This window comes from Stegostoma tigrinum, chromosome 22 (assembly GCF_030684315.1).
Source record: "Stegostoma tigrinum isolate sSteTig4 chromosome 22, sSteTig4.hap1, whole genome shotgun sequence".
Classification (NCBI taxonomy): Eukaryota; Metazoa; Chordata; class Chondrichthyes; order Orectolobiformes; family Stegostomatidae; genus Stegostoma; species Stegostoma tigrinum.
Window position 1 is genome coordinate 37,290,014 of NC_081375.1, and position 288,358 is coordinate 37,578,371.

Consider the following 288,358-nt stretch of genomic DNA (forward strand, 5'->3'; position numbering starts at 1 on the left):
ACCTTGACTGACTCCATCCCCACCTCCTTGACCTGTCTGTTTCCTCTCCACCTATCTTCTCCTCTATTCATCTCCTATCTGGCTCCCCCTCTCTCCCTATTTATTTCAGAAACCCCTTCCCCTCCCCCATTTCTGAAGAAGGGTCTGGGCCCAAAAACATCAGCCTTCCTGCTCCTCTGATGCTGCTTGGCCTGCTGAGTTCATCCAGCTCTACACCTTGTTATCTCTTATATTATTAATGTTTTCAGTTACGATAAAAGGTCATGATCTGAAACTAACTCTATTTCTCTTGTACCGAACCTGCAGAGTATTTCCAGGGGCTTTTGACTTTATTTCAGAATTCCAGCTTCAGCAATATTTTGCTTTTCCCTAGCATGAGAAGACCATTCCCTTAAATATCTGCTGCACTATCCTGTCACATACCTGTTTAGCCAGATTTTCTGAATAAGTGGCAGAAAGAATGCATGTTGGCACAGCTTGAGCAATCACTGGGGCTTTGGTAAATGTTTTTAATCTTAAAAAAAATCAACCTGCTCAGAGATGCACCTTTGGAGCAGGTGGGACTTGAACCCAGGCCTCTTAATCCAGGAGTAGGGATACCAGGAATATGCATTGCAAGAGTGCCTCATTGGCACATTGAACATGTCAAAACACTGATTAGGATCAGGCAGCCAAGCATGTTCATGAATTGCAGTCTTCAGCTGCCTGAAGAGCCCTAAATTCTACAACTCCCTCCCGAAAGCACCCCCCCTCTCGTTTTCCTTTAAGATGCTCCAAAGCCAGATTTTGGTCACTTTCCTACTCTCTCCTATTGTTGAGCTTCATATAACACTCCCATAAGGCTCATTGGGAAATATTTCTCCTATATGTAAATGCAAGTTTTTGTGGCAGACTGAGTTTTAATCTTAGGAAAGATCTGGAAACTTGTCACAGTAACCGGGCCCATTTCTCTGAGACTGACACATTCCTGACTCTGCTGTAATGAAACAATGAATGAGCTTTGTTCAGTGTTCAATCAAATAACAAACCTGACCCGAAACTGAAAGTGCTGGGAAAGAAATTGTCAAAATATATTCCTATTTCTATTCCTTTAAGCTTGCCTTAAATTGGGATTTGTGAATTCAATGGTGTCTCTGAGGGAATGCTCAAGGGAGACATGAGTTCAAAGGACTATGTCAATCAAAGGTTGAACAAAAGAGCTCAAAATCCATATAGCAGGTCTATTAATGATTGTAAAAGACAGGGAAATGCTTTGACTAGTCATAAGAACATGTGAAATGGGACCAGGCGTAGGCCATTCAGCCCTTTGAGGCTGCTCTGTTATTCAGTACACTCATGATGGGTCTTGGCTTTCAACTTAACTTTCCTGCCCAGTTCCTCTATTCCATGATTTATTGAGAGACCAAAAATCTGCCTATCCCAGCCTTAAATATTTTCAGTCATACAGCATCCACAATCCTCTGGTGTCGATAAGTCCAAATATTTGGCACTTTGAAATAATTTCTCTTTACTTCAGTCGTAAATGAACAGTACCTCATTCTGAGACTGTCGCTGTGTTTTAGACTCCCAACACAGCGGAAACATTCTACATTGCCAGTGTCTGCCCTCTCAAGTCTCGACAAAATGTTGTATATTATGATGAGATTACTTCTCAATTCTCTCAATGGATAGGGTATTTAAAAAGTACCCAGTTTACTTCAACACAATAGCACATAGACCAGTCAGGGACGATCAGTTAAACAATGCAATGTTTACGATCAGTTCACGTTGGTCCAAAACATCTCCTCTGTTATTTGGAAATGACATGGTAACGGTACCTAGCCCGTAAATGGACAAAGGTTTGAATGATCCATTTTTATCCTCATTGGGAATTCATCATAGCAATAAGGGGCAGGTACCAAAACTATTTTGTGTTAAGTGATCAATCTCTTGATTGTATCAGGCAGTGACAGGTAATGACATTTCCCTGCACCACTGTTCCGTGCTGAGTCACTGCTTGAATTTAACCCCCTTGTAATTGTGCTGAGGGTTATTTCTTAATTGCAGCGCTGTGGGGTTTGAGGCTTTTTTTTCATATTTAATAAAGTTCAGGAGGGGTTTCTGAACCTGCAGGAAGAAATGTAGCAGCAACACCAGCACCAGTTGCTTTCTCTTCAACCACACATTCCTCCAAAGGACAGACTGGGTAAGGGCCCATTACAGGCTTGAGAATTAGGAGATCAGCTCTCCTGATATCCCTCTGTCTTATGGCCATTGCTGCTCTGCAGCTTCCTGGGAGAAGACCTTCTTTGGCATTGGTAGACAAGTAGTCTATCATTAAAGGGCCATCTTTCCCATCTAGCTCTTAGCCTCTTCTTGGAGTTCTGCATTTTCTTCCCTTGCAAGAAGAGAAAGCTGAAACTTATTGGAGTCATAGAAATGACTTGTGTAAAGAGAAAGGAAGGACATCATCTGTGGAGGGCAACTGTGAGGTATGCGAGTGAAAGGGCAACAGGATGAGAAGGGCGAGGTTGAATATTGGCTGTTCAGATGGGGATGTAAAGTGCCTGGAGAAAAAAAGAATGTGTGGAGCTGTGAGGCATTTTGTCCTAAGGATCCCCATTTAGGAAAATGCTTGGATAGTCAGAGTGTAGTGCTTGAAACTTGTACATGTTATGCCACTCACCTTTCTTGCTCCTCTGCCCTCCTGAACACCTTGGTATACTGTCTCTAGGTTGGAGAAATCAGTAGCCGGTTGACTTCCTCGGTCACTTCATTCTATGGCTGTTTGGTTGGAGAAGTTGTTCTTTACAGTCTTTGAAGACATACCCCACAACAGACCTTGGGAAATTTGTAGAAACCAGATAAAAATTGGCTATTGTGGTTGGTAATGAAAAGGATGGCTATTGACTACAGGATGATATCAATGGCATGCTTGAATAGATGGCGATGTGGCAAATGGAATTTAATCCAGGGGAGTGTGATGTTGCATGTTTAGAGAAGCAAACAAAGCAAATAAATGGGAGGAAATTGGGAGGGTTGGAGGAAATGAGAGACTTTGGTATGCATGTCAACAGTTCATTGAAAGTCTTAGGACTGTTGAAGCAGAAGGCTAATAGTGAACACATATGGTCTGGTTCCTAGTTATGACGAAAGTTGGAAATCATCCTACATTGGGAAAAAGACTGTATGCACGCTTTCCTTTCACTGTCCAATACAATGTCAACACACACTCAGACCTACAGTTGCAAAATGATGCTTGGGAGAAGTACCTGAGAGTGTCCAGAGTCAATGAATTGAAGGCCAAAGAGGGTCAGCAGCTGTGATTTGTTTTCAGGATCTGTTCCCAAAACTGTCCTAAGTTTAGCAGAAATTCCTGGCTAACATTTTCAGGCAAGTAGAGAACTAGGTGTAGGAAGAAATAGAAAGGGCTAAACCTTCCATTACACTAAAAGCAAGCCTTCAAACAACATTGTCTCTTAGACGTTTAATCAAATAACGCTCATAATAAATTTATGGTCATATCAAAATGCTATTAATAAATAATGTTCTGTAGAAAAGAGGTCCTGTGGCTATTAAGAAGTTATATAAATGATCTAATAGGGAACAGAAAGTAATCCATAGATTTACCTGTACATAGGAAGGTTAGTATACTCCAGAAAGCAACTGAGAGGGGTCAACAACAAGAATATAGAACGTAGAACAGTATAGCACAGTACAGGCCCTTTGGCCCACAATGTTGTGCCGACCTATTATCCTACTAAGATCAATCTACCCTGCGTATCCTACATTTTACTATCCTCCATGTGCCTATCCAAGAGTTGCTTAAAAGTCTCTAAAATAACTGACTCCACTATGACTGCTGACAGCGCATTCCACAAGCCCACCACTGTTCTGTTCCACCATTAGCTGGGAACCAGGCTGGTGGTAACTGGAGCCAGAGAAGACCTGAATGATCCATACTGCAAACGTCACTAAGGACTGTCATTAAAATGAGTGAAAGTCATAAATATGGACTGGCACTGAGACTTATAGGCTTTACACCTGGAGAGAACAGATCGATTCAATCCAGCTACAGACATTTGTGTACATATGTGTTTGCTATTGATTACACCTTCCTTGGGAATGTTTGATGAGACAGTGTAAAGATAGCTTTACTTTGTATCTAAATTGTGCTCTCTGGGCCCTGAGAGTGTTTAATAGAAGAATATAGAAGGAACTTTATATGAATCTACCTATGATCATGAAAGTACTACTGATCGTCGGAAAAACTCATCTGGTTCACTAATGCCCTTTAGGGAAGGAAACTGCCATCCTCAGCTGTTCTGGCCTACATGTTACTCCAGACCTACAACAATGTGGGATTGACACTCAACTGTCCCCTGAAATGGCCTAGCAAGCCACTCAGTTCAAGGGCAGTGAGGGATGGACATTAAATGCTGACCAGCCAGTGACAACCACATCCCACAAGTGAATTAACAAAAACCTAGATGGGAGTATTTGATGGAACTGTTTAGAGGCAGTTTTACTCTGTGTTTAAATTGTAGCGTACCTTCCCTAGGAATGCTACCAACAGGAGCAAAGTGAACTCAGTTGACTCAGCAAATATATGAGGGCAGATTTGAATGCAAATACAAGGAAAAACCATATTTAAACATTCCTGGTATGTTGCAACTATAAATACAAACTTTGAACTGAGGTCATTACCTCGAGGCTGAAACCTTATTCATGGACAGAGCAGATCCTCTTTGTTCCAGCAGGTGGTGCTTTTGTCAGAGATAGTAGGAGCTTCAGATGCTAGAGAATCTGAGATAACCACGAGGAGCATCAGAGGAGCAGGAAGGCGGACGTTTTGGGTTTGTCAGACAGGATTTGTCCTCAGTCGTGTGAGTGTTGCAGTTTAAGAAGGTTGTTGTAGACGTACTTCAAGCGGCTCAATCTTATGGTGCTGGATTTAACAAGGCACTCTGTCCCTCAACTAAAAGTTTTGAGGCCGGTGGTGGGGATGCAACTACGATTCCTATGGCTACACTAGTTTAACTGGGAGTAATTTCAAATGTTTAGGGTGAGAATTCTACCCCTATCAGCACCAAGGTTGAGTGCTCCTGGGACAACAGGCCGTTCTGTCACATGGAGAATCCCAAACAAATTCTGGGTCAGACATCATGGCTGGAGGGGAGCGGTGCTGGGGACAGAGGAAGGGGAGGAGGTAGGTTTAAGAGCTAAGGAGAGGTTTAAAAGGGGACGATGTACTGTGGGTTATTTGCTTCAATTGGTGCAAGAGAACTGAACAGGAACTGTTTGGGAATGATAGTCTCTTTATGAGGATGACCCCTGCTCGTGCCAAAAACCTGAAATTGGAGACTTTGAAAGTGGGGAGCTTGGTGGACTGAACCTACCATATGGTTTTGTCGGCCCTGCTGTTACTGCCTACAGTGGGGTGTATCAAAATAATTTGCAGATTTGGCTGCATTACATACCTACATGGTCATCAAGTCCTGTGTTGGACTTGAACCCAGAACCTGTAGCCCAGAGGTAGTCACACTATCACTGCATGTCAAGCCTGAAAAGCAGGAACCCCACTTTTTCTATATGAATCTATGCAGCTAAAGTTACTGGGCTTCCTGCACGGCACGGGTCTCCTTCCCACACAAGTGAAATACCTCATAAAAATCTTGTGCATCTCGAACAAATCTGTCCTCAGCCTCCTTTGCTCCAAGAATCGGTCCGGGGATGAGACACTTCAGTTGTGAGGAAATAATGGTGAAGTTGGACTGTTTTCTTTGGAGGTGAGAAGGTTAAGAGGGGACTCAATAGAAGTTTTTAAAAATTATGTTGGATCATGATTAGACAGTAGACAGGGAGAAATGACAGCCATGACAGCAATTATAAAGTGCTTTGCTGAAGAAACATATGCAAGAAAGGACTTTCTCACTATCAAATGGTGATGGTCTGTGAAGAAAAGGAGTGGTTAAATAAAAACCCTGACACTCTTTATAATCAACGAATAACAATTTATTTATCTAATTCTAACAGCGAAGAAACTAACTAAACTATTAACAAACCAATAAATCCCTTCTAACTATGAACTATTCCCGAATAAAACAAGGTTATAATGGTAAGCATTTCCAATAAATACAAGCCCCAATTATATAAAATAAAACGAATTAGAATTTAGTCTCTCAAAATTACAGCCAGGTTACATCTTCCAGAATGTTCTGGGTCTTCTCTGACAAATAGTTCTGTCAGGAACGCCTTCACGGTGAAGCTTTCTGTCAGGAATGCCTTGGTGAATCCTTCTGTCAGGAACACCTTCTCCTTTGAATTCTTTTGTCAGGAACATTAGCTGTTTGTGCCGTAGGTACCTTTAATTTAGATGGAGCTTACTGTAAGGCTTAGAGAATTCTGTGAGAGCCCATGATTCTTTCTTTTAGAGCTGAGAGCTGTTCTCATGGCAGATGGCAGTTGGCTCTTCCCTAATTTTCCAAATGCCCTCATCTTTTATACACTAGATGACATATCAATTTCTAACAATAGGATTGATCCTCTATCAGATTTAAATTTAATTGGTTTTTGATACCTGAGAGCCTGGTTTACATTAATCGGCTAAATTCAAAAACCTGTTGTCCTGGTAAAAATGCTGCTTTTCCTGCTAACAGTATTGCCCAACCTTTTTGAATCTCTAAGTGAAGAAAAAGTACCTCATCCTTTAAAGGAACCATACACTGGATTTCCCATACTATTTTACAAACACCATAATTTTACAATACAAATACCAACATTTTATAAACACCAAATGATAACATCCTGCCTTCCAATCCATACGTACACTACCTAACTTTGCAACAGTCTGGAATGCATGATCTGAAAGTGTGGTGGAGGAGACTGGCACAAAATAAAAATGCTCAGACAGCCAGTGCAAGTGTGATGGGCAGAGTGGCCTCCTTTTGTACTGTAACAATTCTGTGATTTTGTGAAAAAGAACTTTCCCAGTTTCTCCAGCAAAAACAGAAATCACTGGAAAACTCAGCAGGTCTGGCAGCATCTGTGGAGAGAAATAAAAGTTAATGTTTTGTGCCCAGTGACCCTTCCTTACATCTGTTTCACAAGCCAGTTCCAACCTGTTTCTCTAATCGACTATGTATTAAAATCCCTTATCTCTGGAACTATTCTTGTTGTGATGTTGTTTTAAGGCGTGAGTATGTTAATGAGCCAAGAAACAGGCTGATACTTTGTTATCAGCTGCCAAAGGAGGTCTGGGTTGCAGCACACAAGGGTAAGGGTAAGCAGATATGTTCCTCTGTAAGTTTCACTATCAACTTCTGTGGTCATTCTATCTGGTGAGCAAACTTATGTTGGATTAAGCTGAGCCTACATTGTTAGCTGCTCCTGTGTATACAAAATGGTAACTCTGTATTAGAAAAAAAACACAATTCTAGCAAATCTTTCCTCACCCTATCAAAACCTTCATATCCTTCTTAGACTGTGGTGACCAGAATAGGTGCAATACTATAACAAGCATAATATACAAAAGTTTATAGAGATTCATCACTTCCCCGGTTCAGTGTTTAATGCTTACTTTTATTAAGTCCAAGATCACATATGCTTCACTTACTACTCTGTCACTATGTCCTGCTACCTTCAAATGGTGAGGGTGATACCAATTGCAACAGGTCACAGATATGCTAACATCTTGGGCAAATTAGTGACAGACAAAATTTAATGGAAAGAAGTGAAAAGCAGCTCTTTGGCAGAAGGATAAGTTGAGACAACATAAAGTAAAGGTACAGTTCGAAAGGTTACTTAAGGGACAGAACAACTTGGCGGTCAAACACAGCCAAGCTTTTGCAAATCAGTGCGAGTCTGTTTTAATTCAGTCAAACGTCTCCAAGAGCTTGTTTATTTTTCCCTGATTATTTCTTCTGAAATATTACCTATCATTGGTGTTAAACTGACTGGCCTGTAGTTGTTCGTAGTATCTTTAGACACTTGTTTCAATAATAATGCCATATCTGCCACTCTCTAATTCTTTTGTATCTACCCCCTATCTAGGCTGTGCCCTTTACATGTGGGCTAGAGAATATCTCGCATAGCCCATTCCAATATTAATGCCTGAGACACAGCTTCTGAACTGATCCTGGATCCCCCGAACAAATGGAAAAATGGAAACAGACCCATTTCTGTTCTTCTTTCAGAGTCATCACAGCTCCCAAATCTTCCACAGCAATCTCCCCAGTCTTGCAGGGTGATCTTTAGAAGCACAATGTATGACATGATATATAAATAAGATACAAGTAACATATCTGAGACAAAGAGAATAAAATTGTCTGGAGTTTCTATCAGGGGTGCAAGTGTCAAATAGTATCCAGAATCTGTTGGCACTGCATTAGTTTTGCCAGGTTGAACTTTCAAGAGTGAACATGGAAACCTGGGAATAATGAATCTCAGTTGAACCGTCCAAAAATGCCGGATAGTCGATCAACAACTGATAGGATAAGGGGCCTCGAGGTACTGGCAGAATAATATAATGTGATGGGAAAAATAATTCTTTTCGCGTGACGCTGAAGTCCATAAGTTAAGATAAAGGAAACTTCTTCTGTTTAATCAAATTCATATTCCTGCAGTGGTAGGGTAGTCTTCTGGCTTCAAATAGCTGGTGATCACGCACGAGAATTATGTGATTACAAGTGTAAGTTCACTGAAAATGTGGGCATAAAGTAATGAATACGTTTGACTAGTGCATTCAAAGAATTTTGCCATTTCAAACGAAAACTGAGTATAAGGGTGGCATGGTGGCTCAGTGGTTAGAACTGCTGCCTCACAGCTTTGATTACAGTCTCAGCTGACTGTCTGTGTGGAGTTTGCATGTTCTCCCTGTGTCTGTGTAGGTTTCCTCCTATAGTACAAAGGGTTAGATAGATTGGTAGATTGCTAAATTGCCATAGTGTCTAGGTTTGTATATTTCACCATGGGAAATGCAGGATTATGGGGAGAGGGTACGGGGTGGGTCTGCATGCGATGGTGCAGACTTGATGTGCTTGCCCCCTCACTGTAGGGATTCTAATAGGGATTGCTTCAGGTAAAGGAACTGTTAAACCATTGTCAAAGGTCTAGGATACTTCAAGTGGTTTTGAACAAAGCCCAAACATGGGGAAAAGGTGGCCTGGCGGTAATGTCACTGGATGCTCTGAGGCCATGGGTTCAAATTTCACTCTGATTGCTGCTGGAATATTAATTTGATTATTTTGTAAACCTGGAATTAAAAATTAGCCCCTGATATACGTGACAAAATTCACATACTCTCAGAATGGGTTATTCCAGACATCAAGTCTGCCGGGATGGTATCTATTGTGTCTACTGGTATCATCTGAGATGCACTGGTTAGATTCACTGCCACTAATCCTTCTTATTGGTATCAGGCGAAGTTACTTATACCATGTAGGGAAGGATACCCATATGAAGGTTTCAGCAGAAGTGAGACTCAATCATTGTAAACCGAATAGCTTTAATGCATAATATTTAATTTATTTGCATTATATCTGAGATTCATGGTAGTCTCTTCAGAGACATCAGGCCGGCTTTAAAAGTAAGTACACATTACTATTTAGCTGCATGGATCTAGTACTACACCAGCGGAATGGAATAACAATACTAGCTAGCTCGTCCCATCAACAGTCTTTTTATATACAGATAGGCTCAGCTTATCTTGTGATGTCACCTAACTCGTACTGACTGCCCAATGCAACACTATCAGTGAGGATAACCATGACGTATTATTCAATATTATAAAAAATTTCTTTCTTCACTAATGTTAGTTTTACTTGGTCTGGATTGGACACAACTCCAGATACACAGCATGTGGTTCAATCTGTTAACTGCCCTCTGAAATGGTTGAGCAAGCTACACCATTGGCCAAAATTGCTACAGGTGCCTCAAGAAGATGTACCACCATCATCCTTTCAAGGCAATTAGCAGTACACAATAAATGCAGGCTTGCCAGCAATGCTCACATGTCACGGTAGAATAAAAAAAATCTGCAATTTCACATAACTTGTGTTTGTTTTGATCCAGTCCAGGTTCAGCTGTTATCTGGATGAAAAATTCTCATTATGAAATAGTTGCACTTTAATTATAGGAAGTTATTAGAAGTTGAACTTTGTTTCAGAATTGTTTGTGCACTGAGACTTCAGAGTTCCTCCTTGCAAATGTTCTGTTGTAGTGGATATTTTGGACTCAACCTCTGCAGCTATGTTATGATACACCACTGGAGCTGGTGGGTCTTGAACCCTTTCCACCCCTCTTGAATAAAAACAGAAGTTGCTGGAAAAGCTCAGCAAGTCTGGCAGCAGCTATGAAGAAAAAAATCAGAGTTAAAATTTTGGGTCCAGTTCTCCTTCCTCAGAACTTCTACCCCTTTTGTAGCTGGACCTTGAATATGATGAAGGCCAGCAGCCTTTAGTTAATCTTTATTCATGGTTAATGGTTTATGAGGCCTTTGTTTATTTGCGATCAAAAGTCAGAAAAGAAAAATATTTTTTAGCTGACATTTAATTGGGTAATGAAGAGCTTGTTGATTTTTAATTGGATTAGGAAGTTACTGACTAGCCATGACAGCTGACCAATGTGGTAAATATTTTGAACATATTTGAAGGGAGGATGCTATCCAGCCAGAGCCAATGACCATAGTGAACTCAGCAATAGCTCAGGACGGTTTGTGTGGTACAGTAGTATTGTCCCTACCTCTGAACCAGAAGACCTGGGTTCAGGTCCCACCTGCTTTAGATGTGTGTCATAACATACTTGCTAATTGATGAGTAGCGAAGAAAGCAGCTGCACATAAAGGAAATGGGCTTAGAGTCTAAATCCCCTGTTTCCTCACTATCACTCATATGTAGCTGGCTCAGAACGGTCTTAAGCAGTGGAAACAGAACAGCAGATGATTAGTGTGTGGTTGGTGATAGTTGATTACCTGTGTTTCTCTGCCATTTCACCTAACTTGGGATGCTCTCTTTATCACCAAGGAACATTTAGATATTCAGGTTGAAGAAACCACCTTTGTTCATCCATCGAGAAAGATTAAGTGAGCTTAGTTAAGAGATCAATATTAACTCAAATTAGAATTAAAAGCCCTCTTCTTTCTTGAAATTACTATTGTATTTTTTAGATTCGTTTGAGGGGAAACCAAACACATTTTAATTTTGATATCAATTGGTTATTCAGATGAATGTTAAATTTAAATTTTATTAATTTGAATCTTAGGCTTCTGGTACTACTCTATCTTTCTGTGGACAATAATGTATAGCTTCATTGGGTAACTATTGAAGGGCCTGTGTTCACCTCCTGAATAATGTCTGATTACCCACGTGACTGCAATGCTAGGCAACTTAATTTTTTGAAGGAAGGTTTCAGTAAGTACGCAGAGTAAACTGACAATGAAAAAAAATGGGGTCGGAAGGAGATTGAGCACTGTAGATATGTTTAAAGTAGTGCATATTTCTGTGAATGGAGTAGGTAAAAGGAGCAACAATAACTGAGGATGATGAGAAGCAAGGACTCCCATGTTCGTGTTGCATGCATCAATTTGTTACTATGATGATCAAGAGGCAGACTGGACGTTGTTCATTTGCTGTTGTAATTAAAAGTATGTATAGTATTAAAGTTTAAGTTTTGCTCCTATGTGTATACATTCAGCCTGACCTTTGAAGGCACAGTGACACAATACAATCCAGCAGCAGAATAAGGGTTCCATGTAACAGTTTCTAAGTGTTGACATTGTTTACAGAGAAGGATGGTAGAAAGGGCATATTCTCGATAAAAGGATCTAAGGCAAATGGGAGGAGAATGTAACCAATGAACTCTTTAAAATGTCTTCAACCCAAAACATTGCAAAATAAGCAAAGTTGATTTGAAGGAGATACATATGATGTGTAGGTTAGCACTATACTTATTATTAAGTGCCAGTACTTACAGAAAAGGAAGAAAATTAGAGGGATATTAAAAAAAATAATTTTCACAAGTATGTAGAAATCAAATAAAACAATAAAATTCAACACCATGCTACAGATATTTATATTCTTAAACACATTTATCCAGAGGCTGTGTGTCCTGCTCCTTCAGATCTTCAAAGAGAGAAGAAGCTTCACTGATCATAGATTTTATCAATCCATAGACCTGTAAAGGGAGAAACAGAAATTTCATAATTCAGGGATTCATTTCAGTGAAAGACTCAGTCATTAGTATCAGGGGTAGAGTCAACAGTGGGCAGTGAGTTGTAGCATCAAGATTCCATAGTCAGGAACACGTAAGTGGCCAGTTAAACCATTTTGTCAAACATGACTTCCCTTTCGTAAATATTTGTTGCCATTGTTCAAACATAACATTTTCTAAATGCCCTATTACTGGCATATCTAATAATAGACCAATTTTCCCTATCAATATTCCTTGGAGATAGCACACACAGAGTACTGTGGACAGATTGTAGTCTCTTTACCTGAACAGGGACATATCTACCTTATAGACAGAGTAGAATTAAAGTTCACTGGACGTTTTCTGGGTGAGGGAATTGACCTAGTAAGAGAGGTTAAGAAAACTAGGCCCTTATTTGAGGAGTTAAGGCAAATAAGAGGTGATGTAATTGAAACTTAATGTTGTTAAGCGATTTGACAGGGTAAATGCTGAAAGGCTGTTTCCATAGCTGCCTAAGGGAATTGCTGCCTTATGGTAACTAGTCAGACATTTAGACTGAAATGAGAAATTTCCATATTCAAAGGGTTGTGAGTCATTGGGATTCTACAGAACAGAAAGATGTAGCTACTCAGGTGATTCCGCAGATCAACAGATTGTAGAAAACTCAAGATAAGCAGGAGTATGAAAATCATGTGGGTAAGTGTAGTGACATAGGAGATTAGCCATGATCATAATGAATCATGCATCAGGCTCAAGGAGCTGACTAGTCTACCCTTCCTATTTCTATTGTTCTTATGAAAGATTAATTCACACAATAGTATTTAATAAGTGTTTAATAAAGTTCCCTAGGGTTTTTAAAGGAAAGGTGCAATATCCATCTTTTATAGATGTCAATTTTGCCAAGTGATAATACTCTCTCCTCTGAGTCCAAAGATAATGGCTTCAAATTCCACTGCAGACAGTTAAGCCTAAATTCTAGGTTCACGCTCCAGTGTAGTAATGAGGGAATGTTTCACTGTTAAAGGCACTTTGACATTGTTGCTTTCCTATTTGTTGGGCCCTGCTATTCCAAAAATAACTTAAAGACTTTTAATGTATGAAAAAATTCAATTCAATTCACAGGACTATTATCAAACAAAATTTGGTACTGAGCCAGATAATCATCTATTATTAAGCTTGGTCAAAGAGGCAGGTTTTTTTAAAAAAAACCTTAAAGGAGGAAAGAGATGCAGTGAAAATAAAAATCAAAAGAATTGCAGATGCTGTAAGTTAGGAACAAAAACAAAGTTGCTGGAAAAGTCCAGCAGGTCTAGCAGCATCCGTGAAGGAAAAATCAGAATTAACGTTTATGAACAGGACTGTTCTGAGGAAGGGTCAGCAGACTCGAAATGTTAACTCTGTTTTTTCCTTCACAGATGTTGGATGCTGCCAGACCTGCTCGGCTTTTCCAGCAACTTAGTTTTTGTAAGAGATGCAGAGAGGTGGAGGGGTTTGGGAAGGAAATGACACAGCGTAGGGCCCCCAGGGCGTGGATTACAATGGTGGAATGTTGAAAATAGGGGATGTTTAAGAGGTCAGAATTGAAGGAACACAGACACAAACAGCGTTGTGGGGCTGGAGAAAACTTCAAAGGTAGAGAAAGGGTAGGGAATGAGGGGGAATTAAAAACAAGGACTAGAATTTTAAAATCAAGGCATTGTTAATCCAGGAACCAATGTAAATTATTGAGCACAGAAGTGGGTGAAAAAGACTTGGTATGAGTGAGGACATTAGCAACAAAATTATGGGCAACGTCAGAATACAAAAGGGATTCTGGCCAGGGGCATATTTGAAAAATCAAGTCTAAAGGTAACAAAAGAGCCCAAACTTGCAGATGCCAGGTTTCAGCCAAATTGATTCATTTCATGTAATGTCAAGAAATGGTTGAAGACACTGATACTGCAAAGGTTGTGGGCCCAACCAACATTCTGGCAGTAATACTGAAGATGCTCCAGAACTTGCCACACCCCTAGCCAAGCTGTTCCAGAACAGCTACAACATCTATCCAGCAATGTTGAAAATTGGTCAGGTATATCCTATACAAAAAAAGGAGAAGTCCGTCATGACCAATTATTGCCCCATCAATCTATTCTTGGTCATGAGGAAAGTGATGGCAAGTGTCATCATTAGTGATATAAACCAGCTGTTGCTTAGCCATAAGCTGTTTAGTAATGCTTAGTTTTGATCCTGTGATCCTGATCTCATTGCACCCTTGGTTCAAACATGGACAAAAGAGCTGATTTCCAGAGGTCAGGTGAGAATAACAGCTCTTGACATCAAGGCCATATTTGACCAAGTTTGGAACCAATCAGCCCAAGCAAAACTCAAGCCAATGGGAGCGGGAAGAATCTCTCTGGTGGTTGGAGTCATACCTGGCATTAGATGGTTGTGGTTGTGGGAGGTCAGTTAGCTGAGCTCTAGGACATCTCTGCAGCTGTTCCTCTGCCTGGACCAACCATCTTCAGCTGCTTCATCAATGACTTTTCCATAAGTTCAAAAGTGGGGATGTTTGCTGATGATTGCAAAATGTACAGCACCATTTATGACTTCTTAGATACTGATGCCGTCCGTGTCCAAATGCACCATGAGCTGGACAAAATCCAGGTTTGGACTGACAAGTGGCAGTACATTCATACCACATAACTAATATGTAACAATTGTCTTCAATAAGACAGAATCTAACCATCGCCTCTTGACATTAGATGGTATTACCCCTGCTGAATCACTGACTATCAACATCCTGGGGTTTACTCTTGATCAGAAAGTGAACTGGACTAGCCATGTACATACTGTGCCTCCAAAGCAGAGCACAGGCTAGGAATCCTGCAGTGAGTAACTCACTTTCTGTCGCCTCAAAGTCTGTCCATCATCTGTAATGCACATGTCGGGAATTTGATGGAACAATCTCCACTTGCCTGGATTAGTGAACCTACAAAAATACTCAAGAAGCTTGACACCATCCAGGATAAAATAGCCTGCTTGACCGGCATCACATCCACAAACATTCACTTCCTCCACTACCAATGCTTAGTAGCAGCAGTGGAGAGAGAGAGAGATAATGGGAACTGCAGATGCTGGAGAATTCCAAGATAATAAAATGAGAGGCTGGATGAACACAGCAGGCCAAGCAGCATCTCAGGAGCACAAAAGCTGACGTTTCGGGCCTAGACCCTTCATCAGAGAGGGGGATGGGGAGAGGGAACTGGAATAAATAGGGAGAGAGGGGGAGGCGGACCGAAGATGGAGAGTAAAGAAGATAGGTGGAGAGAGTATAGGTGGGGAGATAGGGAGGGGATAGATCAGTCCAGGGAAGACGGACAGGTCAAGGAGGTGGGATGAGGTTAGTAGGTAGATGGGGGTGCGGCTTGGGGTGGGAGGAAGGGATGGGTGAGAGGAAGAACCGGTTAGGGAGGCAGAGACAGGTTGGACTGGTTTTGGGATGCAGTGGGTGGGGGGGGAAGAGCTGGGCTGATTGTGTGGTGCGGTGGGGGGAGGGGACGAACTGGGCTGGTTTAGGGATGCAGTAGGGGAAGGGGAGATTTTGAAACTGGTGAAGTCCACATTGATACCATTAGGCTGCAGGTTTACACATTGATACCTCCGGATACAACGCATCATCCTCCGACACTTCCGCCATTTACAATCCGACCCCACCACCCAAGACATTTTTCCATTCCCTCCCCTGTCTGCTTTCCGGAGAGACCACTCTCTCTGTGACTCCCTTGTTCGCTCCACACTGCCCTCCAACCCCACCACACCCGGCACCTTCCCCTGCAACCGCAGGAAATGCTACACTTGCCCCCACACCTCCTCCTTCACCCCTATCCCAGGCCCCAAGATGACATTCCACATTAAGCAGAGGTTCACCTGCACATCTGCCAATGTGGTATACTGCATCCACTGTACCCGGTGTGGCTTCCTCTACATTGGGGAAACCAAGCGGAGGCTTGGTGACCGCTTTGCAGAACACCTCTGCTCAGTTCACAACAAACAACTGCACCTCCCAGTCGCAAACCATTTCCACTCCCCCTCCCATTCTCTAGATGACATGTCCATCATGGGCCTCCTGCACTGCCACAATGATGCCACCCGAAGGTTGCAGGAACAGCAACTCATATTCCGCCTGGGAACCCTGCAGCCTAATGGTATCAATGTGGACTTCACCAGTTTCAAAATCTCCCCTTCCCCTACTGCATCCCTAAACCAGCCCAGTTCGTCCCCTCCCCCCACCGCACCACACAATCAGCCCAGCTCTTACCCCCCACCCACTGCATCCCAAAACCAGTCCAACCTGTCTCTGCCTCCCTAACCAGTTCTTCCTCTCACCCATCCCTTCCTCCCACCCCAAGCCGCACCCCCATCTACCTACTAACCTCATCCCACCTCCTTGATCTGTCCGTCTTCCCTGGACTGACCTATCCCCTCCCTACCTCCCCACCTATACTCTCTCCACCTATCTTCTTTACTCTCCATCTTCGGTCCGCCTCCCCCTCTCTCCCTATTTATTCCAGTTCCCTCTCCCCATCCCCCTCTCTGATGAAGGGTCTAGGCCCGAAACGTCAGCTTTTGTGCTCCTGAGATGCTGCTTGGCCTGCTGTGTTCATCCAGCCTCACATTTTATTATCTTAGTAGCAGCAGTGTTTATTTATAAGATGCACAGTATAAATTCCCTGAGGCTCCTCAGACAGCACCTTGCAAACTCAAGATCACAACCATTTTGATAGACAAAGAGCAAGTTCTTTTCCAAGCCACTCACTACCTTAATTTGAAAATTGTTCTTTCAGTGTTGCTGGATCAAAATTCTGGCATTCTCTCCCTGACAGCATTGAGGGTCTACTTGCACCAATTGGACTGCAAGGTTCAAGAAGACAACTTACCACCACCTTTTCAAGGGCAATTAGGTTTAGGTAATAAATGCTAGTCCAGCCAGGGATGCCCATATCCCATGAATATATAAAAGAAAGTTACTGTGCTTGCATGTCTGTGCAAGGGGATGTTCAATAAACTGTGCTTGCATGTCTGTGCAAGGGGATGTTCAATAAATGAGCCTTGTATATTTACAAAAAGAGAGGCAGCACTTGTGAACGCCCTCAGGAGAAGGGGAAATGCAAAACAAGAACATAAGTAGCAGCAACAGGATTAGGCCATCTGGCCTGTTAAGGATGCTTCTCCATTCGATAAGATCATATCTGATCTTTCTGTGAATTTAGCTCCACTGATGTTTACAGTTAGGATGCATGAGCAACATTTCCATATGATGGTTCTCAGTGAACACATAATTTTCTGGCATCATTCATGGTGAGAGAAGTAGAATTAACATTTCGAGTCGGCTATTATTTTTTGAAGTTAACTCTGTTTCTCTCTCCACAGATGCTGTCAGGCCCACTGAGTTTCTCCAGTATTCTCTATATTTGATTTAGATTTAAAGCATCTACAGTATTTTGTCTTTATACATAATCAATTTTGGCAACTAGACTTGCACACCCTGCCCTGTTAATGTACAAGCTACAGGAATATGAAGCCTGCATGAAAATCAGTTCCTGAGTCCCACGGTGCAGTATGAGTCCAGGCAATGGGTGTCAGAGACTTTTGAATGACACTGTGACTATCACAGCTGAGCCTGAAACTCATTTTGTTCAAAGTCAGTACATTGAAATCTCTCATTGGTATTTGTTACAGCCCTCACTGATTTTTTAAAATTATTTTTATTTTATTCTTGTATCAATTTTGGTTTGGAGCTGTGAACTATAAGCTGAAGATGACTTTTGGATAGTGACAACACAAACTAAACAAGCTTTTGCTTATTCATGAGGCCAGGCCTGTAAGTTAATTGCAGGTAATTTCCTGTTCAAAAGGTTCCACAGATGCTTCGTCACCAGAGAAGAGCATTATGTTTAAACAGATGACAGAGGTTGGCTACTAACAAGGTCAATACCTGGGAATTGGTACCCACAAGTCTGGAAAAAAATCTTATCGTCAACCAGATAGCAAAAATTGAATGGTAACTGGGACCTAATGGGGAAGGCGATCGAGTTTCAACTGAGTTTTTGGCTGTGTTCTCTCAAAATAAAATGGAATCTGGCTATTGATGCATGAAGATTTCATAGCTCTCTGCCTAAGTGCCCATGAGCAGCTTTTGGAAGTTTGGAGAATAGAAAACTGAATTATAAGTATTACTGACTTTATTTGAGCAAACTGTGTAAAGGTGAGCCTAATTGACCTCTTCAGGAAAACAACTGAAAAATCATTATTTATGCCTGTTAGCTCAGTAGGCTGGATGGTTGGCTTGCAAAGCAGAGTGACACCAACACTGCATGTTCAATTCTCACATCGGCTGAAGTCACCATGAAGACCATGCCTTCTCAGCCTCACCTTAGGTGAGATAACCCTCAGATTAAACTTACCACTTAATGAACAGTGGATTCATGGCAACTTTATCTTTGATTGTACCAGAATCACTTCACTACTTCAGCATTGACTGTAAGGTTAGACAAAATCAGGCAAAAGGAACAAACAAAATGTGTAATTCTGCTTCCAACAGCAAGAAAGAAGGAGTGTTGCTTACATTTCTGCTTTAAAACATGAAAGTTCATTGTCTTGTCTTACCCTGCTACCTCAACATAAGTAACAAATATTTTAATAAAGGTTTCTTCTCATTCACTATGCTAGTTGATGTAACAAAGAATTTAATAACTCCGAGGCTCTCACCTCTATGTACAATTTCTCTCTGTATATCTGCTGTAGGATGGGATCTTCCTGATTCAGATCTGGTTCAGGACTGTCCCTGGATGTTGTTGGCTGCTTGCTGGCTCTGGATGATGGGGGACTGATATATTTTTTATCATCTTTAGTCTTTGACTTTTTGGCAGATGGTCGTTTCTAGAAATAAAAAATGGTGCAGGTTAGTAATGCCTTACAGTTGCAATACAGAGGTTCAGGATTCTGCTTTCACCACGCAACAATTTGTACATGTCATTGATGGTACTAAAATAGCAGGCTTAGTGAATAATATTGATGATCAAGGAGACCTGCAGATGAATAGATTAGTAGCTCAGGCAAAAAGATGGCAAGTAGAATTCAGTTTCAGAGTGCGTAAGGTGGTACATACCGATGTTTAAAAACAAATGCCTGTTAAAGGTGGAAAGTAATGTGATTTGGCAAAGGAAACAAGTGTGAAACTTCAGTTCGCAAGTCATTAAAAGGGACACCCCAAGTAGGCAAAGCCATAAGAATGTTAACGGTATCATAGGTTTCAGAGCAATTGTTATAGAATACAAAAATCATGATATTATAGTGAATCTATATAAAAAATGGTTGGAATTCTGCATATGGTTTAGACTCCAACACAATAGGGGAAATATTAATGCAAATGAGAGGGTACAAATTCACTTTGGTGCTGTGTGGTGTAAGAAAATACAAATAAAGTGAACTTTAAAAATGTCTATTTTTGCCTAGAGACTAGGATCCATTTGACATGCGTTATAAAATATTAAGGACAGGCCAGTGTAGGTAGAAAGAGACTAGCTCAAATGTTCCATTGTACCAGTGCTGTATTCCTCACAACCCAGTGTAAATATCAAGGGTGAGCCCAGCCCTACAATGCTGACTAGCCCTGCACCAATCAGAGCTTCAGGTAGACCATCTGCCCCCATGTAGGGAGAAAATTCCACATTCTAAAAGCTGGTGGTCAATCAAATGGCTTGCAGCTCTCTTCTCGCAATTATGTCACTCGATGTTGAGGTTATTGTTACTGTGCAAGGGTCCTGGAGAGGCCAGAGCGGCAGAATAGCAAGGGAAAAGAAATGGGAGCGGAGGGAACCGGGAGACCTTGGGTGAAATAATGTTTTCACAAGCAGTGAAATCTATTGGGTTTCACTCTTGGCACCAGTCCTGGGAAAATTTGTTTGGGGAATGATGGAGAAAGAAGAAGCCTTTGCATGGCTATTTAGCCAAGGGCAAGCATTTAAGCTAACATCTCCTAAAATAGTGGGCAATGGCAATGGTATTGCACCCTGTCTTTCGGGCCTGTCAACAGAATGTAGAAGTTCGCCCACTGTTTCCAATGAGCATCTTCAACAAAAGGAGTTAAATACTTTCCCTACACAGAGAATTGTCAAGGTATGCAATTTATGGCCAGATCAGGTGATTTATCAGAGATAGTGTCAACATTTAAGAATTCAGTACATGTCAAAGGGATAAGGCAAGAGGTCAGAAATAAAGGAAGGATACTGCTTGTGTGGAGGATAAACAGGGGCTGTTCAAGTTTAAGGTTCATTCCTGTTGCATGTTCAGTGCAGGTTTTTGTGGCTTCTGTTATGGTGTCTAAATCCAGTGGTGGGAGTAGGAATCACTTCCACTTTGAGATGGCCTGGCTTTTCTCAAATGATGGTTTTGAAGGTTTGAAATAGACTTTATTTCCTCATCTTGAAACCTGACTTAGACTATTGAGATAAATGTCTCATCTGCTAGTTACAATGGTCTTGTGTCATAGGGATGAAGACTGAATGGAAAAGTGAGACAAATCAAAAAAATAGAAAAAATAAACCATGCTTGGAGTTTAGGAACCAGAAAGGAAATCTATGGGGAGTTCCATACTTTTAAGCCCTTAAAGTAAAAAACCAAATAGAATGAGGACATGGTATGAAATGCCTTGATTTCAACACAATATGGTGGAGGAAGTGTGTCAAGCATTTTACCTGAATCTTAAAACAGATTATATTAGCTGCAGGCTATTCATAATGCTGTCTGCAATATTTATGGCCCTGAAATCAATTCCAAACTAATCATGACTCCAAAGCAAAAAGCAAAGCTAGGAATTTAACAAAGCAGAAGAGAGAATTCAAAGAAGCAATCATACCTCCTTCTCTTCCTCTTTTCCAGCAGACTTAGTTCCTTTCTTTCCTTTTTTGTCAGCTGTTTTCTTGTCATCCTTTTTACTTTGTTTTTTGGTTTCTGTTTGGCAATGATATTATGACAGTCGCAGACAATTTATGAGAAGGAATTTTTAAATGGACAGGAAAGGAACAGAGAAATATCTTAAGTTCCAGGTTTCAAAAATGTCTGTTTGGCAATTACATGTTTTCAAACAAAACCCTCTGTCCAAGACAGGGAAAGATTTTTCCATGCTCTGCCCTTGACATGACAGACATACCTAACACCCAAACCAGTGACTTTCACTTTAAATAGTGCAGTTTACACTTTATATAAACTTTGATTTTTAGAACTCTTTAATATGCGTACCCTCTTCCCACTTAAAATCACATAGATCATTAAACATTCGCTTCTCATGTTCATCTCTTTCACTGCCTCATCCTACTATGTCTTAAATGTTCTCCAGCGACATACCCTCTCCCGAATCATTATGTCTTGACTTATTCGATTCATCCCTTTATCCTATGACTGACAGCATAGCCTTCATCTGCAACAATCCTGGTTTCTGGAATTCCTCTTTAAACTTATCACCTTTAAAAATCTTCTCAAAACCCATACTTTTGATAAAGCTTAGTAACTTCTACAAATGTTCCGCCCTGGGCTCACTATCTTTTTTAAAAATTCTTTTCAATTTTTCTTTATTTTCCATGAAGGCCCTACCCACCCCTAGTAATTGCAAAACATCATGTGGTAGTTTCTGGCTAAGTGGCTACTTGGCTAAAGTGGGACCTTGGTTTGATCTGAAATCTGTGCTGAGTAACTGACCTCAATAGCAAAGCTATTGAGTGTGCTACAATAAGTCTTGATTGTCCTAGCCTGGAAGAGGTAAATGCACCAAAAGTTTCACCATTTTTTGTAAATTATATTTGGAATTGTATGATGAGTGAAGGCAGGGTTTTGCTCCATTGCGATTACAGTACCTTCTTCCAAATGTCAAACATTATGCTTATACACAGCTTCTGGCATCTCAGTTGATGAATATGTGGATGAAATACTGGAGTGCAGCAAATGCCCAGAAATATAAATCTCAGCCTAAATCAATGCTTTAAGAAATGTGGTGGGAGAGTGGGCAAGAGGCAGATTGAAGATGCACATCTCAGGACTTTTAACAGTCATTGTATCTCTATATGGTGTAATGGTTTTCCACAGTAAGGACTCCACCCTGAGCTACTCCTGTCCCTAAAAGTGCTGATCTGTGTTCACCAGTTTGAAATGGACACCACCTTTCCTGCATATAGACATGGGCTTTCCTGCAGCAGTCAATGGGGTGATGATCAAAAGCTGAAACACTGACTGATTTTTTTTTCTAACTATAATTTAAATGTTGCATAGGCTCAGATTGGCTGATCAAGTGCAGAATGAGGATGGAATCCCAGCTATTATGACTTATATTGCCAGAATGGGAAATGTTTATACCCATGTGGCTATGGAAGGGATACAGAAGTTTAATATTTATACTGCACTGAGCTGTCAGTTTACAATCTTTCTGAAATTCTGATGGTTCAAATTGGTGTCTCCTGCTATTAAATGCTATTTTAATAATTTACGAAGGCTGATAAAATAGATCGTTAAACCCCACAGACAAGATTACTTGTTTCCACTTGCAAGACCACTTTTTTGAACTGAATACTTTGTTTTGGCAGTGGCAACACCTTCATTTTGGTAATTAAAACTGGGACCATTTTCCACTGCTGCATTTAAAAGATGTCAAATGACATGAGATGCCAAATGACGCACAATTATTTTGTAGCTGTGGTTTTAGTTTGGGCAAAATATAACTAACCAAATTGTCAGGCAATATTCCCTTAGTACTGCATTGAAGTGTCAGCCCGGATTACATGCAGATTGAGGCGTGAATTCTGGTTTCGGGTAACTAGAGCTTTGTCACTGCACGTGTAATCTAGAAACCTGGATTATCGATCTGTAGCGTTCAAACGTGAGTTCAAATCTCAGCACAGCAGCTGGAGAACTGAAATTTAATTAATTAAATAAATCAGGAACTAACATTGTATCAATAATGGTAATCACAAAACTACTGGACTGTTGTAAAAACCTACCTGATCCACTTCTGTTCTTTAGGAAAGGAAATCTGCTGTACTTACCCAAACTAGTTTACATCTGACTCGAGATGCACACTAATGCTTCTGACTCTTTACTGCTGTCCAAAATAAACTAGTAAGCTACTCAGGTGTATCAAACGGAAATATGCTGGTCTTGCCAGTGATGCCACGTTTCTGAATGAATTTAAAAAATTCTATAACCTTTGACTCAGAGACAAAGGGTACTCCGCTTGAGCCAAGAGCATAGTTCACAATGAAAAGGAAATGGTCATTCTTCAGAGTTGCTGATTCTTTTCCAGATTAACCGCAGAGTTCAGTTTTGCTAATTTTGTGAAAGCTTTCTTTTTGTTGGTTGCACTAAATGCACTCTTGTACAAGCAGGTCCATCAGTACCATCTGTACACATACTGTTGTGCATATATGACAACCGAAGAATGGAATCCCCATTTTCTTTTATCGCAGCTCTTTGCAAAATGTCCCATGATTCTGGTTTTAGACTAGCTACATACTAGCATTTTCACATAAAAAGCGTTCTGATGATTGTAAGGTTATTTTAAAATCTAAAACAGACAATTGTTAAAACATGGGTCAGAAACACTCACAAGTTGATAGCAATCTCCTGAAAGCACTTACTTGTGGATCAAAAGCATTGAAGAAACATTGATAAAACTAAGTTCTCCAATCCAAACTTTTCAGTCAATGCCTATGACTATTCATTCTGGATGAAAAGATGATACTTCATGGCTCTGTAGATCTGTGCATTTATATGGAATTACACAGCACTCTTAATTTTTAGAGAAAAACACATTTTGGTGGCTAATCCGCTGGGAAAACCAACCTATATTTCTGCAATAGAGATAATGGGAACTGCAGATGCTGGAGAATCCAAGATAATAAAGTGTGAAGCTGGATGAACACAGCAGGCCAAGCAGCATCTCAGGAGCACAAAAGCTTTTGTGCTCCTGAGATGCTGCTTGGCCTGCTGTGTTCATCCAGCTTCACACTTTATTATCCTATATTTCTGCAATGGTTGTCATTGTTCCCACATTTTCACACTTGGAGATTCATGGCAAGATTTACAGGCTGGTAGAATAATGTTGTTTCCCAATCTTCATGTTCATTCTTTGAGGAACAATATGGAGCAGTGGAAGGATTTTGGGCATATTAACAGTCTGACGAGCCAGTCAGGATCACTCAATTAGCACCATTATAGCAGCTCATAGAGTAGTTAATTCCATAGGGCAGGAGGACATACGGACTCCCATAAGCCCGGGTCATCCATTCCTACCAGACCTGATATTCTGCTGGATGTCAACATAGAATTCATAGTCAGAGCCCTGGTCTCCACTCCACAATATGGACTGAAGCAAGGTTCAATCCCGAACCTTTATGAGGTGGGTCTGTTCCCACTGAATCAGAGGCTGGTTCCAGCTGCATTTGACGAAGTAGGAATACTTCAGGCAATTGGTAAAGACAGGGACAGAGAACACATTTAGAAGTAAACATGAGATGCTTAAGAAATCATGAGATTAAATCAAACCACTAAAACCTTGATGTACATCCAGCAATGTAATGTGGGAACCCAACAATTATAGAGGTTAACTCAACATATTATGATTATACTTTCTTGTTGAATAATAAGTTCTATTTTGTTTGTGGCAATGTCATGTGGGTTTCTTGCAACAAGTTGGATAAGGTGATGATCAAGTAAGTTGTATTGTCCTGTTTGGTGTTGAGCCGCTTGAGTGTTGATGAATTTGCACCCACCGGCCTCGTGCATAGTACTCTATCACACTCCTGGCTTGGTTACAATGAACAGGTTTTGAAGAATCAGGAGTGAGTTACTTGCCAGAAAATTCTTAATCTTTGACCTATCTTGTAGTCACAGTGTTTATATGGTCAGTCTGTTCAATGTTTGGTTAATAGTAAACCCCAGGATGCAGACAGTGGGGAATTCAGTGCTGTCCATTGAATGCAAGAAACAATAGTTAGGTTCCCTTTTGTTGGAACAAGTTAATGCCTGATACTTGCATGGCACAAATGCTATGTGCCACTTATCAGTCCAAACCTGAAAATTGTTCAGATCTTGATACATGCAGCGCGAACTGTTTCCCTTGCGGAGCCATGAATGGCGTTGAACACTGTGCATTCATCAGCAAACATCCCCACTTCTGACTTTATGTTGGAGACAAGGGTTGTAATGATGCACCTGTACATCAATGAACCTAGTACACTATTCTGAACAACTCCAGCGGTGATATCTTGGGCCTCAGATAATCATAGCCATCTTCTGATCTGTCCTGATTCCTATTGATGATAATTTCTGTAGGACTCTTTCATGTCACATTCACAGTCAATGTTTGCAGGACACACTAATATGTTTTACGTCTAATGTATATGTAGTCTTGATTATGCCAACGAATATACTTGTAATAAGGCTCTTGAGAATAAAATGAGAATACCAGTAGTAGAATTGAGAGGGTATATCTGTCAAAGATTTAAGGATCAATGGCTCTTTTCTCTTGTAAAGATATGATTGAGGAATGATCTGATAGAATATGTTAAGATTTTGAAAGAGTTTGAGAGAGTAAATATAGAGAAGTTGTTTCTACTTGTGGGTAAGACAAGAATGAGGAAATTGTAAATACAATAAGTTCAGGGATTTCAGCAGACATTTCTTAGATCAGAGAAGAATTAGGAAGTGGAACTCCTTACCACATTAAGCAGTTAAGGTAAATAGCACAAAAGAATTTAAATAATAAAAATGTAAGAAAAAAGCTGTTGGGGTTAAATAAAGAATGCTGGCAGGAGGCTTATGGGAAGTGTTAACATTGGTCTTACTAGGCTGACTGACCAGTTTTTGAGCTGTAAAGACTTTGTTGTGTACTCTGATATAGTCCATGGAAAGGTTCTGTTATAACTTTGTTAGTTGTTGTAATTCCAGTTCTTTATTGTTGGTGTTGAACTATTTTGTAAAGTTGATGGGGATCCAATTCCACCCATCTACTCAAGAAGGTTTTCTGCTTTAATTCTAATGCTTGTCTATACTAACTTAAGATATTCTGACAATTCTACAACTTCCTACCTTTGTTCTTGTTTCTACTTACCACGTGCTTTAAAACGATCATCCTCTGAGTCAACACTAGATGTAGCTGGGTTAGTACAAGAAAGTTAGTGAATGGATAATGGAATAGGTTCTGCTGTGGGTTGACATTAAATAGTCTAAATCAATATTCACAGAATTCTAAAGAACAGCATTATATCTCCAACCTTTGATACTTGAAACAAGGTCAGCTCTGTCTGTCTGTCCTCCAGAGTCCTAAGGTTTTGCAGTCCCCTAGCATACTGTTCTGTGACTCAGTGGGAATGTACGTCTCTCTAAACTGCTATAACTGCATAACTTGACAAACTAATTTCACCAGTTACCTATTATTTAAATTAAGGAATTTGTTTTTAACACAAAATTATGTTCCTTTGTAATCACTTAACTGACTTCCCATTTAGAGTTTGATCACATAAAAGAAGGGAACTATCACAATGAAGATAGCAAGAACTGCAGATGCTGGAGTCAGAATCAGTACAGTATGGAGCTGGAGAAACACAGCAGCTCAGGCAGCATCACAGGAACAGGAAAGTCGACGTTTCGGGTTTACACCCTTCATCAGGACTGGGGATCGGGAAGGGAGCTGGGAAATAAACAGAGGGAGGGGGGTGGGGCTGGTGAAGGTGAAAGGTAGGTGGGATGGTGACAGGTGGATGCAGGTAGGGGATGGTGGGGATTGGTCAGTGGGAAGGATGGCTCGGATAGGCAGGAGTGAAGATGGACTAGTAGTGTCAGGTCAAGGAGGTGGGGTTGACAGGGAGGCTTGGACATGGGATGAGGCTCATCCTCCTAGACACCACCCCACAGCCTCCTACCTCCCTTGACCTCTTCATCTCCAACTGGCATCACATTAATTGTCTCAATCTTTCCACCTCGCTCACTCCAACCTCTCCCCATCAGAATGTTCAGCCCTCTGCTCCAACCCCAAACTCACCATCAAACTGCTGATAAGAGATGGTGGGTGGTGGTGGTATGACCCCACCCCGATCACCAAACCATCATCTCCCAGACCATTAACAACCTCATCACCTCAGGAGACCTCCTACCCACAGTCTCCAACCTTATTGTTCCCATATCGCCTGAATATATCTCCTTCCCAGAATCCACAAACCTGACTGTCCTGGTCGACCCATTGTCTCTGACTCTGTCTGCTCCTGCCCCATTGAACTCATCTCCGCTTACCTCTACTCTGCTTTTTTCACCCCCACCCAAGGCCAGGAAATTTCCACCTATGTTCAGGACACTACCTGTGCCTTCCACCTCCTCCAAGACTTTCAATTTTCTTGCTTCTAACACTTCATCTTCACCATGGTCTTCCAATCCGTGTACACTTGTATTCCCCACACAGATGGCTTAAAAGCCCTCTGCTTCTTCCTCTCCCGCAAGCCCAACCAGTCCCCCTCCGTGACACCCTCATCCGTTTAAGGAACTTGTCCTTACCCTCAACACCTTTTCTTTAACTCCTCCCACTTCCTAAAGACTAAAGGGGTGGCTCTGGGCACCCATATGAGTCCAAGCTATGCGTGCCTCCTCATAGGATACATGGAACAGTCTCTCACCCTCTGTTACACTGGCACCATCCCTTACTTCTTCCTCTGAAATATTGATGACTGTATCAGGACTGCCTGATGCTTCCATGAGAAGCCTGAACAGTTCATCGACTTTACCAACACCTTTCTTCCCAACCTCAAATTCACTTGGACCATCTCCAACACCTCCCTCCCCTCCTGGACCTCTCCGTCTCTGTCTGTGATAACTGTCTCATCACTGACATCTATTTCAAAACCACCGGCTAGGAGGTGGGAAGATTTTGAAACTGGTGACTTCTTCATTGAGCCTTCGGGCTTTGGGCTCCCAAGGCAGAGTATGAGGTGGTGTTCCTCTAGTTTACATGTGGCATCACTGTGACACTGAAGGATGCAGCCCAGGATGGACATATCACCAAGACAGTGGGAGGGGGAGGTAAAAAGGTTGGCAACTGGAAGATGCTATTGATTATAGAGCACAGAGTGCAGACACTCTGCAAATTGGTCACCAAGTCTGTGCTTGGTCTCACAGATGTAGAAGACACCACATCAGGAGCAACAGATACAGGTTGGAGGATATACAGGTGAATCCCTGTTGGATTTGGAAAGTTTGTCTAGGGCATTGGATGAAGATGAGAGGGGAGGTGTAGGGGCTAATGTAGCACTTCCTGCAGTTGCAGGGAAAAGTGCCGGGTGTGGTGGTGCTGGTGGGGAGTGCACAAGGGAGTTGCTGAATGAGCGGTCCCTACAGAAGACAGATAGGAGTGGGGAGGGAAATATCTCTTTGGTGGTGGGGTTGGATTGCAGGTGGCAGAAGTGGAGGAACACCACCTCACCCTCTGCCTTGGCAACCCAAAGCTCGAAGGCTCAATGAAGAATTCACCAGTTTCAAAATCTTCCCACTTGCGGCCTCATCCCATGTCCAACCCACCCTCTCATCCCCGCCTCCTTGAACTGACACTACCCATCCATCTTCTTTCCCACCTATCTGTCCCATCCTTCCCACTGACCAATCCCCACTATGACCCCCACCTGCATTAGACTAGATTAGATTCCCTACAGTTTGGAAACAGGCCCTTCGGCCCAACAAGTCCACACCGCCCCTTGCAGCATCCCATCCAGATCCATCTCCCTATAACCCACACACCCTGAACACTACGGGCAATTTAGCATGGCCAATCCACCTAGCCTACACATCTTGGACTGTGGGAGGAAATCAGAGCACCCAGAGGAAACCCACGCAGACACTGAGAGAATGCAAACTCTGCACAGACATTCGCCCGAGGCTGGAATCAAACCCGGTTCCTGGCACTGTGAGGCTGCAGTGCCAACCACTGAGCCACCATGCTGCCCCATTCACCTATCACCACTGCAACTACCTTTCGCCATGCCCACCCTGCCTCCCTTCTATTTATTTCCCAGCTTCCTTGCCCCTCCCTGGTCCTGATAAAGGGTGTAAGCCTGAAAAGTCGACTTTCCTGCTCCTCTAATGCTGCCTGACCTGCTGTGTTCCTTCAGCTCCACATTTCATTGAAACTGACACAATGAGGAGACTTTCCTCCAAAATTGAGTTTGAGACACATTATTAGATCAGTGTAAGACAAGCTTTACCTCAGTGATGAAAATTCCATTGTTCTAAAGTTAAAAGTGTTCCATTGTCAGTCCCAACCTCCCTCACCTTGACTAATGCCCAATTCACAAAGAAATAGAAGAGTTACAGTTAAATCTCTTTCCTTCCCTGCTTAGTTAATTGGCTACTCTTTGTTATGTGCCCATCAATCGTTGAGTACCTTTAATGATCCATGAACCCCAGTTGGCTTATCCCACCTGGAATGCTTGTGATGAGAATTGACACTTGACTGTGTCATGTAAGATCAAATTTGCTTGGTCCCGATTTTACACAATCATCTTGTATGTGTCGATAATTTACCATTTATCTAGACTGGTTTCAATCTCTGAAAATACACTTATCCCTAAGCCATATATCCTGCTGCTGACAGAAATGTTTATGCCTTACAAATTATATGTGGAACTAGCATTGAGTTCTAGGAGTCCTACCATTAAGAGGAGGGTGATGCACTATGAGTAGAAAAAAAAGTGACAGAAATATTTTCAGGTCTCAGTGCTCTCAATTATGAAGAGAAAATGGCATCCATGTTTTTGTGAAGTGCAGAGGAATGTATATTGTTATTCGCTTTGTCCTCAACAGAGGGATTTAGTAAAATGAATCTGACATCTACCAAAATGTTGATGCCCTTTAAAATACCTAATAATCATACGATGTAGTAATAGGCAGAAACCACAACAATGTGAACAGGACCCTCACTGGTAAGTGAGGCCATGATAATCTCACATCAAGATGTAACGGGATATGAAAATTTGAAAATTCGGAAGTACTTTTGAAGGAACCTTGAATATAGAAAATTAATTGGTGCATATGCTGATAAGGTAGACTTTGGTACTGGAGATCAAATGCATGTATACAGTCTGTGATAGGGTAAAATGTACGCTGGTTCTGAAATAGTAAGACAGATAGGCTTCTTGACTTTTCTTTCTTTAACAATTTATGTTCTTAACATCAGGTTCCATGTATCCAACCTGTCCAAAGATTTCTGGATGAGAAATAATCTTTTCCCAACGTTATTAACCAACCCAGAATAATCAGGGGCAATCATTTCTAAACAACATTGGATTTATACAGCAAAACCTGTAAAAAGGCAGTTTGATATGCTGAAACACAATTGATGCGACAATCAGCAAGTATGCGATGATCACAGTTTACTTGTTAACATAGTTCATGTTCTTAAACTCATAGGTATCAAAACTGGTTATGTCTTCCACCTAATCAAAGCCCATAAATTAAGAATACTCAAACGATTTCAGAACCAACTCCAAGACCTGTATCTATGACTTAGCCGTGCAGAGGATGTCATCATGTCTTGGTGGTGCCACTTAGACAAATATCTCTCATTCCCTAATAAAGTATGCTATTCATTACTTTCCCCAAGAAAATAGCAAGCATGACACCACCTGGCCTAATATTTATTCACTGATCATACTTTTTACGTACTCTTTGATAGGTAGTAATTCTTGAATCATGACCTTGGACATTCATTTAAGTTGCTCAATAATAAAAATAGCTAATTGTCTTGAATAAACTGACACCTCAACATTGCAGGATACTCTGCATAGGGATCCTCCAGATATTGCTCTTCTACTGAATCACCTGTCAGGACCCACTTCACTCACCTGTTTGTTTCCAGCTGAAGCTTAACTGACTCTTGTTAAACACTTACTACAGCCTCCATTTGTCAGAACTACACAGCCTTGTGTGGCTGTGTTTGTGGAGAATACATTTTATTTAAAGAATGAATAATATTTTATCACAACTATTTCATTTATATAGTGCCTTTTACAACTCCTTAAAAGCTGTTCTGGCTAGTCTCTAATCCTTCACACTCTACAAAATTGAGCTGTCCAGAATTCTGCTGGCCATTTCTAAGTTGATCCAAGTTCCATTCAAACAATACTTATGAGCTCATTCACCTAATTAGTTGCTGGCCCAAGAACACTTCAAAATTCTCATCCATGTATCAAACTGCTCCAGTCTTACACTTTCTTATCTCTGTAAACTCTAGCTCTATCTCCTGTTCCCTTTGATCTCATTTGCACTATATTGTTCATCACTCAACACTCCCTCTTGGCCCACACATTAGTTGAATTAGTAAACATTTCTCTCCCTTCAGGGACTGTCTATCTCTCCATCAAATATGCCATTATCACCCTCTCCTCAAAATCCAATCCTTGATCCCACCAGCATTGTACTGTCCCATCTCTAGGCTCCATTTTCTTTTCAAACTCCTTGAACATGTTATCACCTCTACCTGCTCCCTCTTTCCCAGTACCCCACATTTGAATGTCTCCAATCAGGTTTCCATTCCTGCTGCTGTATTGAAGCAGCTCTTATTAAAGTTTACTATCTCCTTGTGTGGCCAAGTATCATACTTTGAAAAACACCTTGCTACATTTTATTATGTTAAAGGTGCTTTAGAAATATAAGTTCTAGTATAAATGCAACACTTTATCAGGAACAACCTTCTTGGACCATATACCTGCAAAAAGATGTGCTGGAATGATATCAAAGGGCCAGGTTAAACAAGTTCACTGTAGCAGTTAAACAGCATATTTCCAAATACCTAGATAACATATGGCCAACACTATTGAGCATCAGCTGATATGACCTATGCAGCTTTACCTTAGTGAGCGTGTGCTGAAAGGATAGGCCATCATAGTATTTTCTGGAAATTTCTTGTTTGCAGCCAACAACTTGAATTAGAACAAAGCGATTCAGCCCTCCAAGCCTACTCAAACATTCAACACAAACATGGCTAATTGTCCAATTCAATTCTATCTTCCTGCAATGTAACCTCATTCCCTCAGTGTTAGAACATACTCAACAAATGAGCACGTACAGCCCATTTGGGGTAGAGAATTTCTTTAACATTTGATCTCCTGGAAAATTTGCAAAATTGGACAAACAGAATAAATTATCAGAATGCTGATATTTTAAGGACACTTATTCCTGATCTTGTCAACAGGCAAGTGACATTGCCTGAGCTTTGGTCAATAAAAATCATAATCATAAATGATATTTAGCTTCAGGTCAACACAGCATTGAGAAGTGTATATATTTGGAACTGGAAATGTTAAGCATGTATTTCCCACAACCTTGGTCAGTGGTTCTCAAACACTTCTGGTTGAAGAAACTGTTTCCAACGGATCACCCATGAGGGAAAAACTGCATCCTGGGAAAACTTGTATAACGTTAGTTTTTGAGATTAACAATTATATCTATAATTTAAAAAATATTCATAACAATCTCCCATTTCTGATACACAGCTGAATTCATCTACAGCTCACCATCAACCTTGGTAACTGTGGGTCTACCTGTTGATTAAAAGATATTTGGACAGGCACATGAATAGGAAAGATTTAGAGGGACATAGGCCAAACACAGGCAAATGGGACTTGTTGAATTTGGGAGACTTGGTCGGCATGGACTAGTTGGATTGTAGGCTCTATTTTCTTGCTGTATGACTGTACTATGCTGTCTGTGTGTCATTCTCGGCTCTCCATGTGCACTGTCCTACTACGTTAGATAGTCAGCCCAGATGTGACAGTTGTAATGTGCTTCAATACCCAGGCTCATGCCAAGCCCATCTTTATCTGCTTATTCTTGACCAAGATGCACCCCTTTCGACAACAACCTGGGGAGTTAACACCCTTTGCTAAACCCTTCCAAATATGTGATATATCCCAGCCTGCTATGGAATGATAGGGAGGAGTTTGCAGAGGTCCTGACATTAATTTTCAAATGGATACAGGAGAGGTGCTAGAGGGTTGGAGGACAGTCAATCATTATTCAAGATAGATGGTAAAAGTAAACCAGGGAACTTTTGACTAGCAAATCTCACATAAGTGGTATGTAAACTGTAGGCAAAAATTCTAAAGGGACATAACTAATCTCCACTTGGAGAAGAAAGGAAAATTAAGAATAGTCAGCACGGCTTTGTCAAGTGGAGATCATATCTAACAGATTAGTTTGATTTTTTTTTGAGGAGCTGACTAGAAATGTGGATTATGTAGTCTATATGTCCCTCAGTAAGGTTTTTGACAAGGTCTTGTCATGGGAGACTGGTCAAGCAGGTAAGACCTTGTGGTATCCACAACAGTTTGGCGAACTGGATTCAAAACTGGCTTGGTGGCAGGAGGCAGAAGTTGATGGTTGAATAGTATTTTTTTGACAGGAAACCCGTGTTTACTAACATACTGCAAGGTTTGGTGCTAGGTCCCTTGCCATTTATAGTGTAAATAAATGCTTTTAACATAAATGTAGGAGGTATGATTAGTAAGTTCGCAGATGGCATAAAATTTGTCAGTGTGACAAAGAGCAAGAAGGAAAGCCTTAGACTGCGGGATGATATAGACAGGCTGGTCAGGTGGGCAGAACAATGGCAAATAGAATTTAATCTTGATAAGTATGAGGTGGTGCATTATTTGGAGAAGTAACAAGGCAAGGGAGCAAACAATGAAGGATAGGACCTTGGGAAATAAAAATAATTGGAGGGATCTTGGTACGCTGTCCACAGATCCGACTAATGGATAAAATGGTAAATAAGGCATATAGAATATTTGCCTTTATTAGTTAAGATACTAAATACAAGAGCAGGTAGGTTGTGATGGAGCTCTATAAGACGTTAATTAGGCCAAAGCTGGAGTACAAATTCTGGTCACCAGACAATAGGAAGGATGTGTTGGCATAAGGGAAGTGGAGAGAAAATTCACCAGGATATTGCCTGAGATGGAGCACTGCAGCTATGAAGAGAACCTAGATAGGCTGGGGGTGTTTCTCTTAGAGCAGAGAAGGCTGAGGGGGTGGCCTGATTGAGTTGTACAAAATGTTGAGGGGCATAGAAAAGATAGATAAGCAGAGACTTTTCCTTTCAGTAGAGGGATCAATAGTCAGGGGCATAGATGATAAAGGAAAGAAGGTTTAGAGGGGATTTAAGGAAGACTTCTTTCACGCAGAAGTTGATGGGTATCTGAAGCTCAATGCCTGAAACGTTGGTAGTGTGGGAACCATAACAATATTTAGATGGAGTTATGCAGCATGCAAACAGACCCTTCGATCCAACTTGTCCATGCCGACCAGATATCCTAAACTGATCTACTCCCATTTGATGATCACTTGAAGTGCCCTAGCATACAAAGCTATAGACCAAGTGCTGGAATTGGGACTGGAGTATTTAGATGTGGGATGACCAGCACAGACAAGATGCTGTAAAATTCTATGACCTGTAGGTGTCTGCAGACACCAGTTTCAGAAACACTGCACTAAGCTACACTTCTGCAGTTTGCAGAGGATGACAATGGATACTGTTGCATGTTATGTCAGAAATACACACAGAGTAGTTTTACCTGTAGTTTGAGAGTTTAAAAAAATCACTAAGAGCCCAGTGAAGCAAATTTTCCTTGGAACTTACGGGTTTCTTCCACGATGACACTGCCTTCAGTCTCCTTTTCAGGCAGTCCCATTATTTCCCTGAGATGCATCGAATAACCAACAAACCTATCCACTGTTTCTTGCCAAAGCTGATAACTGTAGCAGAAGAAATATGGAGAAGCAGTTCATTTGTAAAAAAGTGCAGCAAGACAGTAGACCTGCTGTATACACGACTATTTTGATATAAATGCTGTTCAGTCACTACAGCATATTCTGTTTTAGGGCTTCCACCATAACACGTCTGTGAACCATCAACATATAATTCCGTATCCATTCCAACTAGGGGATATTCTATTATACATCACCGTTGGTCTTCCTCCACTATATACCCAAAGCACCCATGGGTTATTCCTTCTGCTAGCACCATACCTTGAACCGTGTTATGTTCCACATTCTACATTTCCCAAAGAGACCCAGTAATATGGCTTCTCAAGCTGCCCTCCAACCATCAGATATTGTATCACATCTGCAGTTACAGTGTTTCATGTGTAACACTTCACTATTCATTGTGAGTGGCTCACATGCCTCCACTGCCTATTACGCACAATCAATGGCTGCCTTACAGAGTGCCATGTTTCCTACTCCAGGTGGCAGCGTGGCTGAGAAATTTGCCATCAGCTCCATCTGGTCTCTTTGTTCCTACGCCAATGTAGTCCATAGTGCCTACTTTTGTTATGGACATACCAGGTGAAAGACTGTGGTAGGTTTTTACGGGGGAATTATACCAGGAATATGTAAAAGTGGGTAATCATGATTAAGATACAGATTAACCATGATCCATCTGAATTACATAACAGTCTTGAGGGGCAGAATGGCCTTCTCCTATGCTTAGACAACAAAAAGGTTCTAAAAATAATGTTAACTGGAGAAAAGGATAGAATAATGGGCTAATGAACGGTGCTGTCTGGAACCAGGGTTTAAATTTTATCCAGAATGTGGGATCAAAGTTTCCTTGCTGTGTGCAGCATGTTGGTGAGCTCTGGAATTTGGTAGCAGACTAAGCAATAATTTTAAAAAGGATTTCAGGAAAATTTTGATGAGAGAAATTCAGGGCTGTGAGGATGAGCAAGGAAAGTGGGATGAATTAGATAGCACTTTCATTGGGTTGGCACAGGTACCATGAGCTGAATGATCTCCTTTTGTGTTGTTTTACTCCATAATTCCACTCTGACGGTAAGGCTCCAGCATGAAAGAAGGCAGTCTCAAAAGTAGCATATGCTTAAAGCATGAAATCGCTTGTGTTTTGGTAAATTGACTTTGAGCTGACCATGCTATAAAGGTGCTACAAGTGGGAAACTGTTGCATTCAGTCTTTTGGTTAGTACATATTTAATCAAAAGCCCACCAATTTAAAACAAAATAGAATGAATAATGAGTTCAAGGAGTTCCACTTACAGTACTTTGTAGAAAATATTCTCTTGCAGACTGATTGCTGTTGTGCTGAGTTCAAGCACTTTCAAGTTGAGCATTTCCAGAGCCTTATCCTTTTGTTTCTCACTCACCAGCAATGTTAGCACATCCTGATGCAGGAACACATTATAAACAAAGAGAGTCTCATCGAAAAAACTGCCTCTCTTATTAATGCATAGCTTCCAATTCAAGTGCTCCAATTATTGTATGAATTCCATTTTGCACCAAACTGACTTATAATTAAAAACAATGGAAATGGCATCCACAAAGATCGAATATAAAATACTGATTGGTGAGATGTGAACACAGCTAATAGAGACATAGAGCCATAGAGAGATACAGCATGGAAACAGACGCTTTGGTCCAACTTGTCCATGCTGACTAGATATCCTGCATTAATCCAGACCCATTTGCCTGCATTTCGCCTATATCCCTCAAAAGCTGTCCAATTCATATAACCATCCAGATGCCTTTTAAATTTTATAATCGTACCAGCCTCCACCACTTTCTCTGGCAACTCATTCCATACACACACCACCATCGGCATGAACAAAATTGCCCCTTAAGTCCCTTTTATATCTTTCCTCTCTCACCTTAAACCTATGCTGTCTACTTTTGCATTCCCCTACCCTGTGGAAAAGACCTTGCCTATTTATCCTATCCATGCCCCTTATGATTTTATAAACCTCTGTAAGGTCACCCCTCAGCTTCCGACACTCCAGGGAAAATAGTTCCAGCCTATTCAGCCTCTCCCTATAGCTCAAGCCCTCCAACCCCTGACAACATCCTTATAAATCTTTACCAAACCCTTCCAATGACAGGTAGTCCAGAATTGAACATAGTATTCCAGAAGTGGCCTAACCAATGTGCTGTACAGCTGCAACACGATTTCCCAACTCCTATACTCAATACACTGACTAATAAAGGCAAGCATACCAAACTCCTTCTTTACTATCCTTTCTACCTGTGACTCCATTTTCAAGGAATTATGAACGTGTACTCCAGGACTTTGTTCTCTTTTGCTCTTTGTTCAGCAACACTTCCCAGGACCTTACCATTAAGTGTATTGGTCCTGTCCTGATTAACTTTTACAAAATGTAGCACTTCGCATTTACCTAAATTAAACTCTATCTGCCACTCCTTGGCTCTTTGGCCCATGTGATCAAGATCCCATTGTACTCTGAAGTAACCTTCTTTGCTGTCCACTACACCTCCAATTTTAGTGTCATCTGCAAAATTACTAACCATACCTCTTCTGTTCACATTCAAATCATTTATACAAGTGACAAAAAGCAGTGGACCCTTCAAAGCAATTGCATGAGTAAATCTTGGGTAGTATAAGTACAGTTTACTCAAATGTTGCAATGTTCACTTTGTGAATCAGCTTTGGATTTTTCTTAACATTGCTTGATTATTATTCATAGACAAGAATAAAAAAAGCACCAGATCAAGCTGGAAGGCATGCAACGCCAGATTATAGTCCAACAGGTTTATATGAAGGACCTCACCTGAAGAAGCAGAACTCCGAAAGCTTGTGACTTCAAATAAACCTGTTGAATATAACCCAGTGTCATGTGAGTTCTAACTTTGTCCACCCCAGACCAACACTGACACTTCTACATCCAATAAACTGGTCCAGCTGAACCAGCCAAAAAAATGGAAGTTTCACTGACGCCATTGGCAAAGGTATGATGTCACTTATACTATGAAGAACTTAGAACAACACTCTTGCTGTTTATATGCAGCACAGGAAAGACCATTTAAAGCATTTTGCCTGTGCTAACTCGCAGAAGAAGTTATTCAATCGGTTTTAACGTCCTGCACTTTACCAAAATCCCTGGAAATATTTTTTCACGAATCAGCCTCTTCCCTAGCCTTTAAATCTCCTGGGTAAAATTCCAAGCCTCATACTCCTCACAGTAAGAGCTATGTATGCAGAATCGCAGGAAACTGCTCTCATATTAACAGTCAGGCCTGATGCTGCATGAGATTTATGTTGTTGGATCATGAGCATTGACACTTATTGACAGTCAAGCCTGGCTCTTCCCGTATTTCATCCTTGGTTTAAGTAAATATCCTACGCCAAGAACAGGACATTGGATGAGGATGGTAGGTTTATCCTATGAGTATTAGCCAACAGAACCTGACATCAGGAAGTAGGAAGGGATTAGTTTGCCACTTTCATAAAGTATAAAGCCTGAAAGCTCAACATCAACAGGATCACATCAGATGAAGGGAACGTCATACTTAAAAACTGAGATAAATACAGGTACTGCATATAATAGGAGACCATAGAAACGTGGGAACAGAAGTAGGCCATCTAGCCCATCAAGCCCACTTCATCATTCAAAATGATCATGGCCAATTTTCTACCTCAACAACATAAACTCACTGTCTTCCCATATCCTTTGACACTTCGAGCCTCTAGAGAGCCTTTTTTTTGGTAAAAAACATATTCAATGACTTGGCCTCAACAACCTTCTGCTGTAGAGAAATGTCTATCTGTCCTTCATATTGGATATTTATTTGAACTAAGAGCAAAGACAGGAACAGCTAGGTTTGACACTGAAAGAGTATCAGCTTTCAGAATCTGATGACAAGGATCCTGTAAGGTACCATACCTTACTGCTAACAAGAGGGTAGTTCCTTTAAAGTTTTTTTTTTGTCATTTGATGTGCTTTCATTTTGTGAGGAGAATGAGGCTGGAAAGTCTAGCCAGGAGATGCCAACAATGGGCCACCTGTCAGCATTAGGAGGCATTAAAAGACCATGGGCATTGGGTAAGTTATGTGGAGTACAGTGAGTAGTTTTTTTTAAAATTGTGGTTAATTCCAAACAGGAAGATATGTGATTACAGCAGTGATCCTAGTTTAAACTGTTTGTCCCTATCTGCCGAAAAAGCCTTGTGCATTATCTGCAGACAGATACCAGTGCCCATAACATTGCCACCACTACTTGTACACAGTGGCTGCATGATCTGGGGAACAGGGAACCTGATGCACTGAAGCATCATGAATCCCTCTGTACTTAGGCTCACACATAGAAGAATGGTTCCTATAACAATCTTGTCTTCAAGACAGATAGTTTGAAAACTAGGTCAAAAAGATTACAAAACTCCAGAAAATGAGACACAAAAATATATCCAGGATGTGGGAAGTTAGTGGTTATTGCATTTCATGAGGAATTTGTGGGCAGCATCAAAAAATAGACCATGAATACTGCTGGATTGTCGCAAGTTCCCAATATGTTGACCAGTGTTCTTCAGGGCTGGGAAACTGCCCCTAACTGCCCCTTTGGTATGACATGCTGGGGCATGAACAAAAAATACAGGTTCCCTGTCCAAGCACAGCATGGTGCTCCTGCAACCTGAGTGGAGCATGCCCTCTAGTTATTGGATTCTAATGTACCACCTTGTCCTGGGTCAAGGTGGCCAATGCCTCCAGAGAAAACAAATTTAGACAATAGGTAACTCGCACATCTGCAAAACAAATAAGTGAAACACAGTGATTTCATCTAGTTCTTAATCCCTGTAAACAAAGTACATTATTTTGTACTTAAAATCAAAATCACTGAAGATTCACAAGAAACAACAGCAAAACAGAACTATACCTTTCTAAAAGAGTCGATTGACAAGTCCCACTCAGGTTCGGATTCATCAGGTGGTGGAGCTTTCTTGATTGGTATTACTGCTTTGGGAGCTTTTACATTCTCTACTGGCTCCAAGTGGCGAGCAGATCTCCTGCCATGGGAACGGGTCTTTTCCTTGCTTTGCTTTTCTGAATCATTAGCTCTGACAGGTGATGTGTCTTGATGTTGTGACTGATGAGAAGATGCCTTTCCATGGGTACGGGTCTTGTGCTTGGGATGGTCATCTGCTTCATCAGTTGATGGAGTTTTGTTGGTTGGTGTCCTTTTATCATGGTGCTTCGTTTGCTCTGGATCTTCCATACGGTGAGAAGTTGCCTTGCCATGAGAACGTGCCTTCAGCTTGGAGGACTCCTCCGTTTCATCAAATGATGGACGTTTAGTGGGTGTGCTTTTATCATTGTACATTGTACTATCCAGATGATTCATATACTTGGCAGGAGTTTGGGTCTTGTCTTTGGGCCCTGTGTAAGGAGGAATGTTACTACCTCTGGGTTGGCTTTTGCTTGTTGTGTCCGCATCTAACTTATTGTGTGTGAAGCATAGTTTCCATAATTCTTTGAGGCTTTGCACAATGACATACTTGTAATGCAGCTGCAGAAGAGGTAAACAGAAATTCTGGTCAGCCAGATTCTCTGGCAAATCCTTCAATGCATTATTATCAGAATAGGTTCTGTTTTTGGAGGAATTCATTCACATTTTATTTGCCTTATCACTCCCTCCTCTTCCTCTTTCCCCGAGGGAGCCAAGGTAGTGAGTATTGGCAGTAAATTACTTGACAATGGACAGAGCAAAACACTGTAGATTCTTGAAATCTGAAACAAATCAGTTAGTATTTCTGTAGAGAAAGAGAGCAGATATTTCAGATCAATTAATCTTAAACAGAACTGAAGAGAAACCTGTCTAGTACATTTTAAGCCTTAGAAGAGGGGAGAATCCATCGACCTGAAATGTTCACACTCTTTCTCCACAAATGCTGCCTGCCCTACTAAGCATTTCCAGCATTTTCCATTCTTATTACACATAACGGTCGGACCTTGTTACTGTCAGATAGTCAAGGGAAGGTGGATTTCAATGTAAGCCTTGTAATGTTAGCAATGTAATGCTATGCCTGTTACTTTGATAGGATATCAGCAGAAACCCATCGAGGAGTATGAATCATCATTTATAACATCTCTGGCAGAAAACAGCAGGCTGTCTGTATAGACATCTTTCATAAGGGACATCGCTTCAATGGCACACAGTGTGATTACTATTATTCATTTCTGAGGGAAAACCAACGATGAAACCACATACATGGAGTATGAAAGGTAGCAGCAGTGGCAGTAGCAAGGGATGTGCTTTCTGAACCGTGGAAATGGTCTGTTAAGTCCTTTAAATAACTTGTTATTAGTTTGTTAAAGAACCAGTTTTGATTGTTATTTATGAGGAGTAGGTTACCAAGTGATAGTGTTCCCACCTCTGAGCGATAAAGACTGGGTTCTAGTCCCTCCTGCTCCAGGGATGCATAATAACACCTCTGAACAAATTGATTGGAAAAACGTCTAGAAAGTACCCATAAGGAACAGATTTGATGCATCATCAGAACCAAGAAAGAACACTGAAGATGAAAGATTCAGGAAAAGCCCTCATTCACAGCTTACCTGATGTGCGGTGTGAGAAGAAGTATCTCTCATGTCTCTGCAATCTTGCAAAGGCATTTTGTGAAGGACAGCAAGATTGGAGGGGTGTGTTCAATTCCTTCTGCTTATGGCTTTCACTGGCCCGTAATGGAAGAATGGTTAAGGAAGAATACATTAAGTTGCCCATGAGGGAGGGAGTGTTAGAAACATTTTTTAGGGGGAAGATTATGTCTGACAAATTTAATTGAATTTTCTCAGGAGGTGACTAGTGTGTACGGTAGGATGGTGCAGTTGATGTAGTCTACATGGACCTCTGTTTGGCTTTTGACAAGGTCTCACACGCAGACTGATTAAGAAGAGCCCAAGATAATTTGGCAAACTGGATCAAAAAAATCACTTTGCGGCAGGAAATAGAGGGTGATGGTTGAAGGTCTTTGTGTCACTGTAAGTCGTTGTCCAGTGCCATACCATAAGGTTCAGTGCTGAGTCCCTTGTTGTCCGTAATGTACAGTAATGACCCAGATGTAACAGTAGGAGATATGATTAGTAAGTTTGTAGACACAAAAATTGATGGTGTAGTAAATAGTGAGAGAAAAAGCCTCAGACTTCAAGGCTTTATAGATGGGCTAGTCAGTAGCAGTTTAACAGTGGCATGGAATTTAATTCTGAAAAGTGAGAGGTGCTGCTTTTTGGGAGGACTAATGAAGCAGGGGCGTTACATGTTGAAGACAGGACCCTAGGAAGGACAGAGGCTCAGAGGGTCTTTGGGTGCATGTCATAGATCTTTTATGGCAGCATTACAGGTAGATAAGGTGGTTAAGAAGATATCTTGGATACTTGCCTTTATTAGTCAAAGCATTGAATACAAGAACAAGGATGTTATGATGGAACTGTATAAAACATTAATTAGACCATAGCTGGAGTACTGCATGTAGTTCTGATTGCTAAAGGAAGAATGTTATTGTATTAGACAGGGTGCAGAGGAGATTCACCATGAGGATGCCTTGGCTCCTGTGATTAAGCTGTGAAGAGAGTCTAGATTGGCTGGGTTTGTTTTATTTCGAGCAGAGAAGGCTGATGAGGGACCTGATTGCAATGTACAAAGTTATGAGGGGCATAGATAGGGTAGGTAGAGAGAAACATTTCCTACTACTAGAGGAGTCAAAAATCAGCACATTTTTCAGGTAAGTAGCAGGAGGTTTGGAGCGGATTTGAGGAAAACCTTTTCCACCTAGAGTGTAGTGTCTGGAGCTCACTGCCTAAAAGGGTGATAAAGGTGGAAACCCTCAAGACATTGGAAAACTATTTAGATGAGTATTTGAATCGCCACAGCATATGAGGCTACTGGCCAAGTGCTGGAGAATGGTTTTAGCACAGATAGATGCTTCATTATCAGTGAGGACGTAATAGGATGAATGACCTTTTACCATGCTGTAAAAACTACACTTACTGTTCTCCTGTTTGTCACCAACATAAAAGAAACACTAAATCTGGCTTAGCCCAAATAATTTCCTAGCATACACATCATATATTTACATAAGAGATCCAAGTGACGCATGAAGAGCCACCACTGATAAGGCAGCTGACTCACATTCAATCCTACTGACATGGTAGCCTGCACTCATAGGCACGCCTCATGACATGGCGGTCTGTGCTCACAGCCACACTTCTGAACACAGAAACCTGCATTTACAGCCACTCCTTTGAAATGTTGCCTCTGGATTTCAGTGGTGGTGCCTGGGCAGAAGGCATTCCAAAGCTTGCTGCATTGGCATCACCTTGGGGCAGTTTCTGTCAAAGAACATTTGCCCATCACATGTACCACTGAAGATGGATGTGGATGAGAAACTTTATGAGAGTGGGGTGGCCCCGTCATTTCCATGTTGACACCTCAGCCATCTCATGGAACCCTTGATCACTGAAGCATAGCTGGTGTCTATCCCATGCTTCATTAAGGCATTTGTGACACTGGACAATAGATGCCACAGAGTACAGCGTGCCTTCTGTGCGTGCCAACACTGTTCCTGCATGCACTTGAGAGTGCTGTCATAAATATGAAACTGACCACTTTCTCAGTAAAGAATCTTATGGACCTTGTGCACGGAATCATTGTAAAGCACATGAGGTGACTAGATTCCTCGATTCTTATTCCTTGACTCTAATTTACTTGGGCAAGTTCAACTTGGACACATATCTCACACAGATTCTTCAGGCAGAGCTGCCTGAGGCACTGCACCCGCACCCTCATGAGAAGCCTGGAGTCTGTTCTTCATTCTCCAGGGGATCTGGCTACAGCCCATTCTGCCCTGTCACAAATCCTCCCACTCTGACAGGGCACGTGCTTCATTCTGTGCCACCTCTCTTATAACACTCGCAGAGGTGTGGATATCTGCATTGGTGGTGTGTAAATAAAATGTGATAGTGTGAGCTCCAGGGTGGTGTTCTCTTCTGATTCATAGTGATCTTATGAGTGTTGTGTGGGCTGTTACTCCTCTACGGCTGACCCTGAGGGAGACATACATGAGGAGGTCATGAGAGAATGGAATATTTGACAGGTACTCATGATGCTAAGTGCAAAATGAAATGTCAGCTTAGGAATTGATGAATTATTGCACAGGGAGCAAAGTTAACCATCTCCTAGACATGAAGATGTTGAGATGCTTTCATCTTGTCCACGACGGACCATTTTCTTCCAAGCACAGCCATTCTGTCTAGATCAAGGGCCAGCTCGATAAAATACATCAGCAATGTTAGGTGTGGCACCTCTTGATCCAGGCATACTTTCACATATTTATTCTCAATTCCTGTTTGGCCTGCAGGGTGAAGAATGATGTCATGAGCACAATGCCTCTCTTCCTTACCACACATTGCAGCAGTCTGCATTCCAGCGTGCAATCTGTTCTGACCTATGCTTATTTGTTACAACGGCTGCTGGACACTTCAATCCTTGTTCAGAAGAATCTATTGCACCCTGAGGAATGTTTTCTTTTTTATACCTGTATAAAATATTTGTACTCACCAGAGCTGTGAAGGTCCCTGAAACATAAAGACACTGTACCACGCTGCTCTTGAGCACTTCTCTGCTCTTGACTTCCTGATTCACCTTTCTCCATGCTCTCTTGGTGAGTCTTTGCAGGCTTTCTGTTGTTACTGGCAAGCAGCAGGATACTTCTTCTATCTGTCACCTCCTTTGGTAACACCAGCAGTGTGGCGTCTGGTGAGGGTGGTGGTGGCACTGCAACAGGTTGTTGGTATTGCCCTGGCTGAAGGATTCTTCTTTTGCATTGCCCTTTGCTCAGCATCCTCCAATGATCCTTGGCCAAATGGTAACACTAACAATGGCTTCCATGTTAAATAGGGCTAACCAGTACTTCAATCCCACCTCCACTTGCATCTACCATTTCTAATTGGACAGTGAGACAGCCTTGGCCACCACCGTGCAAACTATGATCTCATGAAATTGAAAGCTGTCAACAATAACAACAAAATGGCAACTCATACACATTGCATGGTTGGTGCTGGCAACTAGAAATTAACATAACATTGGGGCCCTGGACTATGTATTGAAATTCTGTTGCGTATTACTCAGATTTTGTCAGAAAAACACATTTGATTAGAACAAGTCTGCTCTGGAAACACATTGGTTCCAATTTTCACCTTCTGTTTGTTCCACTTGCATCATCGCATCATCCCATCAACTCTCTCTCTGTCTTTTGACAGAAAAAGTATTCTGCGCTATGACTTTAAATTAAACATACTAAATAAAAATGTGCTATACCAGTTTGTGATAACATTCATTCCTGTAGAATACAAGTCAACTATGCTGAAAATACTTAAGTGAGGCAGCTTTTGTGCAGAGAGAAGCAGAATTAACTTTTTAGACTGATGTTTTTTTGAGCAGAACATGCCTTTATCATATGTCTTCCAATTCACTGGGAACATAAAATTTTATTATGTACGTTAGTATAACTATCAACTTTTTATCTGTATGTACCATAGTTATAACTAACAGTTTCTGTTCTAAACTTTTGTGAAGAACATTCAACACGTTCAACCTGAAAATACAGTTGGCAATTCACGTTAATTTGAGTTACCAGATGCATACATTGGGGTTCTTCATCTCAAAGACCTCTTGCTCAATTAATGGAATTTCAACAGGAGATTGGGATCGCTGTGGAGTGCGCACTCCATCAATCACCTCGTTCAGGAGCTGGTCGATTATGGTCATCTTTTCTTTCTTCTCAAGTTCTTCCTGAAGTGGAAAACACATGGAGAAGAAAAGAATAGGTAACAATTCTGAAGGATTGCAAAACCCACTACTCTTGAATTCTCTAATATGCTTGATTACAAGAGCTTTGTTGAAACACGATCAGAAATGACAGTAACATTACAGTGCATTTATTTTTTTAAAAAATCAACATTTTCCAAAATGAGAGTCCTCAAAGTGGCTCAGACAAGGTTAACCAACAACAGCAGACAATTCTGAGCTCTAAGACAATTTTACGTCAAAGATTAACCCTGTCATACTTGTGATATAAAGAACAAAGAACAGCATCAGGATCTCACACGCAGATCTAATCCCCAGAGCAAGTGACAATTGTGAATTTCATCGAACATAATTTATAGTTCACTGGCTTATTCCCTACATTTCAATTGCTATCATCCCTTTATTGTCTACAATTTGAGAATTTTCCTTAAATCTAAGTTATAGTGATACATTGGTCAATTGCTATTCACAGGGATACACCACACAACCGCACTCCACTTCAACCCATTCGACAGTTACTTATTCAAGGCACTTCCTATCCACAGTCACAACTTTCTGTTTCGCTGCCACGTGCTCCCTCGAGGAGCTTGAACAGTTCATCCACTTCACCAACACCTTTAACCCCAACCTTAAGTTCACCTGGACCATCTCTGATACCTCTCTCTCCTTCCTGGACCTCTCTATTTCCATCTCTGGTAGCCACCTGGAAATCGATATCCATTTCAAGCCCACTGACCCTCACAGCTACCTAGAATACACCTCCTCCCACCCACCCTCCTGCAAAAATGCCATTCCCTAGTCCCAATTCCTTTGCCTCCGCTGCATCTGCTCCCAGGATGAGGCATTCCACTCTAGTACATCTCAGATGTCCTTGTTTGTCAAGGACCGCAATCTCCCCCCCTCAGTGGTGGAGAACGCCCTCGACCATGTCTCCCGCATTTCCCACAACTCATCCCTCACACCTCCTCCCGGCAATAACAACCAAAACAGAATCCCCCACGTCCTCACGTACCACCCCACCAACCTCCGGATCCAATGCATCATACTCCAACACTTCCGCCATCTACAATCCGACCCCACCACCAAAGACATTTTTCCCTCCCCACCCTTATCTGCTTTCCGGAGGGACCATTCTCTCTGTGACTCCCTTGTCTGCTCCACACTCCCCTTCAGTCCCATCACACCCGGCACTTTTCCCTGCAACCGCAGGAAGTGCTACACTTGCCCCTACACGTCTCCCCTCACCCCCATCCCAGGCCCCAAGGCTTCCCACATCAAGCCGATGTTCACCTGCACATCTGCTAATGTAGTATACTGTATCCGCTGTTCCTGTTGTGGCCTTCTCTATATCAGGGAAACCCTGCAGAACACCTATGCTCGGTTCACACTAAACAACTGCATCTCCCATTTCAACTATTCGCGATCCATTTCAACTCCCTGTCCCACTCCTTAGCTGACATGTCCATCCTGGGCCTCCTGCGGTGCCACAAAGATGCCACTCGAAGGTTGCAGGAACATCACCTCATATTCCACTTGGGAACCTTGCAGCCCAATGGTATCAATGTGGACTTCACAAGCTTCAAAATCTACACCCCACCTCCCCAAACGCATCCCAAAACCAGCCCAGCTCATCCTTGCCTCCCTAACCTATTGCCACCTCTCACCTAAAGCCCCACCCGCATCTCCTACCTACTAACCTTATCCCGCCCCTTTGACCTGTGCGTCCTCCCTAACTCCCCACCTACACTCACCTTTACTGGCTCCATCCCCGCCTCTTTGACCTGTCTGTCTCCTCTGCACCCATCTTCTTCTCTATCCATCTTCTATCCACCTCCCCCTCTCTCCCTATTTATTTCAGAACTCCCTTCCCCTCCCCCATTTCTGAAGAAGGGTCTAGGCCCAAAATGTCAGCCTTCCTGCTCCTCTGATGCTGCCTGGCCTGCAGTGTTCATCCAGCTCCACACCTTGTTATCTCCTTTTTCTGTTTCTTAAATTTTTTTTATTATCAGGAGCTTTCCGATGGCCTTCTGCATGTTGAAGGACATCATATGTGCCTTTGTGACAGGTAAGCACCAGATTAGCTTCAAACAGGCATTTCTCAAATGCATTCACAGAGTTACAGAATTCTTACAATAGGAGGAAACATTAGGGTCACAGAGTCCATTCTAGCACTCTACATAGCTGTCACATCAGTCTCACTCTCCTACGGCACTTCCATAGACTGGATGTTCTTTCAAAGGTGCATGCTATTTATTTTTGAAAGCATTAATCATCTCCAATTCCATCAACTTCATAGGCAACCAGCATTTGCAGCATAAAAAAAAGCTCCTTTGTCACATTCGACTTGCATCTGTTGCCCAAAACCTTAAATCAGGGTGAAAGTCAGAGAAAATTCAATGTCAGAAGAGTTAGTCTTCCAGAGCTATAGGGGCCAGCAATATGGCAAGAAAAGAAACAAATGACATGAATCGGATCATTCTGAGACAAAATGGACATATTCTGTAAATCAGTTAACTAACTGTGTTTGGTCTTCCCAAAGTGCAGAAAACCACATTGTGAGCAGTGAATACAGAGGATTAGATTGAAAGTAGTATATATAAATTACTTAATGGCTGAATGGTATGTTTGAGGCCTTGGATGGTAAGGAGAGAGAAGTAAATAAACAAGTATTAAATGATGTATGCATAGGAACGTCCTTAGAAATGAGAATTGTGAAGTGATGCACTTTGACCAGAGAAACATTGAAAGATAGTACAAAGTAGGGGGTGCAGGAACAGAGGGACCTGGGTGTTTGTATGTACAGACCATTGAAGGTGGCGGGCTGGTTGGAGAGATTAATAAGTAAAGCATACAGTGTTCTTGGCTTTATTAATAGGGTCATACAGTACAAGAGCAAAGACCTGACGTTGAACTTGAAAAAGATACTTGTTACACCTGAGCTGGACTGCTGTATATAGCTGTGGGTGAAAGGATATGGATGCAGTGGGGAGAGTGCAGAAACAATATTCAACTGTCCAGGAATGACAAATTTCAGTTATAAGGATAGATTGAAGAAGTTGGGACTGTTCTCCTTGGAAAGAGGAAGGTTAAAAGAAAATTTGATACAGGTTTTTAAAATAATGCGCAGACTGGATAGATTGGATGAGGAGAAGCTGTTCCCACTTGTAAAATAAAAAAAAAACCAGAGGACATAGATTTAAAGTGATGTACAAATGAAGCAAAGGTGATGTAAGAAAAAAAAACCTTTTCGCAGTGATTTGTTTGGGTATGGAATTCACTTCCTAGAAATGTGGTGGAGGCAGGTTTGACTGAGGCCATTGGATGATCATTTGGATACAGATGGTGTGAGGGATATGGGAAAATGCAGGAGATTGGGACCATGTAATAGATCACGTGAGGCCAAATTGCCTTCTTTGGCTGTAACAATTCAGTGATTCTGGGACGGTCCTTTGGACGTCTGATGTATAATGGAATGAACTGTACCTTTGGAATACTGAAAGGAGGAAGACAGTGAAGTGAAGACATTGGTGATGCGTGAAGCTGAAGGTGGTAGAATTGGCAGAAAATGATCAATGGAATATGGGGCTGGTGGAATGAAAGGTGAGTAGAAGCAGAATCCTACTATGGTCCTGGGAGGGCAGGGAAGGGTTAAGGCCCTGGAAACCATGGTGGGGATGGGATGGATCCTCACAGAAATAAACAAAGAGGATGTCTCAGAAACGGAAGCCATACAAGGCATCGTCAAAAACTGATATAATGAAGATGGGGGGATCTGGGAGAATGAATGAAGTTCTTTCAGGTTGGAGAGTGTGAGAAAGTATAATCAAGTAAGCTTTGGTAGTTTTCTCAAACTCCAGGTTCTCCAATAACCTTGTTGTTAAGTTCAATTATCCTGAAATTGTTCTGGTAAACTTTCTGTGCCTTCAAAACAACATTTATATCCCTCTTAAAGTATAGATATCGGAATGGGTTGCCATTCTCCAGTTGTAGTCTTACGAGAACTTCATAATGGTTCAGCATGACTTCTCTACTTTTGTACTCAATACCTCTACTCATAAACATCTCGTATGCTTTGATAAGCATTCTCTCAATACTTCTTTCCACCTTCAAAAGGTGTATGCGTATGAATTCTCAGGTCCCTGCACACTCTGTAGTACTGGTAATTAAGTTTATATTGCCTCGCCCTATTTGTCCAGTCAAAATTAATCACCTCACACTTCTCTGTATTTCTGTTAACTGTCTGCCTATTTTTCTGGCTTGTGTCCTGTTTCAGTTGTTTGGGCATCCCTGGTTCAGCAAAACCTCCAAGTTTGGTATCACAGGTAAATTTTAGAATGTACTCTGAATTCCAATATCCAAATCATTCATATATCAAATAAACAATGGTCTTTAAATAAAAGTAAAGTACTATGATTGCAGAACTTCACAAATAAAAACATCCCTCAGACTGAAATGCATCCATTTATCATTTCTCATTGTTGTACGATTCTGTTACCCAAGCTTGCACTGATCCCTCCTTTTTTCATGAGCCTCAGTTTCGTTAACCAGCCTTCAATGTGCAACTTTATAAAAACATTTCTTAAAATCTGTATGGATAATTATCTCTGCATTCCATTTATCAACTTTTCCTGTTGTATCAGACTAGATGCAGACACAAATTTTACAAACTTATGCTGGTTCTCCGTAATTAATTGAAACCTCAAAGTGTCTGCAGGTTGTTTTCTCCTATTATTGTTTCTAAAACCTTACCCACCACTGATATCAAATCGACAGGCTTGCACCTTCTTGGATGTCCCTAATAACTTCTTAGTTTGTTTGGTATAGTCGAGAGAGAGAGAGAGAGCGAGAGAGAGAGAGCGAGAGAGAGAGAGCGAGAGAGAGAGCGAGAGAGAGACAGCAGTAGCCTGTAGCAGGAGATTAGCTGCATCAAGAATACTGAGGTTTATGGTGCAATGTCAAAGTTTGGCTACATTAAATCAACTCCTATAGTACAAAGTCACCTTGAGTTCACTTTAGCACTTAATCAGAAATTAAGTTCTAGCATTTGGTCGACAGTTCTGCTTTTGGATCTGGAGGATATGGTACAACAATTGCTTACAGAATTTTTCCACTGTTTTTGCATATTACTGATACACAGGTCTCACTGCAGCAAAGCTGTGTTATGTTGATACTCCATGCACTAGAGGTTTTATTGACGCTTAATTTCATTGTTGTTGAGTGACTTGTAACCATAGCTGGTATAAGGCATAGCTGGCACACCCGATCTGATGCTGAAATCTTCCGGTCAGTGGTAGCCTTTTGAGAGAGGTGATTCCTGAAGAATGGTAAGTGTTCAATAAATTCGAGAGGTTTTCCTTTACTGTACATAGGAATGGACTATTTGACTGACAAGATCTGGGTTAATACATCACCTTTGTTTTGGCAACAGGCTGAGTTTCTTGTATGCAAACAGAAGAGATCAAAACTGGGAAACATCAATGCAGTCATTCACAAACCGTAGAATCTGTAGAGATCACCATCCGTGAGAATCAGTTTAATTTGGCACAGGAGCAACCCAAGGTCAAGAGATTTCCAGACAGACAAATTTAAAATTGAGTTGCATTGTCACTGTCAGGTAGATTGTAAATAGTATGGGGCTATCACACAGCCTAGCCTGACCATGGTCCAGATTTTAAATGTATCTGTTTCAGAGCACCTGCTCAAGATGTTTCCCGTCATATTAATATGGAAGAATTCAGGGTCCTGCTGAAGTGCCATAAACATCGAAATAATAATTGGTGGTGGAAAATAATGCAACTAATATGAGGGGATAGCAAGAACTGCAGATGCTAGAGTAAGAGACAATACAGTGTGGAGCTGGAGTAATACAGCAGGTCAAACAGGAATGGAAAAGCTGACGTTTCAGGTTGGAACCCTTCTTTAGAACTTCTGAAGAAGGGTCTCGACAGAAACATAACAAAATGAGGGAGAGGCTTCATGAACATTCCCATCTTCAACATTGGTGGAGCTTTATACAAATGTTGAGATGACAGTCCTAAAAACATGCAATCATCTTCAGTCCGAGCTGTAAGTGGGTGATCCACCTTGGCTTCCTCCTGAGGTCAGCAGCATCAGAGAAGACCATTATTGCTAATTTAAAATCACATCATTCAATATCAAAAATTGCTGAGTGGACAACATACAGCAAGGACTATAGACTCTAACAACATCAAACCCATAATACTAAGGACTTCTGCTGTTGAACTAGTTCTGCTCCAATCCAAGTTGTTCCAGAAAAGCTCTAACATTAGCATCCAAAGATCAAAGTGGGAAAATTCTCAGGTATGTCCTCGCCTCAAAAAGTAGAACTGGTACAGAAGTTATAGTACATAGGACCAGGAGTAGGTTATTCAGTCCTTCGAGCCTGCTCCACCATTCAGTATGATCATTGCTGAACATCTAACCCAGTACCCTGTGCCTGCTTTCTGTTCATACCCTTTGATCCCTTTCACCCTAAAAACTATATCTAACTCCTTCTTGAAAACATTCTATGTTTTTGCTTCAATCACTTTCTGTGGCAAAGAATTCCAAAGGTTCACCACATTCTAAATGAAGAAATTTCTCCTCATCTTAGTCTAAAATGGCCTTACCATATCTTTAAATGGCAACCTCGGGCTGTGGCTTCTGCATTTACCCTGAAAGGTCCTGTTAGAAATTCATAAGTTTCTATGAGATTTCACCTCATTCTTCTAAACTCCAGTGAACACAATCCTAGCCAATTTAGTTTCTCTTCTGATGTCAGCTCTACGATCCCAGGAATCAGACAAAGGAATGACAGTAGAGCAGTGGATGTTGTTTACATGGATTTTAGTAAGGTTTTTGACATGATAGCCTCATCCAGAAAATTAAGATGCATGAGATCCATGGTGACTTGGCCACATGGACTCAGAATTGGCTTGCCCATAGGAAGCCGAGGATATTACTGAAGGGTGTTTTTCAGGCTTGTGGTCCGTGACTGGTGGTGTTCCGCAGGGATCAGCACTGGGACCTCATGACTTGGATGAAAATGTAGATGGGTGGGGTTAGTATGTTTGCAGATGATACAAAGATTGGTAGAGTTGTGGATAGTGTAGGAGATTGTCAAAGGATACAGCGGGATATAAATCAGTGGCAGATGTGGGCAAAGAAATGGCAGATGGAGTTTAATCTGGGTAAGTGTGAGGTGCTGCATTTTGGGAGATCAAATGTAAAGGAAAAGTATACAGTTATTGGCAGGACTCTGAACAGCATTGATGTACAGAAGGATCTTGGAGTTCAAAGTCCATAATTCTCTGTAAGTGGCCACATTAATAAAGAAGGCTGATGGTATGCTTGCCTTTATTGATTGGGGAATGGAGTATGAGAGTCAGGATGTCATGTTGCAGCTTTATATGACTTTGGTTAGGCCACATTTAGAGTATTGCGTTCAATGCTGGTCGCCACATTACAGGGGTACAGACGAGGTTTATCCAGATGCTGCCTGGATTAGAGATTATGAGCTATAAGGAGAGGCTAGAAAAACGTGGGTTGTTTTCTCTTGAATGGCGGAGGCTGAGGGGAGACTTGATAGAAGTATATAAAATTATGAGATGCTTAGATAGGGTTGACAATCTGAATCTTCTTCCCAGGGTCAAAATGTCTAATACTAGGGGGCATGTATTTAAGGTTAGGGGGAAGTTCAAAGGAGATGCGAGGGGCAAGTTTCATACACATGCAATGGTAGGAGCATGGAACTCACTGCCAGGGGTAGTAGTGGAGGCAGATATGCATTTTAAGGGACTTTTAGATAAGCACATGAATATACAAGGAATGGCAGGATATGGACCAAAGGCAGGCAAAAAGTATTAGTTTCATTTGGCATCATGTTCAGCACAACATCGTGGACTGAGGGGCCCCTACCTGCCTGTACAGTTTTGTGTTCTCTGATAGTGAGCAAGGCCTATTCCTTTTCAGCAGTTTTCATCCATGCCTTCTTTCCATGATAAGGACATTTAACTGCACAATGTTCAGGTATTTTCTAATTTCTCAGGTAAAGAGCTGGTCCCTGTCCACATCCAGCAAGAACTGAATATCCAGATTTGAGCTGATAAATGGCATGTAACATTTGTGTAATGAGTGCTAGACAATGATCATTGCTCTAAAAACACCTCTTGATTTTCAACCGTGTAACTATCACCAAATATAGCAACATTCTGAGATTATCATTGACCAGAAAGTTAACTGTATCAGCCATTTAAATACTGCGGTGACAACAGCAGGTTAGTGATTGGATATTCTGTCATGTGTGTCACATCTCTTGACTTCCTAAAGCTTGTTCATCATTGTCAATACACAAATCAGGAATGTGATGAAATATTCTCCACTTGTCTGGATGAGTACAGCTTCAAAAACCCTCAAAAAGCTCAATACTATCCATGTCAAAACAGCCCACTTGATTGATACCCATTTATCAACTTAAACATTCACTCTCTCCACTACCATCACTGTCCATTTCTGGCACCCAGTGGTAGTAGTGTGTTTATCTACAAGATTCACTGCAACAACTCATCAAGGGTTATTTAAGAGCACCTTCCAAAACTCTACATCTACCATCTGGAAGGACAAGGCCACCAGGTGCATGAGAACATCCATACCTGCAAATTTCCCTCCATCAGCCTGACTTGAAACCACATTGCCTTCCTTCACTGTCAAAGTCCTGGATCCCTCTCCCTGAGAGTACAGTGGGTGTAGCTATACCAATGACTTGCGATAATTCAAAGTAGTGGCTCAACACCATCTTCTCAGGGGGAACTTATAGATGAGTAATAAACATTGTTACGAGTGAAACTCATCACTCATGAATGATTAAAAATTGATAGATCAGGTATGAGTTTGCAAGGAGTCACTGAACCCTTTTAAGCTGCTGTCCTGCTGGGCTAAGGAGTGATGTGCTGCTAACCCAAAGAGGGAGGCTAGTCATCAAGGAAGATGAAAATGTAAACACATTTCAGAAAATTTGCATACCTCACACATTTCTTTTACACCTCTCAACCAGAACCCAAAATGCTGACTCTCTTCCTGCTCACCTAAGCTAGCCTTACAGATGGTGCTGTCACTGGCAGTGCATTCATGATGTCATTGATCATGAGCACCGAAGAGTCAAAGCAGGGATCAGAACAGCCTGCTGCTATCTATGCTGAAACCACAGTGATTATTTCACAAAGAAGTGCCAGAGGCAGGAAAAGTAAGGTTCTATACAGAACAAGACAACAAATTCAATGCAGAGGACAGCAAGCCTCCATGGGGGAGAGCGAGCCTAACACAGCAGCAAAAGAGGTCCTGGCATCTGTGGTGGCACTGAGAGTGGGGAAATCAAGTCCAGCACAGAGAAGATCGAATCCTTGAGAGGAGTGCGAGCCCAGGATGGCTAAGCACTTAAGGAAGACATCAACGTTGAACTTTTAACTAGATTTCCTTATTTTTCTACCTTAGATTTCATACCTAGGCACCATTGTGTCTAAACAGGCGGCTAGAAGAACACAGCAAGCCAGGCAGCATCTGGAGGAAAGGAGCAGTCAACGTTTTGGGTATTACCCTACTTCAGTCCTCAAGTATCTGCAGTTCTTTTGTCTCTAACCTTTGTGTCTGAGATAGCACCAGGAATGGCAACATTGTATACTTTTCACTGTGATGAAATGAAAATCTAAATCTTACAGTTCATCAAAGGGTATGCAAAAGGAATGTTTTTTTATATTTGTTAATCTGTGAATTTTAAATATATTACTACTTTGCATAATTTCTCCATCTTTCTCAGCTTTGGATGGTGAAAGTTGGTTCTGATTTTTATTTGGTGCTAAATGTGAAGATGTAATTTGACTAAGACCAATTGGTGAAGGTAGAATCAGCTGATGGATGGTTCAGGAATGCTTTTTGTGGGGTGTGTAGAGGTAAAGATGGAAGGTGATGATCATGGGATGCTATAGAGACCTCAGTCTAAATGAGTTTTAAAAAATTCATTCATAGGATGTGGCTGTCGTGTTCATTGTCCACCCCTAATTGCCCAGAGGGTAGTTGAGAGTCAACCACATTGCTGTGGCTTTGGAGACACATGTAAGCCGGACCAGGTAAGGATGGTAGATTTTCTTTCCTTGAAGGACATTAGTGAACTAGTTTTTTGACAATAGGCTATGATTTCGTGGTCATCATTAGATTCTTAATGCTGGATTTTTTTGTATTGATTTCAAATTCTACTGTCTACCATGGTAGGATTCAAACCTGGATCCCCAGAGTACTAGATGAGCTTCTGGATTAATAGTCTAGTTATGATACTAGCAGGCCATTGCCTTGAGTGCCTAAATTTCAACACCAGATGAGACTGCAGAGATTCAAAAAAGTGATTCCACACCACTTTCTCAACAGTAATTACAATTGGCAACAAATGCTGACAACAACCTTTAGACCCCATTAAAGCATAAGTAAGTCTTCAGAAAGTTATCAGCATCTCATCACGAATCACCCCTTATTTACAAATACATAGCTTTTGACAATAATTAAATAAATTCCTAGTTACTGACCTGTAGCTGTTGTCTTGCAGTTTCATTCTTGTCTTCAAACAGAGCCACTCCCCAAAGTGCCACTTGCAAGCATGCCCCTCCTAACACCACCGGGTGAGTGCAAAACTCCCAGAATTCAGTGAAGATCCCAGCATTTGGTGATTTAAAGGTGAAGGGGAAAGTAATAGACTCTCTAGGAAGAATGACACCTGGGAACATGGAATAACAATAATTAATCAAGAGTTTGGCAGTTTGGACCGAGAAGTAGAAACCCCTTTAACAATTGAATTATATTTAAGATACAAACTTCGCAATGGATGAAGACAAAGAGAGTCCAGCATTGTGTTGAGTTAAATTAAACAAAATTGATGATGAAAAATTTTTGTTATAATCTCTTTTCTCTTCAACTTTGAGCCAAAGCTGATTGGAATCAGTCATGTCCTTGGTCCTGTTGTTGAAATGAATCATTTTGTCAGCATGTTATCATCACCCACCACTTGATTCTAGGACAGCACCCCCTCAGGTTGGTGAATTACTGTCTTGACTGAACAGGCCAATTCTTGACCCTGAGACCCTTGGACATATGGGAAATAATGATTCTCAAGGTAACAGGATCCAGAGTGCAGGATTTGCTTTCTTTCTTTTAGCTTCATTGTCTGCTTCATCGTCAATTTTTAAAAAATTTGCAAATGTGTAATCTTCGGATGAATTCAAGTTTGCAAAATAATGCATGCACATGTCCATACACTGATTGCATGAGTTTACATTATTCTTTCAATTATGGATATTTTGCTGTATAAATCACAATTATCAAATTGATTAACAATTACTACTGGGACAGTCCTTCAATAATCAGAGTTAGATTATTGAAAATAATCTAAATAAGCCTCAAAATATCTTTAAAGATTTTGAGACATAGCTAATTACACATATTCGAATGAATTAAAAGTAACTGTGTGCTGCAGCAAGAACAACGGTCAATGAAAAACTTTACAAAATTACAGGAGTAGGAGCCATTCAGCCTCTTGAGTCTGCTCATCTGGTCAATAAGATCATGTCTCATCTAAATGTGGTCTTTATGCTACTTCCTGTCTGTATCACATAACCCTCAATCTCATGGTTTACCAAACAACTACACAATTCAGCATTAAATATTTACAATGACCCAATCTCCACTGTCTATTGGGGGAGAAAATGTCAAACATTGATGCTTCTCTGAAAGAAGTATTCTTCCACATTTCTGTTGTTAAATAGAATAGTGGGGGATGTGGGGGAAGTATATTACTTTGAAAAACTGGCTCTGAGTTCTAGAATCCTCCATGAGGTGAAGCATTATTTTCAGCACCTACCTTGTCAGGCTCCCTCAGAATCTTACATGTTTCAATAAGATCAATTCTAATCCTTCGAATTTCAATGGATAAGCCCAGCCTTCTAAGCTTTTCGTATAAAACAATTCATTAATTCCAGGAATCACCTTTGTGAACTTTCTCTGAACTGTTTCCAATGAAAATGTATCCCCACCAGAAGTAAGGTGACCAAAACTGATCTATACTCGAGATATGGTCTCATTTAAGCTCTGTACAGTTGTGGCAAGCTTTTGCCACTTTTATACTCTATTCCAATGCAATAAAAGCTAATATTTTGTTTTTGTTCCTAATTACCTGCTGTATCTGCATGCTGACATTTTGTGATTTATGAACAAGGAAACTGCATTCTGCAGTCTTTTTCCATTGAAATAATATTCTGCTTCTCTATTATTCCTATGCAAGTAGGACTTCATATTTTCTCACATCATATTCCATCTGCACCAATTTTGGCTCACTAATCATTTTAACATTCTAAATTGTAGGCACCAGGCCTAGGGGCCTCATCAGCCTTTCCTGCTATTAATAGTCCAATTGCTCTTTCTTCGGTGATAGTGATTGCTTTAAATTCCTCTCCTTTGCCTAACAATTTTCAACTCTTCTTCAAATGCATTTTGTGATGATATTTGTTTAATTCCTATTCCATTTCCTCTTTTTCATTCAGCTCCATTCTCGTCTTCTAAGCGACAACTTCTTGCTTTAGCAACCTTTTTCTTTTTATTATGCTTGTTGAAGAATTTACACTACTTACTATTTTCTCTCCTACTCCAATTTCTCCCTTGTTAAAGTCATCCATGCCAATGTCTACAACTCTCCCAATCTTCTGCCCTTAATAATAGTCATACCAACGTACACCTTTTCCTTCAATTTGACATAATTGTATAATGCCTTAATGGGTCATTGACTACATATGCTTCTGAGATCATTCTCCTCAATGGAATATATTTTTGTTGAGAATCATAGAATTTCTCAAGTGCCATTTTATGGAATATTTTCTTAGTCCATTTAGTTAACTCTGACTTCACATCCTTTCATTATCCTTCAGTTAAGTTTAAAACACTAGGTATGGACCCACACTTTCACTCTCTAACTGAGGGTAAAAGTCTGTTGTTATGATCATTCATACCTTTAATTATTCCTGTAACATTATACATTATCAATCCAAAATAGCCAGGTTCCTGGTAGGTTCCTAAATGTGCAGTTCTAAATAATTATCCCGAATACTTTCTGAGCTTATCCTCCAGGCTATCATTGCCACTTGGGTGTGTTCAAACGATGTGAATATTGAAAGCGCTCAAATTATTGCAGTATCTTTCTTGCAGGCCCTCTCCCCTTGTTTTATTTGTTGATGGCAAGTGTAGTATCATCCCCAATTGCCCTTGACCTGAGTAGTTTACTGGACTATTTCAGAGTTAGGTAATTAATTGGATCTAGAATCACAAACCAGGTAAGGATATCCTAACAAATGTTAGTGAACCAGGATATATTTTATGATGATCAACTGTGGTCTCACAAGCTTAGAATTCAATATTTTTATTAACTGAATTTAAATTCTACCGGCTGTCATGACGGGATTTGACCACATATTCCCAGGCCATTAGTCTGGGTCTTTGGAATACTGCCCCAGTAACATTATCACTACAGCACATATATCATCTTATTTTTTGATATATATTCTTTTCTACTTTATATTACTGTGCACCGAAGATAAGAAGGCTTATAAACTACCTATATTAGTGGTGTATACCTGAGTTAGTGTTGAAATAGAATCGTTGCATCCAAGAATCATTTGGTTTTATGATACAGTGTTCCTGCTCAGGAAGACGTTTCCACTTATAGTAGATAACTGTAGTTCCATCATTTGTCACTGGTAGACAGGAGATGACCCTGTCCCCTGCCATTGCTTCAAATGTGAGCCGGACAATCATAGCAACCTCATCCTAGGAATTTGAGAAAATGAAGCATAGCAAGAAGTTATATCAAAATATAAAGGTTATTAGGTACAAATTTAGATTTTACAATTACCGACGGCTAGAGCAAGCTTCCATCCTGTGATCTCTTTTTTATTGCTCCTTCCTCTTCTTGCAAGTGCTGCTTGTTGCATGGCTAGCTATTAACAAATTCTAGGTTCCTTCTCATGCCAGTACCTTAACAAATTAGAATTGTATCACAGGGAAGCCCAGGTGTCTACGGGCTGAAGAACAGGTGTTACAGCTGAATACGATGCTGGTTGAGCAAAATCTACATATTGGCATCTCATGGACAAAACAATCAGTAGCAGGAAACATGGATAATTTATCAACGACTTCCTACATGTTTCAGGTTTGATCTCAGGTCGTGTGAGTTAGCTGATTTCACATGATACAGTGGTACGGCTCTTCAAAAGATCTTTAGTCCCCGAGATAGAGGGAAAACATTCTGTTCTTGCTTGATATCCAAATCTGTAGCCTGCCACTGAGTCAAAATCCTGGAACTCTCACCACACAGAATTCTGAGTATACCTACATCACGTAGGCTGCAACAATTTAAGAAGGTGGTTCATATTACCCTCTCAAGAAAAATTAGGAATGGGCAACAAAATGCTGGTCTTGCCAGAGACGTTACATCCATGAGCAAATAAAAAGAATTGGATAAATTCTTGAAAAAATAAAGTTTGTAGGGCTTTGAGGAAAGGGCAGGGGAACAGTACTAAATTAGATAGCGCTTTCAGAGAATAGGCTCTTTCAGGGAATAGACACTGGCAATAATGGGCGGAATGACCTCCTCATGTGCTGCATAATTCAATGACAATGCTCCCAGTCATTACTGGATAACGATAAAGGACATGGTCTCTGGTTCATTTCTCTGTAGTTTGTGCTGGCCATGTGGTCACACAAACTCTAATTAATGAATTAGGAACCTTCCTCAATGCTACTATCAGCAGGTATTTACTTAATAAATTATTTATGAACTTAGGGCTTCTAAGAAAGTAATCAAGAAAACAAGGATTACGTATTTTATTTCAGGACATTCAAAACTTCCTCAGACACGAAACATTCCACTGTAGCACAGGAACACTGGAATACCACATGGCTTACTCCCAGGGTAGGTACAGCACGGGGTTAGATAGAATAAAGCTTCCTCTTGACCGCCCCAGCAAACATACGCTGAGCAAGCACAGCACTTGTTAGGTACAAAGTAAAGCTCCCTTCACACCAGCCTATCAAAAACTCCAAGGGCAAGTATAGCATTGTTTAGCTGCGTAAAATTTCATTTACAGTTTTCTATCAATTACACCCAGGGTGTGGACATCTAAGGTTAGATATAGAATAAATGACCCTCCAAATTATTTCATCAACAGCTCTCAGCAAAGGATGTGTTTAGATGAAATACAAAGTAAAGTTCATTCCGGGCCGTCTCTTTAAAATTTCCAAGACAGATATAGCAGGGATTAGATAACAAGTAAATTTCCTTTCTGTTTTGGGTCATATGGTGGCTCAGTGGTTGGCACTGCTGCCTCATAGTATGAGGGACCCAGGTTGAATTCCAGCCATGGGTGACTGTGTGAAGTTTGTGCATTCACCCCGTGTCAGCATGGGTTAACTCTGGGTGCTCAGGTTTCCTTCCACAGTTGAAAGATGTACAGGCTAGGTGGACTGTCCATGCTAAATTGCACCAATGTGTCCAAGGACATGCAGGTTAGGCTGATCGAACATGGTTAATGTGGGGCTACTGGAACTGGATGGGATGCTCTTCAGAAGGATGGTGCAGTCTCGATGGGCTGAATGGCAACTTTCTGCACTATTTGATTCTGCGATTAAAAATTGGCAAGGCCATAAAGCACAAAATAGTGAAACACACCCCAAGTCGTAGATGTCAGTATCATGTACAGAACCCACTATGAGCCTCGTATTAGAGCGATAATTTCAATTCAAATACTACATTTTAATTGTTTTAGTTGAGGCTGATTAGAAACATGGTGCAAGAAGCCAAAGAAGTGATGTCTAAACTGCAACACAAGATTGGATCCTTGTCTATTGCAAGAGATATTATGTTCCACTACAGTGAGTGTAACTGCTGCACCTTATGAGAGCTTGTGTCATTCAGCCAACGAGCCGGGTGTCCAGCAAACATAATGGATGGACCAATGATTGGTTCCTCAATTACATCAGGATAATCCTCCAATAGGTCACTAAAAAAAACCCCAAAGAAAACTCAGAAAGTGCCATAACACAATGATTTAACACATCATACCATCACCCGACTGTTTACTTACCTCAATCAGTAACTGCCTACTCACCTCAATCTCAATTGACTGCTGCTCACCTCAAATCTCAATGGCTGGTCACTCATTTCAATATTAGCCACTAGCTGGTCTCTCACCACAATTCCCCACTAGCTACTCATCAAAAACCCCACTGGCCATTCAGCCTAAAACTCACTGCCCATTTACCCCAATCTCCCATTGATCATTCACTTGAGGTTACCCCCAGTTAACATCCCAATCTATGAACACAGGAAATCGGAGCTGGGTAGACCATTCAGCCTCTCTAGAGCCTGTTCTACCATTGTAGTGTTAGGCTTAAAAATGATATCTCCAAACCAGATGAATGATATCTTCAAATGGGATCATTAAAGGTTAATCATTATGGGTTAACTGAACATTGCAATAAGCATCAAGTGAACAAGTACGAGAAAACCAAGGCCTGATGTTAAAAATAGCCTGTTTTCGCTGGGAGGTAATTGCATGACCGTCTGTGGGAGCCTTGCTCCTACATAGTTAACAGAGAGCCACCTGGAGATGTTTTCTGCACAATGGAATGTCTGGAAAAGGACTGAAAAAAATGTGAAATGGTAATTCAGAATAGTAACCAGGATAGTATTAATAACAGGGGGCTCTGTCCCACTTGTAGTACTTTCCCCATTGGACTGGGGTTTGAGATACTGGGGTCATGGACCTTCGTTACTGGACAGGGTTTCAAGGACTGGTGCTACCGAAACCAAGAGAGCTCGGAGTTCCAGCAGTCACCCAGGAGTCCCTGACAGGCAGAAGACAGTGAGATTCACTTGTTGAATATGTCAAAGTAGTTTAAGCTAATGGAATCACTCCAGTTTGCATATTACTAAAATAGAGATTAAGTTAATAAATTTGCTTTATATCAAATTGTGTATGTCTTGTACTAATTTTGATCAGGCCTTAAAGAACTTGTTAGGCACTTTCAGCCTAATACATATATTCATTAAATTTATAGTTGTTCCGATTTTGTCTTAACTCAATCTTCTTGCCAGCTCTACACCCTTATCTCCATAATCCCTGAATTCCTTGTAGTTCAAAAAGCTGTCTATTTCATCCTTCAACATATTCAGCTCCAATCAGTTCCAAACATTAACAATCCTCTGAGAAAAGAAATTTCTCTTCACCTCCACCTTAAGTGGCAGGCCCCTTAGACTGAAACTGTGCCCCTCAGTCTGAAAATGTGCCCCTTAGTTCTAGATGTCCACAAGAGGGGAAAATCTTTTCAGCATCTACCCTATCAAGCCCTCACAGAATCTGAAATGTTTCAGTAAGACCACACCTCATGTTTAAACATCAGTGAGAATAGATCTAAACTGTTCCTATATGACAACCTCTCATCTTGCGAGTCTGTCTCAGAACTGCCTTCAATACAAGTTTATCCCTTGTTAAATAAGGAGACAAGAACTACGCAGCAATGCGGGTGTTGAATTTTAAATAACCTGTCAGCTCATTTGAAGGTGGGAGGGGAGGTGCTTGAAGATAAAGCAAGTGGGCAGCCTAGTGCCTTCTTGCCCATTCCCAAACTGTCCTGACTTTTGGGGGCTAATAAGATGACAGTCTGCCTGCTTTCCTGCTCTTATGCATATTGAGGCCCTTAAGTTGCCAATTAACTATCACTTAAGGGCCTCAATTCGCCTCTGCTGAAATTTTATGGTCTATAGAAAAAGTGAGCAAGGTGGTAGTCTTGATTGTGCAGGTTGCCAATGTCGAAGGGGAAGTACCGCCATTGACAGTGTCCTTGTACACTTTGTAGCGCCCCCTAACCCACCCCCTCTGGTTTCTAATGCCCACCCCTCCTTTCTTCCTCACCACCAACTCTGAACTAGGCCCTCCCAAAAAATCCAGACTTACCTCAAATTTAAGGGGCATCTGGTAGGCTCCATGAGAAAGCGTTTTTATAGTCCCAGCAGTGGTCACTACTTCCTTTTGTTGCTGCTGGGACTACACAGCTGCCTGATTTTCAGATTCATCAGCAGCTCTCTAGGGCAAGGTTTCCTCCCTGATCTGGATGGAAGTGCTGCCCTGAGCCGATTGAGACTGTCCCTAGTGCAATAATAGACAGAGTCATACAGCAAGGAAACAGGCTCTTTGGTCCAACTCATCCATGCTGAACCAGGTTTCCCAAAATGAACTAGATCCATTTGCCTGCATTGGCCCATACCTCTCAAAACCTTTCCTATTCATGTACTTATCCAAATTTCTCTTAAATGTTATAGCTAACTCGCATCTACCACTTCCTCTGGCAGTTCCTTCCACGCATAAACTATCCTGTGTGAAAATGGTGCCCCTAAGGACCTCTTTAAATCTTTCTCCTGTCAGCTTAAAAATATGCCCCCTAGTTTTGAACTGCCCCACCCTAGGGAAAAGACCTTTGACCCTCATCTATGCCCCTCATGATTTTACAAACCTCTAGAAGGTCATTCCGCAAAAAGTCCCAGCCTCTCCAGCCTCTCCGTACAACTTAAACCTTTCGGTTCTGGCAACATTCTGATGCATCTTTTCTGAATCTTCTCCAATTTAATAATATCCTTCCTCGAGCAGGGCAACCAGAACTGTATGCAGTACTGCAAAAGTTGCCTCACCGATGTCTGGCACAATGTCAACATGACGTCCCAACTCCTATACTCAATGAACTTAGCAATGAAGGCAGGCGTGTTAAATGCCTTTTTAACCACCCTGTCTACCTGTGATGCAACTTTCAAAGAACTAGGTCTTTCCGTTTGACAACACTACCCAGAGCCCAACCATTAACTGTACAACTGCTGTCCTTGTTCATTTTGCCAAATTCCAACACCTCACACTTGTCCAAATTAAATTCCATCTTCTTGTGGGATAGCTGGATTTCTGATCACCAAAATCCCAAATGATCTTCAGTTTCGGGGTGGTGGGATGGTAGATAAGCCATCTCCTGTAAAATCTACCTCCAGTTGCAACCTCACCGATGTGTTGTACAGTTGTAGCAAGACCATCTTATGTTTATATGTCAAATTTTAGGAATAAAGGCCCACATTCAGTTTGCCATCTTTATTACTTGCTTTTTGTGATTCGCATACAGGGACATAGAGATCCCTCTGTACTGCAGCATTTTGTAGTCTCCACCTAAATAGTATTCTGATTTTCTTTCCTCTATATAATTAACAGAGATTGCATGTATTTGAAGCCCCAGCACTGATCCCAAGGGCACTCCACTAAGTACAATTTGCTAACCTGAAAAAAAATAATTTATTCTGACCCAATGACTTCATTTCCCTCTGATCAATCTGACGACGATTAAGAAGGAAGAGGCTTTAGAAAGAAACTTAAGTGAAAATAAGACAGCCAAATAAGGAAGCCTCATAACTGAAATCCAGTTATCAGTTACATAAATGTAAGGAGAAAGAATAAAGGTCAAGTCAGGGTAGAAGACAAGGAGGAGTGGGAAAAATTTGCATGGTTGACTTAGATTGGGGAAGAATGTGTTGCAACTAACAGACACAAATTATTAGAAGAGAAAACTGCTGAAGTTCAGGTACTTAGAATGTGCCAGAAATTATGAGAGACAGCAGTCAGAGTGATAGTGAAGTGAGTCGGAAAAATATTTTTCATTTTGTATATGAGCAGTGCCTCAGATTACTGAATACCAATTAATATAGAAATTAGCTGTTTGTTTACTCAAATGATATAATAAGATCACAAATCATTTCACTAAATCCAGCTATCAGTATACAGTGTGAAACTTCCTGGATGTACAGTGATACTTACATGTTCTCTTTACCGTGTGTTGTAGGGTGATTCTCTTCCAGAGGAAAAGATTCCACAGACATTGAGCTGAAGGGGCGCCCCGTTGCAATCACTTCCAACTGATCAATATCCTGTGAGTACAAAATATTCAGTTAAGTCAAGACACACAGTGTCCTCACAGTTCGCTGCTGAGAGATGTCAGTTTTTGCTGATATTTACAGAAGTATTTAAGGCCTGCTGTTGGTATCAGGCATTCCACAAATACAAGTAAGACCTCTTGTCTTCAAGATCCTGCTGTTTCTAGGTTCTAAGTCTTACTATTGGAGTCAATGCAATTCAGGTTTAATAATGGTTGACTGGACTGTTACTCTTGCAAAAAAAACTGAAAGCAGTGCTCAGGTACTGCACTTCATCACCTTTCAAAAATTGAAAACATTGAAAGCCTCTACATTTATCACTAATGAACACATCATGAAAATGGCAAATACTGAATCACATTCTGGGCACAGCTCCTGGATGCAAACAATTTGAGTTAAGGGTTGCAATAAAGTCAGGCCACAGCTGGTCATACCAGCAGTTCCAGGAGATTGGGCAATTATAGAGGTGAGGGTAGCTCCAGAGGATGAGGTTGCTTCAGAGACACTGGCACCACTGATGGTTTTACAGCTGTTATAACTCATTGCAGTGCAGTGGAAATCGAGGCCTTTTATTCCCGGAATCATCAGAAAAATTAAAAAGGAAATCAAGGTCCCCAATTTACCTGTCTGATAAACCCAGGTTAACAGAAAACATAACCAGGGCACTATACATAACTATTTCTTACAAATAACTGGATTCTGACCACAGGTAAACAACTATGAACAGTCGACATTTACTGTAACTCTTACACCCTTCTAAAACATCCGTTTACATACATACAGACAGACACAGGTACAAAAAAAACTATTATGAATAGATAGGAAAAGAAATTAGGCAAACAGTTCAATGGCACCAGTCCTCAGGATTCAATGGAGGGGTTCCTTTTGATTCCTAAGTCCTTTAGAATTCCAAGCTTCTCCGCAGGTTATTTCACTTCACAGGATGCACAGAATGATTGATCCAGAAATTATAAAGTCTCTGACTGATTGGTTAAGAACAACAGCTCACTGGAATTGGTGGGAGGAAACACCTGGATTTCCTTCTGGTCAGGCATCTGACTGGAGACAGAGCCACACACACTACCTTCCTTCCTGAGGTCCAAGTGCTTATACGATAATTGACACCCAAGTTGTTCAGTTACCCAGGAACCTTTCATAGTTATTGTCAGGCTGATGACACTTGACATCCACAAATGGTCACAATAACATAAACCAGTCAGTTTCTTGTTGCCAGTTGAATCTCACTTTGTATACGCCCACCAGTGCCATGCCGTTGCCTCTTCCACCTTCCCTACCTTGTAAAGCAGCTGTGTAAACATGACCCACAATGGGTTTCAGTAACTTACTTTTTAAACATACTTCAATTCTCTCCTCAGCCCCTTGTTTAAACAGTCCTTTTCTCAATTCATTCCAAAATCAAAAATAAAGTAAAAAGATGCAGTTTCTATATGAGCTACTTGGCAAGACAGTCACACAGTAGTTAGCACTGCTGCCTCACATGCCAGTGTTCGGTTCCACCCTTGGGCAACTGTCTGTCTGAAGTTTGCACATTCTCCCCATATCATGTAGTTTCCTCTGGTTGCTCTGGCTTCCCCCCCAACAATCCAAAGATGTGCAGATTAGACGGACTGGCTGTGCTAAATTGACCATAGTGTCCAAAGATATACAATTTGGTGGATTACAGGATTGAAATGCAGGTTTACTTAGGGTAGGGTATGGTTCTAGGTGGGATGCTCTTTAGAAGGTCAATGTGGATTCGATGGGCTGAATGGCCTGTTTCCACACTGAGGAATTCTATGATTCTATACTGTGACAAAACTAGAAGCTCTCTATCTACCATATAATCCTGGGGTAAAACACTGGTGTTGACAAGTCTACCACTGTGTTAACACTGAGTTGCTGTATACTGGTAACTACAGGTCTATTCCTGTGTAACACTGGGTTACAGTATACTGGTGGATACTGGTCTTTCATTGTGTAACACTGAAGTATAGAACTGGTGGAGACAAATCTGCCACGACAGTCACAGAGGTCTACTGCACAGAAAAAAGGTGCATTGAGTTTGCACTGGTCAAAACAATGATCTAAGTATCCTCATGTCATTTTCCAACTCTTTGCCCATGGCCTTGTATGCCAAAGCATCACCAAGTGTACATATAAATAATTGTCAATGTTATGAGGGTTTCTGTCTCTACCATCCCTACAGGCAGTGAGTTTCAGATTATCACCACCTTCTAGGTAAAAAAAATTCCTCACATCCCCTCTGAATCTCCTTCTCCTTACCTTAAATCTGTGGCTCATGGTCAATGATCCCTCCTCCAAGGAGCAAGGTTCATTCCTGTCCACCCTGTCTATGCCCCTTATAATTTTATACATCTCAATCATATACTTCCTCACTATCCTCTGCTCCAAGGAAAACAACCCCAGTCAATCCGATCTCTCTTCATAACTAAAAGTCTCCAGCCCAGGCAACATCCTGACAAATCACCTCTGCACCCTCTCCAGTTCTATCACATCCCTCCTTTATTGTGGATTCAAGAACTGCACACAATAATTCAGCTGTTGTCTAACCAACTTCTTATATGTTTCCAGTATAAACCTCCCAGCTCTTAAACTCTGTGCCTTGGCTAAAAAAGGCGAGCAATGAATGTGCCTTCTTAAGCATTTTACCTATCTGTCCCTCACTTTAAGGGACCAGTGGACATGCACACCAATATCCTCTGATTCTTGGTGCTTTTCAGGATCCTAATGACGATCATATATTCCCTTGCCTTATTTGTCTTGCATCACCTCCCGCTTATCTGGATTGAATTCCATTTGTCATTGATCAGCCAATCTGAGCAGCCTATCTATACCCTCCTGTAATCTAAGGCCAGCCTCACTCTTTACTTCACCAGCGAGTTTTGTATCACCCACAAATTTACTGACCAACTTTTCTACATTCAAGTCTAAATAGTTTATATATACCATAAATAGCATGGGCACCATCACTAATCCCAGCAGAATCTCACTGGGCACAGGCATCCATTCACAAAAACACCTGTCAAATATCACCCTCAGCTTCCTGCCAATGCAGCTAATTCTGGATCCAGTTAGCCAAATTTCCTTGGATCCCATGGGCGCTCACCTTCGCTATCAGTCTCCCATGCAGGACTTTATCAAAAGCTTTGCTGGAGTCTACTTTAAATGCATTGCCCTCATCTACATACCTGGTTAGCCCTCCAAACAATTCCAATCACATTGGTTAGACAAGCCCTTTCTTAGAAAATCATGATGACTGTTCTTGATTAACATCCCACCTTTCCAAGTGCAGATTAATTCTATCCTCAGAGTTGCTTCAAATAGTTTCAAATGGTAGCCAGATTGGCCTGTAGTTTCCTGGTTCATTCCTTGCTCCCTTCATGAATAATAGTACCACAATGGCCATTCTCCAGCCCTCAGGTATCTCTCCTGTGGCTAAGAGGAATTGAAAATTGCTTCCAGTATGCCTACTATTTCCTCTCTTGCCTTATTTAATGGCCTCGGAAATGGTTCATGCAGCCCTGGAGATTTATCTACTTTTAAGGTGCCAGACCTCCTCTCTGTCTATGGTAATTTCTTTAAGTATATCACGATCCATCTCTCTGATTTCTGTAGCCACATCATCCCTCTCACCATTGAACACAGACACAAAGTGTTCATTTAGAACTCTAACTACGTCCTCTGACTCCATGTACAAATTATCACTGGGGTCCTTAATGGGCCCTAATCTTTTCCTAGCTATCCTTTTACCCTAATGCACGAGTAAAATAACTTAGGATCCTTCTTTATTACACTTGCCATTATTCTCTCATGCCCCCTGTTTGCTCTCCTAATTTCCTTTTAAAGCTTCTCCTTGCACATTTTGTTCTCCTCTAAGGCTTCTGCTCTTTCGAAACCTTGGTATCTATTGTAAAACTCACTTTTTCTCTTTATTCAATCCTGTATATTTCTTGATATCAAGGGCACATTAGATTTGCTGGTCTGGCATAGCTTTACTTCAAGGTATTTGCTCCCAGTACACTCTGGCCAAGTCATACCTGATCTACCCCAGTTTAGAACTTTGATTTCAATCTCATCCTTACCCTTTTCCATACATTTTTGAATTTAATGGAGTAATGATCACTGTCTGCAAAATGCTTCCCCACTTGTTTGGCTTTATTTACCTAAAATTAAGATTGTATAACCCTGGATTATAGTATACTGGTGGGTACAAATCAATCATTGTATATACTTAGTTGTACTACTGATGGCTACAACTGTCAGCGTAAAACGCTGGAGTACAGATTCTTTCTTTGTGCTGCCACTATTATGAGAAACGGTTGGTGATGAACTAAGAGGCAGCTCACTCTACGCTGTGTCTTGGATCAAGGTAATGCATAAGCATTGATAACCCCGAATAAACTCAGTGACAACTCCTGAGTGTATTCTGACAAACGTACTGGTTGTCTGAAGTCTAGGTGTTTTAAAACAGTCTTCATCTCTTCCAATCGCTTTTTCAGGTACAAACTCTCTGACCTGGATTTCCTGTAGGTTCTTTTGCCTTGAGGGAAGTCAGTACCTAAAGTAAATGAAGACAGAATTCAAACAAAATCAAAAGACTGGAGGTGGACACCTGTACCCTGTCTCTGTAACTCTGCATTCCCCATGGCTAATCTACCTAGCCTACAGATCCCTGTTTACAATGGGCAATTTAGCATGGCCAATCCATCTACCTGCACATCTTTGGACTGTGGGAGGAAACCTGAACACCTGGAAACCCACAGACATGGGCAGAACACGCAAAGTCCACACAGTCAGTCACCTGAAGCTGGAATCGTAGCTGGGAACGTGGTGCTGTGGGACAGCAGTGTTAATTATTGAATCACTATGCCACGCCATCACGATGGCTCATCTCGACTTCAACTCCATTTTCTTGCCCGGTCCCTGTAACCTTCAACCCATTACTAAGTAAAAATATATCTCCTTAAATTTACCAAATGTCCCAGCATCTACCACACTTTGGGGTAGTGACCCTATTTCACAGATTCATAACCCTTTGAGAGAAGTAATTTCTCCTCATCGACTTTAAATCTGCTACCCCTTATCTTAAAACTATGATTTCTCATTCTTGATTACTCCACACAAGGAAACATTGTCTTTATATCTACTATGTAAATACCTTTAGCATCTTATATACCTCAATTAGATCTCCTTCCATTCTTTTAAATTCTAGGTAGTTTAGGCCTACAAAGTGGTTAAAACGAGTGGTGCGCCAGAGGATTGGGATTTTTATAGGGAGCAAGAAAATTGATTTGAAAGTAAGTTACTAAGAAATATAAAAACAACCAGCAAAAGCTTCTAAGAAAGAATAGGTAAAGTGGGTGTGGGACCCTTGGAGGTTATAATTTGGGAACTGATAACAGGAATGGCATAATGGCAGATAATTTAAACCAAAATCTTACATCAGTCTTCATGATAAAGCTAAAAAAACCCAAAGAAATCAGGTAAGCAAGGAGCTAATGGGAGGAAAGGTATTGTAACAGTCTCTATCACAGGGACAAAGTACTGCACATAACAACTAATGAGACTGAAGACAAACAGGTCATCAGGACCTGATGGCCTGCATCAAAGGGTTTTTAAGGAAATGGCTGCAGATATCATGGAGACATCGGTAGGAATGTTTCAGAGCTCACTGGATTTGGGAACATTCCGGAGGATTGGAAAATTGCTAATGTGACCCCTTGTCCAAGAAGAGAAAGAGACAGAAAGCAGGTCAATTATGTTCTTATGTAAATGACAAGGAGCTCCAATCATGCTGGCAGATTGAAAGGAAATGTGCTGCAATGATTACTCAGTCTGTGCTTGGTCTTCCTAATGTAAAGAAAAACTATATTATGAGCTGTGAATTCACTGCACTAAATCAAAAGAAGTACAAGTAAACCACTGTTTCACTTGGAAGGAGTGTTTTGGGCCTTAAGACTTTGAGAATGGAGAAGTTGAAAAATTAGGTTTGGTTTCTCACACCTGCACAGAAGGTTCTATAGGAGAGGTTTTCAATGAGGCTAACAGAAATGGCAGAGGAACGTCTGTTGAGGAGGCTAGTAGGTGGAAACTGAGGGCACAAGAAACTCAATCAAGGGAGAGAGGGGAAGGGATGACAGTAGACAGTATGAACAAGATGGAAAGCAGTGAAGAGCCTTGTCAACCATTTTGGAGATGGGGTTTCCACCATTGAGGAGAAAAGAACACATATATGAAGCATTAGTGCGAAAGGCTTGGGTTTGGGTTAATTTGAATGTGTCAAAGCACCTCAAAATAATATTAGAGTTTACTGACCAACCAACCGAAGAAAAGACCCAGGAATGCCTGTGGGAAACTGGTAATAAGTTCAAACAATTCCCTCAGTCTTCAAAAATTCACACATTTCAATTCTATAACCTAAAAATCTTTACTTTTTTTAAAAAAAAACTAACCTACTGAACACTTCCCTATTAGTTAAATTCCTGAAACCTGGAATTTAAGGTTACTGACCACAGCAAATGTTCTTTTGTTCAGAAAGGCTGTGAAAGTACCTGTCTCCTGTTTAATTGTGTGAGGTTTCCCACTATGAACGATGGGTGGTGGAAATCCACGTTCTGTCTGCGTTAATGTTGATGCCACACCACTTAACTCATCTCCAATCATTGGTGGTAGGGTCCAAAACTCACTTCCTATGTGATAGCCCTGAAATAATCAGAAAGGAACAAGGTAGCATCTTTATAAAAGCAAAATATTGCAGGTGCTGGAGAATATGAAATAAAAACAGGCAGTGCTGGTGAAATTCAGCAAGTCTGGCAGCATGATGGACAAACGTTACAAGTCAAATGTGACTCTTCTTCAGAAAAATCATATTTGAGGTGGATCCTTATTTCCATCTGGGTCACAGCACACTATAACCAGGGTCAACAGCATTCTGGAATGCAGCTGTGGAGATCAAACCTTTCAGAGGATGGAGTGAACCCTGAGAGTTAAGAACATGAGGGAGCTAAGAACATGAGGGTTTAACCACCAGTGCCAACAGCAGAAGTGAGTAAACATCCATAGCAAGGACAGGAAGGAGTGAATACTTTTATTTATTAACAAGATCCCCACAGACATGAACAGAACAGAGAAAATGCACATAGGCAATGACAGGAGAGTGTAAATCCCCACAGTTAAAAAAAAATCCGCTTAGCCAAGGAGGGAGTGAATCCCCTATAGCCATGATCTGGCACCAAAGGGAATGAAGCCCCAGAACTTTTCACAAGTGGGAATGAACTTCCTAGGCAGAAAAAGAAAGAGAGTGGGAGTGAGAGACGAAACTCATTTCACCAACTACTGAAAGCTTGACATTTCAATGCACCTTCAGGTACTATGAATAGAAGGGAAGAAAACCTTTTCTGACCTTTCCAGAACCCAGAGCTGCCATAGTCTGATCAATGAGGTTAGACTGTTGTCTCCGCTCTTCAATATTCTCACACTGATTCATCACCAGTTCTTCAACCGGCTTGTTTAGGATTTCTAAACAGAGAATAGCCAGTTTCAACATTATCATGAAGAGTTTTCTTGTGAGGAGAAAGAATAAACATATCAAGATCAATTTTACAGAATCCACATGTACTCATTAAACTAAGCTCTCTGGGTTGGTGATAATGGCTATACTGCATTAAATGCAAAATGAATTGTTACATAGAAAATGACCAAGATTTCATTTTCTAACAGTCCATCAGAACTTAAGGCATTGTAACAGAAGTCAGCCATTTGGCCCATCAGTCTACTCTGCAATTCAATGTGGCCATGGCTGATCTGATAATTCTCAATTCCAATTTCCTGCCTTATCTCCATAACCCTCATTGCCTTACTTTAGTTAATCAATGTCAATTTGCCTATGGCTCAGGTAGCAATCATGAGATTGTCACCTCAGAGATTCTGCATTTTAGTTCAGCTACCAACTGTTCAAAATGTTTCAAAACTTTCTTTACAGTTCCATTAATGTTATTAGTAGCAACATGGATGGTAACAACAATATCCCTCCCTTCACACTCCAAATTCCTCGTCAGCCCTGAGGAGATATCCTTGAGCCTCACACCAGCAGGCAGCACTGCTTATGGCTGCAGAAAACAGTATTTATCTCCCTAATCATAAGTCCCCTACTGCTGTGTTCCTATTTCATCCCCCATTTGTATGGCTCCCTGTACAACAGTGTTGTGGTCAAGTCACTCATCCTTCCTACAGTCCTCATTTTCATTCAGAGTTTGCAAGAACCTTATTACTGTTGGATGCATGATAATGGTGTAGTTGGAGAGCTGTCCCCCCCCCACACATATGATATTTCAGGCCTCATACTATTCATATACTACAGCCGTGATGTTACCGTTTTGAATTTTAATGAACCAATAATGACTGCTTCCACCATCTTGCTTGGGATCTTGTTTCTTAGTTTGACCTCTTCCACATTGTAAGATTATTCCCACAGATGTATTTTGGATGTACCAAATCCCAACCCTCATTCCCTGTGAAGTGCCCGTCATGTCCTTTGGCTCTCCTGTTCTAGAATCCATAAGGAAACCACCTCTCAATCTTTGGATTCCTCCTGGATTCCATCCACAACAGATGCAATCATTTCTCATAATCTGAACGCATCAGCCTTTCAATTGTTTCAGTTGTTATTTTCTGTGTTAATAGCTACAATAGGCAAAAATGCTCTTGAGGTGCACTGGTAGTGTCCCTGTCTCTAGGCTAAAAGGCCTGTGCTCAAGTACCATCTGCTCCAGATCTGCATTTGAACGTTCTGGAACAGGTTGAGCAGACAATAGCCTGCATTCATGATTATAACTGAGGGAGAACCAACGATTTATATAATGGCAGAAATACCGCAGTATTTTAGCTAATTTGCGTTACTCATTGCCACTAAGCAGTGTTACAAAAGGTGCAATTTGTTTTTAATCAGGATCCACTGACCTCTTTCATTTTAGGACCACAGGAAGTAGAGCAGGTCACTTAGCCTTTCCAGTCTATTCCCCCACTAAATTAGATTATGGATGATCTGCAAACCGACTCTACATCTCAGATTTTAATTAACAATAGATGAGATATTCTGGGCATAATTTATAATTTGTTTTTATTTGTTTATGGGTGTGGGAATTAATAGTTAGGCCAGTATTTATTGTCCATTCATAGCTGCCATTGACTAAGTTGTGATGAGCTGCCTTTTCGAACTTATGAGTCCAGCTGATGTTGGGAAACCCACAGTGCTGCTAGGGAGGGATTTCCAGGATTTTGACCCGGCAACAGTGAAGGAACGGTCAATATAATTCCAAGAAAGAATGGGGTGTGGCTTGAAGAGGATGTTGCAGGTGGTGGTGCACCAATGCAATTCCTGCCCTTGTCCTTCTAGCTAGCAAGGACGGCTAGTTTGGAAGATGTTGTTGAAGCGGTGTGATTGCTGCAGTGCATCTTGTAGATGGTACAAACTGTGTCAACGGTGAAGGGTGTGAATGTTTAAGGTGGTGGATGGCATGCCAATTAAGTGGTCTACTTTCTCCTAGATGGTGTCAAGCTTTGAGTGCTGCTATAGCATTTCACCAGCTTTTATAGCCTCGGTATTTATATGGCTGTTTCAGTTTAGTTTCTGGTCAATGGTAAACCCCTGCATGTTGATGGTGAGGGAAATTCAGTCATGTTAATGCTGTAGAATGCCAAGCAGAAATGACAGTTTATTTCTTTATTGGAGACAGTCATTGCTTGGAATTGCCTTTCCTGGATTTTACTTGCCATTTATCACAACCAAGGATGTTGCCCAGTTCTCACTGAATAAGGACACCTGTTGCTTCAATATTTGAGAAGTCATGAACAATGCTGAAAATTGAGCAATCATCCTTACTTCTGACCTTATGATGGACGGAGGGCATTTGCAAAACAGCTGAAGGTGAAAAACACTTGCAGTGATGTTGTAAGACTTAGAAGAATAATTTCCAATATGACCCTAACAATAATACGTGGATATGAAAGTGGCTCGGGTAGAAGTGATACAGAATAGTGAAGAACAGAAGATGTTTTAATGAAGTGAAGGATGCTGCAGAGTCTCCCTGAGTATTAGGGCCATTGTTTTTATAATTTATAAATGGTGTGAACTTGGCTATAGGAATATCATTAGAGCACACTTTTCATTTTGCGACAACAGTAAATAAAAGTCAAATCAAACTCAAACTCATTTCCAAAAGTGAGGTTTACATAAACTCGGCAATGTAGTAAATGGTGAGTAGTGCAGCAGTGAAATCAGGTAGACATTGACATACTGCTAAAATGAGTAGACACTTGACAGATACAATTCAATGACAAGTGTAAAGTGAAGGACTGTAAAAAGAAAATCAGAGCTTGTGAGATTTGTTGGCTAGGCAGCATTCATTACCCACTCCTAAATGCCCTTGTAGTCCACTTGATGTAGTTAGACCCATAATACCATTAAGGAGGGAGGTTCTAGGATTTTGACTCAGCAACACTGAAGGAACTGCAATATATATCTACTACATTTGTCCTCTAGATGACTACGGTCATGCGTTTGGAAGGGGTTGCCTAAGAAATCTTGCTAAATATCTGAACAACATTTGTGAATATGGTACACAGTGCTGCTATTTTGTGCTGGTGGGAGGGAGTGAATATTTGTAGATGGGGTTTCAGTCAAATAGATTGCTCTGACCTGGAGGCTATCAAACTGCTTCATTGTTGTTGGAGCTACATTCATTCATGGTAAGTAGCGAGTAACCCATCACAATCCTGGCTTATGCTTTGTGGATAGTGGACCGGGTTTAGGGGGTGTGGAAATGAGTTACTGGCTGCAGGATTCCTAGCTTCTGACCTGCTCTTGTACCTACTGTATTTATATAGCTAGTCCAGTTTGGTTATTAGAATCTAGAACATAGAGCATTACAGCACAGTACAGGCCCTTCAGCCCTCGATGTTGTGCCGACCTGTCATACCGATCTGAAGCCCATCTAACCTACACTATTCCATGTACGTCCATATGCTTGTCCAATGATGACTTAAATGTACTTAAAGTTGGTGAATCTACTACCGTTGCAGGCAAAGCGTTCCATTCCCTTACTACTCTCTGAGTAAAGAAACTACCTCTGACATCTGTCCCATATCTTTCACCCCTCAATTTAAAGCTATGCCTCCTCGTGCTCGCCGTCACCATCCTTGGAAAAAGGCCCTCCCTATCCACCCTACCTAACCTTCTGATTGTTTTATATGTCTCAATTAAGTCACCTCTCAACCTTCTTCTCTCTAACGAAAACAGCCTCAAGTCCCTCAGCCTTTTCTCATAAGGCCTTCCCTCCATACCAGGCAACATCCTAGTATTAGTCAATGGTAACCCTCAGAATGTGGATAATTGGACATTCTGCAATGGCAATGCCGCTGAATGTCAAGAAGCCTGTTTACACTCTCTTTTGCTGAAAATGGTCATTGCCAAGAATTTCCATGAGATGAATGTCAACCCAAAGCTGGAAGTTGTTCAGGTCTTGCTGCATTCGGACTTAGGCTGCTTCAGAATCTAAGGAGTTGCGAATGGTGCTGAACATTGTGCAATCATCAGTAAACATCTCCACTTCTGACCTTATGATGGAGGAAGGTAATTTATGAAGCAGTTGAAGGTAGGTGCATCTAGGACTCCACACTGAGGAACTCCTGCAGAGATGTCCTGGGGCTGAGATGACTGAACCCCAACAACCACAATCATCATTCTTTGTGCTAGGTATGACTCAAATGTTCAGAGGAGTACCATGAAGAACAGTATATGCTAATTGGTAAAAATCTGATCAATACAGGGCTCAAAATTCATAAATTTTTCAGCCTGTCAGAACAAGATGATAAAGTTAAGAAAACATACTGATTATTTGCTTCTGCAGATCGGGCACTGATTACAAAATAAGGAAGTTACGCTAAACCATAGCAATCACTCATTAAGCCTCAGCTGAATAACAATCACTTATTAAGCTTCAAAATTGTGTACAATTTGGGGCACCAGACTAAAAGAACAACTTCAAGGCTTTTCAAGGTTAATGGTGCAGAAGAGATCTGACAGAATGAGGAAATGGTTTAAAATGAGCATTTCTTAACTTGGAAGACTAGGTTTCAACCTCTATGACTAGCTTTATTTAGTTCCACTTACTGGAGATCAGTTGTTGCGTTCTCTTTCGCTCGGCCATGTGCCACTGCCAGTTTTCCAAGGCACGGTCCTGATTTTGTGATTTGGTATAAATAATGTCTTTGGATTTCTTTTCATAAACCTGCAGCTCCTGAGGTCTGGCTTCAGCAGGAAAATGCTCGGAGATCACACTGGCCAACTGAACAACAGAAAAACGGAGGGTTAAAGAGATAATCATTATGCAATTTAGCACTGGGTCAGGCAATAATTGCTGGAGAATGGATCACAGCAGTAACAGAAACAGCAGCAACAGGTCATATTGCCCTTCGTCTCTGGGATCTGGCCTCAATTCTCCAAAAGAATGAAAGTCTCTCAGGGACTAAAAAGGTAGCATTCAGAATTTATAAGCAGGAAATGATCAGATGGTCATCAGGTCTTCCACACATAACCACAGACTCAGGCTCATGAAAAAGCACAAATAATGGATAATCAGATGCCCACATTCCCACCTGCCCACATATTCCCAACTGCTCTCCTACCTATCCACTTGCACAGACTCCCTTCTGCACATTTCCCCGCACAGCAAACTATTCATGTGCCCACCCACTGTTTGTCATTCACTCCCAATAAAGAAGCAAAAAACTACATTAAAAAGGCTAACCAGAGAAAGAAAATCAGAAAATGCCTTTCTAAACACCTTTCCTGAGCCCTGTCTAGGAGATCATGCTGACCTTGTTATGTGGCATTTAAGGTTATCTATATTTTTCCAGGTAGAAACTATGTGAAGCCTTACTATCTTTTTTGAAAAGAGCAACTGTCTAACATCCAACCAGATAATCTGCTTTTCAGAACGTTTGTTGTGAGATTAAATAGTAGCCAGGACATAATTTCTTTTAATATCCAGGTGAGGTAGATAGCAGTCTTAATTTAATGTCGCCCCTGATAGCTGGCACCTGAACTTAACTGACAGCTTGCTTTATCCGCTCAAATATCTAGGATGATGCTCTAACCCACAAGCTTTTGGTACAAAGGCCAAAGAACTAGAAACTGCAATAAGGTTGTTCTAAATCTGATAATGCGTTGATATATAAATGGTAGCATTATTGAGAATATCCCACTGGTGATATTACAAACTCAACATTGTCACAACGTACATTGAAGCTTTACTTTCCATCGAACCTGTAATGGTAAAGGTATACAATATATTACAATCATTACAATATAATTATTATATTTGGAATTCGGATTGTAAAGTGGAGGTAGAATAGATGTGAGGTTTCAATTCTGTGAAGATAATTTTGAAAGAGGTCAGAAAGCCATTTGGAACACCAAACTGAAGACATAATTTGCAAGACGGCATGTGACTTAAGTGCCTGGCAGGATACCTGTTTCGTTAATTGATGGAATGTTTACAAAGTTGAACTCAAGTGATATATAGAAAAAACAGATCAGGGACAACAGTTTTTGAATTCAGTTCAAAATCAGGTTTTAGTCCAGGAGAACAATTTCATCCTAGCAAAAGGGTTTTTAGTTTGTTAAGTGTCCAAGCTTTGAGAGTTTGTGTAGAAGTTTTCAAGCTGTTAGAACTGAAAAGAAGTTTTAATCATCAGAATTGTAAAGAGGTTTCCAGGCCATCAAACCAACAAGTATAAGATCAGTAAGAAATTACAGATAATTAACATAGTTGTGACACTTCTCTAAAAATATCACAGGGAAAAGGCTTGAAATGTTACTTTTCTGCTAATGTTAAGATTTTTTAAAAAATTATATAAACAGACCTTTGTTTATTTGCTTCCGTTTGTGTAATAAACCTTTGTTCTTTCATTAAAGAACATTGGCAGCCTAGTTCAGTGTTTGGGTTTAACCAGCAAAGTAACAACTGCAGAAGTTATTCTTACAATATATCAAGCCAGGTTTCACTCTGGGGTCTGAATTGTCCAATTAGCTGGAATCATAACATTGCCTTGTGTTTGTTTTGGCGTGTTTGCTGGAACAATGTCGAAAGGGCTTTACACTAAAACTAACCCTTGTTGTACCCATCCTTAGAGTATTTGATATGGGCAATATAGAGGACACCTTATTCTGTATCAGTCCCATATTGTACTTGCTCTGGGTGTGTTTGATGGGACCCTTGTAGTGGGAACTTTACTCAGGATTTATGTTGCGTCTTATCTACATGTATTTAGTGCTAAGTCTAGTTGCTTGAAATTAAAATGTGTCAACACTGTGGTAGCAAGAGTAACAGTGCCTTTATAAACAAATAACAAAAAGGTAAGAGCATAGCAAATAATTCAGAAAAATAAATTAGGATGCTCTACAAGCTCCAACCTCATTGTCCATCGGCCCAAACAGCTTTTTAAAACTCCTTCCTAAAGTTCACAAATCTGTCTTTCCTGGTTGACCCACTTTTTCATGATTTTTTGAACTGCATTTGTTCACAGAGAGCTCAAAATTTACAAATGAGCCTATTTGGGGAAGATAAATCACATTCCACATTCCTATAACTAATTTCATGTCTTAATTCATGTCAGGAATGATAACATGGTTGTACTCTACCTCAGAAAGTCCTCTTGCGAGCAATTCCTTCTTAAAATCTGCCAAGGTTCCAAGGATGCTATGAGGCAGTACTCTCCCCTCTGTGTCAAAGCGAGGACCCCCAGGACCTGTAGGTTTATGATTTGATGATATATGCTGTTAGCAACAGTTGATTGTTGGCACTTATTGCCCACAGGAAAGCTTTGGAGTACAATATAACTCACAGTATACAATATGTTCACATCCCCAGGTACCAACCATAATGACACTGTGATGACAAAACAATGTAAAGGGTTGTTCTTACTCCTAGGAAAATATAAGGTTTAGCCACCATGAGGTCTATTACTTTGGTTTTTCTATTTTTTCCTTCTACATTGAAAGTATCAAAATCATTTTGGATTGTTTTACCATCAGCATAAATATCTCGTGTGTTAAATCAGTCAATATTGGCAAATTATTCAATCTTGTGAATCTTTGTAGCCACATCCAATCATATTCTAATCTCACATCCAGCAGCACAGGATTGGATACAGGCTTGGACAAGGCCTTTCTTGATCTATCCCTGGGGCACTATTTCAATTGCTTTGCTCCTGACCATCCATTGGTGTGGGGCTTTCTCATGTTCCAGCAGAGAACTGTGTGTGTCATGAGCACGTCAGTACAAGTTGATAACTGCATAATCCTGATTAGCAGCCAATCTTTATCCAGTGATATGACGCTTCCAGCACTACATCATTTCCCGAGACTGAGTGTGGAAGGATGTACTTATTATCTGAACCATGTGAAGTGCAAATGATTGCTGGATAGATTACTGACGTTTATGCCCCACCAGCAGCCAAAAACTGAAGGCTATCCAAGAAATCTAGGTAACAATTTAGCATTCACATTCCCGAGGATATATATGAAAAAACAATTTAAGGTATAACATTCTTTCTGTCTTGTTCTCTCACATTCCAAAGATGCCAGAATGGAAGGATTTAACTGGGACAAGATCAAATGTATAATTCAAAAAACATGCACAAAGATCATCAAGTTTGAATTTTGCAGATGCTAAGACTGATTTAATGAGAATGAAGAAGAGATTTACTAATTTCTCAGACAGCCTCCATTACACGTCAAAATCAACCTACTTCAGAGCAGAAATGAGAAGAATACTTACTTAAATCTGAGAATGGTCCATGTTAACAAAAATAAATGGTGGACAGAGTTCACCAATGCAACTTATGTGATTGATGGGGGGAGTGGACTGAAAATCAAGCTACACCATTCCACAAACATTGCAAAAGTATGAACGACTTATTTAAAATGGTCGATGTTTTTCCTCACCTTTATTATTAATTACATCAAGAGACTTACCCTTGGTTTTTCAATAAAGTGTAAAATTATCTAATATATTCAAAACAAACTTATTCTTTCGGCAAGTGACAAAATTAATTACCTATTAAGCTTCAATCCAGAATTAAACTTTAACCCCTTAATTCCTAATTCACACATGTTGATAAGACAAGATGCTGTTCTGCTGTGGTATTATAGAGGGGAAAAATTAGACAAAAAGCACCCTGGTGAATTAAATGTCTAAATGAAGAGGGTAGAATGAGATCTTCAGCGGGTTTTCAGCAGAGGAGTGTGCCCCAGAGGATTAATAGATAAAGCACTGGTCTCCTAAGCCAGCGAAAGTGAGTTCATGTCACATTTGGGTTTGAGGATCATTCAGTACATTTAAAGCTGAGACAGATAGATTTCAGGGGCAGGCAATGGCCTAGATAGATGGGGTGGCGATAGGGTTAGGCACGGTGGCTCAGTGGTTAGCACTGCTGTCTCACAGCACTGGGGGCCAGAGTTCAATTCCAGCCTTGGACAACAGTCTGTGTGAAGTTAGCAAATTCTGCCCCCATGTCTGTGCAGGTTTCCCCTGGGTGCTCCAGTTTTCAGGGATGTGTGGGTTAGCCATGGAATTGCAAGGTCACAGGGATAGGATGGAGGGGGTGGCGAGTCTGTATGGGATGCTGTTTGAGGGTCAGTGTGGACTCAATGGACTGTTTCCACATTGTAGAGATTCTGTGAATGTAATACTTTACTCACTAAGTGAGACAGAGGGATATTTTTTCTTCTTAAAGTTTTTGAGAAGGTTTGTAGCTCGGGTTGTGGATGAATTTGTAGACATATTTGCCGAGCTGATAGGTTTAGTTGCAAATGTTTTGTCACCCTGCTAGGTAACATCGTCAGGTGCTCTGTCCCGCTTGTTATTTATATGTCTCAGTTTGCTGGGGTGGCTGGTATTACTTTCAGTTCTGTTTCTCAGTGGTTTGTACAAAGAGTTTAATTCAATGTGTTTGTTGATGGAGTTCTGGTTGGAATACCAGGCCTCCAGGAATTCCTTGATGTGCCTTTGATTGACTTGTGCGATTATCGATGTGTTGCCCCAGTCGAATTCATGACCCTCAGAGATAATGGGAACTGCAGATGCTGGAGAATCCAAGATAATGAAGTGTGAAGCTGGATGGACACAGCAGGCCAAGCAGCATCTCAGGAGCACAAAAGCTCCTTTGTGCTCCTGAGATGCTGCTTGCCTGCTGTGTTCATCCAGCTTCACACTTTGTTATCTTGAATTCATGACCCTTGTTGTGCGTGTCTAATGAGATAAGTGAGAATTGGTCGCGTCTCTTAGTGGCTAGTGTGTGTTCATGTATCCGCACAGTCAATTTTCTTCCAGTTTGACCTAGGTAGTGTTTCTCACACTCCTTGCATGGTATTTTATATATTACCCCTGTTTTGTCGGTTTTGGGTATGGGATCTTGTACCTTCAAAAGCTTCACTAAAATCCAAATAAACAACATCTACTGCACTGCTTTCAATCAATCATTTTGGTAACTTCCTCAAAAAGTTCAATCAAGCTTGTGAGATATGATCTTCCTTGCGCAAAACCATGCTGACTATCCCTAATAAATTTTTGCCTCTCTAAATGTCCATTCATCCCATCTTTCTTAATCACCTCCAATAATTTACCCACAACTAAAGTCTAACACAAAGGTCTATAGTTCCCCGATTTCCCCTTTGAATCTTTCTTAAACAAAATTACAATATTAACCAGGGTCCAGTCATCAGGCACCTAGTTAGAGATGATGCAAATATTTCTGCAAGGTATCTCGTAATTTCCTGTCTTACTTCCCACAACATTCTGGGAAACGGTAGACCAGGTCCGGAGATTTATCCATCTTTATATTCTCTAAGAGAATAATGTGGACTGTTTTTAAAACATCACAATTTATTTCTCTGCATTCTCCAGACGCCATTTAGTATCTCTCCTATCTCCTGGAGTTCAACGCAAAGATGACCTCCTTGATCTTTAACTCTTTAACTGGCCCTACCCTCTCTATCGTTACCCTCTTGCTCTTAATGCATTCATAGAATTTGTTTGGATTATCCTTCACCTTATCTGTCAATGCTATCTCATATTCCCTCTTTGCGTTCCTGATTTCTCTCTTAGGAATGCCTCCTATACTCTTTATATTGATTAAGAGACTCAGTTGAACTAAGTTGCCTATATCTAAAACAAGATTCACTTTTGTTCTTGACTAGAACCTCAATATTTTTATTCATCCATTGTTCCTTAATCTTAGCAGCCTTAGCCTTCAGTCTAACAGGAAAAAAATGCTTCTGACTCTCGTCATCACACTCTTGAATACCTCCCACTTGTCATATGTCCTTTTAACCATGAACAGTCTACCCAAATCAACTTTGAAGGTTCTTGTCTGATACCATTAAAATTTGCCTTACTCCAATTCAAAACTTTAACTTTTATGGAAGGCTTATCCTTTTCCATAAACATTTTGAAACAAATAGAATTATGATCGCTAGACCCAAAGTTTTCCCCTACTTTTACTTCAGTCACCCGCCCTGACTTATTTCCCAAAAGAAGGTCTAATTCTGCTCCTTCTCTAGTAGGAGCATCCACATTTTGATAAAGAAAGTTTTTTTCAAACACGTTTGACAAATTCTTCACCATCCAAATTTTTAACACAATGGTAGCCCCAGTCAATTTTTGGAAAATAAAAACCCCCATTATTACAATTATGCTTACATATATCTGAGATCTCACTGTATATTTATTTCTCAATTTCCCTTTTACTATTTGGGGCCTATAGTACAATCCCATCATAGTGATTTTTCCTTTCTTTTTTATAATTTCTACCCATATATTTTCACTGGATGATTTTTCAGAAATATTTTCCTTAGTTAAAAACGTCATCCCCGCTCGTTTCTTGCCTCCTTTTCTACCCTTCCTATAGCATCTGAAGCATCTAAAACTCGGAATATTGAGCTGCCAGCCTTGTTCATCTCTCTGCCTAGTTTCCCTAATAGCTATGATGTCTCAATTCCACATTCTTAAACATGCCCTAAGTTCATCACCCTTACTTGTAAGATCCCTTGCATTGAACTAAATGCAATTTACATCTTCAGACTCTGACTCGCTCATCTTTCTTTTCTAACTGACGTGCTCTCCTCACATCCAGAATCTTCCCCATCAATCCTTCTATTCACACTGCTACTTAGAATTCTTCCACACCCCCTCTCTATCATAATAAAGTCTCCCTTAATAGAATGAGCAAATCTCCCTGCTAGGATATTGGTTCCTTTCAGGTTTAGGTTTGACCCATCCTATTTGAACAGGTCTTTTCTATCCCAGAAGACATTGCAATTGTCCAAAAACTTGAACAATACACCAGGTCTTCAGCCATTGATTTATTTCCTTTAACCTTTTGTTCCTTCCCTCGTTTGAGTTTGGCATTGGGAGTAAACTAGAAATTGCTACGTTCAAGGTTCTATTAACAATTTGCTTGAAACGTTTAGAGACATTCTTAATCTTAGCACCAGGAAAGCAATAAGCCATCCTAAATTTATTCTCACTGCCACAGAATCTCCTGTCTATGCCCCTGACAGGACAGTCCCCTATAACAATAATTCTATTAAATCTTATCAAACACTGCCTAACCTAAGAATCATAATCCATACACTTATACTAAAAATACAAAATCGAACTGTGAAAACTTGCATTACATGCACAGCTTCTTCTAAGTCACTAAAATTAATTATGAATCAAAAACAAATGGACCATCCCCTGATTCCAAGCTGAAGTCAGCAATATCGTTCTTAAAGATAATTTGCTACCTGAGACAGGTGGAAGGAATACTATTAAGACCTCTCAATCCAATGTTCAATTGAAACATTGGACTAAACAATCCAACTAGTTCCTCAAAAGCTATCCTACATGTGAAGAACAAAAAGACATTGGTCTGGACAACATATCTGCAAAGGTTTACAGAGCTGACAGTAATGAATTTCCACTCAAATTCTCAGTCCTTTGCGTAAAAAAAGGTTGGGAAGAAGAGGTACTATTCTTTGACCTCCACAATGCATCATCTTTTTCACTTTTCAAGAAAAAGATAAATAAATTTTTGGGAATTATTGAAGCATATCCCTTCTTTCCACTATGCAGTAGATTCACAAATGAATCATTCTGAAATGGATCCTACTGATCAGCAAAAATATCCTTCCAAAGACCCAATGTGGTTTCTGGTTATTCAGAGGAATTACAGACATGGTATTTGTCACTTGACAAAACCAAGAGATGTTTCTGGAAAAACATGATTGCACAATGTTCAGCACCATTCGTGACTCCTCAGATACTAAAGCAGTCCATGTTCATATGCAACAAGATCTGGACAATATCCAGGCTTGGGCTGACAAGCAGCATGTGACATTCGTGCCACACAAATGCTAGGCTATGACCATCACCAATAAGAGACAATCTAACCACTGCCCCTTGACATTCAATGGTATTACCATCACTGAGTCCTCCACTATCAACATTACCATTCACCAGAAACTCAACTGGACACATCACATTAACACAGTGGCTACAAGAGCAGGCCAGAAATTAGGAATTCTGTGGTAGTAACTCACCTCCTGACTCCTCAAAGCCTGTCCATCATCTACAAGACACAAGTCAGCAGTGTGATGGAATACTCCCCACTTGCCTGGATGAGTGCAGCCCCAACAACACTCAAGAAGCTTGACACCATCCAGGACAAAGCAGCCCACTTGATTGGCACTACATCCACAAGCATTCACTCCCTCCCCCACTGGCACGCAGTGTGTACTATCTACAAGATGCACTGCATAAATTCACTGAATATCCTCAGACAGCGCCTTCCAAATCCACAACCACTTCAATCCAGAAGGACAAGGGCAGCAGACATATGGGAACACCACCACCTCCAAGTGCCCCTTCAAGTCACTCACCATTCTGACTTGGAAATATATCGCCATTCCTTCACTCTCACTGGGTCAAAATCCTGGAATTCTCTCCCTAATAGCATTGTGGGTCAACCCATGCGTGGAGGACTGCAGCGGTTCAAGAAGGCAGCTCACCAGCACCTTCTCAGGGGCACCTAGGGATGGGCAAGAAATGCTGGCCAGCCATTGATGCCTACATCCCACAAATGAATAAAAGACAATTCTCTGCAACAGTAAAAATCTTCTTTTAATCTAACATTATCCTTTTCTTTGTTCAGATTTTGTTTGTGAATGGAAGGTATACTTTGTTGAACATTTTGAATTGTTCCTTTAAATATTTCCCATTATATATTTACTACTGCTATAACCTTTGGTCTGTGTACACAATCAACATTAGTCAGCTCTTCCTTAACGCCTTTATGATTGGTTCTGTTTAAATTTATCATTTTTTTGGTGATTGAAGTATATCGTTTTCAAACTTAATTTGGAATTCAGTTGTTTCACGCTCACTATTTCCCTGTGAATCATTTCCAATGAGATTATTAATTAATCCTACCGCATTGTGCAATTTTAATCAAGAATAGATTTATTCCTGGTCAGTTCCACAGCCTATTGTTCCAACACCCGCAGTTCCAGAAAACTATCTCACCTTCAAACCACGTTCACCAATTTGACTTATCAAACTTTTTGAAGATTAAAGTCTCAACAATTATTATACCACCTTTGTTTCAAACTCCCATAAATTCTTGATTAATGCTTTGTCCAACAGTATTTTGACCCTTAGGGGTTCTATCAACACCTTCCAGCAGTGTTTCCTAATCCTTGCTAGTTTGAATATCCACTTGTACTGATGATATTTCCTGATTTTTTGAGTCGAAGTTCTTTCTTTCTGTCTTTAAGTCATGCATTTCCTTTGAGGTTTGGGTTTTAATTCAGACTCCATACACCCAACACGAACACTTAAACATTCACACCTAATATATACATGCCCACACACACTGACGCACTCGCTGCACAGAGAGATGTAAACATCCCCCACATACAGATATTTATGCAGATAAACACATTCATACACAGATAGATAAGCTTCTAAAGCATAGGTGCATACACACTGCACCCTTCCTAGCCAGAGACAGACACAAACATGTACGCACGCACACAGACACATGCCTCCCCGCCTTGGATACAGATACATTAACACCTGCACATACATACAAATTTTAGCATGCCAAATCACCATTATGAAGTCTTTAAATAAGCAGTAGGGACCCTATAGGGAAGGAGCAGCGGATTTAACTTCATTTCATGAACAATTACTAACCTGAATAGTCCATCGTTTTCAGTTCATCCACAGATGGGGCAGCTTTAGCTATAAGCCTTTTCACTTCCATTTCTTTCTTTGCTTTTGGTTTTCGAATCACCATTCTACTGGTGATAGGGATTGCCTTTAAAGGCACCCGGGGACCATGCAGCTATGAGGAACACAAAGGGAAAACAAATTCAGTTGATTGCTACAGTTAGCCACAACTCTAGATGGATTCTTGGCTTTTTGATCTGGCAATTGACTCTTACTGACTTCAGCAAATCATGTACTGTTAAATTTTCCACTGTTCTCTTTACTTTCTTTTGTTTTGTACCTGAGGTCTAATGACCAACAAAACATGAACTTTATTCGTATATGAATCTGAACAGGTCACATTTATGAGTAGCTTAGCTCTGTTACATTCTGCTCAGTAGTAATGGACACACTTGCTTAGGGGTGAAGAATAACATGGGAGGTTGAGAGAGCAGCAGGGTAACTAGGAATAGCATGGTACAGCAGATGATGATAATGTAGCAGGTGCAGAATGACATGGGAAAGGTGGAAATGACATGGAAATGCAAAATATGGAACGGTAAAACAGAGCAGCATAGGAGGGGAATGACATGAGATATGTGAAATGGGGATGGCAATAGCTCAAGAAGAAGGATTGGAATGTGGTCTGGGAAACTAAATGGGACCAGGCATGAAATGGAATCCAGAATGGGCTAGTTGTAGCACAAGACAGAATGGTATAGGATGAATGGAATGGAAATTTTAGAAAGTACGGCTGCAATAAAGACACTGCAGACATATTGTTGGTAACTGCTTCAATAAAGACCCAGTAAATGAACAGAAAGCAAATTTTAATTCTGAACATTGCAAGTTCCAATTCACCTTGGTATGAAAATAACAACTTGTATTTATGTAGCATTTTTAACATAGTAAAACACACCAAGATAGTTATCAAACACAATTTAACATGAGCCATACAATTGGAAAGCAAAAAACATTAAAAGTTAAGATTTAAAACAAAGACTCCCTGTATCTTAAAGAGAGAGGTAGAGATTAGAATGGTTCCTATGCAGCATTTTCTCTCCTGATTCTTTGCACCCCAACATCTTTCACCTGGTTCTGAAAGTCTCAACAAATGTAGCCCAATATTTCAGTCTTCTAATCATTTAGTTGAAGGAAATTTCTGAGTTTAAATCTGATTTATTTTGCATGCACCAGGATACAGTGAAAAGTATTACTTTGCATACAATACAGGCAGATCATTTGAAGTGCATCAGGGTAGCAGAACACAGTGCAAAATATAGTTATAGCTACAGAGAAGGTGCAGATAGAAAGAGAGATCAATATTAACATTTGAGAGGTCCATTCAAAAGTCTGATAGCAGAAGGGAAGAAGCTGTTCGCAAATCTGTGCATGTACTCAATGGAAGAATATGGAAGAGAATATAACTGGGTTGGGAGGGGTCTTTGATTAGGCAGCAGGAAGGGTAGAAGGAGTCAACAGAAGGAAGGCTGGTTTGCATGATGGGCTGGGCTGTGTTCACTACTTTCTGTAGCTTTTTGCAGTCTTGGGAACAGCAGTTGCCATATCATGCTGTGATGCATCCATATAGGATCCTTTCTATGGTGCATCTATAAAAATTGGTACCAGTCTTTAAGAACATGTCAAATTTCCTTAGCTTTCTGAGGAAGTAGAAACATTGTTGCACTTTCTTGGCTGTCACATCAATGTGGGTAGACCAGGACAGATTGCTGGTGATCATCACTCCCAGGAACTTGGTGCTCTCGACCAGCTCTACCTCAGCAACACTAATGCAGATAGGGGCGTACCCACCACTCCACAATGACCAGTTCCTTCGTTTTGCTGATGTTGATGGAAATTGTTGTCTTTACACCATGCTGCTAAGCACTCAATCTCTCCATGTACGGTCTCGTTGTTGTTTGAGATCCAACCTACAATGGTGGTGTTGTCAGCAAACTTGAGCTCATGTAATGTGGCTGTTGAACAAATATTATGAAGATAAGGTTAATATTTGACAATCAGAGACAGTGGAGCGGTCCATAGTGGCCATGGTGAGATATAGCTGGCTTGATGATGTTGCCTAGGTTTTTTTAAATTCATTCATTTTTAGGTTTGAGGGCATTGCTGGTTAGGCCAGCATTTATTGCCCATTCCTAATTACACAGAAGTGTCAACCAGATTGCTGTGGCTCTGGGAGTCACGTGTAGGCCAGACCATGTATGGGTGGCAGTTTCCTTTGCTGAAGGATATCAGTGAGTTAGGTGGGTTTTTTTCTGACAACCATCAATGAATTCACGGTTATCATCAGACTATTAATTCAAGATATTTATTGAATTCAGAGGGCAGGTCTGGGTCTCTGGATTAACAGTCCACTGATAAGACCACTAGGCCTTTGCCCCCCTCTATTAAACTTCTAGCTGCTAGTTGGTGTAAGAGAGACCATAAGCCAATCTTTAGCTGTTTTAGTTTTATTCATGGAGTGAAATGTTATATGTCTACAGATGTAACGACACTCACATACCAGTCTTAGCAAGTTTATCTTTATTGTATTTTTAGAAAAATCAAATCAACAAAATAACTAAACAATAATCTCTAAGGGTGGAAAAGATGCAGCCCAACTTGGGTTGAGCAAGCCGCCTGCCAGTGCCTAGACCTGTTGAAGGCACAATAGTCTTTTTGCCTATTTACATCCATTTTGATGACTGCCTTTTCTCCTGTGCTCATTTTGAGAACTTCCATTGCATTGGACCACATCTATGAACAAGGACTGCTCTGGTTTGCCACTTCTTTCACTGGTATTGAAAGAATTTACAGGCTGAAAACCATCCTGCTGAGCCACGTTATTAATGCACTTTCCATGGTCAACAAGTCCTGGTGTGGAACTTGAACTTTAACATTTAAATGCATTGGTAGGAATCATCTACTGCACTTCAAGATCTCCAAAACAGAGCTCTTCTATCTTCGGCATACTCATCTGCTTAACACAGACAGCCGCTTTCCCCATTTGGCAAATTGAACACCACTCCCCCACACAACAGATGGGTGAACTAATCATTAAACTAAAAAGTAGCCATCAAAAATTATTAATTGATTGAATATCCGTCAGCTACCATGATGGAATTTGAATGAAATATCCCTGGATCATTAACTTGGGCCTCTGTATATCTAGTCCAGTGACACTATCATGACACCACAATATCTCCTGCTTAATTCTCTTTATGTATGTTCCAGTCAACCTGTTCAGAAATATTATGACATACTTCTGGAGCAAGTAGAACTTGAACCTGGGTCTCCTAGCTCAAACGTACAGACACAACTACGACATCAAGAGAGTCCTTAGTTCTCTGTTTAAAAAAAATGTAACCTATTTTTCTAAGCAACTTGTTCAGAGATGTAACTACACACCTCTGGGGCAGGTGGGACTTGAACCCTGGCCTCCCAGTCCAGGGATAGAGACACTAGCACTGTGCCAAGGGAGGCCCCCAAAAATGAAGAATCAAGCAAGATGAGAAATGCAGTTGGCAGAGTTTGAACCTGAGCAGGAAGACCCCAATGGATTTCAAATCCATTGTCTTAACAATTTGGCCACAGATACAGGACTTAATTCTCTTTATACTCTTTTCAGTAATCAAATAAATTAATTAGCTAATTAACTAAAGTACTACCCTTTTAAACAGCCACTATAACAAAAACAAAACTCTAGAAGAAACTTATCCAATTTACATTAATATATCATTTTCAGGATAGATGATGCACTCCATCATCTGCAGTGTCCAGTTGCTGAAGGTCCCAAGAGTAACAGTGCTCACTACATGCTTCCTCTATGGGACAGAATGACAAAAGATGCTGACAGATGGGTCTAATGAATCCCTGCTCCATCCACTGATTGGCTCTTTTGAAAGCAAGTTTTGCCAGGACAAGGAGTAGACACAGAAGGATGTCCATCTGATTTGCCACTCCCCTCTATACAGGTGGCCAAATAATAGGAATGCAGGACTGAAATACAATCAAAAATTCAGATGCAGTCGCTTCAAATAAGGAAAAAGGCCCTGTTATCGAAGACAGTCTGTACAAACATGGAAAAGAGATTCCATGAGCCTGCACAAAATATTGGTGATCTGGGAGTGCATGAAACACCTTAAAGCCTATTGCATGGAACAGGTAAATGCAAGACCCTTCAAGTCGTTCCCCCACCATGGTAAAAGGGAGGACTCCTGCATAAACTGCTTCCAATATGGAACCCCCACCACCTCTCCACAGCAAGACAGAGAACATGTCTGGGCAATCTCTCTGAGCTGAACTCAAATGTCTTTTTTTTCTTAATCAACCTGTTCAGAGATATTATTACACTCCTCTCGAGCAGGTGGGACATGTACCCAGGCATCTTGGTCCGGGAGTAGGGGCACTACCCTGGTACCACAAGAGGGCCTTTTGGAATATCCCTTTATTTTAATTTAACCTTTGTTTTCTAATTAACTTATTTAGTGATGTTATTACACACCTCTGAAACAGGTGAGACTTGAACCCAGGCCTCTCTGGTGCTAGGGCAGAGACACCACCACTGTGCCACAAGAGGGCCCTTGGGAATGTCTCTTTAAGCTGTTTTGAGTAAAGGAGAAACCAATGAGCAGATTAATCAACTGAAAGTCCTTTAAGGGGCACTGTACCACAAACAAAATTCTAACATGAAATTTGTTAATCAAAAATAAGATGTTACTTCCAGAATGAAGATGCATTCCAGCTCCCAGAATCTCTTCACACTCTTCTGAGTAAAAGATGAGTGATTGAAACAAAAATAAACAAAAAAACTAGTGAACACCATTTTAGCAGGCACTATAACAGAAGTCAAAACATTGATAGGGCCTTAACCAATTAAGTGAAAACACCATTGTGCAAGAGTTAATGTACTCCAAGGCCTTGTGGTGTCCGCAGGTCTTGGAAGGCCTCAAGCACAACAGTGGGTTCTGCGTTCTTTGTCTCTATGGACATTAGAACATGGAAGAGGGAGGCAGAAAGGCCAAAGAACCCCTCAACTTCCCATTGCTTAGACCTGTTTGTGGCCACAATGGCCAACCCAGGAGTAGGCTAACAAGAAGGTCCTACGCTGTACTCCCCCCATATCCCCTCTGTACTGTGTCGCCAAAGATTGAGAAGACTTAGCTAAAGTGCTCAAGTAACTACCCAAACAATTCCTTCAATATGTATATACTTAACCTTACAAAAAAAATGCTGATTGCAAGCATTTCCCTGGCTACAATTATATAGGTAGGTGCAGTCCTCCCTGCCAAATGACAGAACAGAGCTATTGGAGCAAGATGCTGTGGTCAACCTTGTCAAGCTGGCAAAAAGATGGAGAAAAATGAAGAGGGATAATTTATCTTTGTCACAATCATGTACAATGTCACATGTAATGTTGATAAAGGCATTTTTATTAAGTGACAGGAATAGAAATCTGATTAGAAGGGATCATACATGGAGTTCTGAGAAAGGTGTACACACATGTGGGTGATTACACATGTTCCTGGACTTTGGAAAGAGAAAAAGGAGGTTGGAGATAGGTCAGGGCAGTAGTTTGGAGAATAGAGTAGTCAGATATTTGAACATATGGGTGATAAGATTTGCAGGAGAAGAAAACAGTTAACAATATCAGCTAACCTGGGCCAACAAACAGAATTAGATCATTTGCTATTTGGTTAGAATAGGGCATAGAGAACAAGAAAAAGTCTTGTAGGCAAGATGAGATTGAGGAGAAACGGGTAAGGAATAAAGGAATAAGAGAGAGATATTTAAGATCAAGCCTAGAGCAAGGAGAAACTGAGTGGACATATTGCTGTATGTCCTGAGCAAGGGAGAGAATCATCAGAGATAGCAGAATGGTCTCAATCTTTGTAACAAAAGAAGTACACAAGGAACTAGAACTTGTTCAAGGTAGGGTGGAGAGGACAGGTGACAGGGATTTGAGGAGATATCCATAGTGGAGAAGCTGTACGATATCTTTGCAATTCATGATTATCAGGAAAAGTGTGCAGTTTTGGCAGGAGATAGTGGAATTCAGTAGTATTTTACATAGTCCAGTTTACATAGACCTGCAGTTGTATGGTCAAGTCAGTAATTTACCATAGACATTCAAGTCTGCACTCATCAAAGCAATTGAAGAATGCTTCATTATGCCCTGAATTCCTATGTCTCGATGGGTAGAGTTGAAGATTGTTAGATTCCATCTTATTTGATATGGTCATAAATGATTAATAATTTTGACTAAGCAATTAAATTATATTCTGCTTAACTGTAGTTAACATAGGACACCTTTTTGTCACAAAACTAACCCAGCTTGTAACTCAACCCTTACTTGAAAGGGGGAACACTGCTATACCACCGAATGAGAACTTGTTGTCTTACAAAATTGAATGAGCAAGTTTACATCATTAAACACTTTTCAAGTACCTGCCATTTGTCATTATCAGAGGAAAGCTGAATGTGCTTATAATGTGAAGTGTGGAAAAGAAAAATAACAGCTGTGTTCTACATTAGGCTAGTTTTATCTGTAGTATTTTAGAAACAGAGAAATAATTATTATTTGCTCAATGTATTCTTTGTATTAGAGTTAAAATCTGCCACAGTGTGAGTTTAGTTTTCTGGCTATATAATCCTTTTGGACTTTTATCCTCAAAACCATGTTCTATCTGAATGTCTAAATATACTTCACTAACTAGTCTTTCACACATTGATCGTCATTATGCATTTTTACTTTATACACTGTTTAGTTTTTTTTAAGTCCTGGTTGTATCTCTTTCATCCAACACACTCTGGTTTGGTAACCTTTGTTGTCTAGCATCCACAGTATTTCTGGTTTTCCAAAGTACGAGCAAGGTCTGGTATCCTTCTCAAAGTGTTTTTCATTTTGCACCAGTGTAAATCCTTCAGTAAGCTTGTGTGGATCAATTTCCAAGTGATTTTCATCTTCTACAAACAGCTGCATAATTGGTCCATGTAAAGTCATTGTTAGGTCATAGGGCATATGACCAGTCTGTATTCACATAAAGCATAAGGACTGTGAGCAGCAATGAAGACTGCAACACTGACAAAGCAGCTGGAAGTCTACTTGCTGACAGAGATCATCTACATTCTCCAAAATAAATGCACATTTTATGTTGCATTGTACTTTTTAAATATGCTTAAAAACTCTTTGCTGAGTGATGTGTGACCTCCTATGATCCAGTAACTTCTCCAATCTGTTAACAGCCCAAAAAAAAACGCACTCTCTAGCAGATGGCCTCTAAAGGGAACTGACAAGGTGGCTGATTTAATGAGGTAGTCTCACCAATTTAAACAACTTGAAGAATATGGACTCAGAGTATCAGTCATGACGACATGACAGCATTCATCCTCCTACCTGAACTAATGAGTAAGGAAAATATCATAAATTACAAAAATAACAGTAACAAACCATGAAGAAGTGGATGGTGAGACAAATAATTGCCATCTTGGGGAACCAATCAAGGGATTGGGAATAATGCCATTAAGATGATTGGTTTTTTCACAAGTAATAAGCAGGAATTGAGCACATGATGCTTAACCAATCTGAGATGAGTGCATGAACAGTTCATGCACTAACAAGCTAATTAGAGTTCAGGATGTGTCTAAACATACCCAGGGAGTAGTGGCTCATATGGGTTAGTAAGGCCTACTTTTTAGTGTGCAAAAAGAAGACAGAAGGACAACTACAGTCAGTAAAACATGCGGCAGCACCCTATTCTGATGGAAATTACGATCCTCTGTTCCATCAACTGAGTCTATTGCCTTGTTAAGTATCAACTTGCTTTGGTAAACTCAATAACGCCTGTGAAACATGTGAAATCATACTTGTACCTGGAACAGGCATTGTAATTAATCAAGACTGGTGAACCTTCAAGTTGGCTCTCCCAAACTCGATCTACAATTGTAATTGGCATAGGTCTAATAATGAAAGTGAAACCATAAATCTTGCAGCTTAGCAATTTTTCCACTTTGATTTTGGATGCCAGTGTTCTAGTTGTACGAAAACAGCTTGGTGTGAACTTTTGCTGCATTTAGTACATTCAGCTATTTCTTTACCGTGTGCAATGAATTAAATTTTCCAAAGATTAGCTTCTGCTGTGTTGAAATTTATAAGAGAACAGAGAAACAGCCTTTCTCGCTGAAGATAAAATGTATCAGCCTAGTCATTTGCAATCATGTGCTGGGTTCCATCCTCATTTGAGGTTGGGAGTGTCCAAAGTCTAGGTGCTGCAGTGGAAGCTCAGGCTTCTGAAACACAAATTCAACAGCAATTGTGACTAGTGTTCATAACGGAATGCCAGATATCACTTAAGTCCAACAAACTTATTTCCACAGGAACAGCCAAAATCACATTCAAAACACACTCACTAAAGTGATAGAAATGAAATATTTTTCCATACTTGAGTAAGATCTTCTGGTTTTATTGCCAAGGCCATGATGTCTTCTCCATTCAATACATCTTCTTTCTGTGGCTTTTCTTTAATGGGGGTAATCTCCTCAATTTCTTTCTTATTTTCCTTCTTTTTGTCTGCTGAACAACACAATCATTCACAGAACATTGTAGAGCAAACCTTAATTAACAGATTTTGCAAGTGCACTTTTAGCTCAGCTGTATGGAGAAAACAAAACAGAACTTGTAAATATGTAGCATAAAGAAATGTCCTAAGGTGCTTCGCAGAAACACTACAAAACAAAGTATGATACTGAACTACAAAATGTTATTTTAGGTGAGAAGACCAAACGCCTGGTCAAAGGGGTGAATGTAGTGATTGTAATGCCACTTGGACATCATAGAATATGAATTCCCCAAATGGAACTGTTAAATTAGGAAAATCAGGGAGCCCTGGCTGACAAGTAAAAAGGGGAGTGTCAGAGATACTGACGTTCTAGCACCTGGCTCTAAACAAAGTTGTGCCAAAGTCAAGGACTCTTCATGTGTAAATAAAGGTTGACCAGGTGATTGCTACTGGCCTCTGCATAGTTATTTCAGCAAAGTTTAAAGGAGAAAAGTCAAGTAGAGGTGTAGTGTGGGAATTCCAGGATGTAGGGCCCAGGTATATGTTGGCACAAACATCCATGGAGGAGTGATTAAAATCAGGGATAAACAAAAAGTCAGAATTGGTTCCCTCTACTTGCCCCATCATTCACTCTCAGGTCAGATACAACACAAATTAAGTACAGGGTAATGCTCCTCTACAATGTTCTATCAAGCACTTTGGAGTGGATTACAGCACAGGTTCCATACAAGCATCAGGCTCTCTTCACAATGTCACGTGAAACTTTGAGCACAAAATGAAACTCCACAAGGGATATAAAAATCAACACAATGTTCTCACAATTAATTAAGGAAAAGAGGGTGATCAGGAGCAATTTGGATCTCTTGGTAAGTGGTATTGTCAATGGAAATAAAGAAAAGGTTTACATATTGAATAACTACTTTGTGTCAATATTTACAATAGGAGGTGGCAGAATGATGGACATTCCAAGGGAAGAAAATACAATCAACAAAATTAACAAAAACAAGATAACTTATGAAAAAGGAGACACATATCCCCAGCACCAGATTGTTTCCATCTCCAAAATTTACTGAACGTAGATGAGGGCAAAACATGGTCTGTCTGTATTCTTCTGAAGCTCAATCAATTCTGAATCTGTTCCCAACAATCTTCAAAATTTCACCTTTCTCCTTGCTTTTTATTAAAGGCATGAAAGGGTAACAAGAAAATTATAGATCTCTTAACAAGACATTCCTGGATATCCAAGATAACAAAGTGTGGGGTTGGATGAACACAGCAGGCCAAGCAGCATTTTAGGAGCACAAAAGCTGACCTAGAGCCTTCATCAGAAAAGGGGGATGGGGAGAGGATTCTGAAATAAATAGGGAGACAGGGAGAGGGGGACTGAAGATGGATAGAGGAGAAGATAGGTGGAGAGGAGAGTATGGGTGGGGAGGTAGGGAGGGGATAGGTCAGTCGGGGGAGGACGGACAGGTCAAGGGGGTGGGATGAGGTTAGTAGGTAGGAAATGGAGGTGTGGCTTGAGGTGGGAGGAGGGGATAGGTGAGAGGAAGAACAGGTTAGGCAGGTGGGGATGAGCTGGGCTGGTTTTGGGATGCAGTGGTGGGAGGGGAGATTTTAAACTGGTGAAATCCACATTGATGCCATTGGGCTGCAGGGTTTCCAAGCAGAATATGAGTTGCTGTTCCTGCAACCTACGGGTGGCATCATTATGGCACTGCAGGAGGCCATCATTAGCAAACACGTATGTGGTTTATATGAATGATATGGAAAGTTCTCCTTGCTAATGCCTAGTAGTTTGCCCCACATTGGGAGAGCTGTTCCACAAGCTTGTGAAGTTACAGCCTGACTTTGTCAGTTTGGTCTGATTCCATGACTGTGATTATGTTCTAGACATCACCACCACCATCCCTGGGAAGTCCTATCTGATTGGCAAGGCAGACATAGCACCCTTAACATAATGAAACATTACAAATAGTGTCACAGGAATTTTGAAGAACGAAGTATGACACTAAACCTCAAAGGAAGCGTTATGTTGGACAATCAAAAACTCTAAGGGAGTGGGTTTAAAGAGGAAAGCAAGTCAGAAAGGTGAAGGGAATGGAGAGAATTTTAGAGCTTGGGGTTGAGGCAACTGAAGGCACAGTCACTAATAGAACATAGAACATTTCAGCGCAGTACAGGCCCTTCGATTCTCGACGTTGCGCCAACCTGTGAAACCAATCTGAAGCCCATCTAACCTACACAATTCCATTATCATCCAAATGTTTACCAATGACCATTTAATTATCCTTAAAGTTGGCGAGTCTACTATTGTTGCAGGCAGGGCATTCTGTGCCCTTACTACTCTCTGAGTAAAGAACCTGCCTCTGACATCTGTCCTCCATCTATCACTCCTCAATTTAAAGCTATGTCCCCTTGTGCTTGCCACAGTATAGCAATTATGATTGGGAATTGTAGTTGTCGGAGGAGGCTGTTTACAGACTGTTAGCTGAAGTTGTAGCTCATGGAATTGAAGGCTACTTATTGACCTGAGGAAATTGTTACAATTCACCATATTTATGAACAACTTAGAAAGACAAAGAGGAAACTACCTGGGACTTGATGCCTAAGAAAATGGTAGAAGCATAAATAATCAGTTATTTCAAAAGGTCATTGGGTGGGTACTTGATAGAAGTAGACTTGCAGGATTATGGAATGGGACTGACTGAATTGCTCTGCAGAAAGCCAGCAGAGACTTGGTGGGCTGAATGATGTTCTTTGGTGATTCTATGACCATATGCAAATTTGCCAAATCAAAGGTGGGGGGGGGAGGTCTTTGCATGATGGAAATTACAGGAGATATTGATAGATTAAATGAATGAATATAATGAGCTATATTTCAATGGCGTAATGTGTCAGAACCTAAAAAGGATAACTTTTTCTAAATGTAAGAAGCTAGAAATTGCTATATGTACAAAGAGACACGTGGACTTATTTACATAGATTATTATTAAAATATCACAGTGACCTCGCTTTCATCACAAGTCCTCTATGTGTTATCACCTATCAAATATGTCCCTACGTATCGCGGAATGTATGTTTGAATCCTCCCAATCAGGTTATCACCCGTACAAACCAGGTTTTATCAAAGTTACAAATGAAATTCTATGTGACTGACGAGCGTAAACTTTCCCTCTTTGTTCTTCTCAACTAGTTTTCAGCCTTTGACATGATTATCACTCAGCCCTCTTGCAGGAGCTGTCCAAGTTGGGTTTCTTGACCCACGTCACTCCCAGAGAATCTTTACTGCCCAGGGATAGCCCACATTCCTCACAGGAGGCTGGAGGTACTTTGAGGCCCTACGTCCCCAGGGTAGAGTTCGCAGTGCAGGAGCATCCTCCATGTCTCACTGTGGCGAGATGGGGAATAGAACTCTGCCTCCCCCCTCACTCCTACCTGGTGAGCTGCGCAGGGTGGGCTCTCTCCGGGAAACTTTCATTGGAGTCCGTGTCCCCATCATCTGAAATCAAAGCCAGAGGGCTGACAAAGCACAACAGAACAAAGCCAGGTCCGTCTCCGGGTGCAAACCCCAGGCACGGACGCCGTCTCCGGGCAACCGCCCTTCCCGACACTTCCGCCGTCTCCACAGAAACCAGACAACTGCAGACCGTGCACGGTGTGGTCAGAGTGAGCAAGAGGCTTATACTGGGCTATTGCAGAGGGAGAGAGAAGAATTTTAGTCTGGATTATTACAAAGACAATAGGTTGTAATGAGTTATTTACAGGGAGAGCGTTATACTGGGTTATTTCAAAGCAGGAGAGAAAGACGTTAGATTTTGTTAATAGCGACGGATTTGAATGGGCACAGGAGTAGGATCAGACTGGGTTAATAGACTCGGGGAGTGGGGATTAGACTGGGTTATCAGAGAAAGAGAGGAGTTTAGTCTGGATTATTACAGAGAGGAAATTGCCATGGTGCAGAATGAGGCCGTTTGGCCCATCATCTCAGCACTGGTTTTCTAAATGAGCATTATGACTTGGTGCCATTTTTTTCTGCATTATATCTTAGGCCTGAATATTTTTTTTTGAAAAATCATATGCACTTTTGAAAACCTCAATCAATCTGGCTGTCACCACGATTCCAGGCGCGGTGTTTCAGATCTGAACCACTCGCTGTGTGAAAAGGTTTGTCTCCTATCACATTTGCTTCTTTTAGAAATTTCCTTCTCATTTTTGATCATTGTATGAGGGAGCAGTTTGTCCATATGTACTCTGCCAATCCCCCTCAATGAAACCTCCTCTTAGCCTTCTCCTCTCTATGAAAGCAATCCCAACTTCTCCAATCTATCTTCCGCCTTTGAACCATTCCTGTAAGGGTCCAACGCACACTGTCGAATGTTTTTGCATCCTTTCTAAAGTGTGGGAGCCTTGAACTGTGTACAGTGCTCCAGCTGATGTTTTAACTATTATGGTATACAAATTCAGAATAACCTCCTTGCTTTTGTAATCCATGCCTCCATTAATAAAGCCTAAGATAATGTTTGCTTTATTTTACAGCTCACTGAATTTGAATTGAATCATTTATTGTCACGTGTATTCGATATAAAATACATTGAAAAGTGTGTACCATCGCAATACATAGGCGCCATTCACAGCAACTTAGAATAAAATGAAAAGGTAACTTGAAGAGAGTCCAACTTTTCCTTCTCCACGGCTACGGCATGCTGCCGCCAGAATCCTGCTCCGGGCTTCCCAGTCCATGCCTTGCCGTTACCGGGGGCCCACTCCACGTGGAAACGAACGTCCTGCTCCAGGTTTCACAGGCGACTGACCGACTCTGTAGCCGAACTGCCGCTTCGGTACATTGTTGAAGTCGCCTTCCTGTTGGCGGGGGCGGCGGCACTGAGACGAAGAGGACACGCCCAGGCATCGATTACTCTGTGCTGGCTCTTTGTACCTATTTTTCTAATCAGTCCGTACAGAGATATTATTACACATCTCTGGAGCAGGTGAGACTTAAACCTGGCCTTTCTTATTAACCCACGTTTCCGTGTGACTATCAATTATTTCCTTAATAATGATTTCAATTTTTTTTCCATCATAGAAGTCAAGCTGGCTGGTTTAAGATTTCTAGGCTTACTCTTACAATCTGTTTAAGCAAGTAATAGTTGAGAATACAAATAAATGTGTACCGATTACATGAAAAGCCCGAAGGTGTTGAACTGTTTGGATATTTTCTGGATTGAAAAGGGTTTTTGCCATGTGGTTGCTTGGAAAATGGGCCAACCGTTTAATGTGTGCTGTACTTTAGCTGCTTTACAGTCCTTTACAGGAAATCTTCGGATAAAAGACATGCAGAGCCTAGAGGGAGAGAACAGCATGGGGTTTATGACCCTTAATGGCTGAAAAACCTGGCTTTGAAAAAATACATCCCTGTGCTGATGGTTGCCTTAGTAACCCTTTCAGGACTAGAGTTCGGTTTGACCAAGGTTTGACAAGAGGAAGAGATCTGAAGCTACATGGCTCTTTCTCTCGAACCCCCACTCCCGATTCCCCAATTATCTGGGGAATGTGACACTTTCCAAATCTCAAATTGTCTTATAAACCATGAAAAGTTGACCTGACCACTTTCCAAAGACTCTGATCCTGCTTGATTTTATTCCAACCTGAAAACCTTCGATCAGTCTTCGGCTGTCAGCATTTCCATTTTATTGACAATACTTTTTTTATCCTCTTGTTTGTTTCCAGACAGATTTTTAAAATTTTGTTTCTTTTTTAAATACCTCATCTTTGCAGAGTCTGTTATTCTTTGTGTTAGCATGAGTGTTTTTGTTTGGAGAAAGTAGACATGATTTGGAGAACAGGCTGTGCATGCACACAGCTATGCATTTAGGATACAGCCTATCTCACCAGGCTATTGCTATCCTCCTGTAGTTTACCACTGCACTCCTCACTGTTTACTACCTTACCAATTTTCACTTCATCCACAAACTTCTTGATCATATTCTCTACGTGTTAAATCCAAATCATTAATATATACAACAAACAGAAGTGGGTCCATACTGAGCTCTCCAGAACTCCACTGGAAACACATCTCTAGTCACAGAATTGGCATAGAGGTTCAGTGCAAAAGACAAAGGGTTGTTAATGGTAGTGAAAGAAAATGGAGATGTAAATGGGTGTAAATTAAAGGGTGAAAGGGAGAGAATGTAATGAGACCAATTGCTCTAACATATCAGGTTCAGTGTCAGATTGTACTTTATAATACTCCTACAAAGCTTTTTACTTGTTTTATTGTGTTGCAGGTGCTATGTAATTACAGGTTATGATTTAACTGGAATACTCAGTACAAACCAGAAAATGCTGGGAACACTCAAGGTCTGGTAGCATCTACAGAGCGATTAAAAAGAGAGAACTTTCAAAATCATGACTTTTCTTCACATGTCATCAGATACCGTTTGAATAAAGGATGAAGTACAATTGTGAATTTCAGCCAGGATCTTCATGTGACAGAGAGATTGGTACACAGAGATATTCGGTTGCATGGGCAGGAGTCCCATGAGATCATGGAATCCAGAGTACCGATCAGCTCCTTTGCTTTTCATCTCAGGTGCCACACTGCCTCTTTGTGAATCAAACTATCATGCAGCTTGATGGACAATGTGTTGTCATTCTAAACATGTGGAACCATGATACTGTACTTCAAGGGCAGCTTTGGGGTATCCTTTTAGAGTTTTGTGCTCCCCTGGAATGTTTGAGTGTTGAAAGAACATGACTTGCTGGGGAGTTAGTTTTCAGCTATGCAGGCTCTGTGTCTAGGCCATTTTTGTTTGAATTCTTTTTTATCTTCATTCATTGGATGTGGGCATTGCTGGCTAGGCCAGCATTTATTGCACATCATTCATTCTGCTGGATAACTAACTGTCTTCTTGAATCTCTGCAGCCCTTCCAGTTTTGGGACACCAAAATGCTGTTAGGGAGATCCATAATATTTACTCAGTTACAGTGAAAGAATGGTGCTATATTTTGAAGTGAGGATAGTGCGTTGGTTGGCGGCAACTTGCAGCAACTGTTGCTTCCACATATCTGCTACCACTTTTCTAAATCATTGAGTTTATGGTTTTGAAAGGTGCTGTTAAGAGAACCCTTGGTGGACTATGGCAGTGCATCTTGTAGATGGCACACATTACTGCCACTGTTCATCAAGGATGATTTTTGAAGGTGATGGATAGGGTGCCAGACAAATTCAAGGAAAATGCTAAGAATCATTATGAACTCGTTGTAATAATTAACTTGATAAAAGTATTGATTCAATAAATCGTGAGGGCATGAAAATTTGAATGCCCAAGAAACTCCAAAACAATTCTGCAATTGCTGTACAATGGTATCACTGCATCTGTCAAGAACAACCTTCGACCCTGTTTCACATATTCAATAAGGATCGCATACGATTGCCTTCAAAAATCCAGATTTGAGCCCAGCAAGACTGTGTGATAACGCTCTTACGTATAGAATTTATTAGAAAATGGCTGTTCACCAATGGTGTCAAAGATCAACTACTCTGATGTCACTCAGTATTAGATAATACCTAGCTGCAGAACTCTTTAAACTCATTGCCCCCGAACCAAATTGGAATATTCCGCTGGAGCAAATCAAGGATCCCATTCATCCACAAAGCTTCCTCGCAACACCATGCGATGCTGGCAGCCTGTAGATGGTGCTGCTGAGGGAGGTCATATTCCGCCGGGGGAGCAGCCAGTGCTCCCAGACGCCCACCAGCCGGTCCTCGAGGGTCTGATCCAACCGGCGGGAAAACAAACCGAAAATCTGTTTTTGAAAGGAAGACAGTCCACGCGTGGAGGATGGGGGGCGGGGTTATCTGGTAGCCTAACGCGGGGAATCACGTGGTGAATGACATGGGACGATGGGGGACTAACACGTGCCCCGCATTCTGCTCGCTGATTGGGAGGCCGGTGTGAGTGACGGCTCACGCGCCCCACCCATTCCTCCACACTGGGCGTTTGTCCGAGGCGACCCCGGTCTGAAATCTCAGACGCGATCCGTCAAACGGGCCTGGTCAGTAAGTCGGTGGCGGCTGACTCCTGGGAGGAACAGGCTGTGGTTTTTGAAAGTTGTCTGGCTTTCATTTGCTGAGGTGCGAGGTCACATCTGAGTCTAACATTTCCTGCTAATATTTCCTCATTAGCTTGGATTGGCCGACCTGTCCCGGCTGTAACTTTTGCCCAAAACAAATCTCTGATTTCACATTTTAATCGGTAGGCAGCGAAGGAGGGAAGTTTTGTCTTCCATGTTCTAATAACAACTTGCATTTGTGTCGTGCTTGTATCATCGACAAACATCTTGGAGCGGCTTCACGGAGATACTCGGATGTTAACTGGTCAGATGAGACGTTAAGAAGGGGTGGTCAGCAGTTTGGACAGAGGTTAGTTTATAGGAAGGTTTTATAAACAATAGAAAACGAAGTCATAACGATAAATTGATGGGAAGAAGAGGGGGAGGAAGGAATGATTTGGTGGAGGTTACAACAATAGGATGACACCATGAAGGGCTTAATAAATCAATCCAAGGCTTTGAGAAGCGCGATGTCCAGAGTGGGAAGGAAACTGCGTAGTAGATACCTGGCTGAGTTGAGTTTACAGTGAGGTTAACCAGTGAAGCATAGTCATAGTTAAGGGGCTTAACGTAAATGAAGACTCGGGATTGTTTTAGGGGGAGGAGTGTGCCCTGATGTTACTGGTGCAGAGGTCAGAAGGTCCTTGGATGGAGAGGAAGCACAATCCAAGTTGCAGGAAAGATGAAAAGGATATGCGGTGAATGAAGACAATGTGGTCAAAGACTTAGGTTCTTTTTGCAAAGGGGTGGTAAATAATGTAGCAGTCTCAAATTACATTTTTGAGGGACATTTTGGTTCTGTGATAAGGGGGAAAAACCTGATGGAGAACAATCAATAGGTTTGATGTAGTGGACTGGTTGGAGAATTTAGGGAATGTATGGTGGAGATGGGCATGAGTTCAGTAGGTAACAATAATCAAGAAATGTTACAATATCAGGCATCATGTGGGATCCAAATGGGATTTTGAATGATCTACAGATTAGTTGGAATGGGTTCAAGGAAGTCCCATGGATGAGCTTGTAAAGGGAAAACTGGCAGACAGGAGAGGAATTAGAGAAAACTAGAAGGCTAGGGCAGAGGAATCTAGAGTAGGCTTTGCGTAGAGAAGCAATTGAATGAATGTTCTTAATAATAGAGCTAAAGGCCGACTCTCATTTAGGAATGGATAAATCAGTTTATGGACATGGCTGGTAGTGGAGAAGAGAAACTGAAAACTATTGTTGATCTCCAAGATAACCCAAATAGAGCATGTAAAAATAGTTTAATTGCTTTGCTAGATAGACATTTCACATTTTAATTAGGAACTGTGTAATATGAAAGATGGTATCAGAGATAATGGGAACTGCAGATGCTGGAGATTCCAAGATAATAAAATGTGAGGCTGGACGAACACAGCAGGCCAAGCAGCATCTCAGGAGCACAAAAGCTGATGTTTCGGGCCTAGACCCTTCATCAGAGAGTCTCTGCTGAAGGGTCTAGGCCCGAAACGTCAGCTTTTGTGCTCCTGAGATGCTGCTTGGCCTGCTGTGTTCGTCCAGCCTCACATTTTATTAATATGAAAGATGTATTGTTTAGAGATCTTGAATTAAATCCATTTTTTGTCTAATTTTTTTGGTTGTTTTTTCAGATTACCAACTGGAATGTTTTTTGGGAAAATTATAGAGCCATGAAGAGAAACAAACAGTGGAATGTCAGCAAAGCACTGGCTCTTGCCAGTCTCTATCACTTTCTTCATAGTGCAGCAGCAGCCTGTGTGGTTCCGTTCCTTACTATATACTTCAGGCAGCTTGGATTGACTGCACAATTTGTTGGCATTATCATGGGAGTAAAGTATTTTATCTTCATGCTTTGTACTCCCTTTTGGTCTTACTGTGCTGGGCGCCATAACAAAAGGAGAGTTCTTATACTTGGTTCCTTGTTGTCATCAGTAGGAGCAGGCCTTCTATTCACACTCATTCCACCTATAGATAAGGAAATAGAATACAAATTCTGTAACAGAAGTATATATGCAAAAAACGGTTGGAATCAAAATACAAGACCAGAAGTCAAAGACCATATCAGTGACATTAAGATGAATAAATTTGCATATACCATTCTTCCAACAGTAGTGAATGGTGCTTTAACAAGCCTTCCTAGTTCAACACTCCAAGCTGAAATTGAAGAAAACTTCCCGAGGCTGACCACTGTTGAATCATCTATTACAAACAGAATCAACCGTCTAAAACGGCCACACAAGACTGAACTGAGCAATGTTACATATTCATATGTATCAACTCCATCAGAAAATAGAGGTAGTACACAAACTGGAGATGATAATCGTCAATCAAAGTTGAACCAATTTCTGCAGATGAAAGACTCTGGCCATGTAAGAACCAAGGTAGAATCTGCCAAGCATTTTCCTTTTAAAGAAGATAACAAGGAGAAAAACAGTACTTTAGATGTTTATTCTACTTCAGTTAACAGTGCCATCATGAAAAGGGATGTTGCTTTGAAAACTGGCTCTGAAGACCGATTAGAAAAGCAGCACATTAACACTGAGCCTGATCACAGTTTTAAAATTCTAGACAACCAACACCAGACACTCGTGCTTATTTTACTAGCTGTGGCTCTATGGGAAGTTCTAGCATCAGCTTTGGAGTGGGTTGCAGATGATGGGCTCTATGACTATCTGGACTGTGTTGACTCTGTTGACCGTTATGGTAAACAGTGGATTTGGGGTTACTTGGGCACAGCTGGAGCATCTTTTAGCATAGGGATTCTTGTGGATAGGCTGCACTGTTTTATTAATGCATATACTTCTAGGATTGCAGTGCATTTTTATGGTTATGCAGTGTTGATTACATTGACACTTCTTGTTGGTGTGTTCTATCCAATTCATACAGCTAAGAAAAATGACATGATAAACCGCACTGTCAAAGGATTACATCTGTTGGGAGGTGATGGAAGGGCTATGTTATATGTGATCACAGTCTTTATCACAGGAGCTATTAGATCTACAATAAACAACTTCCTGTTCTGGCAAATGCAGAACAATGGAAGCAGTGAGACTTTTATGGGCATTGCTGTAGCAATTGGATTTATAGCTGAAGTTCTACTTTATCTTTTCAAGGACAAAATGTTAAAGATCTTGTCATTCTCTGGATCAGTGGCATTTGGACTTGTTTGCCTCACAGCCCAGCTGCTTTATTATTCGTTCCTCTGGTCCTCTTGGGCAGTATTGCCTATTCAAATCCTGAATGCTTTTAGCAATGGTGCCTTATGGTGGGCTGTTTGGGGACAAGCTAATGATTTAGCTACCCCTGGTATTGAAAGAACACTCCTTAAAATCTACCATGTTTTATCCTTTGGTCTAAGTGCAAGCATTGGCAGTGTTTGCAGTGGCTTCATTGTGAACAATTTTGGCATAGAAAGACTTTATCAAGCATGTTCAGCTATTGCTATGGTTTGGTTAGTGGTCTTCCTCATTGTACAGTCAAAAATTCCTCGGCAAAAGAGGGTAAACTATTCGCGGCTCTTAGCTGATACCAGTGATATGAGTGACTCGGATGATGAGCAAGGTAAAGATTGGCTTATTACAGCTCTGAAAAATGATGACTTTTACAGAAGTAGTTAGTCTTAATAGGTTTATCTCTTTAGTCCATTCCTTGATGAATATATATGAAATCTTTATATTCAGCACAAATGCCCTGGTTGTTGCTTTAAAGTCTAAGCCAAAGTGGACATCTGGAATGTAAATTTTCAGATGACAATTTAATAACCAATTAAAGCTTAAATAATTTGTGCTTTTCAAGATTAGTACGCTAACTCTGTTTGTGTGATTCTCTTTTGAGGATGGCTGTTTTAGCTGCAAATTTATGGGATAGAGATTTATTTTTAAAAAAGTAAATTATGGGAAGTTTATAATTTTTGAATATTTGAAAATATTTGTTTTGAGATGGAAATGTTCCTTCAGTAGTTGTCAAGTCATAACCTCAATGACCAGATGATGTTGCCTGTGGGGGTGTTTTCATCGTTGTAATATAAGGCTATTGTATGATATACTTCTATGCCAAGTGAGTGCTAACGGAACCAGAATTATTCTGGATTGACTGTTTTCTAGTCCATTGCTTGAAATGAGACAGGCTAGTAATACAGATCTCCCATTTATGGTGTATCTAATGTACAAATAATTTAAATACAAAAATTGCATTTATACAGCACCTTTTTATCATGCAGTCATTCAGCATTTGTTGTCACTTCGGCCTTAGTAGGATCACTTGTCATGCTTCTTTCCGGCTTTCTTAAAAGCTTTCAACATTTCCAACGTTATCCGTCCCATCTAATTTTATTACATCTACTATTTTTATCCTCATTTTCTCTTTCAGTTGATGGTAGAACAAGCTGTCTTTCTTTGTTTAAAATCTCTGCTTGGCGCTCTCTCTAGCTTTCTCTCTGTCACTGTTGCTGTCTCGTTCTTGCGCTCTCTCTCTCTCTCTGTCACCCCCTTGCCTTATCTAACTATTTGGTAATCCTTTTGATTCCTGAACTTTTATTCTTGGTCTACACCACTCATTTGTCTTTCTGTTCAACTGATTCTGAGCATCCACTGCTGTACCCAAATTTAATTTGTTATCCTCCTTTCACTTTCTTCAGAGTCTAACTCTTGCAGCCACAGCCTGCAACACCCCACACTAGTGACTGGACTAGATATTTTTCCGGATTTGTGCTCATGCTTTTGAACTTTAAGACACAAGTTTAGATCACTGGTCATGCCTTTTGTAGCTAATCTAACCTGTATTTCAATCTTGGAAATAACTTTGTTTATAATTAAGTCAGTTTCATTGAACTTGTCTTTTTATCAGAATACTTCTAATCTTGGCTTACCATTTAGTCTGTTGATGTTGGTCTTTGCTTCATTTATATAATCAGTTCAAAAGATGCTGTCTTTTGAGTAGGCCTGCTGTAGTTTCTAGCTGTTTCTTTATTTTGGCCATGTGCAGTATCATGTGCTATGATGTGGCTACATCTCTCTGGGAACTCTTCCTGCACCATCCTAATTGTCTTTTCTCATTATATTGCCCTCATCACATTCCAAAAATGCATCTTACCCAATTCATTACATACGTTGTCCTTGTCCTACCTTTTTTTCATGATGCTTTTTATTTTCTACCACACTCCCCAGTACGGGGCACATCAGTGGAAGCTGTCCACAGCCAATTTATACTTGCTCTAATTTCATTGGAAGACATTTCTAGCACTACATTTTAGTAAGTTCCTGTTTTGACTAAGTTGCCTGTTAACCCTTTTTGCTGGGAACTAATTGATGATATGGATATGATAAAGAAATGTTGAGGCTAGTTTTTTTTTAAAGTGAGATGTGAACAATTTCACAATTTATGCTATTCATATTTTAGATTGTATTCGAGTTTGGGAATGCTAGAGAAATAACAGAATCGTATGTTTGTCTTGGTAGATTTTTTTGTTAGGGATTTTGATCAATAGATATTATACTGGAGTTAGACTTTAAATAAAAATGGAAAATGCTGAAGATGCAATAGTGATCCCTTAGCATTTTCAAGCAAAAAGACAATGTTTAAAACTCAGAATTGATGGGAGTAAAATTGAAAATGAGCAAAGGAAAAAAATCATAAAAGTCGTGTACAGATTTGCCAACTGCAGTTAAAAGCACGCAGCTTTTTTTTTTAAACATAAACCAGAAAATGAGGTGCAAGATGATTTTTCAGTCTAATCAGTTGAGCATTAATATATTATGCTGCAGCAAGTGTTTTCTCTAATGCCAAGTATACAGTTGAGTTAGTAATCAACAGGTCAGTTAGTATGTTTAGCATTTGTAGATTAACTATTTTGTCAGCTTAAAATAGATTTATTTTTCTCATGGAGTACCTGCTTAACAGGTTGTTGGTGACTCAGTTCTTAAAGCTGTGTAAAGCAGCTGCACAAACACCAAGTTTGCATTTTTAATGCCTGGCCCTTGGTAAGTTAGTTCATCAAAGCTGCACTAAAGAACTCTGAATTCTTACAAAATCTGCCTGATATTTCTTGTTCTTGATTGTGATTCAGTAATACCTTATTAAAAAGAGCACAGCTGAATATTTGATGAGGATATGATAGACGTAGGCCCTTTTCTCATGCCATTCCATAACATTGAGTAGGCTGACATGAAGATCGACTGACTGCTTGGATGAAATTCCAGGAGGAAAATATTGCCCATTGTATGGTATGGCCATCATGAATCATTGATTTCTAGAAAGGTAGAGAATTTTTCAAAAACAAATTGTAATGGAGAGCCCCAGTAAATGCATATCCTCTGAGGACCTCCACAACATATTTTTTAAAGTTGAAAATTCTTCAGGGAATTGTTGTAGATGGAAAATCAAATAGCACAGCAGGAGGCCATTCATCTCAATTGCAATTGAATGAGCTAACTATTTGCCTTAGTATACTCAACGTTTTCTGTTTTCATGTTGGATTCTTTTGCCATCAAAATTCGTAGAATTTGAAATGAGGGAACTTTTTAAAATTTGTGACATTTTGTTCATTTTTTAAAAAATATAAATCTTTCCAGATGTTGTATTGGCTTCCCAATCCAATAGAACAGAACATTCTTAGCTAGTTGGTCAGGCAACGAGCTGATCTGTTTCAAGGACCAATATCACTTCAAGACTAGGCTTGGAGTGCTTCACTCCATCTTTCCTAACTAAGAGTCTTCCATCTTTTTAGTACTGTATGTGATGCTCTAATGAAACGTGCCAATTGCACAAGCAATAACTGAGGTTCCTTTTTTTAAGAAAGAAGCCATACAGTATGGGAGAGGGCAGGGGAGAAAAATGTTCTTGATTTGCAAAATTCAATATATCTTGTTTAGAAAAGTTTCATACACAGTTTGGAATAGAAACTTTTTAACATCTAGTGCCTTGGCCTATTAACATGCAAAGTAATTGCATAGTTTGGAGTGTGGTGAACTTAAGTCACACTTCCTTCAAGAATCAACTTTGCAATGTCAGTGCATTGAATTGTACTGTAGCATTATAATTGCAGTTAAAAACAAGATACTGTGTATAATACCTGAACTCAGTTTAAATATTTCCCTTGTACAGGTCATCAGCACTGGTGGTTTTTCATTTGAATGCTGAATACACAACTTTTTGGGAAAATGTTTTACATTTTGAGATGACTGTGTTTGAATATGTAAATATTCCATTGAAGTGTTACCTTTGAGAGAAGAAAGCACTCGCAAAAAAATGTGATCTTTCATTAAAGAGAAAAGGCTAATTCTTGGAACTAATTGGCTCCTTATTTCATTGATGTTAGTCAGTACGAAGGCAGAAATAAATAAATGCTTTATTATCTCCTTTACTGGAATTGATTTATTTTTAAAAATGTGGCACTATTTTTAAAGTTATTTCTATGTTTGGTTGAATCTCGTTGGGTTTTATTCCAGTGTTGCATTTCTGAATAATAAGAAGAAGAACAATTAGCTACATGAACAGGAAAAAAAGTCAGCTTCAAATATATTGCCTATTGAGGTTTTGTACCAGTTAAAAATGATTGAAAGGGGAAAACATTAATATACAAATCTTATTTGTGGAATATTCTTGCACTGATAAAATAAAATGAAATGTGCCTTGTTCAGGGATAGGTGGTGTATTTCTGCCTTGTAATGTTATAAATTGTGCAGTGGTTAATTGAAACTACTCTATCGAGTAACCACTGTATGTTGGCGTATTTGGTTGTAGACTAGAGCTCTAAATATTTGAAAATATATTCAATGTCTATGTACTAGAAAATTATTTATTGGACTGGTGACTGGATTTTTTTTTTAATAGATGATTTTATCTAAACCTTGTCAGTTGTCATTTTTGCCGAGTTTCGTTTAATTGTCAACTCATAGATGATATATTTTTCAATACATAAAAGCGAATTCTATTCCAGAATCAAGGTTGAAAGTCAAAAGAGGAAGGCATCAGTTGCAATAATTCCTTTAAAATATATATGCTTCAAGTTTTTGACAAAAGAAACAAAGAACAGCAGATGCTGTAAATGAGAAACAAAAATAAAACTTGCAAGAAAAACTCAGCATCTGCAGAGAGAAAGCAGAGTTTATTTTTTGGGTCCAGTGAGCCGCCTTCAGAACAGTAAAATACAGAACATTCTGAAGAAGGCTCACCAGACCTGAAAGGTTGACTCTGCTTTCTCTCCACAGATGTTGACAGACCTGCTGGGGTTTTCCTGCCATTTCTGTTTTTTGTTTTTAAGTTTTTTTTTTGACATTTTGAAAGTATAAAAATGTTTGGATTCCAATTATGAAAAAAATGTTTTGCAATATATTTGAATTGTTTCAAATTAAAAATGCAGCTTTGGTTAAGAACATTGCTTAGCCATCAATTAGAGAGTACTAGTGTATGTTTAATGTAATTTATTTTGATTTTGGTTTTCAAGAATATGATAGTAGATGTTGGTATATGTCGAACTTTGAAGCCTCTAATATTTGGTCTAGAATGATTCTAAGAGAACCTGTGGTGTCGGTGGTGATCACTGACACCAGTGATTGAAGTGTAATTGGTGTCTGATGCAAAAGGTGGGCGTGACAATTTTTACATTTTGCAATATAGACCGTATCACCTGCATGATCCTTTGTGCCCAGTTATAAGATAACTTAAAAATAAAACATGCATTTCTGTTGTCAGAGAAGAGTTGAAGCTCCCTCCTATGCACCCAGCATGTTCTGGCTGAAGGGAGAGTTGATTTAAATACTAAATATGTGCACAAACATGATTATTAGGGCTGGAAAATGGGATTGTCTTATGCCCTGGCCGACTCCTGACAAGTTTTATAGTCTGTTTAACCAGAAGAATACAGTAGAATATGTTTTATTCTGTAAGTGATTTCTCTGCTAGAGCTTTGATTTAGTTTCTGTAAGATATTGACTTTTTCTATTTGTCTGCTGCTTAATGTTCAGGCAAGATGGCTTTCGGTATATCCATATGGTTTAATTGTTAGCTTATTCAGGTTATTGCTGACTGATATCTGCATATTTTGTTCACTGGAGGAATATGCAAAAATACAATAAACAGATTTGTCTGCTGCTGCCATCATTTGCCATACGTATCTGGTAACTTCTAAATTAATTTTTTGACCATCTTGTTGAGTACCAGTAAACATGCCAGCCGGAAAGATTTTGAGGAATCCAATTTATGTTCACAAGTTCACAATTAAAAGATAATTTCTGTAATCTGTTGAAACTAGTGATTTCGGGGAAAATCCCAAGAAAACTCAAATCACCAATTTTCCGTGGTCTGAGCTATATGTGCCTGAAGTCCCAGTCAATGTGATTGACAAGCTACTCAGTTTATCAATCTTACAGAAAATTCCAATGAAAATAAAATTGAATAAGTCATTAGTTGTTGGTCTAGGCACCAGAAATGACAATGGCACACCCTGCGAACTCCTTACTAACAATGGAAATTTTTGCCAGAATTGGAAGGTTTGTCACACTTTAATCAAGATCACTTGAGTCATATTTTACAGCAAAAATCCCAGATTCCATGACCACACTAGACATGACAATAAGGACACCTTGTGAGAAATAAATTGTCCGTTGATTATATTGAGGATCTGATAACTATATAGTACTTTGTATCTGGTACAATTTGGCCAAAAAACAACCCATTTCTACTCTCATTAATAGTTCCAGTTCGTGCTTAAGCTCAGATCCATGGAATAGGAAGTTCTCTGAATAAAGACGACTGAAGTCCGTTTCATCATCTCTGCCTCTCACTGTGGTTTGTGGTACAAGAAGAGCCTCAACACGATCTGTTGCAATTTAGCAGATCCTTCAGAGATGGCAATACAGTGATTTACCATCAGTGTATTGTGCACAGGCCTCCAAACAGTAGTCAGGAGCTGGGGCTCAAGATTTACCAGGAGATAGAAAAGGTGTGTAAGAAAGGCAAAGTCACAGTGATCATGGGAGATTTCAACAAGCAGGTGGACTGGGAAAATCATGTTGGTAGTGGGTTGCAAGAAAACGAGTTTGTGGAGTGTCTGTGAGATGGCTTTTTGGAGCAGCTTGTAGTGGAACCCACAAGGGAACAGGTGATACTGGATTTAGTGTTGTGCAATGAGGCAGACTTGATAAGGAGCTTAAAGTAAAGGAATCCTGAGGAGGCAGTGATCATAAAATGATTGAATTTACCCTGCAATTTGAGAGGGAGAAGATAGAATCAGAGGCATGAGGAAGGACCTGGTCAGAATTGACTGGAAGAGGACCCTAGCAGAAAAGACAATGGAACAGCAATGGCACGAGTTTATGGGAGTAATTCAGGAGACACAGCAAAAATCCATTCCTAGGAAAAAGAAGCATGGTCCAAGGAGGATGAGGCAACCGTGGCTGACTAAGGAAGTCAGGGATGGCATGAAAGCAAAATAGACAGCATATAATGTGGCGAAGGGCAGTGGGAACCCAGAGGACTGGGAGCCTTACAAAGAACAACACAGAGCAACAAAAAATAAGGAGGGAGAAGTTTAAATATGAGGGTAAGCTAGCTGGTAATATAAATGAAGACTAACAGTTTCTTTTGATATATAAAGGGCAAAAGTGGACATTGGACCACTGGAAAATGATGGTGGAGGGATAGTAGTGGGGAACAAGGAGACGGCTGAGGAACTGAATAATTACTTTGCATCAGTCTTCACGGTGGAAGACAGCAGTTATCTCCCAAAAATTCAAGAGAGTCAGGAGGCAGAGCTGCGTACGGTGGTCATCGCCAAGGAAAAGGTGCTAGTAAAACTGATTCGTCTGAAGGTGGACAAACCACTTGAACCAGATGGACTACACCCCAGGATTCTAACAAAGATAGCTGAAGAGAGAGTGGAAGTGTTAATGATGAACTTTCAGGAATTGCTAGAGTCAGGGAGGGTCCCAGAGGACTGGAAAATTGCTAATGTGACATCCCTGTTTGAAAAGGGAGTAAGGCAAAAGACGGAAAATTACAGGCCAATTAGCCTAACCTCGGTCTTAGGTAAGATTTTGGAGTCGATTGTAAAGAATGAGATTTATGAATATTTGGAAGTGTATAGTAAAATAGAGCAAAGTCAACATGGTTTCATCAATGGGAGGTCATGCCTGACAAATCTGTTAGAATTTGAGGAAGTAATGAGCAGGGTAGACCAAGGAGAGCCAATGGATGTTACCTACCTCGACTTCAAGAAGGCCTTTGATAAGGTGCCACACAGGAGGCTGCTGAGTAAGATAAGGGCCCATGGTGTTAGATGCAAAGTGCTTGCATGGATAGAAGATTGGCTGTATGGCAGAAAGCAGACAGTAGGGATAAAGGGGTTTTTCTCAAGAAGGCAGCTGGTGACAAATGGTGTTCTGCAACTTCTCACTTTATACGCTAATGATCTAGGTGAAGGAACTGAGGGCATTCTGGCTAAGTTTGCAGATGATACAAAAAGACAGGTGGAGGGACATGTAGTATTGAGGTGGGGAAGCTGCAGAAGGATTTGGACAGGTTAGGAGAGTGGACAAAGAAGTGGCAGATGGAGTACAACATGGGAAAGCGTGAGGTCATGCACTTTGGTAAGAAGAATAAAAGCATGACTACTCTCTAAATGAGGAGAAAATTCAGAAGTCTGAAGTGCAAAGAGACTTGGGAGTTCTAGTCCAGGATTCTCTCAAAGTAAACTTGCAGGTTGAATCAGTAGTCAAGGAACGCAAATGCAATGTTGGCATTTATTTTGAGAGGGCTTGAATATAAATTGGGATGTACTACTGAAGCTTTATGAGACTCTGGTCAGGCCACATTTTGGATTATTGTGTTTAGTTTTGGGGCCCATATCTCAGGAAGGATGTACTGGTCCTGGAGTGGGTTCAAAGGAGGTTCACGAGAATGGTCCCAGGAATGGAAAGCTTAACATATGAGGAATGTTTGAGGACTCCGGGTCTATGCTCCTTGGAGTTTAGAAAGATGAGGGTGGATCTCATTGAAACTTACAGAATGGACATTGGGAAGATGCTTCCATTGGTAGGAGAGACGAGGACCTGAGTGCACGGCCTTAGAGTAAAGGGAGGACTTCTTAGAATGGTGATAAAGAGAAACCTCTGCAGCCAGAGAATGGTGAATCAATGGAATTCACTGCCACAGAAGGCTGTGGAGGCCAGATCATTGAGTACATTTAAGACCGAGATAGATAGGTTCTTGAGTATCAAGGGGATCAAGAGTTATGGGGAGAAAGCAGGAAAATGGGGTTGAGGAACTTATCAGCCATTATTGAATGGCGGAGCAGACTCGATCAGCCGAATGGCCTAATTTCTGCTATGTCTTACGGCCTATTGTGAGTCCTCGACATTGACTCCAGACTCCATCCAGATCAGTATCGGATCATATATGGTCAAGGAACCTTTTAACTGATAATCAGTTACCATCCTTTCTCAGCTGATGGATCAGTATTCCTCCATTTTCAACAAAACTTGGAAGAAGCAGTAGTTGTGGCAAGAGAACATAATTCAATCTGGATATGGAACTTAAATATCCATCACTAAAAGTGGCTCAATAGCACATACCACTTCAGGCAAATCTTGAAGGATATACCTGTTACACAGGGCTTATTGCAGGATTTGAGAGATCCAGTAAGAGAGAAGAACCTACTTTGTCCTTTTCAATCTACCAGTCGCATGCATCTATCCATGACAGCATTGGTTTAAGTGATCATCACAGTTGTTGTGAAGTCTAATTTCTTCACAGGAATACATTCCATTATGTTGTGTGTACTACCACTGTGCTCAATGATTCCGAAGCTTCAGAAAAGATCTAACAACTGAAAACTGTAAACCTATGAGTTTCTGCGGGCCATCAGCAACATAATTGCATTTAACTATAATCTTTAACCAGTTGTGCCAGTCTTCAACAATTCAATTCAGTGTGCACAGTATTAGGAAACGGCTGAAGATGCAGGATATAACCAATGAAGTGAGTACACTGTTAATTCATGATTATTACACAGCTTTTCCCCGACTGGTTAATGATCTGAAATAAAAGCTGAAATTTTAAAAAATGATCTTTTAATTAAGGATTAATGTCTCACTGAAGACCCTCAGAGCAACAACTCTGAAAGCTCTGCTCACATCTTGATAGCTGAGACATTCCACTACAGCAGCTAAGACAAATGACAACATTCTAAATCAAGTAACATTGAAATTTTTTTGTAAACAAATAAAATCCATGTGCACTACCTCCTAATGATTATGGATACTTCCTTTAAAAACAAATCTAGAATGAAGACTTGCATTGTCCCCGGGAACTAATCAATTATTTTAATTCTTTGGTAGTATAGAAGTTGAGTATTACTGAAAGAAAGGAAGCAAGAAACAAAAAAAAATTGAAGCTTTCCATCTTGCACTCATCTGGACAATTCACAAGAATACCAATATAAGGGGAAAACCAATATGTATGCAGTACGAGGTGAGTTCTGTTTTATTAGCTAATTGGACTCTGGTAGAATGTAGCAGTTTATGTTATTGACAGTTGACTGTTGAGCTTGGTTTAAATTTTAAGCCGGGGGGTTGACTTAATGATTACACCGTAAAGTTAGGAAATGGATGGGTGTGTGCATGAAATTCTGGAGTATCACAAGACTGGCTTACCTGAATCTTCACTTTATACAGTATTATTGATCAATAAAATACCGAGGGAACAAAACTTAAGTTCTATTAATTCCATGTTCTTGTCATCTGTGATTAGTAAAAGGATTTAAATTGGTTTTCACTTGCTTGTGAGACAGGCCATCTTGACAGTGGAGAGAGAAAAAAAAAACAAGTTTCAACGAGGAGGAATCGTGTTTCCATGTGTTTGAGTTGCATTACAAGTGTATCTGCACGTGCAGATAGTACTCAGGCCGTTTTGGTAATGGTAATGGCCATTTGCCTTCGTAGGAAGACTTGGTTTTTCATATTAATTCTTTTCACGCATCTGAAATTTTGTAATGTAGAATATTTCGTCCTCTACCTTTTGAAGTAAAATCTATTTAACTAAATTTTAAGAGCATAGAGCTGTGAATAACATGGTTTTCATTAGCAGCTTTAAAAAATAATGGAAGAGCAAGCTGCCGGTTCATTAACTCAAGCAAGCAAGAAGTTGGTTTGAAGTGTGTCTACTTCAATGCCAGGAGCGTCCGCAATATGGTGGGTGATCTTGCAGCATGGGTTAGTACCTGGGACATCGATGTTGTGGCCATTTCGGAGACATGGATAGAGCAGGGACAGGAATGGTGTTGCAGGTTCTGGGATTTAGATGTTTCAGTAAGAACAGAGAAGATGGTAAAAAGTTGGGTGGGGGGGGTGGGTGTGTGGCATTGTTGGTCAAGGACAATATTACAGTTGCAGAAAGGATGTTTGGGGACTCGTCAACTGAGGTATTTTGGGCTGAGGTTAGAAACAGGAAAGGTGAGGTCATCCTTTTGGAAGTTTTCTATAAGCCTCCGAATAGTTCCAGAGATGTAGAGGAAAGGATAGCTAAGATGATTCTCAATAGGAGTGAGAGAGACAGGGTAGTTGTCATGGGGGACTTCAACTTTCCAAATACTGACTGGGAACACTATTCGAGTACTATGGATGGGTCAGTTTTTGTCCAGTGTGTGCAGGAGGGCTTCCTGACACAGTATGTAGATAGGCCAACAAGGGGCAAAGCCACATTAGATTTGGTACTGGGTAATGAGCCCAGCCAGGTGTTAGATTTGGAAGTAGGTGAGCACTTTGGTGATAGAGATCACAGTTCTGTTATGTTTACTTTAGTGATAGAAAGGGATAGGTGTATACCACTGGGCAAGAGTTATAGCTGGGGAAAGACAATTACGATGAGATTAGGCAAGATTTAGGGAGCATAGGATGGGGAAGGAAACTGCAGGGGATGGGCACATTAGAAATGTGGAGCTTATTCAAAGAAAAGCTCCTGTGTGTCCTAGATAAGTATGTACCTGTCAGGCAGGGAGGAAGCTGTAGAGCGCGGGAGCCGTGGTTTACGAAGGAGGTAGAATCTCTGGCCAAGAGGAAGAAGAAGGCTTATGTTAGGATGAGATGTGAAGGCTCAGTTAGGGCGCTTGAGGGCTACGAGGTAGCCAGGAAAGACCTAAAGAGAGAGCTCAGAAGAGCCAGGAGGAGACATGAGAAGTTGGCGGATAGGATCAGGGTAAACCCTAAGGCTTTCTATAGGTATTTAAGGAATAAAAGAATGACGAAAGTAAGATTAGGGCCAATCAAGGATAGTAGTGGTAAGTTGTGTGTGGAGACAGAGGAGAGAGGGGAAGCACTAAATGAATATTTTTCAACAGTATTCACTCTAGAAAACGGCAATGTTGTAGAGGAGAATACAGAGATACAGGCTACTAGACTAGGTGGGATTGAGGTTCACAAAGAAGAGGTATTAGAAATCCTACAGAGGGTGAAGATAGATAAGTCCCCTGGGCTGGATGGATTTATCCTAGGATCCTCTGGGAAGCCAGGGAGGAGATTGCTGAGCCTTTGGCATTGATCTTTAACTCGTCATTATCTACAGGAATAGTGCCAGATGACTGGAGGATAGCAAATGTGGTTCCCCCGTTCAAGAAGGGGAGTAGAGACAATCCTGGTAATTATAGACCAGTGAGCCTTACCTCAGTTGTTGGTAAAGTGTTGGAAAAGGTTATAAGGGATAGGATTTATAATCATCTAGAAAAGAATAAATTGATTAGGGATAGTCAGCACGGTTTTGTGAAGGGAAGGTCGTGCCTCAAACCTTATTGAGTTCTTTGAGAAGGTGACCAAACAGGTAGATGAGAGTAAACCGGTTGATGTGGTGTATATGGATTTCAGCAAGGCATTCAATAAGGTTCCCCACAGTAGGCTATTGTACAAAATGCAGAGGAATGGGATTGTGGGAGATATAGCAGTTTGGATCGGAAATTGGCTTGCTGAAAGAAGACAGAGGGTGGTAGTTGATGGGAAATGTTCATCCTGGAGACCAGTTACTAGTGGTGTACCGCAAGGGTCGGTGTTGGGTCCACTGCTGTTTGTCATTTTCGTAAATGACGTGGACGAGGGCGTAGAAGGATAGGTTAGTAAATTGGCAGATGACACTAAGGTCGGTGGAGTTGTGGATAGTGATGAAGGATGCTGTAGGTTGCAGAGAGACATAGATAAGCTGCAGAGCTGGGCTGAGAGGTGGCAAATGGAGTTTAATGCAGACAAGTGTGAGGTGATACACTTTTTGGTAGGAGTAACCGGAAAGCAAAGTACTGGGCTAATGGTAAGATTCTTAGTAGTGTATGAGCAGAGAGATCTCGGTGTCCATGTACATAGATCCTTGAAAGTTGTCACCCAGGTTGACAGGGCTGTTAAGAAGGCATACAGTGTTTTAGCTTTTGTTAATAGAGGGATCGAGTTCTGGAACCAAGAGGTTATGTTGAAGCTGTACAAAACTCTGGTGCACTTGGAGTATTGTGTACAGTTCTGGTCACTGCATTATAAGAAGGATGTGGAAGCTCTGGAAAGGGTGCAGAGGAGATTTACTGGGATGTTGCCTGGTATGGAGGGAAGGTCTTACGAGGAAAGGCTGAGGGACTTGAGGCTGTTTTCATTAGAGAGAAGGTGGTTGAGAGGTGACTTAATTGAGACATATAAAATAATCAGAGGGTTAGATAGGGTGGATAGGAAGAGCCTTTTTCCTGGGATGGTGACGGCGAGCACGAGGGGGCATAGCTTTAAATTGAGGGGTGAAAGATATAGGACAGATGTCAGAGGTGGTTTCTTTACTCGGAGAGTCGTAAGGGAATGGAATGCTTTGCCTGCAACGGTAGTAGATTCACCAACTTTAGGTACATTTAAGTCATCATTGGATAAGCATATGGACGTACATGGAATAGTGTAGGTTAGATGGGCTTCAGATTGATATGACAGGTCGGCACAACATCGAGGGCCGAAGGGCCTGTAATGTTCTCTGTTCTACGTAACTCAGTCCAACGTTATAGAATATTGTGTAAGACAAGGAGATTACAGTAACATACCAGTTTCTATCAGCGTGTTCTGTAAGATTAATTACTACCTGATAGAATTATTTTCACTTAATACCCAAAGTTAAGCAATGTTTGCTTTCTGTAAACATGCTTTTTTATTGTATATTTTGTCTGCCAATAATGCAGCCTTTCATTTTCCTGGCATCAATAACTTCCAAAGCAGTCCACAACTTGGATCAGTGATTGAATCTTTTAAAGCCACCATGGCACTGCATGCGACCCGCAGGGCTCAGTGATGGGGCTCTTGCTGTGTGTTATTTACATCAATGATTTAGGCTTGAATGTAGGAGGGATGATTATTAAGTTTGCAGAGGAAACAAAATTAATGGGATGGTAAATAGTGATGGTGATTGCCTTAGATTACAGGAGGATATGGATGGGCTGGTCAAGTGGGCTGAGTGGTGGCAAATGGAATTCAATCTGGATAAATGTGTGGTTATGTACTTGGGCAGGACAAACAAGGTAAGGGAATAAATGATGAACAGTAGAACCTTAGGAAGCTCCAAAGATCTGAAGGACATTGGTATGCATATACACTGGTCACTTAAGTTATCAGAACAGGTGGCTAAAGTGGTTAAGAAGGCATATGGTAGACTTGGATGCTCTTGGCCTGCTGTGTTCATTCAGCTCCACACTTTGTTATCTTGGATTCTCCAGCATCTGCAGTTCCCATTATCACTCATATGGTAGACTTGACTTTATTAGTCAGGACAGAGCATTTAGTAGCAGGGGAACTCTAGCTACTGCCTAAATAACCTGCTATAGAGTATTGTGCGCAGTTCTGGAGTCCACATTCTAGAATGGATGTGACAGTGTTAGAGACAGTGCGGAGGAGATTTATGAGGATGTTACCGGGGCTGGAGACTTACCGTTATGACGAGAGATTAGACAGACTGGGTTACTGGAATAGAAGAGATTGAGAGAGGGCTTGACTGGGATGTATAAAATTATGAGAGGGATAGATAGGGTAGACAGGTAGAGACTTTTTCCCCTTGATGGAGGGATCAAACGACTGGGGACACATTTAAGGAGACATGAGGGAAAGTTTTTATACCCAGAGGGTGGTAGGAATCTAGAAGTCTGCTGTAGGGGTGGTAGAAGCAAAAATCCTCATCACATTTAAGTGGTATTTAGATGTGAATTTGCGATGCAAAGGCATACAAAGCTATGGGTTAAATTGTGAAAAATGGGGTGAGAGTCGGTGGGTGGTTGTTTTTGAATGGCATGGATGCACTCGGCAAAGGGCCTTTGTCTGTGTGTAGATCTTTCTGACTCTATGACAGCTATTAAAGAACATTATTGTCTTCATCTGTGTAAAGTTTAGGAGTAAAGCAGAAACGAGGGAACTGAAGATAAACTCTGAAAATATACAAATTGTGTATACAAATTAAAGTTGTGATGAATTTCTTTATACAAAAGTATTCCCTTCGTATATTTAACATAGTCACAAGACACAATCTCAAAATAATCACAAATGAAGGAATCTAGTGAGTCTTTGTTAACTAATCTAGCAACGTCATACAACTGTTGCCAGTACTTCTCGGTTGGATGCTACAGTTTGAGTATCTCCAATAATTCTAGGGCTTTTGCCACCTTTGTTCTTAAGTAGTCTATTCCCTTAAACTTTGTTTGAAAAATAGATAATTTTATCAATCCTATATTGCCTTTCACGAGTCTGAAACTCTCCTCATCTGCAAATAAATTTAATGCTGTGAATTTATCTTTCAATTATTGCATACATCTCCATAAGATCACATCTCAGTTTCTTGTAGATTGACAAACTCAGTTTTTCCAGTTTCTGTTTCTAGCTGTAACCTTCGAGTCTGAGATTAATATTATGGTTAACCTGAAGGTTTCTCTCATTTCTTAGGCAATGGGAGTTGAATATATTACTTGAGGTGCACTCTAACCAGAACACTCAAGCCTCAAATAATGTCAATCTTGCTAACAGTGGGCGTGCACTAGGCAAAAATCAATGTAATGTAACCTGAATGCATCGGTCTATATCTTTTTGATCTGTACATCCTTGCTTATTATGATCTTCTTGTAAACAAAGCTGTACTTTGGTACACACGACAATAAATCAATCAATCAATCAATCAATCACAGTGATTTGATCAGAACATTCTTTGACTTGTATTCAACTGTCAAAGATTTGGCTAGCTGATTGAAAGTGAAGATTGCTGGTGAAATCCTTGATTTTGCCAATCATTTTTGTCTGCACAACGTATCCTATTATTTTCCTATTCAATCAAACTAATGCTTGAAGTTAAATTTAACATTTTTAAAATTTTACCTTACATAAACTGAGCAAATTGGCAAGATGAGCTTTCAAATTGTTATGGTACTTGATTGAAAGGGCTATCAGGTACTTCAGGTACTTCACACAATTCTAACTATTTAGGTACTTCAGGTTATATAGCCCTTTCAATCAAGTACCATAACAATTTGAAAGCTCATCTTGCCAATTTGCTCAGTTTATGTAAGGTAAAATTTTAAAAATGTTAAATTTAACTTCAAGCATTAGTTTGATTGAATAGGAAAATAATAGGATACGTTGTGCAGACAAAAATGATTGGCAAAATCAAGGATTTCACCAGCAATCTTCACTAGAATAGAATAGCACTATCCTGGATTCTCAATTTTTTTTTTAAGAAGGATGGGGAGAACTTATGTTGGGAACATAGAAGGTTGAAGTAGCACAGAACTGCTTGAAAAGTTGTCATCTTGTAGATCTGAAGATTAATTTTCCACAATTCCTGTGTACTACGTTTATTGAACTCAAATGACAGCAGTCATGCCTTGAATTCATCGTTTGGAATGCAAGCCCTCCCAAAAACAGAGCAATTTAGGAGTAGGAGCAGAGATAATGGGAACTGCAGATGCTGGAGAATTCCAAGATAATAAAATGTGAGGCTGGATGAACACAGCAGGCCAAGCAGCATCTCAGGAGCACAAAAGCTGACGTTTCGGGTCTAGGCCCGAAACGTCAGCTTTTGTGCTCCTGAGATGCTGCTTGGCCTGCTGTGTTCATCCAGCCTCACATTTTATTATCTAGGAGTAGGAGCAACCTGTTTAGCCTCTTGAACCAATTCTCCAATTTAAGTTTAGATCATGATTGATCTGCTTCTTAACTTCATTAACCTGCCTTGGTTTTATATCACTTAATCGACTTGACTAGCAATGAAATTTGAAATTTAAAACGTCTTTGCCTCAATTGGTTTTGAGGGAGTATTTCAGTTTCCACTAATGTTGCATGATGAAGACTTCCTGATATCACTTCTCGGTGACTTGCTCTTATTTTAAGATTGATCCATTTTTCTGGAATTCTCCCGTCATGGGAAAAAAATGGTCCTCTGTTCTGTCAAATCCTTTACTCATCTTAAATATTTAAATTATATCATCACTTAATCTTCTTGAGTGAACACAAGCCCAATCTGTAATCTTCCTCAATTTGAGTCTTTTAGCTCCAAGTCATTCTAATCAAAATGCAGTGTAAGGTCAAAAGGCGAATATATCGTTTCTGAAGTGTAGACTATCTCTTGAACAAAAACAAATGAATAAAACAGACTATCTCTGCCAGTAGATGGATAGTAAAATTCCAATATAGTATTTGAATTGGAAACAGCTGTCACTTTTGGCTGAAACAACAATCAAACATAATTAAATAGAATCAATGATTGAGGAACATGTTTCCTACACAATGGGAATACACCTCCTTTTGAGACAGATTGCATCATTTGAACTGTAAGCAGATCCATCTAAATAATTTGCGTTATGAAGCTACTGATCAGTTGAAGATAATTATTAAATGTCACATCTAGTTGGCCCCAAACTAATGTTCTAAGCCCCAATTTATAAATGTTTAGAAATTCTGCAAAATATATTTGCAATTTTTTAGAATTAAATTCTGTGTTGTCACAGGATTGCAAGATGTATGTAATTTTCTTATTTCATGAATAGTCAGTGTTCTCTGCATACAGACTGCTGTTGTCATGGTAGCACAGATAAAATGCTTTTATAATGAACTGAATTAAAATGATTTGGATATGTTTGACAATCTGGTCATCTAAATTCCACAGTTGCACAACCATATGTTAAATTAACATGTAAAAAGAGTGAATAGGGAATTAAATAATGTTACATATAATTACATCACAATTGTCTACTTTTCGCTATTTATTTCAAGTCCAAATGTATTGCCTTTTACAAAAGGCACCTGTTAATATAAGTGCAGTTACTAAGACAGTTTTATTTTCTCTAATGGTTTACAATTTCCGTTCTGACCATTGCACATATTAACAGATCATAATTGAAACGGGACATTTGATTTGCCTGAAATATTAATGTAAATGGTGAATAGTCCAGATCAAATGTTTGGTGCAAACATATACTTTCTAAAGTGATACTATGACCTTTTAGTAATTTGGGGGCATGTGTACAAATGAAGGTGGCTGTATTGAAATAACCTGTAATCAACTTGTGTCACCTTTCTCCTACGTACAGTATTCCATGTTTCATTTACTTTGCATGTGAAATGGCTTTGAAATTTCCTTATTTCATTTCTCCTAAAAATTGTTAGTCCCGCATGGGACCTATATTTGAAAAATGCCCAAATGCACAATATGCACGTTTTTGAATATATATGTATTCAATGCATAAGACTTCCAATGTTTGACAGATTCACAGATATGGTTCCTGCTGCCAATGTTACTTGCCCCATTTGACACTTGGCTGAGTCAGATTTGTGTCAGTGCCTCATAAATAGAAGCAGAATATTGGAAAATTTACATTTTGTAGAGTCTAGTGGGGCAGCGTACTGTAAATAACCTCCAAGTAATACTTGACTATCCATTTTTCTTTACTTACAAATTCCCAACTCTACAGAAATTGTGAAGGATATGTGGGCAGAAGGCAATGTTAATTTATAGATTACACGGTTGTGAAGCTGGGTGAACACTAGCAGGCCATCAATTAATTTATAGATTGCTGCTTTTCTTGGCCACTAGATGTCAGTGCTGCCATTTACAAACACACTACTTTTAGAATTTATAAACAGCTTGTAATTCTACTTCTAAAATGTGAGGCTGGATGAACACAGCAGGCCAAGCAGCATCTCAGGAGCACAAAAGCTGACGTTTCGGGCCTGAAACGTCAGCTTTTGTGCTCCTGAGATGCTGCTTGGCCTGCTGTGTTCATCCAGCCTCACATTTTATTATCTTGGAATCTCCAGCATCTGCAGTTCCCATTATCTCTGTAATTCTACTTCTGACCAGTCAAGTGTTACAGTGCTTTTCAACAGCTGTATGGGCTGCAATGTAAAATCTAATGATTTGGTCACACCTCTGGTTTATAGTTACGACTTTGATAGTGGCAATAATTTGTATGAACACAAACATTAACTGAAAGTGATGTAATTTTAAGTGTCAAGTATACTTTTCAGATGCTTCATTTGCTGGTTTCCCCTCAAACTCACGTGAATCTAGAAATAAGTTCTGAAGAAAGTGAACTGGACCCTAAATGTTAACTTTGCTTTCCCTCCACAGATGCTGCCAGACCTGCTGAGTTTTTCCTGCAACTTCTGTTTTTGTTTCTGATTTCCAGCATCCACAGTTCTTTTGGTTTTTGTATGTCTCAATTCATGGCCTGATTGCTGTCGCATTTCCATTACAGCAGCGATAGGCCCATCCACTTGACTTTGACTTTATTCTCAAATCTTTCCAGCTGCAGTGCCTGCCTCCCTCCAGTGCCTATCAAAGAAAGTGAATCATTCACAAGTCCAGACCCTGCTCTTTGGACTTCTTATTCAAGATTATATTGTCTTGTCACTTTCCTTTAAAACTTCTTACAGTATGTCCTTCTTTCACCATGCTTTAGCCTCTCATAAAGTCATTGAGTCATACAGCAAGGAAACAGACACTTTGGTCCAACTAATTCATGCCAAAATAATCTCAAACTAAACTAGTTCTACCTGGCTGTGCTTGGCCCATATCCCTCCAAACCTTTCCTATTCACGTATTTATCTAAATGTCTTTTAAACTTTATAATTGTACCTGCATCCATCACTTCCTCTCGAAGTTCATTCTACACATGAACCACTCACTGTATTTTTTTAAAAAATGCCCCTTATGTGTTCTATAATTTTGTTTCCTCTCACATTAAAATTATGCCCCTGGTCTTGAAATCCCCATCTTAAGTAAAAGACCTGCCATTCACCCTAATTACATCTCTCATGATTTTATAAACCTCTTAATCTTTTATGCTCCAGTGAAAAACCTTCCAGTCTATCCAGCCTTTCAAGCTTCTCCTTATAACTCAAACTCTGTATTCCCAGCCACATCATGGTAAATCTCTTCTGTACCCTCTCCAGCTTAATAGTATCCTTCCTATAACAAGGAGACCACAACTGCATACAGTACTCCAGAAAAGGTCTCACCAAAATCTGTACAACCTCAACATCTCAGTTCCTGTACTCAAAGGCCTGAGCCGATTGCTGGTGTGCATTTTGCTTAGCATCCTCTCCTCTTCCATCCTAGTCTAAAGCATTATTGAGATGTTTCCCCACTGGGTAGGCACTAAATAAACACAAGCTGCTGGCGTAGCACACAGCTGTTATTTATTAAACAAATATTAGCAACCCATTGACTGTATGAGGTGGAAACTGTAAGTCAGAATTCTGTCATTGATGGAGAAAAGGAGACCCAAATGAGATCTGGAGTGAATGCAATATGAGAATAAGCATTTGATCTTTATTGTGAGATCATGTTGTAGCTCTTCAGGGCATTGGTTAGGCCATTACTGGAGTACTGCCTGTGATTCTGGTCTCCCAGCTATGGGGAGGATGTTATGAAACTTGGAAGGGTTCAGAAAAGATTTACAAGGATGCTACTGGGGTTGGAGGGTTTGAGTTATAGGGAGAGGCTGAATAGGGTGGGCCTATTTTCCCTGGAGTGTCAGAGTCTGAGGGGTGACCTTATACAGGTTTATAAAATGATAGAGTGTGGATAGGATAAATATACAAAATCTTTTCTCTGGGGTAATGGAGTTCAAAACTAGAGGGCATATGTTTGAGGTGACAGGGGAAAGATTTAAAAGGGACCTAAGGGGCAACTTTTTCCCAGAGAAGGTGGTGTGTGGGTGTATGGAATGAGCTACTTGAGGAAGTGGTGGAAGCTGGTACAATAACATTTAGAAGACATCTGAATGGGTATGTGAATAGGAAGGCTTTAGAGGGGTGTGGGCCAAATGCTGGCAAATGGGACTAAATTTATTTAGGATATGTGGTCAGCATGGACGAGTTGGATAGAAGGGTCTGTTTCCATGCTGTAGATCTCTATGACTCTGTGTGACTACAAGCATGAAACGGTTTCAAAACGGGAACAAGTGACTGGGGACGCATTACAAAATTCACAAAACTGAACAATTCAACGTTAGCACAAAGTGGACCTGGGAACGGATTCCTTTCTAAAACAAAATCAGCCGACTCGGCGACAGTAGAAATCATTTTTTTAAAGGGAGTTTGATCGGTATCAGTTAAAGAGGTTACAGGTTTGTAGAGACTGAAATTACACCAGTGATGACATATTAATTGTCGATTGAAGGAACACAATGGGAGGAAAGACCTTTTGTCTCTGGATTTTCTCAGGATATTTGAGATTGCAACGTTGCCGATACCCGCGTACGGCATTATGAAAGCAGACTAATTCACCAGGCTAACCAAGGAAGGGTAAACGTTAACCTATTGTAGATAAACAGTGAGCTAAAGCATGAAATAGAAGCCAGAACTTTGTTTTTCCAATTGACAATTTAAAATAAAATTTAATGATGTGAGAAAGGGCTGTTCCAGTTTTAGAAATTGATACATTGCGCGCATTTTCCACAATTTCCATATTCCAATCCAGTAAAGGTGTACTTAAGTTTGTTTTTAAAAGAGCAGATTTTTTACTCGATGGAACATTAAGATTTGCTGCAGTCCTTACTGTCTCCAAACAAAACAAGCTTCCCGACGGCACATCCAAAATTAGCCAGCAGGTGTCTCTGGAGAGCCCTGCGCCACTCGCATGCTCAACCTGAGCTCTGATTGAAAGGAGCAGAGCACACGAGAGCGCTCGCTAGCTGCTCTATAGCGCTCATTGCATTTCAATGTTGTACATCTTTCAATAATGGATATAAATCTATTCAGGTGTTGTCGGAATCTACTTCTGTAACATCACGGTTCAAAAGGCCTGAGGATTGAACAAAAAAAAGTACCTGTGTTTTATTATTGAATTTAGAAATGATGGAGAATGAAAAATCATACGGAAAACATTATGGATCCCTTGAATCAACTACGTGGAAGGCAGATAATGTAAAAGGTAAAATAAAATGTCCGTGGTATTTTGTTTGTTCGCGTTTCTTCCACAGAGAGTGATGAAAAGGTGGCACCTGGTGAAAAGAGAAAATCTGTGTTCAAACAATCCTTGGTTTGGATGTATGTGCCAGAGCTTGGTTTGTTTAGCTAGCCAAGTTTAAATGCTTGCTCTGTTCCCCTACCCTCGTCATTGTCACATCATTCATTTATGTATCCTGTTTTCTTTCAGTAAGTCAATCCTTTGAAATGCACCTAAGTGTGTCGTTGGAAATACACCTAACTCAGTACTGAACCTGACTCGATGCTGAATGCTGCTGTGCGGGTTGCGTGCTCCGGAATGGGCACGAATTCGCACAGTTCTGTCGATTTTAAAAATCACTTCACATGCAACAGTTTGCTCTTTTTTGAAAATTCAGTCTCCTTTTTAATGTTTGACAGAGAATCTCTGCCCCCTCTCCCCACTTTAACATATTTGCGAGGATGAAAAGCAGGTGAACACAAGCCTTGCAGTTCTGTATAATACAAAAGCTCATGCTCTTCGACATCTCAACATCGGATAAACCCAGCTAAATTACGTACTCAAGCGATCAAACTTATTCAGTACCATTTCTCACCTTAACAATGCATAACTTTGGATATAGTTGTATACCGAATCGGTAATGGTTGTTCGAGTCAGCGTTGCAGCAAAGTACATGCTTCAACAAAAGCAATATTGAATTTGGATCAATTTTAACTTATAACTTCCTTTTTGATACGTAAAGGAAGCTTAACACGTCAAGAGGATTCTAAAGGAGGCAAGGGAAGGAAGATCAGAAATTATCAAAATATTTTAGAAATTATACCGAAAAGGATACTGAGAGGCACCAGGTATCTGGTCCTGAGAGTTTGAATATGACATGAACCTCGCAATGTTTCCTGGTTTGGGAACTCCATAGATGACTGATATTGTTGGGATCAGCCCTGTGAAACATGAAACAGAATGCAGCAGACGTGTAGATGGGTGTGTCAGAAACCAATCGAGGCGTGCTTGATTTTGGTTATCTGTGAAATAGGGTTGTGTTTCGTGTCACAGCACCAACTACCACATAGATGATTGCAGAAAATAGTTCATTTGTATGTAACTTGATTAAATAAGTTGGAAATACTGCATGGTAAGGAACAGTCCACCAGTTTTTTTACCCGCATTATCATGAACACTCAAGCATCTTCGAATAATTATGGATTATTAGGAAATTAGCACAAAACGTTTTTTAATATAGGAACACCCTTTGAGAAAAATTGCTCTGGCTTGTTCCTGCTTGACTTTTGCTTTGCTGCTGTTTGTTTCAGCTCTCGTTCAGAGACTGGGCAGCTGCCTCCTGTTTAAGGCAACTGTCATCTTTACTCAAAACATTAGTTTGCTCTCTTCCGGTGAATGCTGCCTGATCCATTGTGTTTGCCAACATTTTTTGTTTTCAGGCATGACAAAACCGTCAAAAGCATTTCCCAGAGTGGAGTTCCATCTTTCAAGGTAGATCATCGCGAGAGTTGTTTAGTTTTCACAAAGAATACATCATAAGATGGTTTTTACAGATTGTTGGTTAAGGGTCCAGAAGAACCCACCACAACCCAGATTTTGCAGGCCAGTGGTGAGGTGACAAAATCTAACAATTGTTATAAGATCATGGCTGATCTGATTGTAACCCCAAATCCACATTCCCACCTACCCTGATAACACTTTACCCTTGATAACTTTTAAATCTTTTTTGTAATAAGAATCTATCTACCTCTGCCTTACAAGTGTTCAACTCCACTTCCACCATCTTTTCCAGAAGAGAATTCTCAAGACTCACCACCCTCAGAGAAAAAGTTTGCCTTATTTCTAATTAAATGGGTGACCCCTGATTTTTAAACAGTGACCACTGGTGTCATCAGCAAATTTGCAATCATACCTTTTGTCCCTTTGACTCAGTCATTTACAACAAATTGTAAACAATTGACATCCCAGCATTGCGTACTGTGGCACACCTCTTATTACATTTTGCCAACTTGAAAAAGACCGATTTATACCTACTGTCTGCTTCCTCTTTTGTACCAATCTTCTATCCATGTCAACATGCTAGCCTCTCCATTGTGAGCTTGTACTTTCCGCATTAACCTTTGATGTGGCACCTTATCAAATACTTTCAAAAAGCCTAAGTGAAATACATCTCCCAGTTCCCATTTATCCACAAATAGTGTTACTTCCTCAAGGAATTCCAATAGTTGTGCCAAAAATGGTTTCCTTTTCACAAAACTCATGTTGACTCTGCCTGAATTCCTAGAACTTACACAAGTGCCCTCCTTTAATTTCTTTAATAATAACTTCAAACATTTTTGCTATGCCAGAGATTAAGCTAACTGGCCTGTAGTTTTCCACTTCCTTTCTTCCTCCCTTTTCTTCTATCAGTTCTGAGAAAGGGTCACTGGATCCAAAATGATAACTCTGCTTTCTGTCCACAGATGTTTCTGGAACTGCTGAGTTTTTTCAGCAATTTCTGTCTTTGTTTCTGCAGTGTTAATTTTATTCTGGTGCCCACTTTCTGAGCTGTCCAGTCTGGCAGCAACAACTTTGCTAAGTAGTCAGTAACATTGCGGAATTCTCACAGACAGAAAACCCAGAAGTATCAAGCAGCTTTTATCATTTACTTAAAAAATGCACATCAGGTTAATATCTAATTCAAACAATAACAAATTTTTTAAAAATGTAAAAATTGATTGCATTTTAAGCTTAACGGAGGAACTTCACTCTCCACACATTTAAAGTTTGTTTTAGCAAGTCTAGATAGTTTCAGCAATACTTATGAGTTAGTATTGAGATACCTAAGTATCCCTTAATTAAGAAGGCATAATTTTTTTCAAAGGTTTTTACGACAAAACTTGTGACATTAGATGCGGAGGTATGCATTAATTCAAGTGATTTCTAAGATTTTCATCCACCAAGATTACATCAGCACATCCTGCAGTGGCGAGGAGATTTATTGAAAGAAACTTTTAAATTTTTGATTTAATTTGTGTGCTAGAAATTGCTATTAGTTTCACCGAGTAATGATGGTGAACACTGACTGCTGTTATCTTCATTAAAACTCAAGCAACATGATAACACAATGCATCAGTGTACAAATTTGAAAGTATCCATTGCACCATAACTGGTGATTGAACGACAAACCCAATATTAACTTGTTCATTATCTCCCAGTTGCCTTTGTCAACGAATTGATCTGTAATGGCCATAATGTCAGAATATTGATTATTAGGAAGGATTTTGGCAGCTACATGTAGGAAAAGAAGGTCTATCGGCCATGAAGTATGCCCATTGCCTTATTCCGCCACAAATGCAGAAGAGACTAACATGTTAGAGTGGGGCGCCTGAGCCAGACCAAACAACTTAAAACAGAGTTAACCACCATGGTATAAATTATTGTTATACGAGACAGAAAGCTAGCACAATGAGTAAGGACATTTTCAGTTGCAAATCCAACATTATCAGAAGTAAAATGAGTAAAACGTGTACAACTTTAAAAAAAACATAGGAACTATTTTTCAAATGTAACATTTTAAACTTAATAAAATGTTAATTTACTAGTGTTAATTGCATATTTTATAAAGCATATGCTAATGTACTATGGTGCTAAATCTCTGGTCTCTTTTGAAGCATCAGATGTTGGGAGCAAAACATTGTTTGTAATGTACCTATGTTGTTATTAATGACTAATACTGTCAAATATTACAATAAATCCTTCTTCTAACCCGATATATTTTGGCAAAAGAAGTTTCATCTAGACACTATAACTGTTTCTCTTGTATAGCCAACGCACCATGACCCCTTTCTCCAGCATCTGAGGTAGCTATGAATTTGGATCTCCAATTAATGTGTTGTATTGAATAGAAATAAATAATACTGTAATAGATTGAAGGAACTGGAATTGCCTTGTTTAGAGTAAATCGTACTTTTAGTTCCAATGTTCTAACGTGGTTTTGACTGACTACATTGCTAAAATTGAAAGTGTAATGATATTCCATTTTGTAATGTAAGTCAATCCATTACCAATGTAGCATTTTACATGCCGTTCTTCATGGAATGTAGCATCTGATTTCAGTGGAATCAAACCTGGCTTGACTCCTGAAACAGCAACTGAACTAATGCAGCAGATCAATTAGCTGAGAAAACACACAAGTCATCTTCTGCCATCTCATTGTCTGAATGGTATGAATCATGGTGACCTGACTTAGCAAATTGCTCTGGAGAAAAAGAACTACACTGTATTTCCTGCTACTGTGCAGAATGTACTGTTTCATGTCAACCATTGTAACATTCAATCATGGAAGGTTCATTTGTTCTCAGTGTGTGGGTGAAATTGGCAAGCTACCTTTATCTCATTTCCTTAGTTGCCTGATGGAACAATGGTGAGCAACATTCTAAGAAACAGTGATTGATTTTAGGACTGTTTTTGAACTTATAATTAGTCAGGCACTGTTTATGGCAGTTGACAACTTTATTGTCACTTATTTATAGTACTAGTCTACAGGGTATCTAGTTAGATTTGAGCTGTTTCTGCACAGATGTTATATGTTATGTTAGCTGAAACTCTCATTCATGCCTTTGTTATCTCAAGATTTGACTATTCAACACACTCCTGGTTAGTCTCCTACATTTAAACATCCATAAGCTTGAGGTCATTCAAAACATTTTTGCCAATGTATTAACTTGCAAGTTCTAATTCCGTGTTATCCCTGTGCAGACCTACCTTGGCACCTGAACAAGCAATGTCTTGACAGTAAAATTCTTAGCCTTTTTAATAATTCCTCCAAGTCCTTGACTCTCCCTATGACTGCAATCTACTACAGCCCCAAGATCTTCCAGGGTACCTGCATTCCTCTAGTTCTGGCTTCTTATTCCCAGTTATAATTGCTCTGTCATTGGTAGCTGGGACTTCAATTGCCTGGGCCCAAGTTTTGAAATTCCTTCCATTCACTTCTCTATCACACTTTCCTTCTTCAAGACACACCTTGAAACCTACTTCTTCGACCAAGTTTTGGCTACCTGACTTAATATTCCCTTATGTGACTCAGTGTCATATTTTGTTTTATTAGCTCCTGTGAAGATCTTGATTAGGACGTATAATTATATTAAAGGTGCTATTCAAATATGAGGTTTTTTTTGGTAAGCAGTACACCTTTTTGCATTTGTAAAGACAGTTTATTTTTACTATGAAACCACTCCGACTCATGAAGTATTCAAGACCATTTGTGTCAATACCCAACATTATTTTGTATTGTCTGTTTGGATAGAATGTGGAACAATGGGACTGGACCAGAATTGTTACAAAGCACAGGATCATGGAAAAAGTATGCAGAGAATATCCAGAGAATAAGGGTGAGCCACTGTAGACGCAAAATTAATTAAGGAATAGTAAACAAAAAGAAGTGATGAAAGTTGTTTTTCAGATTGGGAGAAAACATGTTCTACTTTTGAAATCATTGCTGTTTTGGTTTATTTAATGATCTGGACTTGGGCTTTTAGGGCTTAATTTCAATGTTTGGAGATTTATGTATTTAATTTTCTTTGCAAAGAATGATAACATACTATTAGTTTTCCTAATTATTTCCTGTACCTTTTATGATTTATGCACTTGGATCCTTCAACATCTCAGAGCTCTGCAATCTCTCAACACTCACATAATATGCTTCTTTTTTCATTCTTCTAGTCAATGTTAGCAACTTCACATTTTCTCACATTATACTTCATTTCCCAGATTTTTGCCCATTCACTTAGCCTATTTTCCCTTGCAGCCTCCTTACATCCTCATCAAAATGTCCTTTCCTACTTTGTGTCATCAGCAAATTTAGCAACCATACATGCTGTCCCTTCATCCAACTCATTTATATAAATGATAAAAAGCCGAGCTCCAGCACTGATCCTTGTGGACACTACTTGTTACAACGTACCCAACAGAAAATGACCCATTTTTACCTACTTTCTTTTCCTGTTAGCTAAAAAATCTCCTACCCATGCCAATATGCTATCCTATGCACCATGGGCTTAGTTTCCTCATTAATCTTTGTGGCTCCTTATCAAGGGCCTTCTGGAAATCTAAGTACAGTACATCCATTGGTTCACTTTTTATCTCCAGCACCTGTACTACTTCACAAAGAATTCTAGTAGATTGCTTAAATCTGATGCCCCTTTCACAGAACCATACTGACTTTACCTGATTACCTCAAACTTTTCTCAGTACCGTGCATAACATCTTTAACAGTAACTTGTCCCTTTGACTAAGTCATTTACAAAAATTATAAACAATTGACATCCCAGCACTGAGCACTGTGGGGCAACTCTCATTACATTTTGCCAACCTGAAAAAGACTGATTTATACCTACCCTCTGCTTCCTGTTTAGCACCAATCTTCTATCCATGTCAACATGCTACCAGTTAAATGAACTGGCCTGTAGTTTCCTTTATTCTGACTCTCCATTATTGAACAAAGAAATTACATTTGCTATTTTCCAATCTAATTAAACCTTCCCCAAATCCAGGGAAGCTTCTAAAATTAAAACCAAAGCATGAACTATCTCACTCGCCATTTTTCTTAGGATCCCAAGATAAAGTCCATTAGGACTTGTCAGCCCAACAATTTGCTTTGTAACATTTCTCTAGTGATTATCATTTCCTTTGGCACCTCTCTCCCTTTCTTCCTGATTTATTTCTGTGATTTATTTCTCTCCTCTACATTGAAAACTGATGCAAAACACTTGCTAAATTTCCTCCCCTTATTTTCCATTACTAATTCTCCAACACATTTTCTGGTGAACCAACACTATCTTAGCTATCTCTTTTCCCTTTTAAAACTCTATAGATATTTTTATATTTCAGGCCAGCTTTCACTCATACTCTTTTATACAACATTTCCATTTGAAATAAAGGCCAACATTCCATCTGCCTTCCCTGTTACCTGACATGTTACAATTGATTTTTCTTCCAATGTACTCGTTTTACTGGAATGAATAGGAGCGGCATAGGATCAAATGCACTCTCCTTGTCCCCTCCCCACTTGGGTGCTATCATTTCAATGAAAGCACTTCCTGCTCTTCACATACTTTTCAAACTTGCTGCCTCCTCTCTTGGTCCTGTCTTTATAATGAAGCCACTCCATTGTGACTGGGCTTTTTTTGCTCTCTTGGCGAGGATGTGTAAATAGTGTAACCAATTCTTGTAGCTGTTTAGTGTCCATGGTAATAATAACATTAACTTGAATATTGGTAATAGTGATTTTTAATACAAAAAATGTTTTCTGGTCATTCACAGAGGGTTAATTCAGGAAGAGAGGACATTGATCCATAGAAGTGAAGATGAACTTTAAGAAACCTTTTAAATGAGGCAAGGGTTTAAGAATGAATTTCTAGAGCTTGATGTCAGGGCAGCCAAAGAATTTCTAGCTCCCAATAGTACAACAAAGGGAGAGGAGATGCAAGCCAGAGTCTGAAGTAAGGACAGGTCTAAGATTGGTGGGTTGCCACTGGAGAGCTAAAGGAGGCTGCACAGATGGGTGGAGGTGAATCTGTAGATTTGTACGTCAATTGCTCTAGATCTATAATGCAAATTGTTGATGTATACCATGAGTCGGAACTGTTCCAGAATGATATGGGATACTTCAATCTTCTCCCACTACGACTGGACCTGGTGATAACAAGTGAATGGAACAACTGCTATTTATTAGGACATTGGACTACATGTCTGATCTAACATGAACCCTGCAATACAAAGTTTGATCTCTTTGATTGTATTATTCATTTAACCAGTATGTTATGATCTGTGTCTATCATACCGAAACTTCAAGTATCATGAGTATAAGTAATGGCAAATTATCATTTTTGTATGGCGATAAAGAATATTTAATGTGATGAAAACATTTAAAGTGTCGCCAGTATCAGTGAATTTTAAAGCTAGAGTTTAACATTTCTGGGTGTGTATTTCAAAACAATGGATAAAGAAAACAAATGCTCCATCTTCCATCCAACTTCTCACCTTCTATCAGAAAATTTGAAGATCATTTCCTCTCTTCTATGCGTTATGCAATAATGTCTTCCAAAAATCAGGATTCATGTCTCATGGTGTAGGTTTTTCCAGACATCACTACATTTTAAGATGCAAATAATCCTCTATTGATGCCTTTATTTGTAATACAGATACAGATATTATATCAATGGCTGATTCAACCATAACAGTGGATGATATTGAAGATGAACTTTTTAAAATTGAAAGGATAAGAGATATACTGGTCAGAAGAGAATCTGAACTCCGGTACATGTAAGTATGAGTTTTACTTTATTCTAATATTTATCATTATGATATAAATTATGTATTGCTGGTGCTTCAGTAAGCTGCAAGAATTTTTCTCTATGTTCATTTATAATTGTTCCTTACTTACAGTATTTGGAACATTATGATCTGAGCTGATGTTACTACTAAACAAGTTAGGTCCCAGATTGAAATCTGGCTTATTAGGGGACTTTTTAAAAAAAAAATGATATACCTTGCACTGAAACACGAGCACAAAATGCTGCAGATTGAATTTATAGTGAAACAGGAGTTTGTTATGGAAAAGAAAAGATAAAAGCAAAATAGGTTATTTACATAAAACACAGTTTTAAAAACACATGACAAGATGCAATATTCCCAAAAACGCCTCAGGAGTTGTTAAACATGAGAGACAATTCCCTCTCTATTACACCTATATATATTGGCTTAAGTGTTTTTTTCAATTTTCAGTCTTGAAAGTTTGATAGCCTCCTCTTTGAGTATTCAAACAAGCTGAGCTTAGGTTTTCTCAGCTTCAAGTAACCTCTACAAGGTTCTAACCAAACATTTCTGATTTGCGACTTTGAAACTAAACTCCTTGCTTTGAAGTAACTTATTTCTTAACAGTTCTAAACTGCCTCCCGTCTTCAAAAGAAACTGCTTTACTATATCTAATTTCCGCTAGGACTTCTGCAAATTAAAGTCAGAAGTCTTTCCAAACTGTGGGTGTTGATCCAGGTTCAGTTGTGACATATTTAAATGACTATTGGACAGTACATGAATTGGAAAGGTTTAGAGGGATATGGGCCAAATGCAGGCAAATGGGACTAGACTAGTTTAGGAAACCTGGATGAGTTGGACTGAAGAGCCTGTTCCCATAACTCTAAGCCAAGAAAAAAAATCTGGATTCATCTAACTGAAAGCCTAATGTAGTTCACTATTTATTGCGTTCACTCATAGAAACCTCCCAGTGCAAACAAATTTCCATTACTCTTCAGGGACTATTTCTCTCATACTGCTTTTCTGAAACAAAATGGTTGCAGAAAACCTGACAAACTAACTCCTTTATACCACATGGCACTAATTCAAAGTCCAAACTTATGCACACGTATTAAAAAAAACACCTCCATCACAGGAGTAATTCCTTTTCTATTTCTAACTGTTTCTAAGCAACATCTCACAAAACACACAATTTAAAATGTTATATCTAGGACTGGTTCTGTCTAGTTATGTCATTAACAAACAATGTAGCTGATATATTTACAGGACTACTTGACTCCATCAGCTGTAAAAAGTATCAACTATTTAAACAGGAGCTTCATTGCATCTTGTAACCCCTTGGAGTCATTAACAAAGACCTAGTTTCATTCATTCTGTGAATACAGATTGAATTGAGACATTGGGAAGGTACAGCCAGGGAACAATATGTGAGGGGGAATGGTAGTGGATGGATAAAGATGGGAACACAATAAACTTTGGAGGAAAATTAAAAATAGTATGAACCTAATTGCTCATTCTCACAACGTAATGTTTGTTGGTTTATTTTTAAAGCATTAGCAAATCAAGTATTTGTTGTTAGGTTCAAGTAAAGTGTGTTTTGAGAAAGCTACTTACATTTATTTTGTTATATTTGATCAATTTTTTTGTACACAGCCTTTGCTGAACTTTTCTGCAGTGAAATGAAAGTTGTGTCCAATGGTCTGTTAAAATTTGGTACCATTATTGCCTATATTTAAAAACTACTGGGTTCAGGGAGAACCTTCAAGCTTTTTGCAACCTACAGAAGGATTATACAAAGACCACCACACATGGTTACAGTATTCCTTTCATTTGTATGTGTGATTGTTGCATTGTTGTGATGCTGATATCACTCGTCCTGTTCAAGGACAATCATTTTTGACTTTACATAAAAAATAATTGGGTGTGCTTTCATTTGCAGCATATGACACAGGCACTATTTTGTAGAATAGAGGATACTCAACGATTATTCCTCGAATTTCAACAATGTAATATTTTAAATGAATTATATGCTAATGATCTCTGAAAGCTAATGGTAGACCGCCCTGAAGAATCTTGAAGTCACTGTTCTTTAATAGCTTGCATATTTGCCAGCTGCTAAAATTTATGAGAAATAGAAGTTAAAGCTCCAATGAGGCACACACTTGTCTTGACACCAGAGTATGTTCCATCAAATAGGATGCTTTGATTGAATTGAACTGGTAACTGAAGAGAATATTACTTCTCTCATCTGATGGACTGCTCTGTGCTCTGCTGGCCTTTGGTAATATTGCTGTTTGAAATTGATCGATTAAAATTTTCTGGGGCAACATATGATATCCTATTAGAAGAAGATGCATATCACCTGCTTCCTTTTTACGTCAACCACTGTGGCCCACTACAGCATCAAGAAAACATTGTGCTGACAGTTTACAGACCCTAAGTATGACACTTGGAACAATAGACTGAGGATTGATTTGACATCAGTAGGGATTTTTTTTTTATGGATACTTGTTGCAAGTACAATGCTTCAATAATCTGAACTGAACATAGTGGCTAAGGAACGTGCTTGTATCTGTGGTGGCATCTTTACTGTCTCCGCAGTTTCAGAGCAGAGATTTCTTTTCCTCGATCACCCGTGCCATCTTTATCTCTCATCATCTGCATGTTAGCAACCATTTCAAGTGTGAACCGCCTCTTGGCACTGATTTGGGAAGTTAGTTGACCCTTGTTTCTTCACTGTTCCCCACACCATGTGGAACTCAGCTAGCTATCTCTCTGCTGGCTCCACCATTGATTTAGTCTGCGAAGTGGGACAGGACAATTCACTTTTAATTTCTCTCATTTTCTTCAGGTCAGACGGGTGGGCATAGTTATCCACATCAACCCCAGTTATGCCTGTCTCTTCGTGGGCATGTGGAACTTACCTTATTCCCGTCCTATTCTGACCCCCATCCACAACTCTTTCTATGGTATATCAATGATATCATTGGTGTTTCTTCCCTCTTTCATCACAATAGGAAAGGTTTATTGATTTTTGTTTCCAGTTTCCACCTGCTCTCACCTTCACCTGGTCCATCTCCGACTTCTCCCTTCCCTTCCTCAACATCTCTGTTTCCATTTCTGGGGATAGGCTAGTCACGTTTATCCACGATAAACCCACTGACTTCCACAGTTACCTTGACAATACATTCTCACACGCCGCATCCTGTAAAGAGTCTATTCCATTCTCCCAGTTCCTCTATCACTGTTGCATCTGTTCTAATTAAGTCAACTTCGACAAGGGTGCCTCTGAAATATCCATCTTCCTCCCCATTTGAGGATTCTCCAGCACTGTTGTTGACAGGGTCCTCAGCCCCTTTTGGCCCATCTCCCAGACTTTGGCCCTCACCCATCCCTTCCCTCCCACAACAGCAATAGGATCCCCCTTGTATTTATCTGCCACCCCATCAGCATCCATAACCAGAGGACCATTGGCACCATTTCTGCCACTTCCAGCATGATGCTGCCACCAGACATATGTTCCTCTCCCCTCCTTGTCAGCACCCCGCAAGGACTGTTCTCTCTGGGACACCTTGGTCCATTCTTCCTTCATTCCCAACACACAGTCCTTCTACAGCTTCATGGCACCTTCCCCTGCAACCGCAGAAGGTGTAACAACTGTCCATTTACTTGCTCCCTCCTTAGTACCCAAGGTCCCAAACACCTCTACCAGGTGAAGCAACCTGCACCTCACACAATCTGGTCTATCGCATTGATTGTTCACAATGTGGTCTCCTCTATATTGACGATAAAAAGTGTACACTGAGTGACTGCTTCACAGAGCACCTATGTTCTGTCTGCCAGAAAGTCCTCAAACTTCCAGTTGCCTACCACTTTAACACACCACCCTGTTCCCTGGCTAACAACCCTGTCTCAGGCTTGCTGCAGTGCTCCAGTGAAGCCCAGTGCATGCTGGAAGAACAATGCCTCATTTTCCGCTTGGGGACCCTGCAGCCTTCTGGATTCAATATCCAGTTCAAAAACTTTAAGGCTTGAGCTCTCCCATATCCTTACCCAAACCTCCCTCCACACACCAGGCCTTGTTATCACATGGTTTGCCATTACTCACAATGCATTGTTAGCTACTAACAATGTCCATTGATACTAATTCGCCCTCATAGCCGGATCGTTATCCACTCCTTTGTCTATCCAACTGTTCTCCTCTCTCTCTGGGCTCTATCCCCATCTATCTTTTACTCCTTACCCCTTCCCCCACCCTACTTTCTGCATATAAACTGGCGTTTTCTTAGCTACCATCAGTTCTGAGGAAGTGTCACTCGACCTGAAATGTTAACTGTGACTTCTCTCCACTGGTGCTACCAGACCTGTTAAGCTATTCCAGCAATTTCTGTTTTTGTTGGGACGGTGTTATGTTTGGCAGCTGCTGCTGCATCCTTTTGCCTCACTTCCTCCCTGCTTAACTCTTCCTTCTCACTGTATACCTTGCCAATGAATGATTACAGGCCTCCTTCACGGTAGATATGCTCACTGTTCCATTCACTTCTTTGATGGCCTTTCCATTTGCAGTTCGTGCAAATGATGGTACTGTGGTTCTTGCAAGTTGGGCTGGTTTATCACAGGGACAGGGTAGACTGGGCAGCCCAACTCTACCCAATGGCAAACCTGGAGGGAGTGTGGTCAGTGGGTTCCTTGCTGTCTGCCTTTGGGGTCACCTTGACTTTCCACAGGCGGGTTTAAATCTTGAAGAGACACTTACCATTAGCCTGCCCCTGACCACCTCATTGTACCTTGGAAGGAAAATGAGCATATCATCAACAAGAACACAGGAGTTGTGTATGATCATGATACTGTTCTATTGTGACTCCACCTTCAGGATTGACCATGGTGCAAAGTATCTCCCTCCTCGACATCAGCAGCAAGGAAGGGTCACCAGACCCAAAACGTTAACTCCTTCTTTCCTTCACAGATGTTGCCAGACCTGTTGAGGTTTTCCAGGAACTTTGTTTTTGTTCCTGATTTACAGCATCGGCAGTTCTTTCAGATTTTGTTTTGTAGAAGGTCTTGTTGAAGTACCTGGGGCCGGCAAATTCCTGAAGGGACTAGACGTCTGCAACTTTAAATCTTCTGTATTCCAAAAGAACTTGTTTTATGAAGGTATGGTCAGTGGGCAGACCTCTTCACATTTTTCACTGCTGCTCTGATGTAGTTGAACATGCCCTGGGTTGGAGCTCATTTGCTAGTTTCAGCCATCTCTGAAAGGCTTTATCTGGATAAGCAGGAAAGGTCCATAATAAAGATGTATAATATATTATTATCATTTGATAATTTTGATTTTAAAACAGAGGCTGATAGGTTTTGGTTCTGTGAAGGTAACTTTTTTTTTAGGAAATCAGAAAATCATCTGGAAAAATGGCCTAAATACATCATTTCCAAGAAAACATGTGACTTTGTAAGTGCCGAGCCAATTACCTGTGAAGTTAATTCATGAAATGTTTACAAAACTGAGCATATAACACACAGAAAACAAAATGATCAGTGCTATTAGTTTAGTTTAAGGTCGGTTCACAAGAATCAGTTTTTACTTTCATCCTAGAGGAAGGATTGGGTTTTCAGTTCAGAAGAGCAGCTTCATCCTTGCAGAAGTGACATTTTTAGAGTTTATAGAATCTGTAACTTCTGAGAGTTTCTTTTGACTGTCAAAGGAATCTAGACCAGCAGAACTGCCAAGAGGCATTGAAGTGTTTCAGCAGTCAAAGAAATAAGACTGAAAAAATACATTTAAGTAAGAAATTAAAGAGTTAAGATAGGGGTGGCATTTCTCCATGATGGAGCATCAGTAAAGGATATTTTTGGAAAACAATTTCAAGTTTACCTGTCTATTTTAAGATCTTTCTAAAGGCACACAAATATATCACCACTAACGTGATGCTACTGTCAAGCCAAGAGGATGCTCTGCCAGTTACATAAATGGGTAGTGTGATTTATGATTTTCAGAGCTGGTATGATACATGCATACCAAAGACTGGTGGATTGTATCAAACAGCAATTCCTTTTGGTTGTTTGCAACAAGCAAGGTATTGGCCATTCCCAGTTGGCCTGTGCTTGCAAAACTCAGAATGCAATGTCTAACATTAGATATGATTATGCACTCGGATACATTTATTGGCTAATCCTGAGTGTTTAAAGCATTATGTTGACAACAAATTTAGGATTGTCACTCAGACTTACTTGTGTGTACTCAAAGTCACTTATATTACTATATAGGGTCTTGTACCTTGCAGGCAGAAAGACCATTTGTATGCACTATGTATGTTTCAATTCAATGAAATAGCTGATAGCTGTTTGTTAGTTAATTTCTCAGAGCAATATCTTGACCAATCAGTGTCAACTTGCCTGCTAATATGGAAACAAAGCTTGGCAATTAACCATCACTCATCATTAGTTGGTGAATTGTCCAAGACAATGCTTCTTGGGGTGGCACAGTGGTTAGCACTGCTGTCTCTCAGCACCAGGGACCCGGGTTCGATTCCAGCCTCGGGCTATGTATGTGTGGAGGTCGCGCAATCTTCCCATGTCTGTCTGGGTTTCCTCGAGGTGCTTCAGTTTCGTCCCACAGTCCAAAGATGTGCAGGGTAGGTGGATTGGCCATGCAAAATTGCCTATAGTGTTCAGGGAGGTGTAGATTAGGTGGGATGCTCTGAGGATCAGTGTGGACTTGTTGGGTCGAAGGGCCTGTTTCCACACAGTGGAGAATAGATATAGACCCCCTAATCAGAGTCCATCTGCCAATCAATCAGATTGTATCAATGATTGTTTACTTTTTGGTGTAATAGACTTGTATTTTTTTGTTGAAGAATATGTTCAGTGACTAATTCCATGGTAGCCAACTGCAAAACAAAGCTAATGTTTCATGTCTAGGCCCGAAACGTCAGCTTTCCTGCTCCTATGATGTTGCTTGGCCTGCTGCATTCATCCGGCTGTACACATTGTTATTTATAATGATTCATAAATCAGGTTTCACTCTGAGATCTGACTTGTGTAATATTGCTGTCAGATGGGATTATAACAGTTCCAAATGGAACCAAAACCACGCACTAGTAGATTCCAACACAAAAGGGTGTAAAGCCAAAGAGTCTGGTGAAAAGCTCCCAAAATGAAACAAAATCCTTAGAATGGTAAACTCTCACTCATCCTGGGAGAACCATTTTCACAATCATGGCTCTCTCCATTTCCAGTGTTTGATTTACAGGTCTCAATGTAATTTCAATTTTGAGCTGAGGTTGTTTCTATTTTTGGAATTTATGCAAGTCTAGGTTTGTTAGTAATTTCTGCTTTATACGTCTTTGTTATCCTTATCCAATAAATTAATCTAATAATGACATACATCTGCACGAGCTGTTCGTCATGTTCACAGGTATAAAAGCATCCTTACAGATTTATTAATTAAAGCATTTCATGTGCTCTTTTAAGCAGATTATTAAGTGTGAATTGGAAATATACATGTAACAATAGGATCACTGCTACCTTTAAGTTTCCCAAGACAATTACCATTCTGACTTGGATCTATATCACTATTCCTTCACTATTGCCATGTTAAGGTCTTGGAAATCTTTTTTAACGGCACTGTATGTATATACATGTTCCCTGGTTTAAGAAGGCAGCACACCGGAATAAAGGGTGGCCTTGTCAACAAAAGTGCGATTTTCAAACTGATTATGCTTGCATTTCAGACTATTTCACACAGAGGTAGCAATGTCATCTGATCATCACCTAATCAAAACAGTAACAAACATAACAGCAGAAAAAGGTCATAAATGGACTTCACAAGGAATCGTTATTCTATTCCATTTTAATGAGCAAAATTCATTTTGACACAAAAGTAAAATAGCAATGTATTGCTTGCAATGGCAAGGGAACTATTTTCTGACAACAAAATAGCAAATCATTAATCTTTTTCTAGAGTGTTTCCAATTAACACTTTCAAATTCTGCTACATACATTCTGCATGGAGTTTGGTCCAACTGTAGTAACTTTGACAACTGTCACAGCAAACAATATGGAACATCAAGAACACAGCCTTTGTGGATTAAGTTTCTTTCAGGTACTAGGTCTTTTCATTACAGGCATGTATGTATTTTTAATCAATAATTTCATCTAGACTGATGCGTCAAATGCTGCTTCCCTATCCTATCATCCAGTTAATCATCAGATCAGTCTCTACATTTTCCTCTGTATATGCTGTCTATGAAATTCTCTCCATAAACATTGCATCCTCTCCAACTCTATCTTGTGTTTTGAAATGCTTCTAAAAGTCCATCCCTTTGAACTTCCATTGAGTCACCTGACATGTTCTGTGGCTCAGTTGCATGTTATTTTGTCGGTTTATGCTTCCATGAACGTCCATAGCATGTTTATCATGTTAAAGGTGTTGGGTAAATGTTTAACTTCCCTAAGCGCATTTTGAGTCTACCTATTACAACACTTAAAGAAGGCAGCTCACCACCCCTTTCTCAAGGGCAACCAGAGATGGGCAATAAATGTTGGACAATGATGTCAATCCCCAGGCATGATTTAAAAAAAGCTGAGAGATTGCAAGCATGGCTGTCACTTTAGAAAGCTGGAATAATAGTTTTGCAGTGTCTGCATAGCTACATAATTATAACCTGGGCTTTGTATACTCAAACCAATTTTACATTGAATGAAGTTTCATGTCACTTCAAACAGTGATTAAGCTGCAACAACAGATTTAAGAAGGTCAAAAATTAGAAAACTCAAGCAGACATATGACAGTGCAGAGATGTGTGGTAATTTTATTTTGAGGAGAGAAACAAGAAGTTAAATGTACCTAGGTGGTGAAATAACTTCTCAGAGGCTGGTATCCCATCACTAAGTCCCCCTTTATTTACATGTGGAGAGTCTTTGACACTGATCCAGCTCCTTCAGAGCCAGCTGTCAGTGTGAGCAGAACCACTGACACTCCTGTTTATATCTGTCAGCCAGGGCACCCTGATTGGACCAGGTTTACAGACCCAATCAGGGAATTTATATTCCATGATGTCCACCTGGTTGACCTTGTTATAATCACTACAGTGAGACAGCTGCAGACTTACCGGGAGGTGCATACACCAGACTTTTGAAGGTGAAAGGATATGTCAAAAAGGCATTCAGGATCCTGGGTTCAAAGGGACAGAGTACAAAAGCCCGGTGGCTTTGGTAAACTATCATAAAACACTAGGTCATGTCCCAGCTGCAAAGTTGTATCCACTCATGGCATTGCACTTTAGAATGGTTAGGGTGAGAATGCGACGGTAAAAAGGCACAACAACGCCTCTTCTTCCTCAGGTAGTTCAGGAAATTTGGCACGTCCGTAAAGACCCTTGCCAACCTCTGTACATATGCAATTGAAAGCATACTGTTTGGGTGCATATCAGCTTGTTATGGCAGCTGCTCTGCCCAGGATTTAAGAAACTATAGAAGGTGATGTACGCAGCCCAAACCATCACAGAAGCCAACCTTCCATCCATAGACTCTATTTACACGGCTTGCTGCTGCAGAATGGCTGCCAGCGTCATCGAAGACCCCTCCCACCCTGCTACTGACCTCTTACAACCTCTTCTGTCAGGCAGAAGATACAGAAGCCTGAACACATGCTCAAGCAGATTCAGGAACAGCTTCTTCCTGACCATGATAACAAAGTGTGAAGCTGGATGAACACAGCAGGCCAAGCAGCATCTCAGGAGCACAAAAGCTGACGTTCGGGCCTAGACCCTTTATCAGATGAACGGTCTAGGCCTGAAACGTCAGCTTTTGTGCTCCTGAGATGCTGCTTTGCCTGCTGTGTTCATCCGGTTTCACAATTTGTTACCTCGGATTCTCCAGCATCTGCAGTTCCCATTATCTCCTTCTTCCCGACCATTATTGGATTGATGAATGCATGGTCTAGCTTCAAAAATGCTGATTTTTGCCTAGTGCGTGCCCTGTGCAATTTCAACTACATGCATCTGTCTAAGTTTTAAGTGTGCATCCTTGTTTAGTCTGATCTTCCTGTACTGCTCATAAACAAAACTTTTCATCATACTTCCGTGCATGTGGCAATAAATCAATCAATTGACCAATCAGGAGGAGATTTACTGGAATGGGCTCCAGGAATAAAAAAAAACTTGTTTCATGGAGTGAATAAAGAATCTGGGTTCCCACTCGGGGGAGAGAGATCTTAAAGATAAATTTGATACCAAGATTCAAAATTGTGAAGAATTTTGATTGAATAAACAGGAAGAAACTTTCCAGTGGCAGAAGGGTCAATAACCAAAAAACAGATTTAAGGTAATTGTGAAAAAATCCCAAAGAGGCTTTTCATGAATGGAGCACTTCTGGAGGAGTTTTGCTGGACTGAGTGGGTGTCGGAGTTTGTTGTGGAGTGCTGCATATTCACAATCTCATCATTATGGGGCTACATTCTTGGCACCAGCTATCTGATGAAAATGGAGATGAAGAAGAGCAGTAAGAAGAAGGAGTAGACAATCTGGGTAGTCTGCTTTTAGTAGACCATGTCAAGCAAATCCCACTTCTTTGCTTGCCAAAATGGCATGCAGTTTCAGTATCTCAGCTGGTGCTGTGAGTTTACAGAGATGCTGGAATCATTGGAATGTAGCTGTAACTTGAGGTGGTATGTTCCCTTTTTTGTAATCTGTAGGCGTGGGTTCACTACTCCTTACTTTCTCTTTGTTCATTACCAATGTAGTGTCCAGTGGCTTCAGAAGAGAATAAAGAAACTTTGAAAATATAATTGCTTCATGTGCTTATTTAACTATGTTAATAATAATTTGTTCCAAGTTCATACATTGTCCTCTATTTGCTTTTAATGTCTCTGTAATAGCTAAAAAAAACTGTGATGTTACCTTAACTTCCCAATTCTATTATTGCTATTCTTTCCCTATTTGTTTGCTACTTCAAACATAAAAATAATATTTGTTTTTTAAATTCTGCAAATGCTGCTCTTGTATCAATGATTAGCAATGCAAGGGTAGTGAGAACTTGTAGAGGGGAGATGAGAATAATTGAAGTTATTTTCTTAGTGTCAGAGATAATGGGAACTGCAGATGCTGGAGATTCCAAGATAATAAAATGTGAGGCTGGATGAACACAGCAGGCCAAGCAGCATCTCAGGAGCACAAAAGCTGACGTTTCGGGCCTAGACCCTTCATCAGAGAGGGGGATGGGGGGAGGGAACTGGAATAAATAGGGAGAGAGGGGGAGGCGGACCGAAGATGGAGAGTAAAGAAGATAGGTGGAGAGGGTGTAGGTGGGGAGGTAGGGAGGGGATAGGTCAGTCCAGGGAAGACGGACAGGTCAAGGAGGTGGGATGAGGTTAGTAGGTAGCTGGGGGTGCGGCTTGGGGTGGGAGGAAGGGATGGGTGAGAGGAAGAACCGGTTAGGGAGGCAGAGACAGGTTGGACTGGTTTTGGGATGCAGTGGGTGGGGGGGAAGAGCTGGGCTGGTTGTGTGGTGCAGTGGGGGGAGGGGATGAACTGGGCTGGTTGAGGGATGCAGTGGGGGAAGGGGAGATTTTGAAACTGGTGAAGTCCACATTGATACCATATGGCTGCAGGGTTCCCAGGCGGAATATGAGTTGCTGTTCCTGCAACCTTCGGGTGGCATCATTGTGGCAGTGCAGGAGGCCCATGATGGACATGTCATCAAGAGAATGGGAGGGGGAGTGGAAATGGTTTGCGACTGGGAGGTGCAGTTGTTTGTTGCGAACTGAGCGGAGGTGTTCTGCAAAGCGGTCCCCAAGCCTCCGCTTGGTTTCCCCAATGTAGAGAAAGCCGCACCGGGTACAGTGGATGCAGTATACCACATTGGCAGATGTGCAGGTGAACCTCTGCTTAATGTGGAATGTCATCTTGGGGCCTGGGATAGGGGTGAGGGAGGAGGTGTGGGGACAAGTGTAGCATTTCCTGCGGTTGCAGGGGAAGGTGCCGGGTGTGGTGGGGTTGGAGGGCAGTGTGGAGCGAACAAGGGAGTCACGGAGAGAGTGGTCTCTCCGGAAAGCAGACAGGGGTGGGGATGGAAAAATGTCTTGGGTGGTGGGGTCGGATTGTAAATGGCGGAAGTGTCGGAGGATAATGCGTTGTATCCGGAGGTTGGTAGGGTGGTGTGTGAGAACGAGGGGGATCCTCTTGGGGCGGTTGTGGCGGGGGCGGGGTGTGAGGGATGTGTCGCGGGAAATGCGGGAGACGCGGTCAAGGGCGTTCTCAATCACCGTGGGGGGGAAGTTGCGGTCCTTAAAGAACTTGGACATCTGGGATGTGCGGGAGTGGAATGTCTAATCGTGGGAGCAGATGCGGCGGAGGCGGAGGAATTGGGAATAGGGGATGGAATTTTTGCAGGAGGGTGGGTGGGAGGAGGTGTATTCTAGGTAGCTGTGGGAGTCGGTGGGCTTGTAATGGACATCAGTTACAAGCTGGTTGCCTGAGATTCCACTCCCGCACATCCCAGGTGTCCAAGTTCTTTAAGGACCGCAACTTCCCCCCCACGGTGATTGAGAACGCCCTTGACCGCGTCTCCCGCATTTCCCGCGACACATCCCTCACACCCCGCCCCCGCCACAACCGCCCCAAGAGGATCCCCCTCGTTCTCACACACCACCCTACCAACCTCCGGATACAACGCATTATCCTCCGACACTTCCGCCATTTACAATCCGACCCCACCACCCAAGACATTTTTCCATCCCCACCCCTGTCTGCTTTCCGGAGAGACCACTCTCTCCGTGACTCCCTTGTTCGCTCCACACTGCCCTCCAACCCCACCACACCCGGCACCTTCCCCTGCAACCGCAGGAAATGCTACACTTGTCCCCACACCTCCTCCCTCACCCCCATCCCAGGCCCCAAGATGACATTCCACATTAAGCAGAGGTTCACCTGCACATCTGCCAATGTGGTATACTGCATCCACTGTACCCGGTGCGGCTTTCTCTACATTGGGGAAACCAAGCGGAGGCTTGGGGACCGCTTTGCAGAACACCTCCGCTCAGTTCGCAACAAACAACTGCACCTCCCAGTCGCAAACCATTTCCACTCCCCCTCCCATTCTCTTGATGACATGTCCATCATGGGCCTCCTGCACTGCCACAATGATGCCACCCGAAGGTTGCAGGAACAGCAACTCATATTCCGCCTGGGAACCCTGCAGCCATATGGTATCAATGTGGACTTCACCAGTTTCAAAATCTCCCCTTCCCCCACTGCATCCCTCAACCAGCCCAGTTCATCCCCTCCCCCCACTGCACCACACAACCAGCCCAGCTCTTCCCCCCCACCCACTGCATCCCAAAACCAGTCCAACCTGTCTCTGCCTCCCTAACCGGTTCTTCCTCTCACCCATCCCTTCCTCCCACCCCAAGCCGCACCCCCCGCTACCTACTGACCTCATCCCACCTCCTTGACCTGTCCGTCTTCCCTGGACTGACCTATCCCCTCCCTACCTCCCCACCTACACCCTCTCCACCTATCTTCTTTACTCTCCATCTTCGGTCCGCCTCCCCCTCTCTCCCTATTTATTCCAGTTCCCTCCCCCCATCCCCCTCTCTGATGAAGGGTCTAGGCCCGAAACGTCAGCTTTTGTGCTCCTGAGATGCTGCTTGGCCTGCTGTGTTCATCCAGCCTCACATTTTATTATTTTCTTAGTGGTTTGCTTTGATTTGATTTATTGTTGTCGCATATGCCTAAGTACAGTAAAAAGCTTAGTTTCGCGGCGTGCAGTACAGGCAGATCTAACTTGCAAGGATATACAGATTATATGGTGGTTAACAGAGTGAGGCATGCAGTTACGGCTGCAAGCTTTGTACTAAAGCAAGATCAACATTAGATTTGAAATTTGTGTGGCCCATTCAGCAGTCCAATAACAGTGGGGAAGAAGCTGTTCTAGATGGGAAAACTCCAGTATGATTTGGCAGTAGCAGTGGCAGTGGAGAAGGTGGGCAGAGGTTGGTGATAGGCAGGTAAGGGAAGAGAGAGGTGGTTAATAAGTGGAAATGCGGACCCAATGTTACAGTTGTTTTCTCGACATGAAAATCTCAAAAGGAGGGACATATGCATTAGTATAATGAACCATTTCAGATGCTATGCCCCAAATGTAAAAGGAGTGAATGGTGAACACTGCATCTCTTCCTGCCTCCATACATCCAACTGTACAGGTGAATGGGCTGGTAACCAGGACATACTGATTGAAGGTCATTGAGAAAATAGCTGGAACAGAAATTGGAAGATTTATTTATACAGCAAGTTATTAACATCCGGAATATACTAGTTGAAAGAATAAAGGAAGCAGATTCAACTGTAATTTACAAAAGTGAATTGGATAAGTAGTTGAAAAGGAATGGTTTAGAAGGCTGATTATAAAGCTGGGGAGTGGGATTAATTGGAGCAGCTTTTTCAAAGCATGTTCTTTCTGGAGTATAGCTCTGTAATTTGAGAGGAAGGGGGCTTTGCCAGATGCACTTGGACAGAAATTCACAGTTCCACATGGCTAACACAGAGATAATTGCCTTATGCTGAATCATTTGTGATCATTGCAAAAGTCCTGAAATTAAATGAAATTCTCTCCCTTTAATACAGTGCTTGCCAACTATAATAATTATCACAAGTTGGCATTGGTGAAATAGGATTGTGTAGAGTAGGTACTATTTAAAATGAAAGACAATTGCTATGATAATCTGAAAAATCTTGTATTTCTTGAAAACTTGTAGTACAAAAGTTGGTCTATTAGCATGATCACTGTAGTCAAATGTTTCCTAATATCCAGTGAATGTATCTGCCTGTTTGATGGATGGTTAGCTAAATTATAAGATTGGTGACTGAGTATAAGTCTATGTCAGTATTCTTCAAGTTGTTAGCAATACTTATTTCTTCGATGATTGTCGTATTTAATGTTTTACGACTTATAAAGCCATATCTAGAATCACAACACACTTGCCACATAACTCCATAAATATATAGTTTCTGTCATCCTTCATGTGATATGAATAAAATAATTCATCATAAAATCACATTTTATGAAAATCTTGTATTATGGCAAGTATGTCCTTGTATTTAATTGGTGGTACAAAAAGCATTTGTGAATATTAGTCAACTTATTTCATAGTGTGGGAAAAATAATGAGCATAATGTGATTCTACATATTGACTGCAATGCCAGTCCCCTTATCAGAACAACTTTAGTTATATTTTTCTCTTTTGTGATATGACTGAGGTTGAAAGAATGTGCTGTCAATCTCTAGTCCCATTAATCCATGAGTCACAGTGTGTTTTTACATGGCCAGTTATATACTTTATCTATACTGACTGAGCAAAAAGAGTCATTAATCTGCTTTTTAAAATAATTTATTATAAAACATATCTCAGGTGACAAAGATGCAAACGAGATTATAACACAGGTTGAAATATTAAAGTGTAAATGTTTACTCTCCTTAATAATCCCACACAAACACTATTAAAAGAAATAAGATAATGACCCTATCTCTGCAGCTATAAATCCCAGGATTTGCAACACTTTGGCCAATAACTGTTAGTTCTTGAAGCAAAGAAATACTTAAGATGGCTTTCTAAGGGTGTCCTGGCTGACAGAGATAGGTATCAATAATCATAGGCCACTGTCAATGGAGCCTTTGAAGATACAGCTTAATAAGGAAATGTTAAGAAAAATTCTTTTAGAAGGTGTTTAAGACAACAACTGAGTTGGTGTTTCACTTGGCACATTGGGCTCTCAGAAGGGTTTTCTTAGAAAGCAGAAGATGAACTGGGCCACTTATCTCTCTCAGGAAGGCTATACCCCAACAGAATTACAAACTATTCTTGATGGCCATAAGCATAAATATATGATTTCCAGCAAAAAATTCAAGCAATTATATGAAATCTCCTGAATTCCAAGGAGCGTCATTACAGATATATTCCAAGTATCTTTTTTAGGACCGCATTTATGTGTACAAGTCCTGGCACCCAGGTCATTTATTGCACATCAGGGCTCTTTGCTTGCTTTCTTAGCACTCACTCAATCCATGCCTACTTAATACACACAGCATCTCTGCCTTGTCTCATCCTACATTGCCTTATTACACTCTGCTGCCTCATTCTTACAGACTCACGGTACTTTTATCTTACCTTCTGTTTCAGCACAGACCCAAAGTCAAACAGCTTGACATGGTTGCCTGCAGTGATTAGTCACATGGGTGAACATGTTGGTGTATGAAAATGTGCTGTGTCAATGTTACACCTACAGCATATCTCAGCAATTTAATGCTAATGCTTCAAAAAAATGGCCATGGTTCAATGTCAAGGGGGATTGTCACCACTCAGAGGATGTTGCAGTAGTCAGTCAAAGATAGAGTCTGATCTTTGTCCAGGCGCTTGGACAAAATTTGACCTCAGTCCAAAGGCGTGCAGGTAATGGTTAGTGGCTGGTCCAGTCATGATCAGAGGTTCCATATCCAGGAATTGGGCCACGGTCAATCTTGAAAATTCAGTGCAACCAGTCCCAGGATTAGCAGTAAGTCAGTTGGGGAGCTGTATGCAGGTCAGTCAGGGTTCATTGGTCACTCATCTGTCAGTGCTATCCTACCAAGTCACTTAATGGGGGAAGGCCATGGTGGGAGTTTGGTTATTGAAAGTCACAGTAGATTATCAGGAACCATTGCTGTCGTACGGAAGTTGTGGACAGCAATTATGGGATTGGAGACAGTACGTTGGGTTGTAGAGGGGACAATAATTGTGATGGAGGAATCTCAGCATATAAGGATGGGGGATAATAGAGCATGGGAAGATATATACAGGATAGTCATTACCACCCTGACTTCAATAAGGGGACAGTGTATGATGTCTTAACTGGAAAAGTTTAGTGGAAAAGCATGGAGGCTTGGAACTGATGGGGTCAAGGAAGAAAGCAGCAATATTTTGGGATGGGCACTTGACTTTTAGGCTTGGCCAGTGAATTACACTGCAAAGCATGACCTACGTTCCTTTCCACCCTCATCCAAATTACAAATGTGCAATGGAAACTTTAAAAAATGGCTGTCACCACACTGAAGCGGTAGAGTAAGTGGTTTGTCTGTCTGAGAAAGCAGTTCTACTAGTCAGTGAATTGATGCCCTGAAAGGGGCAATTGTATTCATCAGGCACTTACACTGCACAGATTAAAGATCTCTGTAATCACAAAGCTGTGCATGTGTAATGTGTACAGTGACTGACTGTGTGGGATACAAATCCTGCTCACAAGCAATTTTCAGCATGATCATTGGTCATTACAGATTGATCAGTCATCTCCGTGAATCAGCAGTAATTGTAGGTAACTGAACAAGTAGCATCTCTGGGTCTCTGTTCACAAAGACAATCTAAGACCTCATAGACTGCACACGGGCATGGAGTTGATCGCCTCTCAAGTTGAACTTTAAGAGTTTTCCAATAAGCTCTTATGTGCAAAGCTGATGTTCTTGGATGCTTTTGAGGGATGTGTTTTTATGGGGAAACACAGTATCAGTCACCCTATTGCACTTACAATCTTCCACTATATTAGTGCTGTATTCCTCAGAATACGATCCCCACGTCAAAGGTCCACATGGAGGTATTCCATAGACTTCCACATCAGAGTCCTCCAAGTCCCACTTCATCAAGCACCATGCTAAATCATCATTTGTGTGTGATGCAAATGCTGACTGCTCACATTATTACTTACCTCCTCTGATCTTCCCCACAGTGCCTCCTTGGAACCATGACCAATGGATCCAGCCACAGAGAGGTTATTGTCCTTGTGGCTGGGGTGCAATGAAAGCGCAGATGAATTGAGGAAGAATGAATGTGTGAGTGAGCAGAGGACCAGGAGCAACCTCCAGTGGCTGTCAGTGCTTCCAGATGGAGGTCTTGCAGCAGAAGGTTCCCTCAGGATGCGGAGGAGGCACGGAGTCTATCGTCCTCAATGCTATTTCTTCCAGATGTGGAAAGCAACACGTCACCACAGGCCGAGGATCCTGGGACACTTTCACTGAACTGTTCTAGTTACTGGATGAGGAATGGGTGGGTGGCTCCCTTATTGACAGGGATTGTCAGGGTACCAGTTACACTCAACTTTTGTACAAAATGGCTAATTCAGGGATCCACTGGACACCTGTGTGGGATTTCTTAATCCTCAACTCACAAATGTGTTAAAACTATTACTGACACAATATATGTCAGATCACAGCTCTCTCGCATTTCCCCATTACGAGGTCGGCACTGCCACCTGGGCAGTAGGCTTTGCCAACCTAGCTGGCTTCTTCCGGTACAAGACACCATACACTGTTCTATTACATTAAAATCACGATATCAGCATGCAGCTGACATGATCAACAAAAAAGGCTTCCATTCCATCAATGTACAAGTCTGTGATCGTTGGTATCATACCTTGGAGCTCTCTGCCAGATACCCTGGGAGTTGCTGTGGTGCCTATACCCTTGAGAACCCTCATGTTTTTGTTTGTTTCAAGGGTTATTTGCCTTACAAGGATGTTACTGGGAGACAAAGGCTACATTCTGTTACCATGGCTGACTACTCCATTATCCAATCCCTTGACTGTGGTTGAGTGTAGATATAATGCTGTCCATTCTTCCGCCAGGGCCAGTGTGAAGCAGATGATGGGCCTTCTGAAGATGATGTTCTGATACTTGGATCAGTCTTGAAATAGAGGGAGGGAGTTGGGGCCTTGCATTACACTCCACGCAGAGTGTGCCACGTAATCCTAACATGCTGTGCTCTGCTGAACTGATGCAAGCAAAGGGAAGATGTGATGAATGCTGAGGAGCTGGGAGAGCAGAAGCTGTCTTCAGAGGAAGAAGATTGAGCAGGAGAGATATTACCTTCTGTTGGATAGAGTGCGGTGATGTAGAATGCAACAAGTCAGACAGGACTGAACTGGTATCCGCTTCCAGTGGATAAGATTTGGGTACAGGGATCACTCTGACTGTACATTTGTTGTCAGTCAATAGGCAAACAGTCTATTCCCAGAAGCAAATGTAGCTTTTCTTTAGATTTTCTTGTGCTGTTGCTGAATAAAAATGAATGCTTTCAGTTGTTTGAAGGCTTTCCAATATGTGGTGTTCACACATTGATGTCAGGCTACTCTAAGCATTAGGGAAAAGGTAGCATTCGTTAGACAGGATTTGAACATGGGATGTTATTATGAATGGTTAGCCGGCGTAGCTTGATTCTTGTAGTTGCAATTACAATGATTAGTTGACCAGAAACTGATGAAGTGAAATAGCAATTGAGTTCTGAATGTGCAATTGCATTTGCAATGAAATGTCAGCTGTGCCACCCATGTGCTCAGAAGTGTTTCTTTTTCATTTCCCACTTCATGAACTGTCAAGGGTAATTTCTGGTTGGCAGTGCTTGACCTGGTGCATGACTGTGTTTTACTAATGGTCCAAGCACTAGGAATCCCAGGAGGTCCTGGCAGTGGCAAATGCCTCCGTCATTGCTCAGTGGACAATAACGGAAATGTGGCACCATAGCAACTATGTAATGAGGTGAGCCGCAGACAATAGTGTGGGAAAATTCACTAGGGTTCAGAAAGAGAAACCCTGCATGAAACTCCCCAAATTGATACTTAGCCAATTTGTCATAACATTCAATCCTCATTGTTAGTGTATTTTATTTGTAACATGTTGTTGTGTTAAAAATAGATTTATATTTGTTTCAGAAAATGTGAGAGGGAAGAGCTTAATTTCCTTTGTTCAGACAAGCTCATTTTCTGATTTGAAAAAAAAACATTATGTGCATAAGTCCGTTGTTAATAATAAGCATTCAATTATGCAATGCCCATCTTGTTCTCGGATGATTCTTTGGAAAAGAAAGCCATTAACAATATTTCCTGAAATTATTGTAGAAGTTACATGAAACCCACACTCATAATATTGTAGAGCTATGAAATTAATTTTCAGAAATGTCAATGCTTTGAATGTGAATAAAATGTAAAATATTACATTTAATTAAACATTTTGTTAGCATTAGCAAGACAAATTTAACATTAAAGAAATTGAGCTAAAATCCTTTGTGCCCATCACCTGTACAGCTCTGATATCACGTCTGACATGTTTAGGAATTGACCAAAGAGTTTGAGAGATTTAAGTGCTAAGGTCAAAGTATAAAGAAACATAGGAACATCTACCAAAAGGAGTATGCCACTTAGCCACATCCCTGTCACCCCCACCCACCACCTCGCAAAGCCTTTTTTCCCCTGTCTATCACATCTGATTTTTCCTTCAGTTCCATTTATCCATCCTTGATGGATATTCCATCACTGGGAGTTGGTTAGCTCAGTTGGCTGGTTTGCAAAGCAGAGTGATGCCGACAGTGTGGGTTTAGTTCCTGCACCAGCTAAGATTACTATGAAGCAATGTCCTTCGCAACCTCTCCTCTCAGCTGAGGCATGGTGACCCTTAGGCTTGAACCACTACCAGTCATCTCTTTCTAAAGAGAGAGCGGGCCTATGATCTGATAGGGCTGTGGTAACTTCACCATTACTTGTTCCTCAATGCTCTTAACTGTAAACAACTGTCAATGTCAATGTTGAAATTTTAATTTACCTAACATTAAAGTCTTTTAGCAAACTAGGTTTCAGATTTTCACTAGCCCTCATATGAAAAACTGCGTTCAGATACTCCTAAGTGGGCTTGCTGTAATCTTAAGATGAAACCTTTTTGGTTTAGCTTGTCTCACTTAATGAAAATAGCTGCTCTATATTGGCCTTATCAAATTCTTTTAACATTTTAAGACCCTTGATTAGATTCACACTCAGGCTTTTAAAATTGTGGGAATGCAAGTCAAGATTATGCAATTTGTCCACATAATGTTTTTCTTTAAGCTCATTTATCATTCTGTTTAAACTGTGCTGCACCCTTTCCAAAGTCAATATACGTTTCCTGAGATTTGGTGCCCAAAACTGAGCACGATACTCCAGACGGTGTCAAATCAAGGCGTTGTAATTAAAGTATCACTTCCTTACTTGGCTAAATACCAACACTCCATTAGCAAGAGTATTTGATTGCAAGAAAAACATTCCTTCCATTACCTGCGTAACATCATCCCTCTTTATTTCAGTTTAATGTAAAGTAAATCAAACCACTTTTAAAACCAATTGACCTGGATTTTTCACTCAGAATGAAGTGACAATGATCACCACTAATCTTAAAGAAAGCTACAAAACAACACTCTTGTACCCTCTGTTGTGGGGACCTCATGTTTCCAATGTTAACTTAATGCTAGTACCATCTAAATGGGAGTTCTGGCATCTAACAGTGATGACGCCATCAAGAAAGTAGTCAATCACTGAAGAATTCGCACAGCATATCAACAAGTAAAAGACACTGATCATCCTTCACCTTAAACCATTTTACAAACAACAACATAAAGTTTGGATAAACACAAGTTTAGGGTAGAAGCTGAAGCAGGGTATTGCAGGGGCTGGGCTGATTCAGCTCTGTTGTTGTGCAGTGTAAGTGCCTCTTTCTCTGAGTCAGGAGGCCTGGGTAAAGTCACACCTGCTTCAGAGGTGTGTAATAACTGTTCCAAACAGCTAGAGAGAAACATTTCCCTTTATTAGAAGGATCCGTACCTGGTGACGCAGATTTAAGGTAAGGAGCAGGAAGTTTAGAGAGGATTTGAAGAAAAGATTTTCCTCCTGGAATGTTCTGCATATCTGGAACTTAGTGGCAATGGCTAAAAAGGTAGAGGAGGCAGGAACCCACAAGACATTAAGGAAGTATTTAGATGAACACTTAAAATGTCATAACAGACAAGATTATGGACCAAGTGCTGGAAAATAGGATTAGAGAGATAGATGCTTGATGACCAACGTAGACATGATTGGTTGAAGGGCCTTTTTCCATGCTGAAAATATCCTATGACTCTGTGGATGAGGCTGCATCTTGGGACTGTTCACTTGTTGTCACAGTTCTCACTCACTCTGAGACTACCTGGATGCTCACTACATCCCTGCCTTGCATTGTCTTCCTATTTAGCACAAACACAAAGCCAAGAAGCTTGTCAGCAGTATTCAGTCAGGTCAAGGGAGATAGCCTTCAGTCAGGGGATCCTAGAAGAATAAGTCAAGGGCAACCTCCAATACCAGATCAGGGGTTTGGACATTGGTACTCCATGTCATCTCCTCCTGAGTAGGTGAGGAGCTGGATATCAGGCAGCCCACTGCCTGTCTTGAGTCTTTCTGTCTTACTGGGTGCTAATTTCCTTCTGGAATATGAGAGAATCGGGCATTACAGGAGATGAAAGCAGGTGGCACAGAGGTTAATTATGGTGCATGTAGGGAGGTTTCTCGTGTGTGTGGGCAGTGCAGCAGGCATGCAGGATACATTGTGTCAGTTAGGGTGGGCGAGGGCGAGTGAGGGAAGGTGGTGGAGTACGAAATGACATGCAACTTCTTCCTGCTGGGCTGGGCATTCCTCCAGATGGCTGAGTCTGTACTGACCCAGGTGGCAGTGGCATGATCTAGTTCATGGTCTCCACTGGTGGAGCTGGGGGAGGAGGGCACCACCCTGTGCAGCACTCCATCCAAAAGGACCTTATGATCCCTGCTCACAAAGTGGGGCACTAATTACCCCCATGGGTCATGTCTGGGCTAATTGGCTGGAGGCATACGGGGCAGTTCTAGACTGACAGGGCTTTCAGCTGCACAAAATGCTTTAAAAGATGGCATTGGGATGTTGTATCTTTTGGCAGATAGCTGGTGAGTGCTGAGTTGTTTGAGAAATAGCACATGGTAAGATGGGCATTAAGTCAGACCCAAGGGATGCCACAGGGGCAGGCTAGGTAGCTAATGAGGTGTGTTTGGTAGGAGGATATCCATTGAAATGATCTTTAATGCTTGCCACTTAAAAATGTGGCAACCTGAGGAGACATCTAATCATTGACAACAACTTGCAGATTCCTGTTCGCAGTTTCATCGACATTACAATTGCAAAATCTGGGTGACTGAGTTCTCCAAAGTCATACATCTCTCTACCATATAAAGAGAACAGACTAGGGTTCAAGCTCCCTATTGTAATAATTTCTCAATTACACTGATAGTTGACTTTTCTACTCAAAGAGAAGGAGCTCTAATAATTAAGTTGCCAGTTGGCTGCTATTTCACTTCCTTTGCGAACAGAACGAAACAGAATTGGTTGAATCCTAGAGCTAGGTCACCCTGCTGCCTTCCTATCTACTTTCCAGGATGAAAATCTTCACTCTTTTCAGTCCTTCCTCATATATCAGGCTATTAACAATAGTGACGAGCATTATAATTTTCTCTGTAATACCTCCAGCATTTTAAGATTTCCCATGCATCTTGATGATCAGAACTGCATACCATAGTTCAGATATAATCAAGTTGAAACGCTGTATCATTTGGTCAAGATTTCTTTGACTCCTCTGTATTAACAATATAGTCCAAGACAAGTCATGTTGGTTGATTGCATGGAGTGGCATTAGAATTCTCAAATATCTTTTGGGCTTAATTCTTAGATTTTTTTCTGAAATAACACACAGGCCACTTACTTATTCTTTTGACCCTGTGTTCACATGTGTTTCTTTGCCTTTCTTTTGAGCATTTTTATTTTCTTTGTCAGGATATAACATAATCCAGAGGAAGGAAATGAAATGTCCAGAATTTATTTTAGATAACTTAAGAGTAAGACAAGGAGTTACAATTTCAAATCAGTAAAAGACAATTTTATTTTTCACACAATGGTCTGTACATCGATTAGTCTTTTAGGATGATTTGTACAGCTCCAAAGCTGGAACATTTTGAGACAATTCAAAGTTAAAATGGAAACAATTTAGGATCCTTCTAAATAATGAATGAAGATGGGTCAAGTCACCTTCCTCTTCCATAATATTCTCTTGAGATGTATGTTTCAACAGGTATATTATTTCTTATTGATCTGTGCTTCGAACCTCAAAATTTATCAAATGAATTACAACATTATCTCTGGAGCTAGACATTCTCTGTTAGATTCATATCCATTATAAAATAATGTAGCTTTTGGAATTGGATTAAAGGATCTACATTTATGAATACTGAACAATTGATATGGCATTCATCATTTTAACCCTGCGGTTAATGGAGAATAGCACAGAACCGGGATTGTGCTTCACGGAAAATAACTCATAGTTGGCAACGTCTTAGGATCTTGAGAAGGTTAGCTGTTGCTGTTAACTTTAGAAATCATGATAAAACACTTCGCTAGATTCAAATGTTAGTTAATGTCTCAAAGTACGTGTATTTATTCTCTCTAAAGTGTGAAGATTGATGGATGCTGCAGTTCAGTGAGGAGCACTTTTATGCATTTGTTTTCAGTAGTAACTAGAAATTATGACATTATTTCTTCGTAAACATGAGGGAATTCCTGTTTCCTCCACAGTTGTAGATTACTTGTTTTTGAGAGCAATGAGTGGCTTCACTCAAGAAGAGAGATGAGAAGAAGTTGAGTTAGTTCTTGCAATAGAGGCTTGATGGTAGGAAGCAGAGAGGAGTAGTGGAAAGATGCTTGTTGGGCTGGAGGCCTGTGACTAGTGGTGTGCCTCAGGGCTTGGTGCTGGGCCCATTGCTGTTTGTTAGCTGTATCAATGATTTGGATGAGAATATACAAGACATGAATAAGAAATTTGTGGATGACATTAAAATAGATGGGTTTGTGGATAGTGAGGAAGGTTATCAGAAATTGCAGGAGGATCTTGATCAGCTGGGGAAGTGGGCCGAGACATGGCAAATGGAGTTTAAGATAGCTAAGTGTGAGGTGTTGCACTATGGAAAGTCAAATCAAGGTAGGAGATTCATGGTGAACGGTAGGGCCTTAAGCAGTGTAGTGAAACAGAGGGACCTTGCAGTTCAGGTGCATGGGTTCTCTGAAAATGGAGTCACAGGTAGACCGGGAAGTGAAGAAGCAGTTTGGCACACTGGCCTTTATCAGTCAGGGCATTGAGAACAGAGGTTGGGAAGTTATGTTGCAGTTGTACAGGATATTGGTAAGGCCGTACTTGGAATATTGTGTTCACTTTTGGTCACCTTGCTATAGGAAGGATGTTATTAAACTGGAAAGAGTGCAGAAGAAACTTACAAGGATGTTGCCAGTACTCAAGGGACTGAGTAATAGGAAGAAGGTTGACAAGCTAGGATTTTTTTCTTTAGAGCATAACAGACTGGGGGGAACCTTATGAAAGTGTGTAAGATCATGAGAGGCATGAGTAGGGCGAATGCACTCAGTCTTTTTCCCAGGGTTGGGGAATCGAGGACTAGAAGGTATCAGTTTAAGGTAAGAGTGGAAAGAATACATGAAAACCTGAGGGACAACTTTTTTACACAGAGGATGGTCCACTTATGGAATGAGCTGCCAGCGGAAGTTGTCGAGGCAGGTACATTGACAACATTTAAAAGGCATTTGGATGAATACATGGATAGAAAATGTTTAGAAGGATATGGGCCAAGTGCGGGGTATTGGAGTTAGTGTGGATGGACATTTTGGTCGGCATGGACCCATTTGAGCTGAAGGGCCTATCTCCATGTTGGAGGACTCTATGACTCTGATAGAGAGGGTTATAGGGGGTTACACAGATGCATTCAAAATTATGTTAATTTGATATGAGACAATGTAAATATAATGGGCCAAATAGTTTCCTTCTGTGTGGTGAGATTCCATGTATGTAAAATTATGCAGGAAGACAAGTTGTTTGTTAGAATGGAAATTTTGCTGTTTATTACAGAAATGATCAAATTAACTAACAAGTGTTAAAGGGAGAGATATCCAGCTCAGCAATGATAGAGATTGCTGATAAAATGTATTCCTGCGGCTGGAGCTTCTACTCTGTTAATAACTCGAGAAGAAGTTTTCGGCTTTGACGTCTGAGAGAAGATGATATAAAGTAATTACATGTTTCCACGCTGTAGCATCCCATCTGCTAATTCTGAAAAATAATTTATTTCAGTTGAAAAAGGAGAGAAGTTCTTTTGGTATCTTGTTTTTATCTGGAAATCACAATGCCAGATCACTGAGGTCTTCTATATATCTTGTATATACCACAAGGTCATAAACGCTTGAGAGGCTTGACAAAGAAAATATGTCATAAAAGCGAAAGTCTGATGTGATTTTACAACATTATCCAAAGGTTCTAAATTTTGTGCCTTGTCTCCTGCAGTTGTATTTCACAACAATGCATTGAATAGCTCCTATGAGCTCATTATCAAATTCTTTTTGGATTTAATCGGAAGACCTTATTCTTCTTATCGACGCTTTGAGCTGACGTGAAGCCACAAGTGTGAAGTTGGAGCAGTATAGAACAGATATCACAACCTGGGTAGATTGCTTCTTTGGAATAATCTCCAACAACTACAGTTGAAGACCTCTTGGAGGTCCCTTCTGCTGTGATTTGGATCTGTTACTTTTCCCACTGTGCTTCATCACTAAAGGTCAGACTCTTCAATTGAGATTTGAATTTTATCACAAGCTTGAATTCAACACTCGGTTGATGCTTTTTTTTTAAACCTATGAGAGACATTGAATGATGATTTTGTGCACTGAGAGATAGTAAGAGCTGCCGATGCTGGAACAAGCGATAACAGTGTGGAGCTGGAGGAGCACAGTGGGCCAGGCAGCATCAGAGGAGCAGGAAAGTCAACATTTCAGGTTGGGACCCTTCTTTAGAAATGGGGGCGGGCGGGGGAGCTCTGAAATAAATAGAGGGAGGAGTGACGGGGCTGGGGAAGGTAGTTGGGATGGTGATAGGTGAGTGCAAGTTGACAGTGGTGGGGATTGATCAGTAAGTTGGGAGGAGCAGACAGGTGCGAGAGACATGGGATGAGGCCAGGGGTGGGGAGATTTTGAAACTTATTACTAGTTTCAATATCTCCCTACCCCCGGCTTCATCCCACGTCCAACTGACCAACCCCCCACTGCCTACCTGCACTCAGCTATCATCATCTACTGACTTTCCCCAGTCCCACTCCTCCTGTCTCTATTTATTTCAGAGCTCACATCCCCTCTACTTCTGAAGAAGGCTCCCCCCGCCATTTCTGAAGCAGGGAATTGATTTGAAACATCAAACTTCCTGCTCCTTGGATCTGCCTGGCCTGCTGTGCTCCTCCAGCTCCACACTGTGTTATGTGCGCTGAGTGTTTTTTTACTCCAGAGGAAGGAGGATAATGCATGGAAGGACTGGCCATTAGCTACATGTGCAGGCTGACACTTTTCTGAAGCACAGCACATTAACGTTTTCCTGTTCTTTCCTATTGATACTATTCTCAATCTTGAAATACGTAAAGAAAAATTGACCCAGATTTTGCAGTTGCCTTGACAGCAAAACTGTCAATGGTCATTGTCATTCCGGCTGTGAAACTGTCAGTGTTTCTAACTTCCACATGTGCAGTTAAATGAGGAATTCCACAAGTTGCTCCCAGTGATTCTGGATTTTCCACATGCAATCCTGCAGTGAGAAATCTTTGGAAGTCCCTGGAACTGGTATAAACTTCTTCTTTTGTGCAATGTTGTTGCTACAAAAAAAACCTGATAAAGATTGTTCTTTAATAAGTGAATTGACTAAAACTGGGTTTTTAACTGTATACTGAGGTACTGCTGATAAACCATTCTGATGCAGAAAATTAAATGTGTTACATTTGTCTAATAATAAATATTATTAATATTTAGGTTTATATCTTATTCCCAGATGGATGTCAAAGTCTTTATTTCACTTTCTATAAAACTTATGCTAAGTGAAGTATATTCAGAGCATTTTACTTCCTTGCGAGCTGTCTGTACAAACTGTTTAGTGTGATTGATTGCTTAGTCTGCTTAATCGCTTTGGTGCTGCTGAATGCATGAAGGATCCTTTGGCTTTGTGCTGGAATCAAACAAATGTCAGGAAAGGAGAAATCCACATTGTCAGCAGTTTCATTTGAAGTCAGTGACAAGGACCATCACTCGACTATGAACTGCAAAATCCAGTGCTTCATATTTCTTGCCGTAAGACCAATGTCATTTCCAGTAAAGTGGCACCAATGCAGTGTGAAAACCAATGATACGATGTGAAGAGTAATTATAGAAATGGTACCAGGTTGGAAAATGGTCATGTATTTAACAGTGCAATTCATGGGCCTCCTTTGGATAGAACCTGACTGCTGGTTTTATTTAAATGATAAGGCTTGTCTAAATTAACTTGCTAAGCAATTTCCTGTTAGATTAAGTACCTTTAATGGGATACATGAGCTTTGCTGTGAAATTTTAAAATCTATCCATTCATTGGTTATTTTAATGCTGCTGATATATTATTTATTCTACTTCTTTGTCCAATATATTATATGTATTTAGAAAACAAGAGCTGATGAAAAAAATAAAATTCATTTCTAATTATCTTTTCATTTGATCATGGGAGTTAAATGTGAAGTTAAATTATTATGCTTCTTACCTCACATCAAAGCCAGACCAGTAAAGATTGACAGATCTCTCTCACTAATGGACATTTGTGAACCAGAATGGTTTTTACTGTATGGTCACCATTAATGGTGCTAGTTTTTTTTAATTTCAGATTTTCCTTTGTGCCAATTTTTGGATATCTAGCTCTGAAATATTCATTTTCTGTAAAGATACGTAAACTTTATGGTTAAATCATGTAAAACCAAACTGCAAAAGTGGTGATCGATCGGGAAGCAGCACATTCTATTTAACATTTATGATGAGGAGACCCACAAGTGAAAGATAGGATCACATAACACAAAAATGTTGAATGGTGAATGTTTATGAGAACATTTAATCCACAGTTAGGAAAACAAAGGACTGTTTACATTTCACTAGATATTTCCCACAGTTTTGATTACTTTTTTAATTGATATATATTACAGTGCTAATTTGATAATATGCAATGCAGTAAATTGTCTTGTTGTTCCTTATTGAATTTTCCTAGCCTTCATATGTTGAAAGAAAAAGCTGTCAGTAAGACAATTTCAGAGATCTGATACTACACCATATATATAGAGGTGATAATGCAAAATATACTTTTCGAACACATTTCTATGGGTCATTATATCATCAATGTATAAACATATGTTATGGTTTTTTCTGACATTTGTTTCTAGGATGGATGATATACAATTGTGTAAGGAAATAACACGACTTAAGAAAGAGCTGCAGAAACTAGTATCAATACCAGGTGAGTGTTTGAATTCCATTGACATGAAAATATAGACCAGTCAACCAACCATGTTTTCAAAGCCAATCAAAGCTCACACCCAAAGCAATCGGAACATAGTGATTGAGCATCTTCTTATTCCCATGGGCAAAGGCTATTTCCAGTGCACTTAAAATTTGGATTGATCGCATCAATAAGTGTTTTTGCGTCCGCATTTCTGGAATGGACAGATACAGCAGTACCCAGTGAGTTTCACAGAATTATTGACTGCTTGTACAAGTTAATTAAAACTATTGTTTAAAACCTAACATTCATCAACATCAATGGTGAAACTAACAACTTGTATTGCCTAATGTTTGCATTCACTATTATTTAGTCATGGTCTCTGCGCTGGAATAATTGGAAACTAAGCATTAGTCTGAAATGTTGGTTTAATTTCTTGAGAATTACAACTAGACACTGATGCCAGTTTACCCTGAGAATGATGTGATGGTTACAAATGGCCGATGTGTTCTCTGAGTAACCATTATAGTCAGGAAAAGCCTTTAGAACATACTCAGGTCATTCAGCCCTTTGATTCCATTATTATCCAAATATCTGTTGACATTTTTCTTCAAATGCTCAGCATTCTCAGCTTTCTGATGCAGAAAATTCCAAAAATTCAAAACCCTCATAAGTTTCTCCCCTTCTCAGACCTAAATGACTGGCCTCTTATATCTGACACTGTGACTGTTCTAGGATCTCCTTCCAGGGGAAATATCTTCCCACCATCTACTCTGTAAAACTTCCTGTAATTTGCATATACTTCAATGAAATCACTTCTAAACCCTTGACGGGATAGGCCTAAAGTTCTCAATATTATTATAGCACAATCTCTCACCAGAGAAATTTGTCTCATGAACCTTTAGTGTACTCCCTCTAGGGCAAGTATATCCTTCCACAAGACCAAAACTATATAAGACCATAAGACCATAAGACATAGGAGTGGAAGTAAGGCCATTTGGCCCATCAAACCACTACGCCATTTAAATCATGGCTGATGGGCATTTCAACACCACTTCCCTGCACTCTCCCTGTAGCCCTTGATTCCTTCTGAGATCAAGAATTTGTCGATTTCTGCCTTGAAGGCATCCAACGTCCCGGCCTCCACTGCACTCCGTGGCAATGAATTCCACAAGCCCACCACTCTCTGGCTGAAGAAATGTCGTCTCATTTCAGTTTTAAATTTATCCCCTCTAATTTTAAGTCTGTGCCCACGGGTCTTAGTCTCCCCGCCTAACGGAAACAACTTCCTAGCGTCCACCCCTTCTAAACCATACATCATCTTATAAGTTTCTATTAGATCTCCCCTCAACCTTCTAAACTCTAATGAGTACAATCCCAGGATGCTTAGCCGTTCATCATACGTTAAACATACCATTCCAGGGATCATCCGTGTGAATCTCCGCTGGACACGCTCCAGGGCTAGTATGTCCTTCCTGAGGTGTGGGGCCCAAAATTGGACACTTTTGGACTCAATTGTAGCCTTCTGGGTATGATATCACTGAAAATATATATGATCTTTATGCTCATACTCCAATTACTTTGTAATAAAGTTTTAGATGCAAATTGTTGATTTGTGCATAGTAGCAGCCAGGTTTATTTTTCTTTATTCATACATGGGATGAGGGCATCACTGGCTGCGGCAGCATTTATTGCCATCCCTAATTGCCCAGACGGCAGTTAAGAGTCAACCACATTGCTGTGATCGTGGAGTCACAATGTAAGGCAGGCCAGGTAAGGATGGCAGTTTCCTTCGCCAAAGAACATTAGTGAACCAGATGGGATTTTCCTGACAATTGGCAATGGATTTATGGTCATCATTAGACTCTTAATTCCAGGTTTTTATTGAATTCAAATTCCACCATCTACTGTGGTGGGATTCGAACCAGAACATTATGTAAGGCTCTGGATTAACAGTCCAGTGATAATACCACTGGGCCAAGACCTCCCCCCAAGTACCAATATTGCTTAATTCTCTCAGCTTTTAAAAAATATTCAAAATTACAAATTTTCAAAGCAGATATCTTTATATTTTCCCACATGATAATCCCTCTGTCATGTCTTCTTTACACGAGCCAAAATTAAAGTATAAAATTTGCATTCTATTTTCAAAACTAGAAGCACTGTTTTCTTTTCTCAAGAATATATCTAAATATCCTTCTGTTTAAGCAAAGGAAAAACAGTTGTCAGAATCCTCTCGCTAAGCAATCAACAATCTCCTATCGTGCAGTAGAACTAACTTTTTTTTCTTGAGTTATTCTTGCAAATTGTCCTGATGAGTGCAAAATGAAAAGCTTTGCCAAAAAGTGTCTTATAATACTCAGGTTTCTCTTTTTGGATAATTTTTCATACTGAACAGTTAGAATGCTTTTTCCGTATCAAGCTTATAACCTCACCATATAATCCTTCCAGATAAGATAGATCTTAGTTGCTGGATAGCTGTGTACTCTAGCACAGCAACCCAAGCCTTCTTTCTCTCACCTTGGTTCACGAGCTAATGCAAACCTTTATTGGTGTTTTAATAAGGGGACAAAACAGCTTTATTGAAATAGGTAATGAATTTCATAACCTAAAACCATTTTCACATTTATTAACTAATTAGCTATGTTAAGTGATGAAACCCATTCCCTATGTTCTGTGAGAAAGTGACATTCAGAGAATGGACAGTTTCAAGAGTTGTCTGAATAATGATGGGTTGGGAACAGGGGAAATGCAGTGAGACCTGGGTGCCCTTGTACAGTAGCTGCTAAAAGTAAGCATGCAGGTGCAGCAGGCAGTGAAGAAGGCAAAATGGTACATTGACCTTTGTAGTGAGAGGATTCTAATACAGAAGCAGGGATGACTGCGATTTTATAGGACCTTGATGAGATCACAGTATGAGTATTGTGTACAGTTTTTCTATCATGAGCTGAGGGAGGATGTTATGGCTTTGGAGAGAGTGCAGTGAAAGTTTCCCAGACTGATTCCTGGGCTGGTATGACTGAAGAGAGACAGGATCAGTTAGGACTTTATTCAATGGAGTTTAGAAGGATAAGGGGGCATTTCAAAGAAATGTACAAAATTCTAAAAGGACTAGACAGGTTAGATGCAGGAAGAATATTCCTGATGCCAGGGGAGTCCAGGTGTCAAAGACTAAGGAGGCAGGATAGGCCATTTAGGACTGAGACTGGGGGAAATTTCTTCACCAGCGAGTGGGGGCCCTGTAGAATTCTCTGCCACAGAAAGGTTGAGGCTAAAAAATTGAATGTTTTCAAGGAGGATATCAAAATATTTCTTAGGGATAAAGAAATAAAAGGGTATTGGGTGAAAGTGGGAATGTGAAACTGAGTAGAATAATTAGCCATGATCATATTGAATGGTGGAACAGGCTTGAAGGGTCAATTGGCCTACTCCTGTCCCTATTTTCAATGTTTCAATCTGCAAGAGATTTGTGCAGTGAGGACTCAGGGTAACACTACAGCAGTTGACTAGCCCTGCATATTGAGGGCTCTGGGAAGTCCTGAAAACTGTGGGAGGGCAAGAAAAGAAAGTTTTCCACTAACAGTTCAGCCCAACTGACAGTTGAGTTTGAAAAACACATTAACAGTTTTTGCCTGATGTATCTGAGCAAAATTAAAGTTCAGGAAAAAAATCCAAGAGCTAGTTTTTGCTTGGTGAAGCAAACTGTCAGTGAAAAGCTGGAGTTTATGCTTGTGAATGGGGACAGGACTGTAGTGTTAGAGTCCAAGGAGGTGAAGATCCAGAATTGAAGGAACTTGACCAGAATGGGAGCCATTGTTGAGGTGGTTCACAGCACTGTGACTCCTGAGAAAGAGGTTCAAAGCCAGATTAGCAAAAATGAAGAATTGTGATCCCTTGTGAAGCTTAATTGGATTTGATGATTTACCGTGTCATTAACATCTGAGGGAATATGAAGAAATAAATGGTATCTGTCTTCATTATATTTGTTTTTTGATGTGCACTGTGGGGTCTGTCACTGTCTATTACCCAAGCTTATCACCTGTTACTCTGGGATTCCAAACTAAGTCGAACATATATAGTAGATTGTATTACTGTTCTCGGTTGCATTGTAAAGTTTATTGTAGTTTTGTTCAAAACTGTGTAATATTCTCTTCGTCACTCCCCTGTTTCACACAATTTGTTTAATTTTAAACATAAAAATTATTGTCCCCCTAGCCAGACTGTGACATCAGTTTGGTAGTCTGCTCTAGGATCATAGCAATTACTTGCAGGGTATTTCTGAACATGTGTCCAATGAAGTGGGGTGATTGATTTTCCAATTTTCACCTCAACCATTTTGACAGACTGTCTAGCCTTGAATTGGTGAGTAGTTTTGTGAGATTTCAGAAAGTGAACTGAGATAACGCAAATTGCTATCAAGCTAAAAGCTGAACTGGGTATTGTCCTCACCAATATCCCCTGCCAGCTCACCGCAGCCAGCAGACATCAATGTGTACTAATTAAAATGGAGTGCCAAGTTATTTGTCAACACCTTAGCTTCGAGCAAGTTATTACTTTTTGTGACGTGCAAAATATTTGAGTTGTTCTAAACAATGCAGCCCGCTGTATGAGTTTGGATTTTGACTATTTATGTCAGTGGAAAATATTTGAGTTGTTCTAAACAATGCAGCCCGCTGTATGAGTTTGGATTTTGACTATTTATGTAAGTGGTTTGTTCCAAAAAAGTACAACTGTGTGTGCCATCTGGAAGCCTCCTTTTGTGATGTTTACTTTTCCCTTCCTCTTCTTCTTGATTCTTTTGCATAGACAGTCCCAGAAGTGCTGGTGCTCTCTGATATCTGATTCGAGTAGTCATTGGTCAATAGGGTTTCCAGTTCTGAAACAACATATTCCTGAGATTTAGTTACATGTTCATTGATCTGTTATCACGCTATCAGTCAAATGGGCTTTTGTTTCCCATCTCCAATATTTTTATGACTGTAGCGTTCAAAGAAAAGATTTTAAAATCACATTTTTTTAATGCCCCTTTGACTTTTCTATTGGGTTATTCACTGCAGTATCCAGGAAACTAACCCTTAATTCTTAGACAGGTTAGCAATTTACTGGAGGGTACTCAGTCATTGTATATAAAGGCTCACGAGTGGGCACTAGCAGACTAATGAACTCAAAATGGCACAACATAGCCTAATCTTGTTTTCAAGAGTACTTTAATAGATGTAATAAGACAGTTATTTTAATTTAAAATCCCTCTGACTCTATTATATTTTATGAAATTGTGTTTCACAACCTTAGGATACCCCAAAACACTCTCCAGTCATTTAAATAGTTTCATGAAGTGAATACAATGTAGTCACTGTTGTAATGTATGAAATACAAAGGCTAGTTTTCTGTCTGCAATTTCCCACAAATAGCAATGTGATAATGGCCAGCAAATCTATTGTTTTCTCCATAGTAATGCCTCAGTCAATCAGAATTGAACTGCCAAACTAGTGATCTCTCTTTTTCTTCTGTAGTATAAATTGATGTGTTCTTTAGACATCTAGTATTCTTGTGTTTGCCCTGGTGTGTGCAAGATAAAAAGCCTTTGGAATCTACTTTCAGCAATATTCAAGTTCGGCACTCCCTTGCGAATGTAGTCTGTTTTTTAAATGTTGATTGGAGGATAAATATTGATCAGGACAATTCCTCTGCTTTTCTTTAAAATAATGATGTGGAACTTTCACATTCATCAAACAGAACTTCAGTTTAATGTTTTATCCTAAAGATAGCACTTCCACTCATGCAGCAGCCCCTTTATTCTACATTGCACATCACTCTAGCTGTTTGAACTCAGGTGTTTGGAATGAGATATGCATTATATTTCAGAGACAAGAGTCTACCAACAGAACCACCACTGATCTTCTGCTGCCTGACTTGAGCATGGTGTTAATTATAGCACACACAGTTCCATTAATTCCATGCAGATGAGGCATTAAAATGAAGACGTTGCTGACCTGAATGACTCAGCTATTTCTGGAAAAGTGTAGAGTTTTGTTTTAAAAGAAGCATCTTTCTCTATAAATGCTGGCTTAACAGATATTCTAATTTGTAAATCTAGATAAAGACAAATCAAATGAAGATAAACAGAAGGAAGAAGAATTATTACAACAGATCCACAAGCTGGTCGAAACGAGAGATTTTCTTGTAGACGATGTTGAATTTGAAAGGCTGAGGTACAGCATCTTTACTTCAACAAGCTTTTGGAATAGTTTCCAGTGCAGGATAAGGGATCTCTGAGGCTTGAATTATTGAATGTGGTACATTTGTAGATGTGTTGATAATCCTGAACTTGCTGAATCACTAGTCAAATTGTTCCAAAACAGCTACCATACTGACATCAACCCAACAATCTAGAATATGACCCGGGCATGTCCTGTACATAAAAAGCAGGACAAATCCAGCCTGGCCAATTACTGCCCCATCAGTCTATTCTCAATCATCAGTAAAGCGACGGAACGTGCCATCAACAGTGCTATCAAGCAGCACCTGTTCAGCAATAACCTGCTCAGTGGCGCCCATTTTGGGTTCCGCCAGCTCAGTTCCGGACTTCATTACAGCCTTGGTTCAAACGTGGACAAAAAAGCAGAATTCCAGAAGTGAGGTGAGAGTGGCATCAAGTCCACAATTGACCGAGTGTGGCATCAAGAAGCCCTCGCAAATCATGGGGGATACAGTGGTAGTAATACCGTTGAATGTCATTGCCTGGGTGTCACTGGGAATTGGTGAAAACCTGCTTGGAATCATGAATGTCATATAGGAAGATGATTATGATTATTAGAAGTCAGTCATCTCACCTTCAAGAGATTTCTGCAGGAGTTCCTCAGGGTAGTGTCTTAGGCCCTAACATCTTCAGCTGCTTCATCGATGACAGTCCCTCCATCATACGGTCAGAAGTTGGGCATTTTTACTGATGATTCAACGCTATTCATGACTCCTTAGATACTGAAGCAGTCGATGTCTAAGTGCAGCAAGACCTGGAGCATTTCCAAGCTGGACCTGGAAAGTATCAAGTAACATTTGCACCAAGCAAATGCCAGGCAGTGACCATTACCAACATGAGACAATCTAACCATCATCCCTTGATATTCAGTGGCATTACCAACACTGCATCTCCTACAATTAATGTCCATGAGATTATTATTGGCATGAAACTGGACTAGACAAGTTGTCTAAATACAGTGGCTATGTGAGCATGCAAGAGGTTAGGAATACTGCAGCAAGTAACTCACTTTGTGACTTCCCAAAGACAGTCCACCATCTACAAGGCACAAGTCAGGTGTGTGATGGAATACTCCCCGTTTGCCTGGATGGATGCAGTTCCAACAATACTCAACAAGCTTGACGCCATCCAGGACAAAGTAGCCCACTTGATTGGCACCACATCCACCAACATCCATTCTCTCCACCATGGATGCTCAGTAGCAGTGATGTGTAATATCTACAAGATGCACTGCAGAAAATCACCAAGGCTCCTTAGGCTGCACTTTCCAAACTATGACCAATTTTACCGAGAAAGATAAGGGCTGCAGATACATGGGAACATCATGACTGTGTGTACCCCTCTAAGCCGTTCACCACCCTGAGATGGAAATACATCACCGCCGCTGGGTCAAAACCTGGAATTCCCTCCAAAATGGCATTGTGGGTCAACCCACAGCGGGTGGACTACAGTTGTTCAAGAAGGCAGCTCACCACCACCTTGTCAAGGGCAACTGGAGATGGGCAATAAATGCTGGGCAGCCACTGACACCCATGTCCCATGAGTGAATTAAAAATAGTTCGGCTATCCAATATTTGATAAATAGTAACCACTGAATTTTATTGCTTTTATCACAGAGAAAGAGAGGAAGACAAAGAAATGGCTGATTTCCTGCAGGCAAAATTATCAAAGGCCAGCTCCAAAAAAACAAGTAGGTGCTTAATTATCAATGCACTGATTCTTTTCCACTGGACATTTCACTTCATTGTGGGAAAAGACATGTTCTTTAATCATCTCCAATTTCCCTGTTTTTCCCCATCCCTACCCCACCATTGAACTGTGTGTTTTTGTACCAGTTAACTCAGGCAGAGATTTGTTACAATTAATGCACATATAAATTGATCACTGCCTCTGAATGCATCTTGGCATTATAATAGTTCTACCCTCGATAAGGAGCTGCATAGGTGAACTTCCTACGAATATACAAATTTGCATTACTGTACAATTCTGCCCAGAATTTTAGGCACAGCAGGAAGCAATTTCATTGTTCTGGTGTTTCATTATGCTATCTTTTTCATTAAAGTGATATTTTAATGAAGTGTATATATCCTCAATGGGACTTGCACTGTATTTTTCTCTTTCCATGAATGCTGTTTTATGGCATCTGTGTGAATCATATGAGAAATTGAAATGCTTCCACAACCAAATGTTTTAGTAACACTGTGTATGAAATATGGAAAAATAGTTTCAAATTGAAGTTAATGTCCTTAAAGAAAAAATGTGTTCTGACGTCTGTGCTTTCCTTAGATTATTTTGCTTGTTGTGATTTGTTTGTGGTAATTTTTATGTTCTGCTATTAGCCATTGAGAAATGTAGGTGCAAGTTGAAATCTAAGTGAGATAACAAGGTGTAGAGCTGGATGAAATTAGCAGGCCAAGCAGCATCAGAGGAGCAGGAAGGCTGACGTTTCAGGCCTAGACCCTTCTTCAGAAATGGACCCTTCTTCTGAAGAAGAGTCTAAGCCTGAAACGTCAGCCTTCCTGCTCCTCTGATGCTGCTTGGCCTGCTGTGCTCATCCAGCTGTACACCATGTTATCTCAGATTCTCCAGCATCTGCAGTTCCTACTATCTCACAAACAGTAGGGTGATGGGTACAAGTGATACATCAAGGGCCAGAGCTGAAAGCAGTTTGGGATATAGGGTTGAATGAGGTTGCAGAGAGAGTGTGGGGTGTAAGTCATGAATACAATTAAAGACTACGATGAGGATCGAACAGTCCATTAGGACAGGAAGGCAATGGCTTCTTGGTATTATCACTGGACTTGTTAATCCAGAGACTCAGGTATTGTCTTGGAGAGCTGGGTTTGAATCCTGCCACAGCAGATGGTGGAATTTGAATTAACAAAAATCTGGAATTAAATGTTTAATGATGATCATGAAACCGTTGTCGATTGTGGGAAAAATCTATCTGGTTTACTTATTTCTTGTAACCATCCTTACCTGGTTTGATCTATGTATGACTCCAGACCTGCAGAAATGTGGTTGACTCTTAACTGCCCTGCTGACCAATTGTGGATAGGCAACAATTGCTGGCCCAGTCAATGATGCCCTCATTCAATGAATAAATACAAAAAATACCCATAGTAGCCATTGATATACTTTGAACTGAAGTCATTGCCATACTATAGGGGAAGTGGCAGCTAATTTGTACACAACAAACAGTCACAATATCAGCTGTGTGATAATGACTAGTTTATCTGTATTTGTAATGTTGATTGAGGGTTGGATATGCTTCCCTACTTTCCTTGGAAATAATATCATGGGATCTCTTACAGCCACCCAAGAAGGTGCATGTGGTATTGGTTTAATTTCCCAATTTCCCAAGCTTGGAGGTTGGCAAGGAAGACGCTGGGAGAAACAGCATTAACAAAAACCTGAACAAAGGTATTAGTAGGAGAAGGTGAATTAGGAGACGGGGTTGCAATGTTATGTAAATATAGGCAAGCAGTATTTGTAATGGAAATGAAGTGGAGTTTGAAGCTCACTTGTGGCTTGAACTGGATATCAAGGTTTTTCAGTGTCAGGGCACCCAGATAAGGGGAGAATGTGCAAACTCCAAACAGACAGTTGCCTGAGGGTACAATCAAACTTGGGTCCCTGACACTGTGAGGCAGCAGTGCTAACCACTGAGCCATCATGCTGCCCCATGCTTAGGTAGTGTACAATGAATACCTGAAAATACACTGTGATTCTGTGTGCTGGGTCAACATACTATGCTTTTGATGTAGGGAACATGGACAAATGAACATACATAAGATAGGGGCAGAAGTAGACCACTTGGCCTCTCGAGCCTGTTTCACCATTCAATAAGATCATGCCTGATTGGTCTGTGTTTTGAATTTCACATTCCCACCAAACTATACATTCTTGGATTTTCTGGCCTAATAAGAAGCTATTGTCTACCTTTGCCTTAAGAGCATTTAATGGCTTCACCTCTACTGCCTTCTGAGGCACAGAGTTCCAAAGTGGAACAATTTTGAGAGAAAAATAATTCTCCTCATTTCTGTCCAAAATGTGTGAACCCTGATTTTTAAATAGTGTCTCCTTGTTCTGGACTGATCCACAAGAAGAAACATTCCTTACTTCAATCACGGCACCCTCTTCTTTGGAAAGAAGCCCAGCCTATCCAACCTATCCTCATAAGACAACCCACTCATTTCAGATAATAATTCAGTAAACCTCATTTCAACTGTCCCCAGTGGATTTACAGCCTTTACTAAGTTAAAAGACCAAACTGTGTATAGTATTTGAGATGTGGCCTCACTGATGCTCTGTATACCTGAAGTGTGAAGTCTTACTTTATGTTCAATCTCTTTCATAATAAAATATATCATCCCATTGACCTTGAGGATTTAATCTCAGGAAGGAGCCTGGTTTCCCATCATGACATCCTTGTAAGGCTCAAGCTGCTTTCTAAAGTCAAGGTCCTGTCTCTCCATCTCCTGTTGGAACTGCTCTCGTGCACCCACTGCCTCTTCCACAATGAACATCGCTTTCTCCTGCAGTTAAGAGAGCCACCTTTTTTCTTAACTAGCAGGAGAAAATGTGATTTGTGACTTAGAGGTAGTGGTAGCACTCACATCTACCCCTATCACTCTCAGTGGTAGAGGCACAAGTTTAGAGGTAGCAATGAAGAACCCTTGGTAAATTACTGCAATGCCCCTTGTCAGTAGTCCACACCGCAGGTATGTTGCATTGGTGGTGGAGGCAGTGAATGTTATTGGATGGGATGCAATGTGGGCTGTTATGTGAATGGTGTTAAGCTTCTTGACTGTTGTTTGGAGCCATATCAATGGATGGGTCAGGAGTATTCCTTCACACGCCTGACTTACGTCTTGTAAATGATAGATAGGCTTTGGGAAAAGATTCCTGATTTTGCCTGAAGTCAATGCTGTACCCAGTAAGCAGAAAACAACTGGGCCTGTTTTCTTGCCAAATTCGTAAAACTAAAGGAGTGTGTCCCTTAGTGCCATCAGCTGAATGGGATCTGGCAACTGAAGAGTTGGCAGCAGTGCACAGTGTAAAATATCTTAATTCACACATTTGCCAGGAAAACAGGAGAATTAACAGTTTGTGATTGATGAGTTTTATTTGTGTTTTAACTGTCTAATCAATGCTTCCAGAACAACTTGGAAAAATGTAAGGCTTTGGAAAGTAGAGCTTGTTTCAAAATCAGCATTTCTGTTCATGCTGCCAGAGTGGAGAATTGTTCAAGCAGCATTTAAATCATCACCTGTATCCACTCTTTAAAATCCTGATATGTCCTCTAGATTTTAAAGATTTTAAAATGCAATCTGCTCAATACTTTCTGCTCCTTCCCCAGCATAATGAATATTAAATTAGTAAATTTAGACCCACAGTTATTGCAGATCATCAATGAATAATCCGGATACACCAATGAAAACACACAACTGAATTGCCATTAATTCTGCAGTACTGAACTCACAAAGTTGACAAAGCCAACAAATATAAAAAAGCCTGGTTTCCATTCAGTGACAGTGAGAGAGTCATTTAATTTTACCTTCAGCAATTGCCTTGCACAGGAGGCTTTGCAAACTTGTTCAATCAGTTCAGCCCATCAATATAAAAACAGATAATGCTGGAAGCACTCAGCAGGGTCAGGCACCACCATTGGAGAGAAGAACAAAGAAACTTTGCTTCTGCTTCAGTACATCAATGAGTAAAAAATAATCGTTTAATTGGATTCCACAACAGGTTTCTAATTATTCATTCTTTCTTTTGCATTGGAGACCAATGTTTAAAATAAATAGATGTGTAGAAGGTTAGGTATTTCTGAAGCTGCATTAAAGTAGGCTGGAGTTGAGCAGATGTATATACAAGAGGGAGAGCAATGTACAGACTTTGGACTCTAATTCAGTTAACTATTCCCTAGTCATATCTCTAACTGTATAGATAATAGTGTCTTGTGGAATCTACCTACTCCTTTTTATATTGTCCTTACAAGAGAGGAACAAAAATGCAATACACTCCCAAAACACAGGACAAATAAAAGAAGTTAATTAAGATTGACTGCAAAGTTACCTGATTGGATGCCATACACTGCATAATACTTAGAGTTTTGTGAAGCCACTCACTGCAGAAATGTTACAAAAACTGCAGGTGAAGTCAATTTTTTGGTTGATGTCTCACAAATTGTTTTTGCGACCTTTGGAGATTTGGAAGAATTATGCTGCCAAGCCTACTGATCTTGAAACGACAAATCGAGAGATTGTAGCAGCTGTGTTTAGATGAATTAAGATGGATGGTGATAAAGATTGGAATGGAATGGAATTTAATTCCCTCTTGATGCCACGGCTGATTGTTGTGCGCTATCTTGTCTCTGAGTAGGAAGTGGAGTTGATTACTGAGATCGTATCCAACTGAGAAAAGTTGCTTGAATTTGGAACAATTAATGGCCTCTTGGCATTTTGAAATCCAAACAGAGTAACATTACATTTCAAAATGATGTAATTTTTAACATTAGCCAACTGCTTCAGTTTTTCCTTTTTAAGTTCTTTACCTTTGTCTCAAAATGTTGTAAAAGCAGTCTGTTCTACCGGACATGTGATGTTTATTTAAAATGTCAATTTCTCAAATGTGACAGTTGGTTATTTGAAACCATTAAGGGCACTGTCGTGGATTTCCCCTTTGTTAAAATCATTTTTCACCTTCATTGCATCAATTAAAACTTGACAACAATTTTTTATCTACATGGCACCGCTCATGAATGTGAGAAAGAGGAATTGTCTAGGATTGACTGTAGGCATCAGTTCAAAGGATTCTGTTAGAAATACAACAATAGTAAAAGGATGATAAAATGAGGAGTAGGGCTGATTAAAGATGAAAAAAGGCATTTACATGGCATTAAATGAATACTTTGCACCTGTATATACTCATGAGACAGATGCTGGCCCATCTGCGGTCTCAGAAGAGAAAACTTCATCACTTGAACGTGTTAAAGTTATAGAGTCATCGAGTCATTGAGTCCTACAGCGTAGACAGGCCCTTCGACTCAAATAGGTCCAAGCCAACCAAAATGTCCATCCATGTTAATCCAATTTCCCTGCACTTGGCCCATATCTTTCTAACCCTTTCCTGTAAAGTTTTGGAGTAGATTTGTAGCTCGGGTTGTGGGTGTTGAGGTTGCTTCGTCGCCCAACTGGTTTGTTGGTACACTCATCACACTACCCTACATCAGGAACACATTGGAACTAACCACAAGACTGCTACAACTGCTGGGCATCAGAGTGGTGCACAAGCCCATGTCAACCCTACGACAAGTGGTCACCCACTCCCCACCATCGACAGGACCAATGTCATCTCTAAGATCCCTGCAGAAACTGTGAGAAACCTACATCGGACAAACAGGAAGGAAACTAACAACAAGAGTACGTGAACACCAACTGGCTACAAAAAGACATGACCAAAACTCACTCATCTCAATCCACATGGACAAGGAGAACCACCATTTCAACTGGGACAACACCAAGATTCTGGGACAGGCTAGGCAAAGACAGACACGGGATTTCCTAGAAGCCTGGCACTCCATGAAGAAAGCCATTAATAAACACATAGAACTCGACCCCTTGTACACTCCACTACGAAGGAAAACCGGAAGTGAGGCAATCCAGCTCAACGGACTCCAGAGTTTAAAAACCAAATGGGAAAACACACCAACACTTCATCAGAGGTTACACTGATGATGTTACCCAGCAGGGTAATGAAATGTCTGCGGAACAACAAACCAGTTCAGCGAGCCAACCAACCTCAAAACCTTTTCCTATCTATGTATTCAGCTAAATGCCTTTTAAATGTTAATTTACCCACCTCAACCACTTCTGCTGGCAGCTCATTCCACATGTGTACTGCCCTCTGTGTAAAAAAGGTTGCCCCTCATGTTCCCATTTATTCTTTCCCCTCTTACCTTAAACTGATGCCCTCTAATCCTCACTTCCCCAACCCCGGAAAAATGACTGAGTGCATTCACCCTACCCTTACCTTTCATGATCTTACACACTTTGATAAGGTCACCCCTCAGTCTCCTATGCTGTAAAGAAAAAAGTCCCAGCTTGTCCAACCTCTCCCTATAACTCAGTCCCTTGAGTACTGGCAACATCCTTGTAAATTTATTCTGCACTCTTTCCAGTTTAATAACATCCTTCCTATAGCAAGGTGACCAAAAGTGAACACAATATTCCAAGTACGGCCTTACCAATATCCTGTACAACTGCAACATAACTTCCCAACCTCTGTTCTCAATGCCCTGACTGATAAAGGCCAGTGTGCCAAACTGCTTCTTCACTTCCCGGTCTACCCGTGACTCCACTTTCAGAGAACCCATGCACCTGAACTGCAAGGTCCCTCTGTTTCACTACACTGCTTAAGGCCCTACCGTTCACCATGAAACTCCTACCTTGATTTGACTTTCCATAGTGCAACACCTCACACTTAGCTATCTTAAACTCCATTTGCCATGTCTTGGCCCACTTCCCCAGCTGATCAAGATTCAAGGGTGTCTTAGAGGAGTGGACAATTGCAAACATTACACCCTTGGCAGAGGGACGACCTGATAGAAGTATGTAAAATTATGAACATAATGGATGGGGTGGATAGTCTGAGTCTTTTTCTCAGGGTGGAAAGTCAGCTACCAGAGGGCATTGATTTAAGGTGAGAGGGGAAAGTTGAAAAGAGATGTGAGAAAAACAGTCTTTTTCACAGAGGGCAGTAGATGCCTGGAATGCACTGCCAAAGGAGGTGGTAAAAGCAGATATGATTGCAATGTTTAAGAGGCTTTTAGACACATAAATGAACAGGCAGTGAATAGAAGGATATGGACCATTTGCAGGCAGATGGGATTAAGTTTAGAATGACATCACGTTTGGCACAGACATTGTGGGTCATCGGACCTGTTCCTGCACTGTACTGTTCTATGTTCACGTGTATGGCACAATTCAAGATGTGAAAGAGAGTGGAATGACCAATTCTAAGGATTCCATAAACGGTGGTGTTGGTAGGTAGACTCAGCAGGAGAGTCCCTGCATGCTAGAGGCTGAGGATTATTTCAAGGCTTTATTTGCAATACTTCTGTGATGGCTGCTCTAAGTATTCTAAGATGAGTGTAAATTCTTTCCAATTGTTGAATCTGATCTGGGGATAATTTTCTTGCCATTATTTGGAGGTCACCATTGACGTGTGTACTTTTAGTCTGGAACTCTGAGATCTGCAGCAATGTTGAGTAAGCCTGCAAAACATTTGTCCGTTAATATTTACTGTCTGTAATTACTGCTATTGTGTTTCTGATTGCTTTTAATTTGAAGCTAACCTTTTTGGGAGTGATGTTAAAACAATGCTCCATGACGCTTGGTGACACCTTTGTGCTTTTAGAGTGTGATGTATAGCTCAATTTGTTCAACTGGGTCAAGTGTAAATGATCAATATATATTCGTTTTTGCTTCGGAGTACTACGCTAAATTTAGATCCAAAATAGGAGCACTTTTTATTTCAGCTTCTCACCCAGCTTTAGTTTCATGCTGTAATTACCAGTTCACAGCTGTTAGCTTCTTCAGTGAAGAAGACAAGTGAATATGAGAATGCTATTTCTGATTCTAGCTCAGTGATGTATTGAACGAAGAGGTATTCGGATGAATTTTCTCATTTTCTCTTGTATTCTCACTGTGAAAGTAAAGGGGGATTATAATAAAGATTGACAGCCAGCACGAAGGGAAACCCCTATGTCTTCTGTAAGTGCACAAATAGTAAAAAGGGTGGCTAAAGAAGGGATAAGACTGCTAAGGGACCAAGAATAACATTTGCGCTGCAGGCATAATTGAGGCATTAAATGAATACTTTGCATCTGTGTTTACCCATGATGCAGTTGCTGCCCAGTTGACTGAGAAGGAAGCTCAATCACTGGACAGGTTTAAAGTTAATAAGGGGGTGGTATTGAATAAGCTGTGAGTATTTAAATTGGATAAGGCACTGCACTGGGTGAGATCTGTCCTAGGATATTGTAGGAAATCGCAGAGACACTGGCAATTAACTTTAAATCTTCCCTGAATTCAAAGGCATGTCAGAGAAGTGGACAATTGCAAATGATACACTCTCGTTCATAAATGGTTCTAAAGTTGGCCCAGCAATTACAGACTAGTCAGTTTAACTTCTGTGGTGGTGAAACTTCCAGAAGCAATTATTCAGTATAGACTAATAGTTCCTTGGAAAAATATGGTTTGATTTGGTAGAGTCAGCACGGATTTGTCCTGGGAATATCATGTTGAACTAATTTTCTGGAGATTTTTGAAGAGGCAACTGAAAGGGTTGATGAAGGGAAGGATGTTGATGTGGAATGCAGTCCCAAAAGATGTTTAATACAGTACCATGCAATGGACAAGTGAGTAAAGCTTTAGAATAATAGGTACGGTACCAATGTGGTAACTGAAATAACTCCCCAAAAACTGGTACCCCTTCACCAAGTCACCCTTCATTTACACACAGACAGTCCTTGACACTTATCCAGCTTCCTCAGAGTGAGCAGAACCACTAACTCTCCTGTTGATATCTGTCGGCTGGGGCTCCCTGACTGGACCAGATTAACAGCCCAATCAGAACTCATATTCTGTGTTGTCCCCCTGGCTGACCTCATTACAATCACTACATCCTCCCGCTGAGGACTTAGGCCAGTCCCTTTTTTTGTAGCTCCTCTCACGGTGTTCTAGCATTGGGTCAGATTCCTCCAACTCTGCCTCTGATTCAAGTGGCTGTGTAACACACAGTAGCTTGCCTCTTGTAATGGAATGTCTCGGAAGAAATTCCTTCCCTTCTTCAGGCAGCAAAGGCATTGAGGCAGTGACATCTGGCATGTCTATTTCTGATTCTGAAGTATCTTCAACGCTTGATGCTCAGGGAGAACACGTGTTCTGGAACATTGAGAAAAGCAGTCGAGGAGCCGGGCATGTTTTCCTCCCACACTGTTTATGATTTTGCAACATTCATATGATTCATGTTCTTGTTCAGGACCATCACACTGTTATACATCACTGGACCTCACCTCATGTCGACCATGCTTCTTACCCAAGCGGCACCATTCCCATGGTTCCTACACCAAATTTCGACCCCTGAAGTAAATGGTCTCTCTTGTTTAGCAGAGTCTTGTGTCCAGTAATGGTGTTCCTGATGTTGTTTCACCCCCCTTCCAGGTCTGGGAACGTCAGATTTAACCTGGTGTGGAATCTTCTCTTTGTGACTCTGCTGGAGCTATCCCTGAAGTTGCATGAAGGCTGTTGCTACAATCAAATGGGAACTAAACAGTTTGGTACCTAATGAAGCTGTAGGCTGTTTCTGACTGCAATTGCAAGTATGCATAACGCATGACCAGCTCCGTGAATGACAGGGCCCCTCCCCCAACCCCTGCTCTGTGTATTAATCCTTCATGTGAGGGATTGGGTATTTAGCCAGCAGTGAAAATTGTTTTACTGTTTGTTTAAAATCCCGACAAAGGCAAGTTGTCATGTTGGTCTTCGCAATTGGTCTGACCACTACTGCCCATTCCACATACTGGACTGCTTTGATGTTTCCTTTGCTTTCCAACTTTCTGATTTCTATCTCTACTTTTGCCCATCAGGTTAATGGCACTGGGTAGGCCTTGCGGAATCATGGAATTGCTTTCTGGTCAGCATGCAAGGTGGCCTCGGCTCCTTTTGATAGACCCTAGACCTTCCTGAAAAACTACTGGAATTAGGACCTCACTCAGGCAGCCATTTTCTAATGGAAAACGTTGAACCAATCCAGATGAATCTTTCTCAATTGATTTCACCTCATCAGGCTCAGGCCCAAGCCTTTTGCTACAATCTGTGGTAACTGAACCAGCTGCTTCTCATAAGAGACCGAAACCAAAATTGTACCCTTAATCTGTAACGGTTCCCCAGTATAGGTTTGCAGTTAACGAAGGATTTTTGCAAACTTAAGTGTTGGAATCAAGAGTGAATTTTGGTAAAGACTGGCTCTGTGATCACTGAAAAGGCTGTGCAGGTATTGGCCTCCATTAGAACTGGTGACCATTTAACCTGATTTGGATGTTGCTAAACGAGTCAACTGTTCCAAACCAAATGTCGGCAGACTTTCCAGGGTGTGCACTCTCCTGGATACTGGCTATAAGTTCTCTTACTCAGTTTTGGTCTAGTGGTGTCCCTTTGTTCTCTCAAGACAACATGCTGGCAGCAACTACATTGGATTGCTGGCCCTGATCCTGAAGAAAATTTTAATCATTTGGCCGTGGCTTGGCTTTGTTTTTGGGGTTTTGCTGTGGGCTGATCTAAGAGTCCCTCTGTTCAGGATATGTCCTGAGTGTGGCTATGCAATTGCCTCCACTCAAAGTAGTGCTCTCCAAGCTCAGTCACACTGACGAGGCTGTCCATTTCCATTAGGATACCCTGCAACTCGCATGCTCCACTTGGTGCATTTTCCAATGTTAAAGCCAGTTATAGTTCCTGTTTGAAGTGCAGTTTGGCTTCAGCTAGTAGGTGCTTTTGCATGGTTACAACATTAATCTCACATACTAAACGGTCTGTCAGCATCTTATTAAGGGTTAAACCAAAGTTACATGCCTCTGCCAACCATCTTAACCTAGTAAAAAAACCCCAATTTGGTTTCCCTGGGTTCTCGAACTACAGAGTAAAAACAATAGTGACTCAGTATAAGGGGAGGCATGGTGTCATAATATTCCATAACTAAATCCATCAACTCTTGAAAGCTTTTAGCATCTGGTGCCTCAGGGAAAGTTAAGCTCTAGTAACCGTAAGCTTCATTTCATTCAGTCTGATCTACTTGCTTACTTAGTGGGACCTGTTTTACACTAATGATGAAACTTGGCTTACCATATGACATGGTTTATTATCATTGAAAAATATGGTAAAACATATGCAAAACCTTACAAAACCACTCTTTCCCTCTAAATGCTGAGTAGCCTTGCAGTTCTTAAATGTCTATGCCTATACACTAGTTTAAAATCTACTTTGGGAGTGCAAGATGTTAAAAATATATACGACCCAATTACAGCTGGTTGAACTGGAGTTGAGGCTGTTTTTCCTGCTCCCAGGTTCCTACTACTTGGTGCTGATGTTTTCTGGAGTATCTATGAGACCCCTCTGATTTGAGTGGCTTCTTTTAACTAGTTATCCAAGTCGTTTCCAAGTACAGTGCTTCAGCAGAAATTTGATGTTACAATGTAATTAACATAATTTAAATTGAATTTCTATCTCAGGACAAGTATTACAAAACACAGCTATCTGAAAAATGGTTCTACTGAAACTCAGTTCTATTGTTCCACCCGAAGCTTTGCAGGATTGTTTCAACAACGACCCATTCAATAGTCAATCAAGGTGAATGGCTTGCATATCTGTCTGGCTTGATTCAATTTCACAGTGAATGCTGTGAGCTTTCTGGCTTAATAGCTCAGTTTCACTTTCTCATTAACACCATTTCAATATAATCAATCAAGGAATTCAGCTTGCATATCTATCTGTCTGGCCTGATGCAATTCCCAGTATGCTGTTCAGTTGACCAGTGTTGCATAACTGCAAAAAAACTCTGGGTCCGTAAGCTGTCAGGAGAATTACCTGAGATAATGGGAACTGCAGATGCTGGAGAATCCAAGACAACAAAATGTGAGGCTGGATGAACACAGCAGGCCAAGCAGCATCTCAGGAGCACAAAAGCTGACGTTTCGGGCCTAGACCCTTCATCAGAGAGGGGGAGGGGGTGAGGGTTCTGGAATAAATAGGGAGAGAGGGGGAGGCGGACCGAAGATGGAGAGAAAAAAAGATAGGTGGAGAGAGTATAGGTGGGGAGGTAGGGAGGGGATAGGTCAGTCCAGGGAAGACGGACAGGTCAAGGAGGTGGGATGAGGTTAGTAGGTAGATGGGGGTGCGGCTTGGGGTGGGAGGAAGGGATGGGTGAGAGGAAGAACCGGTTAGGGAGGCAGAGACAGGTTGGACTGGTTTTGGGATGCAGTGGGTGGGGGGGAAGAGCTGGGCTGGTTGTGTGGTGCAGTGGGGGGAGGGGACGAACTGGGCTGGTTTAGGGATGCAGTAGGGGAAGGGGAGATTTTGAAACTGGTGAAGTCCACATTGATACCATTAGGCTGCAGGGTTCCCAAGCGGAATATGAGTTGCTGTTCCTGCAACCTTCGGGTGGCATCATTGCGGCACTGCAGGAGGCCCATGATGGACATGTCATCTAGAGAATGGGAGGGGGAGTGGAAATGGTTTGCGACTGGGAGGTGCAGTAGTTTGTTGCGAACTGAGCGGAGGTGTTCTGCAAAGCGGTCTCCAAGCCTCCGCTTGGTTTCCCCAATGTAGAGGAAGCCACACCGGGTACAGTGGATGCAGTATACCACATTAGCAGATGTGCAGGTGAACCTCTGCTTAATGTGGAATGTCATCTTGGGGCCTGGGATGGGGTTGAGGAGGGAGGTGTGGGGGCAAGTGTAGCATTTCCTGCGGTTGCAGGGGAAGGTGCCGGGTGTGGTGGGGTTGGAGGGCAGTGTGGAGCGAACAAGGGAGTCATGGAGAGAGTGGTCTCTCCGGAAAGCAGACAGGGGTGGGGATGGAAAAATGTCTTGGGTGGTGGGGTCGGATTGTAGATGGCGGAAGTGTCGGAGGATGATGCGTTGTATCCGGAGGTTGGTGGGGTGGTGTGTGAGAACAAGGGGGATCCTCTTTGGGCGGTTGTGGCGGGGGTGGGGTGTGAGGGACATGTAGCGGGAAATACGGGAGACGCGGTCGAGGGCGTTCTCGATCACTGTGGGGGGAAAGTTGCGGTCCTGGAAGAACTTGGACATCTGGGATGTGCGGGAGTGGAATGTCTTATCGTGGGAGCGGATGCGGCGGAGGCGGAGGAATTGGGAATAGGGGATGGAATTTTTGCAGGAGGGTGGGTGGGAGGAGGTGTATTCTAGGTAGCAGTGGGACTCGGTGGGCTTGAAATGGGCATCAGTTACAAGCTGGTTGCCTGAGAGGTCCAGGAAGGTGAGGGATGTGCTGGAGATGGCCCAGGTGAACTGAAGGTTGGGGTGGAAGGTGTTGGTGAAGTGGATGAACTGTTCGAGCTCCTCTGGGGAGCAAGAGGCGGCGCCGATACAGTCATCAATGTACCGGAGGAAGAGGTGGGGTTTGGGGCCTGTGTAGGTGCGGAAGAGGGACTGTTCCACGTAATCTACAAAGAGGCAGGCATAGCTGGGGCCCATGCGGGTGCCCATGGCCACCCCCTTAGTCTGTAGGAAGTGGGAGGAGTCAAAAGAGAAGTTGTTGAGGGTGAGGACGAGTTCGGCTAGGCGGATGAGGGTGTCGGTGGAGGGGGACTGGTCGGGCCTGCGGGACAGGAAAAAGCGGAGGGCCTTGAGGCCATCTGCATGCGGAATGCAGGTGTATAGGGACTGACGTCCATGGTGAAGATGAGGTGTTGGGGGCCAGGGAATTGGAAGTCCTGGAGGAGGTGGAGGGCATGGGTGGTGTCACGGACGTAGGTGGGGAGTTCCTGGACCAAAGGGGAGAAGATGGAGTCCAGATAGGTGGAGATGAGTTCGGTGGGGCAGGAGCAGGCTGAGATGATGGGTCGACCAGGGCAGGCAGGTTTGTGGATTTTGGGAAGGAGATAGAAACGGGCCGTGCGGGGTTGGGGAACAATGAGGTTGGAGGCTGTGGGTGGGAGGTCCCCTGAGGTGATGAGGTCATGAATGGTGTTGGAGATGATGGTTTGGTGCTCGGGTGTGGGGTCATGATCGAGGGGGCGGTAGGAGGTGGTGTCGGAGAGTTGGCGTCTGGCCTCGGCGATGTAGAGGTCAGTGCGCCATACTACCACTGCGCCACCCTTGTCTGCGGGTTTGATGGTGAGGTTGGGGTTGGAGCGGAGGGAGCGGAGGGCTGCCCATTCTGTGGGGGAGAGGTTGGAGTGGGTGAGAGGGGTGGAGACGTTGAAGCGGTTAATGTCTCGACGGCAGTTGGAGATGAAGAGGTCGAGGGAGGGTAGGAGGCCTGGGGGTGGTGTGCAGGAGGAGGACTTGTGTTGGAAGCGGGTGAAGGGGTCAGTGGAGGGAGGGTTAGGCTCCCGGTTGAAGAAGTAGGCGTGGAGGTGAAGACGGCGGAAAAACTGCTCTATGTCCAATCGTGACTGGTATTCGTTGATGTGTGGTTGTAGGGGGACAAAGGTGAGCCCCTTACTAAGGACTGACCGTTCGTCCTCAGTCAGTGGGAGGTCTGGGGGAATGGTGAAGATGCGGCAGGGCTCAGTGTGGCTGTCTCCTCTGGGGTTGCTGGCTGTGGAGGTTGTGGGCGGAGCGATGAGGTCGTCGGCCGTGGGCGGGGTTCCGTCGGCGTCGGCCGTGGGGGTTTTCATCTGGCCCAATGACATTTGCCTGGAAAAAATAATGTATTCTTTCCACATACTGGGCACAATCTTCAATGGCAGGACTGAATGAGGTAAGCTTCCCAAAAAACAACACAATGCCAGAAATGCTTAGCCCAACTCAAAGATGACTGTTGCAAGCGAATTTCTTCTAGGATGTGCTTTTCTCTTGTTGCAACTGAATTAGCTTCACAGAGACCGATATCCTGTCACCAAGTCACCCTTCATTTACACATGGAGAGTCCTTGACACGGATCCAGCTCCTTCAGACCCAGCTTTCAATGTGAACAGAGCCACTGAAGCCTCATGTGGCGTGATGGCACAGTGGTCAGCACTGCTGCCTCACAGTGTTAGTTTGATTCCAGTCTCAGGCAACTGCCTGTGTGGAATTTGCACATTCTCCCCATGTCTGTGGAGGTTTTTCTGGGCACTTCATTTTCCTCCCACAGACCAAAGAAGTGCAGATTAGATGGATTGCCCATAGTATCCAAGGATGTTTAGGCTAGGTGGATTAGCCATAGGGGGTGGGTTTGGGTGGGCTACTCTTTTGAGGGGTTGGTGTGAACTTGATGGGCTGAATGGCCTGCTTCCACACTGTAGAGATTCTATGATATCCTGATAGCTAGGCCTTCCTAATTGGTCCAAATTAACAGCCCAATCAGGGAACTCATTTTTTTGGGGTCCACCAGGCTGACCTCATCACAATCACTATGAAAATAAAATTGCCCAATTGGTAGGAAAGAGAGAGTAATGGACAATGGATATTTTTCAGGCTGGAGGAAAATTTCAAGTGGAGTTCCTCAGGGAGCAGTATTGAGATCTTTGGATTTTAAGTTCTTATTATTAACAACCTGGTATTTCTGTCAGACATTTGAGACATAATCTAAATGAAATTTTGTAATACTTTGAATCTCATTCTATTGGACTTTATTAGCTATGTTGGACTTGAGAAAACATCCTTTGGATTAGAGAAGAGGTTGCTTGTGAAACCTTTCAATGTTTGATTTTGACTGGAAAATTATAGTGCTCCAAATCTAGTACCCTCATGACTGTACAGTCATAGAATCACAGAGCTGTACAACATGGAGACAAACCTTTTGGTCCAATTTGTCCATGCCAATCAGATATCCTAAGTTCACCTAGACCTATTTGCCAGCATTTGGCCCATTTCCCTCTAAACCCTTCCTATTCATATACCCATCCAGATACCTTTTAAATGTTATCATTGTACCAGCTTCCACCACTTCTTCTAGCAATTCATTCCACACACTCAACACCCTCTGTGTGAAATAGTTTCTCTCTGTTAAATCTTTCCCCATCACCTTAGACCTATATGCCCTCTAGTTTTGGACTCCTCTACCCTGGGGAAAAATAACTTGGATAGCCACCCTATCTGTGCCCGTTATAATTTTATAAGCCCCTTTAAGGTCACCCCTCAGCTCCAGTGCTCCAGGGAAAATAGTCCGAGCCTATTCAGCCTCTCCCTATAGCTCAAAACCTCCAACCCTGGCAGCATTCTTGTAAATCTTTTCTGAACCCTTTCAAGTCTCACAACATCCTTCCTATTAGAAGGGAGACCAAGACTGAACATAGTATTCCAATAGTGGCCTAACCAAAAACTGGGTTTGGAAATTTCTCAGGCTGTGGAACTGACTCCTCTACAGTGGCTTTTTTTGTGGCTTTCTTTGATTAATGTGATAAAAGATAATTAGTTTGTAGCTCAGAGAACAGCAGAGCACCACCGGCCCTCATAACTGTTGTAAAAGGGTTATAACTTTTTGGAGGAATTAATGTTAATGAGCTCTACTGTTGATGTCACACACAGCCTGTGGATCAAGACAGTGACTTCTCCATGTTGTTTTCATTGAGACAAAATGTATTGTGTACATCCTCTGAGAGTCTGAGCAATTATACAGAGTAATTATCCGAGTTGCAGTTATTGCTATTATGCAGTATACCAACTTGTTAGCTAAAAAAAGCCTCTTCTTTAAAGGCCCTACGATGGTATCCTCTATCTGATCATTAGGCAAGATTTAGACAAAAATAGACAAAGGAGGATTGATGACAATGAACTACCTCAAACAGTACTTACTTCTGTTACAACCAAAGTTGGAGGTGTGTTTTGCCTGTCTCTAGACCTACTGCTCCACTGATCACAACATTAGCTTAAGTGCTTTATCCAGTTACTGACATACTCAGTTATATACTTAGGTCTAGAATAAAAAGTCCATCAATCAGGTTTCTTTAATAAAGATCAAAATTATTGTTTTACTTTGGAAAACATCACAGAGAGGTAAAGCTGATGAATGCATCATTTGAAATAGGGAGGTATAAATAATTACACATCTCAATAACACAACCATAACATTCAAACACACACAGCCCAATCAAGAGGAAAAAATAACCTACTCTGCAGAGATTAATTTAGAAAATAACATTTTGGCCAATAATTGTTAATGGAAATAATTATTGATGGGAAAAGCATAACGTGTGAAATATTAAAGATGGCTTTCAGTCGGCACGCTGACACACAGGAGACAGAGGTCACGAAATACAGGCAGTTGTCACTAAAACTTCTGTAAAGCAATTTGTTAGGAATCGTCAAAAATTCAGTGCCTTTTCAGCAGAACATCAAGCTCAGTTTTTCAGATCTCACACAACTTTTCAAAATGGTTTTCTCAGAAAGGCAGACACAGGCAGGTAGCCTTTCCCTGTCAGCAGGCTTTCTCCCAACTGAACTCCAGGCAAAGTCCAAATAATTCTTAATTCCTGATAGAAATAAGCCCATGAATGTGCTTTCCAGTGAATTAGTCCAAGCAATTAGCTTAAGCCATGTAACCACCAAGAACTGTCTCTTTTGAAAAGCGTTCCATTGCCGTTTTAGAGAAACAGATTGGGTGCCCCTCCAGCCTTTTCAAATCAATCAATATCCATAATGCTTTAACTATAAAAATACAGAACAAAACTTCATAAAACACTGGAACACACATTGGCAAAGGTGGCAGATACCAGAAGGTGCCAGTACTGGTAATCAGAGTAACACTGCAATAACCATTTTGTGCGGAAACATTGAAAATTTATAAGTTTAATAACACAATTCTTTAAAAAATTGACTTAACTAAAAATACAGTGTTACTTGCAAGTAAGGAGTGCCTCAGTTGGACTGCAGTAACAGAGACAGAGAGAAACAGCTGACTTCAGAACTTCTTCCTTTGAAAGCAGCTAGAAATGTTGCAATTGGAATATTCCTGCTGGTGCAACAGGTCGCTTTGTGCCTCGAAAATGGAAGCGGCCAGAGGGAGAGGGAGCAGGTTTTGAGGGTACACAAATCTCAATAACTCTATTTTCTGAAATCAGTTCAGAACAGTGTCTTCATTCTTGTGCTCACTCTGCCTTGGAGAAGGCACGTTGGAGAAAACAGCTTGGTTTTCAGACACTGGTTTTCAGTCTTTGAAACACTACTTGTACTTGTAGCTTGGATTTAATCGGAACTTTTCTCTGACTATTTGGAACAGATTCCATTGTGTGCTTATGTGAAAAAGGCAAGGTTAATTCTATGTATATGAACATGGCTATACAATGCTGTGTCACAACAGATCATTAATATTGTTGTTATCTCATGATAGATGCTATAAAGGAAAGAAAAATGACATCGAGAGCACAGCAGACATCGGCACCTTTTGTGGCAAAGACTGGGTTGACCCTGCTGAAGGAATGTTGTGGATTCACCTGCTCCATCATGTAAAAGTTCAAGAGTTTTAAGAAAACCCTAAATATTTTGGATTTCTGCTGCGGTGTTCTCGAGATATAAATATTTCAGTGATAGCTAATTCTGCAACAGATGAATTAAAGTTGTTCATATAAAGCTACTTTCTACTCAAGTACAGCAATGTAATGTGTTTATGGGATTTGCAGTCAGTGACCTAGGGACAGGAGTACACTGTTCTGTCATTCAATTAGGTTATGGCTGACCTTTATCTCAACTCCCTTTTCTATCTTTACTCCATGAGGCTCATAGCAAATAAAAATCCGTCAGTCTGTCCTGGAAATTTCAGATGACCCAGCATCCTCAGAATTTCAGATGAAAAAGCTTCAAAATTCTTTGCTGTTTGTGTGAAATGATCCTTTCTCATTTCCTTCCTAAAAATATTGTTAATATTGGTGCCTCTTGTTTGTATTCTTCCACCAGAGTATTTACTCCATCATTTAACATTGAAACAACTCAATTATATCACTCTTAACCTTTTCAAATCCAAGAGATAAAAGCAACTCTAATGCAATCTGTCTTCATATTCTAACCCTTTAAAACCTGTCAGCATTCTAGTCAATCCCATTTGTGCTAGGTGACCTCTCCTGTGATATGGGTTTGCAAAATTAAATGCTGTACTACAGGTGACGATGACTCCAACAGAAACTTAATTTGTTCCATTTCTTATTTCAATCTCTTATGGAGAAACATAAACATTCCTTTCACCTTTATGATGTTTCTTTATGTGTGCAGATTAACCCTTAGTGAATTGCCTACATAGGGACCAAATCCCATTGATTCTTCATAGTTCCTAACCTATTTCCCAGTATTAAATCTGTCGGTCACAATTTCCCCACACACTTGATTTACTTATGTCTCTTTGAAACTTGCTGCTCCCATCTACACAGCTTGCTGTGTTTCTGTGCTCTCCAAATTTAAATATAGAATTTTCTAATTTGATGTATCAGCTGAAAAGCTAAGGCTCCAATACAGATACCTGGTGAGGACCACTTGTGCCATCCGGTCAATCAAAGTATAGTTTATTTATCTTTGCTGCATGATTCCTATCTTCTAACCAATTAATAACCTAAGAAGAGGTTACTAAGAGGTCACCCTCAGAAGGAGGATGGGGGCAGTACCTAGTATAGTTACAGTCACAATTTGTAAATTGCTGGGAGAGGATTTACCAGTGGCCTCTGTCTTCCCTGTGGGCTACAATCACCTAGCTACTTAGGCTTTGCATTTTGTTGAAACCTATAATGAATTTCTTCTTCGGTGTTTTTCAGACCCCTCTAAGTGCCCTTCTGTTCTTCAGGTACTGTAGGCTTGCAGCATTTCTAATAACATACAACCTAGGAAAATGTAGCATGATTACAGCTGGGTCCAAGTGACATAAAGAACTACCACTTTGTTGTCACCATTCCAGCAGATGAAAATCCAAACTTTTTAGACATTGGTTGTAACTGGTATTACTTACCCTGGTGTGGTGGTCTTTATACCCTGGGTCAAATCAAGTTCTATAAATACCATTCACAAGTTGTGTACACGCAGTATTTGTCCCTGCTTTGCACAAACAGCATCTTGTGTTTGCACATGATTTTGATGAACCTCACTGGTGTGTGTAAAAGAAGTTTGTAATTACAATTGATCTCTGATGTTTTTCTATACACCTCACATGGACATTCTTAACTAACTTTAAATAGATTAATTGTATTAACATAATAGGTAACCAGAGGGTCAACACTGTGAGTAGTGAATACATACCTACAAAATATCTCTGCTTATTTTCCGTGTAAGATTCACTTAGGAATGTTTGTGTTAATTCAGATAGCAGTAACAGAGCAAACTGAAAGCTACACAGCAAAGAGATCACAATGCAGCGTTTAAAGACTATGTCATCTCTAATTCCATATTTATTGCATTTTAGTACATCTGTTTCAATTGTATTGCTCAATAAAGTGCACCTAGAAGTAATGAAGACTTAAAAAACATCTGCAACCCTAACTACTGCCCATGGATCAGTGTTTGCTGCTAACTTATAGAGGTAGTGTGTCCTTTAATTAGAATCTAACCTCTGCTTTATCAGGCAGAACATTCCAAATCCAAAATACTCATTGCAACTTTAAAGCATCTTGTGGATTTAGGGTTGTTAAATAATTCTTTCACTGTGGGCACAGCAGAAAGATATTGACCCAATGAGAGTGTGCTGGTTGTTTTGGAGACTAATTTAGTTACGCCAACTGCTCACACCTCAAAAGTGTGATCTCTGAGCAGGAGTTCATAACCAACTCTGAAATGAATGTTGGTAATTCTGTTGATGTATCATCTTTGCAAATAATGGTTATTCGATATATTCTAAGGGAATGACCTCTTTTCCTTAAGTATTAAAGCCAGTGTTTGATGGGTTATTAGTTTAATTTGATACGCCAGATTATTGTGCGGTACCATATTTCATTGCAAATATTCAACACCCTGCACCCTCTCCCAATCCTTAATCCTGAATATTTTGTGTGATATGTAATCAGGTAAATTACTTTGTGTTAAATATGAGGGACAGGTGGAGAATAGACTTGTAACACACTCGATGAAATTACCATCAGACTTCAAAATTAAAACAAATAATTTCTATTACAGGATAATAAAATGTGAGGCTGGATGAACACAGCAGGCCAAGCAGCATCTCAGGAGCACAAAAGCTGACGTTTCGGGCCTAGACCCTTCATCAGAGAGGGGGATGGGGAGAGGGAACTGGAATAAATAGGGAGAGAGGGGGAGGCGGACCGAAGATGGAGAGTAAAGAAGATAGGTGGAGAGAGTATAGTTGGGGAGATAGAGAGGGGATAGGTCAGTCCAGGGAAGACGGACAGGTCAAGGAGGTGGGATGAGGTTAGTAGGTAGATGGGGGTGCGGCTTGGGTTGGGAGGAAGGGATGGGTGAGAGGAAGAACCGGTTAGGGAGGCAGAGACAGGTTGGACTGGTTTTGGGATGCAGTGGGTGGGGGGGAAGAGCTGGGCTGGTTGTGTGGTGCAGTGGGGGGAGGGGACGAACTGGGCTGGTCTAGGGATGCAGTAGGGGAAGGGGAGATTTTGAAACTGGTGAAGTCCACATTGATACCATTAGGCTGCAGGGTTCCCAAGCGGAATATGAGTTGCTGTTCCTGCAACTTTCGGGTGGCATCATTGTGGCAGTGCAGGAGGCCCATGATGGACATGTCATCTAGAGAATGGGAGGGGGAGTGGAAATGGTTTGCGACTGGGAGGTGCAGCCGCCCGTTGCGAACCGAGCGGAGGTGCCCCGCAAAGCGGTCTCCAAGCCTCCGCTTGGCTTCCCCAATGCAGAGGAAGCCGCACCGGGTACAGTGGATGCAGTATACCACATTGGCAGATGTGATGCCGGTGTGGTGTGCTGCATCCATTGTACCCGGTGCGGCTTCCTCTGCATTGGGGAAGCCAAGCGGAGGCTTGGAGACCGCTTTGCGGGGCACCTCTGCTCGGTTCGCAACGGACGGCTGCACCTCCCAGTCGCAAACCATTTCCACTCCCCCTCCCATTCTCTAGATGACATGTCCATCATGGGCCTCCTGCACTGCCACAATGATGCCACCCGAAGGTTGCAGGAACAGCAACTCATATTCCGCCTGGGAACCCTGCAGCCTAATGGTATCAATGTGGACTTCACCAGTTTCAAAATCTCCCCTTCCCCTACTGCATCCCTAAACCAGCCCAGTTCGTCCCCTCCCCCCACTGCACCACACAACCAGCCCAGCTCTTCCCCCCCCCCACCCACTGCATCCCAAAACCAGTCCAACCTGTCTCTGCCTCCCTAACCGGTTCTTCCTCTCACCCATCCCTTCCTCCCACCCCAAGCCGCACCCCCATCTACCTACTAACCTCATCCCACCTCCTTGACCTGTCCGTCTTCCCTGGACTGACCTATCCCCTCCCTATCTCCCCACCTATACTCTCTCCACCTATCTTCTTTACTCTCCATCTTCGGTCCGCCTCCCCCTCTCTCCCTATTTATTCCAGTTCCCTCTCCCCATCCCCCTCTCTGATGAAGTGTCTAGGCCCGAAACGTCAGCTTTTGTGCTCCTGAGATGCTGCTTGGCCTGCTGTGTTCATCCAGCCTCACATTTTATTATCTTGGAATTCTCCAGCATCTGCAGTTCCCATTGTCTCTGATACAATTTCTATTATAGCATGTTTTATCGCTTGGTGCAAAACCAATAACCATTTGATAATTTGCTGTGAAAATGTACACAAGAGATTTCAACTATTATGAATAGCTACAATGAGGGACAGATACTTCACTGAATGGGTTGCAACTTATTTAGGCCACTTCTTGGCTTCAGGCTGGTATTTGTTGTGGAATACATACTAGGTAATAAGAAATATCATCTGATTACCCAGTTTTGTGCTTTGGACCTTGTTCCATTCAGTTCAATGCCCAAGGTGCATAATACCAGGAAGAATTTATCTTTCATGCATGTTGTAGATTAAATTTTGTGGGGGCACTTGATGACCTGATACCTCATGCATTTTTGTATTATGATTCGTGCACTATTGCAAAGATTTTTTTTGAGGTGTGGAGCCTCTGTCATGTTGTACTTTATCAAACTGTACAAAAACTAGTTTCATTTTCTATATTTGTACTTCTTCCATCGATATATTAGTTTTGATTGATGTAGATTCTACCCTTCATTTCCTCCTAACTTCGCAAGATATCACTATTCTTTTATCTTTTATTCTTGTATCTTTTATTGTTGATTCATACCAGCTACAAACTGTATTCTTATATTGTGTGTAATTCAAGGTGACATTAAGCAAAACTGACTCAGAAGTGGATCAACACAATTGGATTCTCTAGTAAATGTGTCTTGTATTAGAAGTGTTTTAAATGTTCAAGAAGTTGTAAGACATTACATTATTATGCCTGCTGTGCAGCTTGGTCTTGTTCAAAATGGTACATTTCCTATATCCAAGAAATATAGCTAGTGAAATCCAATGGTGTTTTGTGTAGATGCAGTGTTGAGTATGTGAAATAATGTACATTGTTTAAATCTGCCTGCAGTGTATTATAATGTGATAGTGCCTTGATTTTGCAGGAGTTCAAGTGCGGAGTTATTTGAAATGCACAACTGCTTTTATTTAGGAATGGAATGCTGAACCTGCAGAAACAATTGGAAGGCTATAAGTGATATACATGGTGGCGATCCAACTGAGGGTGATTACATAATGCTGTAAACCATTAAGACAACCTTGAAATTATTCTTTGTAACTTGAACACTAAGATTGCTTAATTGCCTGAAAGTTGTCTGTGACTCAGTATATCTTATATTGCTTGGATTTTGTGTTTGCGTTTGTTGCCTGTTGCTACTGTCATAACATTTGCTACTAATGATGTGGAGGCAAAAGATTCAAAATCTCACAATACATGTGGGTAACTCTGATAGTGAATTGCAAATAAAGTTATCACTATGTGTCCAACATAAAGGAATTTAATAATTCCCAGAACTGAGAAGAAGAAGAAACCAAAATTCACCACAATTCATTCAGCATAACGTTACAACCAGGATTGGGATATGCCATCGTTTTTATACCAATATGTTCAGAACACTAAAATGTTCTTACATTGGATAAATTTCACCCTTATACATCCATTACTTATAATCATCTCTTATAAAATGAAAATGGAGATCCACGGGCAACTGATTTTCCAGCTCTTCGTGTTCCTGTTGCTCAGAAGGTAGTGTGCATTTGAAAAACATTTCATCTGTAATGAATCAAGTTTGCTGATATCTCCAGCCATTCCAATAGACCTTGTCACTGATTTGGACCAATGCTGAGTTATGGGGAGTAAATTCAGAGCTGTTTAAAATCTCTCAAGCCTGAAACGTTGTGAATGGTCACTGCCATCAGGGTTTTCTGATTGTTGTCCAAATGGTAACTGGTTTCCATCACAAATCCTTATCCTTGGAAGAAAAAAGGGCGCTATTTTTGATCCTGTTGTCTTCACTTTCTATTCTTGCCTAACTAGGTAGAGTTTGGGTTTAAAGCTCATTCATCTGGAACTTCATGAAATGAATATCTTTCTAACACCGGGGCATAAAATGATATGGTGGAGCTGTGATTGCCCCCATCTCTCTCATTACAGCGTTCCTGATGTGTACTAATATAGGTACAGCAATTCAAGTAAATCAGCCTGTTGCCTTTTGCCTAACCTATTACAACAGCAATTCCACTAGCAATGCAACAGTGATTATGTCTTTGATTCTCGGTATTAATTCTTATTGCTAACAATAATAAGTAGCTTTGAACCATAGGCACTGCATTAACTTATTATTTTCCCAGTTTCACAATGGGAAGGTAAGTGCAATATCCCACAATCTCTGAAAGCTGTTAATGAGTCCAGTCTAGACTGATAAGATGATAGTTTCCTACCTTTTCACCTTCCTGTCTGTACCCTCTGAGGTGAGTTTAGGATAGCTTCATTACTGCTGGGGACGAAAACCCAACTATTTTAGGAAAGGAAATGATTGCAGAAGAGATGAGTCAGCTTCTGCTTTCTGGGACCAAGTCATCTGAGAGTTTGCAGCAAGAAAATGGAATTGAACTTTAATACGGAGTCTGCAGAATATCAGCTTTGCTACCACTTTGAAATGCTTTTCCTAACGGCACTTGATGGCAACATGGTGATAGGAGAAGATTACAACCAATCTGATCATTTGAGCAGACTAATCCAATATTTAAACTAAACAGCTCTTAGGGACCTTGCTTTCTTAATGAGAATTGCGTTTAGATGTTTAGAGGATGAGATTATTTCCGATTGCTTTCATCTAACCTGGCAATTCAATTCTTTATCTTCACTGGAATGCTGAAAGAATGCCTTGTCAGTGGTGAAATGTATTAGTCTTTGCTGAGATGCTTCTCAGATAAATGAGTAATAAATAGTTTTGAACAAAAGATACTGCATGAAATTCTTAAAAAAAACATACTCAACAAAGGAACATAAATGTAATTTTACTCCAGATAAATGGGGATCCCAACTTGACATCTTACAACTGCACTTCCATTTTCTAGCCATAAGGGAAGGTTGTCTACACACACACACACACACACACACACACACACACACACACAAGTTGTCTGTATGGAGAGAGTAACTCATCAGGAAAGTGTTAACAAATTAGTGCAAACTTGGTAAACTTGTTTTCATTGGAGTTCCTTCAATGGTAACTGGCTTATTTTCCAGGCTAAACAATAAAAAGGTGAAATTATGGCATGGTAAACATTTTCAATTGTCAGTTGCTACATTGGAACAAGTGAGTATTACAGCTATCTCTTTGATGCATCAGTCCAAAATTGGTTCTACTGCTCTGCTGTCTTCGATTAGACAATCAAATGTTTCCAAGTTTCCTAAAAAGATGTAACTTTTTCCTGTGGGGAGTACGACTACAGAATTATTTTCATTTTGTCTGGGAATGAATAAATGCAATTAAAGTCAATTTAGTCAGAGAACATCCACAGTTGTGGTGAAATGATCCTGTATGTGCTGTGCATTACAAAATTTAAGGTTTTACATAGAACATAGAACATTACAGCACAGCACAGGCCTTTCGGCCCTCGATGTTGTGCCGACCTGTCATGCCGATCTCAAGCCCATCTAACCTACACTATTCCATATACGTCCATATGCTTATCCAATGACGACTTAAATGTACCTAAAGTTGGCGAATCTACTACCGTTGCAGCCAAAGCGTTCCATTCCCTTACTACTCTCTGAGTAAAGAAACTACCTCTGACATCTGTCCTATATCTTTCACCCCTCAATTTAAAGCTATGCCCCCTCGTGCTCACCGTCACCATCCTAGGAAAAAGGCTCTCCCTATCCCCCCTATCTAACCCTCTGATTATTTTATATGGTTCAATTAAGTCACCTCTCAACCTTCTTCTCTCTAATGAAAACAGCCTCAAGTCCCTCCCCCTTTCCTCGTAAGACCATCCCTCCATACTAGGCAACATCCTAGTAAATCTCCTCTGCACCCTTTCCAAAGCTTCCACATCCTTCTTATAATGCAGTGACCAGAACTGTACACAATACTCCAAGTGCGGCCGCACCAGAGTTTTGTACAGCTTCAGCATAACATCTTGGTTCCGGAACTCGATCTCTCTATTAATAAAAGCTAAAACACTGTATGCCTTCTTAACAGCCCTGTCAACTTGGGTGACAACTTTCAAGGATCTGTGTACATGGACACCGAGATTTCTCTGCTCATCTACACTACTAAGAATCTTACCATTAGCCCAGTACTTTGCCTTCTGGTTACTCCTACCAAAGTGCATCGCCTCACACTTGTCTGCATTAAACTGCCACCTCTCAGCCCAGCTCTGCAGCTTATCTATGTCTCTCTGCAACCTACAGCATCCTTCGTCACTATCCACAACTCCACTGACCTTAGTGTCGTCTGCAAATTTACTAACCCATCCTTCTACGCTCTCATCCAGGTCATTTATAAAAATGACAAACAGCAGTGGACCCAACACCGACCCTTGCGGAACACCACTATTAACTGGTCTCCAGGATGAACATTTCCCATCAACTACCACCCTCTGTCTTCTTTCAGCAAGCCAATTTCCGATCCAAACTGCTATATCTCCCACAATTCCATTCCTCCGCATTTTGTACAATAGCCTATTGTGGGGTACCGTATCGAACGCCTTGCTGAAATCCATATACACCACATCAACCAGTTTACTCTCATCTACCTGTTTGATCACCTTCTCAAAGACCTCAATAAGGTTTGTGAGGCACGACCTTCCCTTCACAAAACCATGCTGACTATCCCTAATCAATTTATTCTTTTCTAGATGATTATAAATCCTATCCCTTATAACCTTTTCCAACACTTTACCAACAACTGAGGTAAGGCTTTGATTTTATTGCATAGAACTAGAACATAGAACAGTACAGCACAGAACAGGTCCTTCAGCCCACAATGTTGTGCCGACCATTGATCCTCATGTGTGCACCCTCAAATTTCGGTGACCATATGCATGCCCAGCAGTCTCTTAAATGACCCCAATGACCTTGCTTCCACAACTGCTGCTGGCAACGCATTCCATGCTCTCACAACTCTCTGTGTAAAGAACCCGCCTCTGACATCCCTTCTATACTTTCCACCAACCAGCTTAAAAGTATGACCCCTCATGCTAGCCATTTCTGCCCTGGGAAATAGTCTCTGGCTATCAACTCTATCTATGCCTCTCATTATCTTGTATACCTCAATTAGATCCCCTCTCCTCCTCCTTTTCTCCAATGAAAAGAGACCGAGCTCAGTCAACCTCTCTTCATAAGATAAACCCTCCAGTCCAGGCAGCATCCTGGTAAACCTCCTCTGAACCCTCTCCAAAGCATCCACATCTTTCCTATAATAGGGCGACCAGAACTGGACGCAGTATTCCAAGTGCGGTCTAACCAAAGTTTTATAGAGCTGCAACAAGATCTCACGACTCTTAAACTCAATCCCTCTGTTAATGAAAACCAAAACACCATATGCTTTCTTAACAACCCTGTCCACTTGGGTGGCCATTTTAAGGGATCTGTGTATCTGCACACCAAGATCCCTCTGTTCCTCCACACTGCCAAGAATCCTATCCTTAATCCTGTACTCAGCTTTCAAATTCGACCTTCCAAAATGCATCACCTCGCATTTATCCAGGTTGAACTCCATCTGCCACCTCTCAGCCCATTTCTGCATCCTGTCAATGTCCCGCTGCAGCCTACAACAGCCCTCTATACTGTCAACGACACCTCCGACCTTTGTGTCGTCTGCAAACTTGCTGACCCATCCTTCAATCCCCTCATCCAAGTCATTAATAAAAATTACAAACAGTAGAGGCCCAAGGACAGAGCCCTGTGGAACACCACTCACCACTGACTTCCAGGCAGAATATTTTCCTTCTACTACCACTCGCTGTCTTCTGTTGGCCAGCCAATTCTGTATCCAAGCAGCTAAGTTTCCCTGTATCCGATTCCTCCTGACCTTCTGAATGAGCCTACCATGGGGAACCTTATCAAATGCCTTACTGAAGTCCATATACACCACATCCACAGCTCGACCCTCATCAACTTTTCTAGTCACATCCTCAAAAAACTCGATAAGGTTTGTGAGGCATGACCTACCCCTCACAAAGCCGTGTTGACTGTACTTGATCAAACCATGCTCTTCCAGATGGTCATAAATCCTATCCCTCAGAATCCTTTCTAACACCTTGCAGACGACAGACGTGAGACTTACTGGTCTGTAATTGCCGGGGATTTCTCTATTTCCTTTCTTGAAGAGATGAATTACATTTGCCTCTCTCCACTCCTCAGGTACGACTCCAGTGGAGAGCGAGGATGCAAAGATCCTCGCAAGTGGCGAAGCAATTGCATTTCTCGCTTCCCAAAGCAGCCGAGGACAAATCTGGTCCGGGCCTGGCGGCTTGTCAATCTTAATGTTTGACAAAATTTTCAGCACATTGCATTCCCTAAAAACAGATTTTATGATTTTGCTTCAAAAGGCACGCAAAGAAAATTTTGGCTAAATGCAATGTGAATTGAGGTGAATTTCAGCTTATCACTGGAAAGCAAAATTGCATTTTATGTGGACATCCTAAAGAAATTGCTCAATTTTCCTTTTATCATGTGGTTCTGTACCACGTGTGTGACCTGCGTTTCGAGATTACTCCCAATTGTTCTTTCAGAATTAGCTGAAAATTTGCAAGACATTTAAAAGTAACTGCCATTATTACAGTTCTCCATGGAGGCAACTTACATTGATCAAAAAACTGCAGAATTCTTTAAGAGGACATAACAAGCTCTGTCGCACAGGAGGATTTAATAAGATAGTAGGCTATACATGATACAGTATGTGGTGTACAAAGGACACACCTAGAATATTAGTTTTGTAAAATACATGTTTCTTTGAGAGTTATATTTAACTGCAGAGCTCATGTTATACAACTGATCATTAGCCGTATTTTCTCTGAACAAATTGGAGAAAGAAGCAGTCTCCTCAGAAACAAAATGTCTGCTTTGATCAGAGATGCAAAGATCTCCAGGGAGAATTGATTCCCTCAAGGAAGCATGTGCATAGGAGGAAAAACAATGCATTATTAATCAGGAGTAAAGCAGCCCAATAAATCAGGATCAAATTTAAGTGGAAATATTTCTATTTCAAATCAGATCTGAGGAAAAATTTTTCTTTTCATTGCTTATACAATGTAAGGTTCTTGTACTGTATTCACTCGATGTATCAGAGATAAGTATACCGTTAGATTTACGATTGAAGTTTGTTTTGATCTAATGAAGATTAAATCGTACGCAATATTTGCTTTTAACTTACCTTCTGTAAAATTGAGCGTGGTTTGTCCGAACCAAATAGCTTTGATAAAAGTCACATATATGGAAAGATATAAATTGGGAGCAGAAGTGGATCAGTTGGCCCTTTGAGTCTGCTCCATTTGTTAAGATATTGTCTGATCTCATTGTGGCCTCTTTCTTCTCTCCATTAACTCAATCAACTCCCCTGTCAGTCAGGTATCTTTCAACTCAGCCTTAAAAATGTGTAAGGATCCAGCCTTTACAGCTCTCTCAGAGAGAGAATTCCACAGACTGGACCCTCTGAGAGAAAGTGTTGTTTCTCCTTCTCTGAAATTGAAAGTACCTGATTTTTAATCTGTTTGCCTGTTTCTATCCCCTCCCCTGAGAGGAATCAGCCTTTGTAATCCACCCTGTCAAGTCCCATCAGGCAAACGTCCTTTCCTTTAAAGTTAGGACCCCTTGAAATAAATGGCAACCTTCCATTAGTTTTCCTAATCACTTGCTGAACGTACATGCTAATTTGTTGTGATTCATGTACCAGGACACTCAAATCCCTCTGTACTCAAACTGCAGTCATTCTCCATTTAGTTGGCATTTTAATGCACCACCCTGTTCCCTGGCCAACATTTCCATCTCTGGCTTGCTGCAGTGTTCCAGCGAGGCTCAATGCAAGCTGGAGGAACAACACCTCATTTTCCACTTGGGGACCCTACAGCCCTCCAGACTCAATATTGAGTTCAATAATTTTAGCGCCTAAACTCTCCCATGTCCCAGCCCCTTACCCACACACCAGACCTTGTTTCCATAGGCTGCCATTACACACCCCCTGTTGCTGGTCACGAACAGTCCCCATTAACAACTATTCACCCTCCCAGCCTGATCGTTAGTCTTTCTCTCTCTTTAGGCCCTGTCCTATTGTTTAATCCCTACCCCACCCACCTCCCTATTTTTTGCATATAAACTGAAGTTTTCGGAGCCACCACCAGTTTTGAGGAAGGGCCACCAGACTCAAAACATTAACTGTTTTTTTTCACAGATGCTGCCAGCAACTTTATTTCTGTTCCACTTAGATGGTGTTCTGCTTTTCTATTGTTCCTACCAAAATGAACATGTTCATATTTTCGCACAATATACTCCATCTGCTAGATGCTTGCCTGCTCACTTAATCTACCTGTATCGGTTTACAGACTCCTTATTCCCTCTTTACTAATTACACTTGAGCTTATCTTTGTGTCATCAGTGACATTAAGAAGCGTATATTTGGTCCCTTCATCTAAGTCAATGTGGTTTGATATAGGTTTGCAAATGGTTGAGACCCCAGCACTAATCAATTTGGAGTCTAGAAGGATGAGGGAGAATCTAATTTAAACTTTCAAAATACTGAATGGCCTGGACAAAGTGGATGTTGGGAAGATGCTTCCATTGGTCGGAGAGTCTAAGACCCGAGGGCACAGCCTTAGAGTAAAGGGAAGACTTTTTGGAATGGAAATAAGAAGAAATGTCTTCAGCCAGAAAGTGGTGAATCTATGGAATTGACTGCCACAAAAGGCTGTGGAGGCCAGGCCATTGAGTACATTTAAGACTGAGGTAGATAGGTTCTTGATTATCAAGGGGATCAAGGATTACAGGGAGAAAGCAAGAGAACGGGGTGTGAGGAACTTATCAGCCATGATTGATTGGTGTAGCAGACTCGGTGGGCTGAATGGCCTAATTTCTGCTCCTATGTCTTCTGACCTTAATCATTATGATATTCTACTTGCCAATCTGAAGATGACCCAGTTATCAGTTCACTCTGTTTTCTGCTAGCTAACCAATCTTCTATCCATATTAATGTCATTATCTCTACATCATGTGGTATTTCATATGATGACATTTGATATGGCAACTTGTTAAATGCCTTCGGAAAACCAACCACCTCTACAGGTTCCCCTTTATCCACATTGCTTGTTGCTTCCTCAAAGAATTCTTCATAAATTAGTTAACATAGTTTCCTTTTCTCAACATTGACTCCGCCTGATTGCAGAAAAACTTTTAAGTGCCCTTTGCTATAACTTCCTTAATAATAAATTAGAGCATTACCCCTATGACAGATGTTAGGCTAATGGATTTCTAGTTTCCTACTTAGTGTTACCATCCTTTGATGAATAGAAAAGTTATATTTGCTGTTTTCTAACCTGATGGGTCTTTTCCAGAATCTATTTTTGAAGTAGGAAATCTAGAGAATTTTGGAGAATTAAATCCTATCTACTGTCTCAGCAGCCACTTCTTTAAAGACCCCAGGATATGAGCCATCTGATCCAATGAATTTGTCAGCCTAAAGCTTTAAAGATTAAAAATTCTAAAGAATTTCTCAATATTTTTTTCTAGTGTTTAAGTTCCATCCTTCCATTCTCCTCTTACAGCACTGTTATTTCTGGGATGTTTTTGAGTTTTTGCGATGAAAATATTGACAAAACAAATTGTTCAATGCATCTACACTTCTTTATTTTCCATTATTAATTCCCTATATTCTCCCAACAGGGCGAACACTTAAATATCCGTAGAAACTCTGACTATCTGTATATATATATATATAAATAACTTTCTGTCATATTCTAATTTCTCCCTTTTATTTTGTCATCCTTTACTGGATTTTATGTTTTCTCTAGTGTTCTGACTTGCCATTAGACTTTGCTGAATCACACAATTTTTGTTTCAATTTGATACTATTTTTAATTTCCTTAGTTAACTACAAATGATGCAGCCTCCTCCTAGAGTCTTTCTCACAGGAATGTATTTTTGCTCAGTGTTATGAAGTATCTCTTGAAATGCATTTCTCTGTACAGATAGGTTCCTTCGATTTGAAGTCATTAATTAATCCCACCTCATGCTCATTAACATTCTTGAATGACCTATTTTCTGTTTGCCTCAAGAACATAACTTCTCCAAGAAACTGACTCAAAAAACATGTTAGAAACTCATCTTTCAAGCATTGCCAATCCAATTAATTCAATCTATATGAAGACTAAGATCACCCATGATTATCATCATACCTGTCTCACAATTCCTGTTATTTCTTCCTGTATACTATTTCTGACATGATAGTTACTGTTAAGGGACATGCAAACTTCTCCTAATAGTGACTTCTTAACTTTAGTATTCTTTGTCTATACCCAAACTGATCCTAATTCTTGATCTTAAGAAGTAAAGGCATCTCTCACTGTTATACTAATGTCATCTTTAATTAACAGAGGTTCTCTGCCTTCTTTTCCTAGTTTCCTAACTTTCCGAAATATCCCTTGAAAATTCAGGTCCCAGCCTTTGTCATCTTTCAGCCATATCTCTTTAATGGTTATCAGATCTCACATATTTATTTTCATTGAGGTGACAAATAATCCATTTTGTTATGAGCTACATTTTCCTGCAGCTGCACAGACCTCCACAGCTTGTGTGAGGCAATGACTTCCCAAAATCAGATTCCAGTGTGTCCAGATGATCATCAGTACGTGTAGACCATCTGAGCAGCTGCGTGCCTACCTTAGAGGGAATGTTGGTTATGAATGCTGTGTGGATTCAGAGACAGAACACTTAGCCCCGTCTTTTTATTATTTTTGTAACCTATAGCCTCACCTGTGGTTGTAATGTTAGGATTGTACACTCTTCCTGCCAAACTGTGAATTTCAATACCTTTATTTCTACTTTGCTCTTTTGCTTGGCCCATACCCTTTAACTTATCTCATCATCCTTTACTTCATTCCTCACCTGTACTATCTAGTTAACAGCTTCTTAACTCCTTGCATTACTTATAACTCTGTTTTTGTCCTTTCTTATTGAGAGCATTGGCATTCTTGTCAATGTCTTTTTTTAAGGTTCATAAACAACAAAGTGGTGGTTATGTTTTGACTGAGCCCATGTATAGGCAACATTTATAACTCTGGAGGGAGGGACTAGAAATGGAAGGAGCTGAAGACTGAGTAGGTAATAAACTTTACCCACAATGGAAAGTGTCTTGGTTGCTGACTTAGGACAGGCTTGAATCCAAGTGGACATTGTTTGGATGGTTGCCTGAAGGTGAAAGTTGGAAACTAACGGTAGAATTTTTCCTGCTCCTGAACAATGTGGACAATCATGAATCAGTTGGGAAAATTTGGCAAGATCAGAGAACTCAGACTCTTGGTGTGGAAAGCAACATACCTGATTCTGAACACACGGCTTAAATGGTGAGTCGAGACTGTCATAAGTGCACAGCGAGAGTCCCATTTGCATACATTGACATCTCATTATTATCTATTCTTCCCTCACTTATATGCCATTTGTGATTCTCCCATCCAGGGGAGTGAAACTAGATATCTACAATTCCCCACACAAAGTTAGAGCAGGTACCCGGGGTCTCCGGCTTACAACTTGTTCCTCCAGATCTCTGTCCTAGCCAGCAGTCCCCAGTCCCTCAGGGCACATTCTACAAGTAGCAACTGCCTGCTCCTGCCATCATCAGAATTTGGCATTAGCCTGACCACAGCATCATAGCACATCTCGGTGGGAAGGTAATGTTCTAGTGGTATTATCACTAAACTAGTAACCTGGTGACCCAGTTAATGTTCTTGGGAACCGTATTTGAAGCCTGCCACAGCTGATAGTGAAATTAGACTCAACAAAAATCTTGAATTAAAAGTCTAATGATGACCATAAAACCATTGTCAAGTGGCAGAAAAACCCATCTGGCTCACTAATGTCTTTTAGGGAAGGAAATTGCCATCCTTACCTGGTCTGGCCCACATGTGACTCCAGACCCTTAGCGATGCCATTGACTCTCAACTACCCTCTGGGCAATTAGGGATGGGCAATGAATGCTGGCCTGGACATGACACATTCATCCTGTGAATGAAATGAAACAATTGCCAACTCACTTTGAATCTAGCTGTACACTTTAATGATGCATGTGTATTGCAATGCTGCTGCCAGGTCACTTTGCATTCAGGGACAGGCACCCACGCTGTGCATCAGAGCAGAGTGCACTTCTGGTCCCCTCACTTTCTTTTTTTCATGCTCACTCACTTAGTTGCTCACGGCAGCCCAGCTTTGTCTTTTGGTGCTTTAAAAAATTCATTCAGAATTTATAGGCTCATAGAAGGTAATTTGCCTTGATACAAAGTCAGGCAGCCTGTAATTGTTGTTAGCAGCAATAAGGAAGGTGTAGCTATGTTGCTGTATGATACTGTGCTATGTCATTGCCAATCCTGTCCATGTGCCAGCAGTTTATGCAGCAATAACACTGCATGTCCTGTAAACAAGTGGCCACCTGTTAAATTCTAAAGGGGAATAGTCCTCAGTCCATCCAAGGCGATTGTCATCGCTCAGGCAGTCCTGCCACAGCTAGTCGAAGACAGCATCTAACCTCAGTCCAGGGCCTTGGAGATGATCAGTTAGCAGTTTGCAAAAATCAGGATCAAGGGTTCAGTACACTGCAGTCCAGGAACTGAACTGTAGTCAGTTCTGCAGTGCAACCAATCCAGGGATTAGCAGTAAGTGAGTCAAGGAGCTGTCCAGAGATCAGACAGGGGTCTGGCCATGCATCAGTCTGAGATGTCCTTCCAAATCAGTCAGGGTTGTTGACCACAGTCAGTCTTGGGGCCAGTAACACTGAAAAACAAGGCAGGCTATCAAGGCCTACCACTGTTGTAACGAATTTGGGGACATCAATTATACAGTTATATGGTCCCTATTTCTGACCAAACTCAGATTAAAAAGTGGCCCCCTAGATTTCCAGGGGTTGTCTGGCTAGACACCCAATGTAGGAGATCCTGGTAGCAGCTGTTCAGCAAATCACACAAGCAGTGACAGTGTGGATTGTAGCAAAAAGTGTGCCCATTTTACAACAATAGCTGCTGACTTCCATTGTTTCATGGCCCCAAAGGCAAATTGACAGTTACTGAGGAAAGTTAAATGAACACAATAAGTAAGGGATGGGGCAGCAGGTGAATGGGGAGAATAGGTGCCATGTGGTGAGGGGTACAGATGCCCATGTGGTTTGGGAGGGTAAGGCAGTAAGTAAGTAGTAAAAAGTGGGTCGGCTACTGGAGAAATGCATTCAGGTGTGTGATGGGGATCAGTTTGGGTTTTTGGAATTTGTCCTTTTGAAGTTTCAATTTTGTCGGTAATTACTCAGTAGTCAGTACTTTAAGAAGTCTCAATGAACATCTTTAAAGAGCCCATCTGTTTTCTGACTGTCTGGAGACTGGATAATATGGGCTTTTTATGTAATTAATGTTTTGTTGATTTCTGGGCATTGTCAATGGATACAATACCACATGGTTATGTTGCCATGGTGCATTTATCACCCTTTTCCAGTTGCCTAGAGAGGTGGGGAACAGCTACATTCTCCTTGAAAAGCTTGTAGTGATGGTGCTCTCAGGGGTTTCTGAGATATTAACATGATAACAGTAAGAAAATGATGTTACAAAATCAGGCAGTGCCTGGAGGGGATATTGAAGGTGATGGTATTCCTATCATATTTTTGATCATGGATCATACAGCACAGACCCTGGCCATTCTGCCCATCCTGCCAGTCCCAGCCCCATACACTCCAGTTTTTTTCCCATAAAACAGTAAATTAATCCTCAGGCTATGATCCTTTCTCATTCCCCAGCCACGTTCCTTAAACACCTCACCTTTCCATTCCCTGCCAATTCATTCTCAACAATTCTGCTTATTATTTCTTGCTCCAATTCTCAATGGTAGAGGTCACAAAGAGATTCAGTGCTAACAAAAACAACATTGGTGAGTTGATGCGGTGCATCCTGTGAATACCACAGTTATGGTGTGCCAATGGTAAAGGAGCTGGATTCAATGCCAGGGACACTGACCATATGAATTCATCTCTGCGTGACCGGAAGATTCTAGAGCATTGTAGCTGCATAAACCGAGTGGGGAGTGGGGAGTGTTCCATCACATACCTGACTTGTGCCTTTTTAAATGGCAGTGAAGCATTGAGCAGCCATGAAGTAAGCATCTTATAACTGTGTGCCCTGACTGGCCTTGCTGTTGGGGGCACAGTATTATTATGGTCAGTTCAGCTACCTTCTGGCTTTTCGCAACATCCCAAAATACAGATAGTTCAGGACTCAGTAATGAAGAGTGGAGGAAGACATTTGGATTGTCTCCTACCTTGAGATGTGCATTTCCTGACTTTTTAAAATTTTTTTTGGCATGTGAGCTTCACTGACAAGGTCAGGGTTTGTTGCCCAGGCCTTATTGTGCTTGAGGAGGTCGGTATGATTTTGAGGCCTGAACATCGAGCCTGCAGCTCGAAGCTCACCTTTGGTTACTTTATAATTGGAAAGCAAGTAATCGGAGCTAAACATTGTGGAACCATCAGTAAATAACCCCACTCTTCACTTTAGGACATGGATAAGTCATTGACAAAGCTAAGTATTTGAATTAAGTGTTTTGTTCAAAGAAGGGCCAGAAAGTTAAAGTATCAACAGCAGCAGCTTTATTTTGGAGCAAAGTTAGACTAAGCTGGTTCCTGCCCAAAATGGTCAATGACACCCTCATTATGTAACTGTGATCAGGCTGTTAAATTTGTCATACTTTCACAAATATATCATGCTCAGGGCTATTTGTGTCTTTAAGAGTCAATCTTGACTATTTCCATTCGGTGTTCTTATTTTCATCATGTCAGAAGAAGTTGGAATTTTAATAGGATGATTTCATTTAAAATATTATATGTCTCCTCACAATTATTAATTAGCTGCAAAAAGAATCAGTAAAATATGAACTGTTTCATAGATATTTCCACTCCTGCCTCTCTCTTTATCCATACGGATCAGCATCTTTAAAAATCCATGCATATATTCAGTTGTGTCATTATAGAAATATCTAGTGCAAAACCCCAAGCTAATCCAACTCACATTTCCTGCTGTTTGCCTCAAAGCAAACAATTTTGAGATATGGTGTTGACATTTTCAAGTCCCTAAATTCGAATTTTATTGCTCGACACCCTAATGAAGTCGCATTAATTATGGTAATCCACTTAGATTTTCCAAATTAAACAATTAAAAATGTTACCTCCACGACAGATCATAACAAGAAGACACAACATGGCCAGACACACTAGTCACCCTACTGTACATCAGAGACATATCAGAGATGACCACAAGACTACTCAGACCCGTAGGCATCAGGGTAGCCTGCAAACCAACAACTACCCAATGACAGCTACTGACGAACATAAAGGACTCCATACCCACAACCGATAAAACTAATGTAATATACAAAATACCATGCAAAGACTGTGAGAAACATTACACAGGCCAAACTGGAAGAAAACTGGCAAGAAGGAGATATGAACACTAACTAGCCACCAAGAGACACGACCAATTCTGACAGGTCTCAATACACAGGGACAAAGAAGGACACGAATTCAACTGGAGCAACACATCCATAATAGTATGAGCCAAACAGAGATATGCCAGGGAATTCCTGGAGACCTGGGTTTCCAAGTGGAACTCCATCAACAAACACATTGAACTAGTCCCAATATACAAACCACTGAAAAACAGAGCCGTAAGTGATGCCAACCACCCGGCAAACTGAGGCATTTAAATACCAAGCAGAACAGAACACAAACGCTTCACGGTAGGCGCACTGACGATGTTACCTAGCAGGGTGACAAAACAATCAAACACAGCGGATCAGCGAGCAAGTCTACAAGCTCATCCTCAACCCGAGCTACAAATCTTCTCAAAACCTTTAAACAATTTCCAAATGTCCTGAAGATATGAATTGCTTGTATAAACTGAAACTCTAAAATTGTCACTTGAATGTATTCCTAAAATTACGGATGGGATTAAAACACTTATTCTAGTTACTTCCATCCAGATAAATCAGATGGATAATTATCTTGTGGCTGTTAACTTAGCTCATATCAACGCAGTGCTGTGGAAATGATATGAACAACATAAGGTGTCAATCATTGATCAGACTCACATTTTCATAAGGTCTGAGCAGTGTTGTGAACATTATACTATTAACTAATAATGCTAGCACGGTTGTAACCATGTTACTAACTGGGACTTTCAAGGCTCATTGCAGAGAACTGCCCAGTATTAGAATAAACTTAAATAATAAAACTAAATAAACTTGACAAACTTTTCTTTTTCCTAATGGAAACTAGCAAACAATGTCAAACATTTCCTCAAACCAAATGGGAAACATAACTTGGCACACATTATAGGAAGTGTAATTTCCATATGACACAAAGAAGTTCCCATTTAAGATGGTGGTGGCTTTCTTCTATTAAAGGGTTGAGAGTCTTTGGAGCCATTTCAGTGGTGTTTTATTCTCTTTGCTTTGAAGTATTTCATCATGCAGTATACCAGGCTACTTTATTCCGTTTTTCTGGAAGGTTTCTAATTCTGCAATATAGCAAAGCTGTTTCAAGTTCCTTCTTTTAAAGGCTTTTAGACTGTTTGGCATAACAGAATTATTTTCTTGATTTCATAGCTTTAAGTGCTACAACATTACAACGCTGTATCTCTGAATTGCTTAGTGGGGCTTTTCTTGTGTCTTATATTTCAAAATGGAAGTTTCCCACAGTCTGCTATCGAAACAATCCTGAGATGTTCAGCCTTATCCACATCCAAGCCAACATCATCAAATTGGGTGGAGCTTAAAGCAGTCTCCAACATTAAACCTTTCAGTGTCATTATCTTACCTTCATTCTTTACACAGCTAGCCTTTGCCAAGATGATAACATTTTATTTTCAATTAAAATACAAAGCTATTTGTCTGTTACTAGAATTAATTTTTCCTGAGGAGAAATTATGATTAAATTGAAGCTTGTCTTGATCAATGCAATGTGACTTAAATATCAGAATTACTGATCACTTGAATTAGATATAAAAAAGAAGAAAGATATACAGCATAGGACATAGAAAAGCACAGTACAGGCCCTTCGGCCCACGATGTTGTGCCGACCTGTTATCCTACTAAGATCAAACTACCCTGCATGCGCTATATTTTACTATCCTCCATGTGCCTATCCAAGAGTCGCAGTTCTGTATTGAAAATCTAAAAGCAAATAAGATACGTATGCTTCTATATCTAACTTTTATATCTACCAAAATAATAAATATATAATTTATAAGAAGTCTTATCCAGAATTTGTCCAGAATATGCACAATTTTATTTAGTTCTTTTCTTTTTTGCATTATAAGAGTGCAACAGAGCAGTACAAAGAAAATCTCACTCAGTGAGTTGTCAAAATGTATCTGTTGGTTTATGCACATTAAAGGTGTTACTGTATTAAAGTTGTTTTTTGTAATCTGAACATACACATTGTTAGATAGATATTAATCAGAGTTTAACTATTGCCAGATGGTGAGTGTTAACACTTCAACTCCCATTATGAACAGGCTGAAAACAGATTTCTGGATCCTAAGGTGCACAAAATGTAACACAAGTCTCTGTAAGTAAATGTTTGTGAATGTGTAATGATAGTCTCCAGTTCCATCTTTCACTGCTTGATCTTTAGATTTAAAACATGCATGATTTTATTTTCATCTTTGTTCCTGCACTGCGGCAAAGCAGCAAAAATGTTTTAGCACTCTATGAGAATATATTTGTTTGTAATGTTGCAGTTAGTATTTTGATGTAATTAAAAATGAGGAGATGGGTGTTAAGGCTTAAATACTGCTTTTCAAGTAAAATATGAATGGCAATGATTGTAAGGGGGAAAGGAAACCAAAGAGATCTTACTCCCACAAATGACATACTGGGCGTGTGAATAGTATGTTAATGATGACACTGGCAGGAAAATGCATTAGATCTTCACCTCTGTGTTGATCAGTGACAAAGGCCTAAAGCAGGGCAAGACTATTGGAAGGCGGCGCAAACGAATAGGAATTCTGGATGTTAGTGTCGGGAGAATGAAGCAAAGTAAGTAGTGAAAAAGATATAAGAGGTAAAACTGGGTTTTGGTCAGGAAACACATGAGGCTGAATCAGGAAAGAAGTGCTCAGATTGGATTAGATCAAGCTATGAAGCAGTTGAGTCTGGAATATTCTCTGTCGGGAATAAACTGGCAGCGTTGTGTTGTGCTGGAACCACACAAGAAATGGCAAGCCAGACAAAATTGGTAGACCTGATGGAGTTTGTCAAGCCAGGGCCAACACAGAGCTAATTCAATTCGAACCGTTTATGGGAGCAGTGATGTTTGAACAAAGGAAGAAACTTTAGCAAACTTTAATGGACGAGGTGGGACAGATTTATGTGGGGACTTGTGTTAATGCCAGACAGTGTGGTTGTGCTAATCACAGTCCTCACAGTTCTCGGGAAGGAAAATCAAGTGGAAGAAAGTTCAAAGAAAGAAGCAAAATATCAAATTCCAGATATCTGAATAAACATACACTTAGGTAAAATCTTACTGAGTAGAATACCATTACCACATGAATAATGTTAAAGACATTTTTGTGTATTATTTAGCATTTTTAGCTGCCTTTCTTGGGCTGTGTAACAACACTGATGTCAAAACAAATTAGTTCATACGTTGAGTACAACCAGCCTTTTATCAATTTCAGGACTCTGGGAACTGCAGTTGTATAAGAGAAGTCAATTTCCTTTGGGAAATTGGCCAATTTCAAATCTAGAAACTTTAGATGGAACCACTGTCCAGTAAAAGAACTCCCTCACACTATGGTGGGCACTGTAATAATTGCAGAAACCATATGCTCTGGTATGTTAATGCACCTTACAATGGAGCTTGACTTGGAGTGCGAACATTGTGCACATAGCCATTGTTGCTTCACCCATGCTACATACAAAAAAGGCCTTTATAAGATGAAAAAGATGATGAATAACTCAAAGTGGTTTTCAGTTTTACTTTTGCTGACATTTTGTTGTGATGTTTCAGAGAAAAACAACAATGACTTGAATTGGATAAGACACCATATTAATGGGAAAAGGTAAGAACAGTTCTGCCAGCACTCACTCCTCTGTGATGAGAAGTGTTCTACAGATGTTACACGTGAAATCATCTTGTGTGATGATACTGATGGACGGGACATTTGCCTTCACCAGTCCTGGTTAATGGTTTTGGAGAAGACCATGATTAAGTGAAGGACTTCTACAGCACTTCATCAATTTTTTTTTTTACAGACACAAAACTGATAACTTGAAGATGTGGAATATAGATTTTCTTTTCTGAGCACCAACTACAGACAATTTCAAAATATATCTCATGCAATGATACCAAAAATCCAAAATTATTTTCAGGTAAAGTGCTATTCTTTAGTGAGGATTTTGACTGCAGAGATTATGGATATGCACAAAGTGCATGTAAGGCATGAAAGAAACACACCATTTGTTTTGATGTGCTTATAAATTAATCTACAATTTTACTTCAGGATAAACAAAACATGTTACATAAAGCTATCTAATTTTGAAATTAAGGTTAGGGTTATTACAGCCTATAAATTCACCTGAATACTTTGATTGGGTTGCAAGCTGATAATTATTCCCTGCTACTCCTATTCTATATATAAACCCAATAAGTTAGTGAATTATCGATTCTTAATGAGATGACATTGTATAGATGCAAAATAAAGAAGGAACAATGAGTGAGTAACAGATTTACAGCTTCTATAATCAGCTAAAATGAAATTTCGACAGTCCATTTGATGGAAAATGATCAGAGGAATACAATAAAAATAAATTTTAGAAAAGAAAGAAAAAAGGTGATAGTCTGGATCTGCATTTGACCTTGCATCAGTTTCATTCTCTTTATCAATAAATTGGGCTGACTGGCAGTTGGATAAGGATGCAAATTCTACAATGTGGATGTCCCATGTTAACAACTAATCGGTATTAGTGTAAATTAAAACAGAAGTCTGCATCCTCAATCCATCAAATCCTGCAGTCTAAGATTTTAGATTGCTATGTAGCTAAAGAGTGATACAAATTCTCATAGAAGCACAGCGATTAGGAACAGGAGAAGGCCATTTGGCCCCTTGAGTCTGTTCTGCCTTCAATATATTCATGACTGATCATTCAACTCAGGACCCTGCTTGCACTTTCTCTGCACATCCTTTGATCACTTTAGCCCCAAGAAGTATATCTGTATTCTTCTCGAAAACATTCAATGTTTTGGTCCCAATTGTTTTTTGTCGCAGAGAATTCTACAGGCTCACCGCTGTTTGGCTGAAAAGAATTCTCTTCAACAATGACCGACCTAGTACGCTTAAACTATGACCCCTGGTTCTGGACTCCCCAGTTTTCAGGATCATCCTTCCAGTGTTAAGCCTATTAGCCCTATTCAAATTTTACAGGTCTCTATGACAGTTTCCCTCATTCTTCTAAATTTCAGTGATTATAATTATAACTGATCTAGTCTCTTTTCATGCATCAGTGTGCCATTCCAGGAATTAGCCTGGTAAGTCTTCGGTGAACATGTTCTGTAGCCAGAATATACTTCCTCAGTTAAGGGGACCAAAACTGTACTCTATATAGTCTCACCAAGACTCTGTACAATTGCAGCAAGGCATCCCTGCTCCTGCACTCGAATCCTTTTGCTATTAAGGCCAACATACCATTCACTTTCTTCACTACCTACTGTCCCTGCTACTTACTCTCAGTGACTGTGTAAGGGGATATCCAATTTTTTTTTGCACCTTCCCCTTTCCCAATCTATCACTATTCAGATAATAAAGTGCCTTCCTGTTTTTGCTACCAAAGTTGATAACCTCACCATTATCCACATTATCCACCATCTGTCATGGATTTGCCCACTCACCCAGCTTGTCTAAATCACACTGAAGCATCTCTGCATTCCCTTCAATGCTCACTCTGTGGGGAACCGGTGATATTATCACTAGACCATTAATCCAGAGTATCAGGTAATATTCTGTGGACCTGGGTTCAAATTCCTCCATTGCAAATGGTGGAATTTGAATTAATAATAATGTGGAAATGAGAGCTTAATGATGATCATGAAACCATTGCTGATTATGGGGGACAAAAAACCTATCTGGTTCACTAATGTCCTTTAGGGAAGGAAATCTGCCATGCTTACCTGGTCTGGCCTACATGTGACTCCAGACCAACAGAAATATAGTTGATTCTTAACTGTCATTTGGGAAGTTAGGAATGGGCAATAAATGCTGGTCCAGCCAGTGATGCGCAAATACCATGAATTAATTTTAAAACATCTCCCACTCAGCTTTGTGTTTTCTGCAGACTTGGAGATATTACATTAGTTCTCTCATCCAAATCATTAATATATATTGAAATAGCAATATATAGATACCAACTTTGATCTATTTTTCAGTTTGAGCAATGCTTTTTTATCTCTCTCCTGTTTACTTTGCAGACCACAATCTAAAAGCACTAAGTATATATGTCAGGGAGAAGTTCATTATACCCTGTTTATAGGCATGGGGTCAACTGACGACACACTGTGGAGCTGGAGGGACACAGCAGGCCAGGCAGCATCAGAGGAGTAGGAAATGATGAGATTGAAGAAGGATCCTGACCTGAAACTTCAGCTTTCCTGTTCCTCTGATGCTGCTTGGCTGGCTGCGTTCCTCCAGCTCCACACTCTGTTATTTCAGAGTCTAGCATTTGCAGTTCTTACTATCTCAGGTCAATTGACAGTCTGTTTTTACTCATTCCCATTCAGGCAGCACCATGTAGACTGAATGCACCCTCCCTATTTCCATGATATGTGTATGTAGTTCAACTCAATATGAGTTGCTGTCAGTGTGCTCAACAGGCAAGGAGATTGGTATGTCTTGATTATAAATGCAGTCTGTTCTTCAGAAAAGGAAGCTGCGCTGAGTCAAAAGAAGCTGCTGTTAACTGTAATTGTTGCAAATAATGGCAATGAGTGCTGGGGCAGAGGGACAGTACTATGTTTCAGAGGTATAATGATGCAGATTTCAGTCATGGAGGTGAAAAGGAGGATGTTTCTGTATAAGAGTTTACCCCCCAAAGGGAATAGGAGTAGGTGGCCAGAACGATGAACTGTCAAAATCTGATTCCAAGGACTTGGGCAGCAATACGGAGAGATGTTTGATGATCTCACGCAGATGGTCAAGCTCATTGAAGGCATTTTCATGTGACATCTCCAACACATCACCAATCTCTCAATCTGTTAATTGCACCTCATCCCTCATTGTTTAAACATTAATCCTCTCTGGCAGTCAAGGCTTAGGCCTATTCAGATTGTCAACTCATCCCCACATATGTTAACTTCCCACCTACATCTTGCTATCTCCAAACATCTCTGGCTATTTAGCAATGGCACACCCATCACCGAGACACAGCATAATACATTCAAGGACATTTTGTCTTCTCTCCGCAGAATAATTGGCATAAAATAAGAAAGATCAGCAGAGAATTGGTGAAGGCCAGTCTCCAGGGTGTATCCTCTGAGCTCAATGGAGAATTTGAATTTCCACATCATGGACCAAGCCTGTAGTATCACAAAGAGCATTTTGGATGATGAGCTGTTACTGTCTAACCTTCAATTCCATTCTCCCTTGCTTTTATCGAACATCCCTTGAAACGCATTTATGGTACTCACCTTAACAATTCCTTGTGGTAACAAGTATCATGTTCTGCCTACTGTTAGGGGAGGTAATGGCCTTGTGGTATTATCGCTGGACTGTTAATCCAAAGACTTGGAAAATATTCCGGGGACCTGGGTTTGAATCCTGCCACGGCGGCAGATGGTAGAATTTGAATTCAATAAAATATCTGGAGTTAAGCATCTAATGATGACGATGAATCCATTGTCAGGGAAAGCCCATCTAGTTCACTAATGTCAGGATGGCAGTTTCCTTCCCTAAATGACATTAGTTTTTTCAATTTTTCCTTGTTGTTCTGTTATAATCCTACAAATTTTTCTGCACATTTTCCAATTCCTCCAAATCCCCTTTCTGTTATATCTCACAGGGCTAGTGCACTGAAAAGCAGCCCTGCTATTTCCAGAGTCACCACAGAAGTTAAAATTTTATAAAACATGTAGAATTCTCCAAATTATTTGTCTTTTAGTTGCAAATTGACAGAAAATGGGGATCAAGATTTTGTACTGAACAAGAATGGCTACTTAATACAAATAACAGAATCTAGCTACAGATAAACAATTATAAAGTATCAAACTATAATTCTACCAGTTAGAACTGTAAACTGCTCATAAACTCCCCCTGTACTAGCAACACCCACCAACCCACAACCTCGCCACTCCACACATGCACACGCATGCTCACACACACACACAGGCACACACATAGGAAGAAGAAATGAGTATGACGGGTGGAGAGAAAGACTTGGAAGGCAGTTCAATGGTTCTAGTCCATGGAGTTAATCGAGATGGTTCTTTTGACTTATTAGGATGTGTTGTTCCTTGATTTGCTTCCTCCAGATGCTTTCACTTACTTGCCAAAGGTACAGGGTGGCTGGTTCACACTTATAAAGTCTCTGGTTTACTAGTTAAGGGCCACTGCTTACAGCAACTGTTAAGGGAATTGCCTTTACTTAGGCGTGAGATGCTTTTTACTTCAGAGCATAAACAGCACCTTGTCCTCCAGAGGTCCAATTGTTTCAGCCCAACATTCTCACCCCCATGCTGTTCAGCTACCTGAAAGCCAATGATATAGTTGTTGGCTGGCAAAAGGCTTTGTCACTGGGAACAAGTCACAATTTCACAGACCAATCAACTACTTGTTGAAGCTCAAAGCTCCATTCTTTCTCAGACCACTCCCTCCATCTCATCAGTAACCAGGCTTTCACTATGATTTGTACAAGCTGCTGTGTAAACAGTACCTACAGGGAGTTTCAGGTTATAGAGTCATAGTCACAGTATGGAAACAAATCCTTTCTGTCCACTCATTCATGCTGACTAAATTTCCCAAACTAAACTAATTGCACTTGTCTATGTTTGCCCCATATCACTCCAAACTTTTCCTATTCATGTATCTATCCAAATGACTTTTAAATGTTGTATCTTATTCCTACATCTACCACTTCCCTGGCAGTTTATTCCATATAAGAACCACCTTCTGTGTGAATAAGTCGCCCCTCAGGTCCCTTCTAAATCTTCCTCCTCTTACCTTAAAAATATGCCCCCTAGTTTTAAACACCTCCACCCTAGTGAAACAACCTTGGCTATTCATCTTATCTTTGCTCTTCATGATTTTATAAATCTCTATACGATCACCCCTCAACCTCCTATGCTCCAGTGGAAAAATCCCAGCCTATCCAGCCTCTCTCCATTACTCAAACCCTCTAGCCCCAGTGATAATCTGATAAATCTTTTTTGGACCCTCTCCAAATTAATAATATCCTTCCTGTATCAGGGTGACTGGAACTGTACACAGTACTCCAAAAGTGACCTCACTAACATCAGGTGCAACCTCAACATGATGTCCCAACTCGTATACTCAGTGATCTAAACAATGAAGGGAAGCATGCTAAATGCCTTCTGAACCATCCTGTATGTTTGTGATGCAAATTTCAAAGAACTATGTACTGAACACTTAGGTCTCTGTTTGACAATAATGCGAATATTAGCTAAACTGCATGTATAAAGTAAGCATTGCTAAACAGAGAGTGCAATCCTTGAGTTTTGAAACAATTTCTTTCCTATTTCATGCCACAATCAAAAATACAGAAAAATAAAAAGGTAAGGTCTTTACATTTTAAGAATGTAAAATGCAGAACTATTCATAGTAATCCAAATGAAATTTAACCAAGTTTTGATATAAGCTTACAGTAACTTTGTAAATTTTCTGTTCATAGAGTAGAAGTAAAACCCCGTATGCTTTCCTTGCTATCCTATAAGTTTATGGCTGACCTGCCCCAAGCCTCCACTCCTTGATAGTTCAAAAATCTAACCACCTTCTCTTTATACAATTCAAGCCTCCACAACTCTCTTGGGAAGATAAATTGGGACAACCACTACCCTCTGAAGAAGCAGTTCCTTTACATCCCTGTTTTAAATGAGTGGCTCTCATTCTGTAACTACCTCCACTTGATCTTGACTCCTCCACTAATGGAAATATCTTTTCAACATCTACCCTGTCAAGGACCCTCAGAACTTTCTCTGTTTTGATGAGATCATCCTGGATCCTTTTAAAATCTAATGAACAAAAGCCTAACCAATTTAACCATCCTTGATAAGTCAACATCTTCATCTTAGAAGTCAGCCTTGTGAATCTGTTTTGAACAAATTACAATGCCAATATATCCTCTTTTATACACAGCAACCAAAATGGTACAACTATAGTGATTGTAACGAGGTCAGCCAGTGGATCTCTAAGAGTATGATTTCTCTGATAGAGCTTGCTAATCTGGTCCAATCAGGGAGCCCTGGCTGACAGATAAGAACAGGAGTATCAGATATCCTGTTCACTCAGAGCTGGCTCTGAGAAAGCTGGATCAGTGTCATATAAAGCAGGGGTGACTTGGTGACAGGATATCGGCCCCTGTGGAGTAATTTCAAGTGCTTCAGGTACAGCGTCACTAATTCCCTGAAAAGATTGGAATAAGATTTTCCTATTTTTAAAGTCCAGTTCCCCAGCAATGAAGGCTAAAATTCCATTCAACTTCTGTACCTCTCAGAATGAACACCAATATCTTGTTTACATATTCATGGCCTTATTAAACTTGAAGTTCTAGATATAGTGACTTGTGCTTCTGTACATTCCTTGGTTATTCCACTTAGACACTTAGGCCTGAAACTTACCATCCTTATGGAGACACACTTGGGATTACAAGGGCTAATAAAATTTTGGTAGAAGGCATTGGGTTGAGTGAGAGATCCACTAGTGGATGGAACACCAGACAACAATTAAACCAATAATTAATTAACCAATGAATAACCATGTTCTAATCCCAATGAGCAGGGGAGGTCACTGTCCTGAAACCTTAACTGTTCTTTGCTACACAATTTCTCCTGAATCTACAGACTATTTCCAGCATTTTCTGTCTTTGCTTCACATTTATTTCACATTTATTATAATTTAAAACCATTCAAAATCTTCCACATGTTATTGTCCTAACACATAGCTTGCATTTATCTTGTTCTAGATTACATTTAGTGGACAGATTTAGTGTGATTTCAGTTTAATTTCATTTACCTTGAGTTGTTTCACCTGGTAACGCTTTGTTTTATTACTTCTATTATTCTTATTTATTATAGGGAAATGCATTACAAAAACCTTTCCTTCAGCATCCATCAGGACAATCATAAAACAAGGTCAATGGCTGCAAGTTGAAAAGCTTTGGCAATGTGCCTTGCTATGAGTATTGGTATTAGTATAGTCTATTCGGTTCCCTTTAATATTTTCCCCTGGATCCAATCATTAAATAAACATTTAACTTGATTATATAATCAGTTAAACACAAATTTATTTCCTCAGGTTCCACTGTTCTTCTGACAGTAGTTTTTCAGATTCAGAATGTTTTTTCTGATTCTCCCTGTATCACAGAGAAGCTTCTGCTCACAGCTGCGTCTCTCGTATTTCATCCCCTGTGTCACAGCCTCTTCACCTGCAGTCTGTGCTTGCTCCTGTCAGCCATTTCACTCACATTTTATGAAATCCAGTAATGTAGATTAGTCAATCAATACTGAGCAGGACACCAGGTAGAATTCTGTTCTTCTTCAAATATTACATACTGATCATTTCTGGCCACTTAAGAGGGCCCTAGCTTCATGTATCATCCTAAACACAATGTAGCACTTTCTAAGTGCTGCTTTGGTTGTGTCATCTTGAATCTGAGCTCAAAGCACTTACTGGACTTGAACCCAAAACCATCTGACTCAAAGGTGACAAAGTGTGATACATTTTAGAACATCCTGAAATCATAAATTTTCTGTGAGTCCAAACTTCAGTTTTATTTACTTTCCAAATCTTGGGTTTGTCATACATACTGTCAACGTCTGCGTTAATTTTAGCATTAATGTGAAGGTAACTTTGTAGTGGCTGTGGTAACCAACAAGTATAAAATACACAAGTGATATGCTGCATGTTTCCCCAGTCTTTGAGCCTGTCTAATTCTATTAGATTCAATATTTTACACTGCTTCACAAGTCTTCTAAAACATGTCACATGATTGACTCTTTCACAGTATGTTGTAATGAGTCACATGAAAAATATGAGCTACATAAATTAAGTCTACTTGATGGGACAGATTGAAACTCATTCCTTTTCTGAGTGTCTATTAATTATTATGATTATCTACACATCCATATACATTCATCTTCTCAGTATGATTGTAACAAGATCAGCTGGACCTCATAGAATATGAGTTCCCTGTTAATCTGGTCCAGTCAAGGAGCTCTGGCTGACAGCTAAAAAGAGGTGTGTCAGCTATAAGAGACACTGAAGAGGCAGTACTAAAGTCAAGGACTGTTCATGTGAAAATAAAGGGTGACTTGGCGATGAGATACGGCAATGAGGGTAAAGCACGTTCCTGATGGGGCAAAATTGGTTGTGAAAGGTTTGTGGGGATTTTCAACAAACAGTAAACCTCTTTTCACAACTAGAATTGACTCAGAGAGACCAGCTCACAGTAGTAGATTACATTATTATGTGGAGCAAGAGTGGTTACGCCAAGAAAATCTCACTGTCTATGGCTGAACTTCACCAGGGCCAACCAGGAGTCTCCAAAATGAATGTATTGGTGAGAAGATATGTCTGGTGGCCAGGCCTGGATGTAAACATAGCTGCAATGGTGGGGAAGTGCCTAGAATGCCAACAAGGACAAAAATTACTGCCAGCAGGCACCCATATCCATGGGAATGGCCAAGTAAATCTTGAATTTGGTTGCATGTTGATTCGGCAGGTCCTTTCATGGGTTCAATGTTCTTAGTCATTGTGGATGCCCACTCAAAGTGGCTAGACATGCATAGAGCTCATTCTTTAAACATGGGGATGACATTAGAAAAACTATATGCATCTTTTGCAATAATGGACTCCCAGAAGTGTTGCTCACACAAAACGGGCCATTTGTTTACCAGCAGAGAGTTTGGGTATTTGACCTAATTGGACACATCCATACCACCCATTATTCAATGACCTGGCAGAAAGAGCAGTCCAAACTTTGAAGGCTGATTGCGGAAACAGCCTACAGCCTTGCTAGATGCCAACCTGCCCCAGTTTGTAATTGATTATAGGATCACCCCACATGCAACTACAGACTTAGCACCAGCAGAGTTGTTAATGGGTAGAAGACTCCACACCAGGTTAAGTCTTACCTTTCCTGACCTTGGGGAGGGGTAAGATGGTGGGTAGTGGGGGTGGTGATGGTGAGGGTGAAACAGCATCAGAGCCGTTGCTGGCCACTACACTCTGCCAAGTGAGAGAGACGGTTTGATTTAGTTGATGAAGCTTGGTGTAAGAATCACAGAAATGGCCCAGCATGGGTAAGGGTCGTGGTCAATGCAAGGTCATGTCCAACAATGTGTAAAGTTTGGATAGGTGCAATGGGCCTGAAAAGCACGTAGACCACGTGAAAACCATGAATTTGCACATGGTGCGGCAGCACAATGTTCTTTGCCCCTTGGAACAGTTGGAAAGCCTGTTAGAACCCTGAGTTTCACCCACTCTATTAATGAGTCCTCAGAATCAAAGGTGGACATGACAGATGTAGCTGCCCCAATGCCTTTGCTGCCAGAAGAAGAGAGTGAAATTCTACCAAGGCGCTCCTGGCGTAAGAGGCGAGCTCCTGCATGTTACATGCCACCTGTATCAGATGCCTTGTTTGATGAACCTGACCCAGTGTTAAAATGCCATGGGAGGCTCTCCAAGAAAAAGGGCCAGACTATGTCCATGGACTCAGAGGTGGAGGATGCAGTGATTATAATGAGGTCAGCCAGGTGGAACTCATAGATTATGGGTTCCCTGATTGGGGCTGTTAATCTGGCTGACAGATAAAAAGGGAAGTCTCAGAGATACTGTCATTCCGATAACTCACTCTGAAGAGGCAGTTCTGAAATCAAGGACTGTTAATGTGTTAACAAAGCGGGCCTTGGTGACAAGAGACCGGTCTCCCTGGAGTTACTTCATTTTCCATGTCCACTCTTCTTGCTGCTTTAGCCTGTACTTCAAAAGTTGTAAAAGTTTTAGGATTTCAGCAGGCCCAAAAAATACCCAACCCCAGATTGTAAAAATAGGTTGCATGTTTTAGCTGTGCTGTACCCTGTACCGTTAAATCAGGAGAGATATTTTGCTTTTGCTATACCAACCAAATTCCTGTGATATTGAAGAGATGAATTAAATGGATTTGGAAAGCAGGGAATGATCACACTGTTCTGTACAGACAAAATTTAGGGCTCAGTTTTAATTTATTACTGTTACATTTTTTTTGTTTTATATAAACATGCTAAACATACAATGTGGATTGGTAAAACGATGATATCGTTATTTATTTAAGATGAGATGACGCACTGGCAACACACATATCTTATCCCCCACTGCTCAAAGACTAACTACATGTCAAAGGACTATGACATATATCCTGGTGCAGGTCATAACCATTGACAGCAGTATAAAGTATACTCCCTTTCAGGTGCTTGCACAACATATTACAACCAACCCCTTATTCTAATTAATTGTTTAACATTAAAAAATCAGACTACTTGCATATAGTCGTAAGAATAATGACACTGGATCAGATTTTACGATTAACAGCAGAACAGATTCAACTAATGGTAACCTTCTTTAAGTTTACTCATTTAACTATTGGCAACACGTTTTTTGGTTGTGTTTCCAAGCCTGGCCTGTCCTGAATGTGTTCCTCGGAGGAAACCAGGCAGAAATCCATTCATCACAGGAGTAGGCCAATACACGTCACCTTCTTGTGATGCTTTCTTCCCTATTCCAGGACTTAAATTGTTTCAATGTCCTAAATACTCTGACACCTCGTGAGAAAAGCGTGTAACATAAGTAAAGGATTAGGTGGCAAGTGAGTAGACAAGGTGGTAATCTGCCTGGTGGGTAAGAGGATATAAGTGAGTACCAGTGTATCAAGTGAGTGGAGGAGAGCGTGGCAAATGAGTTAGGGTAGGATGGCAAACAGGTGAGGGTGCTAGTTGGTTGGGGTAGGGCACCAGGTGTGTGAGGGAAAGTGTGCCAAGTAAGTGAAGGGATGGGGTGCCAATTGGTCAAAGCGATAAGGATCAGGTGCAGGATCTGACAGTGTCAGATCCAGAGATGACAGGGGTCAGAAGGTTTTGCTGGGGGTTTCGTGTTTATTATTTTTGCAGGAGAAGTGCACTGCAAACTGTAATTCCTTAGGGGCACGTAAGACTGTGTGCATGATTAGAGAAAATACAGCATTTTGGGCAAGGGCCATGTTTTCTGTCTTCACAGGTAGCAAGAACTGCAGATGCTGGAGTCAGAATCAATACAGTGTGGAGCTGAAGGAACACAGCAGGCCAGGTAGCATCAGAGGAGCAGGAGAGCTGATGCTTCAGGCCTAGGCCCTTCATCAGGTCTGGGGAGGGTGAAGGGAGCTGGCAAATAAATAGAGGGAAGAGGAAAAGGGCTGGGAGAAGATAGGTGGGATGGCGATAGGTGAATGCAGGTGGGGGTAGTGGTGTTTGTTTGGCTGAAAGGGTAGGGTGAATAAGTGGGGAAGAAGATGGACAGATAGTGTCAAGCCAAGAAAGCGGGGATGAGAAGGAGGGTTAGATGGGATGAGGCCAGGGTTGGGGAAATTTTGAAACTGGTGAACTCCATATTTAGGCCATTGGGCTGTAGGGTCCTGATGCGGAACATGAGTTGTCGCTCCTCCAGTTTGTGTGTGGTGCCATTATGACACTGGAGGAGGCCCACAATGGACATGTCACCCAGGGAGTGGGTTGAGGAGTTAAAATAATTGATGACCAGAAGGTGTTGTTGATTGTAGTGTATGGAGCACAGGTGCTCCGCAAATCTTTCACTGAGTCTATGTTTGGTGTCACTGGGCGACAAATACAGTAGACTAGGTTGGAAGATGTACAAGTGAACCCCTGTCGGATATGGAAAGTTTCTCTTGGGCCTTGGATAGAGGTGAGAGGGGAGGTGTAGCACCTCCTGTGGTTGCAGGGAAAGGTACTGGGTGTGGTGGAGTTGGTGTGAGCAGATGAGGGAGTCGCAGTGTGAGCCATCCCTACGAAAGGCAGATATGAGTGGGGAGGGAAATAATTCTTTGATGGTGGGGTTGGATTGTGGGTGGTGGAAGTAGCGGAGGATGATATGCCGGATGTGGAGGTTGGTGGGGTGGCATGTGAGGTCCAGGGGCACTCTGTCCTTATTTTTGTTGGGGGAAGGGTGTTTGAGAACAGAAGTACGGGAAATACAAGAGATGTGGTTGAGGGCATTTTTGATCGATGGAGATGGGAAGTTGTGATCCATGAAGTAGGAAGACATCTGTTTTCTGTCTACCCCTTTTGAGCATACATAAGGAGAGAGATGCGAAGTTGGTCTATGCATGCTAGTGGAAGGAGGTATGTTGCTGAGCTGAGGTACTCATGTACTAGCCTGAGTTTGACCACTTGTGTGCTATCATGGTCACTGTCAGAAATCATGTAATGGTCACCTCTGCATTGTTAGTAAAGGATTCCTTCATTCTGACTGCTCAGAGCCAGCTAGCCAGCATGCCAATCAATAGCAAACAAGACAAAAGGAATTTCAAACAACCTACAAAGCCAAAATCCTAAAATCAACTCCTCAACTATCAATATCCTACTGTTTACTCCTCACAAATGACCCATACAAATTGATCCATACATTTCTTTTAACTTCAGAAGCAAAATATTGTAAATGCTGGAAATCTGAAACAAATACAGAGAACGCTGGAGAAATTCAACAGGCCTGGTGGCATCTGTAGAGAGAGAAACAAAGTTAACATCTTGAGTTCAGGATGATTCTTCTTCAGAACTCTGTTGTATTTAAGGTGTATTCAAATCATAGCATGACAAATGTATTCCATCCCAATCTTTTAATTTCCATTAAAATAATGCCTCAATGAGCAAGGAGTGCAATTACTGCATAAATAATTTACGTATGAATTTATGATGAAAATGCATAAAATTGACAGGTACACAGATATGGCATGGGTAGTATGTGACTCAGTGATTAGCACTGCGGCCTCACAGTGCCAGGGACCAGGGTTCAGTTCCAGCCTCGGGCCACAGTCTGTGTGGAGTTTGCACATTCTCCTGGTGTCTGCATGAGTTTCCTCTGGATGCTGTGATTTTCTCCCACAGTCCAAAGATGTGCAGGCTAGGTGGATTGGCCATGCTTAATTGCCCACAGTGTCCAGGGATGTGCAGGCTGGGTGGGTAATCCATGGGAAGTGCGGGGTTACAGAGGTAGGGGAGTAGGTCTGGGTAATCTGTTCTTTGGATGGTCAGTGTGGTCTTGAGAGACCAAATGGCCTGCTTCCACACTGTAAGGATTCTATAAGATTTTTAGTACTTTAAGGATATATTTCTGCTTGAACCCAGGATGGTTTTCAAATATCTATAAAGTGTCACAGTATGTTTGTACATGTTGTAGCTAGATTCAATGGGGTTTTACGATGCAGAAGGGCCAATGTAAGTACTTTGGGAATGTGAAATTTGGATACTGTAAGAGCGTCATGAGCACTCACTTCCCAGGTGCTCTGATTGTGAAATTGTTCGCCACAAAACAGTGTGCACTAATTTCTCTCAGCTCTCATGTCTGTTAGAGTGTAGGAAAGAGTATGATCCTCCTCACATAAACAGATAAAATAACTTTCATTGTATTCATGTTTCTATTAATACAATAGAACATTATCATGTTACTTCTTCATTCTACTCATTTGCTAAGATCACACAATTTGTTTTATTATGTTTAATGTTAGTAAAATTTCTAGACTTCTCAATAGGTATTCCCAGTTTGAAATCTTTGGTGGGCTCTTCTATCATTATTCAGTGTTCCCCGTTATCCCGTTAGGTTATACATTTGAATCTTGTTTCATTTGTTTCAGATGTAGTCTTCAGTATTAGATTGGAAAGAATCTTTAAAGGATTGCAAAAGATTTCACAGCTTTTATACATTAAAACTTCACATCTGCTAAACAAGTTCTCAATCATGACAGATTACTGCATTATTCATAACATCTGCCATGTCTCTCCTTCTCAGGTGAAGGATCTGATTTGCAATTCGTAGTCATATCCAACCTCCTTTGGTTTATACACACTGGGATACCTTGTTTGCACTAGATATCTTGCTGTATTGGTAAATTAGACACTTAAATAATAGTTTTCTGACAGTTTTAACAAGTAAAGTGCATAATTAGCTATGACAGCTGCCTTTGTTTATGGAGAGGGAATCTTGGGATAACTTGAAAATGGAGAGGAAGCTGTCTCCACAGAGCCCTCATATATTATAACTAGAGAATATTTAATGTTGTACAGTTTGATTCTGTCTAGAGTCTATCAGAAAGGCTCACATTATTACTTATGAAGGACAATGCTCTAAGTTAATTGTTCTGAGTAATATTCTGATGAATGGTGCAATAGCAGCTGGATTCTCCTCACAATTCATTTAAATTGGTCTTTACAATGGTTTAATTGAATTAAATTTCACCCTTTTTGAAGAATTATTGCTGATAAATTATTTCACTGAAGGACACTATTTCCCTGTCCTCTAGACTTCTGGCCAAAAAGATTATTTAAATGTTTAAAGGCTATCAGTACCATTGTAATCATCTCCAGCCCTACAAACCTGAAACTTTCCATTCCTCTGTCTCAATCTCTTGTGCATTCTCTGCCACAGCCTCTAACCTCCTAGGTCCCATGTAATACATCTCTTTCTTATCCCTTTGCCTGCCCATATATCCTTTTGGCGATAGTAGGAACTGCAGGCGCTGGAGAATCTGAGATAACAAGATGTAGAGTTGGATGAACACGGCAGGCCAAGCAGCATCAGAGGGGCAGGAAAGCTGACATTTCAGGTCTGGACCTTTTCTGAAGAAGAGTCCAGACCTGAAACATCAGCTTTCCTGCTCCTCTGATGCTGCTTGGCCTGCCATGTTCATCCAGCTCTATGTCTTGTTATCTCAGATTCTCCAGCATCGGCAGTTCCCACTATCTCTGTCAGATTTAACTCATTTTTTTGACTGATTTCCATCTATTTGAAATTGCATTGAAGGTTTGAAATGATGCCAATTATAGAAAATATATCGATCAATTTGCTGACAACAAATTTCTCGTTCTCCCTTTTGCAGAAAGGTATATGTCCGTAGACCCATTAGATGGTGTAAAGGAACTGCACCACTCAGCTCACATATATTTAACTAAGCATGTGTGTATTGTGTTATTATTAATGATTCTCAGAGGATTATCTGAGACTTCTATTGATTGATTTGATCTGAGAACCATGGATTAGTCTGAAAAGTATTTAGGGCTAAAAGAGAGAGAGCGAGAGCAGTTTATTAATAGATAACTGCAGAAAAACAAGTTTACAGAGAGAATCAATGTTGAATGAACTCCATCGTTGCCTTGGGGACACAGTTCTGTGTATAACGACAAAAATTAAACCACCCACAGCTTCTTTCACCTATTTGAACACCGATGAGCTCCACAATGACAAGTGACCTGTCAGGATCCTTCAATTCTCAGTACTTGTACCATGACAACCAATAATTTACAGTATTTTGCACTGACACCAGTCTCCTGTATGGCATGGTGCAAACAGCTTAGGTCAGAATCTTTTGAATATAAAATTTCTTCAGTGAAGTTCTGCCGAATATGGTAACATAATAAGATAAATCATTAGTAATGTTGAACTAAATATATAACATGATCTTTACAATAAATAATACCAATTAATTTCTTTAAGAATAGTTCTGTTACTTGACTAAACATCACCACAATGTTGCTTACAATATCTGCTCCTTCCAGCAAATTGTTTGATTTAACCTTTTTATGTAAGAGCCATAATTTTCTGTCAAAGTAACAGTAAAACTGATAGCATTGCTGCTATTTATGGGGCAGTGAGAATTGTGATGTGTGTGTGTGTGTGTGTGTGTGTGTGTGTGTGTGTGTGTGTGTGTGTGTGTGTGTGTGTGTGTGTGTGTGTGTGTGTATGTATGTGATTATGGTTAGGTGAGGTTTCAAGGTGGTCATTGCTGCCTCAGAACTCAGAACCCCAACATTTCAGCTTGCAACTTTCATAGGATCCTCTTTGGGTCCCTATCCTCACTTTGGAAAGCCCAGTGCTATTCCAATTTCAGGTGCCATGGACAGATGCTTTGTTAAATACAAAAGCTGTTGTCTGAGATGCACTGCAGCACTCTTAGCTTCATGGAGATGGCATCTCTTGAAGCCTGGTTCACCAGAATGCATTGAACTGCAGGAAGACACTGAATGAACAGATGCAAGATACACGTTTAGGAGCCTTTCCCCATATATATATTATAAACCCTGAATTAGCCATAAGAGATTCTTTTAACGATGGGGTCATTGTTACTTACTTAAAATAAACATCTGTGGCATTGAAGATTAAATCATTGAGTGTGAGGATTTGTTCTTTCACATCTAGTTGTTAGTTTTTATTAAAGGTGAAATTTTAGATGTTTGACTTGTTTTTCCTTGCTGTCTCTTTTATTCTGTGGTTCTCTATCCAATCATGGTTACAACAGCAGGTCAGTTCTGTAGCAAGTAACTCATTGCCTCGTTCTTCGAAGCACCATCTACAAAGCACAGTTCAGAAATGTGATGGAATCATGTCCACTTGCCTGAAAGGGTGAAGATCCAACCACAACACTCAAGGAGCTCAATACTACTGCTGGTCAAAGAGCACCTATTCACCATGTTAAGCATTCAGATTCTCTATTTAAATTTAAAAGACATTGTGTACAAATGTCCCTCCTAATCTGCGATAGTCATATGACTTCTACCATGAAACACACACACTGTAGGCAGACACCTTGAGTTCAATGAAGGCCTCATGATGAACACTTTTCTAATTGTATGCTTGAAACACAGAGTCACAAGTGATATTGAGCTGGCTGTTGAAGAGCTGTAAGAAAGCACAGACATTGACGGGGAGACACAGGTATGTACAGAGCTGTGAGCTCCAACTAAAATAAACAAAGCCACAGTTAATAAAATGTGAGGCTGGATGAACACAGCAGGCCAAGCAGCATCTCAGGAGCACAAAAGCTGATGTTTCGGGCCTAGACCCTTCATCAGAGAGGGGGATGGGGAGAGGGAACTGGAATAAATAGGGAGAGAGGGGGAGGCGGACCGAAGATGGAGAGTAAAGAAGATAGGTGGAGAGAGTATAGGTGGGGAGGTAGGGAGGGGATAGGTCAGTCCAGGGAAGACGGACAGGTCAAGGAGGTGGGATGAGGTTAGTAGGTAGCTGGCGGTGCGGCTTGGGGTGGGAGGAAGGGATGAGTGAGAGGAAGAACCGGTTAGGGAGGCAGAGACAGTTTGGACTGGTTTTGGGATGCAGTGGGTGGGGGGTAAGAGCTGGGCTGGTTGTGTGGTGCAGTGGGGGGAGGGGACGAACTGGGCTGGTTTAGGGATGCAGTAGGGGAAGGGGAGATTTTGAAACTGGTGAAGTCCACATTGATACCATTAGGCTGCAGGGTTCCCAGGCGGGATATGAGTTGCTGTTCCTGCAACCTTCGGGTGGCATCATTGTGGCAGTGCAGGAGGCCCATGATGGACATGTCATCTAGAGAATGGGAGGGGGAGTGGAAATGGTTTGCGACTGGGAGGTGCAGTTGTTTGTTGCAAACTGAGCAGAGGTGTTCTGCAAAGCGGTCTCCAAGCCTCCGCTTGGTTTCCCCAATGTAGAGGAAGCCACACCGGGTACAGTGGATGCAGTATACCACATTGGCAGATGTGCAGGTGAACCTCTGCTTAATGTGGAATGTCATCTTGGGGCCTGGGATGGGGGTGAGGGAGGAGGTGTGGGGGCAAGTGTAGCATCTCCTGCGGTTGCAGGGGAAGGTGCCGGGTGTGGTCGGGTTGGAGGGCAGTGTGGAGCGAACAAGGGAGCCACGGAGAGAGTGGTCTCTCCGGAAAGCAGACAGGGGTGGGGATGGAAAAATGTCTTGGGTGGTGGGGTCAGATTGTAAATGGTGAAAGTGTCGGAGGATGATGCGTTGTATCCGGAGGTTGGTAGGGTGGTGTGTGAGAACGAGGGGGATCCTCTTAGGGCGGTTGTGGCGGGGGCGGGGTGTGAGGGATGTTTTGCGGGAAATACGGGAGATGCGGTCAAGGGCGTTCTCGATCACTGTGGGGGGAAAGTTGCGGTCTCGATCACTGTGGGGGGAAAGTTGCGGTTACAACGCATCATCCTCCGACACTTTCGCCATTTACAATCTGACCCCACCACCCAAGACATTTTTCCATCCCCACCCCTGTCTGCTTTCCGGAGAGACCACTCTCTCCGTGACTCCCTTGTTCGCTCCACACTGCCCTCCAACCCCACCGCACCCGGAACCTTCCCCTGCAACCGCAGGAAATGCTACACTTGCCCCCACACCTCCTCCCTCACCCCTATCCCAGGCCCCAAGATGACATTCCACATTAAGCAGAGGTTCACCTGCACATCTGCCAATGTGATATACTGCATCCACTGTACCCGGTGTGGCTTCCTCTACATTGGGGAAACCAAGCGGAGGCTTTGAGACTGCTTTGCAGAACACCTCCGCTCAGTTCGCAACAAACAACTGCACCTCCCAGTCGCAAACCATTTCCACTCCCCCTCCTATTCTCTAGATGACATGTCCATCATGGGCCTCCTGCACTGCCACAATGATGCCACCCGAAGGTTGCAGGAACAGCAACTCATATTCCGCCTGGGAACCCTGCAGCCTAATGGTATCAATGTGGACTTCACCAGTTTCAAAATCTCCCCTTCCCCTACTGCATCCCTAAACCAGCCCGGTTCGTCCCCTCCCCCCACTGCACCACACAACCAGCCCAGCTCTTACCCCCCACCCACTGCATCCCAAAACCAGTCCAACCTGTCTCTGCCTCCCTAACCGGTTCTTCTTCTCACCCATCCCTTCCTCCCTCCCCAAGCCGCACCCCCAGCTACCTACTAACCTCATCCCACCTCCTTGACCTGTCCGTCTTCCCTGGACTGACCTATCCCCTCCCTACCTCCCCACCTATACTCTCTCCACCTATCTTCTTTACTCTCCATCTTCGGTCCGCCTCCCCCTCTCTCCCTATTTATTCCAGTTCCCTCTCCCCATCCCCCTCTCTGATGAAGGGTCTAGGCCCGAAACGTCAGCTTTTGTGCTCCTGAGATGCTGCTTGGCCTGCTGTGTTCATCCAGCCTCACATTTTATTATCTTGGAATTCTCCAGCATCTGCAGTTCCCATTATCTCTAAAGCCACAGTTAAAACTGGTTCAGAGAAAATGGCTGCAACATTTGATGATGCAAAACAAAACTGAATTTTTTTCTGTGCACAATAGCAAAATAATGATATAACAATGGTCTTGGTGAGCAAACTGGAATAATTACAAGTTACTACACTTTTATCATACTCTAAGGAAGCAACACCGAGATAAACGGATAAGTGTACCATTAACAGAACAGCATGATATAAGGACTATGCTGAGCAATGTATAGACCGAAACTTGAAAGGGTTCAGAAAAGATTTATAATGATGTTGCTGGCTTTGAGCTATTAGGAAGGACTGAATAGACAAGGGCTATTTTCTCTGGAACGTTGGAGGCTGAGGGATGATCTTATACAGGTTTATAAAATCATGAGGGTCATGGATAGGGTAAATAGACAAGGTCTTTTCCCTGGGGTGAGGGCATCCAAAACTAGTTTTAAGATAAGGCAGAAAAGATATGAAAGGAACCTGAGGGGAAACTTTTTCATGCAGAGGATGGTTTATGTGTGGAATGAACTGCCAGAGGAAATGGTGGAGGCTGGTAGAATTCAAAAAAGGGCATCTGGATGGGTGTATGGCTAGGAAGGGTTTAGAGGGATATGGGCCAAATGCTGGCAAGTGGGGCCAGATACATTTACGACCTTGGTTGGCATGGACAATTTGGACCAAAGGGTCTGTTTTGGTGCTGTACATCTTTATGACTCTATGACTATTGGAATTTTAAATTCCTATGCAACTTGGTAACTCAGAAATGCAAGCATCTTTATTTGTATTTTTCATATATGGGGGAATATTCATTGTAAATACAAATAGCCCTCCTAGTTTACTATACACACATAATCTCTACTTTGAGGCACAAACACATTAGGCAGATACCTTAGCTTGTAGAATTCAGTTCAGCTGAGCGGAGCATCTTCCTTGAAAAGGCACAACTACCAGAGAGAGAAAAGGAGAGGAAAATGTCCAAGAGAATGACTAAGTAAGAAATATATCAATGGTTAGCAACAAAGTGATATGTCCTTCCAGTTTTGAATGTTGACTGATGTTTGTACCTGAATTTGGAATGTCTGTGTGATTATAATGAGAATGAAAGATGTAGCGGTGACTTGCTGGGAGTGGCCAAGAAGGACATGGAGTGTGGGAGAGTAGAGTTGGAGTAATAGAGGTTATCAAAAGAATGATTTGGGCCAGGTTAAATACAGCAAAACTGATCTCAAAAGATCCTTCCTTTTCTGGTCAGACCATTTAACTTGAGGTATTCAGCCCATGTATTTCGGATGATGGCCTGGCCTTTTATTAATTCAAGCACCTCCCTCTGTCCTGCTGCGAAGTGCTTACTGGTCCTTTATCCATATAAGGAGATAAGAGTTGTCTATTGCATGAGATTGGATCCCATTGTGTGGCTGAACCCAGGGGCTCTTAACTTTGGGATCCAATCTCATGCAATAGGCAACTCTTATCTCCTTATATGGCTAAAGGACCAGTAAGTACTTGGCAGCAGGACAGAGGGAGGTGCTTGAATTAATAAAGCCACACTAAATAAATCTCAATATTGCCCAGCCCTTCTGTTCATGTGACCAAGCAACTGACACTCCTGCGATATCTACAATTTCTGCCCCAAGTCAAAATCGGCACCTGGAATGTTACAATTGAGAAAAAACCTTGCTGCACTCACACTGCAAAGGGTAAGATATTGTTTCCTCAGTGCTTTGTTAGTTAGTTTAAGAAATATGTAGAGGTTGAATGATCTTAAAAGTACTTAAGGGGTTATTAGTAATATATATATAAAACACAGAATAGGGTCCTTTTGGGTATAAGTAGACCAAGGTATCAGCTTGTCTGAAACAAAAATATTGTGATGTATCAGTTTGAGCTTGAGCATTTAGAGATATGCCCTTCAGCATTAATATTGCGATAACACCGGATAAATTGAGCCTGAGCAAAGAGTAAACCAGCAAGGTGGAGTTTGTGAATTAGCAAAGGTTATTGCAGGCTAGATTATTCTCCTTTGTCAGTTAACGTTGAATTATTAAGGACACTAACAATAATGTAATAGCAACTTGATTCCCCACTTCATCAGAAATTATATTTCATATGTGATTGCAGAGATAGGCTGGTTTCACTGACATAAAAATGTGCATAACTTTTCTGATGTGTCAAGTGCTTATCAATGTCTATTAGCAATGTGAAATGGCATAAAATTATATGCTGACTCATGATAGTCAAATATGTAAAATCATGATGTAAGCTTTAATTTATGAATGAATAAGACACTTCGTGTGAGAAATTTTAATAGAACATCTCCAGCAGGAAATATTAATTGTAAACAGTGGAAATCCCATTCATACACTCCAGATGTGACACAGAATGTTGTAAAGCATATTGTTGATTAGAAAGATTTTAACTCGCACTCAGTTTGAAATGTGATGTAAATAAGACTCAGAATTTACAATGTTTGAAAGAACTTTTCTTTCTCACTGTTTGGGTAGTTATTTTACAACATATTCTCTATCAACATTCACTTAGCTGTTGAAACTTTGAGTCTTCTGTGATCCAGTAATTTGGTACATTGTACTTTTGCCTCTTTGATCATTACTTTTTTGTGTAATTGTATTCTGAGAGCTGTAGTTTTACAGTCTGATTCAGCAAATTCAACAGGCTGTCTTAAAACAAATTAAGAAACAAGGATTGCAAAAGATGACACCTGATGCCAATGAATATTAAAGCTTTTCTCCTCTGAAACTCATTGAATACCAAATGTTTTACTCCTCATGCTTTCACGCCCAACAAACTCCAGTGAGGTTTTGTTGCATGTATGTGGCTTGAGAAAAATGATCTCCTGAAGCAAGAACAGTGCAACCTGAAAATTCAGCTTCAGAATTCTTGCATTAGCTGCTTCAGAAAGTTTACGCTGTGCGGCCAGCAAAACCAAAACAAGGAATAAGGAAAACATTGTTTTGCTGCAACTCTTTTGTCAACCTGCAATGAATTCATAAGATAGTTTTGGTATTACGCCAATGAAACACTTAGTACACTTTCCCAATTTTGACAAATACACTTCTGCAATAATTTATCTTAACGTACATACATCAGTGGAGTCTGTATTCCCAGGGGAAAGCAGCCTACATTTTCACACCAAATATTTAAACGTTAAAATTTTGTGATACGTCTTCCCATACTCCTGCTTTTCGCATCAATAATAATCAGACAGTAAGCATTCCAATATTAGTGATTTATCCCTCGTCCGGATCTTGATTATTTCATTCAAGACCTTATGATTCCCCAGAATAGACCATTTTGACTGAGCTAACATGGACACACTTGCAGACCTTTATGAATGTATTATGGCTTTAACCCAAGGGCACTGGTCATCTTTATGACTTCTGACCACTATTGTACAGAAAACACTTTAAATAAAGATGTAGAAATGTGTATTGCCTTTTGTAAGTAGAGTTCTAGAAAAATGCAGCATCCAAAGAGGCCATTGGTTTCAACGTTCCTGTGCCTGTCTTTTGAAAGAGCTGTCCAATTCATTTACCTTCCTCGGTCTGTCCTCATAGACCTGTGCACTTATCTCGTCCAGGCCTTCTCCAAATCCTTTTTGTGAGTTGTTATCGAATCTGTTTACACCACCACACAGAGGAATTTCAAGGACAATCTAGCAAGAAACTGTTATTAATTTTTTGTGGTGCCATTATTTTGGATTATTCCATGATGAAGAGTTATCCCTGTCACAGACTTTCACCACGATGTAGGGATTATTCCGCAAAGCTGTGCAGAATTTCAGGAAGCATTTGATAAAAATATCTCCAAGCATTTGAAATGGTAGTTGGCATTTTTTGTGCATTGGCTACTGACTTAGGAAATAAACCACGATTTAACATAAGCAAAGGGTTAACAGAAAGAAGCAGAGGGCTGACTGTCAAAGTGTCTAAGGCTTATCAGAGTGCCGGCCCACACTAACATGGGATTGAGGGGGTGCCTGTGTAAGGTCATTATTCTGGTTTTTGATCAAATGATGCTACCAGTCACACAGAAATCTAGCTGTGCGATCGAGTAATTTCTGATCCATGAGCCAGAAAATATTTAATATTTAATGAAAGATCAGAGTGGCCTCTGGTGTTCCAATCCATCTGTGTTTATCCTTTTCATAAGAAGCAACTTAAACGCTGCAGGCACTCGATCTTCTCAATCAGAAATGAAGAAGGCATGATAGTACTTTGTACACATGGTGTTCATTGTATTGTGTAATGGGGTGAACAGACACCAGTTTGCAATCCCTAATGCAGCATAATCCTGAACTCAGATAAATTGAGGCATGAGCCATAAACTTCATTCTAAGATGCCCTTGTGCACTCATTAGCACCAGCTCAATTATTGGCTGCAGGTCATATCCTACTCCCACAATTACATGACGGAGGAGATGATGAGAAGTGAAGCAATGGGAGGAAAGTGTCCTCAAAAGGGTTCTTTGGATATTCTTCCAAGCTCAGGCCAGACTTCTAAGTTCTTTAAAATAATGTCTATCAGGAGATGTGATTGATAGTAAGGCATCTTGTGCTTAGCAAGCTCTTAGCAGAGTACTAGCACATGACTAGTGAGATGACAGATTAATCATGTGTCTCACCTCAGAGGCTCATTTACACATTCTGTTACAACCAGGTGAGACTGGATGAAGTGGTTCCCCTCTGTTCAATCTGTGGCAATAAGATGTTATTTTGTCCTTTTCTTTGAAGATGGATTGTAAGGCAGAGGCACCGAGCAGTCTACCAAAACCACCAAAGGAAACAGCATGTGAGGCTTTGGGTAATTTTTTTAAAAGTTGGAACAATAGAGGTGCCCTGGATGGGAGTGGCTAACTCTCACAGACTATCGTTTCTAGTTTTTTTTTTAATTTTTAGGTTTAGCTTTAAGCAGTTGCTGTTGTGGGCTTGAAGAAGTAGAATCTATCAGTTCCCTCTCTCTGTTACAGCTTGAAGCTGGGGTTTCTCTCTGCTACTGGGAGACATATCTATTTTCCTTTTGGCTAAGGGGTGTGTTGATGGGATGTTACTATATTGGAATAGTTGGTTAGTAATGGTCATTATATCTAGTATTTGGTTAAGTTTTCCAATAGAGTTACGTCCTTTTTTGGTTAGTATTTTAACTATAGTGTTTAAATAAATTGTGTTTTTCCTTAACATTGCATTGATTGACTAGCTGCATCACCTCTGGAACAAGGCTCTTTACATCGGCTTTAAAAGTAAGAAAAAGTTGGGAGTCTATGTTACACTCTTAAAATATTTTAAGGGGGTCTGGTCTGGTCCATAACAAACTTCCTCAGTTGACATGAGACTCTACCTCTCTCCCTTCAAATGTAGTCAATAATTTTGCTTGAGCAATAGAAAGCCAATTGTCAAAGATTTTGTTGTGACACAGCAAGCTCAAATTTATTAACTGTTAATCCTGAGGAAAATAAGAAAATAATGATATGCAAAAAACAAAGAAAATTATAGATAATAAAGTGTGAAGCTGGATGAACACAGCAGGCCAAGCAGCATCTCAGGAGCACAAAAGCTGACGTTTCGGGCCTAGACCCTTCATCAGAGGGGGGGATGGGGTGAGGGTTCTGGAATAAATAGGGAGAGAGGGGGAGGCGGACCAAAGATGGATAGAGGAGAAGATAGGTGGAGAGGAGAGTATAGGTGGGGAGGTAGGGAGGGGATAGGTCAGTCCGGGGAGGACGGACAGGTCAAGAAGGTGGGGTGAGGTTAGTAGGTGGGAAATGGAGGTGCAGCTTGGGGTGGGAGGAAGGGATGGGTGAGAGGAAGAACAGGTTAGGGAGGCAGAGACAGGCTGGACTGGTTTTGGGACACAGCGGGGGGAGGGGACGAGCTGGGCTGGTTGTGTGGTGCAGTGGGGGGAGGGGACGAACTGGGCTGGTTTTGGGATGCGGTGGGGGAGGGGGAAATGTATTACCTCACATTTTGCTGGATTAAACCCTATCTCCCATCTCTCTGCCCAAGTCATCAATCGATCTATATCCAGCTGTATCCTTTGACGAAGCATAGTGTTCATGCAGTCACTTCGACCCATGCATATAGAGGTACAAGCTTGATAGGGAATAGCGTTGCTGGAACAAAGACATAAAACTAAAAATCATGATGTAAAGAGAGACTCACTGAAGAATTTCTTGGAAACACACACTGGAACAAATACTACAAGAAAGGTCACAAGAGCACTCTCGCAGATAATTGAACGAAAGCTAGTATCTTAGTTTTGTTTTTTGTGAGTAAGTTGGCACCCAGTTCCCATAAACATTGTTATAGAGAAAAATCATCAAAGAAGCATGAATAACTAAAACATCGCTACAGGTAACTGCATCCCAGAAACTAATTGATCAACATTGGCCTTGCATTAAATCCTGTCAAAGACAGCCAAAGGACTCCAAATCAATAGTCTCTATAGGTTAAGTTTTTGACAAGGTTTTTGGTTTATGTGACCTAGTCCCTCTTTCAGCTTAACATGAGCTGACCATCAACTCTGTGAAGCATTTGTTGTACGTAATGATCAGGTATTATAGTTTGTCCCTTTGTTTGTTGTACTGAGATCAGTTTTCATGCTGGGGTTAGATGAAAGTATCGCTTAATTCTTGCACAAAGCAACCATATTATTTTCAATGGAGACTTTGTTTATTCTTGAGATTGTTTGTTTTCATCAGGCAGTTAGGATGTATAATCATTTTGTAAGATGTCTTATCTAATGCAATGTGTTCAAATCTTTGGACAGAAAAAAGTCACGTCTGTCAGAAATCTAAGGAGAGGCTTGCTTCCCAATTGGATTGGAATCCTTTTTCTGACCTGATTTGTGCTGCTGTCTTCATTCTATGTGAGTGTTTGAAAGATTTTGTGATCCTTGAACTAACACAGGCTGAAATGATATGTTCAAAATGCAATAATGTTCAAAAATTGATTAAAATAGACCTACTACCATCGGAACGTTGTCATTATATGGTGCGTAAATAATAATTTTTAGGGTGTTTAGAATTGAATTGTGTCTTCTACCTTCAACAGTATTTATCGTTAAATGGCACTACAATTATTGTCTCTATTCTATTTGTGTGTGTATAACAACAGTGAAGAAGCATTGGTGAGGATTTGCTAGTGTTGAAAGCAGCTCAGAAATTCAGGGGACGAAAGAGGAAATGATGCTCCATCGTGTGGTTAGTGTGGTCTCTAGGACAGGCTTTGATCATTTGCTTTTTAAAAAGCCCTTTTCCTTTTTCTTTTTATTCTCTCCTGGGAGATTGTATTAAAGATGTCATCGTCTTTTACTACAGCTGAAAATGATTTTGGCATTCCTGCTGTGTAACCATTCACTAACGGTATAAATTTATTAATACTAGGATTATTTTCTCTGTGATTGTTTTTACTTACTTTTGTGTGAAAGAACTAAGCTTCCATTTAGCATCTTCCTGAGCTGCATAGCCAAAATTAGGAATTTACGTGATTAATTGAATTTGCAGTTCTGCTTTTTAGTGGCCAGTGGCCCAGAATATTGATCGACCATCATGCTGCAGAACAATGGTACCATTCATAAAGCAGTTCCATGGAGCTCAACATCTTGCTTCTTTGGAAACTGCTACATGTTTTTGCATGCATAATTATGCAAATGCACAATTATTTTTGAGCTCTGGTTCACAAACTTGTTTTCTGGTTATCCTACACTTTGTTCACATTCTCTGCAGCCAGACAGCAAAGCACTACTTTTGTGGTTTTAGGGATTGGATTAGTCACTCAGCACACGTGTTTGTCTCTGTCTGACACGATCTCTGAGTATGTCTGCAGAAGGCAGCCAATCATCTGTTATGCAGCCACTCTGCTTCGTTTGTTTTCATACATTAATATTGAATTAGGAGCCAAGGCCTGTGGGCAGTGTCAACCTGAGGAAAATAGCTGTAGATTTTTTGAAATGACTACTTCTTGAGGTTTAAGCATTGTTGGCTATACTAGATAATTTGCCTAAAACCTCATTGCGTTTCAGAAAGTAGAATGAATCTCCTTTCTAAACCACTGTGATCTATAAGCTGAAGGTTCAAGATGGAAAATGTAATACACAATAATTGAACTCCAAGTTTAATTTTCACTGTCAGGGTTTGTTTTGCTTATGTTTAAAACATGAAAAGAAGTTGCTTGGGCTGAATCTTCCATTTTTTATTTGGCTGAGTGTAGGTTGTATCAAGCTGGGCAGACTGGTTATCTCCACAAGTTCAAGCAGATTTTCTTGCCGAATCTTATCAAACTCACTGCATTAATGATCATTCCTATCCCAATGGCTTGCATAACGTCCCATTTCCGTTCCAGCTATCGTGCTTCGTTCCTGGAACAATTCCCAGAATTGACCAGCATCCCTGGCACTGACACCATCTTGAAGAGGTCAATGTGTACGCAGACAAGCTGGGTCAGTCTGGTGCTGCCCTGCAGGGTTCCTGACATTTACCTTGGGCAGAGCTAAGTTGTTCCATGCTCTGTGGTCAAGGACTAGGAGACTGTGGTGAGTGGAGTGGTGTAGAGGCAAGTTATCCCCTTCTCCCAGGACCAGCAGTGGAGGCCACAACACCAGACCATGCCAGCCTGGTCCAAGGCTGCCATCCAGGTTAAAGCAATCTCAGCCACCTGGAGAAATGCCCAGCACTATAGAAAATAAAGATCGCCGACCTTCTCTGCTCCACCAGCATAAATGCAATCATCTTCTTTCTGATTTCTCCCACTCACTCCATCTCTGGTACTGCATCCGCCTTCCATTGTGATGCATGTTTTACCGCCCTCACTACCACCTGCAACATCTTCCCCCCTTGCTCTTGCCCATTTCAGCCCTTCATACCACTCACCCTGCATGCCCTCTGCACAGCCTACTCACATGCTTTAGAATACCTCCTGCCCCTGTGACAACTGTGCTATCCACGTTCATTTCGCATAGTACCTACCTCTATCCCATTTCAAGAGAAAAACAGACAACAATAGGGCAAAAAGTGTCAAGACAGGTGGTTATGCTGCCTACTATTCAGTTCCTCATTCATTATGCCTGGAAACATAACAGACATTAGTGTGTGGAGAACACGAGTCTTGGCGGGAGATGGTATGGTAGCAGAGAGAAGATTTGGCACTTACACTGATGGAGTGGAGAAAAGTCACTGATTTTCATCAGTGCTGGATATTCCTCCAGATGGCTGAGACTGCAATAACCTGGGTGACAATCTCTGACCAGGCTGACATGGTCGGGTGTTATGGTTTCCACTGATGGTTCTGGAGTGTGATGAAGTTCCACCGTTCCCCCACCCCACCCCACTCTGCCCTCAAAGTTTCCCTCTCTGCCATGCCCTGGGGCACATGCCGGGAAATGTACGGGGCAGCTGTGATCTGACAGTGCATATTGGCTCCATAAAGATGGTGCCTGTGCCAGGAAGGCCTGTCAATTCTGGGATATTCAATGAGTAGTGAGTTGTTCCTGGAATGTTGGAGTGGAAGTCAGATCTGCTACATACCATATGGGTGAGGTGGCAATGAATTGACCAATTTGATTAGATTCAGCAATTTCAGAAAGAAAACCCACTTGACCTCACGGCATGAATCCCTGCATCAAACTTGACAGGTAAGATTGATAAGGTCATAACTGGAATATCAATGAGGCAAGGCATACCATCAAGAAGAACATTAGCAACTCCGAATCACTATTAAATGGCAACTGACATTGCTTAGTAAGAATCTCACCACGCCACTTGGAAAAATAGTAAAAGATGGAGCAAGATGATATTAACATCAAGCTGCATCTCACTGGGCTTCTCACCCAATTCGGTCACATATCTCACCATAGTGCACTTCGCTCCGATTCCCCCTCTGTCATGATTCCAGCTGATGCTAGCACTGGACAAACCAGATCCCAGATTATCATCTTTCATGATACATTGTGTTTTGTTTTCTTTTGGTTTAAGGACATGGCTTTTCGCTGAAACACAAACACACAATGCTAAATATTCACGTTTAACAAAAAAAACAGAAGTTTCTTATGCAAAAGAAATGAAGATAAAATTTTTTAAAATCTATTTACACGTAACACAAATTTAAAGGTGTCAGGTTAGGTGGATCGGCCATGCTAAATTGCCCGTACTGTTCAGGGGTGTGTGGGTTATAGGGGGATAGTTCTGGGTGGGATGCTTCAAGGGGCAGTGTGGACTTGTTGGGCCGAAGGGCCTGTTTCCACACTGTAGGGAATCTAATCGAATCTAATCTAAAAGGCATGGTAAGTACAATCATGTTAATCACAAAGTCCTCTTTTTACTGTACTTACACCAGAGAGAATTCCCTTCTCCTTCACATCAGTTGAGTCTTATATGACTGTGGCTTCGACTCCTCTGAATCTGATAGCCTTTTCCTGGTGCCTTCATACAACAGAATTTGGAATCTCTCAGCTTCAAACAGCTTCTTCAGGGCTTTAGCCAAACACTTCTGGTCTGGAAACATCAAACTAAACTATTTACATGGAAGTAATCTATTTCCTAACAGTTTTAAACTATCTTCCTTTCGCATGAGCAACTGTTTTACATATCCAACTCCAACTATGACTTCTGTAAGACTGACCCATTGAAACTCCAAAACTTATTCAAGCTATGGGTGTTTCTCCTAAGCAGCTCCCAAAATTCCAGAATCTTCAATCTGAAAGACTAATGTAGTACATTTTTTAATTTTGCTCACTTGTACTTTACATTGGTATTCACCCAGGAAAAGGATATGGAGGATAGTGAGATTTGTGTGGAGCATGCTAATATGCTCAGGCATTTTGAGATCAAGAAAGAAGTGGTGTTGAATCCCTTGAAGAGCATTAAGTTGGATAAGTCTCCAGGGCTCGATAATACCTATCTCAGGTAATTGAGAGAGGCAAGAGAGGAGATTTCTTAGGCATTGATCAAGATCTTTGTACCCTCCCTATTCTGGAGGGGTCCTGGAGAACTGGCGAATACCTAATGTTGTTCCTCTGTTCAAGAAGGGAAATACGGATAATCCAGGAAACTACAGACCTGTGAGTGTCACATTGGATGTTGGGAAGCTATTGGAGCGAATTCTCAGGGATAGGATTTATGCACATTTGGAAAAGTATGGTCTAATTAGGAAAAGTCAGCATGGTTTTGTGCAGGGCAGGTCATGTCTTATTAACTTGACTGAATTTTTTGAGGTGACGACAAAAGAGATCGATGAGAGTAGAGAAGTGGCTGTTGTTTACGAGGATTTTAGTAAGGTTTTCAATATGGACCCCCATAGTAGGCTCATCCAGAAGATTAAGATGCATGGGATCCACAGTGACTCGGCCGCATGGGTTCAGAATTGGCATGCCCATAGAAGACAGGTAATTGGTGGAAGGGTGACTTTCAGGCTGGTGGTCTGTGACTGATGGTGTTCCGCAGGGATCAGTGATGGAACGTCAGCTGTTTGTAATACTTATAAATGACTTAGATGAGAATGTAGATGGGTGTGTTAGTAAGTTTGCAAACAATACAAAGATTGATGGTGTTGTGGATAGTGTAGAAGGTTGTCAATGGATATAGCGGGATATACATCAGTTGCAGATGTGGGCAGAGAAATGGCAGATGGTGTTTAACCCTTCTAAGTGTGAAGTGTTGCACTTTGGGAGATCAAATGTTAAGAAAATGTATATGGTTAATGGCAGGACTTTGAACAGCATTGATGTACAGAAGAATCTTAGGGCTCAAGTCCAAAACTTCCTGAAAGTAGCCACACAAGTGGATAGGGTGATAAGGAAGGTGTATGCACGCTTGTGGTTATTGGTTGGGGAATTGAGTACAAGAGTCAGGATGTCATGTTGCAGCTTTATAAGACTTTGGTTAGGCCACACTTAGAGTATTACATTCAGTTCTGGTCACTATATTACCGGAAGGATGTGGAGGCTTTGGAGAAAGTGCAGTAGAGGTTTACCAGGATGCTGCCTGGATTAGAGGGTATGAGCTATAAGGAGAGGCTAGAAAAACTCAGGCTATTTTTCTTTAGAGTTGTGGAGACTGAGGAGACTCTTAATAGAAATCTATAAAATTATGAGGTGCACAGATAGGATTGACGGTCTTAATTTTTAATTCCCAGAGCTGAAACGTCTAGTACTAGGGACCACGCTTTTGAGGTTAGAGGGGGAAAGGTCAAAGGAGGCATGAGGGGCAAGTATTTTTCACTGAGAGTGGTAGGAGCATGGAATGCACTGCCAGGGGTGGTGGTGCAGGCAGATACAATAGGGACATTTAAGAGACTTTTGGATTAGCACATGAATATGAAAGGAATGGAGGGGTATGGACCAATGGTAGGCAGAGGGATTAGTTTCATTTGGTCTCATGTTCGGCAAAACATGGTGAGCCGAAGAGTCCATTCCTGTGCGGTACAGCTCTACATTCTATAAACTCTCCCAATGTAAATAAAACCCTTTTGGTCTTTAGAAGTTCTTCCGTAACAATATGATCTAAAATAAATCACCACTGCTACAGGAATACTTGTATTAAATCTTGTATGAGGAGGCAATGGCCGAACGGTATTATCACTGGACTGTTAATCCAGAGACCCAGGTAATGTCCTGGGCACCTGGGTTCGAATCACCCTGCTATTACCAATGGTGGAATTTATATTCAATAAATATTTGGAATTAAGGGTATAATGATAACTGTGAATCCATTGTCAATTGTTGGGGGAAAAGCCATCTGGGTTACTAATGTCCTTCTGGGAAGGAAACTCCATCCCTACCTGGTCTGACCTACATGTGACTCCAGACCCACAGGAATGTGGTTGATTCTTAACTGCCCTCTGGGCAATTAGGGATGGGCAATAAATGCTGCCTGGGCAGCAACACCCTCTTCCTGTGATTGAATAACGGGGGGGGGGAAAAATCATTAAACCCTTTCATAGACACAGAAAGCCCATATCCCACAAGTTTAAAATTCAAAATCCAAAATGAATAATGTAAATATCCAAATTACATCGGACTTCCATGTTTTCAACACTCCAAAAATATCAGCTTTGGAGATCTTGGTTCATGTTTTTTTCTGCATTCTAGGGGATTGTCAAACACAAAGCATTAACTTCAGTTGGCATTTGCTTTGCTGCAGGCTCAGCATATACTGATTTGCCACATTTCTCTGCAGCAGTCCTTGTAAGTAGAAATGTCACACAGTTAATGAATTTATAAATTACAGTATTCTCTGAAGTAAACTGTATGAAATGAGATTCATTTAACATGTCAGATGCTTATCTATTAAGCAGGTGATGCTTGAGGGAAGCAGCCCAGTTATACATGTTATTAACATGCAAATAGATTAGGATTAAGAATGGCCACAATATTCCCATATTGTTTTTATTAACTCTTGAGGTTTAAATAAAGGAATCTCTGAGTTCAGTAAAACTGCAGAAACAGTTCTTATTGATGGCCTGTAAATGTAACAACTGCCTGCATTCACAGAATTCTGTCATAAAAAACAGAATGGTTGAAATCAGCAAGTACATTAATACCTACTAATGTTATGACTGAACTGGGATGAGTGCACTGCAACCATACGTCCACTAGAATAGAATAGTCTTTAGTGACACGTGCATTTGAAAGAATGCAGTGAAAGATTTGTAATGTTGTTGCATTGGTGCAATTTTAGGGACAGGGTACCTCAGTACAGATACTTTAAGTGTTTATTACCGAATTGAAAGAGTAAAAAAAGTATTGCATAGAAATGCAAAGTTTTAAAAAGTACACAAATTAGTCAACGTCCAGAATAAGGTAGTACAGTAGATCACAGCACCAAGGACTCGGGTTTGATTCCACCCTCAGGCAATGATGTGTGTGGAGTTCGCACATTCTCCCTGTGTCTGAGTGGTTTTCCTCACAGAGTCTAAAGATGTGTAGATCAGGTGGATTGGCCATGCTAAATTGCCCATGGAGTTCAGGGATATGTAGATTAGGGGGATGGTCTGGGTGGGATGCTGTGAGGGTCGGTGTGGACTTGTTGGGCCGAAGGGCCTCTATCTACACTGTGGAGATTTGATGAAGAATAAACAGTATCTTTAAAAAGTACTCAGATTATAGTCCTTTTCACTGAGTCGGTGCCCACTGTGCTTCAGAACACGACACCTCGCTGTCATCATGTGCTGGCCTCCGGCACAGACTCTCCTCCCAGCCTGGCCTAGTCTCGGGCTGCCTCCAGTGCCGGGTTCTGGCTTGTAACTCATCTTTGGACTAGCCTCCCGCACTGGCACAATCTCTAACTCATCTCCCGCACCGGTCAGACTTGGATTGGTTGCCACTCTCCATTCCTTCCAGGTAAGTTTAAAAAGTTAAAGGATGACAGGTTGGGGGATGAAAAATGGAAGAAAAGAGAAGAAACTAAAGAAAGAGAAAAGAAAAGGAACAGGTGAAGCAGAGGAGTTCCGGCTGGAGCATCCCACTATGCTGCCATATTGGACTACGTTGAAGTTAGGGTATAGTCTGAATGAACACAATTGCTTTAATCTACTTATTAGACCCAAGTTGTGACAGGAATTTCCTGAAGCATTTTAAATGGCTGCAAAAAATTCAGAGACTCTTGAAAGGGAAGATGTGACCAGTCATTTATGTCATCATAGTCAGGATGATGAATACTGATTCTTCATCATAATTGCTTAAACAGAAGTCTTTGTAATTCATTCTGCTAGGTAGTTGTCTGCAAAACAGAATAAATGAATCAACAGCTGTTCAGAATGGGTCTTCTTAAACCCTAAGGAGAGGTTTATTTGGCACAGGGGTAGTGACACTACCCCTGTACTGAGATCCCAGGTTCAAGTCCTACCTGCTCTGGTGGTATGTAGTAACATTTCCAAACAGGTTGATTGGTGAAAACAGTATAGGCCCAAAGTGGCCCTTTGGCTAGAAGCCTTATCCCTTTCAGAGGTGTGTCGTAACATCCCTGGGCAGGTCAATTAAAATAGGTACAGTAGCTTGCTTCCATTAAAGGGGCAGAAGGACCAGGTTCAAATCCCACCTATTTTGGAGGTGTGTAACACCACCTCTGAAGAGGTTGAAGAGAAAATATCAATAGACCCTAAAGGAAGGGCTGTTACAGCACTGTGTTAGTGTCATAGCACTCTGAACGGTTTAATTAGACCATTATAAAGACTCGATAGACATTACAACCATAAATAAAGTACAAAGACCATTACTGCTAAGAGCTCACTGTCCTTCCTTTACACACTTTCACTAGCTTCTTAAAATTATAGAATCCAATTCTGGTAGGAAACTTAGAATTAATTTGTTGTAAAAAATCTGGATCTGTAATGAATGGGTGTTACAATACAGGCACCTGTACAAACAGCACACTGACACCTTTATATGTACATCAGCTGTTTCTATTTGGCTTCTGTTATTGTAGCTGAGGGGTCAACCAAGTGATTGATGTTATTATTCAAATTTTCAGAAAAGTGAACCCACGATTCACATTAAAATATTTTTCATTATTATCATATCATTAAACTAATCTATTATTTTTAGCTTCAGTTAACAGGCTGGTAAAGAATCAAAGTAATTTCAAATACCCTTTTCAATTCTAGTGCTTCTCAAAAACATTGCAGGTGCCTGATTAATATTCCGTAAGGCCTAACGCAGATGATTTGCAGTTTGTGCAGTCAGTTGCACATTAAAGTTTAACAGCATTTAAAATCCAATCAATGCTTAATGATACTTCAACTGTACATAAAATCAGACAGTTGAGTAGCTTCTTAAAGCATCTTTTCCCTGACACAACAGAACACTGTGCCAGAAGTGGTGCCCCAGATCCCTCAGATATCATGGTTTAATTAGAATCTCAATTTTATTATTCCTAATCACCTACGATTTTCTCGAAAAGTACAACACTATATCATTCCCCGATTTCGGGGAAATCATCCTTCTTAATAGAACCTTATTTTACCTGAGATCACAAAGCACTTGCTGTAACATGCCTTCAAATGAAAGCAAAGTGTGAGATCCATTTTTGAATATCTTCTGTGAGCTAACCTGTGTCAGCAGACAAGTATAGAATTGGCCAAACCAAGAGTCAACTTCTGTGGCACATATACAATGTGTTTAATCCTTCAGAACATCAATGATGTTGTATCAAGCAATTCTGCCTTGATGTTGAGAGAGATAATGGGAACTGCAGATGCTGGAGAATTCCAAGATAATAAAATGTGAGGCTGGATGAACACAGCAGGCCAAGCAGCATCTCAGGAGCACAAAAGCTGACGTTTCGGGCCTAGATCCTTCATCTGATGAAGGGTCTAGGCCCGAAACGTCAGCTTTTGTGCTCCTGAGATGCTGCTTGGCCTGCTGTGTTCATCCAGCCTCACATTTTACTGCCTTGATGTTGAGGCTGTTTAATCTACACTATTATTTCATGGACAGCTTTAATTTGGGCAAACATCTGAGTAATATCAAAGAAAATTTGATACCACACCACATAGGAAATATTGAGATGGGTGACCAAAATCCCATTCAAAAAATACATTTTTGGGATCATCATAAATCTGGAGATTTACAAAGAGAAGCAGAGGCACTTAGGATGGGAAATCCAGAGGCAGCTAATTTACAACGGCAGCTAGCGTGAATTCCAGAGGCAGATAATGGTACAGCAATAGATGAAGAAAAAGGGAAGTAAAATCTGGAGGAGTGCAGGGATCTCATTGGATTGTGGGAAAGATGCAGGCTGTGGAGACAATGAGGTGCAAGGCCTTAGAGGGGTTTGTAAACCTCTATAAGCACTTAGCACAAGATCAGGATCAAAGGAGGAAGAGGCATTTTTCCTCACTATTGAAGCAAAGTTCTGAATCCAGTAGGATATGGAATATAGCACATGGTGGCTAACTGCACCACCATTGTGCCAATATTGAAATAATGCCAGAATATTGTTTCACCAGGAAGGAGAGGTAAGTATGAACTTTCATGTACATACAAAATGCATTTGTACCCTCGTTCTTTCACCACTGTACGCATGATTTAAGCATGCAACGACTTTATCATATTGTCTTAGATGAAAAAGAGAAATATCACATTAAACCAGCACTCTCTTATTCTTCCACCGTATTCATTTTTTTTGTTCTTCATTGCTTGGCATGATGTACCACACTTTGTCAAGGCGAACCGAAAGCCCACCATCTTTGACATGGCACAGCAATATTCTCAGGAAATTCAGGTTTTGAATACCACATAGTCGCAGTGTCCAGCAGGCATGAAAAGAAATTGAAATGCTTACTACAGCTCATCAGAAGCAGTTATAATTAAAGTCCCACTTCATTACCTACAAAATTCAAAAGACCTCCTGAGATTTCAATGAGATTCAATTTTGCCCATCCTTTTAATATTGCTGCTGTAGCTATGACCCAGGCAGCACCCAAGCAGCCTGTCCTTTCATGCCCAGCATCTGACAGAAAGCTTGACATTCACCTGAGATCCTTCCCCTTCAAGTTAATTAGGTCCCAAAGGAAGATCATACTCTGGGCCCAGCAGAGCATGTATTAGATAGAATTTATAACAAATAAGCTGGCCATTTGGTCCAACTAATCTATGTCAGTCCTGATAATCCTCAGAAGCATCTTTTCGGCCTACTTCATCTAATGCTGTTGGATAGTAGCAGAAGGGGTAAATTAATCCTTTATTGTTTTCACAGTCTAATTAATCTTCAAATGGAAGATTATTAAATGTGTGTGCTGCTGTCAAAAGCTCTGAAAAACATTTCACAACTGAGCACATGAATTGAGAATTCACAGCTAAAATTAGAAGCCTTACTGAGAATGGCAGCAGAATCTTAATGACCTCCTTCTACCATTCCAAACCTACGTCAGTAAATCTGACTGAATCAATCCAGAATTTCATTTTTGTTTCTCAGAGGCTTTAACAATCTGGCTCTCACCACAAGGAAATTATCAAAATTTGATGTTTGATATCAAAACCCATAGATGCTTTGATAGTATGCAGCGTAAGCTAAGGTAAGATCATCTTACAAATCTCCTCTGTGAGATACAACAGATTTCCTGTCGAGTTAGACACATCAAAAATGATCCTTCAAGCTGAGGGAGCAAAGACACGCTCAGATACCTCATTATGCTACATTGTTTAACTAAAATGTTACCATGAAAACAAAAGACAAACACGCAAGCAAAATTTCCCATTAAAGAAAAGGATAGATGATCAAATAATTTTATACACAAATTAAAAACAATATATCCCTCCAGAATGGTGGGCTCGTTGGAAGGAAAAATGTGATTGGGCATACCCTCAACTTGGTTCCAACAGCAACCACAGCAGGAACATATAACTTATTTAATGTAATGAAATGTCCCTAGGTGGCTCACAGGAGCAGTAGAAAATAAAATATGGCACTGAGGCCCAAAAAGAGGTCAGAGAACTAAAATCTTAGCCAAAGAAATGGATTTTAAAAAATGTTTTAAAGAAAGAAAGAAAGGCAAAGAGATGTGAGGTGGGAATCTCGATGTGTGGGGCTAGACAACTGAATTGTGCAATTAGGATTAAGAAGAGGCTACAATCAGACATATTTTAGAGGATTGTGGAGTTGGAACAGATTGTAGAGACAAAGAGGGGCAGGCTCCTGGAGGGATTTGAAAACAAGGCTGAGACTTTAAAAATCAAGATATTGCTTGGCTGAGAGCCAATAAAGGACAATAAGCAGAGCAGTAATAGAGGTACAGGACTTGCTCCAAGTGAAGGCATGGACAGCCGAATTTTAGATGACCTCAATTTTACAGAAGCTCGAATGTAAGAGAATACATGGAACTGCAGCGGAAGAGTCATGGCTGCAAACAGTGTTGCCATGGCGACGGATGGAGCGTTACAACCCAACCCTAGGAGAGGTTTCCGAATTCATTGCAATGCCGGACAGGATGCCCCCAAACTGTTAAACTGCTGGGTGAGGAGTGATGAACTGGCTCTCCTTCACTATTCACCCACCTGCCTGGTTGCAACAAGGTTCATTTAAAAGGATTCCTTCCCTGGGGGATAGCTTTCTCCTAGATCCAAAGGAGCTCATGTTTTAAAATGAACCAACTTAACAAGGCTTTCTTGAGTTAGCAAAAAGAGTAAGCCCATTAATTGCTGCACACGAGAAGAAACACAAATACACACATACACAATGATTAGAAATAAGAGGCAAGTCCAACAAGATTGAAGTTAAGTAAAAGTTTTCCAGATCAGTTTCTGAATTTCTCGCAGGCAGACATTGTACCGGTAAAATTGATATTGGCAGTTGAAGAGTCAATTTTTGAGATTATCAGTTATGTATGGATTAGAGTTCCTTTGTCACGAATCCTACTGAATTGATTTTAAGTACTTTCTTTACTTGAAGTGCAGGGGTGCCCATTGGCTGTTCTCAAACTGTGTCTTCTTTAGCATATTCTAATCTGTAATGATCAAATAATAATACATAAATACCTTTGAAGATCTCCTTTAATGCCTTTCCTACATTCTTAGAATGAAAACCCCAAAAAGATTGTAAAAGGTGGCAGAGAGTTAAGAATAGTCAGCTACTACATTCTTTCAAGTTGCTCCCTCTTGTTTAGAAGTTTCTTTGACATCTTTATGTGTTACATTCCATTAGTCCCACACAGACATTTTGACAGCAAGCTACTGAATTTATACCCACAGTAAATTTTGCCTTTGTGACAGCCTTCTTTTAGAATTGACATCTTGGAACTGTGGCCTGAAAATGCCAGTAATATTTTGAGGTTCTGAACTGATGACATGAGATTAGGGGACTGATTTTGGAGCAAGTACCAGAAACAAAGGCTTTAGCTTTCCCAATACTTAATTAGAGATTTCAGTTCATCTCAAAGTGAATGCTGGGTGTACAGTCTGATAATTGAGTGACAGTGGAGGAGTTGAGAGATGTGACAACGAGGTCGAGCTGTATGTTGTCAGTATACATGTGAAAACGAGCACTGTGCATTTGGATGATGTTGCTAAGAGGCAGCATGTAGTGTTTCAGACATTTATACTTGTGACGTTATGGTTGCATTAAATTGACTAAATACTTTATTGTGCTTGTCAGATGCCCAGTTTGTTTCTGAACTATGTAGAACTGAAAGGCCTGTGGTTTGATAAGATAATCTTAGCCAAGGCAGGAGATGAGCTGCTATATTTGCCTTTGCCTACAATTATCTCTCTATTAACGCTTTTAGAAGCTAATGTAAATGTTTATTTATCCCACTTTTTGCTTGCAAATTGAAAGCTGCAGGTGCAGAAATGTTTACAATGACTTCAGCTTCTGAGGTGTATCTCTTGGTATATTTTGGTAGGACAAGATCACTAGCTCGGCGGACCTGGAGAGTGTCAATTTATCAACAAACACTCACTGCTAAGCCAGCAATGTCTGCACTGACTCAATCAAGTTTATGGGATGGTTGATGGCCATGTATCCTAACACTGTCAATATGGTGACCTGGCTGAAGACCCAAACCTCCTCTAGATATACACCTGCAAGTGAGATATGAAGATGCTGGACGTTGACACTGACAATTGGGATCCAGTCGTTGATGGCCATGACCTTTAGAGTTGGAAAGGCATTGGAAGAGGTAAGCAGAAAAGGAAAGGTTCAGTTGGCCAGGAAGAGGGCTCCGAGAATGCAGAGGCCAATGGAGTGTACACCTTTTTAACCCAGTGCCTTCCCCTGCAACAAATGGCTGTGCCAGAGTTGGGACCTGAGCCACATCAGGTGCTGCCTAAAACAGAGTTGATGCCATGGCACTTTACTGGCGGAAGGTTGCCACTGATAGTGCTGGCTACAGTTCAAAAAATAATTGGTTGGATGCAAAGCATTTTGGGTAAAGGAGTGTTGCTCTGGGTGCAACACTTTCTCTGATTACTATTCATGAGCAAACACCAAGATAATCATAGTGACAGGTTTGTTCATCCGCAGTTCAAACAAATGGCGGTCAATACCAATTGGAAGTTGGGTACATTGTACCAGGTGCATTTATTTCAACTATACTACTTAAATCCTTTGTGAACCAGGCATATTTCGATTTAAAGGTTATTCGTTGAACAGCCGTATGAAAGCTTAGCAAGTTTGCAATTAATTTCGTTTTTATGCCTTTTCCGTGTATTGTCTCTGCTAATTGTAATTATACTTCCTTGTCTTAATTAACAGAGTTTCACATTTTTTGAGGTGACCTTTACTCCTTTTTAATTAAGGTCATTTCTCATGGCCAATCGTCCAATTCAGCTATTTTAATGGTGAAGAAGTTGCTTTCTTTGTGTGTCACTGGTGTTTGAGGCAGGTTTGAATTCACTGTTAACTGAGGAGTTACCTGATCGCATGTGTCAGTAGGGGAGGCAATGATATTATTGCTAGACTGTTATTCCAGAGACCCAGGTAATTTTCTGGGGACCCATGTTCAAATCCTGTCAAGGAAGGTGGTGGAATTTAATCTAATGATGACTGTAAATCCATTGTTGAAATGTTGGGAAAAACCCATCAGGTTCACTAATGTCCTTTAGGGAAGGAAACGGCAATTCTTACCTGGTCGGGCCTACATGTGACTCCAAACCTACAGCATTGTGGCTAACAGTTAACTGTCCCCTGGGTAGTTAGGGATGGGCAATAAATGCTGCCTGGCTAGCAACATCCTCATCCTGTGAATGAATAAAGGGGAAAAAAAAATCCAAGTTAACCAAAACAGTTCAGGACCATTTTCACAGATTGAATTTATGGGTTGCACATCTTTGCTTTATCAGTCTCGATGTTGATAAGGCAGATGAGTTAAAGATATTGATTAACAAATGGGTATTTGCTACCATTGCTATGTCAGAAGGAGGTTGAGGGAGGGACATTAATATTCTGATGTATAGAACCTTCAGGCAAGACAGGGGAAGCTGTAAAAGAGGAGAGGCGGCACAATATTTATCAAGGAGTCAATTACTGTAGTAAGGAGGGGTGATATCTTTAGAAGGTTCCTCAAATTACCACACAGGTAGCACTTAAAAACAAAAAGATGGCAACCACTTCACTGAAGGTATATTATAGACCCCCAAACAGTCAAGGAGAGATAGAGAGATAGAGGGATGGATAGATGGGCAAATCTCAGAGCTGCAAAAATAATCGCGTATAACAGTATGGGATTTCATTGACTCGATGTTCGCTGGGTTGGAGAAAGTGTGAAAGGCTTAAGGAGGACATAGTAAGAATTCTTACTATGAGTCCAGAAGACTTTTGCAAGTCAGCTTGTAGAAAGTCCTATAAGAGAGGGGGCAATGCTGGAACTAACTTTAAGGATCAAAGTTGGGCTAGTGGTTAATGTATTCATTTTGGTGACAGCTGCTGGGACATTCTGGCACTCTTGCTTTGATGCCATATATAAAAGGCCATTGTGCTCCTGGTCCAGTGCTAGCTGTCAGAGCTTCCCTGCATTGCCTGTGACGTTTGCCCTGCACGTAGCTATAAGGGTTAATTTATGCCTAATTTGCAAACAGGGACTTGTCCGGACCTGGGCGTCCTGGTGGATGGAGTGGTGCAGAGGAGGTCAGTTCTCTTCCCTCAGGACCATTAGTGGAGCCAGCCTGGTCGGTCTGATGTTGCTATCTGACTAAAAGCAGTCTCAATTGCCCAGAGGGATGTCCAGCAATGCTATAAGATTGATCTTTACTGCTCTGCCATGCTAACTGTCACCATTTTCTCTCTACAAACATCTTCCTTCACTTGCTGTTTCCCATCTAAGTCCCAAACTATAAACCCTTGCCTAGCCTCTGAGCCTCCTACTCACTCACTTTGTCACCTTCCCCTACCTAGACCAGAACTAACAGCTGCGGCACTGTCATCGCATCAATCCCTCCCTTTGTCTCATTCTTTACTCAGAGAGTAGTAAGGGAATGGAATGCTTTGCCTGCAACGGTAGTAGATTCGCCAACTTTAGGTACATTTAAGTCGTCATTGGATAAGCATATGGACGTATATGGAATAGTGTAGGTTAGATGGGCTTGAGATCGCTATGACAGTTCGGCACAACATCGAGGGCCAAAGGGCCTGTACTGTGCTGTAATGTTCTATGTTCTATGTTCTAAAAGTGACCCAAAGTGGAGCAGAAAGTGCCAGGTGGATGGTGAGGTGCCCAATATTCAACTCTTTAGGCCCTATGAGGACTAGATTTCATATTAACATGGCTGACTGTAGTGAAGTACAGAATATGCAAAAAAGAACTTAAAAAGTTTAGGAGAATTAAAAGGGCACATGAAAGGATACTGGCAGGTAAAATAAAGGGAAATCCTCTGTTTTACAAACACATTGAAGGTAAAAGGACAACAGCGGCAAGAGTAGGGCCCATTAAGGACCTCAAGAGGAAATTTGAGCATAGACCCAGAGGATGTAGGTAGGGTTCTAACTAAATACTTTGGGTCTATGTTCACTAAATGAGAGGGACAATATGGGTATAGAAATCAGGTGAAAGTCTGTGCTTCAATTTTAAAAAAATAACAGAGACAGAGAGGTGATTCTGAGTGACCTGGTAGACTCAAAAGTAGGTAAATCCCCAGATAACAAAGTGTGGAGCTGGATGAACACAGCAGGCCAAGCAGCATCTCAGGAGCACAAAAGCTGACGTTTTGGGCCAGGTTGGATGAAATATGTCCCAGGATATTGAATGAGGCAAGAAAAGAAATAACAAGGGCACTTTAAAAATTTTTCAATGTGTCTCTGGCCGTAGGAGAGGTGCTGGAAGACTAGCGGACAGTCACTGTGGTACCAGTGAGGAAAGGAGAAGCCAGCAAACTACAGGCCAGTATGTCTAACCTCAGTGGTGGGGAAACTTGTGAAACAATTCTGATACAAAATTAATCAGCATTCAGAGAGGCAGGGATTAATCAAGAATAGTCAACATGGACTTGTTAAGAGGAAAACTCGTCTGACTGACTTGATACAATTTTTCAAAGGGGTAACGAGATGTACACATGAGAACAATGCTTTTGACACGTAGTCTACTTGGACTTCAGCAAGGCTTTTGATAAGGTTTTGCATGAGATACTGATAGCAAAGGCAAAAGCTCATGGGTTCCAAAGAAATTTGACAAATTGGATCCACAATTGGCTAAGTGGCAGGAAGCAGAGGGTAATGGGCCAGCTCGTCCCCGCCTCCCTAACCTGTTCTTCCTCTCACCTATCCCCTCCTCCCACCTCAAGCCTCACCTTCATTTCCCACCTACCAACCTCATTCCGCCTCCTTGACCTGTCCGTCCTCCCTGGACTGACCTATCCCCCTACTTCTATAGCCTCCCTACCTCCCCACCTATACTCTCCTCTCCACCTATCTTCTCCTCTATGCATCTTTGGTCCGCCTCCCCCTCTCTCCCTATTTATTTCAGAAGCCTCTCCCCATCCCCCTCTCTGATGAAGGGTCTAGGCCCGAAACGTCAGCTTTTATGCTCCTGAGATGCTGCTGGGCCTGCTGTGTTCATCCCGCCTCACATTTTATTATTTTGAATGTAGAAGGGTTGATTATGAAGTTCACAGACAACACTGTTGTGTGTGAACTACCACAAGCTAACTTTTATTCACCTACTTATTAAGAAACCTCAGACAATCAAATACTAAAATAATTACTTAAACTTTATTGCACGTAGCAACCAAAATAATACCCTTCATGTAAACAAGTTAAGCCTCGCAGCTAAACTTGGCATTTGCCCATGTAATGGTGGAATTTAGCTACGATTCCAACCATCTTTAGATGCCCCCAAAGTTTGATTCTTGTGCAGTGTATTTTTCTAGAGTTCTGCTATTGAAGAATCTTGCAGTTGAATTCTTATAGGATTTTCTGCCTTGTGACTTTTCTGATGTGATATTATTGATGATCCTTTAGACCTGTTCATTCATAACATCAATTACATTTCTGAAGTTATCAAGTCTGTAGTGTTGTAAAGGTCCTGGGTTCAAATCCCAGAGGGGCTCTCAATCTATTATAAAGTGGAGGTTGACCCCCGCTCCCCCCCACCAAGAACCAAAACTGAAAAACCTAAAGAGGAGCACCCTGCCCTGTAATCTGTTAAAAAGAGTGCAAAAAGGGATCCAACCTGTCTTTCAACAATTTCTAGTGGGTAAATCAAATAAATTTCCTGACATTCACTTTACAGACATTTCATCACCATGCTACGTGACATCATCACTTATACTAAGACTGACCACATGGGAATGAAACCAGAAGGCACGCACACCCCCTACTTCTATAGCCTTCCCAAAGCACATAAACCAGACATCCCCCTCAGACCCATTATCTCCCTACCAGATACACCTTAACACAAACTGGCCAAGACCCCACAACAGAGACTGAAAAGCCTAGTCAATGGATCGCCCCATTCCGACCACTTAGCCCAAGATTTCCTCAATAATCTCAAGAACACAAAAATCAGTGATGATGAGATTATGGTATCCTTTGGCATCACAGCTTTATTCTCATCAATCAACATCCCACTAGCCAAAGAAGCAGTGACCGCATTAATAGAGAAAGCAGCAATGCTGACCAGCAGCTCCATTAGCAATGACAACAACTAGACCTGTGCCTCAGCACACACTTCGTCTTTAATGGTCAAGTATACAAACAGATCAATGGTACACCAATGGGGGTCACCCATCTCAGGACTCATTGCAAAAACAGTCATGCAAAGACTAGAACACACCACCCTACCATGCAATCAACCTAAACTGTGGGTCCAGTACATAGACGACATATTTGTCATTAATAAAGACAACAAATTAGAAGAGACCCACCACCTCAATGCAACCCACATTGACCAAATCCTCAACTTCCACAGCAACCATCCCAACACCCACAAACAAAGCTGCATTAGGACACTAGTTAAACGGGCCAGGACACACTGCAACACCCTGGAACTATGCAGGAAAAAGGAAGGCCACCTATACAAAATCCTCACTATAAACGGATATTCCTGCAACTTCATTCGCAGATGCCTACGAAACAGACAACAACAGCAGGACACAGTACGACCTAACACACTGACCACACTGCCCTACATCAAGAACATATTGGAACTAACAACAAGAGTCCTGAGACCACAAAGAATCATAGTGAACACAAGCCCACAGCCACTCTACAACAAACACTTACAAAGATTAAATACCCCATTCCCACAACATGTAGTACCAACATGGTTTACAAAATACCATGCGACAACTACCACAAACATTACATCAGACAGACAGGAAGGAAACTAGCCATCATTAGCTAGCAGCAAAAGGGCTCAACGAACTCTCCTTAATATCCGTACACTCAGACAATGAAGGCCATCAGTTTAACTGGAACAAGGTAACCATAGTAGCCCAAGCCAAATATAGATATGCTCGGGAATTCCTAGAGTCATGGTTCTCCACCTATAATGCAATCAACAAACACATAGAATTGGACTCCATATACAAACCCACATAGATCAAAACTAGAAATGACACTACTCACCATAATGGACCAAACAGTATAAATTCCAAGTGGAGTAGAATAACGTCGCTTCATTGGACACTCCACTGACAACATCACCTAGCATGAAACATCTGAATGAGAACAAGCCAGCTCGGTGAGCAAGTCAACAACCTTATCCACAACCTGAGCTACAGATCTTTGCCAAAACTTTGAACTCACTTTACAATCAACAAGTAACAACCTATTTATCTAACTCTAACAGTGAATAAATTAACAAACTAAATAAATCCCTTCTAACTAATAATTATTCCCAAATAACACAAGATTCTAATGGTAAGCTATTCTAACATATACAAGTCCCACTCATAACAAAACAATATAACTTAGTCTCCTGAAATTACAATCAGGTGATGTCTTCCAGAATGTTCTGTGTCTTCTCCATTGATTCTTCTGTCAGGATTTTTAGCTAGGAACGTTGTGGTACTGTTGTGACCAAATGGTGTTTTCACTAAGAGCAGAAAGCTGTTATCTCTAGCAGATGGCAGTCAGCTCTCTTTTCTTTGCACAACTGTCCCTTCTTTTATACCCTTGATGACATATCAATTTCTTACAGTAGGATTGGTCCTATGTTGTCAAAACCACCAGATTTAAATTTAATTGGTTTTTTGTATCTAAGTGCTTGGTTCATATTAATTGGCTAAATTCAGAACTTATTGTCTTGGTAAAAACTGCTGTTTGGCCTGCTAACAGCATGGCCTCTCGATACAAATGTTTCAATTCGACTGCTGTCTGGACTTGCAAGCTTTCAAACTGCTCACAGACATCTCCAAGCATTGAAAAAGCACAATCTTTCAATGGGAGCACACAATGCTTTCCCCTTGGCATTTTACAAATACCAGTACTTTACAAACACCAAATTCAAATGTCCTGTCTCCCAATCATCCACTTCTGAACCTGACTTGTGAATAGTAGCTTGCCTTCTTATCAGGAGTAGCTTCCCTGTTCCTTGTTACGCTTTGCATTAACTGTCTCCTCTCTCTCAGGAAACAGCTCGTTCATGTTGCTTTGACTCTCCTATCCAGGATGGTTAATTAGCATCCAGTGTTGAGGAAAAGTCACTGGATCTAAAATGTCAACTCTGACTTTTCTCCACAGATGCTGCTAGACCTACTGAGCTTTTCGAGCAACTCCTGCTTTTGTTCCTGATTTACAGCATCCACAGTTCTTACAGCTTTTTTTTGTAAAATTAGCATGTTGCTTTTAAATCCTTTCTAACAGTTTCTCTGTGTCCCTTTTATGTCTTATGTTTTATGTTTTATTGGAAAAAGTTTATTCCGGAAAGAGTTAATGATTATTCTTTCAACCCCAGAAGAGTTACTGGAGAATGTGTATGTTGGTCAAATGGGTTGATCAGCAGCAAATGGAATTCAATTTGGATAAATATGTGGTGATGCGCTTGGGCAGGACAAACAAGACAATGGGACACATGATAAACAACAGGACCCTGTGAAGCACAGAGGTTTAGACGGACTTTGGTGTGCTTGTACACCAGTCGCTAAGGTACCAGGACAGGTGAATAAAGTGGTTAAGTAGGCATATAGTATGCTTGCTAAATTAAAATCGATAGAACCGTGGATGCTGTAAATTGGGAACAAAAATGGAAGTTGCTGGAAGAGCTCAGTTGGTCTGGCAGCACCTCAGAACTGAGGAAGGGTCACTAGGCCTGAAATGTTGACTCTGATTTTTCTTCACAGTTGCTGCCAGGCCTGCTGAGTTTTTCCAGAAACTTCTGATTTTTGTTGTTGTCGTATAGTATACTTGCCTTTATTAACCAAGACGTAGAGTTTAAAAGCAGGGAGGTTATCCTGGAACTGCATAAACCGTTGGTTAGGCCACAGGAATAAAGTAGCGTCCAGTTCTGGAAGCCACATTATAGGAGGGATGTGTTTGCACTGGAAAGAGGACAGAGGAGATTTACCAGGATGTTGCCTAGACTGGAGAGTTCAGTTATGAAAAGAGATTGGACAGAGTAACGTTGTTTTACTTGGAGATAGAGAGCAAACATGACTGAGGTGTGTTAAATTATGTGAGGCATAGATAGGGTAGACAGGAAGAGGCATTTGCCCCTGTTGGAGGGATCAAATGACTGGGGACACAGATTTAAGATAACGGGCAGGAGGTTTAGAGAGGATGCAAGGAAAAACTTATTCATTTAGAGAGTGGTAGGAATCTGGAATTCACAATTTATGGGGGCGGTGGAGGCAGAAATCCACATAACATAAGAAATATTAAGATGTGCGCTTGTGATGCCAAGGCATACAAGGCTGTGGGCCGAGTGCTGGAAAATGGGATTAGAATATTTAGCTAGTTGTTTCTGACTGGCATGGACACGATGGGCTGAAGGGCCTTTTTCTGTGCTGTTGATCTTTATGACTTTATAGCTGTATTGCTGTGTTTGTTGAGAGGACAGCTCCTTGCCATTAACTTTACAAACGCTTGGAGCATGTACTACTGCAGGATTACCCTTAAGCCTGACAATACCACTCCCAAGCACATTGTTCATTGTGACCTCTTGTAAGGTGGCTTTGGACACCCCTCCAAAGCCCTGTTAGCATCTCGGAACCTGACCACAGGAGTCCTGTCCCTATATGACAGCTGCAATGTGAAGGCTTGTCGTCCTCAAGACTGTATGTGTTTGCCAGTGGGAGGATGAGGTACTGAATGAATGTGCCTCCCATGTCAGGTGCTGCGGTGTCGATATCACAACCTTATTGCTGAGTTGAGTTTTTGGATCAACGCACTGAGGTTTATACTTTGTTTTCTCTGCAGTGACTTGCAGCTTCTGCCTATGACCCACAAAACACCCACCGTTCTTCTAAGCCCCTACCGTATTATGCTCACTGTGCCCCTGTCAGCCCTTCACTCTTCTCTCATTTGAGTTGAGCTGATGGGAGTTATGTACAGGCCTCCTAGCAGTAGTCAGGTTATGGGAAAGAAGATAACTTAAGAGATAGAAAAAGCATGTAAGAAAGGCACAATTACAATGATCGGGGGATTTCGACATATAGGTGGACTGCGAAAAATCAAATTGGATCTCAAGAAAAGGAATTTGTGGAATGTCTACAAGATGGAATTTTGGAGCAGCTTGTGGTAGAGCCCACCAAGGAACAGGCTTCATTGGGAAGCTTAAAATGAAAGAACTCCAAGGGGGAAGTGTCTGTAATATGATAGAATTCACCCAGCAGTTTGAGAGGGAGAAGCTGGAATCAGATGTAATAGTACGACAGTTAAGCAAAGATAACTACAAAGACATGCTGGAGGAGCTAGCCAGAGTTCATTGGAAGGGGAGCCTAGCAGGGAAGTTGGTGGAGCAACAATGGCAAAAGTTTCTGGGCGTAATTCAGATGGCACAACAGAAACTAATCGCATGGATGAAGAAACATATTAAAGGGAGGATGAAGCAACCATGGCTGGCAAAGGAAGTCCAGGACAGAAAAAAGCAAAAGAAAAGGCACAAAATGTGGTGAAGATTAGCGGGAAGGAAGAGGATTGGGAAGCCTTTAAAAACCAACAGGGCATAACTAAAAAAGCAATAAGGAGGACGAAGATGCAATATGAGAGTAAGCTAGTTAGTAGTATGAAAGAAGATTGCAAGATTTTTAAAAAAATATCTGAAAGGTAAGAGAGAGGCGAGAGTGAATATTGGAAAATAATGCTGGAGAAGTAGTAATGGGGAGTAAAGAAATGGTGGAGGAACTGAACTGATATTTAGCATCAATTTTTACAGTGGAAAACACCAGCTGCATAGAAATATTTCAAGAGAATCAGAGGGCAGAGGGGAGCGTTAGTGACCAATACTAAGGAGAAGGTGCTGGGGAAGCTGAAAGGTCTGAAGGTAAAAAAATCACACAGACCCGATAGTCTACACCTTATCACTGAAGGAAATAGTTGAGAAGATTGTGGAGGCATCTGTGGTAATCTTTCAGGAATCACTGGAGTCAGAAAAGGCACCAGAGGACTGGAAATGGCTGCTGTAACACCCCTGTTTAAGAAGGGAGGGAGGCAGAAGACTGTCGGTCAGTTGGCCTGACCTTGGTCATTTGAAAAAGCTTCGAGTCCATTATTAAGGATGAGATTATCGCATACTTAGCAGTGTATGGTAAAATGGAGTTGAGTCAGTGTGGCTTTGCTTTGGGGAAGTCACGTCTGACCGAGCTGTTAGAACTTTAGAATTCGAATTAGGTTTATTGTCATCTGTACTCAAGTACAGTGAAAGGTTTACAATGTCGCCCTCATGGTGCTATCTTGGGTACAAAGTACTTGGTACAAACGTTAGATACAAAATGGAGAAATAAAGAATAAAATGTTACATTACCTTAAAGTGATTCATATTATGTTAGAAAGTAAGATATAAAGTTAAATTGATAAGTATTACAGTCAGATAAACAGATTACAGGTTGACACCACATTGTAGTAGGTTAGCGCAGGTGTCTTACACACATGGTCTGACTGGGTTTGCAAGCCGCTGAGTGCTTGCACTGGTTCCCAATCTAACACTGTCTCTGCTCTGCTCTGGGCCTCCAGCCAACGTTCCTCTGGCCCACAGCTGCTCTGCTGTGGGCCTCCAGCCTTCTCTGTTCTGGCCTTTCACCACTCCAAGGTAAGGTTTCTTTTTATAAAAAACACTTGAACGTTTTAGAAAGAAAAGAGAGAGAAAGAAAAAGAAAAAAGAAAAGTTGATAGATTGACAAGTCCCAGGTTGAGGAGCCTGGACCTGAGCAAGTTAGACAAAGGAGAGCCAGTGGGTATGATCTATTTGGATTTCCAGAAGACCCTAGCCACAGAGGAGGCTGTTAAGTAAGAGAAGAGGCCACGGTATTTTGGATAAAGTACTGGCATGGATAGAGGGTAGGCTGACTAGCAGAAGGCAGAGAATGAGGAAACAAGGGCCTTTTTAAGGATGGCAGCTGGTGACTAGTGGAGTTCTGCAGGGATATGTGTTGAAACAACAACTATTCATGTTGTAAGTTAATGATCTGGATGAATGAACTGAAGGCATTGTTGCTAGGTTTGCAGATTACAGTAAGATAGGCAGAGGGACAGGTAGTGTCAAGGAAGTTGGGAGGCTGTAGAAGTTCTTAGATAGGCTAGGAGAGTGGGCAAAGAAATGGCAGATGGAAGATGATGTGGGAAAGAATAAAGTAATGCACTTTGGAAGGAAGAAGACAGGCTTAGGGTGTTTTCTAAATGGGTAAAGGCTTCAAAATTTGAAGCACAAAGTAAGTCGGGAATCCTAGTTCAAGATTCACTTGAGGTTAACATGCAGGTTCAGTTAGCAGTTGGGAAGACAAATGCAATGTTAGCATTCATTTCAAGAGGGTTAGAATACAAGAGTTACAAGAGCTGAGGCTGTATAAGGCTCTAGTCAGACTGTATTTGGAATGCTGTGAGTATTTTGAATATTGAGGCCCATATCTAAGAGAGGATCTGCTGGCGTTGGAGGGGGGTGCTCGTGGACATTTGCAAGAATTACCCAGGGGATGAAGTGTTTGTCATATGAAGACCTCTTAAAGAAACTGAATCTGTATTCAATGGAGCTTAGAAGGATGAGGCAGGATTTGAATGAAACTTGCAGAATACTGAGAGGCCAGTATGCAGTGGTTGTGGAAGGTATGTTGCCATTAGTAGGAGAGGTTAGCCAAGGGCACATCTTCAACATGAAGGGATTAATCTTTGGAGCTAAGATGAGGAGGAATTTCTTCAGCCAGAGAGTGGGAACTCAAGCCCCAGAGGGCTGTGAAGAGCAAGTCATTGACTATATCTAAAGGCAGAGGTATATAGAAAGATTCTTAATTGGCAAGGGGATCAAAGATTACAGGGAGAATGCCAGAAAATGAGGTTGATATCAGCCACAATCAAATGATAGAGCAAACTTGATGGGCCAAATGGCCTAATTCTACTTCTATATCTTATGAGCCTGCTGTCCAATCATGCAATTCCTTCCCTTTCACACATTACATTGGCTTGAAAAGCATTGCTATGTGTTCACCTTGTCAGTTGTGGTGGTATTAGGCCATTCATCACCTGTCATTGATTCAGTATCCTGCTGTGCACTGACTTGCCCCCTACTTTCACATTGATACTGTCCTCTTTCCTACATTCATATGCTTCTGTCTTTCCTTCTAACTTAATGCTTCCCTTTTAGCCACAAGCTACCTACTTTTCAACCTGCACTATGTGAGAAAACCTGTGCCCATTAAAAGCATGCTGGTGCATTGGCACTGCCCAGTTGGGTGGAATGGATAAGCAGCAGATCATGCTTGAGTTAATGTGAAAAGACTAAAATGCAGTTGTAGAGTTTTCTGTGAAAACAACATAAGAGCATGTGAGCATATCATCACAGGCAGCAAAGGCTGAGTACTTACACAAACTGGAGGCAAAAGAGCAAAATCACCAGGAATGCTTTGTTTAAATTGTTGAGTTTCTGAAGTGTCAAGTATGTTGATTGGGTGGATGTTAATTAGGATTGGCAAATTAATTCCACTAAACTGAGTAATTAATAAGATGCAAATACATGTATAGAGGCTTCTTGCCACCTGATGGACTGAAAGTGATCTCAACAAAATGTCCGAACAAGTTAGTTAAAACATATTTTGAACGAGGGAAGGCTTAATTGTGAAAGTTTAACTCGATGAGAATCTGAATTTTGGATCTCATTTGATTAAGGCATCCCCATGAGTCTGGACCACCCAGGGAGTGGAAAATTAGTTCATTTAGATGTTTAACATTGTGTTGAGTTAGATATCACGAGGTATTGCCTGGGTAAACGGGTTATTTGACAAAATGATGAGAAATTGTCCTTTTAACTCTGAACAAGCAGATTTACATTTGATCCGCTCCTGCAGTTTTTTTGTAGATAGTCGTTGAGATTCACCTAAAAACTACGAAACACCAGAGCACTCACATAATCAGTATTCTGGCTGATAACTTGCAGGCTTGATCCGTGTGGGCATAATCACTCAGCAGCCTACAGCAATGCATGACGCAGATCCATTGAGAATGAATAAAGCTAAGAAAATGTCTCTTCCCAGGAGACTTGGTGACTCACTAGCATCCTGCGTCATTCAATCTTTGACTGAATGAGCTGCTCCATTCTGATCAAAACAATAACAGGCTGAAATGTTGTAATGCCTTTGGACTGCCTGGAGAATGATGTTTATGTAGAGTTATTGGTGAAATAGCTGGGTACCATGTTCACAAACCTGTTATTCAATTCAGTCAATTTACTTTGCTATTAAATTCAGTGAGCACAAAGATTTGGGAAGACATCTGTGAAAATAAGGGCCGTTCAATTATATGTCAGCAGCAATCAAATTAACCAAAAGAATGCCAACAGGACAAGATGATTTTCAGTAAAACACGGCCCCCATAAGAGACAAATGGTTCATTTGCGTGAGGTGCATTTTCTGCACCCTTTCAGGAGGGATTGGGAAATTTGAAGGCTTGAAGCTGGTGAGGGGAGTCATCAGGAAGGGAGCCGGATAACTCACCACTTCATGCCACAATGCCAGCAGCAGGAAGGATGGAAGTTACAAAGCTCCCCTAGGACGTCAATTGAACCATCAAAGTGGCGAATTGAAGCAGTCCAGGCATTTTGCCCACATTCAAGAGGGTCCACAGGATAAACCTGGCAGCAGCCTGCAGGCTGTCATCTAGGGGTACTCTACTTTAAGGGCTCAACAGGGATTGGAATCTCTAGTAGAAATTGCTGCCCTTTTGGCAAAATTGGCACCAGTAAATAATAATCCCCTTCAATCAGTTACAGGAAGGATATTATTAAGTTGGAGAGGTTTGAGAAGAAATTCACCAGGATGTTGCCGGGAATGGACTGTTTGAGTTATAGGAGAGGCTTGGACATTTTTTTACTGGAACATAGGAGGTTGAGGGGGGAACTTATTAGAGGTTTACAAAATCATGAAGGGTATAGAAAAGGTGAATGGCAGGTGTCTCTTCCCTAGGGGGGGGAATTCAAGACCGGGGGCATATTTTTAAGGCAAGAGGCGAAAAATTTAGAAAAGACATGCGGGCCAATTTTTTTAATGGAGAGAGTGGTTCGTGTGTGGAATGAACTTCCATGGGAAGTGATGGCAGCAAGTACAGTTACATTATTGGATTAGTACATGAATAGGAAAGATTTGGAGGGATAAGGACCAAGGGCCGGCAGGTGGAACTAGTTTAGTTTGGGATTATGGTTATCTCAGGCTGGTCTGACTGAAGGTTCTGTTTCTGTGTTGTATGACTATGACTCTATGGCTCCCTTTTTCCAAGGCCCTACCTCCTTCCTTCAAACTATCCCAGCTTTGAGGAAGTCTGGCTATTAACCTGCCCTTTTCCTGAAGCTGCAGCATCATCAGTGGTGACTGCTAGTAATGGTAATGCTGACCTGCCAGATCTCCCATTGGGCCAGCAGCTCTGGGAGGCAGGCTACTAAACTCCATCTGCTGAAGCAGGAATGATAAGTCAACACCATTTTGTTAAAATATTTCAGTGTGTCAATATTTCAATTAGCGCAAGATAGTTTTTGTTCGTTCATTCATTCATTCATTCATTCATTCATTCATTCATGGGTTGTGGGCCAGCATTTGTAGCACATTCCTAAATGGTCTTGACAAGGTCTGAACTGCCTTCTTGAACTGCTACAGTTCATGTGGGTTAGGTTGCACTGACAGTGTGTTAGGAAGGAAATTTTGGTCGTCGACAAAGAGGGAAGTATTCCAAGTTAGGCTTGTGTGTGGCTTGGAGGGTAATTTGAAGGTAGTAGTGCTCCCAGGCATCTGTGGCTTTTACCCTATGTGGTGACAGAGATTGTGAGTCTGGAGGATGCTGGTGAAGGAGCCTGGTCGAGTTGCTGTGCTGCATCTTGTACATGACATAGACTGCTGCCACTGTTCATTGATGGTGGGGGAATGAATGTTGAAGGTGTCAGATATGTTGCTTTTTCCAGGATTATGTTGATCTTTTTCTGTTTCTGAAGCTGCATTCAGCCAGGCAAAAGAACAAAACTCCTTCACATCCCTGAGTCAATTATGACCGATTTCTGTTATTCTACAATTTTCAGCTATTAAAATCCAATCTTCTTGACAAACAACCACTTTGGCTGCTTTTGACACAAAAATTGGAGATGTAGTAGACAGTGAAGGTTGCCTCAGAATACAATGGGATCTTGATCAAATGGTTCAATGGGCCAAGATGTGGTAGATGGAGTTTAATTTAGATAAATGTGAGTTGCTGCATTTTGGAAAGGCAAATCAGGGTAGGATTAATATACTTAATGGTAAGGTTGTGATGAGTATTGCTGAATAAAGTGACCTTGGAGTGCAGGTTCATAGTTCCTTGAAAATGGAGTCGCAGGTAGATAGGATAGTAAAGATGGCATTTGGTATCATTATCATCATAGAATCTAGCTTAACCTAATTGGTGAGTGCATTGAGTTTAAGTGTTAGGAGGTCATTTTGTGGCTCCATAGACTTGATTGTAGTGCCAGGAGATGCCGGCGCTTTGCAGTGATTGTGTGTTTCAGGAGTTGCAGGGAGAAACGCTTCTGAAGAATCTCAATGTTCTGAATGTAGACATTATCACGGTTGGGACCAAATTGGGAAGGCCTAAAAGTGGACTGTAGTCCATCAGTGATGATCCGGGTCTGTAGGCATGTACTAAGAAAGGTAATGTGGCTGTGGTACCTGGTTTTCTTCAGGATGTGGTCGAGCAGCTTTAGGGCCAAAGAGAACCTGAGCGAGTTCTGATGAAGGGTCTAGGCCCGAAATGTCAGCTTTCCTGCACCTCTGATGCTGCTTGGCCTGCTGTGTTCATCCAACTCTACGTCTTGTTATCTCAGATTCCCCAGCATCTGCAGTTCCTATTATCTCTTGGGGGTGGGGAGTGCAGATATTTGCAAGTAAAATGTTGGCGAGAAATTGGGAAGCCGTCAAAAATGAGGTAACAGGAGTCCAGAGACATCATGTCCCAATTAGAGTGAAGGGCAAGGCTAGTAGGTGAAGGGAATGCTGGATGACTAGAGAAATTAAGGTTTTGATCAATAAAAAGAAGGAACCAATGTCCTGTATAGCCACAAAATGACCTCCTAACACCTAAACTCAATACACTCACCAGTTAGGTTAAGCTAGATTCTATGATGATAGTGATGATACCAAATGCCGTCTTTACTATCCTACCTACTTGCGACTCCATTTTCAAGGAACTATGAACCTGCACTCCAAGGTCACTTTATTCAGCAATACTCATCACAACCTTACCATTAAGTATATTAATCCTATCCCGATTTGCCTTTCCAAAATGTAGCAACTCACATTTATCTAAATTAAACTCCATCTACCACATCTTGGCCCATTGAACCATTTGATCAAGATCCAATTGTATTCTGAGGCAACCTTCACTGTCTACTACATCTCCAATTTTTGTGTCAAAAGCAGCCAAAGTGGTTGTTTGTCAAGAAGATTGGATTTTAATAGCTGAAAATTGTAGAATAACAGAAATCGGTCATAATTGACTCAGACCTTTGCTGGTTGGGCCTGCATTTATAGCTGATCCCTAGCTGCTCTGGAGAAGGTGGTGGCGAGCTGCCTTCTGGTCTTCAGCTCTTGTGCTCCTCTGATGCTGCTATGTTCATCCAGCTCTACATCTTGTTATCTCAGATTCTCCAGCATCTGTAGTTCCTACTATCTCTGTCACAATTTTAACCCCACTGCGAAGCCTCTTCTAAAGATGCGTACCTTGAAGAAGTTGCCCTCCTCACTTTGAAAAGAATTCAGTGGATCTCTCTCCTACTGCATTTCTCTCGTAATCTCTTCGGCCTTGAAACTGCTCGACCACGTCCTGAAGCCAAACAGATACTACACTACCTTTCTTAGCACATGCCTCCAGACCCGGATCATCCCCAATGGACTGCAGTCCACATTTAGGCCTTCCCAATTTGGTCCCAACAGTGACAATGTCTACATTCAGAACATTGAGATCCTTCAGAAGCTTTTCTCCCTGCAACTCCTGAAGCACACACTCGCAGCAATGCGCCAGCATCTCTGGCACTAACATCCACACCCAATCAACTTTTGAAAGCTCATGCCTAATACTGTCAAAATTAGCCTTTTGTTAAGCTCGGTGTTGTGCCCGAAGGCTGAGGAACTTTGGAGGAAGATGAAGTGTTGTTCCTCCAGCTTGTGTTGAGCTTTGCTGGAGCACTACAGCATGTCATCTATTGTGAACAGTTATTGTGATTAGCTCCATGTCGAACAGCTGCAAATTAACTGATGAAGATGAGAAAGAAGATTCTAGTGAGATGACAGTTACAAGCAAGGAAGCCAAATGGTAAAGACCAATCAGAAAAAATGAAATTGATTTTTAGCAATTTTTTTTGATTCTGTTCATTTGAGGGATGTTGGGATGTGAGCATTACTGGTTGGGCCTGCATTTATAGCTGATCCCTAGTTGCCCTGGAGAAAGTGGTGGCGAGCTGCCTTCTGGAACTGCTGCTCTACAGCAAGTGCTGTGTGTAGGTTCACAATGCTGTTCGGGAAGGAATTAATCGCAAAAAAAATTGTACCAGCAAAGGGAAATATTAAATTATATTGGAAGGAACAAAAAGAAATGATATGAAAATTAAGAAAGGTCTGAAATAATAACAATCCATATTAAGCACATTATGTTTTATTACTAAACAAAAATTGGACTGCAATGTGCTCCTGAAATTAAGTCTTGGCATCCATAAAATTCTACATAACTGCAGAATATGCTCCTGTCAACAGACATTTAAGAATTCCTCACAAGATTTGCACTTGGCAGCTTTACATTAGTGAACAGGAAAAGCTGATATTACGCAGCTCATTCTGTTTGGAACTGATTCCCTACTTGATCATCAACGAGTGATATTAATGGCAGGGAAGGCCCAGTTGTGAGAAATCTGCAGGGAACAACAAATAGTGACCAATGACACACACGGGCCCCATTGTAACTACCCAGACCTCTTTCGATCACACGTTTATAGGCAGGCCTGCAAAGTAAAGATTACCTTTTCAGAAATCATCTTTTTAATGCTCATTCTTCTCTATTGGTTGTTCCCTGCAGATTTCTCACAACTGGGTCATCCCTGCCATTAATATCACTCACTGATGACTCAACAAGAGAACAAGTTTCAAACAGAATGAGTTGGGTAATATCAGCTTTTCCTGTTCACTAATATAAAGCTGCCAAGTGCAAAGCTTGTGAGGAATTCTTAAATGTCTGTTGACAGGAGCACATGCTGCAGTTATGTAGAACTTTATGGATGCCAACAGTTAATTTTAGGAACATGCTGCAGTTCAATTTTTGTTTTGTAATAAAATGCAGAATGATTAATATGGATTGTTATTCTTTCAGACTTTTCTTAATTTTCATATCATTTCTCTTTGTTCCTTCCAACATAAATTAGTATTTCTCTTTGTTGGTGCAATGACTTTTTTCCTCTTAATTACTTAGCTCATTTTCATATTTTCTGATTGGACTTTACCATTTGGCCTTTCTTGCATACAACTGTCATCTCAACAGAATCTTCCTTTCACACCTCTGTCAGTTAATTTGCATGAAGCAATTCAACATGATGCTAACTTCAATAGCTGTTCACAGAAGATGCTAGTGAGGGTCAACGCAAGCTGAAGGAACAACACCTCCTCTCCTGCCAAAGCGCCTTAGCCTATAGAACACAAGATTGATTTTAACAATTTCCGAACATGAACACCTTCCTCCGTATTGTTACCCACCCGCACATCCCTGGTTCCTGTTTTGTACGGGTTGATCCCACACAGCCAACCCACTTTCAACTACCTATGACTTGATGCTAATCCACTGAGAACAATGTCATAACCTAGTCTAGTCTGAGACAGTTTGAATCAGCACCATCAAATTTAATCCATTGTCTCCAAGTACAAAATGTCTTTTGTATAGGGCATATACTCTTTTGTATAAGCATATACTCTATAGCAGAAAGCTCTTGTGGCCACATAGTAGTCAAGTCCCTAGGAGGCCTGGGTTCAAATCTGATCTGCTCCACAGGTGTATAATAACATCTCTGGACAGGGTGATTAGAAAATATCTATGCTCTATAGCAGAATCAAATACAGAATAAATATCACAGGCATGTTAGAAAAGAGTTACTATAAACTAGTTACAAATATCAGAACTTGCTTACTTTAAAAAGCTTCTTTCATTCAGGTTTGAGGTAGATCTCCTATTTGTCCTCCCAGTTAGACAAGAACGTAACCTCGGGAGATGACTAAAGAGAACAAGATGATACAATGCAATACTAACAAGAAAAAAATCTTTCATCAGTCTGCTTTATTCTCGCCTCTTTTTACATGTTGAATGCTGAGGGTAATATATTTATCTAATGCCTGTCATCAGTTTATCTTTGCAACTAGACTTTGTATTATTTTAAAGCAGATAATGATTTGCCACTGCAACATTTTGCATATGTTGTGTGGGATGTTAAAACAGTCAAATGACTTAAGCACTATGAGTCATTCGTTTCTTGTGGGGTTTGTAATATAAAGTCTGAATACGCATTTAGCTTCTTGCTCATATGTCAAACATTTCATTGTTTTGGTCAGAATTGATTCCTTAGAAAAAGTATTTTGATATTGAAATGACATGCAGATTAATTATGGATTGAATGGTTCAGTCATCATATGATTTAATTAACTTACAAATTAAAAAGTAACATTTTTTCTTAATCAGAACTATTTGCCTGATAGATCTATTTTTATCTTAATTTAATGGAGTTATCATGTTGGCTTGAATTTCAATATATAAAGTTTGTTATCTATTCATGTGCAACATGACTGTAAATAATAATTCAACATTTTATCCTTTGTTGGACATGTTCCACCAGTATTTTTCACTAACAGGCAATATGCAATAAATCATTAAACATTTCCCTATATTCCCTCAGGAAAAGGAATGAGGCCACAAGAAAAGGGAATCTGCAAAGGATGGTGTATTTGCCAATCACCCTGAATTCCAAGACCTGCTGGAACTATTTTCCAACATTGTTGAACAAACCCCCGTTTCCTTCTTTGTGTTATTGATTGCTGACATTTTGTTTCTAATCACTGTCCGTCAATTCCTGTGTCAGATGTGGATGCATTGGTGTTGAGCAATGATAGCTTTGGGCTTGGCTGCAAAAGGTCCTTGTGGTGAATATCTTGCCAAAATATACTGTCTGGGGTTACAAATTAAACAAGAAGCCTTGAATAAGGTATCAGACAGCCCTTGCTACTTGTGGAACCATGTGGTTCATTACACTGAAGAGGAAACGTGGTTAGAGAAGGAAAATTATAAATGATTTGAACACCACTTAGCCCGTTTGCATTGTACTACTAGAATTCATGTTTTACAGTATGTTTAATAGCGAGGAAATCCATTAGAATATCTTATAAACTTTCTGGTTCCCATATTAGCCATGTAAATCAATGAGACCCTAAACTCACTGTTACCATTTGGTTACATCATGTTGGATAGCTGAATCTTTTGTCAAAATGATCAAAAGAGAAAATGATTGATGGAAGAAATCAAACTAACAGACAGAAAATTGGGAAAAAAAATAAAAATGCTTACAAAGGGAGAACTATGCAATGAGAGTGCAATGAGGAATTTTATCATAGTTACACATACATTGCAGATATAATGTGGAGATCTTAGATCAGAATTATTCCATTATTTCCATTGTTTGGAAGGAAATTTTACAAGGAGGCAGGGTTAGAGCCAGTGAAGGTGATTGTAGGTGGGGAGTTAGGGAGGGGATAGGTCAGTCCAGAGAGGATGGACAGGCCGGTGGGGGCGGGGGGTGGGGGGGGGGGGTTGCAGATGAGATTAGTGGGTAGGACATCGGGATGGGGCTTGAGGTGGGAGGAATGGTTAGGGAGGTGGGGACCAGCTGGTTTTGGGATGTGATCGGGGGAGGGGAGATTTTGAAGCTTGAAAAGTCCCCATTGATACCCTGGGGCTGCAGGGTTCCCAAGCGAAATATGAGTTGCTGTTCCTGCATCTTTCTGGTGGCATCATTGTGGCAGTGCAGGAGGCCCAGGGTGGACATGTCATCCGAGGAGTTGGGGGGGCAGAGTTGAAATGGTTCGCGACTGGGAGGTGCAGTTGTTTGTTGTGAACCGAGTGTAGGTGTTCCTCAAAGCAATCCCCAAGCCTCCACTTGGTTTCCCCGATGTAGAGGAGGCCACAACGGGAACAGCGGATACAGTATATAACATTAACAGATGTGCAGGTGAACATCTGTTTGATGTGAAAAGTCTTCTTAGGGCCTGGGATCGGGGTGAGGGGAGAGGTATAGGGGCAGGTGTAGCACTTGCTTCAGTTGCAGGGAAAAGTGCCGGGGGTGGTGTGGCTGGAGGGGAGTGTGGAGCGGACAAGGGAGTCATGGGGAGAGTGGTCCCTCCGGTCGACCGTGTCTCCCGTACTTCCCACAACTCATCGCTCACACCCCCTCCCCGCAATAATAACCAAAACAGAATACCCCTTGTCCTCACGTACCACCCCACCAACTTCAAAATCCAATGCATCATCCTCCGACATTTCCGCCATCTGCAATCTGACCCCACCACCAAAGACATTTTTCCTCCCCACCCTTATGTGCTTTCCGGAGGGACCACTCTCCCTACATTCACCTTCACTGGCTGTAACCCCGCCGCTTTGACCTTTCCATCTCCTCTCACCCTATCTTCTCCTTTATCCATCTTCTATCCGCCTCCCCCATCTCCCTATTTATTTCAGAATCTCTTTCCCCTCCCCCATTTCTGAGGAAGGGTCTTGACCCGAAACGTCAAACTTTCCTGCTCCTCTGATGCTGTTTGGCCTGCTGTGTTCATCCAGCTTCACACCGTGTTATCTCAGATTCCCCAGCATCAGCGGTTCCCACTATCTCTGACCCAAAATTTGGAGATCATTTGGGGATAATTTGGAGATTTTGAGATTTCGCTTTTTAGTTTAGCACTAGCGAAACCTTTATTCCAGACTTGACTCTATCGTTGTACCTGCCAGGATCTCAACAATAGGATCCACTCCCTCCCATTGCAAATGCCTTCTTCAGCTCACAGCAGCTTTCCAACACAAATTCTGAACCCTTGCTCGCAGTTGCAGGGAATTGTGTCTATCCACCTGACTATGCTGTCCCATCTTGCCACTACAATCCTGTTAGCTGCTCCTGCTTTAATAATTTCCTTACCACGCAGTGTGGTCGTTCTTCACCAGCTTAAGCAGTGAAATAACATTAAGTAAATGGTGAAAAAGACAATGCGTGCAAAATATGAGCACAACTTGGAAATGTTGGTAATGAATATAATTTTGTATCAAAATCAATCTCAGCTTCAAGAAAGTGACGAAAAGTTGATATAAATTCGAATTTTGTTTTACCATTGTTGACAGTACTGTTGGTAAAAATCATTAAGTTGTTCTTTAAAGTCAAGAAAGGAATACTGCCACCTTCTGACGGTAGCTTGGTAATGGCAAAAACAATGGAAAAACTGAAGTGAGATTATGGCATTCTCTTTACATTGCGCTTCATGTTGATGGATGAGTTGATAAAATGCTATTTGGAGCAGTATCTTATGACGAAGAATAGTTTTTGGAATTGCTTAAAATGTATTAACGGTAACTTCAACGCTCTTCAAAAATCTTATTTATGACATAAAGCTAGGTGGGAGGATAAACTGTGAGGGGGTGCAGAGTTGCTTCAGTGTGATTTGGACAAGTTGAGTAAATGGGCAAACACATGACAGATGAAGTACAATGTGGATAAATGTGAACTTACCCTCTTTGGTTGCAAAAATATGAAGGCAGATCGTTATCTGACTGGCATCAGATTGGGGAAGGGAAGGTGGAATGAGACCTGAGTATCCTTGTACGCCAGTCATTGAATGTTAGCGTGCAGGTGCAGCAGGCCATGAAGAAGGCAAATGGTACATTGGTACTCATTGCAAGATGATTCAAAAACAGGAGAAGGGTTGTCTTGTTGCAATTGTACATGGTCTTGATGAGATTATATCTGGAATTTTGCAAGCAATTTTAGCCTCCTTAACTGAAGAAGGATGTTCTGGTTATGGAGGGTGTAGGGCCGTAATTCCCAGCTGGGTTCAAAGACTTAGGCAAAAGGCAGAATTCAGGCAAGTGGAAGACTTTTATTCAAGCAAAAATAGTTGATGAAGGGAGAGGGGCAAAGGATCTTCCTTGAATCTGGCCTCGACATGAGAAAGCAATTTTCCCCTTAATCTTTAGTTCAGATTGGAAGAGAGATCAATGAAGCACTTTGATCATTATAGTGAAATACAGCATTTTTATACATTTTTTGTAATGATGATCAAATACAGCATAGGCACTGTCCTTTCCCCTTAATCCATACAACCAGTTCCGTTAGACACCCAAACAATGATGGGCATTCCTATGGACAGCCCCAGGTTCCCATGATTTTGTAGTGTTTACCAGACATTGTTGTCCCTAGGCCTTGGGATCATTCTATGCATCCTATTCATTCACACCCCAAATTTACTGGCTATATTCCTTCAGATCTGTCTCAGCTTGTTTATTTCTAAGGACATGCTTATTTCTAAGGACGTGCTTATCACATGCTTTATCAAATTCAGTTATTTCTCTTATATTTCTCACTGTTCCAATTACATATGCAAAAGTACAAAAGACAGTTAGTTTTATTTAATTACTATAAGGTTAATTTCTGTTATAAAGTTGGTTATAAAGTATAAAAATGTACAGCTACTTCTACTGTTAGCACTAGGTAATTAATGGCCTGTGAACTATCTATTTTGTTCAGGGCAGAAGAGAAGGTGGTTCTTAAGACTAACTAACTTTCACATCTAGATTTAAGTGCTTTTTCCCTAATGCTTGTACTATACTTTGGTTATATCTGTATCTATCCTTTATGTTGAAAACTACTTCTATGATTATCTGAAGAATCTTTAACTAGAATCTATTTCTTAATATTGTAAGTAACTTAAAAAAAGCAACAAGTCTCTCCAAAATAACTTTAGCTGTTGATTTTGCAGCTGCTTAGGGAGTTAATCTGGCTGGTTCATGGGCTGAGGCTTACACCTGGTATTATTCATTTACTGGGACAATCATCCTTTCATTAATGAAGCTGGAACCGATCGCTTATCTATCCTTAGGCATCTTCTTATCAGAACTGTCTCCGATGTTTGCTAGCAGGGCCCCCTTTACTGACCTTGGAGCAGTCCTGTTCAAAGGTACCAGTATGTTTCACTGTGTGAGTAGGCTGTTTAGTTTTGCCTAGTTTCTGTCTGCTACTTTGTAAGCGGACATGGGCCACTCTGTAAATGCAGGTACCGATTCATTTTATATGGACAGGTATACGTCACCTCCAAGGACAGAATGCAACAAAGGTTTACCAGATTAATTCCTGGGATGGCAAGATGGACATAAAAAGAGAGTTTGGATCAATCAGGACTAAATTCACAGACGTTTAGAAGGTAGAGGGAGGATGTCTCAGAAACCTATGAAATGTTAGCAGGACTAGATTCATTTCACACAGGAAGGATGTAGCTGATGACCAGGGGGTCCAGAACATGGTGTTATGGACCAGGCTAAACACCTTAAAAGCATAGCAAGGAAATGGCCTATTCCCTAACTTTTTCTTATTTTACAAATAAGTTCTAGGCGTTGTGTTTTGGATGAAATTCCAAGATCCTTGTACATGAGACAGTTAATTATTCTTCCAACTCTTCTGTATGTGTGGAATGTTGGCTCAGCCATGATCATATTCAATGGCAAAGTAAGCTCCAGGGGCCGAACAGTCTACTATGTACCTATTTCTTATGGCTCTGGAACTTGGGTTACATTTAGACGCCACCTCAAGGTCCTTGAGAAGGAACATCAATCCCGTTTGAAATGGATTCTCCACATCAGCTTCCTTGAAGAAGCCAATAGCACCAGCATGGCTTGCAGATTAGACAATTTGAGGAATGTTCAGGCCAATGGGGTGCTGCAGCAACCCCTGTAAATGAATTGGGAGATACAGAAGAACATTTAAAATGTTAGGCTCTTTTGTTTCTATACACCTTGATGTGGATCCAGCGAAGCAGCAAATTTCCTCCTGGTTTCATAGAAAAACCTGGGGCAATCAATGGCCTTTGCCATTGCTCACCCTTCTTGATCCCCATGGTTTGTCTCACTCCCATTTTTGCCTTACTCAGCATTGGATGTACTGGTATCCAAAACAGTTAAAATTATAAAGGCAAACTGCCTTGGAGCACCTCATTATTGCAAAGAGGCTGAAGACCTGTGTTCCTCTTGACTGCAGCAATTGTTTGTTGCATTATTTTTGACCTTTCAAAACTATCTAACACCACTTTTAGCCAAGTGAATTAAAAAAAAGCTTCACTTAGTTTATTTACGTTTCACATCTTCACAGTGGACAATTGAATGTAAAATGTATGAACAGTCTTCAGCTATTGAACTTGATCTATCAACAAATCCAGCAGAGGTCTCCATTGATCTACAGTGTTCTATTTTGCAGTTACTTTTAGTATTTCTTTCTACTTACATTGAGAAATAGGAATCACATTCCAATGGAATCTCCTAACCAGTTAGTTTAGCCATTGTCATAATCTATAGAGATGTCAATTTCCCAGCAACTGATGGAAATACCTGAAGGTCATAATTTCATATTTTGAAACCAATAACGAATGACTAAACATTACTTGGCAGGCAACTAATAGAATAAACCATAAGAAAGGTACTTTCTCCAATTAATACAACCAAAATTTCACATCATGTTTATACATTACAGCAAATGTGTAGCTTTATACGTAAGTCCAAAATTATTTTAGGCTGCCTAATAATAATTTCTTCACTCTTCTAGGACCAGATGAGTCTTCCAATGTCCTTTTAAAGCTTCATTGATTCAATTTTCTTCTGCATGGAACTGAATTGACATCCGGAACCAAGACGTCCCATGGCAATTCCTCAATCTTTAAGCCTCTACAAGTACAGAGAGTCGTGAGCACAGCCCAGCCCATCTGCCTCCCATCCACTGATTTTATCTAACATTTCCCACTGCATCAGGAAAGCAATCAACATAATCAAAGACCCCTCCCACACTGGTTGTACTCTCTTCCACCCTCTTCTGTCGGGCAGAAGATATAAATGTTTTCTACACATATGAACAGATTCAAAAACTGCTTCTTCCCTGCTGTTATCAGACTTTTGAATGGATCTCTTGAGTTTCAACTCAGATTTCTGACCCCACGCTACCAAATCACATCGGTCTGCCTCTGGACAGATTTAGGTCTGACTATCACACCTATTCCAAGGCATTCTGCCTTATTCTAAATTAAAATAACCAGTTGAAAACACAATTGTCTTAGAAGGTGTCAAATTTGTGACTTCATACAGAACACAAAGTTAATGGATTTTGTTGCTAATATTGAGACAATCCATTCTGCTGCCTTAATTAATAAAATGTGAGGCTGGATGAACACAGCAGGCCAAGCAGCATCTCAGGAGCACAAAAGCTGACGTTTCGGGCCTAGACCCTTCATCAGAGAGGGGGATGGGGAGAGGGAACTGGAATAAATAGGGAGAGAGGGGGAGGCAGACCGAAAATGGAGAGTAAAGAAGATAGGTGGAGAGAGTATAGGTGGGGAGGTAGGGAGGGGATAGGTCAGTCCAGGGAAGACGGACAGGTCAAGGAGGTGGGATGAAGTTAGTAGGTAGATGGGGGTGCGACTTGGGGTGGGAGGAAGGGATGGGTGAGAGGAAGAACCGGTTAGGGAGGCAGAAACAGGTTGGACTGGTTTTGGGATGCAGTGGGTGGGGGGGAAGAGCTGGGCTGGTTGTGTGGTGCAGTGGGGGGAGGGGACGAACTGGGCTGGTTTAGGGATGCAGTTGGGGAAGGGGAGATTTTGAAACTGGTGAAGTCCACATTGATACCATTAGGCTGCAGGGTCCCCAGGCGGAATATGAGTTGCTGTTCCTGCAACCTTCGGGTGGCATCATTGTGGCAGTGCAGGAGGCCCATGATGGACATGTCATCTAGAGAATGGGAGGGGGAGTGGAAATGGTTTGCGACTGGGAGGTGCAGTTGTTTGTTGCGAACTGAGCGGAGGTGTTCTGCAAAGCGGTCTCAAAGCCTCCGCTTGGTTTCCCCAATGTAGAGGAAGCCACACCGGGTACAGTGGATGCAGTATACCACATTGGCAGATGTGCAGGTGAACCTCTGCTTAATGTGGAATGTCATCTTGGGGCCTGGGATAGGGGTGAAGGAGGAGGTGTGGGGGCAAGTGTAGCATTTCCTGCGGTTGCAGGGGAAGGTGCCGGGTGTGGTGGGGTTGGAGGGCAGTGTGGAGCGAACAAGGGAGTCACGGAGAGAGTGGTCTCTCCGGAAAGCAGACAGGGGTGGGGATGGAAAGATGTCTTGGGTGGTGGGGTCGGATTGTAAATGGCGGAAGTGTCGGAGGATGATGCGTTGTATCCAGAGGTTGGTGGAATCACAACCAGCCCAGCTCTTCCCCCCCACCCACTGCATCCCAAAACCAGTCCAACCTGTCTCTGCCTCCCTAACCGGTTCTTCTTCTCACCCATCCCTTCCTCCCAACCCAAGCTGCACCCCCATCTACCTACTAACTTCATCCCACCTCCTTGACCTGTCCGTCTTCCCTGGACTGACCTATCCCCTCCCTACCTCCCCACCTATACTCTCTCCACCTATCTTCTTTACTCTCCATCTTCGGTCCGCCTCCCCCTCTCTCCCTATTTATTCCAGTTCCCTCTCCCCATCCCCCTCTCCGATGAAGGGTCTAGGCCCGAAACGTCAGCTTTTGTGCTCCTGAGATGCTGCTTGGCTTGCTGTGTTCATCCAGCCGCACATTTTATTATCTTGGAATTCTCCAGCATCTGCAGTTCCCATTATCTCTGCTGCCTTAATTACTTCCTTTCACCCCCTTTGTCTATCAACTGTTCTCCCTCCCTCACCCTGAAACTCCACTTTAGTTTTGGATTTTTGCTGCTCTTCTCTGACCCCACCTTATCTGTTTTAAAAAAGACCCTATTCTTTTCAATACATTACCGTTGAATTATTGACTAGCCAACTCTCTTCTAGTTCACATCCTTGCCGACATTGTAAAGCCTTTTCTCTCCTTAGGCAGTGCCCCCTTTCAAAAACACTACCTTCACGCCTACTTCCCACTGTCAGAAAAGAATGTGGCCCTTTGTCCCTCTGCTCTTATATGCTGCATTCAATTTCCAATTGTTCTTTGCCCCTCAAAACCCTAGGACATATCATCATCTCCAACATGGTGTCTATCTCTATCCTCACTACAGCACTGAAAAGACTCTAATCAATAGACCAGTGACATCCCCTTTGAATGTGACTATAAAATATTTTCCTCTTTAACATTCCTGAATTCTTCCTCAGGGTCCATTACACTATGTTTCTCTAACTCCTTTCCTTTGTTGGCAAACTCTCTAACACTGCTCTCATTTGCTTCTGCTCCTGCTTACTTGATCATACCATGAGCAACTCTTGCAATAGATTTTCTTCCCATGTTCAGAAGTTTGGTTAAGAAGGGCTTCAAGTCTCTTTCTTTGATTTACTATCTCCTCATCAATGCGTCGCCCTTTTGCAACATCAACCTCAGACTGGCCTTCCAGCTCTACCTCATCCTCTTCTCTTGACTCCTCCACTGCCTTTGTCCAAAATGCCGTGTTCAATGAGCCACAATAACATCCCATCAAACACTGGGAAGATGAATGGCATTATTTCCAATGTTCACCATAAAATCCATTTCCTTGCTTCAGATTCTATTTCCCTCACTGACCGCAGTCCCAGGTTCATCTGGATGGTTGCCAACCTCAAGGTCCTATTCACTGTTCTATCTTCTTTTATTACAATGACAGCTTACTTCATTGCTTTATCTGGGCATTAGGTAATGTTGCTACCTGCACACCTGGGCATTGGTTCTTCGTATGTTTGGGCTGTGGGTGTCTGCACCTGCACTATCTATCAGCCACTTTGTTCCTTTTCTCTAAATATGGCTCTTCCACTCCTCGGATGATGTGTAACACTTTTTCATTTGTTTCTGAACTTTGCAAGTTACCAAATACAGCCCTCTAGAATGGTGTCTAGGACCTCTCTCTCTTTACATATGTTTTCTATTTTGCTGTCTTCTCTTGGCCTCAGTCCTGATGCTAGAATCACATCATCAGTTGCATCATCATCATTGGCATATATCATTCTGCTACATTCACCTCTATAATATGGCTCAGCTGCCTAAGGCCTTTTGATGCCACAATCCTCAGCCATGGCTTTGTCATTTCCAGAGTCAATTATTTATTCCAAAGGCATCACCTTCAATGCATGTCACAAATGCTGTTTCCTGGCCAGCAACTTCATCCTTCACCTTGGCATATCATTGATATGAAACCAGACTACTGGCATCCTGGTGTTTTATATGTTATCCCATTAACTTCTGACTTCATCTTTTATCTATCATCAAAATCTCCCACTTCAATGTCTGTAATTATTCTCACATCTCTGCCCTGCCTCAGCTCATCTGATGCCGAAGCCTTCATCTATTTTTTTTTCACTTGGTCTCAACAATTCTGGTGTGCCCGAACAGCCTCCCACTTTCCATCTTCCTTAAATTTAAGGTCATCCAAAACTCTGCTGTCCAAGTCCCAATTTGCAACATGTCAGATTCAAACATCATTCCTCTGCCTGTTTGTCAACATTGGCTTCTGGTCCCGCCTTGATTTTAACATTGTCATCCTTGTTTTCAAATCACTCCACACTGATCTCCTCCGGCCCTCAAACAGCCTTGTGCTCTTTCAATTTCAGTATCTTTAATTGGCCGTTCTTAATTTTTATAGGCAACCATGTCCTCATCTGCTTTCCTCCTATGTGCTTGAATTTCCCCCTTAAATGTCTCCACATTTTGATCTGTTTCTCATTTTAAGACACTCCTTGAAACCTACATCAATAACAAAATTGTGCTAGTATTTCTCTGACTAGCTATGTACTAAGATTTTGTTTGATAAATGCTCCTGTGAAGCATCTTGGGACGTTTCGTAATGTAATTAGCAGCATTTAATGCGTGTTGCTGTTGTTTCTGTACTAACCTACGCTTTCAACTTCAATGCAAGCAAAACACTTTTTGTTTTTCTATCCTGCACACAGTTCCAATTACATATCTGTCTCATTCTTGCCGAGTGACATTGTCTGCTAGTTCTACAAAGTCTCTGATATAAAATTATAATCATCTTATTTAAAACCCATTCCTATCTTTTTGGTTTTATTTAATGCTATAACCTTTTTCAAGTACAAGCTTATCGACAAGGGGACATTGCAACTACTAGCTTCTTCCAATTGGCTATGACTCAAGGCTCTCACGTATGTTATCAATGAGATCTGTTTTGTCAAGGGGCTCTCTTATGTTGTAATCTGCTGCTCTGTGTTTTCCTCATGGTTTTTTGTTCCAGTTTAATGGTGGCTTTGGTGAAAGTTCTGGCATGATTTGACTCAGAGTGTTGCACAATATGTCTATTCTCGAGGTGAAAATAATAATTAACTAATCATGGCCACTGATGTTTGATTTTTCAGTCTGTTCTTTTATCCTGTGGTTTTTATGCCACACTATGAGTTTGGGACTGGTCAAGGAGTTAGCAGAATCAAGGTCTGACTTCAGGCTTAGAGTCCACATAATGCTGCTTATTATAATTAATATTACTTACTGCCATACATGGTATTCCTAGATATACCATACTCCGATCTTATAGTTACATCAGGTGAGAATTAATCTATCTTCTATGCATGTTCATGCCATGAGGTGCCTTGCTGAGATTCTTCAATCTGAGATTCAAACTGGACTTC

The 288,358-nt window shown here is 41.0% G+C and overlaps 3 protein-coding genes across 11 annotated transcripts; 2 read left to right on the forward strand and 1 right to left on the reverse strand.

Moving 5' to 3' along the window:
• Positions 1-6,060: 6,060 nt before the first annotated feature.
• On the reverse strand, positions 6,061-101,753 carry mycbpap (mycbp associated protein). 3 transcript variants are annotated; one of them, XM_059653783.1, is made up of 20 exons: positions 101,376-101,750; positions 100,205-100,458; positions 96,650-96,777; positions 88,197-88,347; positions 80,600-80,706; positions 78,068-78,242; positions 73,301-73,416; positions 72,450-72,600; positions 70,338-70,456; positions 65,762-65,871; positions 61,807-61,915; positions 59,492-59,684; positions 56,402-56,589; positions 45,669-45,815; positions 39,906-40,535; positions 36,282-36,406; positions 34,868-34,983; positions 21,062-21,156; positions 18,913-19,083; positions 6,061-12,150 (listed from the first exon to the last, which is right to left on the reverse strand). In XM_059653783.1, exons 2-20 carry the CDS (start codon positions 100,266-100,268, stop codon positions 12,055-12,057), a joined length of 2,991 nt encoding a protein of 996 aa, XP_059509766.1. In that variant the 5' UTR covers positions 100,269-100,458; positions 101,376-101,750; the 3' UTR covers positions 6,061-12,054. The 3 variants fall into 3 exon arrangements, with proteins under 3 accessions (XP_059509766.1, XP_048411611.2, XP_059509767.1); XM_048555654.2 differs by having other exon boundaries at positions 96,650-96,780; positions 101,376-101,749; XM_059653784.1 differs by lacking the exons at positions 6,061-12,150; positions 18,913-19,083; positions 21,062-21,156; positions 34,868-34,983; positions 36,282-36,406 and adding an exon at positions 39,664-39,774 and having other exon boundaries at positions 96,650-96,780; positions 101,376-101,753.
• Positions 101,754-104,862: 3,109 nt separating this feature from the next.
• Positions 104,863-108,497, forward strand: mfsd6l (major facilitator superfamily domain containing 6-like). 2 transcript variants are annotated; one of them, XM_048555416.2, is made up of 2 exons: positions 104,863-105,191; positions 106,510-108,497. In XM_048555416.2, exon 2 carries the CDS (start codon positions 106,549-106,551, stop codon positions 108,493-108,495), a length of 1,947 nt encoding a protein of 648 aa, XP_048411373.1. In that variant the 5' UTR covers positions 104,863-105,191; positions 106,510-106,548; the 3' UTR covers positions 108,496-108,497. The 2 variants fall into 2 exon arrangements, with proteins under 2 accessions (XP_048411373.1, XP_048411371.1); XM_048555414.2 differs by having other exon boundaries at positions 104,863-104,903.
• A 9,740-nt stretch (positions 108,498-118,237) lies between these two features.
• On the forward strand, positions 118,238-196,886 carry zgc:171844 (uncharacterized protein LOC100151763 homolog). 6 transcript variants are annotated; one of them, XM_048555422.2, is made up of 8 exons: positions 118,318-118,345; positions 130,202-130,282; positions 135,588-135,672; positions 138,484-138,604; positions 167,740-167,813; positions 173,893-174,007; positions 175,671-175,744; positions 194,115-196,886. In XM_048555422.2, the coding sequence occupies exons 3-8, from the start codon at positions 135,636-135,638 to the stop codon at positions 194,231-194,233; spliced, it is 540 nt and encodes a 179-aa protein (XP_048411379.1). In that variant the 5' UTR covers positions 118,318-118,345; positions 130,202-130,282; positions 135,588-135,635; the 3' UTR covers positions 194,234-196,886. The 6 variants fall into 6 exon arrangements, with proteins under 6 accessions (XP_048411376.1, XP_059509768.1, XP_048411379.1 ...); XM_048555419.2 differs by lacking the exon at positions 135,588-135,672 and having other exon boundaries at positions 118,238-118,345; XM_059653785.1 differs by lacking the exon at positions 130,202-130,282 and having other exon boundaries at positions 118,277-118,345.
• The last annotated feature ends 91,472 nt before the right edge of the window (positions 196,887-288,358 follow it).

Coding starts and splice junctions, on each gene's coding strand:
- mycbpap (XM_048555654.2), bottom strand. CDS start 100,268: ATGATGGGGACACGGACTCCAATGAAAGTTTCCCGGAGAGAGCCCACC. Junction 73,417..78,067: donor AACGCAACAACTGATCTCCA/GTAAGTGGAACT, acceptor TTCTCTGTTTAG/AAATCCTAAACAAGCCGGTT. Junction 40,536..45,668: donor TTGAGATGAAGAACCCCAAT/GTATGCATCTGG, acceptor CCTCTTCTGCAG/CTGCATTACAAGTATGTCAT.
- mfsd6l (XM_048555416.2), top strand. CDS start 106,549: ATGAAGAGAAACAAACAGTGGAATGTCAGCAAAGCACTGGCTCTTGCC.
- zgc:171844 (XM_048555419.2), top strand. Junction 138,605..167,739: donor GAATCTGAACTCCGGTACAT/GTAAGTATGAGT, acceptor ATTTGTTTCTAG/GATGGATGATATACAATTGT. Junction 167,814..173,892: donor GAAACTAGTATCAATACCAG/GTGAGTGTTTGA, acceptor TTGTAAATCTAG/ATAAAGACAAATCAAATGAA.